This window comes from Scyliorhinus torazame, chromosome 2 (assembly GCF_047496885.1).
Source record: "Scyliorhinus torazame isolate Kashiwa2021f chromosome 2, sScyTor2.1, whole genome shotgun sequence".
NCBI classification, from domain to species: Eukaryota; Metazoa; Chordata; class Chondrichthyes; order Carcharhiniformes; family Scyliorhinidae; genus Scyliorhinus; species Scyliorhinus torazame.
This window is the reverse complement of record NC_092708.1, coordinates 195,482,219-195,770,576: the sequence shown is the minus strand read 5'-3', so window position 1 is coordinate 195,770,576 and position 288,358 is coordinate 195,482,219. Positions and strand designations below refer to the sequence as shown.

General features: G+C 49.2%; 2 protein-coding genes across 3 annotated transcripts; one reads left to right on the top strand and one right to left on the bottom strand.

Annotated features, from left to right (window-relative positions):
• Positions 1 to 131,665: 131,665 nt before the first annotated feature.
• On the bottom strand, positions 131,666 to 233,053 carry ube2g2 (ubiquitin-conjugating enzyme E2G 2 (UBC7 homolog, yeast)). 2 transcript variants are annotated; one of them, XM_072482081.1, is made up of 6 exons: positions 232,936 to 233,053; positions 178,822 to 178,857; positions 171,772 to 171,817; positions 144,658 to 144,776; positions 144,342 to 144,482; positions 131,666 to 138,314 (listed from the first exon to the last, which is right to left on the bottom strand). In XM_072482081.1, exons 1-6 carry the CDS (start codon positions 232,976 to 232,978, stop codon positions 138,202 to 138,204), a joined length of 498 nt encoding a protein of 165 aa, XP_072338182.1. In that variant the 5' UTR covers positions 232,979 to 233,053; the 3' UTR covers positions 131,666 to 138,201. The 2 variants fall into 2 exon arrangements, with proteins under 2 accessions (XP_072338182.1, XP_072338192.1); XM_072482091.1 differs by lacking the exons at positions 171,772 to 171,817; positions 178,822 to 178,857 and having other exon boundaries at positions 232,936 to 233,040.
• Positions 233,054 to 233,099: 46 nt separating this feature from the next.
• On the top strand, positions 233,100 to 271,756 carry pofut2 (protein O-fucosyltransferase 2). The gene is made up of 9 exons (XM_072482068.1): positions 233,100 to 233,265; positions 250,096 to 250,346; positions 253,904 to 254,048; positions 259,884 to 259,994; positions 264,468 to 264,534; positions 265,596 to 265,721; positions 266,553 to 266,733; positions 268,463 to 268,586; positions 270,091 to 271,756. Exons 1-9 carry the CDS (start codon positions 233,117 to 233,119, stop codon positions 270,242 to 270,244), a joined length of 1,308 nt encoding a protein of 435 aa, XP_072338169.1. The 5' UTR covers positions 233,100 to 233,116; the 3' UTR covers positions 270,245 to 271,756.
• Positions 271,757 to 288,358: the final 16,602 nt, after the last annotated feature.

Below are 288,358 nucleotides of genomic sequence, written 5' to 3'. Positions count from 1 at the left end.
AACTAGAAAGGAAGAAAATAATAAGATTAGAAGAGAACTGACAGGAATACACAACTCAGGGGGAAGGGGGTGGGGGGGGGAGGAAAAGAGGAGGCAACCGGAAGGAACAAAGGGAACAAGGGGGGGAAGGGGGAGACCGGAATGAAAGGGGGGGCACACCAAACGAACAGGGAGAATACCAAGGGGGGGTGGGCTGAGGGGGGAGAGGAGAACCCATCGAGACGGATGGAAATAAAATGTAAATAGGTACAAAGAATCTGGTGTACTATGCAATAACGTAAACAAAATGCAACTGTATATAAAATCGAAAATGCTAATAAATAAATAAATAAATAAATTGGGTCTTGTCTGGGCACTGTATCAAATGTCTGTTCACTTCGACAGGACCAGAAAACACTCCGGCGCCTGTTCGGGTGCACGGAGAGAGAATTCAGAATGTCCAATTCGCCTAACAAGCACGACTTTCAAGACTTGTGGGAGGAAACCGGAGCACCCGGAGGAAACCTGTGTCTGCGTGGGGAATTGGACATTCTGAATTCTTCCTCAGTGTACCTGAACAGACAATGAAGTGTGGTGACTAGGGGATTTTCACAGTAACTTCACTGCCATGTTAATGTAAGCCTACTTGTGACAATAATAAAGATTATTATTATCATTATTATTATTAGATTGCACCAGCAGTGGGGTTGGAAGATTCCAGTTGAGAATTTTATGTCTCCTCTTGTGGTCCCTTTAAGTTCCACCACACAGGCGCCCAGCCAACCTAGGGCCCCGCTATTTAAACTGAAGCAATGTGCAACCTGCATGGACTGCTCTCACATTTATAAGAAAATTGCACTGTGGGCCCTGTGGTCAGGGTGGGTGAGGTGGTGGTGGTGTGGTGGAGCACAATTGTAAGGATCCTACTGTTAATCACTGTCTGTCCCTTGTTTTTTTCTTTTTTCATTTCTGTTATTCTGCTATTTCAATTTTTGTACCTGGACAATTCATGGGAACTATGCCTTTCAGATGGACTTTACCTTTAATTTTTTTTAAAACTCCAGCAGGGTGTGTTGTTTGGTTTGACACCAACGATGATACACTTTGATGGGCTTGGCTGGCGGCCAATGAGCTGTTTAAATTACCGGGCTCGTAGTTGATAATCTATGCTGACTGGTGTTGGTCATTCTGGAATGTTCTGCCAAGGAAGGCTTCATCTGTTTTTTCCTTTCATTTTGAACTAAGCTGAAGGAGGCTCTTGTGAGTCTCTCTCTCCCTGAAAGGGTACAACCTCTCTCAGACTCCTGCTTGGAGATTCACCTCAGTAAAGTTGGAGGACATTCTAGTGAGTCTGGAAACCAAGTTAAGACTGAAACTCAAGCTGAGAACTGAGTTTGAGGGGAGACAAAGAAAATCGTAAGCAACTCCAGCCAAGCCACCAGCCAAAAGCAGGGTCAATTGTTTTAAAACCCTTTTAACCCTCTCATATGAGGAACTCTGTTCTGAACTCGGAAAGGCTGTTGGTCATTCTGGTGGTATTGGAAACAAATAAGAATTTTTAAATATATAAATTTAGTGAACCCAATTCTTTTTGTTCAATTGAGGGTCAATTTAGCGTGGCCAATCTACCTACCCTGCACATCTTTGGGTTTTGGAGGTAAGAACCACGCAGACACGGGGAGAATGTGCAAACTCCAAATGGACAGTGACCCGGGGCTGGGATCGAACACGGGTCCTTGGAGTCATGAGGTCACTGCATCACTGGGTCGCCCCTGGAAACAAATAAGAATTGCACAGGCCTGAGGCTATTCTTTTGAAGCGAAGGCCCAGGTTAAAAAGAGGGAATGTGACTCCCCAGAGTGAAACCTACAGCCTGAATGTTACTACCAGAATATCCTCATTAACAATCCAACTGCTGGTTTCAGTCACTCCGCGTCCTGGAAGAACAGTCTACTGCCGCAACAACTTCAATATCTGAAGCAAGGACACTCATCATCCATCTCATTTTAAAAAAAAGTAAAGAGTACCCAATTCATTTTTTTCCAATTCAGAGGCAATTTAGCTTGGCCAATCCACCTACCTGCTCATCTTTTGGGTTGTGGGAGTGAGATCCACGCAGACACGGAGAGAATTGTACCCGGGTCCTCGGTGCCCTGAGGCAGCAGTGCTAAACACTACGCCACCATGCCGCTCTTCCATCTCATATTTTAATTCCTATTATTTTTACCCCTTCCCCTCCCTCTGTGTGTGTCTTGTTTGTGATCGGGTAGAGGGTGGGACGGTATAAAGGGGGAGCAGTAGATTAGCTGGCCGTTATTCTATTATAAGTATTGCATGTCTTATCTCTATTTTTGTTATAAATAAACAGTTGTTGTGTTCACTTACAGATCTGGTGCCTGTAAGTCATTGGAGCAGTCAAGGGCCAAAGATCTCAGAATCTTTATCTGAATTATCAGTTAATTCACGTGTTGGGGCTCTGGGGTCTATGGGACTGGAATTGACCGTGCACTAGCCCAGGGTGTTGTAAGGCAAACACTAGAGCAGCTAAAGTACCTCCCTTCATGATCATTCATTCCTGCATTCATTTTTCAAACCAGAAATGAGCAGCGGGCAGCTGAAAATTCCTCCCTTCACCGAAAATCCTAGGTTTCCAATAACCCTGTAAGAGCTGCGAGCCATTGAAATGAACAAAATTCAGGAGATCGACAAGGTTCGTGATATTCCCCCATCTCAACAATCCACAAGATCTGAGACTTCATCACTAACTCAGCACTGCTCGTGAGGACCAATAACTTATTCATCCCCATCCTGACTTGGAAATATATCGCCCATTCCATCATTGTCGCTGGCCACAATCCTCCCAAACAGCACAGTGCGTGTACCTACACCACATGGACTGCAGCGGCTCAAGAAGTTGGCTCACCACCACCTTCTCAAGGGCAACTAGGGATAGGCAATAAATACTGGCCTGTACACATCCCGTAAGAATACGGGATGGCACACTATGAAAATGGGGTGGCATGGTGGCACAGTGGTTAGCACTGCTGCATCACATCGGCAGGGACCCAGGTTCAATTCTGGCCTCGGGTGACTGTATGGAGTTTGCACATTCTCCTTGTGTCTGCATGGATTTTCTTCGGGTGCTCCGGTTTCCTCCAACAATCCAAAGATATGCAGGTTTGCTGGAGTGGCCGAGCTAAATTGCCCCTTAGTGTTCAAAAGGTTAGTTGGGGATAGGGAGAGTGAGTGGGCCTAGGTAGACTGCTCTTTCGAAGGGTCGGTGCAGACTTAATGGGCCGAAAGGCCTGCTTCTACGCTGTAGGAATTCTATGGGATTCTATAAATAAAAACAAAATTCTGGGCAATATTTCACAGGCACAATAGACACTGGCACTGTCAAGTCCCCTCAGAATCGTATGCATTTCAATAAGATTGTGGTTACATTCCAACCACCAGCTTGTCATTTGATTAACTGGCTCTTTGACACATGAGGAAACCCAGCATCAGTTTCAAGGGTTTTCAACACCTATGGATAAAGCACCTGTTTACTGGACATGGAAGCAACAACCTCTCGATAAGACCCTGAGACCATTTATCAAGACCCACTTAATCAAGTCCCAACGCTATAGGCTGACTACTGCATTAAACACTGAACTTGGCTCCAAACTTTCTTTGCCTTTCATCAGCAATAGGGCCATTATCAGTTGAAAGAGTCACTTGCAGTTGGTGATTTCCATGCTTCAACCCTCTGAGGGAGTGCTGTACTGCTCGCACTGCAGATGAGATGTTACGTTGACATCCAGTCTTCCCTCTCAGGTGGATGTAAAAGACCCCTGGCACTATGTTGAAGAGGAGCAGGTGGGTTCTCCCCAATGTCCTGGCCAATATTCATCCCTCAATCAACACACTAAGAACCAGCACGGAGATCATCACAGAGCTGATGGGTCAAATGGATACAGCATTGGGCTCCAATGGCCTCCTTCCGAGCTGTGTCATCCTCTGATTGTCTCCGTGCTGACTGTGGAATCTTGCTGTGCACAAACAGGCTGGCACTCTCGCCACGTTACAATGGTGGCTTCACTTCAAAGAGTAGCCTGATTTGTCCGTAAGGTGCTTTGGGATGTCCTGAGGTCATGAAAAAGGGGCTTCCGGTCCACCGACCGATGGCGCAACCCCACCGTGGGTTTCCCGGCTGCGTGGGATGGATTCAATGGAAAATCCCATTGACAGCGGCTGGCCACCGAGAAACACACGGCAGGAAGGCCAGAGAATCTCGCCCTCTGTGTAAACGTGGCTTCACCCTTCATTCCATGGAAAGGAATGGAAAATACTATGGACAAAATCTGCAGTGCCTTTGTGGGTGGCTGGGGGTGGGGGTGGAGGAAGAATGTAAATTATACTGATGTAAAGAGCTCCATATCTGCAGGGGATATCAAGTACTAAGACTATTTATAACAGCAACTTTGAAATGCAGCCAAGAGAAATAGAGCAGAAATTAAACCCTGATAATGATCAAAATTAAAAAATAAAAACATAATGTTGTATTTTGACCTGAAGAAAATAGCATGAGCAACTGAACTTCACGGGGTGGGGGTGGGGGGGGGGGGGGTGCCAATATGGTGGCCATTAAAATATTTTGTGGTTGTTCAGGGCCTTTGATTTCGCCCTGGGCTGTGTATGCTACTTAGCTTTACATTTGAAGACAGACTTGTAAACCAACATGATGCTATTAGGAGCAGATTGGCCCCATTCTAAGCCATTAGCATGAATTTAGCTGTCACAAAGTTTGTAGCTAAATACTGTACGGAACCCATTTAGCCAAAAAAAAAAATAACCCCCATCTCCCCGCCCCAGGCGAGGAAGACCTATGAGAGGAGATTGAGACAAGCTGTTAAGGCCAACTGTAATTCAATCACTGGTACCGGTTGTTAAGAGCTCAGCTCATTAACTCCTTCCGTGCTGATTGTGTCCTTAGATTTTTGAAAAGACTGGTTTTTGGTCCTTACTCAGTGCGAGCAGCCAATGACGTGTTGTGTCAGAATGCCTGCGAGTTTACCATGTTCAGTGTCATTTTCTGTCCAAGCCCTATAATTTTGCTTTCAATGACCCGGAGCTTTGAAAATGGCACTTTGAGGGGATCTGACTGACATCAAACCACTTATCCCATTTAAACCCAGGAAAACATTCTGTAATAAGTGTCAACCCTGGTAATTTAGAGATGATGGCTCAACTCAAAACCTTGTTACATTTTCGACATGTTTTCTGGGGTAACGGTTTCTTTTTCTACACATTTTATAAATAAAAATTATCGATCGAGAGCAAAGTTTGATCACGAGAGGCTGTTAAAAATCTGAATGCATCTGTTCCTAAACACCATTCTAGCAAAGCATTACACAGGCAGTTGTTTGAAAAGAAAGAATAGACTTGCATTTCTATAGCGCCTTTCACAACCTTGAAAAATTCCAAACTGCTTTAAATTTAAAACTAAATTAAGTGTTTGCAAAGTGTAGCGACTTTTGTAAAGTAGAAAATGCAGCAACCAATTTGCACACGGGCCACTGGGAATAATTCCCCTGCTCTTCTTTGAGTAGTGCGATGGGAACTTTTACTAGACAGCTATCTAATTATGTCGTGTAATGTTTTTAAATCTTTGAAAAATATCACTATGCAATCAACCAATCAATCAGCAATTGACCAATAGGGTGGCGTGTCGAGGTTTTAAGATGGGATATAACAGACTAGTCAAACAGCAAAAAGATATATTTTTTAATACATTTAGCGTACCCAATTTTTGTTCCAATTAAGGGGCAATTTAACGTGGCCAATCCACCTACCCTGCACATCTTTGATTGTGGGGGTGAGACCCACACAGACACAGGGAGAATGTGTAAACTCCACACGGATAATGACCCAGGGCCGGGATCAAACCCGGGTCCACAGTGCCGTCAGGCAGCAGTGCGAACCACTGCGCCACCGTGCAGCCCTTCACCAACAAAAATATATAACGGTGACAAGTAGCGAGTACACATTCAGATCGGGCAGAATGGCTGGTATACCTAAACAGCTCTTTCATTCTTCTTCCGCTTCTCTTCTCGGTGCCCAAGTCTTCCGATTTCTCAACCCCCCCCCCCCCCCCCCCCAGTGTTTGACAGGGGTCATCCTTCTGTGCCCTTTTCCATCGCCGACTACATAGAGACCTCCCAAAGTTTCCCTTACGCTTTTTTAGGAGCAGACACCTGCTTGGAAAATTGGCAAATCACCAAATGTGATTTATTTAATTTCAAAATGCCCGATAAAACCTTGAGCTCTTTGTCTAAACCTTCCTCACCATCAATCCCATCTTCAATGCCATTCACCAGCCATTAGTTTCTTCAACCATCTTGTCTTTGTAATGTTCTTGTCAGATGGCCTGATTTATATTACAAGAACACTTGTAGCTAAAGTTAAAGGAGTGTTGATCCAACCCTTTGTGGATGCTATTACCAACTGCACTAGACCCAATTCTTCACCGGACTGACCACCTAATAATGAATCCAAGCCCTCGGAAACAATTCAGAATGGGACAGAATAAACTGTGTTCTTCACCACCACACTCAGGTCACAAGCACCATAATATTTAATGCTTGAACCATTATAATCTCTCGGAGATATTTTGCGATTTCTTCTAATCGGCTGAATTTTTAGATTTTTTACATCAGTCACGCTGACTAAATTGGTTTTAGCACTAGTTTCTAACTTCAATCAGACCACTGTACCGTTCACTTCAAGTGGTAGCAGCCATTTGTCCTCATCAACCACATTTATTTTAAATGGAGCATCAGTTTGCATTTTCTTAAGTGCTGGAGAATTGTTTGATGTCTCCAAGAAATGATTCTTCTCTGTTATTACTCCAACAAACAATGATGTTTTATCACTGGAGACTGTGTCTTCCACTGTGCTGACTGATCTGGGGTTGAGCTTCGAGTAATGATTCTGAGCAAAGTGATTTTTTTCCTTTGCATCTGGAACAAAACTTGCCAAACGCTGAACACTGCCTTAATTTGTGCATTTCACCACAATCATTTACACAGAAATACTTTGTCCTGATTTTTAACCTGTTTGTTGTTGTGCGAGGAATTGGAAGAACTTTCCCGCCTTTTTTTGGAAGTTTTTCGCCTTTTTGAAAAAAGGGCGGCAACCGGAGTGCTTTCCTCCAAGAAGACGCCGCCATTACTGAGAAACATTTTAGAATGCTGTGCTGCTAGCTTGTGAGCCTGACAAATCTTAACTGTTTGTTCCAAAGACAGCACCGATTCCCTCAACAACCATTGCCTCAGCTTATTTTCATTCACACCAAACGCAATTTGGTCCCGAATCATGGAAGATTCCACCGTAGAAAAATTACAGGTTTTAGCTTTTAACTTTAAATCAGTGATGAAATGATCTATGGACTTTTCTGTCTTCTGCAAACGTGATCTACACATACCGTGAATAACTTTCACTCTTTCTGAGGGTGCAATGTTCAGCAAATCTTCAAATTACTTAGTTAAATGTTTTACTATCATCATCGTTTGCAAATTTAAATGTATTAAACACAGCAATTGCTTCGGGCCCTGGCGTTGCTAGGAGCATTGCTACCTTACGCGAAAACAATAGGTGAATAACAATATGAACATGCACAAGCAACCTCTCTCCCAGCTCCTTCGTCACTCTGAGGTCACCTGACTAACATTCACTCATATGAGACTCCTAGTGGTCAGTCGGTGAATTGCAACACAACCATAATATCACTACAATCTTGGTCAGTCTTCCTTAGTGTGTCTTTTCCTTATATCTCAAGCTGTTCTTCCTGACCAGAAGCATTCTCCCATTAACATTCCCTTGCCAGCATTAAATTAACTCCCAATAGTCTCAATATTGGGATCTACTCCTTCCACTACCAGTTTTTTCTTTCTAAGGCTGGCCATAAGGCCTTTTAACAAACTGTTCATAATAGCCATTCAATTCAGCTGACTTTACTCTTTGGCTGTTGAACCACAGAAACCATGGAATCTCTACAGTGCAGGACGAGGCCATTCGGCCCATCCAGTCTGCACCAACCCTCTGAAAGTGTATTCTACCTAGGCTCGCTGCCCCACCCTATCCTTTTAACCTGCACATCTTTGGACTGTGGGAGGACACCGGAGCACCCGGAGGAAAATCACACAGACACCGGGAGAAAGAGCAAACTCCACACAGTCACCCAAGTTGGGAATTGAACCTGGGTCTCTGGTGCTGTGAGGCCGCAGTGCTAACCACTGTGCCACCATGCTGCCCTACAACACCATTGGTTGTTCACTAAATTAAGTTCTATTCTAATTCCACACACTAATGAATTCACATACTTTGACAAGCATCTTAACTAAGCTAAGCTAAGTGAAAAAACTTGCACAGCTTTGTACTATGATTGGTTTCTTGGACCCCTTTCCGGGCTAGCCAGGACTACAGTACTCATCTCACAGGCCATGTTTCTATTGTTATGGACCAGGGTGTAGAAAACTCCAAAGTACATCATGGAGTTCACCTGACCCACAACTGTTTATAGATTTTGGTTATGAGGAGCACAAGGGCCTGCCTTTCAGGTGTTATTCAACAGAGGCTTTAAGCGCTTTTAATCAAAAATGTTTATTCTACCAATTCAATGAACATTTCTATAAACACACATAACAAACATAAATAACCCACACAGCTAGAGTCCTCTATATATATAACCCTTAATAACTTTCCTTTTAACTGTTTCAATTTGATAACAACATCCAATAAAACCAGACCAACCATTTTACCAAAAGAGTAGGTTTGAATTCTTTCCAGAAAACAGTTATCACTTTTAAATTGTCAAGTGATCTGGACACCTTTTAATATGCAGAGAGAGACAAGATAAGCGTCTTTGTCTGAATCCAGCTTCCAAGTGTGTAAACTGAAAGTAAAACTCAGAGCCACAGCCAGCTCCCAGCTCAAAACGAAAGTAAAACCCAGTGCCACAGCCCAGCTCCACCCACACAGTGACATCACTGAAGCCATGTGATAATACAATTTCCAGTAATATACAACCTGTAATATTAACCCATTTCTTTACTGTATCAGGCTGATTTTATATATATTAAGCATGTAGCTAACTCCTAAAACTAGCTCAGTGGCAAATTCTGTCTGCACATGCTCCTGTGAAGTGCTTAGGGAGCCATTTACTAGGTTAAAGCTGTTGTTGTGAGTTCAAGTCACATTCCTGGACACGGACACATGATCTGTTAATGCCCCACTGACCTAAGTTCAGTGTGTGTTTCACTTTGGACAGGTTACTCTTTGGGTTGAGATGTTAACGTGAGGTCCCTTCTGGTACTTCAGGTAGTGGTAAAGATTACACTGTTCACAGCAGTGTTTGACATTGCTTCCTCCCCCCGCCTCTGTGTCTTGGCTGCCATTCCACCCCACATTCATCGAACCAAAGAAAAAATTATTTGGTCATCAATTCGGTGGGGTTGGACCTTCAGAGTCCCCCGCAGAGACAGGTTGGGTCGCAGAAGAACTGGCTAAATGACAGCGGAAGGCCGGCATCTTCCCACTATCCTGGCATGTTCATAGAACAGAGAACATACAGTGCAGAAGGAGGCCATTCGGCCCATCAAGTCTGCACCGATACACTTAAGCCCTCACTTCCACCCTATCCCCGTAACCCAAAACTCCTCCTAAATGTTTTGGTCACTAAGGGCAATTTATCATGGCCAATTCACCTAACCTGCACGTCTTTGGACTGTGGGAGGAAACCGGAGCATCCGGAGGAACTCCACGCAGACATGGGGAGAACGTGCAGACTCCGCACAGACAGTGACCCAACAGGGAATCGAACCTGGGACCCTGGTGCTGTGAAGCCACAGTGTGCCACCGTGCTGCCCTTAAGGAACTTAACAGTGCAATCGTCCATCAGCAATCTGAACTAAGTCTTCCTAATACTACAGCAGTGTGCACCATCTACAAGATGCACTGCACCAACTCACCAAGGCTCCTTAGGCAGCACCTGCCAAAGCCACAACCTCTACCATGTAAAAGAACAAGGCCAGCAGATACATGGGAACACCACCACATGGAGGTTCCCCTTCAAGCCACTCGCCATCCTGACTTGGAAATATATTGCCGTTCCTTCACTGTTATTGGGTCAAAGTCCTGGAACTCCATCTCTAACAGCACTGTGGGTGTACCTACACCTCAGTGACTGCGACAGTTCAAGAACGGGGCTCACCAACACCTTCTCAAGGGCATCTAGAGATGAGCAATAAATGCTGGTCTAGCCAGCAAAACCCACATCCCATAACTGTATTTTCGGAAGCTCTTACTGTTGGTGGTAGTGGTGCAGGGTGGTGGAGTTGGGGCAGATGGGGGTGGGCGGGTAAAAGATGGAACTTTCAGCTTACAACTTTAAAAGGGAACTGGAGTGGCTGAAGGAGGGGGATTTTGGAAGAGAATATTGAAGATAATGGAAAAGCCGAGCAACTGAATTTGACTGAAAGCTCTACGAGTGGGGCTGGTAAACCTAGCAATTTGGTCCGTGGAGGGAGGCCTACAGGAGCCTTGGCTGTGACAGGATAATTAGATACAAGCAAACACGAGCCCAATGCCATTACACCTTTAAAACGCCCATTAAACAAGTTACATTTATCATTATATGTTCTGTGGTAATATAATGCCTCTGGTTTGGATTGACTCAGAGCTCAAACATTCTTTGGAATCCTGCAGTCACTCTTCCTTCTGTGATTAAGAAGTAAACTTACTGGAAAGGCGCAATATATACAATAACAGCGGAAGGGAGACGGAGGTTCATGCTGCAGGTAAAGAAACCTTCCAGCTAGTCTACACCCAAAGCAGTAATCAGTTTCCTGCTTATATATGTTGACTGATCTGGAAAGTGTTAGTATTTTCTAATCTTATTTCAGACTTCCAGCATTAACGGTACTTTTTTTTCTTAACTGCTGGAGTTTTTGGTTCCAATCATCAATATATGAGATTTTTAAAAATGTTTTTATTAAGGCATTTATATATATATACATCAAACACAACCAAAACCAAAAAGATAACAAACAGGAAATCTCATAACAAATAAATAACCAACACCCCAGCGCCCCTCCCTCCCTGCCTTGCCCCTCACCCTCTCTGCCTTGCCCCTCACCCTCTCTGCCTTGCCCCTCACCCTCTCTGCCTCCTCTGTTTTTTAAACTCCAAAGTCCAAGGCGAACTTGCTTTTTTCCAGCTGAAGGAATTCCGCGAGGTCACACACCAACACCCCCGGTTTCAGCAGCTCCGAGTCCTTCCATTCCAACAGGATCCGTCTCCGGGTTACCAGAGAGGCAAAGGCCAAAATGTCCCTCACCCCCCGGGTCTCCAAAAATTGTCACTTTTGGACTCTGGACCACCTTCACCGTCAACACCTCAGTCACCCCGCCAAAATCCCTTCAGCTTCGAACAGGCCCAAAACATGTGGACATGGCTCGCGGCCCCCGCACCCCCCCCCCCCCCCCCCCCCCCGGCGCACCGTCCACACCTATCCTCCACCCCCTCAAAAAACCTTCTCATTCTGGCCACCGTCATATGCGCCCTGTAAACTACTTTCAATTGGATGAGGCTAAGCCTACCGCACAAAGAGGATGCATTCACTCTCCTCAGAGCCTCCTCCCATAACCCAGCCCAGCTCTTCCTCCCACTTCCGCTTAACTTCTCCTAATGGGGCACCCTCCCAGTCTATTAATTCTCTGTAAATCTCCGGCACCCTGCACTCACCAACCCCATGTTTTCATAGAATTTGCAGTGCAGAAGGAGGCCATTCGGCCCATCGAGTCTGCACCGGCTCTTGGAATGAGCACCCTACCCAAAGTCCACACCTCCACCCTATCCCCATAACCCCATAACCCAGTAACCCCACCCAACAATAAGGGCAATTTTGGACACTAAGCGCAATTTATCATGGCCAATCCACCTAACCTGTATATCTTTGGACTGTGGGAGGAAACCGGAGCACCCGGAGGAAACCCATGTACACACTGGGAGGACGTGCAGACTCCGCACAGACAGTGACCCAAGCCGGAATCGAACCTGGGACCCTGGAGCAGTGAAGCAATTGTGCTATCCACAATGCTATCATGTTGCCCTATCTTGTCCTGCAACCCCGGGGGAGGCAGGTCAGGAAAGGCCGGCATCTGCTTCCACACATAATTTCACACCTAAAAGTACCGGAACCCATTCACGCTGGGCAGCTCATATTCCTCGACCAATCCCTCCAAGCTCGGAAAGTTGTCCTCCACAAATAGGTCCCCAAACTGCTTAATCCCCACCCTCTACCACCCCCGGAGCCCCGCGTCCAGCCTCCCCGGAACAGCCCTGAGATTCCCACAGATCGGAGCCCAAACCGAGGCCTCAGGTACTGCTGCCCCCACACCCTCAGGGCCGCTACCGCTACCGGACATGTGGAGTACCTGGCCGGCAAGAACGGCAGAGGCACCGTGAACAGTGCTCCCATATGAGATATTTTTTTAAATTCCATTCTCCTTTAAATGTTTCTGGAATCTGTTTGGTTGCACAGATTTTTTTTAATGTATTTTATTCCAAAAATATTCAAAAGTACAAAGACATAAATCAAAAAACATTCTACACACCCCACAATTCACAGTTTGTGCAAGCTTTATCTGCTTTTCACCCCTCCCCCCCCAAGCTCCTCCCCCCACTCCGCGATGAACAATTCCTCAAACATGGTCATGAACAGACCCCACTGTATCTCAAAGCCTTCCACTGATCCCCTCAATTCGAACTTGATCTTTTCCAGCTGGAGGACGTCGTACAGGTCCCCCAGCCAGGACGGCAGCCTCCGTGGCGTTGTCGACCACCATTCCAGCAAAATCCTTCGCCAGGCAATAAGAGAGGCGAAGGCCACAACAGCGTCCCTCCTCCCCTCCATCAGCTCCGGCATTTCCAACATCACTATAGGGTTCGGCCTGGTCTCTACCCCCATAATATTTGCTAGCATCCCAAACACCTCCTCCCAGTATCTCTCCTACTTCTCACAGCCCCAGAACACATGTATATGGTTCGCTGGTTCTCCCCCATACTTCTTATACTCGTCCACCACCCCTGGAAGAACCCACTCATCCTCGCCCGAGTCTTGTGCACCCTGTGTACCACCTTAAACTGTATCAAACTCATCCTCACACACGAGGAGGTTGAATTCACCCTGCGCAGCTCCACACTCCCCAACCTATCACCCCCCCCCCCTACTCCTCCTCTCTTTTCTCCCTAATCCTCACCACCTGCGCCCACCCCCCACCCCTGCTCTCCCAGCCACCTGTATATATCCCCAATCCTGACCTCCCCTCCACATCTGGGAGCGGCAACCACTCCAACAGGGTATACTCAGGCAGCTTGGAAAACCCACCCCAATCCTTCCGCGCAAAGACCCTCCCTTGAATATACCTGAACTCGCTTCCCTTCGACAGCTACGCCTTCTCCCTCAGCTCTTCCAGACTTGCAAACCTCTCCTGCAGGTATGGATCCCTCGTTTGCACCAGCCTGGCTTAAACCCATGGTTCCCACACAGTGGTGTCAGCACCAACCTTCCCTCCGTCCTAAAGTGTCTCCTCAACTGATTCCACACGCTAATCATGGATCGTACCACCGGGCTCACTGTGTACCACCTTGGCGCAGCCAAGTGCCGCTGTCACCATGGCCCTCAACTGGATCCCATTCAGGACCCCTCTTCCATCGTAACCCATTCTAACCCCTCTCCTTCCCACCACTGCCTCACCTTCTCCACATTCGCCGCCCAATAATAGTGCAGTAGATTTGGTACAGCTAACCTCTCTTTCTGCCTCAGTAGCAGGGCCCTCGTCACCCTAGGTACCTTCCCCGCCCATATAAACTACATCCAGTTTCCGGAAAAAGGCCTTTGGAATGAAGATCGGGAGAGTCTGGAATACAAACAGGACCCTTGGCAGAATATTCATTTTTTTTACTACCTAGACGCTCCCCACCAATGTCAGATGTAATGTATCCCATCTCCTAAAGTCCCCGCTAACCCCCTCCACCAACGTTGTCAGGTTCCACTTATGCATCATCGGCCACTCCCCCGTCATCGAAACCCCCAGATACCTGAACCTGAACCCTGGCAACCCTAAATGGCAACACCCCCAGATTGGCTCCCTGACCCTCCGCATTCACCGGAAACACCTCACTCTTTCCAACATTCAGCTTATAGCCGGAGAAGGCCCCGAACCTCTCTAGTATGTCCATAATTCTCCCCAAGCTCTCTAATGGGTCTGACACAAACTGCAGCACGACACCCGGTGATCCCTACTCCCCCTCACAATCCCCTGCCACTCTACTGACCCCCTAAGGGCCATCGCCAAGGGCTCTATCACCAGCATGAAAAACAGCGGCGACAGCGGGCACCCCTGCCTCACACCCCTGTGCAACCCGAAGCTCCACGAACTCATCTCGTTTGTCCGTACACTCGCGACTGGGGCCACGTACAACAGACGCACCCATGCCACAAACTTCGGCCCAAACTCAAACCTTCCCAGAATCTCAAACAGGTACCGCCACTCCACCCGGTTGAATGGTCTTCTCCGCGTCCATAGAGACCACTACCTCCGGTAACCGTCCTCCAACAGTGTCATGATCACATTTAATAACCGCCTTATGTTAGTGGAAAGCTGCCAGCCCTTTACAAAACATGTTTGGTCCTCTGCGACCACCCCTAGAACACATTGTTCCATTATCCCCACCATTAACTTAGCCAACACTTTCACATCTGTGTTTAACAATGATATGGGCCTATATGATCCAGACTCCAACCGGTCCTTCCCCTTCTTCGGAATTGGCATGATCAATGTCTGGGTCAGTGTCTCCGGTAGCTCCCCCTTCTCCAGCACCTCGCTAAACATCCCCAGCAAATGTGATGCCAACTTAGCCACGGACTCCTTACACAACTCAGCCGGGTAGCCGTTCGGCCGCAGGGCCTTCCCCGATTTCAACCCTTTCTTGCTATCCATCACCTCTCTCAGCCCTAACGGCTCCTCCAGCCCCTGCTTCCTCTCCTCATCCAGCCGTGGGAATTCCAGCTCACCCAAAATCCCCCCATATCCCCTTCCTCACCACACGGCTCGGCCCTATATAACCTCTCGGATTACTCCCTGAACGGCTCGTTAATCTTCCCCGGCTCCGACACTACCTCCCCTTCCCATTCCGCACCCTCAGAGTTTCCCTAGATGAGGCCTGCCTCCGTAGCTGATGGGTTAGCATACGGATCGCCATCTCTCCATATTCATACTGCACCCACCTCGCTCTCCATAGCTGCCCCCCTGCATTCCCCGTCGGCAGCCTGTCAAACTGCCCCTGTAACCTCATTCTCACAATCAACCCCTCCTTGGTGGGGGCATTTGAATATTTACTGTCAACCTTGAATATCTCGTCCAACAACCGTCCATATTCTTCCCTCCTCCTCTTGTCTCTGTGCACCTTGAACGAGATAATCTCCTCATGAACCACCGCCTCAATGCCTCCCAAAATGTGGGTCTTCTAGGCCGATCTCTTTGGTTAACACAAACGCGAAGTTACTGGCCAAGATCTTGATGTCTAGAATTGAGGACTGTGTACCGGACGTAATTGCGGAGGACCAAACTGGGTTCGTAAAGGGCAGGCAACTGGTGGCCGATCTAAGAAGGCTGCTTTATGTGATTATGATGCCCCCGGAGAGCAGGGAGGCAGAGGTAGTGGTAGCAATGGATGCTGAAAAGGCTTTCAAGTGGGTTGAGTGGGACTATTTATGGGAGGTGCTGGGATGTTTTGGGTTTGGGGTGGGGTTCATTGACTGGGTTAGGCTGCTATATCAGGCCCCAGAGACTAGTGTGAGGACGAACAGGACGACATCTGACTACTTCAGACTGCACCGGGGGACTAGACAGGGATGCCCCCTCTCCCCACTGCTGTTTGCGCTGGCTATAGAGCCCCTGGCAATTGCTCTGAGAGCTTCAAGAGACTGGAAAGGGCTGGTCCGGGGGGGAGTGGAACATAAAGTCTCGTTATACGCGGATGACCAGCTGTTATACGTGGCAGACTCAATGGCGGAGATGGACGGAATCATGGAAACCCTGAGGGAATTTGGTTGGTTCTCAGGATATAAATTAAACATGGCAAAGAGCAAGGTGTGGGTAGTGCAGGCGAGCGGTCAGGAGAGTAGGCTGAGGTGGCTGCCGTTCAGGCTGGTAGGAGAAAGCTTCAGATATTTAGGGATACAAGTAGCATAAGCTAAACTTGTCACGGTTGGTGGAGCAAGTGAGGGACGAGTTCTGGAGATGGGATGCGCTCCCACTGTCATTGACGGGGAGAGTGCAGACGGTGAAGATGTCGATTCTCCGAGATTCTTGTTCATATTTCAGTGTCTCCCCATTTTCATTCCGCGGTCCTTCTTTAAGAGGCTAGATAAAATTATCCTGGAATTTGTTTGGGCGGGCAAGTCCCCACGGGTGAGGAAGGCAATGCTCGAGAGGAAACGAGGGGATGGGGGGCTGGCCTTGCAAACTTTAACAACTACTACTGGGCAGCTAACATAGCCATGGTAAGGAAATGGATGGTGGGTACAGGGTCTGTTTGGGAGCGGATGGAGGCTGCTTCGTGCAGGGCACCAGTTTGGCAGCCTTGGTTACGGCACCTCTGCCGATCCCGCCGGCACGATACTCCACCAGCCCTATAGTGGTGGCGGCTCTACGGATCTGTGGCCAATGGAGGAGGCATATAGGGGAAGTGAGAGCATCGGTTTGGTCCCTGTCATGATATTCAGGTAAACATCATGGTGCAAACATACATACATACTGATGGACAGATCAATAGACCAATCAATACACACACAACACCACAGCCAATCACAGGCAAGAGCATACACACTATAAAACGGGGAACATGACACTTCCCGCTCATTCCAGCAGTAGACAGCTCAGGGCACAGAGCTCACAGTAAGCCACTCAGACATCCACCATGTGCTGAGTGCCACTCCAAGATAGTGTTAGGGATAGGTCCACAGATTCAAGGGTAATGAATGAACCACAGTAACCAGTTTACCACTGTAAATATATGTTAGTAATAAAACTGAGTTGTACCATCCGCAACCGTGTTGGTTCGTCTGTGTAGCAGAGCACCCAACACATCATAGTACCAGGATTGGAACCCGGTAACTGTGAGACCTACCTACGAATCCTCAGGAATCTGCCATCCTGCGCCATGGACACCGTCAGCACGCCGCAGCCGATACAAATCGCTGGAAACCTCGGCGTCAATTGGGAGCTGTTCAAACAGCGCTTCCAGCTCTTCCTGGAAGCCAATGAAAGGGAGAGCGCTTCGGAAACCAGGAAAAATCGCCCTCCTCCTCTCCACGGCAGGGCAACACGCCATCCATGTCTACAACTCCCTGGTGTTCGCGGAAGGTGAGGACAAGGCCAAGTACAAGACGGTCCTTCTCAAACTCGACCAACACTTCAGCGTCGAGGTAAACGAGAGTTTCGAGAGGTATCTCTTCCAGCAGCGCCTGCAGGGTAAGGGTGAGCCCTTTCAATCTTTCCTCACACACCTCCGTATCCTCGTGCAGTCCTACGATTACGACACCGCCTCCGATTCAATGATTCGGGACCAGATTGTTTTTGGGGTCACCTCAGGCACCCTACGCCAGCAGCTCCTCAAAATTAAAGGCCTCACCCCAGCCTCCGCAATCGAAGCCTGTGTCCTTCATGAAAACGCGACCAGCCGCTACTCCCAATTTCAAGCAGCCGAATCGGCGCGGCAGGGGTCCTACGCGGCCGAACGGGTCCAGGCGATCGAGTTCCTCCCGGCCCGCGGCCCGGACGAGGGTGGCCATTTCGCGCGCTTTCCACGGCCTCCCGCGTTTGTGCGCGCCAAAAGAGACGTCGACGCAGAGGGACCTGATGCGCAGGCGCGCTCGACGCAAGACAAAACTGCGCAAGCGCGGTGGCGCAATGAACGCCATGACGCCACGACGTGCGGCAACTGCGGAGCCGCACATTTAAAGCGGCAATGTCCGGCAAAAAAACGACAATGCCTCCGCTGTGGCAAGATGGGCCACTACGCTGCCTGCTGTCGAGCAGCTCAACCTGCCAACGCTCCCCAATTCCGACAACCTCGCAGGGACGTGCAGACCATTCAGCCTCCTTACTACGAGTCGTGCCCAGACGATATCCAGACCAGTGACACAGACGACCGGGACGCCTTCCGTGTTGCGGTCATTGATAGGAACCGGACGTATCCAGGCAGGACACACCAGCCATTGCAAGTGAACAGTGTCAATCCGGGTGATGAATGATGTGCCACCATAACAGTCAACGGATCAACGACACTGGCGCCTCCGCCAACCTCATAGCATGGTCAGCCTTCTACGCCATGAAGGTCAGACCACCAATTCGGCCATCCCGTTGCAAGATGGCCGACAACAATGGAAACGTTATCCCGGCCATGGGATCCTGCCATCTCCAGGTGACACACAACACATACACTGCCACACTGTCCTTCGAAATAGTCGGATCATCAAAGGACTCCCTGCTGGGCGCACAGGCATGCAAGGTTCTCCACCTCGTGCAGCGGGTCCACACTCTGTCTCCAGAAGGCAAATCAGGCTTCCCGGATGCAGAATTTAGGGCACAGCTTCAATCGCTCCTCGCCCACAACCAGGAGGCATTCAAGGGCATGGGCACACTGCCCTATACCTTCAGAATACGACTCAAACCGGATGCCACCCCGGTCATTCATGCACCTCGCAGGGTCCCAGCGCCACTCAAAGACCGCCTCAAGCAGCTGCTGCAGGATCTCCAGGACCAAGGGGCGCTTTCCCGGGTCACGGAGCCCACGCCATGGGTCAGCTCCATGGTATGTGTTAAGAAGCCCTCTGGCGAACTCCGGATCTGCATTGATCCAAAAGACAAAGAACAACAAAGAACAAAGAAATGTACAGCACAGGAACAGGCCCTTCGGCCCTCCAAGCCCGTGCCGACCATACTGCCCGACTAAACTACAATCTTCTACACTTCCTGGGTCCGTATCCTTCTATTCCCATCCTATTCATATTCAGACCTCAAAAACAACATAATGAGGGAACACTACCCCACACCCAAACGGGAAGAGATCACGAGTGAAATGGCCCGGGCTAAAATCTTTACAAAGCTTGATGCCTCGAAGGGTTTTTGGCAGATCCAACTGGATCAGCCCAGCAGGAAGCTGTGCACCTTCAACACTCCTTTCGGCAGGTTATGCTATAACAGTATGCCGTTTGGCATCATCTCGGCATCTGAGGTCTTTCACAGAATCATGGAACAGATGCTGGAGGGCATCGAAGGGGTGCGCGTCTACGTCGACGACGTCATCATCTGGTCCACCACACCATAGGAGCACATCAATCGTCTGCAGCGCGTCTTTGCGCGGATACGGGAAAACGGCCTGCGCCTCAACCAAGCCAAGTGTTCTTTCGGCCAAACCGAGCTGAAGTTTCTGGGGGACCACATATCCCAGTCAGGGGTCCGTCCGGATGCAGACAAGGTGAGCGCCATTACAGCCATGCCGCAGCCGGCAGACAAGAAAGCAGTGCTACTCTTCCTAGGCATGGTCAACTTCCTGGGGAAGTTCATTCCCAACCTTGCCTCTCACAAGACGGCTCTGCGCCACCTCGTCAAAAAGTCCACGGAGTTCCAGTGGCAGCACGCACACCAGAAGGAATGGGAGGAGCTCAGAATTAAGCTCACCACAGCCCCGGTATTGGCGTTTTTCGACACATCTCGTGACACTAAAATTTCGACTGATGCCAGCCAGTCCGGCATTGGGGCGGTACTCCTACAGCGGAATGACACTGCGTCATGGGCCCCGGTCACCTATGCCTCGCGGGCCATGACCCCCACAGAACAGCGCTATGCGCAAATCGAAAAGGAGTGCCTGGGTTTGCTAACCAGAATAGACAAGTTCCATGACTACGTGTATGGTCTCCCCCGGTTTACCATTGAGACTGACCATCGCCCCCTGGTCAGCATCATAAATAAGGACCTGAACGAGATGACCCCTCGCCTCCAGCTCATCCTACTCAAACTCAGGAGGTACGACTTCCAACTGGTCTACACCCCGGGAAAGGACCTTATCATTGCGGATGCCCTATCGAGAGCAGTGAGCACGCCACCAGATTCGGAGGGGTTCGTCTGTCAGGTCGAAGCGCAGGTGGCCTTCACATCGGCAAATCTGCCAGCCGACGACTCCAGTCTGGCCCATATTCGCCGGGAGACTGCGGCCGACCCCCTTCTACAACGTGTGATGCGCCATATGACGGGAGGGTGGCTCAAAGGACAGTGGCCGCAGTTCTACAATGTCCAGGACGACTTGGCCGTCATTGATGGTGTCCTCCTAAAGCTGGACCGGATTGTGACTCCGCACAGCATGCACAAGCTGGTCCTCGACCAACTACACGAAGGCCACCTGGGGGTCGAGAAGTGCAGACGGAGGGCCCGAGAGGCGGTATACTGGCCGGGCATCAGTGATGACATTGCCAATATGGTGCTCAACTGCCCCACCTGCTAAAGGTTTCAGCCGGCGCAACCTCCTGAGACGCTTCAGCCCCATGAGCTGGTGACGTCCCCCTGGGCGAAGGTGGGTGTGGACCTTTTTCACGCGCTCGGCTGGGACTATGTAATCGTCATTGATTACTTTTCAAACTATCCAGAGGTCATACGCCTGCACGATTTGACATCAACCGCTGTCATAAGGGCCTGCAAAGACACCTTCGCTCGCCATGGCATTCCGATTACTGTCATGGCGGACAATGGGCCCTGTTTTGCCAGCCAGGAATGGTCATCCTTTGCTGCTTCGTATGGCTTCACACACGTGACATCCAGCCCTCTGCATCCCCAGTCCAATGGAAAGGCGGAGAAGGGCATTCACATCGTCAAGCGGCTCCTCTGCAAGGCTGCTGCTGCTGGATCGGATTTCTGCCTAGCCCTGCTAGCCTATCGCTCGGCCCCACTAGCCACTGGCCTCTCACCAGCCCAGCTGTTAATGGGTCATAAGAATATAAGAACATACATACTAGGAACAGGAGTAGGCCATCTGGCTCCTCGAGCCTGCTCCGCCATTCAATGAGATCATGGCTGATCTTTGTGGACTCAGCTCCACTCTCCGGCCCGTACACCATATCCCCGAATCCCTTTATTCTTTAGAAAGGTATCTATCTTTTTCTTAAAAACGTTTAATGAAGGAGCCTCAACTGCCTCACTGGGCAAGGGATTCCAGAGATTCACAACCCTTTGGGTGAAGAAGTTCCTCCTAAACTCGGTCCTAAATCTACTTCCCCTTATTTTGAGGCTACGCCCCCTAGTTCTGCTTTCCCCGACCAGTGGAAACAACCTGCCCGCATCTATCCTATCTATTCCCTTCATAATTTTATATGTTTCAATAAGATCCCCCCGCATCCTTCTAAACTCCAATGAGTACAGTCCCAGTCTACTCAACCTCTCGTCATAATCTAATCGCCTCAACTCTGGGATCAACCTAGTGAATCTCCTCTGCACTCCCTCCAGTGCCAATATGTCCTTTCTCAGGTAAGGAGACCAAAACTGAACACAATATTCCAGATGTGGCCTCACCAACACCTTATACAATTGCAGCATAACCTCCCTAGTCTTGAACTCCATCCCTCTAGCAATGAAAGACAAAACTCGATTAGCCTTCTTAATCACCTGTTGCACCTGCACACCAACTTTTTGCGACTCGTGCACCAGCACACCCAGGTCCCTCTGCACAGCAGCATGTTTTAACATCTTACAGTTTAAATAATAATCCATTCTGCTGTTATTCCTCCCAAAATGGATAGCCTCACACTTGGCAACATTGAATTCCATCTGCCAGACCCTAGCCCATTCACCTAACCTATCCAAATCCTTCTGCAGACTTCCGGTATCCTCTGCACTTTTTGCTTTACCACTCATCTTAGTGTCATCTGCAAACTTTGCCACATTGCACTTGGTCCCCAACTCCAAATCATCTATGTAAATTGTGAACAACTGCGGGCCCAACACTGATCCTTGAGGGGCCCCACTAGTTACAGGTTGCCAACCAGAGAAACACCCATTTATCCCCACTCTCTGCTTTCTGTTAGTTAACCAATCCTCTACCCATGCTACCACTTTACCCTCAATGCCATGCATCTTTAGTTTATGCAGCAACCTTTTGTGTGGCACCTTGTCAAAAGCTTTCTGGAAATCCAGATATACCACATCCATTTGCTCCCCGTTATCTACTGCACTGGTAACGTCCTCAAAAAATTCTATCAAATTAGTCAGACACAACCTACCCTTTATGAACCCATGCTGCGTCTGCCCAATGGGACAATTTCCCTCCAGGTGCCCCGCTATTTCCTCCTTAATGATACATTCCAGCATTTTCCCTACAACCGAAGTTAAGCTTACCGGCCTATAATTACCCGCTTTCTGCCGACCTCCTTTGTTAAACAGTCGTGTCACGTTTGCTACTTTCCAATCCTCTGGGACCACCCCAGAGTCTAGTGAATTTTGATAAATTATCACTAGTGCGTTTACAATTTCCCTAGCCATCTCTTTTAACACTCTAGGATGCATCCCATCAGGGCCAGGAGACTTGTCTACCTTTAGACCCATTAGCTTGCCCAATACTGCCTCCTTATTGATTACAATCATCTCAAGGTCCTCACCTATCATATCTTTATTTCCATCAGACACTGGCATGTTATTTGTGTCTTCCACTGTGAAGACTGACCCAAAAAACCTGTTCAGCTCCTCAGCCATTTCCCCGTCTCCTATTATTAAATCTCCCTTCTCACCTAATTTTTGCCACTTTGTATGTTTTTTCCTTCAATTTGATACTCTCCCTCACCTCCTTAGATATCCACGGGCGATTTTTCCCCTTTCTACCGTCTTTCTTTTTTAACGGTATGAACCTTTCCTGAACACTGTGAAAGATTGCTCGGAAGGTTCTCCACTGTTCCTCAACTGCTTCACCATGAAGTCTTTGCTCCCAGTCTACCTTAGCTAGTTCTTCTCTCATCCCATTGTAATCGCCTTTGTTTAAGCACAAAACACTAGTGTTTGATTTTACCTTGTCATCCTCCAACTACATTTTAAATTCCACCATATTGTGGTCGCTCCTTCCAAGAGGATCCCGAACTATGAGATCATTAATCAATCCTGCCTCATTACACAGGGCCAGATCTAGGACCGCTTGTTCCCTTGTAGGTTCCATTACATACTGTTCCAGGAAATTATCCCGGACACATTCTATAAACTCCTCCTCAAGGCTGCCTTTACCAACCTGGTTAAGCCAATCGACATGCAGGTTAAAGTCTCCCATGATAACCACTGTACCATTTCTACATGCATCCGTTATTTCTTTGCTTATTGCCTGCCCTACCATCCTGTTACTATTTGGTGGCCTATAGACTACTCCTATCAGTGACTTTTTCGCCTTTCTATTCCTGATTTCCACCCAATTTGATTCAACCTTGTCCTCCATAGCACCAATATCATCCCTTACTATTGCCCGGATGCCATCCTTAAACAACAAAGCTACACCACCGCCCTTACCATCCATTCTATCCTTTTGTATAGTCTGATACCCTTGGATATTTAACTCCCAGTCGTGACCATCTTTTAACCATGTTTCAGTAATGGCCACTAAATCATAGTCATTCACGATGATTTGCGCCATCAACTCATTCACCTTATTCCGTATACTACGAGCATTCAGGTAAAGTACACTTATGCTGTTTTTTATGTCTTTGTTATGAATCCTAACACCTTGATCAGTAACTTTTCGCAAATTATTTTTCCTCTTACCCTTTCTCCTAATTTTCCTTGTCTTTGAACCTAAATCTCTACATAATAACCTGTCACGTAACCTGCTGCCTTGCTCTCCATTAACCATTATACTGTCCATAGCTTTACCCTTCCCTTCCCCCCAACTTGCTAGTTTAAAGTCCTTGTGACCAACCTATTTATCCTATTCGCTAGAACACTGGTCCCAGAATGGTTCAGGTGAAGACCGTACCAACGGTACAGGTCCCTCCTGCCTCAGTACTGATGCCAATGCCCATGAAATGGAATCCCTCTTTCCCGCACCACTCCTTTAGCCACGTGTTAACGTCCCTAATTTTCTCAACACTATGCCAATTGGCACATGGCTCGGGTAGTAATCCAGAGATTATAACCCTGGAGGACCTGTTCTTTAATTTAGTCCCTAGTGTTTGATAATCCCCAAACAGGTCCTCTTTCCTAGTCTTACCTATGTTGTTAGTCCCAACGTGGACCACAACAACTGGATCCTCCCCCTCCCTCTCCAAAATCCTTTCAAGCCGATCAGAGATGCCCCTCACCCTGGCACCGGGCAGGCAACATACCATGCGGGACTCACGATCTGGCTTACAAAGGATGCCATCAATCCCCCTAATTATAGAATGCCCTACAACTACCACTTGTCTTTTTGCTCCCCCCTCTTGAATGGCTTCCTGTACCACGGTGCAGTGGTCAGTCAACGCATCCTCCCTACAGCCCTCTTCCTCATCCACACAGGGAGCAAGTACCTCATACATGTTGGACAAGGTCAAGGGCTGAGGCTCCTCAACTCCTAAACTCAGGATCCCCCTACCTGGCTCCCTTGCAGTCACACCACTCTGTCCCTGACCACTGCCCGAATTAACAGTACTTATTCTACCGGGTGTGACTGCCTCCTGAAACAAAGCGTCCAGGTAATTTTCCCCCTCCCTGATGTGCCACAGTGTGTGCAGCTCGGTCTCCAGCTCATCAATTCTGAGCTGAAGTTCCTCGAGCAGCCAACACTTGCTACAGATGTGGTCACTGACGGTCTCAATGGGATCCACCAGTTCCATCATCATACAGCAACAGCACATCACCTATCCAGCCATATTCAACTAGTTAATTAATTTAAATAATTTTTATTTTTAATTTTTTTTATAGAACCTCAAGGATAAACCCGAACACCACAAAAACACAGCCCTCTCTCGCCACTCACCCGAACTCAGTCGCTCACCTAAACTCAGATGCATTCTGTTCCAATCAGCACTCACCTAAACTCAGATGCACTCTGTTCCAATCAGCACTCACCTAAACTCAGATGCACTCTGCTCCAATCAGCACTCACCTAAACTCAGATGCACTCTGTTCCAATCAGCATTCACCTAAACTCAGATGCACTCTGTTCCAATCAGCACTCACCTAAACTCAGATGCACTCTGTTCCAATCAGCACTCACCTAAACTCAGATGCACTCTGTTCCAATCAGCACTCCGTGTCTAAAGGCAATCCTGCCACACCTTTTGTATCCTGCCTTATTTCCAATGAGCCAATAGGCCTGCTCCAGGAAGTGAAGTCTCTTTGAAATATGCACTCACCTCTCCCAGCAACCCTGCAGCCTGTGGCCTGCTCCAGGAACTGAAGTCTCTTTTAAATATGCACTCACCTCTCCCAGCAACTCTGCAACCTGTGGCCTGCTCCAGGAACTGAAGTCTCTTTTAAATATGCACTCACCTCTCACAGCAACCCTGCAGCCTGTGGCCTGCTCCAGGAACTGAAGTCTCTTTTAAATATGCACTCACCTCAGGACCACTGTGCCATCCATTCTGGTACCCACAACCAACCATGCTCCGGTACTGCACAGGATGCAACAGCAGCGCGTTCGCCAGAAGATGGCATATGACACACGGGCAACTGATCTTCCCGCCCTGGCGCCTGGAGACGACGTCCGCATCCACCTACCAGAAGGTGGCTGGGCAGCACCTGCCGAAGTTCTCCGACGCGTGGCTCCTCGCTCGTTCCTGGTTCGCATGCCTGATGGCTCCATTTGCAGGCGCAATCGCCGGGCTCTTCGCCTGCTTCCACTCTCGCTACGGGAACCTACACATGTACCACGCCTTCCTGTTGTTCCTGATGTCGACTTCATGGAGCTTCCTGCCACCATGCCTATTCCGTCGTCGCCCGTGGCCAGGCCCATTCCTCAGCCAGTGGATCCTGACCCACCCTTGAGGTGGTCAACCTGAATTCGTCGCCCACCTACTAGACTGGACTTATGAGCCTGTTTGAACGTTGAACTCACTGATGTATCATACCACTGTGTTAATATGTTTCTATTTTTCCTTGTCGTTACAGGAGTTCGTTTTGACGGTCAACATTTCCCCGTCTTTTGTTTATGGTACAACCTCGTTGCTATGTCGCACCTGACATCGCCCCTTGTATATAGTTTAGCCTCATGTACATGTTGTAGATATTGCACACACATTCAGCTGCACTCAGTACACATCTCTATTTATAACTACATAGGCACATGTTCTTGTAAAAAAAGGGAGGATGTCATGATATTCAGGTAAACATCATGGTGCAAAAACATACATACATACTGATGGACAGATCAACGGACCAATCATTACACACACAACACCACAGCCAATCACATGCAAGAGCATACACACTATAAAACGGGGAACACGACACTTCCCATTCATTCCAGCAGGAGACAGCTCAGGGCACAGAGCTCACAGCAAGCCACTCAGACATCCACCATGTGCTGAGTGCCACTCCAAGATAGTGTTAGGAATAGGTCCACAGATTCAAGGGTTATGATCGAACCTCAGTAACCAGTTTACCACTGTAAATATATGTTAGTAATAAAACTGAGTTGCACCTTCCGCAACCGTGTTGGTTCGTCTGTGTAGCAGACCACCCAACACATCAGTCCCCAATCTGCGGTATCCACCGATTTGCCCCAGGGAATATGGACGGTGGGTTCCAATTATGGCGGATGGCGGGGATTGCGAGGATGGGCGACCTGTTCCTGGAAGGGAGCTTCCCGAGCATGAGGGTGTTGGAGGAGAAGTTCGGGCTGGCGAGAGGGAATGATTTCAGGTACTTGCAGGTGCGGGATTTCATACGCAGATTGGTACCATCCTTCCCACGCCATCTACCAAGGGGGATCCAGGACAGGGTAGTTTCCAGAGGAGAGGTGGGAGAGGGGAGAGTCTCCGACATTTATAAAGAACTAATGGGAGCAGAGGAGGCACAGACTGAAGAACTGAAGCTTAAGTGGGAGGAGGAGCTCGGGGGGGGGAGATAGAGAACGGCATATGGGCAGACGCTTTGAGTAGAATAAACACGAACGCAACATGCGCCAGGCTCAGTATGATCCAGTTCAAGGTCGTACATCGGGTCCACATCACGGTGGCCTGGATGAGCAAATTCTTTGGGTAGGAGGACAAATGTGCTAGATGTGCCGGAGGACCAGCGAACCATGTACACGTGTTCTGGGCGTGTCCTAAACTAAGGGGGTACTGGCAGGGATTTGCGGACGTCATGTCCCGGGTATTGAAAACTAGGGTAGCAATGAGTCCTGAGGTGGCAATTATTGGGGTTTCGGAGGACCCGGGAGTCCAGGAGGAGAAAGTGGCCGATGTCTTGGCCTTTGCTACCCTGGTAGCCCTGCGACGAATACTGTTGGCGTGGAGGGACTCAAAGCCCTCGAGGTCTGAAGTATGGCTTTCGGACATGGCGAGCTTTCTCGGGCTGGAGAAAATTAAGTTCGCCTTGAGAGGATCGCTGTCAGGGTTCGCCCGGAGGTGGCAGCCATTCGTTGACTTCTTCGCGGAGAATTAATCGTCAGCGGGGGGGTGGGGTGCACTGTTAGGGTAGCGTAGAGTAGGGGGTTGCTTAGGCAGGTTCTTGCAAGAGGGGAGCCGATGCTTGCATTATGTCTTATTTGTTTTTTGTACACTACGGTATAATGTTGCTGTTTTATATGCCAAAAATACCTCAATAAATTGTTTATTAAAAAAATGTTTTTAAATCACCCCCCAGTGGGGTGGCATGTGGCGCAGTGGTTAGAACTGGGCCTGAGGACCCGGGTTCGAATCCCAGCCCTGGGTCATTATCCGTTTGGAGTTTACACATTCTCCCCATGTCTGCGTGGGCTTCACCCCCACAAACCAAATATGTGTAGGTTAGGTGGATTGGCCACACTAAAATTGCACCTTAATTGGAAAAAAAAAGGGTACTCTAAATTTGTTTTAAAAAAGTCACCCCCCATAATCAACTGATGCGTGTCCAGGTCCGGAATCACTCCCAACAACCCCTTCACAAACTCCACGTTGTCTTAATTCAGCACGTAAACGTTCACTAGCACCACTGGCGTCGCCTCCAACAGCCCGTTCACTAGCACATATCTCCCACCCGGGTCCCGCACATTCTTGGCCCCTACAAACCCTGTCCTTTTGCTCAGCAAGATGCCCCCCCCCCCCACCCTTTCAATCAAACCCCGAGTGAAATACCTGACCCACCATCCCTTTCTCAACCTAACCTGATCCTTCACCCGGAGGTGCACCTCCTGCAGAAAGACCATCCCCGCCTTCAAGCTCCTTTACTGCGCAAAGACCCAAGACCTCATCACCGGCCCGTTCAGCCCCTGTACGTTCCATGTTACGAACCTTACCAGAGGCTTGCGCCTCCATTCCCCTCTACCGTTTTTTAAACATGTGTTCATGGGATGTGGGTGTCACTGGCCGGGCCAGCGTTTATTGCCCATCCCGTGGGCATTTAAGAGTCAACCACATTAGTGTAGATCTGGAGTCACATGTAGACCAGACCAGGTAAGGACAGCAGATTTCCTTCCCCAAAGGACATTAGTGAACCAGATGGGTTTTTACAACAATCGGCAATGGTTTCATGGTCACGTTTAGACTTTTAATTCCAGATTGTTATTGAATTGAAATTTCACCATCTGCCATGGTGGAATTCAAACCCAGGTCCCCAGAGCATGACTCTGGGTTGCTGGATTACTAGTCCAGTGACAATACCACTCCATCATTGCCGTCATCTCCTTCCAATTCTACCTCCTTTGGGTTTGTCCTGAACTGGGCCCATCCACGATGGCCTCCTTCTCCACCCATGATCCCACTCATTCTCCAATGCTGACATGTATCATACCCCCCCCCCCCCCGACCCCTTCCCGCCCCCACTTGGCCAACACCTGCGGCCACCTCCCCCACTTCACTTCCGTTCACCAGCATTACTTGCCAGCATGGCAGCTTCTGCCCGAAGGCCCCTCCTACCTATCCCTCCACCCCTCCGCGTCCGTTCCCTCAATGGTCTGTGCAAACGGCTCCCCGTGGGCCCCCCTCCTACACACAAACACAGGCGGATCCAAAACCACAGGTCACCCCTCCAAAAAGAAAAACACTATTTTCAATAATCTTTCAGTCTGAGCATCTGTCATTTAGTAAATGCACGCATACGTATAATTTATTTGTAGGAACTGGGGAGAGTAGCAGGACAACCAGAGTCCAGGGGCGGGGCCGGGCTGGAGAATCGCCGCAACCGGCGCGAATCGTGCCACGCCGCCCTGACGCCGGGACATTGGCTCCAGCGCGGTCGATGGGGCCGCTCTATGGGGCCCCCTCGGCGATTCTCGGCCCGGTCCTGGGGGCGGCCTGTGGGGGTGCATGGGGGGTCCGATCCTGGAGGGGGGGCCTCCGTTGTGGCCTGGCCCGCGATCAGGGCCCACAGGTCAGCGGGCCAACCTCTCGGGCTGGGGCCTCCTTTCTTCCGCGCCGGCTCCTGTAGCCCTACGCCATGTTGCATCGGGGCCGGTGCGGAGAAGGGAGCCATTGGCATGCGCGCATTGGTGCCACTGCGTGGGCCGCTCCAGTGCCGTGCTGGCCCCCTGTAGGGGCCAGAATTGCTGATCCTGAGGCCATGTTGATGCCGTCGAGAAACGCGAGGCATTTACGACGGCGTCTACACTTAGCCTCAGGATCACAGAATCCCGCCCCAGATTTTGTTTGACAGAAAATCCATCGAAACTTTAATATTTTGAAATTCAGCCTCAAGAATAATGAGTCACAGATGAGGCCTACAAATGTGTACCAGTTCTGCAGGTGTCATTGGAAGTGCCAAGCTAGTGTTTATGCTCCACTCAAGTCTATTCCTATCCTTTTATTCGTATCTCCCTTATTTACTGATCCAGTTTTGCCTTAAATTAATCTATGCTGTTCTCCTCAACTGCTCCGTGTGGCAGCAAGTTCCACATTCTTACCACGCTTCAGGTATCTTCTCCTGAGATTCCTGTGGGTGATTATCTTATTATGGCCCTGAATTGGTCCAAATTATGAAATCACTAACATATCCTCTGCTGGTGGGACTCGTCCTTGATGAAGGCCATCAACTGTTCCATCTGGGGCTTTCCAAATTGCACTGACCCTTTTTTTTTTCATTTAGAGTACCCAATTCATTTTTCCCAATTAAGGGGCAATTTAGCGTGGCCAAGGCACATCTTTGGGTTGTGAGGGCGAAACCCACGCAGACACGGGGAGAATGTGCAAACTCCACACAGTGACTTCTCCTCCGAACATTCCTTTACACTTTTCCGTCAAAGTATCACCCAATTTCGGATTAAAACGAGCTCTTCTCTACCCCTTCAAGCAGGAGCTGCCGTGTGTGCGACCACTCAAACCAGAAGTCCATGTTAGGGGGTAATTCCATGATTTTGACTCAGCGACAGTGAAGGAACGGCGATATTGTTCCAAGCGCAGACGGTGTGCAGCTTGGGGGGGCTCAAATGTTACGACTAATAATGAGAATTAAGGGCGCAAAGAAAGTGAATAAACGCATATTTCAATGATTTTTCCCTGCGATTGCTCACAGTAACATCCAATCCGGGGCCTCCGAGCACTTCCTGAATCAGTCCAAGCTACACTCAAATGATAAAATCCTCTCACTGAAACTCTATCGAAGCCATCAAACTCTTGCACGTTGTCCCCTATCAACAAGCTCCTTTCAACTAAAGCCAACTTTTTATTGTCTCCATTCAACTGCACAGGTGGTGGCAGGGCTGCTCTGTAATCACAACATAGTTGGCCTGTTTTCATGGCTTTTCCTGACATCAAATGCAGCACACAGCAGAGGTCTACGTGGGAACTGTCACAGAGCAATACTCTGGCGAAGAAAGCTTGCTCGTTCAGATGACAAGTAACAAGAGGAAATGAAAACGCCAAGGTGTAACATTTGTTGAATGATTTTTGTGTCGCACCAGCTGGGTGAATCAAGTGGGACATGCAGCGGTCAGACTGTATCATTGATTGAGGAGCACTGGCTCTCAGCTCTCTGCGTGTTATCATCAATCCCCTGCCCTCGACAGAGACCCGCTGACAGTGCCGACATAGTCCCAGTACCCTGGAGTGATGTGACGCAGACCCTGGGAGGGTGGGAGATGGGGTCGGTGGGTGGGTAAGGTATCAATGAGGGACTAGACCACGTCCTAAGGGAAGCGGGTCTCCCTGGCTCTCCGGACCCTCGCCACTACCGCCTGTCCTGCAGCCTCCGGCAGGTCCATCAGTTCCTCCCTGGTCTCGTCCTCCAGCCATTGCTGGTCCGACACTGCCTCATCAGACCACCACAAAGCGGGTGACCCTCCAGCCGGGGTACTGCAGGGCACCACCGGAGTGGTCAAGGCATTGGAATCGCATCTTGAGGAGTCCGATGCACCGCATAATCACACCCGAGTGGCTGCATGGGCCTCGTTGTACCCGGTCACCGCTTCGGTCTCTGGCCTCTGTACTGGCGTCATTAGCCAGGTCCTCAGTGGGTACCCCTTATCCCCAAAGAACCAGCCGTCCATCCTGGGATGGTCCTGAAGAGCCCGGGGATGACCGACTGCCCCAGGATGTAGCTGTGGTGGACACTCCCTGGGAAGTGCACACACACGTGCATGATTTTCTCTGGTGGTCACACATGAGCTGTATGTTCAGGGACTGGAACCCCTTTCTGGTAACGTAGATGGCCCGGTGATGCATGCCATCTATTACCCCCTGGACCTCTGGCATCCTGGCGATCGCGGAGAAACTTGCTGCCCGGGCATGTTGCTGGGCTTGATCCATGTCAAAGTTGATATTGTTTTCTGCCTGGGCAAACAGGGTATCAGTGACGGGTCGGATGCATCCATGGGCTGTGGCCTGCAAGATACCACAAAGGGCCCGCTGGAAACCTGTAATGATCCTGAGGCGTAAAGATTCAGGGCTGCGGTGACCTTGACGGCAGCCAGGAGCAGGTGTCCTCATCCTCCATGTGGTGCCAAATCAGCGAAGACATGGCACAGGTGCTGTACCGTCTCCTCATTCTTCATCTGTTCAAACGACCAGCGATGCCTGTACACCCTGGGCTCTTGCGGCCTCCCCCTCTGGGTCCCCCTTGGTCATGGTGTAGTGCGGGATCCGGCACATGGGCCGCTGCCTTGAGCATCTGCTGCCGCTGCTGCCGTCTCCGGCATCTGGCCGCCCGGCCTAGCAGCAGCACCACGACGGCAAGTTCTGAGTCCAAAATCGCTTCCATAGCGGTCAATATCTGTAAAGCACTGGAAGACGGTGTTCGACTGACAAACAACGGTGACTCCAACCCCAGGACCCTCCATTCCCACATTGATACTCCCCTCCCCCCACCCACCCATACACTCCGGGGCCACAGCGGGCCCACCTCTCCAGACCCCAGACCCTGTATCCCGGACACCCGCTCATAACACGTCACCTGGACCGGCTGCTGATCCCCTCCCCGTGGCACTCATCCACCCTTTGGCCGTGTCCCATCCCCTGGGTGTTGGGACGTTGGCTGCTGCGTGTGTGGTGTCGCCTCCCGCAGTGTTCAGGCACAGCGTCCAGGCATCGCGGTGTGATTGGGATGCTAGGTAATGGCTCCCACATGTTACATGGTCCGCCCACCCAGGGGAATCCACTTGGGTTGTGTGAAATGCTCACTTAACCACGACTGCCAATTCCCTATTAGCAATAGCCTTCAGCCGCACGGCCAGTGTCCTTGGCAGTCGGTGGGGGTTATGGGTGGTCGGTGGGGCAGACGGGCAGGGACAAAGGTTGTCCCCGGAATGGATACACACGATCTAGGGATTAGCATAGCGGTGCTGTGCGTGGTTACCCCCCTGTTGTCCCTCCCAGCGCCTCCCCCCACCCTTGCATGGCATCCCACTCCTGCAGAGGGTCCCCCACCCTCAGCTGAGATTCTCCCCTCAAGCCAAAGGTCCCCCACCCCACCATAGAGCACTGGGGCAGCAAGCCCAGTGTCCCCAGCCTCGTTGCCTGGAAGCAGAGATGACTACTCACCTCCTCGGCTCCCCACAGATGCCCTTCCGCCAAGTTCACGTTTTTAAAAAGGAGGACTAATCGGCGCCAGCGTGAGTACTTGCTGGGGAGGCCGATGAATCATGATAGGTCATTGGAAGAGGGTTGGCTAAAGTGGTGATAATTGGTTTATTACCATGCTACAACGTGATCCCAATTTTGCCTCTGGAAGCAGGCCGTTCGGCGCCTAGCGCGGTTCTCACTTCCGGCTTCTTCCGCTATTCAATGGCCTTGTTTCGCTCAAGCGAGAGCGCAATGAGGCCGGAGAATCACGTCCTCTTTGTGTCACCCTCACCACTTGTCTTCCCACCTACTTTGATGTCGTCTGCAAACTTGGCAATACTGCATTCATTTCCTTCGTCCAAGTAATTTATATATATTGCAAGTAATTGTGGTCCCAGCACTGATCCCTGTGGCACTCGAGTAGTTACAGGTTGTCATTCGGAAAATGCCCTTCTTATCCCAACTCTCTGTCTTCTATTAGTTAGCGAATCCTCTATCCATGCTAATATACTGCCCCCAGAAATAAACCAAGTGAACCTTCTCTGAACTGCCTCCTTAAGTAAATCCCTCCTGAAGTATGGAGATCTAACTGCTTACAGTACTCTGGGTGCGGTCTCACCAACACAGTTATAATAAACTTACAGTAGTGATGTTGCATTAACGCTTCAATATCCCAAAGGCAATAAGCTAACAGGTACTGACATTCAGGAGAAACAGAATGAAAAAATCACTCTGTCAGTAACTATTATTTCACGTGTGAACTGCCAAAACCCTTGATTGCATTTCAAACACACACATACAGTCGTTATTATTTTTATAATGCCTTTCACAACTCCAGGAGATTCCAACATGCTGTATAGCCAATGCAGCCCTTTTGAAAAATGAGTCATACGGACTCAAAACGATGGACGGGATTTTCTGGGCCTTCCCTTTAGCGGGATCTTATGGTCCCGCTGGGTCGACAACCCCCCCACCCCCCACCCCCCCACCCCGCCTCCTCTAACCCCGATGAGCCATTCAACAGCACGGGAGCACAGTGGGTAGCACTGTTGCTTCACAGCTGCAGGGTTCCAGGCTTGGGTCACTGTCTGTGCGGAGTCTCCCTGTGTCTGGGTGGGTTTCCTCCGGGTACTCCGGTTTCCTCCCACAAGTCCCGGAAGACGTGCTGTTAGGCAAATTGGACATTCTGAATTCTCCCTCAGTGTACCTGAACAGGCGCCGGAGTGTGGCGACTAGGGGATTTTCACAGTAACTTCATTGTAGTGATAGTGCAAGCCTACTTGTGACACTAATAAAGATGATTAATATTATAAATTACTATTGACTTTGATGGGGCCGGACGATCCCGTCTGTTAACCCGGACGATCCCGGCTGTTAACTCTGTTTCTCTCTCCCCAGATGCTGCCAGCTCTGCTGGGTTTATCCAGCACTTTCTGTTTTTATTTTGGTTCTTCTGAAATACAGTAGTGCAGGAAACAGGGCAAGATGCCACAAATGACAACGGGATATCGACCAGAAAGACTGAGGGCTGGAACTCCAGGGACAACTCACCTGCTCTTCTTTGGAAATAATGCCGTAAGATCTTTCCCTCCATCTGCAAAGGCAGACAGGCTCTCTGTTTAACAGTCAATCTGTGAGATAGTACCTCTGGCAGTGCCCAAAGCCCTCTGACTCAAAGGGTGGGAGTGATGCCCACTAAGCACTGAACATAGACACTTAGGGACACCACTCAACCAGCAGTGAACTGAGTTCCCAGAAAATGCACACATATTCCAGTGGGAGGGGATATAGGCCTGGATACAGTAGGGCAAGGACATGGAGGGCTTATCGATTAATATCAGTATCTGACACAGAATTGAAAGGCCCCTTGCAATACGGTACATTAACATTAGGCCATGAACATGAAACCATTCCTGAACTGTACAGGATAGTTATCAATATGCACGGGATATCTCCTTGCCTCAATAACAGCTTCCTTGAATTACAAAGCCTTTAAAATCAGCAGAGAAGTTTGCACATTCTCCCCGTGTTTGCGTGGGTTTCGTCCCCACAACCCAAAGATGTGCAGGTTAGGTGGATTGGCCACGCTAAATTGCCCCTTAATTGGAAAAAATGAATTGGGTACTCTAAATTTATTAACAAAATCAGCACACTGCTGATTGGATCAATGACTTTAAAATTCAGCATTTGGAACACTACAGAACAAGGCCTATAGAACAAAGCCATTCTCACCGGTGCTTCATCGCATCTCTAAAGACACCAGATCACACGGACACAAGCGGGGTGAATGGTGCCCACCACCACAAGAATAGTGATCCTAGCCAGCGGAGTCCCTAGTCGAGGTCGGGTAACCACACTGTCTGACCACCCAGAAAAACCCTTCACTGATGGCCCCCACCAACAAAATCCACTCAATCTGAAATCACTATAAGTTGTGCCGCAAACCACAAAAAAAATTAATCCAAGCACTAGTTGTTATTTCTCGAGGGATTGAATCGGAAAGTAGTGAGGTTAGGCTAAAAGTATATTGAATCTTGGTTAGCGAGGTATGGGAGTGGTTGCCCCTCCCTCTTGCCAATCAATCGGTGGGCCGCCCCTGTGCTGTGCTCCGGGTGATAACATGGCGTCGAGCCTGTAAACGCCTCAACGTGTGTTCCCAATAAAGTTTACATTTGTATGCAACTAACTGGTTCCAGCCTCAAGTTATCACAATTAGGCCACACTTTCTGTGGCATTTCTGGTCACAGATTTATCAAAAAGATCCAGAGGTACTGGAGAGGGTGCAGAGAAGATTTACAAATGATGATAGCACAAATGATTCGGTGTACATATTAGTAAAATATTGACAGGCTGGATTTCACAAGGCTAAGGAGTAAACTGATCAAAGTCATTAAAATAATTTAATGCTTTGATACAGTGGATAGAGAGACTATCCACTGTCTCTCTGGGGTTCTCTTGCCATTCCCGTCGGCACAAACTTCCAGTCCCGCCGATGGCAATCAACGATCAACGGGAAATCCCACTGACAGGGGGCAGCACAGTAGCATTGTGGATAGCACAATTGCTTCACAGCTCCAGGGTCCCAGGTTCGATTCCGGCTTGGGTCACTGTCTGTGCGAAGTCTGCACATCCTCCCCGTGTGTGCGTGGGTTTCCTCCGGGTGCTCCGGTTTCTTCCCACAGTCCAAAGATGTGCAGGTTAGGTGGATTGGCCATGATAAATTGCCCTCAGTGTTCAAAATTGCCCTTGGTGTTGGGTGGGGTTACTGGGTTATGGGGATAGGGTGGAAGTGTGGGCTTGGGTAGGGTGCTCTATCCAAGAGCTGGTGTAGACTAGATGGGCCGAATGGCCTCCTTCTTCACTGTAAATTCTTTGATTCTATGATTCTAAGACAGCGGCAGGAACCAGAAGGCCCCATCACCAGCCAATGGCGGGCCGCCACAGCCATCGCAAAACACAGCACGGGGGTATGTGGAAAATCCCGCCCAGAGAGAATGTTACCCTTTATGGGGAAAGCAAAACTAGAGACCACCAATCTGAGATCGTCAACAAAAAATTCTACAAGGAATTCAGTAGAAACTTCTTTAGGCAAAGAATGGTGAGAATGTGGAAATGGCTACTACAGGGAGTGGTTGAAGTGAAAGGGAATCCACACTAGTGTATGAGGGAGAAGGGAATGTGATTACAAGGATAGATTGAGATGAAGAAAGATAGAAAGATGCTCGAGTGGAGCATCAACACTTGTATAGATGGTTGGGCCAAAAGGCCGGTTTCTGTTCTGTATATCCGCTGTAACCGTATGAAGCACCTCATTAATTAATTTAAATTAATTCTGATTTGGGATGTGGGCATAGCTGTTATTCCCCATCCCTAATTGCCTTTGAACTGAGGGGCTCACTCAGCCATTTCAGAGGGGCAGTTAAGAGCCAACCACTTTACTGTGGATCTGGAGTCACGTGCAGGTCAGACCAGGTAAGGATGACAGATTTCCTTCCCTCAAGGTTATTAGTGAACCAGATGGGTTTTTCAAAAATTGCCATTGGTTTTGTGGTCAACATTATAGAGACTAGTTTCATATTCCAGATTATATTAATTAAATTTAAAATTCTACCGTGTTGGGGTTTGAACCCAATGACCCCAGAGCATTAGTTCAGAATGGTGAAACAAAATATCCTTTTGGTTTGCAAAGAGAATTTGCCAAAGCAAAAAGCGGAATTTCAGAAAATGAAAGTAAATGAAAGATATGTGAACGTGAAAAAGGAACATCATCGCACACAAACAAGTTTACCAAGCAGCTTTGATGTCGACACAGCATTCCGGAGTGCTTTGCGTTATCAAGCCCAAGAAGGAAGCATTCGGAGTGGTGTCCGTGAACTTGGCCGTGTTGTTCAGTTTACTAAGGCTCGTGGGTTTTCCCTAAACTCTATCAATTCTTATGTCAACACGATCTGTTGGAATGTGCCAGCCGCTTGCCATCACTCTCCGTTTCCTGCAGTGTCACCTTGGTCAATACACCACCATGGCCAATGATTGATAAGATTATAAAGCTGATCCAGTTACACTCAGAGTGCCCTGTCAATGCTTTAAGAACTGCCAGGTGACAGCGATGGGGTTTTGATACCTCGGATGCAGTTCTAAGGCAAATGCAGGAATTTTCCAACCCTTCCGGCTGGCGGGATCTTTTAGCCCCACTGATGGTGAGCCCCCGTAGACATCAGTGGGACCAGACAATCCCGCCGATGGCCAGTGGCAAGGGGATGAGGGGCTGGAAAATTCCACCCCTCACCCCTGTGTCCTGATAGCAGCAACATTGAGAGAGCAGAATAACTGACCATAACGTTTCTACAACAGGACAATATACACAGGTTGGTCAGGTGGGCAGGACAGTGACAAAATAAATTTAACCCTGAAAAGGGTGAGGTGATGCATTTTGGGAGGATTAACAAGGAAAGGGAATACACAATGAACAGCAGGACTCCAGGAAGTACAGAGGACCAGAGGGACCTTGGGTTGCATGCCCATAAATCCCTGAAGGCAGCAGGACAGGTAGCTAAGGTGGTTAAGAAATCATTTATTAGTTGAGGCATAGAATGTAAGAGCAGGGGGGGTTTATGATGGAGCTGTATGACATGCTGGTTAGGCCACTGTTAGAGTACTGTGTGCAGTTCTGGTCGCCACAGGAAGGATGTGATTTCACTGGAAAGGCTGCAGAGGAGATTCACCAGTGTTGCCTGAGCGTTTCAGCTATGAGGGGATGCTGGTTAGGCTGTGGTTGTTTTCCATAGAGCAGAGAAGGCTGAGGTGATCAAGGTGTAAAATTATGAGGGACATAGATAGGGTAGATAGGAAGGAACCTTTCCCCTTAGAGGGGTCAATAACTAGGGGATATAAATTTAAGATAAGGGGCAGGAGAATTAGAGGGATTATAAGGAAAACTATTTTCACCCAGAGGGTGGTGGGAATCTGGAAGTCACTGCTTGAAAGGGTGGTCAAGATGGGAACCCTCAAAGTTTAAGCATTGAGTTGAGCACTTGAAATGCCATAGCATACAAGGCTATGGGAAATGGGACTAGAATAGACAAGTGCTTGGTGGCCAGCGCGGACACAATGGGTTGAAGGACCTCTTTATGTGCTGTAAAACTCTGTGACTCTAATGCTCTAAACATATCAAAACATCCTAAGGTGCTTCACGGGCGTAATCAGACAAGGTTTGATAGAGAGACAATGTAAGATATCAGGACAGGGTGACCAAAGCTTGGTCAAATGGGTAGGCTTAAGGGACATCTCAAAGGATGAGAGGAAGGCAGAGAGGTGGAGGGAGGGTAATGCAGATTTTAGGATTGGCAGCTGGAGGTACAGGGGATTGGAGGAGGTTACAGAGGATTGGAGGAGGTTACAGAGCTAGTGAGAGACAAGGCCTTCGGGAATATTGAACCACAAGGATGAGAATTCTGAATTTTGAGGCTTTGTTGGAATGGGAGCCAATGTAGGCCGGTGAACACAGAGGTGAAAGGTGAATGAGACTTGGAGCGAGACAGGGCGTGGGGAGCAGAGCTTTGGATGATCTGAAATCTGCGGAGGGGGAAGGCCAGGCAGCAGAGCCTCGGGATTGTCATGTCTGGAGGTGACAAGAGCATGAATGAGGGCTTCAACAGCAGATGAGTTGAGGTAAGGGGATAGACGGATAATATTAAAGGTGGAAGTAGGCAGTTTTGTCAAAATGTATTCCTTGATGCATTGTATATAAAATAGTTTAGAGCAGAATATTTATATGGGATTTCTGTAGAAGTAATTTAAAAGGCAGCGAGACATATATAAAGGTTTTTTTCTGTTTTCTTTATTCTTTGGATGTAGGTGTCACTGGCTAGGCCAGCATTTGTTGCCCATCCCTAATTCCCCTTGAGAAGATGGTGGTGAGCTGCCTTCTTGAACCGTTGTGTTCCATGCGGTGTAGATTTTGCCCTTGCGACAGTGAAGGAACGGCGATATATTTCCAAGTCGGGCTGGTGAGTGGCTTGGAGGGGAACTTCCAAGGTATGTGTTGCCCTTGTTCTTCTAAATGGTAGTGGTCATGGCTTTAGAAGATGGTGTCTGAGGAACCTTGGTGAGTTCCTGCAGTGCATCTTGTAGATGGTACACACGGCTGCTACTGTATGTCGGTGGTGCAGTGTATGTTTGTGGATGGGGTGTCAATCAGGCAGGCTGCTTTGTCCTGGATGGTGTTGAGCTTCTTGAGTGTTTTTGGAGCTGCATTCATCCAGGCAAGTGGAGAGTATTCTATTACACTCCTGACTTGTGCCTTGTCAGTGGTGAACAGGATTTTGGGGGTCAGGAAGTGAGTTACTCACCACAGGATTCCTCGTCTTTGACCTGCCCCGGTAGCCACAGTATTAACGTGGCTGCTCCAGTTCAGTTTCTCATCAATGGTAAACTCAGGATGTTGATGGTGGGGGATTCAGCAATGGTAATGCTATTGAATGTCAAGGGGTGAGAGTTTAATTCTCGTTTGTAGGAGATGGTCATTGCCTGGCATTTATGTGACTTGAATGTTACTTGATGCTTGTCAGCCCAAGCCTAGATATTGTACAGTGATGTCCTGGACCTGAGATGACTGATCTCCAACCACCACAACCATCTTTCTTTGTGCCAGGTATGAATCAAACTAGTGGAGAGTTTTCCCCCTGACTCCCATCGACTCCAGTTTAGCTAGGGTTCCTTGATGCCATACTAAGTCAAATGTTGCCTTGATGTGAAGGGCAGTCATTCTCATCTCACCTCTGGCATTCAGCACTTTTGTCCATGTTTGAACCAAGGCTGTAATGAGGTCAGAAGCTGAGTGACCCTGGCAGAACCCAAACTGAGCGTCTGTGAGCAGGTTATTGCTAAGCAATTGCTACTTGATAGCACTGTTGATGACTCCTTCCATCACTTTACTGCTGATCGAGGGTATGATCAAACCAATGCAGACCATTTGCAAAATAATTGGCCAGTGCTAGTTCCACAACAGTCTTAGCAACGCTAAATTGCCAGACATCAGACACAAAGAATGGATTCAGACATAGTTAAGGTCTGTCACAAACCAAAGTTCTCCATTTCCTAATTAATTATCTCCCAATGATTGTATCTGCCCAAAGATCAAACACTTGTCATTGTAAACTACTTGTATCTAAGCCCCCAGGCAACAGTGGAAGGGACTTACTTAGATGATAGACATTAGCGTCTCTGAATGAATATAAACCCCTCACCGGTGGCTGTAATTAATTTCAGTTCAATCACAATCAGTAGTTAATGAAAAAAAGGTTTGTAAGATTAATTTTCAAAGACATGTGGACCAAGATATGACTTGTGCTTTCTGTCATCCTCTCTGACAAGCCAATGTGAAAGAAAGAACATGCATGCATAGACATAAACATAGAACAGTGCAGCACAGAACCACGTAGCACCTTTCAAAATGTTGGAATATCCCAAAGCACATTACAGTTAATAAAGGTTTGTTTTGATGTTATAAAGTACTGTTATAGAGTAGGAAATGTGGCAGCTCATTTTCACACAGCAAGATAATTTCATAAAGAGCAACGTGATAATGATCCCATAACATGTTTTCACTGATGTTGGCTCAGGGGTTAATATCGGCCAGGACCCCCTTCACATGGTAGGATCTTTAACAGGCACCTGAGATCTCGATTGACTATTTCATCCGAAAGATGGCACATTCAACAGTGCAACACTCCCCCACTGGAGGGTGTCATGATATACATCAGCATATCATGGTGCAATCACACACACACTGACACACTGATGGACATGCAGTGGGGCCAACCAGCATACACAACATCACAGCCAATCACCAGTGAGAGCACACGCACTATAAAGACAGGGGACAGGAGAGTTCCCACTCAATCCAGCAGCAGCCAGCTCGGAGAACAGAGCTCACAGCCTGCCTCTCAGACATTCACCATGTGCTGAGTGCCTCACCTAGATAGTGATAGGACAGGGTTCACAGATAAGCTGGTAATGCACGTACCCAAGTTTACAATATGTTATTACAGTTGAGTTGCTAATAAAATAGAGTTACACCATCTCCAGCCGTGTTGACCTGTTTGTAGACCAGAACACCCAACACGACATGGTTCCAGGAGTGGAAGCATACTAGCCCCTGTGAGACCTACCTGCAACTTAACACCCAACACGACAGAGGGTCAGGCAGGATTTTCAGCTTAAGTCCCTGGAGTTAAACATCAACCCTGACCCCACTGATTCGGAGGCAAAAGTGTAGTGGTATTGTTGCTGGACTAGTGACTCAGGGGCACCGGGGTCCAATTCCCACCGTGGCAGATGCTGACATTTGAATTCAATAAAAATCTGGAATTAAAGTGTAATCATAAAATCCCTACAGTGCAGAAAGAGGCCATTCGACCCATCGAGTCTTCACCGGCCCTCTGAAAGAGCACCCTATCTAGGCCCACCACTTCCGCCCCCTCCCCATAACCCCTCCCAACCCACACATATTTTGGACACGAAGGGGCAATTTTACCATGGCCAATCCACCTAACCTGTATATCTTTGGACTGTGGGAGGAAACCATGGAAAGAGCACCCAACCTAAGCCCATGCCTCCACCCTATCCCTGTAATCCCACCTAACCTTTGTACACTAAGGGGCAATTTAGCATGGCCAATCCACCTAACCTGCACATCTTTGGACTGTGGGAGGAAACCGGAGCACCCGGGGAAACCCACGCAGACACGGGGAGAAAGTCTCCATACAGCCAGCCACCCAAGGCCAGCATTGAACCCGGCTCCCTGATGTGGTGATGCAGTAGTGCTAACCACTGTGCCACCGTGTCGATCACGACATGAATCCATTGTCAATTGTTGTAAAAAACCTATATGGTTCGATAATGTCCCTCGAGGGAAGGAAATCTGCCGCCCTTACCTGATCTGGTCTATATGTGACTCCAGACCCACAACAATGTGGTTGACTTTTAAATGCCCTCTGAAATGGCCGAGCAAACCATTCAGGGCAATTAGGGATGGGCAACAAATGCTGGCCCAGACAGCGATGCCCATATTCCATGAGCGAATTTAAAAAAAACGAAATCACAGCTAACACCTCAGAATGCCTTCTACATGAAAGGTGAGATCTAAATGCACATTCTAGCAATAGAAACCATCCTCACATATCAAATTATATTGATTGATCCACAACTCAGTGTCAGTCATGGTTCGGTAGAAGGTTGAGCCAAAACACCTCTCGGCTGCACTTCAGCACTGAGCGAGGCCTGCACTGTCAGAGGAGATGCTAAATCAAAGCCCTGTCTGCTCCCTTCGGTGCATGTCTAATATCCCTTGGCACTATTTTGAAGAGTAGCAGCAACGCGCTCCCGGCATCCTGCCCAATATTTATCCGTCAATCAGCATCAGTAAAACAGATTATCTGCTCATTGTCCAATTGTTGTTAGTGGGATCTTACTCTGCACATATTGGCTGTTGTGATTCTACATTATAACATTGACGACACTGCACATTGGCTGTGAATTCCTTTAGGGTGTCCTGAGGTCATGAAAGGCGCTTTTTACAATGCAAGTCTCTCTTTTCTTTCACTGCAGCTGTAAGGTCCGACTTAGGTCAATCGTTTAGATCGTTATTCTTTAGTTACCAATTGACAGCTCAATTACAAGCTTCCTTTTCTCGCTCCCATCAATTTTCTCCTCTTCTCTCCTGAAGGCAACGGTTTGTGCTGCAGTATTTTTTGCCCGACTGGTCAACCTTCAAAGTTGGGCCTTGGCAGTGAATGTTAGCCGGCTCATCTACTGTGGAGAGCTTCACAGGATTTTTAAGCAGCACTCACCAAATAACAATGAGAATCTGTGCCTTATTACAAACATATAAACAAGTAGCAGGAATATGCCATTCAGCCCCTCTAGTCTTTCTCACCATATAAACATGGCTGATCTGATAGCAACATCAAGTCGGTAGACTGCCTCTCCCTGATAACCTTTCACCGCCTTGCTTACCTAGAATCTATTTAGCTCTGCCTCAGAAATATTCTGATTCTAGGCCAGCACGGTGGCGCAGTGGTTAGCACTGCTGCCTCACGGCACCGAGGTCCCAGGTTCGATCCTGGCTCTGGGTCACTGTCCGTGTGGAGTTTCCACATTCTCCCCATGTCTGCGTGGGTTTCGCCCCCACAACCCAAAGATGTGTTGGTTAGGTGGATTGGCCACACTAAATTGCCCCTTAATTGGAAAAAATAATTGGGTACTCTAAATTTGTAGAAAAAAAAAGTTCTGATTCCGCTTCCACTGTCTTTTCAAGAAGAGAGTTCCAACGACATATGACCCTCTCAGAGAAAAAATATCCCCTCATCTCCATTGTAAATGGGCGACCCCTTATTTTGTAAATAAATTTAGAGTACCCAATTCATTTTCTCCAATTAAGGGGCAATTTAGCGTGTCCAATCCACCTACCCTGCACATCTTTGGGTTGTGGGGGTAAAACCCACGCAAACACGGGGAGGATGTGCAAACTCCACACGGACAGTGACCCAGGGCAGGGATCGAACCTGGGACCTCGGCGCTGTGAGGCAGCAGGGCTAACCCACTGGCCACCGTGCTGCCCGACCCCATAATTTTAAACAGTGACCCCTAGTCCCAGATTCTCCCACAAGAGGAAACATCCTCTCCACATCCACCCTTTCAAGAGCGGATCTCCTGTGTTTCAATCAACTTGCCTCTTATTTTCCTAAACTCCAGTGGATACAAGCCTAGCCAGCCCAACCTTTCATAACTTCATAAGTGAACTTCATCAGCTCAGGTGAATCCTGAGGAAGGAGCTGCGCTCCGAAAGCTAGTGCTTGAAACAAACCTGTTGGACTTTAACCTGGTGTTGTAAGACTTCTTATTTTGCTCTAAATGCCAACATTCCATTTGCTTTCCTTATTACCTGCTGCACCTGCTCGCTAGTTTTCTGCGACTCATGAGGACACCCTGATCCCTTTGCATCGGAGCACCCCAAAGTCTCTCCCCATTTAGATAATAAGTTGCCTTTCCATTTTTGCAACCAAAATGCATGACCTCACACTTATCCACGTTAAGCTCCATCTGCCACATTTTGGCGCACTCTCCTAACCTATCTATATCCATTTGTAAGGTTCTTTTTCCTCATTGCAACTTCCTGTCCCATTTATTTTTGTGTCATCTGCGAATTTGGCTATGGAACCTTCTATCCCTGCATCCAAGTCATTAATATAGATTGTAAATAGCTGGGGCCCAAGGGGCGAACCCTGTGGTACCCCACGAGTTACATCTTGCCATCCAGAAACAGACCCATTTAACCCGACTTGCTCTCTCTTGCCTGTCAGCCAGTCTTCCATCCAAGCTAATAAGTTACACCTAATCACATCCTCATAAGATAACCCATCCACTCCAGGTAATAGTTTGGTAAACCTTCTCTGAACTGCTTCCAACACAGTTGCATCCTTCTTCATCTACTTAGCCTGCAGACACTGAGGCTAATTGAGACCAATTACTTCAGCGCAGACCAGAGGTTAAACCGGGAGCTGTCCAGGTCTTAAAAGTACATTATCCACCACAACAACAGCAAGTGGCATTTATGTAATACCTTTAACAAACAAACATGAGGAGTAAAAAAGGGATCAATATTCTCCAAGCCAGGAAGAGCTTTACTTCAACATAGTGTCATGGGGCTTTTTGCGTCCATATCAGAGAGCAGGCGGAGCACCCATTTTGCTTCTCATTCAAAAGATGGCACCTCTTGCCCATTCTCCTTGTCTCTGCATGGGTCTCACCCCCACGACTCAAAAGATGTGCACGGTAGGTGAATTGGCCACGCTAAATTGTCCCTTAATTGGAAGAAAAAGGATTGGGTACTCTAAATTTATTTTAAAAAAGAATAAAAAGATGGCACCTCTGAAAATGCAGCACTCCCATGGTATTGCAATGGAAGTGTCAGCCCTGAAGAAGTGCTCAAGCCCCTAGAGTGGGACTTGGAACACATGTGGCCTGTTAATGTCAGACCATGCTCCTTCCGGGAGCAGAGAGGAGCGGACCCGCACAGGACAGTGCTGCAGGAGAGAGGATAAAGGCAGCGCCAGGCTCGAGGCCTTCACTTACCTTCCGGGAGCGGACCTGCACGGGACACTGCGCTGCGGGTAGGACAGCTGCTTGTCTGTTTGTTTATTTCAATACAAAGTCTTACAACACCAGGTTAAAGTCCAACAGGTTTGTTTCGATGTCACTAGCTTTTGGAGCGCTGCTCCTTCCTCAGGTGAATGAAGAGGTATGTTCCAGCAACATATATATAGACAGATTCAAAGATGCCAGACAATGCTTGGAATACGAGCATTAGCAGGTGATTAAATCTTTACAGATCCAGAGATGGGGTAACCCCAGGTTAAAGAGGTGTGAATTGTGTCAAGCCAGGACAGTTGGTAGGATTTCGCAGGCCAGATGGTGGGGGATGAATGTAATGCGACATGAATCCCAGGTCCCGGTTGAGGCCGCACTCATGTGTGCGGAACTTGGGTTTAGCACACTGGACTAAATCGCTGGCTTTTAAAGCAGACCAAGGCTATACGTTTCTGCTCAGCGATTCTGCGTTGTCGCGCGTCCTGAAGGCCACCTTGGAGAACGCTTACCCGGAGATCAGAGGCTGAATGCCCTTGACTGCTGAAGCGTTCCCCGACTTGAAGGGAACATTCCTGCCTGGTGAACATTCCTGCATGGTGTCCATGCAGACGCTGCGACAACAAATGAACGGACATCGCGCGACAATTACCAGGCAGGACTGTTCCCTTCCAGTCGGGGAACACTTCAGTAGTAAAGGGCATTCAGCCTCTGATCTCCAGGTAAGCGTTCTCCAAGGCGGCCTTCAGGACGCGCGACAACACAGAATCGCCGAGCAGAAACTTATAATGGAAAAATGAAAATCGCTTATTGTCACAAGTAGGCTTCAATGAAGTTTCTGTGAAAAGTCCCCAGTCGTCACATTCCAGCGCCTGTTCGGGGAGGCTGGTACGGGAATCGAACCGTGCTGCTGGCCTGCCTTGGTCTGCTTTAAAAGCCAGCGATTTAGTCCAGTGTGCTAAACCCAAGTTCCGCACACACGAGTGCAGCCTCAACCGGGACCTGGAATTCATGTCGCATTACATTCATCCCCCACCATCTGGCCTGCGAAATCCTGCCAACTGTCCTGGCTTGATACAATTCACACCTCTTTAACCTGGGGTTACCCCATCTCTGGATCTGCAAAGATTTAATCACCTGCTAATGCTCGCATTCCTAGCATTGTTTGGCATCGTTGAATCTGTCTATATATATGTTTCTGCAACATACCTCTTCATTCGCCTGAGGAAGGAGCAGCGCTCCGAAAGCTGGTGACATCGAAACAAACCTGTTGGACTTTAAGCTGGTGTTGTAAGACTTCGTACTGTGCTCACCCCAGTCCCAACGCCGGCATCTCCACATCATGGTTATTTCAAAATTGAAAAAAACCCGGTAAAGTGACATCACAGGAGACTGTGACCTGATTGGCTGAAAGGCAGACTGGGCTAAATTTGAATATTTGTGGAGTTACTAGTTTTAATTTGATTTGAATTACTATTTTTAAAAATTTGACTTAGATTACTATTTTTAAGTTGATTTGAATTACTATTTTTAAATTTTTTAATCTTCGCTTAAATAACTATTTTGGGTTGATTTAAATTACTATTTTTAAATTGATTTAAATAACTTATTAAATTTTAATTGAATAACTTTTTAAATTTCAATTAAATAACTATTGAATTTGTTGTCAGATCAAGCAAGATAAATACTCAGGGATAACGCTATTAAATAGTATATAGGAGATTGGATATAATCCGACACAAAACACATAGTACATAGGAGATTGGATATAATCTGACCAACAGACCACAATCAGTAAGAATGAACAACAACACTTCCTCCACAATAGTCCTCAATACCGGAGCCCCGAAAGGCTGTGTACTTAGCCCCCTACTCTACTCCCTGTACACACACGACTGCGTGGCAAAACTTGGTTCCAACTCCATCTACATGTTTGCTGACGATACGACCATAGTGGGCCGGATCTCGAATAACGACGAGTCCGAATACAGGCGGGAGATAGAGAACCTAGTGGAGTGGTGTAGCGACAACAATCTCTCCCTCAATGCCAGCAAAACTAAAGGGATGGCTGATCATTGACTTCAGAGGGCAAAGTACTGTACACACCCCTGTCAGCATCAACGGGGCCGAGGTGGAGATGGTTAGCAGTTTCAAATTCCTAGGGGTGCACAACTCCAAAAATCTGTCCTGGTCCACCCACGCCGACGCTACCACCAAGAAAGCACAACAGCGCCTATACGTCCTCAGGAAACTATCGAAATTCGGCAAGTCCACATTAACCCTTACCAACTTTTACAGATGCACCATAGAAAGCATCCTATCGGGCTTCATCACAGCCTGGTATGGCAACTGCTCGGCCCAGGACCGCAAGAAACTTCAGAGAGTCGTGAACACCGCCCAGTCCATCACACGAACCTGCCTCTCGTCCATTGACTCCATCTACATCTCCCGCTGCCTGGGGAAAGCGGGCAGCATAATCAAAGATCCCTCCCACCCAGCTTACTTACTCTTCCAACTTCTTCCATCGGGCAGGAGATACAGAAGTCTGAGAACACGCACGAACACTCAAAAACAGCTTCTTCCCCACAGTCACCAGACTCCTAAATGACCCTCTTATGCACTGACCTCATTAACACTACACCCTGTATGCTTCATCCGATGCCAGTGCTTATGTAGTTACATTGTATATGTTGTGTTGCCCTATTATGTATTTTCCTTTATTCCCTTTTCTTCCCATATACTTAATGACCTGTTGAGCTGCTCGCAGAACAATACTTTTCACTGTACCTCGGTACACGTGACAATAAACAAATCCAATCCAAAAACATCTTTCTAAAGTTTAATTTCAAAGGTTTAATTTAAAGGAATAATTCATGGCAGGACAGCTCCAAGGTGTGGTCTGCTCCTCTTGCTCCATGTGGCAGGCTGGGGACAGTTCCAGTCCCCAGGGTCAGCATGTGTGCAGGAAGTGTCTCCAGCTACAGCTCCTGGAAGCTCGAGTTTCAGAGCTGGAGTGGCGGCTGGAGACACTGTGGAGCATCCGCAAGTCGGAGAGCACCGTGGATAGCACGTATAGAGAGGTGATCACACTGCAGGCTCAGACTCCGCAGGCAGGAAGGGAATGGGTGACCACCAGACAGAGCAAGAGAGTGAGGCAGGTAGTGCAGGAGTCTCCTGTGGTCATTCCCCTGCAGAACAGATATACCGCTTTGGGTACTGTTGAGGGGAATGGCCTCTCAGGGGAAAACAGCAACAGCCAAACTTGTGGCACCACGGTTGCTTCTGCTGCAGAGGGGAGGGGTGATAAGTATGTCAGTGCAATAGTTATAGGGGATTCAATTGTAAGCGGAACACACAGGCGTTTCTGTGGCCGCAAACGAGACTCCAGGATGGTATGTTGCCTCCCTGGTGCTGGGGTGAAGGATGTCTCGGGGCGGGTACAGGACATTCTGGAGGGGGAGGGTGAACAGCCAGTGGTCGTGGTACACATCGGTACAAACGACGTAGGTAAAAAAAAGGGATGAGGTCCTAAAAGCAGAATACAGGGAGCTAGGAAGGAAGTTAAGAAATCGGACCTCGAAGATAGTGATCTCAAGATTACTACCGGTGCCACGTGTTAGTCAGAGTAGAAATGACAGGCTATATAGGATGAATACGTGGCTGAAGGGATGGTGTCAGGGGGAAGATTTCAGATTCCTGGGGCATTGGGACCGGTCCTGGGGGAGATGGGACCTGTACAAACTGGACGGAGTACACCTGGGCAGGACTGGAACTGATGTCTATTTGCTAGAGCGGTTGGGGAGTGTTTAAACTAATGTGGCAGGGGGATTGGAAATGATGCAGGAAGTCGGAACGTAGTAAAACAAGGGCAGAAACAAAATGCATTAAGGGGGACAGTGTAAGGCAGAGAAGCCATAGTCAAAAATCAAAAAGGGCGACAGTAGAAGGTACAGTGACTGAGGGGAGCTCAGTGAATAGGCCCAGTAATACTAAAAGGAATAAAACGGGAAGTAAAAACATAAATAGAAAGTGACGCGGCAGGTTGTTACATGAAGAGATGGGTTCAACGACAAGGAAAATTAGGAGAAAAGTTAAGAGGAAGAATAACTTAGGAGAGGTTATTGATCAAGGTGTTAAGATTCAAAACAGAGGTATAAAAACCAACATAAGTGTACTTTACCTGAATGCTCGTAGTATTCTGAATAAGGTAAATGAGTTGATGGCGCAAATCATCATGAATGACTATGATTTAGTGGCCATTACTGAAACATGGTTAAAGGATGGTTACGACTGGGAGTTGAATATCCAAGGGTATCAAACTATGCGGAAGGACAGAGTGGATGGTGAAGGAGGTGGTGTAGCTCTGTTCTTTAAGGATGACATCCGGGCAATAGTAAGGGATGACATCGGTACTATGGAGGATAAGGTTGAATCCATTTGAGTGGAAATCAGGAATAGTAAGGCGAAAAAGTCACTGTTAGGAGTAGTCTATAGGCCACCAAATAGTAACATTATGGTGGGGCAGGCAATAAACAAAGAAATAGCTGATGCATGTAGAAATGGTACAGCAGGATTCCCTCGGTGGAGGGGGAAGTGAAGGTAGTGGCAGCTATGGACGGGGAGAAGGCCTTTGATCGGGTGGAGTGGGAGTATCTTTGGGAAGTGTTGCGGAGGTTTGGGTTCGGGGAGGGGTTCATCAGTTGGGTCAGGCTGCTATATCAAGCCCCAGTGGCGAGTGTGGCTACGAACCGGCGGAGGTCGGAGTACTTTTGGCTGTACCGGGAGACGAGGCAGGGGTGCCCCTTATCCCCCTTGTTGTTTTCACTGGCAATTGAGCCGCTGGCCATGGCACTGAGGGAGTCCAGGAAATGGAGGGGATTGGTTCGGGGGGGAGAGGAACACTGGATGTCGTTGTATGCCGACGACCTGGTGTTGTATGTGGCGGATCCAGTGGAGAGGATGGCGGAGGTCATGTGGATCTTTAGGGAGTTTGGGGACTTTTCGGGGTATAAACTCAACGTAGCGAAGAGTGAGCTCTTTGTGGTGCATTCAGGGGACCAGGGAAGGGGGATAGACGGGCTACCGCTGAAGAGGGCGGAAAGGAGCTTTCGGTACCTCGGGATCCAAGTAACTAGGAGTTGGGGGGCCCTGCACAAGCTCAATTTGACACAGTTGGTGGAGCAGATGGAGGAGGATTTTAGAAGATGGGATATGCTGCCACTCTCACTAGCGGGTAGGGTGCAGTCGGTCAAAATGACGGTCCACCCAAGGTTTCTCTTTGTGTTCCAGTGCCTTCCCATTATGATTCCCAAGGCCTTTTTCAAACGGGTAAGCAGGAGCATCATGGGATTTGTGTGGGCGAATAAGACCCCTAGGGTGAAGAGAGTGTTTCTGGAGCGTAGCAGGGACAGGGGGGGGGCTGGCGCTGCCGAATTTGTGTGGCTATTATTGGGCTGCCAATGTGGCGATGATCCGTAAGTGGGTAATGGAGGGAGAGGGGGCGGCGTGGAAGATGCTAGAGATGGCGTCCTGTGTGGGCACGAGCCTGAGGGCGCTGGTGATGGCACCGCTGCCGCTCTCGCCGACAAGGTACACCACGAGTCCGGTGGTGGCGGCGACGCTGAAGATCTGGGGGCAGTGGAGGCGACACGGGGGCGAGGTGGGAGCCTCGGTTTGGTCCCCGATTCGGGAGAATCATCGGTTCGTCCAGGGAAGGATAGATGGGGGTTTCGGAGCTGGCATCGGGCAGGGAAGAATGAGGGACCTGTTCATCGATGGGACGTTTGCGAGCCTAAGGGCGCTGGAGGAGAAGTTTGGGCTACCCCTGGGAAACGCTTTCAGGTACATGCAAGTGAGGGCGTTTGTGAGGCGGCAGGTGAGGGAATTCCCGCTGCTTCCGGCACGTGGGATTCAGGACAGGGTGATTTTGGGTGTATGGATTGGAGACGGCAAGGTTTTGGCGATTTACCAGGAGCTGAAGGAAGAGGAGGAGGCCTCGGTGGAGGAGTTAAAGGGCAAGTGGGAGGAGGAGCTTGGGGAGGAGATAGATGAGGGTCTGTGGGCTGATGCCCTGAGTAGGGTTAATTCTTCCTCCTCTTGCGCCAGGCTCAGCCTAATACAGTTTAAAGTTACTCACCGAGCGCATATGACAGGGGCGAGGTTGAGTAGGTTCTTTGGGGTGGAGGACAGATATGGGAGGTGCTCGGGGAGCCCGGCAAACCACGTCCATATGTTCTGGGCGTGCCCGGCGCTGGATGGGTTTTGGACGGGTTTTGCGAGGACTATGTCCAAGGTGGTGAACGCCCGGGTCAAGCCGAGCTGGGGATTAGCATTATTTGGGGTACCGAACGAGCCGGGAGTGCAGGAGGCGAAAGAGGCCGGTATTCTGGCCTTTGGGTCCCTGGTAGCCCGGCGGAGGATTTTGTTACTGTGGAAAGATGCGAAGCCCCCTAGTGTGGAAACTTGGATCAATGACATGGCAGGGTTCATCAAGCTGGAGAGGATAAAGTTTGCCTTGCGAGGGTCTGTGCAAGGGTTCCTCAGGCATTGGAAACCGTTCCCAGACTATCTCACGGAGCGTTAGGAGGAGGTCAGCAGCAGCCCAAGGGCGGGGGGGGGGGACGGGGGGGTTTCTTTTGGGGTGGCATTTGGGTGAAGGTGGTGGGGTTTTCCCTATTGGTGTTGTAAAATGTTATATGGGGGGTTATTGTATATGGGGGAAATCCAATGTAAAATGTATGATTGTTGTGTTCTTGTTTCTTTCTTTTTGTTGGGGGCGGGGTTTTGTTGAAAATTTGTTGAAAAATTTGAATAAATATACTTTAAAAAAAAAAGAAATGGTACAGCAGTTATCATGGGGGATTTTAATCTACATGTCGATTGGTTAAACCAGGTCGGTCAAGGCTGCCTTGAGGAGGAGTTTATAGAATGTATCAGTGATAGTTTCCTAGAACAGTACGTAATGGAACATACGAGGGAACAAGCGGTCCTAGATCTGGTCCTGTGAAATGAGACAGGATTTATTAATGATCTCATAGTTAGGGATCCTCTCGGAAGGAGCGAACATAATATGGTGGAATTTAAAATACAGATGGAGGTGAGAAGGTAAAATCAAACACTAGTGTTTTGTGCTTAAACAAAGGAGATTACAATGGGATGAGAGAAGGTAGACTGGGAGCAAAGACTTTATGGTGAAACAGTTGAGGAACAGTGGAGAACCTTCCAAGTGATTTTTCACAGTGCTCAGCAAAGGTTTATACCAACAAAAAGGAAGGACGGTAGAAAGAGGGAAAATCGACCTTGGATATCTAAGGAAATGAGGGAGAGTATCAAATTGAAGGATAAACATACAAAGTGGCAAAAATTAGTGGGAGGCTAGAGGACTGGGAAATCTTTAGGGGGCAACAGGAAGCTACTAAAAAAGCTATAAAGAAGAGTAAGATAGATTATGAGAATAAATTTGCTCAGAATATAAAAACAGATAGTAAAAGTTTCTACAAATATATAAAACAAAAAAGAGTGGCTACGGCAAATATTGGTCCTTTAGAGGATAAGAAGGGAGATTTAATAATGGGAGACGAGGAAAGGGCTGAGGAACTGAACAGGTTTTTTGGGTCGGTCTTCACAGTGGAAGATACAAATAATATGCCACTGACTGATGGAAATTAGGCTATGACAGGTGAGGACCTTGAGATGATTGCTATCACTAGACTCTGGGGTGGTCCCGGCGGATTGGAAATTAGCAAACGTGACACCACTGTTTAATAAAGGAGGTAGGCAGAAAGCGGGTAATTATAGGCCAGTGAGCTTAACTTCGGTAGTAGGGAAGATGCTGGAATCTATCATCAAGGAAGAAATAGCGAGGCATCTGGATGAAAATTGTCCCATTGGACAGACGCAGCATGGGTTCATAAAGAGCAGGTCGTGCCTAACTAATTTAGTGGAATTTTTTGAGGACATTACCAGTGCAGTAGATAATGGGGAGCCAATGGATGTGGTATATCTGGATTTCCAGAAAGCTTTTGACAAGGTGCCACATGAAAAATTGGCGCATAAGATAAAGATGTATGGCATTAAGGGTAAAGTAGTAGCATGGATAGAGGATTGGTTAATTCATAGAAAACAAAGAGTGGAGAATAATGGATGTTTCTCTGGTTGGCAATCAGTAGCTAGTGGTGTCCCTCAGGGATCAGTGTTGGGCCCACAATTGTTCACAATTTACATAGATGATTTGGAGTTGGGGACCAAGTGCAATGTGTCCAAGTTTGCAGACGACACTAAGATGAGTGGTAAAGCAAAAAGTGCAGAGGATACCGGAAGTCTGCAGAGGGATTTGATAGGTTAAGTGAATGGGCTAGGGTCTGGCAGATGGAATACAATGTTGACAAATGTGAGGTTATCCATTTTGGTAGGAATAATAGCAAAAGGGATTATTATTTAAATGATAAAATATTAAAACATGCCGCTGTGCAGAGAGACCTGGATGTGCTAGTGTATGAGTCACAAAAAGTTGGTTTGCAGGTGCAACAGGTGATTAAGAAGGCAAATGGAGTTTTGTCCTTCATTGTTAGAGGGATGGAGTTTAAGACTAGGGAGGTTATGCTGCAATTGTATGAGGTGTTAGTGAGGCCAAACCTGGAGTATTGTGTTCAGTTTTGGTCTCCTTACCTGAGAAAGGACATACTGGTGCTGGAGGGTGTGCAGAGGAGATTCACCAGGTTAATCCCAGAGCTGAAGGGGTTGGATTACGTAAGGAGAGGTTGAGTAGACAGGGACTGTACTCATTGGAATTTAGAAGGATGCGGGGGGTTCTTATAGAAACATATAAAATTATGAAGGGAATAGATAGGATAGATGCGGGCAGGTTGTTTCCACTGGCGGGTGAAAGAAGAACTAGGGGGCACAGCCGTAAAATAAGGGGAAGTAGATTTAGGACTGAGCTGAGGAGGAACTTCTTCACCCAATGGGTCAGAATCTATGGAATTCCTTGCCCAGTGAAGCAGTAGAGGCTCCTTCATTAAATGTTTTTAAGATAAAGATAGATAGTTTTTTGAAGAATAAAGGGATTAAGGGTTATGGTGTTCGGGCTGGAAAGTGGAGCTGAGCCCAAAAGAGATCAGCCATGATCTCATTGAATGGTGGAGCAGGCTCGAGGGGCCAGATGGCCTACTACTGCTCCTAGTTCTTATGTTCTTATGCTGTTACTGGCGGAGAATATTAAACCCCTGTCAGTTGGGTGGGAAATATTAAATTCCTATCAGGCTCTGCAGTCTGTCAGGTAAAGTCAAATCGTGAGAGGTTGACTTGCAGTGTATCTAATCTGACGGACTGTCCATATCCTCTACCCAGACAGCAAATAACAAATTCCTGTCAGTCAAGCAATTTCCTCAGCTCCGTGGGAATCTGATACCCCCGGTCGTCTAGTCTAGCACACCGGTGCAGTCTCCTAAAAAAGGATCAGGTTCGTCTTTGGACTTCATAACCATCCAAACAGAAAAATAATCTTGCAGTCCTCAAAGCCATGCCACCAACATGCATACCCGCTCTTAACTATGCAGAGCATGGAGTTTGCACATGCTCCATGTGTCTGCGTGAGTCTCACCCCCACAACCCAAAGATGTGCAAGGTTGGAGGATTGGCCACGCTAAATTGTCCCTTAATTAGAGAAAATAATTGAAACATTTTTTTAAACTATGCCAAGCCATAGGCTAGAATACAAAAGAGGAGTCGAACTCTTTATCAGTGCATTGTGCCAATTGTTGTGTAATTGAGGACATAAACAAGGCAACCACCGAAGCCTCAGACAGTTATTTAATTACATGTTGAGGCTGGGAGATGAGCGCAATGTAGATCCTCCCGGAATGTAATTACAACACTGGGGTAATTAAAAATTTTTTTTTAGAGTACTCAATTCTCTTTTTTCCAATTAAGGGGCAATTTAGCGTGGCCATTCCACCTAACCTGCACATCTTTGGGTTGTGGGGGTGAAAACCACGCAAACACAGGGAGAATATGCAAACTCCACACGGACAGTGACCCAGGGTCGGGTTGAACCGGGGTCCTTGGCACCGTGAGGCAGCAGTGCTAACCACTGCACTACCATGCCACCCAACACTGTGTTAAATGACTGTATCTGCACAACATCGATGTAACAATGTTATGTTAGAAAGTCATACACAAAAAGCTTCCATGGAATAATTAGAAACTCATAAGCTAACATTTATTTCAAAGTAATGTTGTGACTTTCCCAGCGAGGTTTCCTCAACGCTGCTCTCAACAGTTTGCTGCCCACTAATATTGGCTTACATAAATACATAGAACACACAGTGCAGAAGGAAGCCATTCGGCCCATGGAGTGCACCAATCCACTTAAGCCCTCACTTCCACCCTATCCCTATAACCCAATAACCCCTCCTAACCTTTTTAGACACTAAGGGCAATTTAGCATGGCCAGTCAGCCTAACCTGCACATGTTTGGACTGTGGGAGGGAACCGGAGTACCCGGAGGAAACCCACGCACACACGGGGAGAACATGCGGACTCTGCACAGAACCTGAGACCCTGGCGCTGTGAAGCCACTGTGCTAGCCACGTGTGCTAACATGCTGCCCACGTGGGGCATGTGGGGACAGTGATGACCATGTGGGGCATTTGCGCAATTTCATATGTCTGCTGTAGCGCAGACCTCACGCCTCTGAGTCAGAGACTTGAGCACATAATCTCGGTTGATACGCCCAGTGCTGTATAGAGGGTGTGCACACAGTCAGAGGTGCCCACTTTTGCTTGAGTCGATAAACTAAGAAACCATCTGCCCCCCTCACCCAAACCCTCCCCTCTCAGGTGGAGGTGAAAACCTCCATGCTGCTATTTTGAAGACGATCGGGATATTTTCCCGATTGTTCTGGTTAATATTTACCTCTCAAACAACATCATTAAAGACAGTTTATCTGATTATTAAAACTTTATTGTTGCTGGGATCTTACTGTGTGCACAATTCCTGCTGTGATTCCTGTCGTGTTAGGTGCTCTGCTACACAGACGAACCAACACGGTTGCGGAAGGTAAAACTCAGTTTTATTACTAATAATATTAACATTTGTAAACTGGTTACTATGGTTCGTTCATTACTCTCTAACCTGTGGACCCAGCCCTAACACTATCTTGGAGTGGCACTCAGCACATGGTGAATGTCTGAGTGGCTTGCTGTGAGCTCTGGGCCCTGAGCTGTCTCCTGCTGGAATGAATCGGAAGTGTCGTGTTCCCCGTTTTATAATGCGTGTGCCCTTGCTTGTGATTGGCTGTGATGTTGCGTGTGTATTGATTGGTCCGTTGATCTGTCCATCAGTGTCTATGTGTGTTTACACCATGATGTTTATCTGAATATCATGACATCCCCCCTTTTTTACAAGAATATGTGCCTATGTGGTAATAAATATAGATGTGTACTGAGTGCAGCTGAATGTGTGTGTGTGCAATATCTACAACATGCACATGAGGATAAACTATATACATAGGAAGGTGTCAGGTGCAACATAGAAACGAGGTTGTACCATCAACAAAACAAGTGTAAACATCAAGCATCAAAAACGAACTCTTGTAACAACTAAAGAGAAACTTATTAACATAGAGGCATAAAACTTTTAGTGTGTCCAATGTTCAAACAGGCTCATAAGTCCAGCCTTGTAGGTGGGCGACAAATTCGGGATGACCGCCTCAAGGGTGGGTCAGGAACCACCGGCTGAGGAATGGGCCTGGCCACAGGCAGCAGAGGAATGGGCATGGTGGCAGGAAACTCCACAAATTCGACATCAGGAACAACAGGAGGGCGTGGCACCGGCGTATGATCACGTAGCGAGCGCGGAAGCAGGCGAAGAGTCCGGCGATTGCGCTGGCGAATGGAGACATCAGGCATGCGAACCAGGAACGAGCGGGGAGCCACGCGTCGGAGAAGTTCGGCAGTTGCCGACCAGCCACCCTCTGGTAGGTGGATGCGGACGTCGTCTCCAGGCGCCAAGGCAGGAAGATCAGTTGCCCGAGTGTCATGTGCCACCTTCTGCTGAGCACGCTGCTGTCGCATCCTTTGCTGTACTGGAGCATAGTCGGGTTAGGAACAAGAATGGATGGCACAGTGGTCCTGAGGGCGCGACCCATCAACAGCTGGGCTGCTGAGAGGCCAGTGGCTAGTGGGGCCGAGCGATAGGCCAACAGGGCTAAACAGAAATCCAATCCGGCATCAGCAGCCTTGCAGAGGAGCCGCTTGACGATATGAACGCCCTTTTCCACCTTGCCATTTGACTGGGGATGCAGAGGGCTGGACGTCACGTGTGTGAAGCCATATGAAGCAGCAAACGAAGACCATTCTTGGCTTGCAAAACAGGGCCCATTGTCCGACATGACAGTAATCGGAATCCCATGTCGAGCGAAGGTGTCTTTGCAGGCCCTTATGACAGCGGACAATGTTAAATCGTGCAGGCGTATGACCTCTGGATAATTCGAAAAGTAATTTATGATGATTACGTAGTCCCTGCCAAGCGCATGAAAGAGGTCCACACCCACCTTCGCCCAGGGGGACGTCACCAACTCATGGGGCAGAAGCGTCTCGGGGGGTTGCGCCGGCTGAAACCTTTGGCAGGTGGGGCAGTTGAGCACCACGCTGGCAATGTCATCGCTGATGCGCGGCCAGTATACAGCTTCTCGGGCCCTCCGTCTGCACTTCTCAACCCCGAGGTGGCCTTCGTGCAGTTGGTCGAGGACCAGCTTGTGCATGCTGTGTGGAATCACAATCCGGTCCAGCTTTAGGAGGACACCGTCAATGATGGCCAAGTCATCCCGGACATTGTAGAATTGTGGGCACTGTCCTTTGAGCCACCCTCCCGTCATGTGGCGCATCACACGTTATAGAAGGGGGTCAGCCGCAGTCTCCCGGCGAATACGGGCCAGACTTGAATCGTCAGCTGGCAGGTGGCCGATGTGAAGGCCACATGTGCTTCGACTTGGCAGCCGAACCCCTCCGAATCGGGCGGTGTGCTTACTGCTCTGAATAGGGCATCCGCAATGATGAGGTCCTTACCCGGGGTGTAGACCAGTTGGAAGTCGTACCTCCGGAGTTTGAGTAGGATGCGCTGGAGGCGAGGGGTCATCTCGTTCAGGTCTTTATGTATGATGCTGACCAGGGGACGATGGTCGGTTTCCACGGTAAACTGGGGGAGACCATACACGTAATCGTGGAACTTATCTATTCCGGTCAACAAACCCAGGCACTCCTTTTCGATCTGCGCATAGCGCTGTTCTGTGGGGGTCATGGCCCGCGTGGCATAGGCGACCAGGGCCCATGATGCAGTGTCATCCCGTTGCAGGAGTACCGCCCCAATGCCGGACTGGCTGGCATTAGTCGAGATCTTCGTATCCCGAGAGGTGTCGAAGAACGCCAATACCGGGGCTGTGGTGAGCTTAATTTTTTGCTCCTCCGATTCCTTCTGGTGTGCGGGCAGCCACTGGAACTCCGTGGACTTCTTTACTAGGTGGTGAAGAGCCGTTGTGTGGGAGGCAAGGTTGGGAATGAACTTCCCCAGGAAGTTGACCATCCCAAGAAAGCGTAGCACTGCTTTCTTGTCTGCCGGCTGCGGCATGGCTGTAATGGCGCTCACTTTGTCTGCATCCGGACGGACCCCTGACTGGGATATGGGGTCCCCCAGAAACTTTAGCTCAGTTTGGCCAAAGGAGCACTTTGCTCGGTTGAGGCGCAGGCCGTGTTCTCGTATACGCGCGAAGACACGCTGGAGGCGACTGATGTGCTCCTGTGGTGTTGTGGACCAGATGATGACGTTGTCAACGTAGACGCGCACCCCTTCGATGCCCTCCATCATCTGTTCCATGATCCTGTGAAAGACCTCGGATGCCGAGATGATGCCAAACGGCATTCTGTTATAGCAGAACCTGCCGAAAGGAGTGTTGAAGGTGCACAGCTTCCTGCTGGACTGGTCCAGTTGGATCTGCCAAAAACCCTTCGAGGCATCCAGTTTTGTAAAGATTTTAGCCCGGGCCATTTCGCTCGTGATCTCCTCCCGTTTGGGTATGGGGTAGTGTTCCCTCATGATGTTGTTGTTCAGGTCTTTTGGGTCGATGCAGATCCGGAGTTCGCCAGAAGGCTTTTTAACGCACACCATGGAGCTGACCCATGGCGTGGGCTCCGTGACCCGGGAAAGCACTCCTTGGTCCTGGAGATCCTGCAGCTGCTGCTTGAGGTGGTCTTTGAGTGGTGCTGGGACTCTACGAGGTGCATGAATGACCGGGGTGGCATCCGGTTTGAGCCGTATTCTGTAGGTATAGGGCAGTGTGCCCATGCCTTTGAATGCCTCCTGGTTGTGGGCGGGGAGCGAGTGGAGCTGTGCCCTAAATTCAGCATCCGGGAAGTCTGACGTGCCTTCTGGAGACAGAGCGTGTACCCGCTGAATGAGGTGGAGAACCTCACGCCTGTGCGCCTAGCAGGGAGTCCTTTGATGAACCAACAATCTCAAAGGACAGTGTGGCCTTATACGCATTGTGCGTCACCTGGAGCTGGCAGGATCCCATGGCCGGGATAACGTCGACCATCTTACAACGGGATGGCCAAATTGGTGGTCTGACCTTCAAGGCGTAGAAGGCTGACCATGCTATCAGGTTGGCGGAGGCACCAGTGTCCAGACGGAATGTGATTGGTGATCGGTTGACCATTAGGGTGGCCCACCATTCATCACCCGGATTGACACTGACACTGGTGGGTCCTGCTTGGAGACATCCGGTTCCTGTCGATGACTGCAACGCGGAAGGCTTCCCGGTCGTCTGTATCGCCGGTCTGTATATCGTCCGGGTATGATTCGGAGTATGGAGGCTGAATGGTCCGCACGTCCCTGCGAGGCTGTCGGAATTGGGGAGCGTTGGCAGGTTGAGCTGCTCGGCAGCAGGCAACGTAGTGGCCCATCTTGCCACAGCGGAGGCATTGTCTGTTCTTTGCTGGACATTGCAGCTTTAAATGTGCGGATCCACAACATTCCCCCGTCATGGCGTTCATTGCGCCATCGCGCATGCGCAGTTTGGTCCTGCGTAGAGCGCGCCTGCGCGTCACGTCCCTCTGCATCGACGTCTTTTCTGGCACGTACAAGCGCGAGAGGCCACGCAACGCTCGCGAAATGGCCGCCCCCATCTGGGCCGCGTGCAGGGATGAACTCGATGGATTGGACCCGCTCAGCCTCGTAGGACCCCTGCCCTGCCGATTCGGCCGCTTGGAATTGGGAGTAGCGGCTGGTCGCGTTTTCATGGAGGACGCAGGCTTCGATGGTGGTGGTTAGGGTAAGATTTTTTATCTTGAGGAGCTGCTGGCGTAGGGCGCCCGAGGTGACCCCAAAAACTATCTGGTCGGACTTCCGGGTGCGGCTATGCAGAGCTAGGCCACATGTTCGGTAGCTCCCGCTTGGAACGGACTTTTGGGCTCTTTACAGGGCCCCCACGGCATTTGTTCAACATTTCCCAGTGTGGGAAGAAGACCGCAACATTCCCCTGACAGTGTCCCCCAGGAATGGTGTGTCTCTTGGTTACCAGACCCGGCAGAAACAGTAAAAGATTTGGCTGTAACTGCAGGATAAACAAAGCCTCTTCCAGCATGCAGGCGGGGGAAGGGCAAACTTAAAGGCTGCAAGCTGACTTGAGGGCCTTTATTAAAGGTGAATTCTAGCAGCAGAGAGAACAACTGTGAAAAGATCTACCAAGACCATTGAAGAAGCGGGGACGAGGCTTCCGGTGGCGGCCATGGAGGAGTAGGTCGCGCATTCGGCAGCTCCCGTCTGGAACGGACTCTCAGACCTTTTTCAGGAGTTTACACAGACTTTTTGGGGCAGATTGGTGAAGCGAACACTGCCAAAAGGATTCCCTCTCGAGACTTCCGGTTGCGGCTATGCGGAGCTAAGTCGCACATTCGGCGGCTCCCACAAAAACTGACTTTTGGGCTCTTTTCAGAGCCCCCAAGGGCACTTTTTTGACGTTTCCCGGTGTGGGAAGGAGTTAATAATAGCTCCCCGTCAGTACATGACTTTAACTAGGAGCGGGGCGACAGAAAAGGTGGTGGTGGACCTGAAGAAGGGAGGTAAGAAGGACAAAATGGCGGCGGGCAGAGACCAGGCAGCGTGGAGGCAGTGGGCGGAGGAGCCGGGTACAATCGAGCGAAGGCTGTGCTGCACAGGAATGGGGTGAAGTTTGGCATGTTGCAGCCGGCGCGACTGTGGGTTACCTACAAGGACCGGCACCATTTGAGTCTCCGGAGGAGGCGTGGGCCTTTGTTCAGGCCGAGAAACTGGACACAGACTGAGGGTCGGGATGGGCGATTGGGGACTGCGGTGGATATGTTATGCCTATTTTTGGTTTGGGGGGGGGAGTCGAGCTGCTGCTGCTAAGGTCAAGGAGGAGCTGGAGCGAGTGGGGGGGGGGGGGGGGGGGGGGTCGAGACTGGGGTATGCCGCTGTGGGGAACGGGCCGGGCGTGGGGTGCGGGCGCATGGCTGACCGAGGAGGGGTCATGGCTAGTCAGCGGGGGAGGAGGCGGGTAGCCCCCTGATCCGGCTGATAACCTCGAATGTAAGGGGACTGAATGGGCCGGTTAAGCGAGCCCGCATGTTCGCGCACCTGAAGAGGCTCAAGGCGGATGTGGTTATGCTCCAGGAGACGCACCTGAAGGTGGCAGACCAGGTAAGACTGAGGAAAGGGGTGGGTAGGTCAGGTGTTTCACTTGGGGCTAGATGCCAAAAATCGAGGGGTGGCGATCTTGGTGGGAAAGAAGGTGTCATTCGAGGCGTTGAGCATTGTGGCAGATAATGGCGGTAGGTACATAATGGTAAGTGGTAAGTTGCAGGGAGAGAGGGTGGTACTGGTCAATGTGTATGCCCCGGACTGGGACGATGCGGGTTATATGCGGCGTATGTTGGGTCGGATCCCAGACTTGGAAGTGGGGGCCTGATAATGGGGGGAGACTTTAACACGGTGTTGGATCCTGCACTGGATCGCTCCAGGTCTAGGACGGGTAGGAAGCCGGCGGCGGTTAGAGTGTTGAGGGGATTTATGGACCAAATGGGAGGGGTGGACCCTTGGAGATTTGCAAGGCCGGGGGCTAGGGAATTTTCATTCTTCTCACATGTCCATAAGGCTTATTCTCGAATCGACTTTTTCATTTTGAGTCGGGCGCTGATAGCGAGAGGAGAGGATACCGAGTATTCGGCAATAGCCATTTTGGACCACGCCCCACATTGGGTGGACTTGGAGATGGAGAGGAGAGGGACCAGCGCCCACTGTGGCGCTTGGAGGTGGGGCTATTGGCGGACGAGGAGGTGAGCGAGCGGGTCCGAGGAAGTATAGAGAGGTACTTGAAGACCAACGACAATGGGGAGGTCCGAGTGGGGATGGTATGGGAGGCACTGAAGGCGGTGGTGAAGGGAGAGCTGATCACCATTAGGGCCCACAAGGAGCAGAGGGAGCGGGGGGAGAGGGAGAGGCTGGTGGGGGAGATGGTGAGGGTAGACAGGAGGGATGCGGAAGAGCCTGAGGAAGGATTGTTGAGGAAGAGGCGCAGCCTCCAGGCCGAATTCGACCTGGTGACCACCAGGAAGGCGGAAGTGCAATGGAGGAAGGCCCAGGGGGCAGTCTACGAGTATGGGGAAAAGGCAAGCCGGATGCTGGCGCATCAGCTTCGGAAGCGGGATGCAGCTAGGGAGATTGGGGGAGTTAAGGACAGGGGAGGGAGCGTGGTGCGGAGTGAGGCTGGCATCAATGGGGTCTTCAGGGATTTCACGAGGAATTGTACCGATCCGAGCTCCCACGGGAGGAGGGAGGGATGGGCCGTTTCCTGGACCAATTGAGGTTTCCAAAGGTGGAAGAGGGACTGGTGGCGGGACTGGGGGCCCCAATTGGGCTGGAGGAGCTGATCAAAGGGATAGGAAGCATGCAGGCGGGGAAGGCACCGGGGCCGGACGGTTTCCCGGTCGAGTTCTATAAAAAATATATGGACCTGTTGGGCCCGCTGTTAGTTAGGACCTTCAATGAGGCAAGGGAGGGGGGGCTTTACCCCCGACGATGTCCCAGGCACTGATCTCCTTGATCCTGAAGCGGGACAAGGATCCCCTGCAATGTGGGTCTTACAGACCGATTTCCTTGCTAAATGTAGATGCCAAGGTGCTGGTGAAGGTCTCAGCCACGAGGATTGAGGATTATGTGCCGCAGATCATCCATGAAGTCCAGAAGGGGTTTGTGAAGGGGAGACAGTTGAACGCGAATGTGCGGAGGCTTTTGAACGTTATCATGGTGCCGGCGAGGAAGGGGGAAGCGGAGATAGTGGTGGCGATGGACGCTGAGAAAGCCTTCGATAGAGTAGAGTGGGGGTACCTGTGGGAGGTGCTGAAGAGGTTTGGGTTTGGGGAGGGGTTTGTCAGGTGGGTTAGGCTGTTGTATGAGGTCCCGACGGCAAGTGTGGCCACAAATAGGAGGAGGTCCGAGTACTTTCGGTTGTACCTAGGGACGAGACAGGGGTGTCCCCTGTCCCCCCTGCTCTTCGCACTGGCGATTGAACTCCTGGCTATGGCACTGAGAGTCGAGGAACTGGAGGGGGTTGGTGCGGGGTGGGGAGGAGCATAGGGTGTCGCTTAATGCGGACGACCTGCTGCTGTATGTGGCGGACCCGGTGGGAGGAATGCCAGAGGTAATGAGGATCCTTAGGGAATTCGGGGACTTTTCGGGGTACAAGCTCAATATGGGGAAGAGCGAGCTGTTCATAGTTCAGCTAGGGGACAAGGAGAGGGGGATTGGCGAGCTCCCACTAAAAAGGGCGGAGATGAGCTTCAGATATTGGGGGTCCAGGTGGCCAGGAGCTGGGGGGCCCTGCATAGGCTTAACTTTACAAGGCTGGTGGAGCAAACGGAGGAGGAGTTCACGAGGTGAGACGCGTTGCCGCTGTCCTTGGCGGGTAGGGGGCAGTCAATCAAAATGACGGTGCTCCCAATGTTTTTGTTCCTGTTCCAGTGCCTCCCCGTGTTTATCCTGAAGGCTTTTTTCAGGCGGGTTAACAGGAGTATAATGGGGTTTGTGTGGGCGCGAGGGACTCCGAGGGTGAGAAGGGTGTTCCTGGAGCGGAGTAGAGATGGGGGGGGCTGGCGCTGCCCAACCTCTGTGGGTACTACTGGGCCGCCAATGCGACGATGGTGCGCAAATGGGTGATGGAGGGGGAGGGGGCCGCATGGAAGAGGCTGGAGACGGCGTCCTGTGTGGGTACGAGTCTGGGGGCCCTGGCAACGGCGCCGCTGCCGCTCTCTCCAAGGAGGTATACCACGAGCCCGGTGGTGGTGGCGGCCCTCAAAATATGGGGGCAGTGGAGGTGGCATAGGGGGGAAGTTGGGGCCTCGGCGTGGACCCCATTACGGGGGAACCACCGGTTCGCCCCAGGAAGAACAGGTGGAGGGTTTTCGGGGTGGCACAGGGCAGGGATACGAAAGTTGGGGGACCTGTTTGTGGACGGGAAGTTCGCGAGCTTGGGTGAGCTGGAGGAGGAGTATGGGCTCCCCTGGGGAACACCTTCAGGTACTTACAGGTAAGGACGTTTGCCAGACGGCAGGTGGTGGAATTCCCGCGGCTACTGCCACACACAGTATAGGACAGGGTGCTCTCGGGGGGTGGGTGGGACTGGGGAAGATCTCGGAAACTTACCAGGTGATGCAGGAGGAGGAGGAGGCCTCGGTGGTGGAGTTGAAAGGTAAGTGGGAGGAGGAGTTGGGAGAGGAGATCGAAGAGGGGACGTGGGCAGATGCCCTAGGGAGGGTGAATTCTTCCTCTTCGTGCGCGAGGCTCAGCCTCATACAGTTTAAGCTGCTGCACAGGGCACACATGACCGGGACATAGATGAGCCGGTTCTTTGGGGGTGAGGACAGGTGTGTTAGGTGCTCAGGGAGCCCAGCAAATCACACCCATATGTTCTGGGCGTGCCCAGCGCTGGAGGAATTTTGGAAGGGCGTAGCGAGGATGGTAGGATCCAGGGTCAGACCGGGCTGGGGGCTCACAATATTTGGGGCGGCAGAGGAGCCGGGAGTGCAGGAGGCGAAAGAGGCCGAAATTCTGGCCTTTGCGTCCATGGTAGCCCGGCGAAGGATTCTCCTTCAGTGGAAAGATGCGAGGCCCCCAAGCGTGGAATCCTGGATCAGCGATATGGCAGGGTTCATTAAATTGGAGAGGGTGAAATTCGCCTTGAGAGGGTCGGTACAAGGGTTCTTTAGGCGGTGGCAACCGTTCTTAGACTTTCTGGCAGAACGATAGACATTGGTCAATGGCAGCAGCAGCTTGGGGGGGGGGGGTGGTACTTTATTTTTGTTTATGATATTTACACTGGAGGGTCTGAGGAGGTGTATACACCTGTTGTGTTAAGTCGGGGTGTTAATGTTAATTTATTATTTATGTACGGGGGGGGAGGGGTTTGGGGGGTTGCTTTTTTAGATTGTGTTTTGTACTTTCCCCTGTTGGGTTCTTTTTTCTTTCTCATTATGTTATTGATATTTTATGAAAACCTTTAATAAAAAATTTTTTTTTTTAAACCTATCTGGTCCCGAATCATGGAATTGGAGGTGGCCTCGTAACCGCAGGACTGCGCGAGGATATGGAGGTGTGTAAGGAAAGGTTGAAAAGGCTCATCCTTACCCTGCAGGTGCTGCTGGAAGAGGTACCTCTCGAAACTCTCATTTACCTAGACGCTGAAGTGTTGCTCGAGTTTGAGAAGGACCGTCTTGTACTTTGCCTTGTCCTCACCTTCCGTGAACACCAGGGAGTTGTAGATGTGAATGGCGTGTTGCCCTGCCGTGGAGAGGAGGAGGGCGATTTTCCTGGTGTCCGAAGCATTCTCCCTTTCTGTGGCTTCTAGGAAGGACTGGAAGCGCTGTTTGAACAACTTCCAGTTAACGCTGAGGTTTCCAGCGATTTGGAGCGGCTGCGGCGGGCTGATGGTGTCCATGGCGCAGGATGGCGGATTCCTGAGGATGCGTAAGTAGGTCTCACAGGTACTGGGTTCCAATCCTGGTACTATGTTGTGTTGGGTGCTCTGCTACACAGACAAACCAACACGGTTGCGGAAGGTACAACTCAGTTTTATTACTAACAATATTAACATTTGTAAACTGGTTACTGTGGTTCGTTCATTACCCTCTAACCTGTGGACCCAGCCCTAACACTATCTTGGAGAGGCACTCAGCACATGGTGAATGTCTGAGTGGCTTGCTGTGAGCTCTGTGCCCTGAGCTGTCTCCTGCTGGAATGAATCGGAAGTGTCGTGTTCCCCGTTTTAAAGTGCGTGTGCTCTTGCTTGTGATTGGCTGTGATGTTGCGTGTGTGTTGATTGGTCCGTTGATCTGTCCATCAGTCTGCATGTGTGTTTGCACCATGATGTTTATCTGAATATCATGACAATTCCTACATGACAACATGGTTGCACTTCAGAAGTACAGTGAAGTGTGTTGGGACATCCTCAGATTGTGAATGGTGAAACTCTTTCTTCCTCAGGATCCCATCCCGACCTGGAAATCACTATAACGAAACATATACTGACGGTTGATCCAGATGTTTTCTCCACAGCCCTTTTGTTTTGTATATTGGCAAATATTGGGCTGGATTCTCCAGACCCCTAGCTGCATGTTTTCTCAGCGGCGTGCCATTCTCTGGCAGTGGGATTCTCTCTTCCTGCCGCTTATCAATGGGATTTCCCATTGAAGCCACCGCACACTGCCAGGAAACCCGCGGAAAATCGGAACAGGAAATCCCAAAGGCGAAAAGGCCATTTGGGGTCTTCCATTGGATTCTCCACTCCTGCCGCTATTCCCGCTGCTGAAAATGGGGGTGGGAAATCCTACCCCCATGCCTCTACTTATGAAGCTGACAACCTTGAATGCTTTCTATTAGAAAGCCTTCACAGCCTCTTTCAAAGATTTATCTATGTAAAACACTGGGGCGGGGTTCTCCGTCCCAGTGCACCTGCTTTCTGGTGTGGTGCGCCCCCGTCGGCAAAGCAGAGGATCCTGTCAACAGAGAAGCCAGCCCTCGATCTCTCTGCTGCTCCGCCATCTTTAAAATTTTAGTTATGTTGGCTGGACAAAGCAACGTACTTGACTGCACGTTAAACATTCACTCCCTGCAATGCTTGTGCATTGTGTCAACAGCATGCACTATTTTCAAACTGCACCATAGCAAATTGCCACGGTTCTTTTTCCGGAAACTGTCCCAAAATCCTGACCTCTACGCAGCATGGTAGCACAGTGGTTAGCACTATTGCTTCACAGCACAAGGGTCCCAGGTTTGATTCCTGCTTGGGCCACTGTCTGTGCGGAGTCTGCACATTCTCCCCGTGTCTGCGTCGCTTTCCTCCGGATGCTCTGGTTTCCTCCCACAAGTCCCAAAAGGCTTGTTAGGTGAATTGGACATTGTGAATTTTCCCTCTGTGTACCCGAACAGGCGACGGAATGTGGCGACTAGGGGATTTTCACAGTAACTTCATTGCAGTGTTAAAGTAAGCCTACTTGTGACAATAATAAAGGTTATTACTTAAACAAACAAGAGCAGCGGGTGCATGGTAACAGCACCACTTGGAAGTGGCCTCCAAGTCCCACACCATCCTGACTTAGAAATATATCACCCATTCCTACATCGTCACGGGGTTAAAGTCCTTGAACTCCTGAACTAATAACATGGTGAGTGCACCTACACTCCCATGTAGGGGCTGAAGAGGGCAATTTACCATCACTTTCTCAAGGGTGATATGTGCAGCCCTTGCCAGGAATGTTACATACCCCAATGATAAAAGCATAACACAGAAGTTGCAACCTATTTATTATTTTCCATTACAATGAGGGTCTTGTGAAGTTAAGGACAAGGAAAACAGGCTTGTTACTGAGACTATTCACCTGTTCATTTGCTGTATAATATATCTTTTTGGCAGATTAAAATATCTATTGAATGAATTCTCAGGAGACTTATGAGCAGTAAAACAGCAATTAGCAGTCTCCTGTGCCAAGAAGCAATCAGCACATTGATGTAGCACACACTGGATACCCAAAGCACGTTAAATAAAATAGTTTATCTCCACTCATCAGGTTTAATCTACAACATAAATATTGCTGTTCAAAGTAAAACGTTTTAAACCATTTATTTAAAAAATATTGCATGTGTATTCAAACATTATTTAAGATGTTAATAAACTTGGGTGATACTATTTATCCATTGTCAGTGCTTTCCAGATAGAAGATTAACCAGTGCCCATTAATTCAAAGTAATAACCAGGACATGTGCACTGGGGTGAAATATTTTAATAGCCAGGTCACTTATATACAGCTTTCTGCCTGTTTGAGATCACGAGGCATACTTATAATCAGCCAGTTTATGTCAACTTGGTCTGTGTTACCACAATGCCTCCCCATGTGACTAGGCCGACACTTGCAGTACAGTACTGAGGGATGTTATATTACATTGTGTAATATCTTATTACTCATTTGCTTCTTTCCAAGATGGTCCTATATTCGATGTTCATTAACACTCAAAGTCTTCAAATAAAGCAAATGCTGTTTATTGAGTAATCATAACAATTTAACTATGAGTTTGTTCACTCTTCAACAACTAAACTATAGATTAAATTAACAAGACTAAATAGATATTAACTATGATTAACAACACCTGCACACTAAGCTATCTCTCTCACCTCTGGTCACTAGTCACTCCAAATACGAAGAGACGGGAACTCTCCTTGAGTTTATCTTTTGTACCCATCTCTAGTGCTGCCATCTGAAAATGAAAATTGCTTATTGTCACAAGTGGGCTTCAAATGAAGTTACTGTGAAAAGACCCCAGTCGCCACATTCCGGCACCTGTTCGGGGAGGCTGTTACAGGAATTGAACCGTGCTGCTGGCCTGCCTTGGTCTGCTTTCAAAGCCAGCGATTTAGCCCTGTGCTAAACAGCCCCTGGCTAGTGGTTATCTAGCTGTTACCTCTGAATATTAACCATTTACATACATACAGATATGCACATCACTACAAGGGAGTAATAATAATAATAATAATAATCTTTATTGTCACAAGTAGGCTTACATTAACACTGCAATGAAGTTACTGTGAAAAGCCCCTAGTCGCCACACTCCGGCGCCTGTTCGGGTACACAGAGGGAGAATTCAGACTGCGGGATTCTCCAATCCCGCGGCCAAGTTCTGACGCTGGCGTCAATAGCGGTGCAAGCCAGTCCGGCGTCAATGGGCCTCCGGGCCCAGGTATTCACCCCTTCCTAGGGGGCTAGTACGGCACCGGAGTGGTGTCCGCTGCTCCGGCTCTCGAAAGCCAGCTCACCGTGTCCGGCGCGGGTCCGCGCATGTGCGCCATGGCCGTCGCGAGTCTGCACATGCACGTGGGTTCCCGTCTCCACGCCGGCCCCCGGGCAATATGGCGGAGCCCTACAGGGGCCCGGCGTGGAGGAACATAGGCCCCCCCCCACGGAATTAGCCTGCCCGCCGATCGGTAGGCCCCGGTCGCGGGTCAGGCCACCGTGGAGGCCCTCCCTGGAGTAGGATCCCCTGCTCCCCCATCATGACGCCCTCCGCAGCCAGAACTCCGAGGTCCCACCGGGTAGGACCATATGTAACCCACGCTGGTGGGGCTTGGCTGAACTCGGCATGTACTCGGCCCGTCGAGGCGCGGAGAATCGCTGGGAGGAACTGCTTTCAACGGCCCCCGACTGGCGCGGCGGCGACCCTGCCAACACCAGAGAAACGGCGCTGGAGAATCGGCGGCCCAGCGTCGGAGCAGAGTAGCACGATTCTCGCGCCGCCCCGGCGATTCTCTGACCCGCCATGGGATTGGAGAATACAAATTACCTAACAGCACGTCTGTCGGGACGTGTGGGAGAAAACCGGGGCACCCGGAGGAAACCCGGGTAGACACGGGGAGAACATGTAGACTCCTCACAGGCAAGCTGGGAATCAAACCTGGGACCCTGGCGCTGTGAAGCAACCGTGCTAACCACTGTGCTACCATGCCGTCCGAAGGCGCTGTCTCTCAGAAGAGATCCATAGAATCCCATCAGTGAAGGAGGCTATTCAGCCCATCAAGTCTGCACTGACCCTACGAAAGAGCACCCCCACCTAGACCCACTCCCCTGCCCTATCCCCGTAACCCCATCAAACCTGCAAATCTTTGGACATTAAGGGGCAATTTAGCATGGCCAATCCACCTAACCTGCACATCTTTGGACTGTGGGAGGAAACCAGAGCACCGGAGGAAACCCATGCAGACACGGAGAGAATGGGCAAACTCCAGTCACCCAAGGCCGGAATTGAACCCAGGTCTCTGGCGCTGTGAGACAGCAGTGCTGGAACCGCTGTGTCACTGTGCCAACATGTTAAACTGAGGCCCCATCTGCCCTCACATGGCAATATTTTGAAGAAGAAAACAAATGCTCTGGCCAATATGTATCCCTTCACCAAAACCACAAAAAACAAGTGATCTGGTTATTACCCTGTATCACCTGGCCACTTGGATATTGCTCGGTGCAAATTAGCTGCAGTGAAAACGTGTATTATTTCACTTTGTTGGCAGCAAAGTGCTTTGAGACATCCTGAGGTTGTGTAAGATGCTTTTCAAATGCAAGTCTTTCTCTGCTGTTTTTGATTTGCCATATTGCAATTTTGTGGAGAATTCACTTTTTTTGTTAACATTTAGCTCGCCAGTGCTTGAAGTTTCCATCATTTGATAATAAGAATGTGCAGTACGATTAAATAAATCTTTCATTGAAATGGTTCTGCTCGGTCTGCACTACCCAGCAGCACCGAGCCGGGATTCCCTTGTTCCCAGTCACATTATGTTACAAACTGAAGAACATCTTCTCAGGACCCAGCTATCAGTACCCATTACAGTCAGGATTAACCGCATACCTGAGCATCCAGGTGGAGAGATGATTTTCTTCAATTTGACATCAAAGGTGCCAAGGGCAGTCAGCATGAGAATGGAATCTTAATGCCCCAATGTTGGTTTTCTGTCACCAAGCCCCAATAGAATGTTCAGTAAATTTAAGATAAATGAGGTTAAGCTGCCTCCACATTGCAGAAGTTTGAAAGCAGTGCTTACTAATTAACATTAAATACAATTACATTCCACCACAGAATGTTCCACCACTGAGCCTGGATCCTGATCCCTCCCTCACAACTCACTCTGTGACCCCCCATCACTCCCTACTCTGTGAGTTCCCCCTCACTCCCCATTCTGGGACCCCCTCACTCCCCACTCTGTGACCCCCCCTCACTCCCCATTCTGGGACCCCCCTCACTCCCCACTCTGTGACCCCCCTCACTCCCCACTCTGTGACCCCCCTCACTCCCCACTCTGTGAACCCCCCTCACTCCCCACTCTGTGACCCCCCCTCACTCCCCACTCTGTGAGTTCCCCCTCACTCCCCATTCTGGGACCCCCTCACTCCCCACTCTGTGACCCCCCCCCCCCACTCCCCATTCTGGGACCCCCCTCACTCCCCACTCTGTGAACCCCCTCACTCCCCATTCTGGGACCCCCCCTCACTCCCCACTCTGTGACCCCCCCTCACTCCCCACTCTGTGAGTTCCCCCTCACTCCCCACTCTGTGACCCCTCACTCCCCACTCTGTGACCCCCTCACTCCCTACTCCATGAGTCCCCCCTCATTCCCAACTCTGTGACCCCCCTCACTCCCCACTCTGTGACCCCCCTCACTCCCCACTCTGTGACCCCCTCCACTCCCCACTCTGTGACCCCCTCACTCCCCACTCTGTGAACACCCTCACTCCCCACTCTGTGACCCCCCTCACTCCCCACTCTGTGACCCCCCTCACTCCCCACTCTGTGACCCCCCTCACTCCCCACTCTGTGACCCCCCTCACACCCACTCTGTGAACCCCCCTCACTCCCCACTCTGAGTCCCCCCTCATTCCACACTCTGTGAGTCCCTCCTCACTCCCCAGTCTGTGTCCCCCTCACTCCCCACTCTGTGACCCCACCTCACTCCCTACTCTGTGACTCCCCTCACTCCCCATTCTGTGAGTCCTCCCTCATTCCCCACTCAGTGACCCCTCTGACTCCCCACTCTGTGAGACCCCCTCACTCCCCACTCTGTGAGACCCCCTCACTCCCCACTCTGTGAGTCCCCCCTCACTCCCCAGTCTGTGAGGCTCCCCTCGCTCCCCACTCTGTGACCCCCCCACACTCCCCACTCTGTGAGACCCCCTCACTCCCCACTCTGTGACCCCCCTCACTCCCCACTCAATGAAACCCCCAAAGCTTGGACACCACACTTTTGGTAAGCCTTCGCGAGGGTGCAGAGAAGATTCACGAGGATAGCTCCAAGGGGGTGAGAGATCCCATGTCACCTGGATGGCTCCGAGGAGCTGGAGTTGTTTTCCTTAGAAAAGTGATGGGAGGGCAGCACGGTGGCACAGTGGCTATCACTGCTGCCTCACAGCGCCGAGGTCCCAGATTTGATTCCGGCTCTGGGCCACTGTCCGTGTGGAGTTTATATATTGTCCCCGTGTTTGCGTGGGTTTCGCCCCCACAACCCAAAGATGTGCAGGGTCGGTGGATTGGCCACGCTAAATTGCCCCTTAATTGGAAAAAATGAATTGGGTATTCTAAATTTTTTTTTAAAAGAAAAGAGATGATTGACAGGAGATTTAGTACATTTCAAAACCATTTTTTTTTTAAATTTAGAGTACCTAATTCATTTCTTTTTCCAATTAAGGGGCAATTTAGCGTGGCCAATCCACCTACCCGGCACATCTTTGGGTTGTGGGGGTGAGACCCACACAGACATGGGGAAAATGTGCAAACTTCACACGGACAGCGGAACGGTTCAAAACCATGACATTGGATAGGAACAAACTGTTCCTATTGGTGGAAGTGTTGAGCACCAGAGGGCACCGACTTAAGGTGAATGACAGCAGAAGCAAACAGCAAAAATGGGGATGAACTTTTTTACGCAGCCAGTGGTTCGACTCTGGAATTCACCGCCCGAGAGGATGGTGGAGGCAGATTCAGTCACGGCTTTCCAGAGTGAATTGAATAAATATCTGAAGAGAAAGATTTTTCAGGGCTACAAGGTGAAGGCAGAGGGAGTGGGAGATGTTGAGTTGCTCTTGCCGAGAGCCGGCACAGACACAATGGGCTGAATGTCCTCCTTCTGGTAGTATACCATACAATGGCCTGGGTTTTCCAACACCCCCATGGCAGGCTTTCCGTTGGCGGAGGCAGCTTGTCATTGGCCGCTGGGGGATCTTCCGGTCCTGCTGATGTCAATGGCCATTTGTGTTTCTCGCCGGCCATGCCACTGGGGAACCTCCACAGGGGGGCGCCATCTTTGGTGAGCCCGGAAAATACTGCCGCCGGTCAATGGCAAGCCGCCTCCGCCGTTAGAAATTCCACGCAAGGGGACTGGAAAATCCCATCTTATGGTTCTATAATCAGACTCCCAAAGTTGAATCCAGTCTCTAGTTTTGATTCTCTCCAGCAAATAAGACCGTTCTCTTTTTGGTTTTGATCTGCTCCGGAAAGATTGACATTTATTTCGCTCCTTTCATTTCCTCAGAATGTCACAAAGCTGTTGCACCTCATTGAGACACCTTTTCGAAGTGTAGCCACTGGTGTAGCAAAAGAAGCGCAGCAGCCAATTTGCACAAAGCAAGATCCTACAAATGGTGCTAAAGTTACAGTAATGGCACCTTCCCAGGGCTGATCATTTCCTGGCAGAGCTTCGAGTGAGGGAGAGCCCTTGATGAAGACAAGCGGATGTTTACACAGTGACTGCCTGCAGAGTAATTAGCACTGTTAGCACTATACTGTTTGTTACCCCCAGGCTTAAAAAGACCTTCCAGCTCCCAGCTGATGGATGTACATTTGGTCTCAACTTTAAAAGACAAGTAGGTTTATACTCAACTGGGTTTCGTCAGATAGCCAGTGACTATCATCTGTTAATTGGTTAGTTAATTGAAGCCAGACCAATCCTAGAATGCAGTAGGGGGAGGTTTGACCCCTTCCGTTTTAGGAGTTACCTCCCATACAATAAAACAAAAAAAGGTGTTAGTATGTTATACAGCAGCAATAACAACTAGCAGCTTTAATGTAGAAAAATCTCCCCAGGCACTTTCCAAAGGTGCAGTCAGACACAAATGGACAGAGGTGGTGATATTAGGAGGCTCCTGTTGGTAAAGAATCGAGAGACTATTCCAGCATAACTGACTATGCTACGCTGAATCATAAAGTGGGTCAACTCAGTGAGGGCCTGAAGCAACCATTCTCTGGAGATTGTCATGAGATCAGTACTCGGGCCCCAGCTGTTCTTAATATTTCTCAATGATTTGGTTGTGGGGACCAAATGTAAAATTTCCAAGTTTGCAGATGACACAAAGCCTGGTGGGAATATGTGTTGTGAGGAAGATGTGAAGTAGCTTCAAGAGGATTTGGACAGACTTACTGAGTGGGCAAAACTTGGCCGATGGAATATAATGTGGAAACATGTGAGGTTGCCCACTTTGGTAGGAGGAACAGCTGTGCGGGATATTTCCTGAACGGTAAAAGATTAACAATTGTAGATGTGCAAAAGGACCTGGGTGCTCTCGTCAATAAGTCACTGAAGGCTAACATGCAAGTGCAGCAAGCTATTAAGAAGGAATGTTAGCTGGGCAGCACAGTGGCGCAGTGGTTAGCACTGCTGCCTCACGGTGCTGAGGACCTGGGTTCGATCCCGGCCCCAGGTCACTATCCGTGTGGAGTTTGCACATTTTCCCCGTGTCTGCGTGGGTCTCACCCCCACAACCGAAAAAAAAAGATGTGCAGGTGCCGGGTAGGAGGATTGGCCACGCTAAAAGAAAAGAAAATGAATGTTTACTGCAAGAGGATTTGAGTACAGGAGTAGTGAGGTGTTGCTTCAATTGTATAGAAGCTTGCTTAGATCACACCTGGCTTCACCTGTGTGCAGTTTTGGTCCCTTTACCTCAGAAAGGATGATATTGCCATAGAAGGAATGCAATGAATATTCATCAGACTTGTTCCGGGGATGGCAGGATTCTCCTATGAAGAGAGATTGGAGAAACTGGGCCTGTATTCTCTAGCGTTTCAAAAAATGGGAAGTAATCTAATTGAAATGTACAAAATATTTAAAAGGGGTGGACAGGGTAGATGCAGGTAAGGTGTTCCCTGGTTGGGGAATCTAGAACCAGGAGACACAGGTGGCATGGTATCACAGTGGTTAGCACTGTGGCTTCACAGCGCCAGGGTCCCAGGTTCGATTCCCGACTTGGGTCACTGTCTGTGCGGACTCTGCACATTCTCTCCATGTCTGCGTGGGTTTCCTCCGGGTGCTCCGGTTTTCTCCGACAAGTCCCGAAAGCCGTGCTTGTTAGGCAATTTGAACATTCTGAATTCTCCCTCTGTGTACCCGAACAGGCGCCAGAATGTGGCGACTAGGGTCTTTTCACAGTAACTTCATTGCAGTGTTAATGTAAGTCTACTTGTGACAATAATTTTTTTTCAACTTTTAAAAAACTAAATTTAGAGTACCCAATTCATTTTTTCCAATTACGGGGCAATTTAGCGTGGCCAGTCCACCTAACCTGCACATATTTGGGTTGTGGGGGTGAAACCCACGCAAACACGGGGAGAATGTGCAAACTCCACACGGACAGTGACCCAGAGCCGGGATTGAACCTGGGACCTCGGCGCCATGAGGCTGCAGGGCGAACCCACTGCGCCACCGTGCTGCCCTACTTGTGACAATAATAAAGGTTATAGATAAATAGATTATTATTATTATAGAATAAGGGAGAAGCCACTTAGGACAGAGATGAAGAGAAATATCTTTACAGCGGGTTGTGAATCCTTGGAATTCTTTGCCCCAGCAGGCCGTGGAAGATCAGTCATTGTTTAAAGTAGAGATTAACAGATTTCTAAATGCCCATGACATAAGGGGGAGGCAGTGGTGCAGCAGCACTTTCACTGGAATAGCAATCCAGATACCCGGGTAATGGCCTGGGGATCTGGGTTTGAATCCCACTATGGCAGATGATGAAATCTGGAATTAAGAGGCTAATGTTGACCTTGAAACCGTTGATTTTCGTAAAAACCCATCTGGTTCACTAATATCCTTTAGGGAAGGAAAGTAGCCACCCTTACTTGTCCTGGCCTACATTGACTTCAGATCAATGTGGTTGACTCTTAACTTCCTCTGAATTGGTCTAGCAAGCCACTCAGTTCAAGGACAATCAGGGGTAGGCAGTAAGTGCAGGCCCAGCCAGTCACACCCACATCCCCCGAAAAACAAACAATGGGGAAAAGGCAGTGAATGCACCCAGAGTACTTTCTGCCAACCTCATAATGTCTTCCAGTTGTTCTTCAACATGGAGGAGCACATTAGATGGGGGTGGGGGAGCAGTACATGGTCATCAGCAGGAGGCTTCCATGCCCATGTTTGCCCTGGTGCCATGAAACTTCATGGGGTCTGGATTCAATGTTGAGGACTCCCTGGGCGACTCCATCATGATTGTATGCCACTGTGCCCCCAACTTTGCTGGTTCTGTCCTGCCCGTGAAACAAGACTTGCCCAGGAACGCCGGCGGGACCCTCGTTAAACGGGCGGTACTTTGGCCCATCGCTACCCGGAGAATTCGGGCAGCCCCGGGGCCCATTGAGTCGCGCCCATTCTCCGAGGCGGGCGGCGCGATTCACGCCGGGGCGATTTTTGGGGGGCCGGGGAATTCGGAGGACGGCAGGGGCGAGATTCACGCGACCCCCAGCGATTCTTCGGCCCGGTGGGGGGTCGGAGAATCCCGCCCCATATCTCTTTGGGATTTTCACCACATAATGATACTTTGAGTCACAGCCAAAGCAACGATTAACAGTTCCTTCAGCATTACTGGTATTCCTTTGCTTTTATTGCTCTTCTGACTCTGTCTTCTGGTGTAATAGCCGGATCTGCTGAAGGTGCTTTCATCCTCATTCTGCTGGTTTTCAATCCTTCCTCTATATTTACACCTAAGTCCAGTGTCGGAAACATTTTGAGATGTGGCCTCCACTTTGGCCTCCGGGCGAGTCAGCTCCAGCTCAGCCGGTAGCACTCCTGTCTCTGAATTACAAAGCTCTGGATTTGAGCCCACTCCAGGAGCTGAGTGAAAAGATCTAGGCTGACAATCCAGTGTGGTACTGACAGAGTGCTGCGTTGTCAGCAGTATCGGCCTTTGGATGTGATGTTAACCTGGGACCTATCTGCCTTCTTAGGAAGATGTAAAAGGTCCCATGGTTCTGGTACCAAGAATAAAGCAGTTACCCTGGTACCCTGGTTAATATTTACCAGTGTACAAACCAATTCTCCATTCAGAGGGGACCTGGATTAAAATTAACCGAGAGTCTGAAATAGAAATACTGCTCTTCAAAATGTCTGGATACTTTAAAAATATAATAGAATCTAACGTTCAAATAGCTCAAACAACGACGGTAAAATTTGAACCGTTTGCATCTGCTCAAAGATTTGCTTACAGGGTTAATAAGAATGACTGTTTCTGTTTGTGTTTTGTTTTTAATTGGAGAGGGTGGGGTTTGTCAGACTTAACGGGACCTGGTATTTTGGTATTTCAGAACAAATTTGGATGGTCATCAAAATAAATTGACGTTCCTTGTTTCTAATTAGTATTTACAAAGATAAACATTTTGAAATTTAAAAAAAGGGGGATGGCACAGTGGTTAGCACTGCTGCCTCACGGCACCAAGGGTCGGGTTCGATCCCAGCTCCGGGTCACTGTTCGTGTGCAGTTTGCACACTCTTCCTGTGTCTGCGTGGGCCTCATCCTACAACTAAAAAGATGTGCTGGATAGGTAAGGGGGCTAAATTGCCCTCTTAATTGGAGCTTTCCTGTCACAACGCCAATGGAATCAATCGAAAGGGGAAGGTCAGGGCTCACTGACGTTTACAAATCCTTCTTTGTCAGACGCTCGCCTAAGTGGGAAATTAAGTGGGTATGCCAATTAGGAGGCAGTGACACTGTGATATTTCCACTGAACGATTAATCCAGAGACCCAGAACAATGCTCTGGGAACCTGGGTTTGAAGTCCGCCACATCAGATGGTGAAATTTGAATTCAATAATTAAAAGTCGAATGATGACCACAAAACCATTGTCATAAAACCCACCTGGTTCACTAATGTCCTTTAGGGAGGAAATTCTGTGGTTAGCACTGCTGCCTCACAGCACCGAGGATCCAGGTTAAATCCCAGCCCCGGAGTTTGCACATTCTCCCCGTGTCTGCGTGGGTTTCGCCCCCACAACCTCAAAATGATGTAAAGGTTTGGTGGATTAGCCACGTTAAATTGCCCCTTAATTGGAAAAAAATAATTGGGTACTCTAAATTTATTTTTTAAAAAGGGAAGAAAATCTGCTCTCCTTACCTGGCTTGGCCTACGTGTGATTCCAGACCCACAGCAATGTAATTGACTCTGAAATGGCCCAGCAAGCCACTCAGTTCAAAGGCAATTTGGGATGGGCAATAAATGCTGGCCCAGTCAGCGACGCCATGAACGAATAAAATAAATAGATAAATAAAAACAAGCTGCAATCCTGCCAACAAAAGATGGCCATGCAAAATGGTTGCTGATACCAGTCTGCGCATGAGCACATGTGCAACAAACCAATTTTTTGCAGAAGACAATTTAAAAAAATGTTTTAAGCCTTTTTTAAAACATTGGTAAAAGAACACACTCAAGGTCCGATTATCATGGCACACGGACGATAGTGTAGATCGAAAAATTCAGTATGAAGGTCAGAATGCGCAGTTTTTTTCTCCATTAAAACCATCTCCAATCTGTGTTAAATCAGGCAAGACAAAGTCTTGCTGTTTTGTTGCAATCTGGTAATTCACGGTAGCACAGTGATTAGCATTGTTGCCTCACCGCTCCAGGGTCCCGGGTTCAATTTCCGCTTGGGTCACTGTCTGTGCGGAGTCTGCACGTTCTCCCCGTGTCTGCGTGGGTTTCCTACGGGTGCTCCGGTTTCCTCCCACAAGTCCCAAAAGACGTGCTTGTTAGGTGAATTGGACATTCTGAATTCTCCCTCTGTACCCGAACAGGCGCCGGAGTGTGGCAACTCGGGGATTTTCACCGTAACTTCAAAGATTATTATTATGCAGATTTTCACAGAGAAATTCCTATGACACACTATAAGATCAGATCAAGAATGCGATTTTCCAACCCCATTGCGCCCGGCACCGATCCCGCTGCGTTGGGTAAATAGCGAGAGGCCAAAAACGGGATTCGTGCTGGGCGCCAAACAGTTTGCAATTCACCCGGCTCGCTCCCAATGGTGAGTTCCAGATCGCGCTAAGAAAGGCGCGAAGCTGATTAAGCTCAACTTGAATTAATTTCAATATCATGAAGTCGAAAGCAGCGGCCTCATGGAATAACCCGACTCCCCAGCGAGAAGTCACGTGGGTGTCGTTTAGTAAAACGGGGACCTGGTGCTATGGCTACCGAGAGGAAGAAAGGAGGTGAGTAGCCCTCTCCATTTATTGGCAGACAGCTCGAAGGCACCGGAGCTGCTGCCCCAGTGCTGAAGTATGGCAGGGGTGGGGGCGCGGTTTGTGTATGTGAGGCCTTCAAGCCGTCTTTAAATATTGTGGAGACCCATAACTATGGCGAACACAGTTGCAGCCGGTCTGTCCTGTCTGTCCCAACAAACTCTCCCATGAAGCAGCTTCTCTCATTAATGTCGATTTCATCCCCTCTGACTGTGACCAATCTCTAGGTTCACAGGCTATCTCAAGAGGGATTGGCCTTGTTGTTGTGATAACACTTCAAATGCATCCTGAAAGAACAGGTGGCCGATCTAGAGGATGATTATTGGACTGGATGTCCTGCAACCTCTGTTGCCTGAACAGTGTGCCTGAACTCCAGGTGCATCAGCACCATAGAGGCAGCTGCCAACAATTAAACACTAAAGAGCAGGGGTTCACCACTGAGGACCCTCTCGCAGCCAAAGGGTAACTATCTGGATGAATGGAGGACAGCTGGGCAGAACCTCCTTATGTTGCTGGTAGAGGTATAAGGTCCAGGGGCTCCCGATCTAGTTGGGAGTGAGTGTGCAGAGCGAAAGTTGCCAGCACAACAGGCTCGCTGGCACTCTGAGAGAAGGCGGTCAGTCATGGTAAGGGTTGGGAGGGCTTGAAGGATTTCAGGGTCCCAGGATGGAAGACCTAACTGATTGTCGGTCTCACACCTTCTCCGAATCCTTCCAGCAACAGAAATGAATATTGGCATTGATCTCGCAGAGGTTGCCCCTGTTCTGCTTGTGGCAGCTGAAGTGGGCAGGCGCAAAAGACGGCAGCATTGCCAAAACAGGCGAGAGGGCGGCATGGTAGCACAGTGGTTAGCACTGTTGCTTCACAGCTCCAGGCACCCGGGTTCGATTCCTGGCTTGGGTCACTGTCTATGCGGAGTCTGCACGTTCTCCCTGTGCCTGCGTGGGTTTCCTCTGGGTGCTCCGGTTTCCTCCCACAAGTCCCGAAAGACGTGCGTGTTAGGTAAATTGGACATTCTGAATTTTCCCTCCATGTACCCAAACAGGTGCCGGAGTGTGGTAACTAGGGGGTATTCACAGTAACTTCATTGCAGTGATAATGTAAGCCTACTTGTGACAGTAATCTTTTTATTTTTATTTTAGAGTACCCAATTCTTTTTTTTTCCAATTAACGGGCAATTTAGCTTGGCCAATCCACCTACTCTGCATATCTTTGGGTTGTGGGGGTGTGGTGGTATGTATTAGGGGTAATACGGTACACCATGAATGCCGAGGGGCTATTGGAGGACAGATGCTGGGTCCCGATTGGATCTGCCGCCTACTGGGCTCCACCCAGATAGGCGGGGTATAAGAACCCGGTTTACTCCCCGCAGCTGCATTCTGTGACTGAGCTGCTGGGGAACAAGTCTGCTCAATAAAGCCTCAATTGAAGTTCTCTATGTCTCACCTCGTGTGTGATCGATGGTGCTACAATTTGTTGAGCAGACTTAAAAAGGAATATGGAGCTCTGGATCGCCCCGGAGTGCCTGCGAATCGGCCCCCAAGCAGCTAAAGCAACATCGGCGTTTAAACACTGGCTGGCATGCTTTGAGGGGTACCTCCGAATGGCCCCCGGCAGACCAACGGAAGACCAGAAGATGCAGGTCCTGCATTCCAGAGTGAGTCCCGAAATCTACGCTCTCATCGAGGACGCGGAAGAATTCCCAGCGGCGATCAACTTGCTGAAACAGACCTAGATTAGGCCCGTCAACCAGGTCTACGCACGCTACCAGCTCGGGACGAGACGACAAATCCCCGGGGAATGACTGGACGAATTCTTCAATGCGCTGACGATCCTGGGAAGAAACTGCGACTGCCCAGCGGTAACGGCGAATGAACATACGGACCTCCTGATCAGAGACGCTTACGTAGCAGGTTAGGCATCGTCGCAAATTCGCCAGAGACTTTTAGAGAAAGACTCTCTCGGACTCACAGAGGCACGGGCACTTGCAGCCTCCCTCGACGTGGCCTCCTAAAACGCCCGCGCCTATGCCCCCGACCGCACTACAGCCCCTTGGGCTCCGTGGACCCCTGCCGCGACCGACCCCCCCGGCACCCCCCACCCCTCCGCAAGCGTGCGCGGCCAGAATCCCAGACCACCCGGGGGGGGCCCTGCTGCTACTTCTGCGAGCAGCCGAAACACCCCCACCAGCGCTGCCCGGCTCGCTCGGCCACCTGTAAAAGCTGCGGTAAAAAGGGGCACTACGCAGCGGTATGCCAGTCCCGTGGGGTCGCCGCTATCTCCGGGGAACAAACGGGACCACGGGCTCAACCCCCCCAGCGACCCACGGGCGGCCAACGGGCGCCGCCATTTTGGACCCCGGACACCACGAGGGGGGGACGGGCGCCGCCATCTTCCTACCCACGGGCCGCGTGCGATCCATGGGAGCGGCCATTTTGTCCACCCCCGGCCACGTGCGACCCATGGGTGCGGCAATTTTGTCCACCCCCGGCAGCGTGCGATCCATGGACGCCGCCATCTTGGCTGACAGGCAAGGACCCCAGCGTGGACAGCTCCACACTGCCTGAAGACAACGATCTGATGCACCAACCACGTTTGGCATCGGTGACCCTCGACCAGTCACGGCCCCTGACGCTCCAGACGACAACGACAAAGGTGCTGGTGAACGGGCACGAGACGCCGTGTTTGATCGACTCGGGGAGCACGGAGAGTTTTATTCATCCGGACACGGTAATACGCTGTTCCCTTGTAATTCAGCCAAGCACCCAAAAAATTTTCCTGGCGGGGGGGTCCCACTCCGTTGCAATCAAAGGGTTCTGCATCGCAAACCTAACGGTGCAGGGGAGAGAGTTCAAAAATTACCCCCATCTCTGCGCTCCCACTCTCCTGGGGTTGGACTTCCAATGCAACCTCCAGAGCTTAACATTTAAATTTGGCGGCCCTGTACCCCCACTGACTATCTGCGGCCTCGCGACACTCAAGGTCGAACCGCCCTCCTTGTTTGAGAACCTCACCCCGGATTGCAAACCCGTTGCCACTAGGAGCAGACGGTACAGCATCTAGGACCGGACGTTTATCAGGTCCGAAGTCTAGCGGCTGCTAAAGGAAGGCATAATCCAGGCCAGCAATAGTCCCTGGAGAGCTCAGGTGGTAGTAGTGAAGACAGGGGAGAAGTAGAGGATGGTCGTAGACTACAGTCAGACCATCAACCGGTACACGCAGCTAGATGCGTACCCTCTTCCCCGTATATCCGACATGGTCAATTGGATTGCACAGTACAAGGTCTTCTCCACCGTGGACCTTAAGTCCGCCTACCACCAGCTCCCCATTCGCCCCGGTGACCGCAAGTACACTGCCTTCGAAGCAGACAGGCGGCTATACCACTTCTTAAGGGTTCCATTCGGCGTCACGAACGGAGTCTCGGTCTTCCAACGGGAGATGGACCGAATGGTTGACCAGCACGGTTTATAGGCCACGTTCCCGTACCTCGAGAACGTCACCATCTGCGGCCATGACCAGCAGGACCACGATGCCAACCTCCGCAAATTCCTCCAGACCGCTAACGCCCTCAACATCACCTACAACGAGGAAAAATGTGTGTTTAGCACCAACCGTCTAGCCATCTTGGGCTACGTAGTGCGTAATGGAGTGATAGGCCCCGACCCTGAACGCATGCACCCCCTCATGGAGTTCCCTCTCCCCCACTGTGCCAACGCCCTGAAACGCTGCCTGGGCTTCTTTTCTCATTAAGCCCAGTGGGTCCCTCAGTACGCAGACAAGGCCCGCCCACTAATCCAGTCCACTACTTTTCCCCTGTCGACAGAGGCCCGCCAGGCCTTCAGCCGCATCAAAGCAGATATCGCAAAGGCCACGATGCGCACCATCGACGAGTCCCTCCCCTTCCAAGTCGAGAGCGACGCATCCGATGTAGCTCTGGCGGCCACTCTCAACCAAGCGGGCAGACCCGTGGCCTTTTTCTCCCGGACCCTCCACGCTTCAGAAATCCGCCACTCCTCAGTAGAAAAGGAGGCCCAAGCCATAGTGGAAGCTGTGCGACATTGGAGGCATTACCTGGCCGGCAGGAGATTCACTCTCCTCACTGACCAACGGTCGGTTGCCTTCATGTTCGATAGTGCACAGCGGGGCAAGATAAAGAACGACAATGATCCTGCGGTGGAGGATCGGATTCTCCACCTACAACTGTGAGATCTTGTACCGTCCCGGAAAGCTGAACGAGCCGTCCATGCCCTATCTCGCGGCACATGTGCCAACGTACAAGTGGACCGCCTCCAAGCCCTCCACGAGGACCTCTGCCACAGGGGTCATTCGCTTCTACCACTTTATAAAGGCCCGCAACCTCCCGTACTCCGTCAAGGAGGTCCGAACAGTCACCAGGAACTGCCAAATCTGCGCAGAATGCAAACCGCATTTTTTCAGGCCAGATAGAGCGCACCTGATAAAGGCTTCCCGTCCCTTTGAACGCCTCAGTCTGGATTTCAAAGGCCCCCTCCCCTCCACCGATCGCAACACGTACTTTCTTAACGTCGTTGACGAATACTCCCGTTTCCCCTTCACCATCCCCTGCCCCGACATGACCGCGGCCACGGTCATTAAAGCCCTCTGTACCATCTCTACCCTGTTCGGTTTCCCCGCCTACATCCATAGCGATAGGGGGTCCTTCTTCATGAGCGACGAGCTGCGTCAATTCCTGCTCAGCAAGGGCATAGCCTCGAGCAGGACGACCAGCTACAACCCCCGGTGGAACGGGCAGGTAGAGAGGGAGAACGGAACGGTCTGGAAGACCGTCCTACTGGCCCTACGGTCTAGGAGTCTCCCAACTTCCCGCTGGCAGGAAGTCCTCCCGGATGCCCTTCATTCTATCCGGTCCCTGCTGTGCACCGCCACGAACCAAACGCCTCACGAGCGCCTCCTTGTCTTCCCTAGGAAGTCCGCTTCTGGAACGTCACTTCTGACCTGGCTGGCAAACCTTTAAACAGAAGCACATCAGGGTATACATTCACTACTGAGAATATTTATAATTCTGAATTCACCAAATGATCCAGGGATAGTCTTTCATGGCAGAGAGCTCAACAGTACAGCTGCTTTGTCTGACTTAAGCTGCAACACACTGAAAAACGAAACCAAAAAGACACAGACACACTCAAGCTTTTCTCAAAGTGAAACTAAAAAGCAGAACCAGAGCTCAGCTCCACCCACACTCTGACATCACTGCAATAACATGAGCAGCCAAACACTTCTTAAAGCGACATTCTCATGACAGTGGCACCACGTGTGCAGGGGGCCACTGCACACCTTGAAGTCCCTGCTGCCCAGCAGGCTGACGAGGGGGGCTGAAGGTGAGACCAACGATGTGCCAGGATGTACAGGAGTTATTGAAACATAGAGAAAATAGGAGCAGGAGGAGGCCATTCGGCCCTTCAAGCCCGCTTCGCCATTCATTATTACCATGGCTGATCATCCAACTCAATAGCTTAATCCCGCTTTCCCCCATATCCTTTGATCCCCTTCGCCCTAAGTGCTAATTCTAACTGCTTCTTGAAACAATGTTTTGGACTCAACTACTTCCTGTGGTAACGAATTCCACAGACTCACTACTTTCTGGGTGAAGAAATTTCTCCTCTTCTCTGTCCTAAATGGTCTGCCCGTATCCTGAGACAGTGACCCGTGGTTCTGGACAAACCCACCATCGGGAACATCCTTCCTGCATCTACCCTGTCTGTAGCCATCTGGGATGGCCACTTACAAAGGAAACATGGATACTCGCAAAGACTCAAGGGAAATATGGCCAATACAGGATTCAGGCAAACCCTGAGCCTAAATGTATGTTTGCTGACAGAGAACCTGACAGTAACGAATCCAAGCCGATTTGTATTCTAATAGCCCATTTCCCCAGGACAAAGGACTGGTACTCAGGCATCAGATATAATTCCAGACACATTGGCGCCACTCCCTTCACGCAGGAAGCCCAAACAGCCAAGGTCAATGACCGCTCAGGACACGCCCAGCCATCAAGGCACCCGCCCCTTTATTGGCTCAAATCGAAGGCAGTAATCGAAGCCTGCCGAATTATTGGGTCCAAAGCTAAAGACCGCCCAAAAGAGCATGAAACCCCAAAGGATAAAGAGAGACACTGCCATGTGTGAGATCTCTTTTGGCCCTGGCACACCGGCACTCTTCGGCCCGGCCTATACCTGAAGCCAACTGCAGCACCACGACCAGAGCAAGTTCAAGATTAACGATCGCTACCAGACGGATGAGCCCAGCAGAACCGAAGTTACTTCTCCAGACCCAGCCACACAAGATCCGAGCAAAGGCCTTGTTCCTCTGCCAAAGCCGGGTGCCTGAAGTTAAGTACAGGTTGTTGCAGTGTTAGGTGTAATTTAACTTGTAGTGTTTTTATGTTGCATGTGTGAGTTAATCTTATGTGTAAATAAACCATTATTGAACTTGAACTAACTGACTGGTTGTTGGGTCTTTGATCAATATCAGGTCGAACCTTGTGGTGGTATCATTTGATACCTGCCGACTCTGAAAAGCAATATCATCTTTGAAAACAGACCAAGGCAGGCCAGCAGCACGGTTCGATTCCCGTAACAGCCTCCCCGAACAGGCGCCGGAATGTGGCGACTCGGGGCTTTTCACAGTAACTTCATTTGAAGCCTACTTGTGACAATAAGCGATTTTCATTTCATTTTCATTTCAATTGGCAACATTCTTGGTGACGCTGGTGGGATAGTATCCCACTCAGCATTAAAAAGGGCAACATTATTGGCGCCTCCAGTGCAAAAAGGGCAACATGTCCAGTCCTGTTACAATTTTATAGGTTTTTATGAGATCCCCCCTTATTCTTCTGAACTCCAGCGAATACAATCCTAACTGATTCAATCTCTCCTCATACATCAGTCCTCCCATCCCAGGAATCAGTCGGGTAACCTTCGCTGCACTCCCTCTACAGCTAGAACATCCTTTGTCAGATAAGGAGATCAAAACTGCACACAATAGTCCAGGTGTGGCCTCACCAAGACCCTGTATAATTGCAGCAAGACATCCCTGCTCCTGTACTCGAATCTTCTCGCAATGAAGGCCAGCATACTATTTGCCTTCTTTACCGCCTGCTGCACCTGCATGCTTACCTTCAGTGACTGGTGTACGAGGACACCCAGATCTCATTGCACATGCCCTCTCCTAATTTATGGCCATTCAGATAATAGTTTTCCTTCTTGTTTTTGCTACCAAAGTGGATAACCTCACATTTACAATAGCATTGTGGATAGCACAATTGCTTCACAGCTCCAGGGTCCCAGGTTTGATTCCCGGCTTGGGTCACTGTCTATGCGGAGTCTGCACATTCTCCCCGTGTGTGCGTGGGTTTCCTCCGGGTGCTCCGGTTTCCTCCCACAGTCCAAAGATGTGCGGGTTAGGTGGATTGGCAATGCTAAATTGCCCATAGTGTCCAAAATTGCCCTTAGTGTTGGGTGGGGTTACTGGGTTATGGGGATAGGGTGAAGGTGTGGACCTTGGGTAGGGTGCTCTTTCCAAGAGCCGGTGCAGACTCGATGGGCCAAATGGCCTCCTTCTGCACTGTAAATTCTATGATCTTTGATCTATGATCTTTACTGCTTCTGCCTATTCATTTGCCCACTCACTCAACTTGTCCAAATCGCACTGAAGGATCTCTGCATCCTCCTCACAGCTCATCCTCCCACCCAACTTGCTGTCATCTGCAAATTTGGAGATATGACATTTTGTTCCCTCCTTAAAATCATTAATATATATTGGGAATAGCTGGGGTCCTAGTACCGATCCTGGTGGTACCCCACTAGTCACTGCCTGCCAATTTGTAAAAGACCCTACTCTTTGTTTCCTGTCTGCCAACCAGTTTTCTATCCATCTCAGTACACTATCCCTAATCCGCTTTAATTTTACATTTATGCGGACTTGGTCAAAAGCCTTCTGAAAGTCCAAATACATTACATCCACTGGCTCCCCTTCATCAGTTCTACTAGTTACATCCTCGAAGAATTACAGTAGATTAGTCAAGCATGTTTTCCCCTTCATAAATCCATGCTGACTCTGTCCGGTCCAGCACTCTTTTCTAAGTGCTCTGCTATAAAATCTTTAATAATGGATTCTATCGCTTCTCGGCCTTTTGGCTACGCTGAGTTTGGGATCAGGTGTAATGCCTGGATCTGGTATGTCTCTCTCGTGAGGACCATGAATTGGATTCAATTTCAATTTGAATTGGTTTTGGAGCAGGCACGGAGCTGGATTCGGGGTTTTCCCCTGTCCACACTCGAGCTCTGGCTTTGCAACTCTGATAAAATAATTTTTAAAAAATAATGGATTCTAGAATTTTCCCCACTACTGACGCCAGGCTTACTGGTCTATAATGCCCTGCTTTCTCTCGGCCTCCTTTTTAAATATTGGAGTTAATTAGACACCATCCAATCTGCAGGAACTGTTCCGCAGTCTATAGAATCCTGGAAGGTGACCACCAATGTGCCCACTATTTCTAGAGCCACCTCCTTCAGTACCCTGGGATGTAGGTTATCAGGCCCTGGGGATTTATCAGCCTTCAATCCCATCAGTTTCCCCAACACCATTTCTCCACTGATATTGATCACCTTCAGTTCCTCATTCTCGCTAAACCCTGCATTCCCCAACATTCCTGGTATCTTCTTTGTGAAGCCAGTGGTCATTCAATGACCTAACAGGCAGCATATGCTGCAGAAGACTGCGTCTCAACAGGGAGATAGTGCGGCAACTGTGCCACATCCTCGTGGACATAGCACCTTATGGAGGAGGAGGACAACAGCTCTTGGTGGCCATGAAGGTCACTGCAGCCCTTCATTTCTAAGCCACCAGGTCATTCCAGGGCTCGGGCAGGGACCAGTGTGCATGTCACAATCTTCAGCCCACAGGTGTATCTGGGAGGTGACAGATGCTCTGTATGCCCAGGCATCTGACTACATCACCTTCAACCTGGACCAGGCCCACCAAGATGCCCAGTCTGCAGGAATCACCACCATCGCTAGGGTGCCCCAGGTCCGAGGCCATTAATATTATGCATGTAGCCTGCGAACACTGGGGCATCAGGGAGTGCCGAATATTTTTTATTTATTATTACTTTATCAGAGTTGCAAAGCCGGAGCTCAGAGTGTGGACAGGGTTAAACCCCTAATCCAGCTCCTTGCCTGCTCCAAAAACCAATTCACATTGAATCCAATTCATGGTCCCCATAAGAGAGACGTACCAGATCCAGGCATTACACCTGACCTCACGCTCATCTTAACCAAAAGGCTGAGAAGCAATAGGGAGTGCCTAATATTAACATGAAGGGGTTCCACTCTATGAATGTTCAGATCCTGTGTGACCACAGCCTCAGGATCATGCCCGCTACCATGGTAGCTTGTATGACATCAACATCCTGGGCATTCAGTGATCCCCGGTAACTTCGAGGACCACCCCAAGGTGATGGGTTTGCTTTTGGGGGACAAGGGATACACACTGAAGTCATGGCTGATGACGTCAGTACAGAGACCTGAGATTGAGGAGTAGTCCCATTATAATGAGGCCCACGCTGCTACCCGTGCTGTCATTGAGCAGTGCGTCAGGCTTCTCAAAATGTGGTCCCGCTGCCGGGACCCCCTCTGGTGGGGCTCTATCGTTCATCCCGGGAGGGTCTCCCACCTTATCGCGGTCTGCTGTGCCCTCCTCAACCTGGCACAGCAGCGGGGTGACATGCTGGAGGAGGAGGAACATGCAACCTCATCTGAGGAGGACAAGGAGGTGCTGGACGACGAGCCCAAGGAGGAGCTGGAGGAGAGAGGACAGACGGCGGCAAGGGTCCAACATGCCAGGAGGAGCTGGGAGGTCTGGCCACCCCCTCCATCACCGTCAGCTCTACCCTGCCCCCCCCCCCCCCCATCACACCGCCCCCTCCTTGACCACCTTGTTCCTCCCTCCAAGGGTTTATGCAACATCACTCCAGGGTGATGGGCCTGTGTATGCACTGTCAGCGAGTCCCTATACAAGGCAGGAGAGTGATGATCACTCGCTGTGAGGAAAACTCTGGTGCTCCTCAGGATCTGCTAAAGTCTGACTCCTGTCTTTCTGCTGTCAGCTCTCACACCCATCATCATGACGGATACTGCATCAGGAGCTTTTGATCAGATGGGGGGCAAAACAGGGGGTGGGGCTGTGGCTCGGCCCTCTGTGAAGATTACAATGACAGAGACTTTACATGTTTCAGGTGTGAAATGTTTTACTGGTGAACATTTTAATGTGACAGATTTCCACTCACCCTAGCTACAGATAGTGACTTCACCAGTGCCCACTCAGTCTTCCTCACTCTTCTTGGTCTTCCATGGTCTAATGCTACATCGAGGTGTGACTCCAGGATGCGCATTGTGGTAGTCACCACTGTTGTATTGTATATACCGCATACGAGGGTATTACGGTAAGGCCCCTGTACTACAGGTACGGGGGTAGATCCTTGCCTGCTGGCTCCGCCCAATAGGCGGAGTATAAATGTGTGTGCTCTCCGAGCTGCAGCCATTTCGGCAGCAGCTGTAGGAGGCCACACATCTCTGCGTAATAAAGCCTCGATTACTCTCTACTCTCGTCTCGTTGTAATCGATAATGCATCAATTTATTATGCAGAGATTTTACAACGATGGATCTACGCATCAAGCCGGATCGCCTGCAGCCGCATCCTCAAGCAGACAATGCCACGTCGACCTTCGCACATTGGCTAGCTTGCTTTGAAGCATACATCGGATCTGCGACAGACCCAATCCCAGAAGCACAGAAGCTCCAGTTCCTTTACACGCGGCTGAGCTCCGATGTCTTTCCCTTCATCCGGGAAGAACCGACTTACGCAGAGGCCACGGCGCTACTGAAGGAGAACTACACTCAGCAGACCAACAAGATCTACGCCAGGCACCTCCTGTCCACGCGGCATCAACTCCCCGGTGAGTCTGTGGAAGATTTCTGGCGTGCCCTGCTCGCCCTGGTGAGAGACTGTGATTGCCAGGCCGTTTCGGTCACTGAACATTCTAACCTGCTAATGAGAGACGCGTTCATTACAGGCATAGGGTCGGCCTACATCCGCCAGCGCCTCTTAGAAGGGGCTACCTTCGACGTCGCAGCGACCAAGAAACTAGCGCTCTCACTCACAGTCGCCTCACGCAATGTACAGGCTTATGCCCCCGACCGCACGGCCCACCCCTCCTGGGCATCGTGGACCCCGCCAGCGAACACCCCATCGTGGACCCCATCAGCGACCTCCCCCAGCCAACCCCAGGCCTGCGCCGCGCGGCAGCCAACCAACCCCGGGGGACCCAAGTGCTACTTCTGCGGACAGACAAAACACCCCCGGCAGCGCTGCCCGGCGCAGAGCGCGCTCTGCAAGGCTTGTGGGAAGAAAGGACATTTCGCTGCTGTGTGCCAGGCCCGCTCGATCGCCGCTATTGTCCCTGCACCCCCCATGTGCGACCCGTGGGCGCCGCCATCTTCCTCGCCTCAGACCACGTGCGGCCCATGGGTGCCGCCATCTTGCTCGCCTCACAACACGTGCAGCCGAACAGCCGCGTCTCGCCTCCATCACGGTCAACCAGTCCCGACCGCACAACCCTGCGACTGCGTCGACGACAGTGAAGGTCGACGGGCACAAGATATCCTGCCTTCTGGACTCCGGGAGCACTGAGAGCTTCATCCACCCCAATACGCTAAGGCGCTGCTCCCTCACGGTACACCCCATTAGCCAGAAAATCTCCCTGGCCCCCAGATTCCACTCCGTGGCGATCCGGGGGTACTGCACCGCCGCCCTCACCATCCAGGGTGTAGAGTTCAGCGGCTTCCGGCTCTACGTCCTCACCGACCTCTGCGCAGCCTTGCTACTCGGCCTCGACTTCCAGTGCAACCTCCAGAGTCTAACCCGGAAATTTGGTGGGCCCCTACCACCCCTTACTGTATGCGGCCTCACGACCCTTAAGGTCGACCCACCTTCTCTGTTTGCAAACCTCACCTCGGATTTCAAACCCATCGCCACCAGGAGCAGACGGTACAGCGCCCAGGACAGGACCTTCATCAGGTCTGAGGTCCAGCGGCTGCTATGGGAAGGTATTATCGAGGCCAGCAACAGCCCCTGGAGAGCCCAAGTAATAGTGGTGAAAACTGGGGAGAAAAACAGGATGGTCGTTGACTACAGTCAGACCATCAATCGGTACACGCAGCTCGACGCGTACCCCCTCCCACTCATATCTGATATGGTCAATCAGATTGCACAGTAGCGGGTCTTCTCGACAGTGGACCTGAAACCTGCCTACCACCAGCTCCCCATTCGCAAGGCGAACCGCCCGTACACCGCGTTTGAAGCGGACGGCCGCCTTTACCACTTCCTCAGGGTTCCCTTTGGCGTCACTAACGGGGTCTCGGTCTTCCAACGGGAGATGGACCGAATGGTTGACCGGTACGGACTGCGGGCCACTTTCCCGTACCTGGATAATGTCATCATTTGCGGCCAAGACCAGCAGGACCACGACGATAACCTTTCCAAATTCCTCCACACCGCTAAACTCCTCAACCTAACCTACAACAAGGAGAAGTGCGTGTTCAGCACGAACCGATTAGCCATCCTCGGCTATGTGGTCCAGAATGGAGTGCTAGGGCCCGACCCTGATCGCATGCGCCCCCTCATGGATCTCCCCCTTCCTCACTGCCCCAAGGCCCTCAAACGATGCATGGGGTTCTTTTCGTACTACGCCCAGTGGGTCTCTAACTATGCGGACAAGGCCCGCCCACTCATCCACTCCACCGTTTTCCCACTGGCAGCTGAGACTCACCAGGCCTTCAACTGTATCAAGACCAACATTGCCAAGGCCGCGATGCACGCAGTCGACGAGACGCTCCCCTTCCAAGTCGAGAGCGATGCATCAGATGTCGCTCGCGCCGCCACCCTCAACCAGGCAAGCAGGCCCGTGGCATTCTTTTCCCCCATCCTCCATGCCTCCGAAATTCAGCACTCCTCCGTCGAAAAGGAGGCCCAAGCTATCATTGAAGCTGTGCGGCATTGGAGGCATTACAGGCCGGCAGGAGATTCACTCTGATCAACGGTCGGTTATCTTCATGTTCAACAACACACAGCGGGGTAAGATAAAAAATGATAAGATCTTGAGGTGGAGGATCGAGCTCTCCACCTACAATTACGAGATTTTGTATTGCCTCAGTAAACTCAACGAGCCCCCCGATGCCCTGTCCCGAGGTACTTGTGCCAGCGCACAAGTGGACCGACTCTGGATCCTGCACGACGATCTCTGTCACCCAGGTGTCACCCGCTTTTATCACTTCATAAAGGCCCGCAATCTGCCCTACTCCATCGAGGAAGTCAGGGCTGTCACCAGAGACTGCCAGGTCTGCGCGGAGTGTAAACCGCACTTTTACCGGCCAGAGCGAACACACCTGGTGAAGGCCTTGCGCCCCTTTGAACGCCTCAGCGTGGACTTCAAAGGGGCCCTCCCCTCCACAGACCTAAACACGTACTTTCTTAATGTGGTTGATGGATATTCCAGATTCCCCTTCGCCGTCCCATGCCCCGACATGACATTTGCCACCATCATCAAAGCCCTCAACACCATCTTCGCTCTGTTCGGTTTCCCCGTTTACGTCCACAGTGACAGGGGATCCTCATTGCTGCCAGTACCTGCTCAACAGGGGCATTGCCTCGAGCAGGACGACCAGCTACAACCCCAGGGGAAACGGGCAGATGGAGCGGGTGAATGGGACGTTCTGGAGGGCCGTGCAGCTGGCCTTACGGTCCAGAATTCTCCGGGCCTCCCGCTGGCAGGAGGTCCTCCCCGACACCCTTCACTCCATTCGGTCGCTCCTTTGCACTGCGACCAACGAAACTCCCCATGAACGTCTCTTCGCCTTCCCTAGGAAGTCCACCTCCGGGGTTTCGCTCCCAATGTGGTTGGTAGCTCGAGGACCCGTTCTCCTCTGCAAGCACGTGTGGCTCCACAAGGCGGACCCGTTGGTTGAGAGGGTACAGCTACTTCACGTGAACCCGCAGTGCGCCTACGTAGCATACCCCGACGGCCACCAAGACACAGTCTCCCTCAGGGACTTGGCACCAGCTGCCCCCCCCCCCCCCCCCCCGGCGCCACCCTCCCTCCCCCCAGCGCACCCCCCACCACAGCCCCCGCTCCAGGATGATCCGTCCTCCCCTTGGTCCCACCCGGGGATGAAGATGAGGTTGACATGCTCCCGGAGTCACCAACGACCGAACCGACACCAAAATCGCCACCAGAACTGCGGCGCTCTCAACGACAGATCAAGGCGCCCGATCGTCTGAATTTGTTAACTTTTCCTTAAAATGTTAAACACCTGAATGTAAATAGTTTTCCACCACCCCCGCTGGACTCTTTTTTAACAGGGGGTGAATGTGGTAGCCACCACTGTTGTATTGTATATACCGCATATGAGGGGTATTATGGTAAGGCCTCTGTACTACAGGTACGGGGGTAGATCCCTGCCTGCTGGCTCCGCCCTGTAGGCGGAGTATAAATGTGTGTGCTCTCCGAGCTGCAGCCATTTCGGCAGCAGCTGCGGGAGGCTACACATCTCTGCGTAATAAAGACTCGATTACACTTTACTCTCGTCTCGTCGTAATTGATAGTGCATCACACATCAGAGGTGGAGGCAGCCTGCTGCTTTCCGCGCCTTGTGGCCTTTAATGCCCTTGGCAGTCGTCCTCTGGAGGGCCCCGGCCAACTTTCCAGTGTCACAGGTGTCACCAGTTCAGTGGGTTCAGTGAAGAAGAAGAATTGTCTGGGGCAACAACAACGCACTTGAGACAGATCATCTGGACGAATCCTCACTTTCCTGGCGCAGGCCACACTCACTGTCGGTCACTGCTCTCTCCCGGGCAACCCCATGATCTCTAGCGCCCTTTCCTCATAGGAGGTGAAGACTCGCCCCATCCCCCTTTACTTCTTATTATGGGCTATCTTCTCCTGCAGGGACAAAAAGAGGATATTGTAAGCTACACACTGGATGGGTCAGGGGGGTCTATAGCAGGTGGCATGTGTGGGCATCACGCCTAGACATGAAGGGGTTGTGATGGTGGGCGCCAGGGCGTTCTGAAGAATAATCTTGGAGGGCAGCTGTTGGGAGGGGGCGAGGTGTCAACCAGTGGATTGGTGGGGGGTTCGGGAATTGAAGGATGGCAGGTGGGACTGATGCCAGGAGGACAGAGGTGGTAACTTACCCTTGCAGCTCGCAGGAGCCCATTCATCTTCTTCCAACATTAGACGGCGGTCCTCCTGCCTGCACTCACTGCAGCTGCCACTTCCTCCCAGGCAGCATTGCTAACCCTACTGCTGGTTCTCCGACCCTCTTGGGGGAACACAGGGTGCCCCGCCTCTCACCCACAGCGCCGAGAAGCCTGGTCAAGTCGACATCTCAAAGGGAGGAGCTGGTGCCCGCGCAGTCATCCTCATGCAGCTCCCCCTTGTGAGCAGCGAGCAGCTGAGGCACGAGTCAGGCGAATCAGACGGTGAGCACTCCGGCATGGCGGGTTTCACATGGGGGCTCGTTTTTTGGAATGAGTGCAGGTGAATACAGATCCCGATCATGCCATTACAGCCGGTGCAAAACACCCTGTCAAACTCGCCCAAAAGGACCATTTCTTGAGTGAATTGTGCTCTCAGAATTATTTTCTCCCCCCATCAAGATGTTGCCACTCAATTATCTCCTCTTTTTTTCCTCCTCTTTCGAAGACACAACATAATATTCTTTTTTAAACAGTGACAGTTGGTTTCAATTCATATTGGGACTGCTGCAAGTTTGAATTATGCATTTTTTAAACAAAGTATCCAATTATTTTGTTCCAATTAAGGGACAATTTAATGTGGCCAATCCACCTACCCTGCACATCTATAGCAGGTGGCATGTGTGGGCATCACGCCTAGACATGAAGGGGTTGTGATGGTGGGCGCCAGGGCGTTCTGAGGAATAATCTTGGAGGGCAGCTGTTGGGAGGGGGCGAGGTGTCAACCAGTGGATTGGTGGGGGGTTGGGGAATTGAAGGATGGCAGGCGGGACTGATGCCAGGAGGACAGAGGTGGTAACTTACCCTTGCAGCTCGCAGGAAACCATTCATCTTCTTCCAACATCAGACGGTGGTCCTCCTGCCTGCACTCACTGCAGCTGCCACTTCCTCCCAGGCAGCATTGCTAACCCTTGGGTTGTGGGGGTGAGACCTACGCAGACACGGGAGAATGTGCAAACTCCACACGGACAGTGACCCGGGGCTGAGATCAAACATGGGCCTCGGCGCCATGAGGTAGCAGTGCTAACCACTGCGCCACCGTGCCGCCCCTGAATTATGCTTTAAAAGAAAATGAGAAACTAAATGGAGAGGAAATGTAAAAGTAAAGTCACCATAGTCCCAGATGACAATAGGTTGCTTTCCCCTTTGAGAAGGGGAGCTGGTTGGTGGTGTTTTAACATGAGGATCACCTCAGGCAAGTGGCAAGGTTGAGAAGGTGGGGCCTTCATCAATAACCTCAGCTGGTACAAGAATATGAACCTGTGCTGTTGGCCTCGCTTTACATCACAAACCAACTGTCCAGCTAACTGAGCTAAACAGGCTGATAAGTATCACAGTGAAGTTGGGAGAATGAATAGAGTTCTGTGTCACTCGCAATGGCATCACGTCAGTACAAATGCACAGGCATTGCGTTGGCATCACACAGCCAGACCAATATTGTGGCAAACTGAACACTGGCGGTCAGGTGACGATCACAACCTCTGCGCCCAGAAAATGGGGCAGGTGAATTGCTAGCCCAGATAGACGATCACAGAATGGAAACTTTCCCAGAGCGAGTCCTTCCAGGTCTAACTGACTGACTGTGACAATAATGTGGGGGTGACCAGTTAACTGTTACCCCATGCAGGGCAGATTGTTTCTGAAGCGAACATTGATGAGGAAGAAAGAGTTAAAATGCAACTGAGCGGCTTGTCAAATGGAGAAATCACTTACAGCTGTTGTTACGATATCATTTAAATCTTTTAATCCATTATCAAAAGCAATGAATACCTATCATTATTTGTAAATTAATGCAAGAATCTTCAACTTAGTTAAGTGTAATTGCAAAATTATTTCAGAGGTAACTTTTTATGTCAAGTAAAATATTTCCACACAAGCCTGAAGCGGCCCTGAAATCTAGTTTCTGTAATAAGCTAAATTACAGGGTGAGTTTGTGACTGGGGTTTTATTTCTTAAAGAATGTAATTTACACTGGTTACACAGTCATTACATTGATTATTCTAATCAACGCCAGCTATGGTTCATTTGTAACACTGTTGTCTCTAATTCAGAGGGTTGTGGGTTCAAGACCCACTTGCAACATAAGTTAGGATGGCAATCCAGTGCAGTACTGAGGGAGTGCTGCTTTGTCAGGGGTATCATCCTTTGGACAGGACATCAAACCAATGTTTGGATATAAACCTTCCCACGGTAGTATTCAGGTGAGTGCAAGGATGTTGGCCCTAATGCCTCGGTCAATATTTATCCTCGATCAACATCAGTGTCACAGATTGTCTGGCCACCATCACATTGCTGTTTGTGGGGGAGCTAGTTGTGCGCAGAATTGACTCCTGCATTTCCTACATTACAACAGTGCCACGCTTCCAATATACTTCCTTGGTAGTGAGGTACATTGAGACATTATGAATGGTGCTTTAGAGAAGAAAGATCTTTCTTCATTTGAACTTCAGACCAATATTTCTCCATCAATAACAGACCCACAGGATAGGTGCATGTGCCTAATTCAAATTCTTATTCAGCACCAGATATCTTATAATGAGGTACATGAACAGCATATCTAAAAGGGCACTAGCTCACCTAAAGGCTTACCAGGATTAGCTGTCAAAACCATCCCCTCTCCAGCTGTGTCTCGTCTGCATCACATTCCCTGGACTCAGCAGTAAGTTTACTGTCTACACTGAACCACAGGGCTCATTTAAAGCCCATTATAATTCTAATCAGATCATTAGTTTGACCTGTAAGCATCAATTTGATAAAGGCACAAATCAAGCATTTAACAACAGTAGGGTATGCTGCATTCAGCATTCAGAATGGGGGTGGGGGGGAGGAGGTTGGAGTTTGCACATTCTCCCTGCGCCTGCGTGGGTTTCATCCCCACGACCCAAAAGATCTGCATGGTAGGTGGATTGGCCAGGCTAAATTGCCCCTGAATTGGAAAAAGCTCATTGGGTACTCTAAAGAAAAAAAAATTAAGTGAGAGATATTTTTTTTAAAAGTCGGGTTCAATTTTGTACCACTCACGTGGAACCTCACGGGAAAAGATGAACCACACAGCAATACAGCTGAAGCGCCTCCGTAAAACATGGTTTTCAAATGAAACAGGAACCTGGGGCGAGATTCTCCGACCCCCCACCGGGTTGGAGCATGGCCGTTGGCCGTCGTGAATTCCGCCCCCACCGCCCTCCGAATTCTCCGAAGGGAGAAAAGTCGGCGGGGCGTCAATGGCGCCGCACACCCCGGAGAATGGCACGGGTGGGCGCAAGGCAATGGATTTTGGGGCTGCCGATATTCTCCCGTCCGGATGGGCCGAAGTCCCGCAGACGTGACCACGGGTCACGTCGGCGTAAATCAAACCACCTTTCAATCGGCGTCAACCAGTGCTCAAGGTTGCCGGGGAGGGGGATGGGGGGACGGGGTCCGTGCCGGGGAGGGGGGCGTGGTCCGTGCCAGGGAGGGGGACGGGGTCCGTGCCGGGGAGGGGGATGGGGGGACGTGGTCCGTGCCGGGGAGGGGGATGGGGGGACGGGGGTCCGTGCCTGGGAGGGGGATGGGGGGACGGGGTCCGTGCCGGGGAGGGGGACGGGGGGGGGTCCGTGCTGGGGAGGGGGATGGGGGGACGGGGTCCGTGCCGGGGAGGGGGATGGGGGGACAGTGTCCATGCCGGGGAGGGGCATGGGTGGACGGTGTCCGTGCCGGGGAGGGGGATGGGGGGACGGGGTCCGTGTCGGGGAGGGGGGACGGGGTCCGAGCCGGGGAGGGGGAACGGGGTCCGTGCCGGGGAGGGGGATGGGGGGACGGGGTCCGTGCCGGGGAGGGGGATGGGGGGACGGGGTCCGTGCCGGGGAGCGGGACGTGGTCCGTGCCAGGGAGGGGGACGGGGTCCGTGCCGGGGAGGGGGATGGGGGGACGTGGTCCGTGCCGGGGAGGGGGATGGGGGAACGGGGGTCCGTGCCGGGGAGGGGGATGGGTGGATGGGGTCCGTGCCGGGGAGGGGGATGGGGGGACGGGGTTCCGTGCCGGGGAGAGGGATGGGGGGACGGGGTACGTGTCGGGGAGCGGTACGGGGGGGGGGGGGGGGGGTATCTGTGCCGGGGAGGGGGATGGGGGGATGGGGTCCGTGCCGGGGAGGGGGACGGGGTCCATGCCGGGGAAGTGGTTGGGGGGACGGGGTCCGTGCCGGGGAGGGGGATGGGGGGGACGGGGGTCCGTGCTGGGGAGGGGGATGGGGGGACGGGGTCTGTGCCGGGGAGCGGTACGGGGTGGGGGGGGTTGTCTGTGCCGGGGAGGGGGATGGGGGGACGGGGTCCGTGCCAGGGAGGGGGTTGGGGGGACGGGGGTCCGTGCCGGGGAGAGTGATGGGGGGACGGGGTCCGTGCCGGGGAGCGGTACGGGGGGGGTGTCTGTGCCGGGGAGGGGGATGGGGGGACAGGGTCCGCGCTGGGGAGGGGGACAGGGTCCATGCCGGGGAAGGGGATGGGGGACGGGGTCCGTGCCGGGGTGGGGGATGGGGGGACAGGGTCCGTGCCGGGGAGGGGGATGGGGGGACGGGGTTCCGTGCCGGGGAGGGGGATGGGGGGACGGGGTCCGTGCCGGGGAGGGGGATGGGAGGACGGGGGTCCGTACCGGGGAGGGGGATGGGGGGACGGGGTCCGTGCCGGGGAGGGGGATTGGGGGACGGGGGTCTGTGCCGGGGAGGGGGATGGGGGGACGGGGTCCGTGCCGGGGACGGGGATGGGGGGACGGGGGTCCGTGCTGGGAAGGTGGATGGGGGGACGGGGTCCGTGCCGGGGAGCGGTACGGGGGGGGGGGGGGGTCTGTGCCGGGGAGGGGGATGGGGGGATGGGGTCCGTGCCGGGGAGGGGGATGGGGGGACGGGGTCCGTGCCGGGGAGGGGGGCGGGGGGGGGTGTCCGTGCTGGGGAGGGGGACGGGTGGGTGTCCGTGCCGGGGAGGGGGTTGGGGGGACGGGGTCCGTGCCGGGGAGGGGGACGTGGTCCGTGCCAGGGAGGGGGACGGGGTCCGTGCCGGGGAGGGGGATGGGGGGACGTGGTCCGTGCCGGGGAGGGGGATGGGGGAACGGGGGTCCGTGCCGGGGAGGGGGATGGGTGGATGGGGTCCGTGCCGGGGAGGGGGATGGGGGGTCGGGGTTCCGTGCCGGGGAGAGGGATGGGGGGACGGGGTACGTGTCGGGGAGCGGTACGGGGGTGGGTGGGTATCTGTGCCGGGGAGGGGGATGGGGGGATGGGGTCCGTGCCGGGGAGGGGGACGGGGTCCATGCCGGGGAAGGGGTTGGGGGGACGGGGTCCGTGCCGGGGAGGGGGATGGGGGGGACGGGGGTCCGTGCTGGGGAGGGGGATGGGGGGACGGGGTCTGTGCCGGGGAGCGGTACGGGGGGGGGGGTTGTCTGTGCCGGGGAGGGGGATGGGGGGACGGGGTCCGTGCCAGGGAGGGGGTTGGGGGGACGGGGGTCCGTGCCGGGGAGAGTGATGGTGGGACGGGGTCCGTGCCGGGGAGCGGTACGGGGGGGGTGTCTGTGCCGGGGAGGGGGATGGGGGGACGGGGTCCGCGCTGGGGAGGGGGACAGGGTCCATGCCGGGGAAGGGGATGGGGGACGGGGTCCGTGCCGGGGAGGGGGATGGGGGGACGGGGTCCGTGCCGGGGAGGGGGATGGGGGGACGGGGGTCCGTGCCGGGGAGGGGGATGGGGGGGACGGGGTCCGTGCCGGGGAGGGGGATGGGGGGACGGGGGTCCGTACCGGGGAGGGGGTTGGGGGGACGGGGTCCGTGCCGGGGAGGGGGATTGGGGGACGGGGGTCTGTGCCGGGGAGGGGGATGGGGGGACGGGGTCCGTGCCGGGGACGGGGATGGGGGGACGGGGGTCCGTGCTGGGAAGGTGGATGGGGGGACGGGGTCCGTGCCGGGGAGCGGTACGGGGGGGGGGGGGGGGGGGGGTGTCTGTGCCGGGGAGGGGGATGGGGGGACGGGGTCCGTGCCGGGGAGGGGGATGGGGGGACGGGGTCCGTGCCGGGGAGGGGGGCAGGGGGGGGGGGTGTCCGTGCTGGGGAGGGGGACGGGTGGGTGTCCGTGCCGGGGAGGGGGATGGGGAGACGGGGTCCATGCCGGGGAGGGGGAGGGGGGGACAGGGTCCGTGCTGGGGAGGGGGACGGGGGGGACGGGTGTCCGTGCCGGGGAGGGGGATGGGGGGATGGGGTCTGTGCCGGGGAGGGGGACGGGGGACGGGGGTGTCCGTGCCGGGGAGGGGGATGAGGGGACGGGGTCCGTGCCGGTGGAGGGGGATGGCGGGACGGGGTCCGTGCCAGGGAGGGACGTGGGGGGGAGGGGGGGGGGGGGGCAAGTGAGTTGGTCCACCTGGCCAGTTGCCAGCCTCCAACAGTCGGACCCATGCGGTCCATGCCACCTGGCTGGGGGGAGGAGGGGGTATGGGCAATGATGACATGTCGTCGTTTCCCCTCGCCCCCCTCCCAAGCCGTCATGTTTTCCGATCAGCCAGCGATGTTGGCCGCCGTGGCGGCAGCCGCTAATGTCCATGTTGCCCTGGATGAGGAGGAGGAGGAGGAGCGTGCCAGAGAGGCGGCGCAGGCTGCCGCAGAGAGGCAGGCGGCAGCCGACCAGGCTGGAGGGACACCTGACCGACAGGGGGAGGAGGGGGAGGAGGACGTCGCGGCCCCACGGCAACGGAGGCAACCGAGGACGCCCCGTGTGTACCGGCCCCGGCTGTCATACCAGGACCTCACGGACCGGAAATGCAGGAGGAGACTGCGGATGAGCCGGGAAACTGTGGCACACATCTGCCACCTGCTGGCACACCTGTCACCGCGTGGCACTGGCGGGGGACACCCTCTCCCCGTGTCCGTCAAGGTTACGGTGGCCCTGAACTTTTATGCAACGGGGTCATTCCAGGCACCGAGTGGGGACCTGTCCGGCATATCGCAGGCATCGGTGCACCGGTGGATCCGGGCAGTGACAGACGCCCTATATGCCATGGCGCACCGCTACATCTGCTTCCCTGTGGACCGGGCCAGCCAAGATGCCCGGGCCGTGGGCTTCTCTGCCGTGGCCGGGTTCCCCATGGTCCAGGGCGCGATTGATGGGATGCACGTCGCCGTGCGGCCACCTGCAGATAACAGGGCCATGTTCACCAATAGGAACGGGACCTATTCGATGAACGTACAGGTGGTCTGCGACCACCGCATGATGATCCTGCACGTCTGCGCCCGTTACCCGGGCAGTGTACACGACTCATACGTGTTGTCGCGGTCATCCATCACCGGCATGTGCGAGGGACGCCATCCCCGGCTGAGGGGCTGGTTGCTGGGCGACAGGGGCTACCCATTGTGATTGTGGCTGATGACGCCTATACGGAGGCCACGCAATGAGGCGGAGAACCGCTACAATGATGCCCATGTAGCGACAAGGGGAGTGATAGAGAAGAGCTTTGGCGTGCTGAAGATGCGTTTCAGGTGCCTGGACCTCTCTGGGGGCGCCCTCCAGTATCGGTCAGATAGGGTCGGCCGCATCATTGTGGTGTGCTGCGTCCTGCACAATATAGCCCAGCAGAGGGGCGATGTGCCGCAGGCAGAGGAGGGCGGAGTGGAGGAGCAGCAGGAAGAGGCGCAGTCCTCCCCAGATGAGGGGGATGGGGGCAATGGTCAGGGCAGACGGGCTAGACACGGGCGGGTGGCTGTCCACTGTTATCGGCTGGCCCAACGGGCACGGGACAGACTGATAGCTGCCCGCTTCACTGACTAGATGGGCGTGGGAATCGGGTAGTATGGCCACAGACCGCACACCATGGCAACAGCCGACCACCCACACCCCCACCCATCCACCCACCCAGCACCCTCCCCCCCCCTCCCCAACCCCACCCACCCCACCCGCATGCACACCACCCCCCCATTGCCGATCCACCTGCGGCACAACGGCCAGGCTCACACAGTTGCCGGTGGACGCGTGTCTATTGCAGGCCATGGAGGATGATGACAACCCGCTCTGCGATGAGCTCCTGGCTCCACATCGTTGGACTATGTCTGACCCATGGCCACAGTACCACCATCCACCCGGACCATCCCTACATGCGGCTGTGACACTGCAGCGCACGGTCCCGTCCTCTGCCCGGGGGGATGTTGATGGCGGCCCAGGGGGAAGGGGGCAGACTCACCTGGGGCTGAGGTAAGACCACCCCTCACACACACACTTGCGCTCAACGTACATGACACCCCCGCACGCTTTGGACAGAGCACAAAGGCAGCTTCTGTAGGTGTAACATTGACTTGAATAACCAAAGGAGTTCATGCACGTGCCCTAGCCCCTAAAACTCATCTGTGCCCTGCACCCGTGCCAACTTACTCAGTATTTAATTGTTTGGCCTTACGGACCCTATGACTACGTCTACGTGGTTCCCCAGACGGTACAGCAGAACTGGAGGTGGACTCCTGTGATTCCTGCCCTCTGACACGGGATCCCTTTGGCGGCCGTTTCCTGGGGCGTCCTGGCCTAGATGGGCCAGGCTGCGGCCCGGGCGACTGGGATGGCGAGCTGCCAGCCTGTCCTGCCCGTTTCCCACCCGATGCACCTGGGACGGAAGGGGGGGAGTCCAAGGTGTCGCGGTGTTCCGGGACCTCCCCTACAGGGGGACCCGGGACGGACCACAGCACCTCCTCCTCCCTCGGGGTGCCCGATGGCCCCCAGGCCTCTACATGGGTGGAGGATGCGAACGGACTGGCCATCCGACGCCCCCCCAACATCTGGCGCTGCCAGTCCTGGAGGCCCGTGCTGGTATCGACAAGGATCTGCAGGTTTGCAGCCATGGAGCTCAGGGAGTTGGCCATCCCTGTCTGTGTCTGGGCGACGCCGGCTAGCACATGGGCAATGGCGCCGATGCCCTCAGCGATGGCCTGCTGAGACTGGGCCATGGCCTGCTGAGACTGGGCCATGGCCTGCTGGGACTGGGCCATGGCCTGCTGAGACTGGGCCATGGCCTGTGTAGCGCACAATGACTTACGAGAGACGAATAGAGATGAAGTCGATGAGGCTTTATTAAGCGTGACTTGTTCCCCACAGTTCAGCAACAGACTGGAGCTGCGGGGAGAACTCCTGGTTCTTATACTCCGCCTTCAGGGCGGAGCTAGAGATCAACAGCCAACCAGAACCCGGGATCTGTCAGCCAATGGCATCACGGCTTCACAGTCCCACATGACCCCTAATGCATACTACCACATTCACCCCTTGTTAAAAATGAACCCGGCGGGGTGGTGCTTCGCATGGTGGTAGGGGTTTACAAGGCTGCTCCCGGGAAGGGGGCGGTCGCGGGGTGCGCCGGTGGCAGGGAGGGGGTGATCGGTGTCGGGGGGGTGTGCGTGTTGCCGGCGGGCACCAGGTCTCGCAGGGAGACCGCGTCCTGTCGGCCGTCGGGGTACGCCGTACGTACTGCGGGTTCGCATGGAGGAGGTGAACCCTCTCGACCAACGGGTCCGACTTGTGCGCCCGCACATGTTTCCGGAGCAAGATGGGTCCTGGGGCCGCCAGCCAGGTCCGCAGCGACGTTCCGGAGGAGGACTTCCTGGGGAAGACAAGGAGGCACTCATGGGGCGTTTGATTAGTGGTGGTACACAGCAGCGACCGGATGGAGTGGAGAGCGTCCGGGAGGACCTCCTGCCACCGTGAAACTGGGAGATCCCTGGACCGTAGGGCCAGTAGGACGGTCTTCCAGACCGTGCCGTTCTCCCTCTCTACTTGCCCGTTCCCCCCGGGGGTTGTAGCTGGTCATCCTGCTTGAGGCTATACCCTTGCTGAGCAGGAACTGGCACAGCTCGTCACTCATGAAGAAGGACCCCCTGTCGCTATGGATATATGCGGGGCAACCGAACAGTGTGAATATGGTGCTAAGGGCTTTAATAACTGTGGCCGCTGTCATGTCGGGGCAGGGGATGGCGAAAGGGAAACGAGAGTACTCGTCCACCACGTTCAGGAAGTGTGTGTTGCGGTCGGTGGAGGGGAGGGGCCCTTTGAAATCCAGACTGAGGCGTTCAAAGGGACGGGAAGCCTTGATCAGGTGCGCTCTATCTGGCCTAAAAAAGTGCGGTTTGCACTCTGCGCAGATGTGGCAGTTCCTGGTGACTGTACGGACCTCCTCCATGGAGTAGGGGAGGTTGCGGGACTTTATAAAATGGTAGAACCGAGTGACCCCCGGGTGGCAGAGGTCCTCGTGGAGGGTTTGGAGACGGTCTATTTGTGCGTTGGCACATGTGCCGCGGGATAGGGCATCGGACGGCTCGTTCAGCTTTCCGGGACGGTACAAGATCTCGTAGTTGAAGGTGGAGAGCTCGATCCTCCACCTTAAGATCTTGTCATTTTTAATTTTGCCCCGCTGTACATTATCGAACATGAAAGCTACCGACCGTTGGTCAGTGAGGAGAGTGAATCTCCTGCCGGCCAGGTAATGCCTCCAATGTCGCACAGCTTCCACTATGGCTTGGGCTTCCTTTTCCACTGAGGAGTGGCGGATTTCTGAGGCGTGGAGGGTTCGGGAGAAAAAGGCCACGGGTCTGCCCGCTTGGTTAAGGGTGGCCGCCAGAGCTACGTCGGAGGCGTCGCTCTCGACTTGGAAGGGGAGGGACTCGTCGATGGCGCGCATCGTGGCCTTTGCGATATCCGCTTTGATGCGGCTGAAGGCCTGGCGAGCCTCTGTCGACAGGGGGAAGGTAGTGGTCTGTATTAGGGGGCGGGCCTTGTCTGCGTACTGGGGGACCCACTGGGCGTAATATGAAAAGAACCCCAGGCAGCATTTCAGGGCTTTGGAGCAGTGGGGGAGGGGAAATTCCATGAGGGGGCGCATGCGTTCGGGGTCGGGGCCTATTATCCATTGCGCTCTACATATCCCAAGATGGCTAGCCGGTTTGTGCTAAACACGCACTTGTCCTCATTGTATGTGAGGTTCAAAGCTTTAGCGGTCTGGAGGAATTTTCGGAGGTTGGCATCGTGGTCCTGCTGATCGTGGCCGCAGATGGTTACGTTGTCGAGATATGGGAACGTGGCCTGCAACCCGTGTTGATCAACCATTCGGTCCATCTCCCGTTGGGACCCTTAGGAAGTGGTATAGTCGCCCGTCTGCCTCGAAGGCTGTGTACTTGCAGTCACTTGGGCGGATGGGGAGCTGGTGGTAGGCGGACTTGAGGTCCACGGTGGAGAAGACCTTATATTGGGCAATCCGATTGACCATGTCGGATATGCGGGGGAGAGGGTACACATCTAGCTGTGATGGTCTGGCTATAGTCTATGACCATCTTTGCTTCTCCCCTGTCTTTACTACTACCACCTGTGCTCTCCAGGGACTATTGCTGGCCTGGATTATGCCTTCCTTCAGCAACCGCTGGACTTCGGACCGAATAAATGTCCGGTCCTGGGCGCTGTACCGTCTGCTCCAAGTGGCGACGGGTTTGCAATCCGGGGGTGAGGTTTGCAAACAAGGATGGGGGTTCAACTTTGAGGGTTGTGAGGCCGCAGATAGTGAGTGGGGGTATTGGGCCGCCGAATTGAAATGTTAGGCTCTGCAGGTTGCACTGGAAGTCTAATCCCAGTAATGTGGGCGCGCAGAGTTGGGGAAGGACGTAGAGCCTGTAGTTTTTAAACCTCCTCCCTTGCACCGTTAGGGTCACTATGCAGAACCCTTTGATCTGTAAGGAGTGGGATCCTGCAGTTAGGGAAATCTTTTGCATACTTGGGCGGATGGTCAAGAAACAGCGTCTTACCGTGTCGGGGTGGATGAAACATTCGGTGCTCCCGGAGTCGATCAGGCATGGTGTCTCGTGTCCGTTGATCAGCACCATTGTTGTCGTCGTCTGGAGCGTCCGGGGCCGTGCTTGGTCCAGCGTCACCGAGGCCAGATGTGGTCGCAGTGTCTCAGCATCTTCTTTGAACCCCGAGGAGCCGTCGATGCTGGGGTCCTTTGTTGTCGTCCAAGATGGCGGCGGGAGTGGACAAAATGGCCGCCCCCATGCATCGCACATGGCTGGGGGGTCCCAAGATGGCGGCGGGGGTGGACAAAATGGCCGCCCCCATGCATCGCACATGGCTGGGTGGTCCCAAGATGGCGGCGCCCATCCTCCCCTCGTGGTGGCCGGGACCCAAAATGGCGGCGCCTGCGGGTCGCACATGGGGCGCTGGGAGGGTTGGGGAGCGTTTGGGATGCGCTGGACTCTTTCTTCTCCGGGGACAGCGGCGACCCCCCGGACTGGCACACAGCCGCGAAATGGCCCTTTTTGCCGCAGCTCTTGCAAATCGCTGCGTGGGCCGGGCAGCGCTGCCGGGGGTGTTTCGCCTGCCCGCAGGAATAGCAGCAGGCCCCCCCGGGATGACCTGGCGTCTGAACCGCACAAGCCTGTGAGGGGGGGGGTTTGTCGCGACGAGGGTCCACGGAGCCCAAGGGGCTGCCGCGCGGTCGGGACCGTCCGCGCGGGCGTTTTGCGCGGCCACATCTAGGGAAGCTGCAAGGGCCCGTGCCTCTGAGAGTCCTAGCGACTCTTTTTCTAACAGTCTTTGGCGGATTTGGGGAGAGTTCATACCTGCCACAAACGCATCGCGAATTAACATGTCCGTGTGTTCAGCCGTGTTTACCGGCGGGCAGCTGCAGGCCTGTCCCAAAATTAGCAGCGCGGCGTAGAATTCGTCTAGCGATTCGCCGGGACTTTGCCGTCTCGTTGCGAGTTTGTAGCGTGCGTAGACCTGGTTCACTGGGCGAACGTAGACGCTCTTTAGTGCTGCGAACGCCGTCTGGAAATCCTCTGCGTCTTCTATGAGAGGGTAAATTTCCGGGCTTACCCTCGAATGCAGGACCTGCAGTTTCTGGTCTTCTGTGATCCGGCCGGGGGCCGTTCGGAGGTAGCCTTCGAAACAAGCTTGCCAGTGTTTAAAAACTGCTGCTGAGTTCGCTGCGTGGGGGCTGATCCGCAGGCATTCCGGGGCGATCCTGAGCTCCATAGTCCTTTAAGCACGCTTAATAAATTGTAGCGCACAATGACTTACGAGAGACGAATAGAGATGAAGTCGATGAGGCTTTATTAAGCGTGACTTGTTCCCCGCAGTTCAGCAACAGACTGGAGCTGCGGGGAGAACTCCTGGTTCTTATACTCCGCCTTCAGGGCGGAGCTAGAGATCAACAGCCAACCAGGACCCGGGATCTGTCAGCCAATGACATCACGGCTTCACAGTCCCACATGACCCCTAATGCATACTACCACAGCCTGCAGAGACTGTGCCACGGAGTTGAGCCCCTCTGCCATCTGCCGCTGGCGCTGGCGTAGTGGTGTCCTGGGTAGTGGTGTCCTGGGTAGTGGTGTCCTGGGTAGTGGTTTCGTGGCTCGGCTGTGACGGGGGCCTGTGGCTGCCCCTCTCGTCGCTGGGTGGCACACGCCTGCGTCGTCGTACCCGCACGAGACGGGGCGTCGTCTCCCTGTTGTTCCAGGTCTCTCCATCTCCAGTGGTCTCCGAGGGGCATCCTGCGGGCGTTGCATGCCAGAGGGTCCGGGTCTCTCCGTCTCCCGTGGTCTCCGAGGGGCATCCTGCGGGCGTTGCATGCCAGAGGGTCCGGGTCCCTCCCCTTCTCCCGTGGTCTCCGAGGGGCACCATGCGGGCGGTCTGCATCTGCGGGGATGGGTGCCTCGACGTTTGCTCCTGCGATACACAATGAAGCATGCATGGTTAGACATCAGGCAGTGATCAGGTGATATGGGGGAGGGGGATATGGGGGAGGGGGGATATGGGGACGGGCTGTCGGTGGCTCACTTGCTGGTGGGCCCCCAACCTCTGCATCAGCAACCACCCGGTCCTCAGGTCCGCCAGCCAGTTCCAGGGCCCTTCCCTCATATTCGGTCAGTGGCCTCTCATCAGCGGGGCCTCCTCCAGTCCTCACATGCTCCCTGGTGTTGTGTGCGCGTTTCTCCTGTGGGGGGGGGGTGGTGACAGGGGTAAAAAGCAACAGTGTTAGGCAGGTATATGAATGCACGCCATCGGTTGCGCGTGTATTGCAGAGGTTAAGGTTAGGGCTGGATTCACTTGGGGAAATGGGGGAGGGGGATATGGGGGAGGGGGATATGGGGGATATGGGGGAGGGGGGATATGGGAGGGGGATATGGGGGATGGGGGATATGGGGGGATATGGGGGAGGGGGATATGGGGGATATGGGGGAGGGGGGATATGGGGGATATGGGGAGGGGGGGATATGGGGGATATGGGGGAGGGGGGATATGGGGGATATGGGGAGGGGGACATGGGGAGGGGGGATATGGGGAGGGGGATATGGGGGATATGGGGGGAGGGGGATATGGGGGAGGGGGGATATGGGGGAGGGGGATATGGGGGATATGGGGGATATGGGGGAGGGGGGATATGGGGGGAGGGAGGATATGGATATCGGGCAGGGGGGGGGAGGCTCACCCTGGCTGCTCTGACGAGGTTGTTCACCTTCTGGTGGCACTGGGTGCCTGTCCGTGGTGTCAGGGCCACAGCACTGATGGCCTCTGCTACCTCCCTCCACAGACGCCGGATGTGGTGTGGGGCAACTCTGCGCCGTGTCCGGGATACAGGGCCTCCCTCCTCTGCTCCACTGCGTCCAGGAGCGCCTCAATGTCGCGGGACTGGAACCTCGGGGCTGAGCGGCGGGCGGCCATCCGGTCGGGTGTTCTGGTCGGGTGGGGGGAGCAGCGCGTCCTTATGAGCCGACGCGCCGTGCGGCGTGTATGACACCGCATGGCACAAACCACGTGAGCCAGCGCGGATAGCGTCACGTCGCTGCTAGCCCATTCCGGGCCGGAGACGTAGCGACGTTTGGGGCGGCGTGATGCAGGTGGGATTTGCGCCGTTTTTGGCGCCGGTTGGCGGACATCGCGCCGATAATGGAGAATTTCGCCCATGGTTTCAATTAGTTGCATTTGCGGAGAGGCAATAAACAAGATTTGGACAAAATCTGGACAAAATTCAATATGTTACATTGCAACATCAGCTACAGCATTGCAATAGGGCGGCACAGTTGCACAGCAGGTAGCACTGTTGCTTCACAGCTCCAAGGTCCCAGGTTCGATCCCGGCTTGGGTCACTGTCTGTGCGGAGTCTGCACGTTCTCCCTGTGTCTGCGTGGGTTTCCTCCGGGTGCTCCGATTTCCTCCCACAAGTCCCGAAAGACGTGCTGTTAGGTAATTTGGACATTCTGAATTCTCCCTCCTGAACCTGAACAGGTGCCGGAATGTGGCGACTAGGGGCTTTTCACAGTAACTTCATTGCAGTGTTAATGTCAGCCTACTTGTGATAATAAAGGTTATTAGTATTAGCACCAACCACACCATTCCAACACCGACCATAGCACTGCAACACCAGATGTACCGAGCGGCCGCTCCGACACGACAGAGTCCCGCTGGCACTGTTCACCCCTGGTCGCTGCCGGCGGGAACTCTGCGGGAACGCTCGGGGGGCGGCCTGTGGGGGGGGGGGGTCTCCCTTCACAGGGGGGGGCTTCGAAGGGGTCTGGCCCGCGATCGGGCCCACCGATCGGCGGGCCGGCTTCTCTGTCGGCGGGCCTCCTTTCCTCCGCCGGCAATATTATAGCCCTGCGCCATTGTTGTGCGGGGCGGCCTGGGGGAGGACGGCCACTGCGCATGTGCTAGTTAGAGCCTGCCCAACTAGCGCATGCGCGGGACCCAAGGCGCCGCGTCTTTTACGCGGCACAGAGTCTCCGACTCCGCGCCGAGGCCCCGCCCCTGCAAATCGCGCCACGCCCCTGCCAGCCCCACGGAGGCCCCGGAATAGGGGTCTGGGAACGGGTTGCCGACGCCGGAGTAAAACACTCCGGTTTTTACTCTGGCGTCGGCACTTAAACTCCCGTTGGGAGAATCCCGCCCCCTATGTTTGCTTGGGTCTCATCCCACAACCCCAAAAAATGTGCAGGGTAGGTGGGTTGGTCACACTAACTTGTCCCTTAATTGGGAAAAAAGAATTGGGTACTCGAATAAATTCAAAACTTTTTTTTTTAAAAGGAATAAAGTTACAGGGATTAAACCACTTCTAACTCCTGACCACTCCCGAATCCCAATGGACTCTCCAACTAACCACCCTTGCCCCTCAGCCACCCCTCGACCACCCTCCCAACCTAAACTCCCTGATTATGCTCCCATCCTGACCACCCTCCTGATCCACCCTGGCTAATCCACGCAATTCCCACGACTACCCTCACAAACCCTCCGCCAGCCCGTCCCCCCCCCCCCCCCCCCCGATTAACCCCTTTCCACCCACCCAACCTCTGAACTCCCCGAACCCTCAACAGTCCTCCCGACCACCGGATCCCACCACACTCCCTCACACCAACCCCAACCCCCCCCCACCCAATATCCTCTGACCATCTGCCCGCCCCCCGCCCCCCCCCCCCCCCATCCACCGGAGCCCCCCAACCCCCGACTCCCCTGACCAACCAACCAAATCCTCTGAACCCTGCCTGACAGCCCTGACCCCCCCCCCCCCCCCCCCCCCCCTCACCCACTTACCTAACAGACTTAGCCCCCCCCCCCACCCCCCGCTTCTGAAAGTGTATGGAGCCTTTAAACATAGCTGCTTTATGGCAGCTGGTGCTGTAAAAATGGGGTGTGGCTGTACTTCCCCTGATGATGCTGCCCTGCTTAAGAGGGCCTGGAGCTGCCGCACTGCATGTTTCTCACTAGGCCTCAGTCGGAAAATCGGGTGAGAAATGTACAGCTCCCAACCAGCAGAAGTAAAAATAAGCGAGCAGCAATCTGACAGTGGGAAGCTGGGGTCTCATAGATTTACAGCTCAGAAAGAGGCCATTCAGCCTGTTGTTCTCTACCTATATTTCAGCTATACGTAAGCTTCTTTCTAGTCTATTCCTTCTCATCCTATCATCAAATCCCTCGACTTCTTTCTCTCTCGTGCATTTATTCCCCTCCTCCTGTACTTGTTTGTACCCATGCTATTCACGTCAACCATTCCATATGCTCACAAGTTCCACATTCTCACCACACTCTATGCTAATTTCTCCTGAATTCTCTATTGGATTTATTATGTGGCTATCTTATGTTTGAGGAGTCCTCCTGGCACTGAGGGTATGTCGCTGCCTCTGAGTCTGGGTTCAAATCCCACCTCAGAATCTGACCACCAAGGAAGGCGCATCAGGTTGCGTGTCAACCTGGGAAAACCTCTAAGCACACACCAATGGCAGCTGGTAAGGGTGGGAGAGAATCCTGCTCAACCATGTGATGGAACAAAAGTTAGAACCTCAACCATCACTGCCCATAGCTCCGGGCTACAACATGCATGCAAAAGTGTGTGTTGCCACAGCAACCTGGACTCCGAGTGAACTATAACCCACCATCTTTTATAGTTTTAATAATAATATAATAATAATCACTCATTGTCACAAGTAGACTTCAATGAAGTTACTGTGAAAAGCCCCTAGTCCGCCACATTCCGGCAACCTGTTCGGGGAGGCTGGTACGGGAATTGAACCCGCGCTGCTGGTCTTGTTCTGCATTGCAAGCCAACTGTTTAGCCCACTGTGCTAAACCAGCCCCTTTGGCCTCCTGTATAAGTGTGAACAATCTGACCTATGTTTATCCTATCCAACCTCGATATAATAATTTTAATGACCTCTAATGACCACTTAAAGCGCATCATCTCAAAGATTGTTTCGTTGATAAACATAGTGCAGGTTTCGACCAAGGCTTGCACAGAACGCCAAGATTGAAAAAAAGTTTGGCTTTTTATCCGCTTATCTTGCAGAGAAATGGTTTACCCGGTGTTTTCTCTTAAATTCAGGGATTGGGCCTTTTACATAGTGCCCCGGCCTTTTCTCATTGCTTTTACTTCTCAGGACTTGGCTCCCCCATTTCGCAGCTTTTCGGGTTTAAATCCAAGAGGCCAGGCAATGCGCTTCGAACACCAATCTTCTGCTTTTGTAGGATTTCTTACAAGAAACAACTCGGGCTTTAGAGTCAATTTCCTGTTGGAATGTGATCTAGCCCGGCCAGATCAACATCCTCTATTCAGCTACACTAAACCAGCATGACTATTTACTCCTTCATGCAATTGAGCTTCATTCCCTTCATCACAAGCACTTACATATGATCAAAACAAAAGGCCCTGTTGAAGTAGATGAAGGGGTAATAAGGAGTACCTGTTTCTCAGGTGCAGCCCTTGGGTGGTGGGTGGTCATTAAGGACCATAGATGGCGCAGTGGTTAGCACTGAAGGGGCTGGTTTAGCACACTGGGCTAAATCACTGGCTTTTAAAGCAGACGAAGCAGGCCAGCAGCACGTTCAATTCCCCGTACCAGCCTCCCCGAACAGGCGCCGGAATGTGGCGACTAGGGGCTTTTCACAGTAACTTCATTGAAGTCTACTTGTGACAATAAGCAATTTTCATTTTCATTTCATTTCACTGCTGCCTCACGGCATCAAGGGCCCGGGTTCGATCCCAGCCCCGGGTTCGATCCCAGCCCTGGGTCACTGTCCATGTGGAGTTTGCACATTACCCCCGTGTCTGCATGGGTCTCAACTCTCACAACCCAAAGATGTCCAAGTTAGGTGGATTGACCACGTTAAATTGCCTCTTAATTGGCAGGACAGCGGATAGATTGCTCTTTTAGAGAACCCGCACAGACATGACAGGCTTAATGGCCTCCTTTTGTGCTGTAATAACTCTGTGCGGTGTCCACTGTTCCTTTTTAGTGCATGATTGCTGGCATGTGGTTGGTTTTCCAGGGTCCTCCTGTTGATACCTTGACCATCTCCCATTTCATCAGCCTCCATAACTGAACGGAAGTCTCCAGATTTTCTTTGCCTCTCCAAGCAGATTACATGGCTGGAGAGTAGCGGGTGGGCGGGTGGGCAGTGGGGTGGGCAGCAGTGGTGTTGAACGTCAGTAATGATGCTCCAGCCAACATAATTGCGGGACGACTCAGTGGTTATTTTCATATTTCGCACCATCTTTCCTCCTGAACGTTTTTGTCTTGGAAGTCATACCTGCCGGAATTAATTTTCCTTGGCAGACTTAATGACACGAGAATCCGAAACAATGTAAATCACATTTGGTCTTTTGGCTTTTTCCGGCCCAATTTAAAAAAAAACCCAGAATGGCTTGTCGGAAAGCACACCAAGATCTGGATCATGGCAACTATGAAGCATGAAATTTTAGTTGTTTTTTTTTAAGAAGGTTTTTTTTTTGTTAACGGGCTGTCTGACACTCACAGAAATTCAGGATGTCCTATGGCTCAGTAAGTCGCGTCTCTGCTTCTAAGTCAGAAGCTTTGGGTTCAAGATCCACTCCAGGACTTTCTGGCCATAGAAAGTGCACTCATAGAATCATCGATTCATAGAATCCTTACAGTGTAGAAGGAGGCCATTCAGCCCATCGGGTCTGCACTGACTCTCTGAAAGAGCACCCTACACTGACCCACTCCCCCATCCTATCCCTGCAATCCCACCCAGGGGCAATTTATCATGGCCAATCTACCTAACCTGCACATCTTTGGACTGTGGGAGGAAACCGGAGCACCCGGAAGAAACCCATGCAGACACTGGGAGAACGTGCAGACTCCACACAGACAGTCACCCGAGGTCGGAGTCGAACCCGGGTCCCTGGCGTGTGAGGCGGCAGTGCTTTAAAAAATAAATTTAGAGTACCCAATTATTTTGTTTTCCAATTAAGGCACAATTCAGTGTGGCCAATCCACCGAGCCTGCACACCTTTGGGTTGTGGGGGTGAAACCCACGCAGACACGGGGAGAATGTGCAAACTCCACACGGACAGTAACCCGGGGCCGGGATCGAACTTGGGACCTCGGTGCCATGAGGTAGCAGGGCTAACCCACTGCGCCACCGTGCACATTGTTTGACATGGTGCCATTCAACGGTTTGAGAATCAGCTTATTAATCGTCTGAAACCATTTGCTAAAGGGAAAAGTGTAACGAAACGAGTCAGTGATTCAAAACGCTTCGAAAAACTGTTGAGAAATCTATACTTACAAAATCTGCATTTGCTGAAACCAGGATTTACTCTCTCTCCTCACAACATTTTCCAAAATCCAGAAAGGGTGGAAAGGGAAAAAAGGACTTCAACTCACATGGCATCTTTCACAACCTCGGGATGTCCCAAAGCACTTAACAACCACTTTTGAAGTGTAACCTTAAAAATGACAAGAACAGGACAGGTCCAGCAGCAAGGAAGGCCCAGGCTGGGATGTGCTGAGTTTCACCGGCTAAATACACACAGTTTGTTGATGTAGAGCAATGCAGTGGACTGAGCACTGAGTTACAGGGTTAGGTACAGCCAACCACAACTTTCATTCATGTAGCAATTATTATAGTTAAAATATCCCAAGGTTTTTCACAGGAGGACAATCAGACAACTGTTTGACAACAATCCACTTGAAGACTGTCGTGTTGGGTGTTCTGCTACACAGACAAACCAACACGGTTGCAGATGGTACAACTCTGTTTTATTACTATTAATAACAACATCTGTAAACTTGTTATTGTGGTTCGTCATTACCCTTTAACCTGTGGACCCAGCCCTAACACTATCTTGGAGAGGCACTCAGCACATGGTGAATGTCTGAGTGGCTTGCTGTGAGCTCTGTGCCCTGAGCTGTCTCCTGCTGGAATGAGCGGGAACTGTGGTGTTCCCCGTTTTTATGGTGCGCGTGCCCTTGCTTGTGATTGGCTGTGATGTTGCGTGTGTGTTGATTGGTCCGTTGATCTGTCCATCAGTGTGTATGTGTGTTTGCACCATGATGTTTATCTGAATATCATGACAAAGAGATATTGGTTTCCTTGGTTTGTCCCAATGCAAACACATGCACCCCCCCCCCCCCACCCCCCACCCCCACCACCACCACAGGACCATCTGTCACTTGTTCTTCACTGTTACTTTTATTGAGCAATGACCTTTGTTCTTATTAACACATTCCGCTGAGTTACCTTTATGTCACTACTAACACTTCTTTAATCCCTAATGCCACCATTAATACTCCCTTTGTTTTATGCCCATCACATTTTTGTCAATCTCTCCTTAGCACCGACCTACCCCTGACCTTCTATTCTGCCCCATCTCCTCTCCAACTGTATGATTCATTACATTTCTACCCCTCTTCAGCTCTGAAGAGGCGACGGACTCGAAACATCAAGTCTGTTTCTCTCTCCACAGATACTGTCCGACCTGCTGAGATTTTCCAGCATTTTCTGTTTTTATTTCGGATTTCCAGTATCCACAATATTTCATTTTTGTTATGAAGAAATATCGGGACAGGTAATCAAAAGTTGGGGACTAATTTTGAGGAGCATCTTAAAGGAGGATGGAGACACAGAAGGAAGGGAGTGAAGTCTGGAGCTTAGGGCATAAGCAGTAGAATGCACAGCCACCAATAGTGAAGCAAAGTAAATCGGGGGGCCGGGGGGGGGGGCGGGGCGGGTGCCAGAGGTTTTGAACCGGAAAAATCCCATCCTTCTGTGAGAACTTGACTCCTCCAGATTTCTCTGCTGTCCAGTCATCACCTGGAGTGTTGCACACCTGTCTGGATCAGGTATCAGATTGCCAAGCCACCTGCAGGCATTGATTTGGTTCCAAATTTTCACCATCTTGGAGCTACATGACCCCAAAGAGATTCCAAACCCCCTCTCTCCCCAAAGGCAATCGCTCCCCTATTCCGCCCTGGGCCATTTGAAGCGAGATATTCAGTCTAACACACCTACTATTAATGCCCATAGTGTGTGACACAGAGTTAATGAAAACAGGTCAATCAACATAACTGAATAATATTAACAATGAAAGAAACTAATAAAGGCAAACGTTCTCCAATTTGACCTGTTGATTTGTCAAACGGTGCTGCTAAAAGGCATTATCTTCACTGTGACTGGCCGGCGGGCTGTGAAGTATAATTTTCATCTTTCCTCTTTGAACTTTTGATCTATCCATCTTGTTAAAGCTCAGCTAGTTTCCACTTCCAGCACTTCAATTTCCTGCTCTTCAACGCCGTCTGTCATGTCCCCGGGCTGGGGAGGGGTGCGGCCAGAGAAAGCTGTGCAGGTGAAGTGATCAGACATTAACCCTTGCCTCTCATGACCATACATTTTGTGAATTGAGTGTCAAGTCACCCGGCTTCCGATCTCACTCCATGGCCTGGATTTTTAAGATGGCGAGGCCACGGCCCCACGCATCTGACAAGTCGGCAGGGGAAGGGAGGCCCAGAGGTCACCAGGCCCAAATGGGAGGGTGCCCCCAGTCAGAAGGGGGCTTTGGATGGTGACGCCCCTCCCCACCCTGCTGAAAACTAACTTCCTTTATTTTCAGGTTTCCCTTTGGGCTTCGTGGGAAATTATGCTTAAGTGGCCATTAGGGTCCTCAATTGGAGCAAGGGTGGACTTCCCCTCTGGAGCCTTGCCTGCCCCCCCATGTGAAAATTGCTGCAAGTTTTCACTCCCCCCCCCCCCCCCCCCCCCCACCTAAAACTTGCCTGGTTGGGGTGTACCATAAAACTCTGGCTCATATTAATTAGGAGAGGACTGTTAGGGAGCACAGCACATCATAGTGTACAGGGCAGATCTTTAGTTTTAAGTACGTAGATCTAAGGGCCTTCCTATGTGCTGAGCAGGAAGTTATGAATACACAACGAGGAGATTGTGTATTCAGTGGGTACAGATTATGAGAACATGGCTCCTATATGTAACTTAACATGCACACGGGCATGACAAATGTTTATTTTACAAACTGTAACTATTGCGGATATCATTTCCATAATCGTAGATTATAATAATCAAAGACTCATTTGGATTTGGGTTTATTGTCACGTGTAATGAGGTACTGTGAAAAGTATTGTTCTGCGTACAGTCCAGATGGATTGTTCCATACATGAAAAACATAGGACATACGATAAATACACAATGTAATTACATAAACAAAGACATTGGATGAAGCATACGGAGTGTAGTCCTACTCAGTGGAGAAGATGTGTGTCATAATATACATCAGTACATTATGGTGCAATCACATACACACACTGATGGACATGCAGTAGGACCAACCAGCATACATAACACCGCAGCCAATCACCAGTGAGAGTACAAGCACTATAAAGACAGGGGACAGGAGAGTTCCTGCTCATTCTAGCAACAGCCAGCTCAGAGCACAGAGCTCACAGCCTGCATCACTGACATTCACCATGTGCTGAGTGCCTCACCATAGCTAGTGATCGGAAAGGGTCCACAGTTAAGCTGGTATTGCTATACCCATGTTTACAGTATGTTAGCATAGTTGAACAGTGAATAAAATAGCGTTACACCACTTCCAGCATTGTTGGCTTGTTTGTGAACCAGAACACCCAACACGACAATCTGTGGAGAGATCAGTTCAGTTCGTAAGAGGGTCATTCAGGAGCCTGGTAACAGCAGGAAGAAGTTGATTTTCAATCTATTAGCGCATGTCTCAGACTTTTGTATTTCCTGCCCGATGGAAGAGATTGGAAGAGAGAATAACCCGGGTAAGAGGGGACTTTGGACTTTCCCAAGGCAGCGGGAGGTGTAGACAGAGTCAATGGATGGGAGGTGGGTCCGTATGATGGACTGGGCTGTGTTCACGACTCTCCGTAGTTTCTTACGGTCTTGGGCCGAGCAGTTGCCATACCAGGCTGTGATGCAGCCTGATAGGATGCTTTCTATGGTGCACCTGCAAAAATTGGTAAAAATCAATGTGGACATGTCGAATTTCCTTAGTTTCCTGAGAAAGTATAAGCGTGTTGCGCTTTCTTGGACGTAGAGTCAACGTGGGTGGACCAGGGCAGATTGTGGGTGATGTGCACACCTAGGAATTTGAAGCTGTCAACCATCTCTACCTTGGCCCCGTCGATGCAGACAGGGGTTTGTACGACTCTTCCTGAAGTCAATGACCAGCTCCTTAGTTTTGCTGACATTGAGGGAGTGATTGTTGTCGTTACACTGCTCCACTAGGTTCTCTATCTCCCTCCTGTACTTTGACTCATCGCTGTTCGAGATCCGACCTATTACGGTCGTGTCATCAGCATACTTGTAGATGGAGATGGAGCCAAATTATAAGTATAGTAGGGGCTAAATATGCAGCCTTGCGGGGCCCTGATATTGAGGACTATCATGGAGGCGGTGTTGTTATTTATCCTTTCTGATTGTTGTCTATGGGTCAGGAACACGAGGATCCAGTTGCAGAGGGAGGAGCCAGGTCCTAGGTTCTGGAGTTTTGATATGAGCTTGGCTGGGATTACGGTGTTGAAGATGGAGCTGTAGTCAATGAATAGAAGTCTAACGTTGGAGTCCTTGTTGTCGAGATGCTCCAGGGATGAGTATAGGGCCAGGGAGATAATGTCTGCTGAGGACCTTTTGAATTGCTGTGGATCAAGGCATTCTGCTATTGATGATGCTGCTTCCAGCACCCTTTCAGGCAGCACATTCTAGATTATAACTCGTCGCATAAACAATTTTCTCCTCGTGCTTGACTTTTTGCTAATTATTTCAAACCCGTATCCCCTGATTGCTAACCCTCCTACTGATCTGTTCTGTTGTTGCTATCCATGATGTGTACTCTGCTTGGACACCGTGAAGCAGTCTTGCTGCACTTCCAAAAATGTTTTTATTGACATTATTGAACTATATACTTATTTACAGTAGTGGGTACAGGTACAGAGGACCCCGTCCCAGGTCCTTACCTGTTGTATCTATCTCGAGATGGACCTTAGCTCTAGGTCATGTGCCTTCTCACATTGCTTTGTGGGTGGTACTGTACTCAGTCCTATGTTAACCCTTTAGGCACCAATTTCTTCCACTCTGTCTACCACTGGAAACAGTATTCTTTGTTGTGTTCTATCACAACCCCTAATAATTTTGAATATCCGTGGTTAGTACTGTGCCTCACAGTGTCAGGGACCCGGGTTTGATTCCAACCTTGGGCGGCTGTCTGTGGTTTGCGTGGTTTCCTCCAGATGCTCCGGTTTCCTCCCACAGTTCAAAGATGTGCAGGTTATGTGAATTGGCCATGCTAAATTGGCCCTTCGTGTCCAAAAGATTAGGTGGGCTACTGGGTGGGGCATGGGCCTAGGTAGGGTGCTCCTCCAGAGGGGCGGTGCAGACTCAATGGCCTGATGGCCCCCTTCTGCACAATAGTGATTCGATGATAAATCTCCCCTCTACCTTCTCCACTCTAAGGTGAGCAACTCCAGCTTCACCAGTCTCTCTTCATAACTCACAGCCTTTATCCCTGTTAACGTTTCTGCTAATTCTCATCCTAAAGATGTTTGCATTATTCCCTCGACCATTTAGGAAGTGAAGGCCATCTGCAAGATGTATGGCAGTAACTCACCACACTCCTTTGACAACACCTTTCAAACCCAGAACCTCTAACACCAAGAAGAAAAAGGGTCGTTCCTTCACAGTCACAGGGTCAAAAACCTGGAACTTCCACCCTAACAGCACTATGGGTGTACCTATGCCACATGGACTGTAGCAGTTCAAGGCAGCAGCTCACCACCACCTTCTCAAGGGCAATTAGGGTGGGAAATAAACATTGGTCTAGCCAACAATGGCCACATGCCATGAACAAACGAAACAGTAGGTATTGCTGAAAATAAGAGACATGGTATCGAAGTTTTCATATGGCACTTATCAGGACAGCTGACAAGAATTTTCCAACATAACAAGGGAGCAACAACTTATACTGTATGAGAGAGTGCTGACTGGTTGGCATGTGGATTCTGACTGGTGGAGGCATTGCCGTGTGGAATGAACCAGGGATTGACTGTTCCCTAAACTTTGGGTTAATTGAAAAAGACACAAAGTGAACAGAAACACAAGGGGGGGGCGATTCTCCAATATGGAGCCCAAGTGTTCGCACCATCATGAACGCCGTCGCATTTCACGACGGTGCGAACCAGGCCCTGGTACGACCGATTCTGGCCCCCATAGGCCAGCACGGCGCTGCAGCCTCCTTTTGCGGCACCAAATGGGCGCCGCGCCAACCCGCGCATGCACGGGGGACCTCTTTAGCGCGCCGGCCCCGACTCAAGATGGCGTCAGTGTTCAGGGGCTGGCGCGCCAGAAAATAGGCCCGGGGGAAGGGAAAGACGCCGGCCCGCCGATCGGTAGTCCCCGATCGCGGATCAGACCCCATCAGAGGCCCCCCCCCCCCCCACAGGCCGCCCCCCCCCGACCATTCGCGCAGAGTTCCCGCCGGCAGCGACCATATCGTATCAGTGCGGCCGCTTGGCCCATCCGGGCTGGAGAATCGGCCGCCCTGCCGATTCCAGCGACCCGCGGCGCACCAAATCCGCCGGCGTAAATGGCGCTGATTCTCCGCACCTCGGAGAATCGCGCGCCGGCGTCGTGCGCGGTTGCGCCGATTCTCCGGCCCGGCGCGGGGCTCGGAGAATTACCCCCAAGATGTTTGTGCTGTTAAAGCTGGATTTCAAGTTGACCCCTAGAAACTAATTGCAACAGACTGTGCCACCCAATCATTTCAAACTGGGCAGAACTCAAATATAAGACTGTAACCTCAGTGCTTCACAGTGTTGCATCGGGGGGCACCCCAAAGATACACTGGGGAATTTCCCTTGGGGCTTCACAGGTAAGGGTATGAATGATAATTGCCCAGAAGTGCTAATTTCCCTGCGCTGGAACCATCTGAAAATGTGACTTAAATTGCTAACTTGGATGGTTCCGCCAGGGTTACACCAAAGGTTATTCTGAAATCGTTAGATGAATTAAAACCTCTTCTAACTTCTGAGTAACTATTGCAAACACCCAGAATGATCCCCCCACAGGACTCCCTCCTCAACCCCCGACTAGTCACAGACGGTTTTGCCCGCCACTCAGGCCTCCCATGGGCCCACATCCCCCACCTCAACCCAACCTGCTCCAACCTGCAGACGCCCAACCCTGCAATCTTTGGGCTCCCATTCCCAGTCCTCCCGGCCACCCAAATCCCATCCATTTACCGTGACCACTTCTCCCTGGTCTGTCAATTGTACTGAACTCTTTAAGCTTACAGCAGCTCATGGAGTAAAAAAGGGGCCTCCTTGAATCCGCCAGAGCTGGACTGCGCTGGGGCGTGCGAGGAGTCTCTCAATGTAGGCCCCAAGCAGCTCCGCTGATGGAAGGTTTCAGCGCAGTTTTCGAGAATAATAAATTCTTCTAGTTCCTGCGTGCCATCTCTTTCCGATGCTAGTTGGACATTATGCCCCATGAAGACTTACTATGAGGTCACATAAGCCAAGTCCTCCATGAAATGAAAGTTTTCACCAAAATTATTCTGCAGATTTGGGCAAATCAGAATTTATGAAAGATAAAGACGTGCGTTTATATAGCACCATGTAAGATAACCAGATGTCTCAAGGTGGTTTGCAAGTCAATGGAGTACTTTTGAAACATATTCATCTTTGTAATGCAAAATACAACAGCCAATTTCATGTACATCAAATTCCCATAAATAACGATGTCGCAATGACCAGATTGGTTGCTTAAGGAATATAGACCACAATGCCAGGGATAACGCTCCTGCTCGTCTTAAACATAGTGCCATGGGATCTTTTCCATCCACCGGAGCAGGACTCAGTTTGATGGCTTATCTGAATGATGCGCTACGTGTCAGTGCAGCATGCCCTCGGTACCGCGTTGGAGTATCAGCCTCGACTCTGTCGCTCAAATCCTAGAGTGGAATCTGAACAGGCACATTGTGACTTGGTCGAAGGTGCAACCAACTATGCCACAGTTGACATATAGGAACAAAGAAAGCATAAGAAGGAAAAATTGGAGTGAAACATCTATTTTGTTGGTTCCATGAGAGCTGCACCAAATGCTAAATGACCATCAAATCTTTGAAGTCATGTGCTTTGTAAGTGCCGGGATTAAAAAGCTCAAGATCTTCACATTGTTAAGGTGTGATTTTAGCACAAAGCAGTTTTTCCTTTCTCCTGTGATTTACATGTGGTTTTCTGCTTTAGATGAAAGCGCCCCTGCCTAAGTACCATCATGGGCTTAAACGCTATTGTTGTGGCTTGTGTAAAACACCATTAAAAATATGAATCCTTCTGCTCCACACAGAGATCCACGCTCTCCCATGGAGCTGGGCGGAGAGGGAGTCAGATGGAACACTTAGTAATGTACCTCTGCTTTTAATCTGAACTGATCTTAACTCATGATACTGTGCTGAACGCAGATATATTGCAGGTGCAGGTATCAATTGTCAAGGCAGTGAAGTGTCGGATTTCCTTCACTTCAGTGTAAGGAACATCAAACTATTTGATATTGCAAGAAGAAACAGATGAGGCACGCAACCCAAAAGAATCAAATCTTATTATGTCTTTAAACTACATCAAGGAGTGGGAAGAGGTATTAGCACATTTGGAGCATCAGGGTTCTTTAAATTGCATGGGCACGGGATGGGAGGAGAAAGGTTTCAATAATTTCCTTATAATGCTGTAAGCATTCGAGCCCCTATGTTTTGTGTTTTAGTGTACATCTGTGTTCAAACAGCCATCAAAGATAAGAGTGTGTTTCAGCTGCCTATAATACCCTGTCCAAAATCTGACAGAGAAGATTCAAATATCGTATTGCTGCATTTCTAATACCACTTTGGCACGAGAATCTTTAGCAGCAAATGTTAAGGTGTTCTCACTTTTGAATGTTAGGCAGGGACTAAATCGATGCCTTGGCTGTATGGCCAAACATCTCAATGTAGAATTGAATAGAATTAGGTGGCCGTTGGGCCCATCGTGTCTGTGCTAGCTATCCTAAGGGACAATTCATGTACTGCCACTGCCAGCCGTCACCCCATATTCCTCTTTCAGATATTTTGAAAATCCAAAAGGTGTAGGGAAATGTACAGCACAAAAGGAGGCCACTGTGCTCAACGTGTCCGCACTGGCGGAAGGGCGAGTCATTCAGCCTCATCGCCTTTTCCAGCAGTTGCTCCATGCACTTGAAGTCCCGTAACCTCCAGGTATATAACCAGACATCTTTTTTTATATAAATGTTTTTTATTGGTTTTTGAATGAAGTATATTTACCGTTATGTACACAAAATCGAATACACATATAACTAGAAGAGAAGGGAACAGGCACAAAAAACAAGACAAACAACAACAAAAATAACTGGTCGGGTATTATGTGCTGCCTCAACAGCAGCTCTGTACAATTGGCAGTATTGCTTTTAGCACATAAGTAGGCATCTGTTTGTGGGGGGGGGGGGGGGGGGGGAGACTGGGGGGGTACATATACATTTGGGCACTGGGGAAACAAATACAGAACAATTACAGAGGGTAATACGCGAATGGGTCTGGTGTTGGTGTTGTCGCTTGCTTCTCCGGATGGTTTTTGCTGCCGTTGTCGTCTCGCAATCACCTCCGCTTCAGCCGTTCGTCCCGTCTTTCACCCGGATTTTCCTTGTTCTCTGCTCCTGTAGAAGTCAAGTTTGTTATTGTTTCCTGTGCCCTCCTTCCGGCTGCCATTCCCTTGCCTCCCCCCCCACCTCACTGGTTCCCCCCTATTGTTCACTGTCTCCACCCTCTTCCACACCCTACCCCCCACCCTCCCCTTCTCCTGTGGTTCGCCTTTCTTTTCTCTTAGGTTTAGCTGCTATCCCCCCCACCCCCCCGGCCCCGGTCTATCCCTCCCTCCCCCGCCTCGGCTACTTTCCGCTGATTCTTGGCTACCTGGCTATTCTTCTGCTTGTTCGTTGGCCACAAACCGGTCCCGGAACAATTGGGTGAATGGCTCCCACATTCTGTGGAAGCCGTCGTCTGACCCTTGGATGGCGAATTTGATTTTCTCCATTTGGAGGGATTCTGAGAGGTCGGACAGCTTTGGGAGGTGGACATTGCCTCAAAGAAGGCTGTCCAGAACCCGACAAGTCTGGGGCAGGCCCAGAACATGTGGGTGTTGCTCGTTGGGCCTCCCTGGCACTGGTCACATTTGTCCTCCCCCTCCGGGAAAAACCTGCTCATTCGGGTTCTTGTCAGGTGTACTCTGTGCACCACTTTCAGCTACATGAGGCTGAGTAGAGGTGAAGTTTGCCCTGTTCAGTGCTTCCCTTCAGAGTCCCCACCCTATTCCCATCCCGAGTTCTTCCTCCCATGCTTCATCCAGTAGGGAGCATGCCATTTCTAATAGTCGTCCGTACAGGCCCCCTGCAGTTCCCGCCTCCCAGGTTACCTGCTTCCAGTAGTTCCTCCAGCACTGTGTGTCCCGGGGTCCGCGGGTATGCTGTCATCTCCTTGCTGAGGAAGTTATTAACCTGTAGAAATCGGAGTTCGTTCCTGGTACATAACTGCAGTCTCTCTGTCAGTTCCTCAAGGCCACTAGCCTGGGTCTTTGTAAAAGCCCCTAACAGTCAGTGTCCTCCTGTCCTGTCTCCACCTCTTCAAGGTGGCGTCTAGCATGGCTGGCGCAAACTTGTGGTTGCCTCAGATGGAGGCCATGGTGAACATTTCAGTCAAGCCGAAGTGCTGCCTCATTTGGTTCCAGGTTGGGATCGTAGCTACCATCACTGGGCTTACTAGTGTTTTGCTGACGGGGATGGGAGCACTGTCATAGTGAGGGACTGGAGGGTCCTCACCCATTCCATGTCTGGTTTCTTCACCCACCCCCTCACTCTTTCCACGGTGGCTGCCCAGTGGTAGTACTGTAGGTTTGGGAGGGCAGCCCCCCCATGTTTCTTCTTCTCTGTAGGACTTTTTGGGGGATTCTTGGGTTCTTCTCCCCCCCCTCCCCACCCCTACACACACAAGCACCATAATCATTTTGTCGACCTCATTGAAGGCTTTGGTGATGTAGATCGGTATGTATCTGAACAGGAAGAGGAACGTGGTCAGCACATTCATCTTGATCATCTGTACCCTCCCCGCTAAGGAGAGAGACCTTGTGTCCCATCTCTACAGGTCCTTTTTTACTTCCTCCGCCAGACTGGTCAGGTTCCACTTGTGGATCCGTGCCCAGTCGTGGGCTACCTGGATCTCCAAGTAGCAGAACTTGTTTTGGGCCGGTTTAAATGGCAGTCACCCCAGTTCTGCCCCTCCCCCTCTCGGGTTCACAGGAAAGACTTCATCTTGCCACCTGCAATCAAAGGATGTCCAAATTCACTTTACAGCACTAAAAAGTTTAAGAAACTCAGCTGCCAATTTTCACACAGCAAGCTCCCACAAACAAGAATGAAATAATGACCAGATAATGATTAGTGATGTTGGTTGAAGGAGAAAAATTGTCTGGAGAGTTCCCCTGTTCTTCTTTGAATTAATGTAATGGATCTTTATTCCACCAGAGTGGGTAGGCAGGACCCTTAATTTAATGTCTCATCCAAAACACCACATATTCAACTGTGCAGCACTCTCTCAGAACTGCAAAGGGAATATCTGCCTGGATTATGTGCTCAGGTTGCTGGAGTGGGACATGAACTCACATCGTTCTGACTCAGAAGCAACAGTATTACCAACAGCTGACCGCTCCCACAAAATCATTTTTTAAGTGATTGTAAGAGTAGCAACACTAAATAATGAGCTCCTGCTATTCCTGTTGATTGGTGCTTTCATTATATACATTATCTTTATAAAAATGGCCAGAGTTATAAACCAGCATCTGTTACCCCCTATAAGTGGAGCACAGAATTCTCTGTGCTTGTTTTGGGTAACCAAATAAACTAAACCAACAAATTGAGGAATAAATTAAGACAGCCTCTTAAAGGGTTACTGCATCAAAGTAAGCGGAATTCCAAACGAAACTTAAAAAAATCATCAAAATAAAATATTGAAGAAATGCTCCAAATATCTGGCCTGCATAGTTGGGGAGGCAGCAGGTTTTGCCCATTGGGCATGGAAGGACACTGTGTGCTCCCTCTCCATGGACTGTTCTCTGTAACATGCAAGTCTAGTAGCATTCGCCAAAAAAAAAATAAGAATAAATTGTGAATTGGTTTTGAGCCAGGCGAGGTTGACCATTTCACAAGTACATTTTCAGTATAGTGGCTCCAGGGAACAGTGTGAGGTGGAGTGACAGTGCTGTAATCTATTGCAAATTGCGTCAACTGTTAACTGCCATTGCTCTTTCCGATCCGAAAATGCAAATGCAGTTATGTATTGTACAGTAAATTGTGCAACATTCTAAGACACAACAGAAAATGAAAATATTAACACAAATCCCACTGAAATAGGTTTAACTTAAAACAGCTGAATTCCTAAATCACTCAAGTCTTCTTGGAATGACATTAAACTGTATCCGAACCCCTCGCCTTCAGCAAGATAACACAGTTGCAGTGTTCAGACTCTCAGACCCTTTGAAGTATTATCCTTCTTTCCAGTCATAGCTGTACTAATCTGCCGTTAATTTAGACTCAGGGCAGCACAGTGGTTAGCACTGCTGCTTCAAGGACCTGGGTTCGATCCCGATCACAGTCCATGTGGAGTTTGCACATTCTCCTTGTGTTTGCGTGAGTCTCACCCCCACAACCCAAAAGGTGTGCAGGGTAGGTGGATTGGCCACGCTAAAATTGCCCCTTAATTGGAAAAAAAATTGGATATTCTAAATTTTTTTTTAAAATTAGACCCAAAAATGCTAGAATGAAGATTCACACTAAATTGTCATAACTGCACTGCAAAAACAGAAGGAAGGCTGTTAGCCAATGAATGGTTAATACTAGAACAATTTAATTCAATCGTGACTCATCATGCCGTGTGATTTTTTTTTCATTTTGGAGAACTTTGTAGCAAGTGATACCTATCAGCTGCACTGAAAAATGTCACTGGCTAGATGCCTCAGTTAAGATCATAGAATTTAGTGCAGGCCATTCAGCCCATCGAGTCTGCACAGGCCCTTGGAAAGAGCACCCTACCTAAGCCCATACCTCCACCCTATCCCCGTAACCCTACCTAACCTTTTTGGACACGAAGGGCAATTTGGCATGGTCAATCCACCTAACATGCACATCTTTGGACTGTGGGAGGAAACCGGAGCACCCGGAGGAAGCCCAAGCAGACACGGGGAGAACGTGCAGACTCCGCACAGACAGTGACCCAAGCCGGAATCGAACCTGGGACCCTGGAGCTGTGAAGCAACATGTGCTACCATGCCCCCCAATTGGCAAACATAGTTGTCTATATGTCAAACTGGGAGCGACTGTCTAAGAATTTGCTTTTATACAGCATTTTTCACAACCTCCGGTCACAAAACACTTTACAGCCAATGATGATCAGTCACTCTTGTATTCTACATTTAAAAGAACGGCAATAAAGAGCACTGTGGAAACATGTTTTTTATCTTGCATTGATTTTCAAATTAATGCTGTTTGGGGTATTTGCCTCTTCAATGCACATGTTTTCAAGTTGCAGTGTCTCATGGTTGAAGGTTCAGTAGATCAGGTTTCTTTTTAAATAAATTTAGAGTACCCAATTAATTTTTTCCAATTAAGGGCCAATTTAGCATGGCCAATCCACCTACCCTGCATATCTTAGGGTCGTGGGGGCGAAATCCACGCAAACACGGGGAGAATGTGCAAACTCCACACGGACAATGACCCAGAGCCGGGATCAAATCTGGGATTTCGGTGCCGTGAGGCAGCAGTGCTAACCACTGCACCACCGTGCTGTCCTGATCAGTAGATTTCTGTAACAAACTGGGATGTTATGGCTGCGGCTTATACTAACAAGTTCCTTTTTACCGAGCAGTCAGTCTTTCAGAAGATAGGACCAGAGGGCTTCAATAGTTGCAAATAGAGAAGTTTGAAAACCAATGTCCCATCAGTGAGATGATATGCGATTGGTTCACTTTCTTTATGCAATTTGCAGCTTGACTTGGAATGATTATAGCATTTGCAAATTTTAAACACAAATTAAAAGTTAGGAAATTCTCCCATTTATGAAGAGCTCATTTAAAAGGAAGAAATTGATGGGGCGGCACGGTAGCACAGTAGTTAGCACTGTTGCTTCACAGTGCGAGGGTCCCAGATCGGATTAAGGCTTGGGTCACTGTCTGTGCAGTCTGCACGTTCTCCCAGTGTCTGCATGGGTTTCCTCCAGGTCCTCCGGTTTCTTCCCAAAAGTCACGCTGTTAGGTAGTTTGGACATTCTGAATTCTACCTCAGTGTACCTGAACAGGTGCCAGAGTGTGGCGACTAAGGGATTTTCACAGTAACTTCATTGCGGTGTTAATGTAAGCGTACTTGTGACCATAATAAAGATTATTGTTGTATTTAGGTTGAAGTAGAAGTTATACAGCTAGTCTAAGCCCATTCACTTGCTCATATCCCAATTAACATTGCTCTTTACCACGTAAATATATCAGTGTTTCAAAGTTCTGATTGTCCCTCCTTCAATAATGGTTTGCATCAGACAAATCCACATTTTAACCACTCTAAAGTCCTCTTTAATATATTCTGTAAATTTCTTAAATTTGTGTCTACGCTATACAGTCTCACCAATAGTACATGAATCACAAAAAAAGGCAAGTGAAACATTGTTTATCGCAAGGGGAACGGAATATAAAAATAGGAAAGTTTTGCTACAGGTGTACAGGATTTTAGTACCATGTACAGCTTTGATCTCCCTAGGTTCATTCGACTGATTCCTGGGACGAAGAGGTTATCTTACGAGGAAAGATTCGGCTGATATCCATTTGGAACATAGAAGAATGAGGGGTGATCATATTGAAACATACAAGATTGGGGATGCTTCCAGGACTAGCAGACTAAAAATAAGGAGATGTCCACTTCAGTGATGAGGAGAATTTTTCTCTCTCAAAGGTTGTTAGTCTGTGGAATTCTCTTCCCCAGAAAGCAGTGGGTCATTGAATGTATTCAAGGCTAAGTTAGATGACTTCCTTACCCATCAGAAATCCAAGTGCTGGGGGGAATGGACAGGAGAATGTAGTTGAGGCCACAATCTGATCAGCCACAATCTTATCAAATGGCAGGGCAGGCCCGAAGAACCGAATGGCCTATTCGCACTCCTAATTTGTATGTTCTTAGGTGTATGCTATGATGCACAAAACTGCACTCAATGTTCCAACTGTCGCCTTTGTTCTTGTACAAGCTTAGCTTTATCTCACGTGTAGTCTTCACACTAATGGAACCTTATCTATGACTGATGTTAACTGAACTTGAAGTTAAATGGAAGGCTCAGCTACAAAGGAGGCCGAATGTTTGGCGTTGCTCCTTCAAAAAGCTTGTCACAAGGCTGGTGCAAGCAGTGGCAATCAAGTTTCAAAAGGAAATTGGATGGACAAGAGGGAAATAAATTTGCAGGTCTGCGGTGATGAGGCAATGGGACTGACTGAACTGCTCTACAGTGAGCTGACATTGACTTGATCAGCTTAACAATTCCATGATTTTATAACTAATGAGTAATCAGCAAAAAAAAGGGTCTAGGGAAGCCAAGAAAATGCTCACCTTTTGAGGAATCTTGAAAGCTTTGAGCAATTAATGATTACTTCCCTGTAGTTGTCAAAATGACACCTAGACAGTCACAAATGTGGAGGTCCTCCCATGTAGAAAATCAACTCAGGGTATATCTGATGCCTTGAAAAGTTTCATCTGGATGTACACCAGAGAGGTGAAACTTCAGTAGTTAGCAGCCTTTTCAGTAATGAGAATCAGGGCAAATCCAAGCTGGCACACGTCACTGGGGGAAAAAAAGAGATGCTTTCCCAAACCAGCAAGTGGAGACTCCTGAAAGTAGCCTTCAGTTCGTACGGTCCTGCACAAACAAGCAATTACTAACCCCCAAGGCACATGATGATGCTCAAAGCTGAGAAAATAAATAGATGCACAAAAACTCATCAAGCCACTTTCTGCATGAAACACCTAGAAATTTATTTTATTTATATATAGTATACATTTTTACACAGAAGAAAAATAAACCTTTTTCTGCTTTGAAACCAGCCAAGAAGTTGATATGAGGTGAAGGCATCTCCCAAGCTGTAGTCTTTAAATGGAATAAGCAGACTATGGTTCCATCTGAACCACCTATTTGTGAACGTTGATCTGTCCATCTCTCGTCCTTTAAGACTCTCCTTAAACTTCACCTTGGAATAAATTTTGGGTCACTCTCCTAATAGCTCCTTCTTTGGCTTGGTCCTCATTTCTTTTCCTTCTGCTTTCTTCTACGTTACAATTGGTGCATAAACGCAAGATGCTGTTGCTGAATAACAGCACAGGGATTACAACATTCCACGCTTGATATATTCTGCATAGACATTAAGCAGCCCCATGACAGGAAAGACTTAAGACAGAGGTAGCACAGAGCACTCTAAACGTACACGAGTGCCTGCAAAAAACTAACACACCTGGTGATTCCTATACTCTTCTGTAAATAACCATACATCTAATAAAATGCTTCTCACCTGTACAGTGATGGATGACACTGCCTCACCACCACCTCTCCCCAAAACCATCCCAATTTCCTTTGGATCCCAGGGACTGTGTTTTTTGATAATTTCCCTTCCACTAATGTTTCCACATAGCTTTAGAGAAAACAGAGAATTCACCAATAGTGCAAAATTCACCTGAAATTTGTTCAGTTCCAGTCTCGAATCAAACTAAGCAAAAACTATATGTGCACAATGTTTGAAATTCGCCAGTTATGACAGAAATCAAGATGGTTTCATCGTGCCAAGGTTTGAACTGAATGGCAGCAGAAATACAGCCAGGGAGATGCCTCTTTAAATACAACACTTCCCAGCTGAACTTGCTACTAGACACACCACCATTAGACAGATCAACATCAGATGCTGGGGACTGGTCAGAATATGGAAGGAACTTGTGACCACAATGCAGTGACTGAGGTCAAAAAAGGAAATCCAATTCAGAGGAAGTGAGATAAATATACCTGGGAGAAAGGAAACATAGCAGGATATGTTAATAGTGTGGGATAGGTATGGGGAGAGAAGGTCGTGTGCAGCATTAACATCTTCACAGACTGATTGGACCAAATGGCCTGCTTGCATGCTGTGAATTCTATTTAATAATCTAAAATGTAATTTCTCCATTGTAACAATGCAGATTCAATTTAACTATCTTTAGTGGTAAATATTTACAACTGAAATTCTATGAGTTCATTTGACAGGCGATTGTCTACATGATCATTATAGAGTGACTAAAATTTGCCATAAGAAGCTTCAACAGTAAATTTCACAAGGAAGTGATGTGAATGGGGGGGGGGGGGGGGACTCCATTAAAATAGCATGACTATACCAGTGAACGTGAATTTTATTACAAGATCCTGCCAGTGGCTCATGAACTGTGCAATTAAAAATTAATTACAATATCTTGCAATAAATTCACGTGCACTGGTAATAGCAACATATAAATTTTTAACAGGAATCACAGACTTCATTCACAACACTGCCTTACAGTCTTCACCATGGATTCTGTTATGAACTCAAAGGCTGATGAGTCTATGGGGGGGGGGGGTCAACTGAAAGATTAAAAATTGAGATTGGTAGACTTTTGATAGCAGTATTAAGGGTATGGAATTCAAGGTGGGTAGATGAAGTCCAAGATAGAGATCAGCCATTCAATGGTAGGTTAGGTTCTTGGCCAACTCCTGTTCCTCTGAATTGCTGGGGACACCTAACCACTGGCTCCAATCATTGGAGCTTTGATTATTGATAACTGGGCTAACATACACTGATCCCCTTACATTAGTCATCAAGCATGGAGTCAGGATTAGCAGAGATGTTGGAATCCTGAAACTACCCGTCCAATTTACATTAAAGATTTATTATTATTCCATTCTCGGCATCAGAAGTAATGCACCAATATCGTATTCTATTTTTTGCGCTGTATATCCCTTGCGTTTGTGAAGCGAGATTGTCAACTTACTAATAAAAACATGTGCAATTATGTGATGTGGACTACAGAACGGATTGAAAAGGGCCCACACCATTGCCTGTTGGGCCGGTGCAAAGACAGATAGCACAAGCATGCCTCTTTACTCCCACTGTTCAGCCTCAATTTGATACTGGGTCCCAGAATACATTTTGCCTAGGTCTACCAAGTTTGTAGTTTGCTCAGCCTCAGAAATACATCACTGCAGTAGAATCAATCACAGCACTATGGAAATGAAAACATATTCTCAAACTTCTGACACATGGGAAATTTTGTTACACTTTTAAACAGTAATATTGCCCCATCTATCCATGCCTACCGAAAAGCTTTATTGTAGTTTAACTACAGACTCAAGTGGCCTTCCTACGTACTCCAATAGCCTGCTGCTACTGGTGTGGTGTCTACAAGTGGCAGCATTGCTCCTCATTCAAGCAGCTCTCATTGCTGGCATTGTTTTTTAAAATAAATTTGAAATATCCAATTATTTTGTCCCCCAATTAAGGGGCAATTTAGCATGGCCAATTCACCTACCCTGCACATCTTTTGGGTTGTGGGGGTGAGACCCATGCAGACATGGGGAGAATGTGCAAACTCTACATGGACAGTGATCTGGGGCCGGGATTGAACCTGGGACCTCAGTGCTGTGAGGCAGCAGTGCTAATCACTGTGACATTGTTGATGCAAAACTGTTGATGCAAAGCTGTAAGAAGCAATGTCAGTCAAACTCCTTCAGGTACTTGGATTCTTGCACTGAAAACTGTGATGCTACACTCCCCAAAGAACTCACCTCCTAGCATATTCATTACTATTCAACCAATCTACTGAACAAACCCATGTCTCCTAAAGAGTCTTAGATTCTGAGGGCTTTCGCAAGCAAATGTTTAAATTGACTGTGTCATCAGGAAAATAAAGATTGTTGCTGTGATATTTTGCACCAAGGGCAGGGATGAAGTAACAGAATAGATCAATTTGAAGTACCAATCATTAGTAATATGCTCCATGGGTAAGTCACAATCGAGCTGCACAGCACAACGTGCCTTAAGCCCAACTCTAGAAGGGCATGTCTTACAGCAACAATGTTGACATTTTTCAAGTGTCAAAGTCTCTAATGTGGACCTCAGTACAAGGAAGAGCTGATGCAAGTACCACAACCACATTTCAAGGAAAGCTAGTTAAGTACAAGAAGGAGAAAAGAAGATAAGGATCGGCTAACAGGGTCAGATCAAGTAAGGTGGGGGAGGCTTGTGTGGAGCATAACCACTGGCACAGACTGAAAGGCATGTTTCTGAATCAGATTAGGGACAGGAGGGTTGGCCCATTTCTATAGGCTACCAGTACCTCATATCAGCGATTCTCAAACTGGGGTCTCTCTACAGACACTTTGCTAGAGGGCGAGTGAAATGATGTGAACATGATGGCAAGGGATTGGCAAGCACGGTTGATCATTATTTTAATTCCATAGGCTGGTCCGAGTAACGCAGATGAGAGATCACACTCCGGAAAGTTACACATCAGGTCCAGGGATCAGTGAGGCGCACAGAAGTGAACGCCCAGCAGATACAGGGACCTTGGCAGCTCTGCAAATGATTATGGAACTAGAGTAGAGGGGCCTCAGACTGACTGGGAATCCAGTCAAAGGAGACAGGAGACCCCAGAGACACTTGAAAATGGATTTGCAGCAGTGCAGCCGAGGCAAGTTAGAGAGGAACCACCCGCCACCTGAGCTTCTTCCAGAGGCCTAGAATGATCAAGGGCGGCACAGTGGTTAGCACTGCTGCCTAGGGCGTTGAAGATCCGGGTTCGATCCCAGCCCCGGGTCACCGGCTCCATGGAGTTTGCAATTCTCCCCGTGTCTGCGTGGGTTTCACCCCACAACCCAAAGATTGGATTGGATTTGTTTATTGTCACGTGTACCGTGGTACAGTGAAAAGTATTTTTCTGCGAGCAGCTCAACAGATCATTAAATACATGGGGAGAAAAGGGAATAAAAGAAAATACATATTAGGGAAAAGATTAGAACGAGCATAAGTTAAGTAAAAAGTGGATCTGTTGGGGAGAGCTCGCTGAGAGTCGCCTCGCTCTGGCGCCACCTTGGTTTGATGTGCAGGTTAGATGGATTGGCCTTGCTAAATTGCCCCTTAATTGGAAAAAAATAAAATAATTGGGTACTCTAAATTTATTTTTTAAAAATAGAATGCTAATCAAAGCAGAGTTTTGATCGCCGGGTACTGCAGCTGGGCCTGTGACTGGACCCCGACTAAAGCTGCAGTCCCAGCTACTGGCAGTGTCCTGATAGTGGAAATGGTGCCCACCAGCGAAAATCCAGTGTGGGGAGGGCTGTAAACAGCAAAAGGGGAGAGGAATAACCCAAAACACTCAGCAATTGTGTAGTGTATGGGAGGGCGGTGAAGCACTACACCTGAATCAGTGACATTGTTCCCAATAGAAGTTACCGAGCCGAATCTCATCCCAGGGAGATGTTGCACAGTAAAGTATTCAACAGGTATGTTGCTTTACCTTTCAACTGTAGCACTGATAAAAGCTTTCACATCATCCATTGCATTAGTCCTTGATAAATTCCATTGCACCCCTTTAACAGGGCACTGATGAACTTTATATTAAGAATTTTTGCATCATAACTTAAACAGGAGGTCTGTGGCTACTAATCCATTTGCAGTGGGGTTGTTCAAACAAAAAAGGTTTGAGAACAACTGGCTTGAATAATCCATGGCTAGTGTTACCAAAGTCTAGAACATTGCTTCCCAGGCTTTTGCCCAATGTGCCCCCATTTCAAGGCTTGAAAATTGGTATTCATTGTTAAGTGGGAAATGTGAGTGCTGGGACGGGGAGGATAAGTGTTAAAGCTTCAAGGATTTTTAAAAATCCACCTTTTCAATGGCTACTTTAGAAAAGGAATCAAGTCTTAAAAGGTCGATTAGTTAGGCCACATCAACAGTTGGAAAACATTGTGAGGATTTAAAGGGGCCTAGCAGCTGCTGACAGTCAGCTGGAGCTCCACGGTAGCCATTGCTGCCTCAGAACTACCATCAGAGTCTCGTCCTGCAACCCACAGTTTGGGAAGCCCTGGGTGTGGATGCTGTCCTGCCACACTGACGTCCCCTCATGCATGGCACCATGGCAGTATGTTTATAGATGCTATTCTCTTATGTTTCCTGGTACCTCAAAAGCTCCCATGTTACTGGTGAAGTACTCACCCTGTTTTTCCACTAACATAGGCTGCTTCTTACTTGAACTGTAAAATTACCATGGCATGCATCCACATGATGGACAGAAGGAACTTGAAAGAATCATCAGCAAGCATATGGAGTGGCTAGCAGTTGCAGCCTGCGGAAAGGAAAGTCATGCTACAAACAAGATGTAAAGCAACAGATGTTATGCTGCATTGTGGGCTTGGAGTGATGGTAAGACAATCTGTCCAGTGAGTGAGGCTTCAGATTACAACCAGTGTTATTCAAGTCCATAAAATAAAACCACTTCAATATCAACCACAAGTCAGGCAGTTATACTGCTCACTTATTGAAGGGAGGATGTGGAGAAAGAGAGAGCGATAAATGTCAAACGGACCTGACACGAGCGCTGAGAATACTAGATTTTGGCCCCTTAAATATTGATTTTCTTTGCTCAAGCTGTTTTGAGTTCTCCATGGTTTGGTGTGGGGGGGTGGATTTTCACAAGATACTTGCTTCTTCATGTTGCTTTTTATTTTTTAACCTCCAAAAGCTTCTTGCACATAATTCACTCTGTTAAAAGGACTGTCTATCCTAGAAAACATCAACGTTCTGCAACAAGAACAAATGTAAATGCTGGATAGAGATAGCAGGGTGCCCTGATCACCTAGTAAATGATGTCCCCTATGCTGCAACCATCAAATCATGCCTCCCTCATCTCTACACAGTACTGTGTGTCTTTAATGAGCAAGGAAAAGTTGTTGAAAGCACCCTGCTCCATTGCATATTGCAAAGGCAAGCCCAGACAAGAAAAACAAAAAACTTCCCATTCATGTCTACATCTCTGACTGTCTGCATTCAACAAAGATGAATCAAATTCTTGGACATGGAATACCTCCATCACTTTCCCCAGTATTAAGATGCGAGGGCTTTGGAAACTGCACAGGTCAGCCCAGTAGAAATACCACACCTAGTTCCAGTAACAGCAATACTTAAGAAAAAGAAAACTCACTAAGAAACATTTGGAGAGTCTTGTTGACTAGTTTTTTTATCCCTTCAGCTATTTAATCCAAGCAAGTTCAACCTCTATTTGCGCCTGAAATGGAAAATGATAACAGCCATGAAAGCCACACTATGCTCCGGTTAAGTTTTACCAGGAGGCCGAAAGGTGGGCTGTCCTAATACCAGCCGGGAAAATGGGACAATCCTAACTTTATCCTTGGGTACGAAAAGCAGGAGACAAACTGCAAAGTGCAAAGCACCATTAAACACAGCAAGTGATCCTGTACAATTGTACAGCTCTCTGATCACAGCCCAAGGGATTTCCGCACGGTTTGTTGGGCAATTTTGTAGAACTGTCCTCGATCATCGCGCCACATCTTTGAGGCGTCCACATTGGCCCCGCTTTCATCATTAGGCTCTGTGGGGGAAACAAATGTGAGAAAGCAACACAGAGTAAATACAATTTCAGCAATTAAAAATCTGGAACGGTGGTTTTACTCAAAAAAGAATAGGGTACAAATACAAGGAAGTCTCTCTAAAGCTTCATGAGTTTGGACTCAGTTGGAGTATTGCGTCCAATTCGGGCTACCGTGATTTAGGAAGGATGGCAATGCCTTGGAGAGAGTGCAGGGGAGATTTATCAGAGCGAATCATAGATGAGGAACATCAGTCATGTGGAGTGATTGGATACTGGAGTTGTCCTCTTTAGAGCAAAGCAGAAGTTTAGGGGAGGGGGGGGGGGGGGGGGGGGGGGTTTAACATTCAAATCACTAAAGTGTTTGAATAGAGCAGATGGGCATAGTCTGTTTCTGCTGATGGAAAGGTGGGTAACTAGATGATTCAGATTTAAAGTGATTGTCATTAGAACCAAAGAGGAGTGGAGAGGACTTTTAAAAATAAAACACAAGGGGCAAAATTCTCCCCCAACGGCGTGATGCCCGCCGACTGGCGCCATAAACGGCGCCAATCAGACGGGCATCGCGCCGGGCCAAAGGTGCGGAATGCTCCGCATCTTTGGGGGCCGAGCCGGAGGGATTTCCGCCCCGCCAGCTGGCGGAAATGGCGTTTGTTGCCCCGCCAGCTGGCGCGGAAATGCGGCGCATGTGCGGGAGCGTCAGCGGCCGCTGACAGTTTCGCGGCGCATGCGCGGGAGTGTCAGCTGAAAGTTTCCCGCGCATGCGCAGTGGGGATAGTCACTTCCGCCTCCGCCATGGTGGAGGCCGTGGTGGCGGCGGAAGGGAAAGAGTGCCCCCACGGCACAGGCCCGCCCGCGGATCGGTGGGCCCCGATCGCGGGCCAGGCCACCGTGGGGGCACCCCCCGGGGTCAGATCGCCCCGTGCCCCCCCAGGACCCCGGAGCCCGCCCACGCCGCCTGGTCCCGCCGGTAAATACCAGGTTTAATTTACGCCGGCGGGACAGGCAATTTCTGGGTGGGACTTCGGCCCATCCGGGCCGGAGAATTGAGCGGGGGGTCCCGCCAACCGGCGCGGCCCGATTCCCGCCCCCGCCCAATCTCCGGTACCAGAGACTTCGGCGGGGGCGGGATTCACGGCGGCCAACGGCCATTCTCCGACACGGCGGGGGGTCGGAGAATGACGCCCAAGAGATCTGAAAGTGGAAGCAGCAAATTTAGTAGTAACATTCAAGAGGGAATTGGAAGATTTTGCAGGGCCATGGGGGGAGAGAGCAGGGATGGGGTACTAACTGGATAGCGCTTTAAAAGGAGCCAGCACATGTGCAATGGGCTGAATGCCCTCGCTCTGTGCTGCCATGTTCTATGCATCCAGAGAGGCCACTGCTAAATGATACATGAAGTCCAGATTTGGGGACAATGTTTTCCTAAATAATTTTAAAAATAAATTTAGGGTACCCAATTCATTTTTTCCAATAAAGGGGCAATTTAGCGTAGCCAATCCTACCCTGCACATCTTTGGATTGTGTGGGAGGGGACCCACGCAAACACAGGGAGAATGTGCAAACTCCTCACGGACAGTGACCCAGAACCGGGATCGAATCTGGGACCTCGGCGCGTGAGTGGGCAGTGCTATCCACTGCGCCACTGTGCTGCCCTAGTTTTCCTAAATTCTGACAGGGGTATGCAAAAGGGCTGTCAAAGCTGTTGCAGATGTTGGTACAGCCAAGAGACCAAAGATCTACATTCCTGCTCCATGCAAATGCTTCCCTTTAATTGATAGGATATTGTTATATACCTTATGAATTAGATGTTCAAAACACTGGAGCAGGCAGAGTATGATTGTGTAACTCTTGCACTACGGATGAACAATAGTGCTGAACACACTGATGACTTCAGATTAGAAACATTTGGGAAGAGCTTAAAGTCGGAATGCAAAAATGAAACTCAATAACGCTAAGGAGAAAGTTAATGCCACAGACCTACGTGCATAGAAACATAGAAAATAGGAGCAAGAGGAAGCCATTCGGCCCTTCAAGCCCACTCCGCCATTCATTATCATGGCTGATCATTCAACTCAATAGCCTAATCCCGCTTTCCCCCATATCCTTTGATCCCCTTCACCCCAAGTGCAATATCTAACTGCTTCTTGAAAACAAGTTTTGGACTCAACTATTGGTAACAAATTCCACAGGCTCACCAGTCTGGGTGAAGAAATTTCTCCGCATCGCTGTCCTAAATGGTCTACCCATATCCTCAGACTGTGATCCCTGGTTCTGGACACACCCACCGTTGGGAGCATCCTTCCTGCATCGACCCTGTCCAGTCCTATTAAAATGTTATACGTTTCGATGAGTTTCCCCTCATTCTTCCGAACTCAAGCGAATACAATCCTAACTGATTCAATCTCTTCCCATACGTCAGTCCTGCCATTCCAGGAATAGTCTGGTAAATCTTCGCTGCACTCTCTCTAGAGCAAGAACATCCTTCCTACAAAATGCATGCATATTGTGCATGTTTCAAGGTGATAAATGCAAGTTCATAATCCAAGGTTTTCAATCACCTCTTGAATCCTCCTTCAGCTAGGGGTGGTACAGTGGTTCGCACTGCTGCCTCACATCGCCAGGGACCCGGGTTTGATTCTGACCTCGGGTAACTGTCTGTGTGGAGTTTACACGTTCTCCATATGTCTGCATGGGTTTCCTCTGGGTGCTCCGGTTTCCCCCAGTCCAAAAACGTGCAGTCAGGTGAATTGACAGTGCTAAATTGCCCAACAGTTAGGTGGGATTACAGGCATTGGATGGAGAATTGGGCCACAGTTTGCTGCTCCATCTGTGGAGGGACAAGTGCAGACTTGATGGGCTGAATGACCTCCTTCAGCACTGTAGGGATTCTATGATTTCTGTCATTCTTCTTTCTCGCTCTATACTTTTCCATCCTCATTTACTTTATTCTCCCCATCGCCATTAATTTTGCACATTTGGCACTAGTGTGCTTGAATTTCTCTCCCTGTAGCCAGCTCCCATGCCCACAGTTTTATTTTCCACCAGGTCCTATTTTTCTCTTTATTTTGAACCAGTGATCTGCCTTAGTTTTCTCCTTCCCCACCTCTATTTTCTCCTCACCTTTCTTCTCATTTGACAACTTTTCCTTAGCGCCTCGCTGAATCCGCAATATGTCAGCAAGCTATGGGCATGACCCAAGATGTTCAGCAACAACATTCAATACTTTCTGTATTAATTCTGGAGCCAACCTCTTGCTTCCTGCCTGTATTAACCTAATTTTCTCTGTTTTTTTGTCCCATTTTTATCTTGTAACAGCAGGCCTGTGGGCACTAGGTGGCAGCGTGATCCAGGTCCACCTGTCATTTACCTTTTCAACCAATCCTTAGCTGTTTTGGGACCTTTGCATCAGTTTGTTTGTTTTTATTTTTATTTTAGTCTTCAGTTTTGAAATAAAGTATTTAAAAACCTGCTTCCCCATTCCTCCAGCCACCAGCTCATACCGGGCTCTGCTTCCCTTCCCAATGCCTAACCCTGCACTAATATCGCCTCCAAGTGTCGAGTTAGTTTATTACCTTCACGGGTTTCCCTGAGGCACGCGACCGTCCCTGACCAAGTCTCAGGTGATTGCACTTTTCAGATGTTTCTGAATACCTTTTGAGGTGCACACAAGCCCTGACAACACCTTAAATAGTCATTCTTCTCACCAATGATACACCATGGCTGCATTGTGTACAATTTACAGGATGTACTTCAGTAACTCTCCCAAGGCTACTTTAACAGTACCTCCCAAACCCACAACCTCTACCACCTAGAAGGACAAGGGCAGTAGACACATGTGTAAGCCATCACCAGCAGGATGTCTACAAAGTTACACATCACCCCAAGATGGACATATATCAGCTAAAGGAATAGAGCAGTGTTCTTCAAAGTCAGGGGCGCGACCTGCGGGTGGGTCGCGGAGCAGTTGTCCGCGGCGCTCCAGATCGCGTAAATCCCCACGCAGCAGCCGGCTTTTCATAATGCCGGCTGCAAGCGGCCGCGAACATGTTAAAAAATAAATTTGGCCGCATTGCGCATGCGCGCCGGTAATTGGGCACGCATGCGCAGTGCGGCCGCTATTTTTTAAAACGGTTGCAGTTTTTGTTTTACAAGTTCTGTAGTGGTTTTTATTCATTTATTCAATTCATTTAATTTTTATTTTTTTCATTTATTTTATTGATTTTTTTTTTTTACAAGTTAAAATTTTTAAAATTTATTTTATTCATTTTATTTCCCAGGTTCGTGGGGGTTTTATTCTTTTTTTTTTCATTTATTTTACTCATTTATTTTTAACATGTTATGGGGGGGTTTTATTTGATAAAATATTACAGGAAAAATATTCAGAACTTTGGACAGATGGGGACTCCATACTTTCCGACACCAGAAGGCTTCACCATCATCCAATAGGTTCCATTGGAGGAGTGTGTACGAGGGCCAAAGGAAGCCGAAACCATTTCCTCCATTTTTGTCAGCAGCAAACAAGGTAAGAGAAAATGTTGGGTCGCGCAGATCGGCCTGCGTGGGTCGCGAAGGTTGGCCGATTGGGAAAAATGGATCCCCGGAAAAAAAGTTTGAAGAACACTGGAATAGAGTATAAAAGTAGGGAAGTGTTGCTGCAACTGTACAAGGCATTGGGGATACCGCACCTCAAGTATTTTGGCCCCCTTATTTGAGGAGGGATTGGTTTCCTCGTGTGTGTGTGTGTGTGTGTGTGTGGAGCAATCTAGAACGAGTGGTCGCTGTTTTAGGATAAGGGGTAGCAGATTTAAAACAGAAATGAGGAGAAATTACTTCTCTCAAAGAATCGTGAATCTGTGGAATTCACTACCCCAGAGTGCTGAGACATTGAGTAAATTTGAGGAGATAAGACAGATTTTGAATTAGTAATGTGTTGAAGGGTTTTGGAGAATGGGTAGGAAAGTGGAGTTGAGGCTGAGATGAGATCAGCCATGATCATATTGAATGGCGAAGCAGGCTCGAGGGGCTGAATTGTCTACTTTTGCTCCTAGTTCTTATGATCCTTCACTGTTGCTAGGTAAAACTCCTGGAACTCCCTCCCTAACAGCAGTAGTTGTACCTACACGACATGGACTGCAAGAAAGTTCACCACACATTATCAAGGACAATTAGAGACAGACAATAAACACTTTTCTTATGATGCTTGCATCCCGAGAATGAATTGAAAAAAGGCCAAAACGAGCCTCATGGAGTGCACTTTGTTCTCAATTCAATTTATTGAAAGTAATAATTTTTTTTAAAATTAGAGTATCCAATTGTTTTTTCCAATTAAGGGGCAATTTATCATGGCAAATCCACCTAACCTGCCCATCTTTGGGTTGTGGGGTAAAGCCCACTGAGACAGAGGGAGAATGTGCAAACTCCACACAGACAGTGACCCAGGGCCGGGATTGAACCCGGGTCCTCCGTGTCGTAGGCAGCAGTGATAACCACTGTGCCACCTGAAAGTAATAAAAATTTATATAGACATAGCAAGTTGTTTTAAGTGCAGCCACTGTTGTTACTTAGGTAAATGCTGGTTTCTACATTGGAATAGCCTACAAGTAGCAAATGAATGAATGATTTAGATAATGTGTTTTTAGGGAGAAACTGTTTTCACTGGCAGAAGGGTTGGTAACTGGAGGTTAAGACAATTGGCAAAAAACATAAAAGATGAACAGAATTTGTAGAACCATAGAATCCCTACAGTGCAGGAGGAGGCCATTCAGCCCATTGAGTCTGCATCGACCTTCCCCAGTTCCATGCCCCCACCCCATCCCCGTAACCTCACCTAACCTTTTGAACAAAAGGGCAATTTTAGCAAGGCTAATCCATCTAACATGCACATCTTTGGACTATGGCAGGAAACCGACGTTGAAACACAAGGCAAATAGATCCAATGCTGAACTCAGATTACAAACCCAGGTCTCCATTATAAACACCACCCCTCCTCCAATCCTGGTGAGTAGCAGAATTCACTCTGAACATTACCTGCCAGCATGCTCACGACAGACAGGAGAATCTTCTCGACGCTCTGAACAGGACTCCAACGTTCCGCACTGCTCTCGTAACCCATGGGGTCATCGCCTGGCGCGTGCAGGATTGAGATGCATACCCTTCCATCTGGGTAAACTGCAGCAATAAATCTAGATGTCAAGCAGGGCAGGCAGGGTGTGTGGACATACTGTAGACATGAACATTTGCAAAGCATCCCACAGGACTTACAAGGGACACAAACAAGGGACAGCCAACTAAAGACTTGCTGCTATTGAGCTGGAGGCACCAGGATTGCAAAACAATCGCTTACCATTTGGGTGAAACATCTCTCCTGTGAACCGCATTTTTGGTGGACTCAGTGGATAATCATGTGGGAAACTCAGGATAGCTGGAAACACTCCGCCTTCAAAACAGGTGTCTTCAGGACCCCTAGGCAACAGGACAGGGAGTCAGATTTGTGGCTCATTGATTAAACACAGTGATCACAACCAGCACCCCTCCTGCTCCCACCCACCATTAAATCTGCTGGAACCTCAGTTCCAACTGCTAAATTTTTAATAGGGCAAAACCATCTTTAGTCGTTCTCAATTCGTTCAAAGACAAAAATCAGAAAGCAAGAACGGGGCGCTCAGTCCATTGAGTGCCTTCCAACTCTGCCACACTGTCACTCCTGTGTGAAGGGCCCACGCTCCTGCTCCTACCCCATTGGTAATGCCAACCAAGTAGTGCCAAGATCTCGGTCACCTTCAACCCAACCTCCAGTCTGATTCTTAATTCAGTTCCCATTTTAAGTTGTGAAGTGACACGAGGTTGGCTACCTTGCCCTTGTCTGCCCTCAAGTGCATCATTTTGTACTGGGAGTATTTTGGAGTGTTAGATCCCAGTCAACGACACGTGAGCTGGGAAGCAGTGGACTTAGATAATTTAAAGATACAAACACACCACAGGTTCTTCATCAACAGGACTAACTTCAACTTTCAGTCATGGTATAAGTTTATTCAGCCATTCAAAATGGCAATGGAAAAACCACACCTGCAGTTATGCCCTGAAAAAGAATTAATTTCATAGACATAAAATCTTAAGAAACACAGAGGAATTGTAGGAACATGCAGTCAAAGCCAACAAACTAAAAAGCTGCTCATAGGGCAGCACGGTGGTACAGTGGTTAGTACTGCTGCCTCACAGCACTGAGGTCCCAGGTTCGATCCCGGCTCTGGGTCACTGTCCGTGTGGAGTTTGCACATTCTCCCCGTGTTTGATTGGGTTTCGCCCCCACAACCCAAAGATGTGCAGGGTAGGTGGATTGGCCACGCTAAATTGCCCCTTAATTGGAAAAAATGAATTGGGTACTTGAAATTTTTTTTTTTTTTTTTTTTATAAAAGAGCCGGTCATTGACTTCAGAAAGCAAAGTACTATACACACCCCGTTTTGCATCAACAGGGCCGAGGTGGAGATGGTTGACAGCTTCAAATTCCTAGGTGTGCACATCACCAACAATCTGTCCTGGTCCACCCTTGTCGACGCTACGACCAAGAAAGCACAACAGCGCCTATACTTCCTCAGGAAACTAAGGAAATTCGGCATGTCCACATTGACTCTTACCAACTTTTAGATGCACCATAGAAAGCATCCTATCGGGCTGCATCACAGCCTGGTGTGGCAACTGCTCGGCCCAAGACTGCAAGAAGCTTCTGAGAGTCGTGAACACAGCCCAGTCCATCAGACGAACCCGCCTCCCATCCATTGAATCTGTCTACACTTCCCGCTGCCTGGGGAAAGCGGGCAGCATAATCAAAGACCCCTCCCACCCGGCTTACTCACTCTTCCAACTTCTTCCATCAAGCAGGAGATACAAAAGTCTGAGAACACACACGAACTGATTGAAACACAGCTTCTTCCCGCTGTTACCAGACTCCTAAACGACTCTTATGGACTGATCTGATTAATACTACACTCCTGTGTGCTTCACCTGATGCCGGTGTCTATGTATTTACATTGTGTACCTTGTGCTGGCTTATTACGTATTTTCTTTTCATGTACAGATGATCAGTTGAGCTGTATGCAGAAAAATACTTTTCACTGTACCTCGGTACACGTGACAATAAACAAATCCATATCCAACAACCAGTTGCATTTAGCACTTTTAATGTAGCAAAACATCCCAAGGCCAAACAGGTTTCTGTGATTCTTCCTGTCTCCAAAAGAGACATCCCACACTGTGACCATTCTTCTTGAGTGAGCTAAAGGGAGAGTCGCCAGGCTGTTCCATTGGGGGAATGTTACAGGATAGTTGTCCTGTCCAAATCCAACACACCTTTCTCAGTATGGAGTCACCGAATAGACTTCTGGAATAGGCATTACTATCTTCACAGCAGCTGTGATCGCATAATCCCAGGCTCAGGGATAGCACTCAAGGTGGCACTGTAATGTTGGTACTACAGTGAAAATCTGAGGAGTGCTTAGAGTTTCAGACTTTCGGATGAGGCTGTGAACAGAGATCTTGCCTGCCTTTTGAGATGGATCTTAAAGGCACCAGTGTTGTGGCCTCAGCTTTTTACAATCTATATTAATGACTTAAATTAAGGGACCGAGTGTAATGCATCTATTATTGCTAATGATACAAAGCTAGGTGGGGCAGTAGTCTGTGAGGACACAAAGAGGCTGTTAAGTGATATAGACAGGTTAATGGGCAAATAATGTAGTAGATGAAGTGTAATGTGGGGAATTTAAAAGTATTTTAATTTTAAATGGTGATAAACCTTTAAATGTTGGTGTTAATTGGGATTTGGGTGTCACTTGTACACGAAACACAGGAAGTTAACATGCAAGTACAGAAAAAATAGGACGGTCTTTGTGGCCTTTACTTAAGGGAGTTGGAGTACAAGAGTAAGGATGTCTTGCTGCAATTCAACACTCATTTGGTGAGATCCATATATGGAGTTTTGGTCTCCATGTCCAGGGAAGGATATACTTATCCATGGATCAACAAGGTTCAGCAGACCGATTTCCTGAGTTCAAAAGTTTGCCCTATGAGGAGAGATTGAGCAGAATGTGTCTACACTCTGAAATTTAGAGGCATAAGAAGTAACCTCATTGAAACATATGAAATTCTCAAGAGGATAAATGCTGAGAGGCTATTTCCTCTGACTGTAGAGTCCAGAACTAAGGTACAAATTCTCAGGATAAGGGGTCAGCCTTTCAGCAGCGATGAAGAGACATCTCTGTACTCGGGGCCCTGTGAATCTTTGGAATTCTATACCCCAGAGGTTTGCTATTTATTTTATTAAAAACTGTGCAACCATTCAAAGAGCATTATGAGAGTCCTCTTGGTTTCCTGGAAACATTTATTACTCAACCAATGATATTACAAACAGGTTATCTGTTTATTTATTTCCACGGTGTTTATGGAACCTTCCAGGATAAAAATTGGCTAACGGGATTGGCTAAAAGGGGGAAATAAAGTATTGCATTTGTATAGAAACTTTTTTTAAAAAACAGCCAGTTAAATACTTTTGAAATGCAGTCACCTGTCGGAAACACGGCAGCCCACTTTCATACTGCAAGCTCCCATTGACAGCAACGTGGTAATGGCCAGATTGTCTGCTTTTATAATAATAATCATCTTTATTGTCACAAGTAGGCTTCCATTAATACTGCAATGAAGTTACTGTGAAAAGCCCCTAGTTGCCACATTCCGGCACCTGTTCGGGTACACTGAGGGAGAATTCAGAATATCCAAATTACCAAATAGCACATCTTTCTGGAATTGTGGGAGGAAACCGGAGCACCCGGAGGAACCCCACGCTGACACAGAGAGAACGTGCAGACTCCACACAGACAGTGACTCAAGCCGGGAATCGAAACTGGGACCCTGACGCTGTGAAGCAACAGTGCTAACCACTGTGCTACCTACCGCTGGAGAGATTTTTGATGGACAGTAAACCACCGAGCTCTTCTTCGAAAGAGTGCATGGGTCTTTTACACCCACCTGAGTGACCACTTCCAACATTGCCCTCCCAAGTCCCTGGAGTGGTGCCTCTGAGATGACAATGCTACCAACTGAGCCATGGCAGACACAATATAACAATTACAAGAGTGCATTGGCTATGAAGCACTTCGGAGGACATTGTGAGGTATTGAAATCCAGGCTTTATTTTCTTTCTTTCAGTACGAACCAGGATTCCAAGCCAAGAATGTTGATTGATCATTTTTGTGTGTGAAGTCTGGGAGATTTAGGGTTTTAAACTGGCACGCGCCCATGCTCAGGTCACTGCCAGTGATAGTGATCCCCAGTTCTCCAGGACAGGTGCAGTGCTTTAAGCATCCACAGAATTGTTTTCAAACAGAACAAAGCCATTGACCCATCTTGTCTGCACCACTCTCCGAATGAGCAATTTGCCGAGTGTCATTCCCCCGTCTTATCCCGCCAACCCGCACATTCTGTCTTTTCAGATAACAATCCAATTTTCTCTTGAATGTCTCGATTGACCCTGCCTCCATCACACCATCAGACAATGTATTCCAGAGTTTAACTACTCATTTACATGTGACAGTTTCCCCTCAGGTCTTCACTGCTTCTTTTGCCAGCAATGCCCACTTCCCGGAAATGAATTTTTTAAAAAGGTCACCTTAAATCTATGCCCTCTCATTATCAATCCTTCCACCAATGGGAACAGATTTTCCCCATTTACTCCGAGGCTGTTACATATGGTCTGAAGAGAGCATGCAGTCTCCCGAACATGCCACAGAGGGTCAGAGGAGCCCCTGAGCACCCAAAGCTTGCCACACAAAAACAGGAGAAGGTCTGCCACACAGGAACAGGAGCATTAATAAGTGCCTCAGTGAAATTGGCTTCTCAATGACGGTCGGGAAAATTGTTCTTTTAGTCATAAAAAAGCAAACATTCACCAGGAGCTACGTGAAGTTTTCCAAATGCACCACAGCTTGCACACACTGCTGTGAAGTAATTTTGGTAACCCCTTCCAAAATGCATCCACGCAAACTCTCCATTCCTCTTGGAATAGGCCAGTCAGTTCCATGAGCCTGTTCCACTGCTCAATTAGATCATGGCTTATCTGTACCGTAACTCTGCTCCTTGATCCTATCACCTTCAATAACTTTATCCAACAAAACGCAATATTGGAATTTTGAATTGACTTCCAGCCTCGGCACTCTTTTTGGTGGTGGTTTGGGGGGTGTCCACATTACCACTATTTTGTGTGTGAAGAAGTGCTTCCTGACATTAGCCCTGGCTAAATGGGCTACTTAGCTCCAATTGTAATGTTGTGCTCCCTTGCTCTGTTCTACTCCCTATCATGTCCCCATCTCTCTGTCCACCGTAGAAAATCCATTAATCATTTTAAACACCTCAGTTAGATTACCACTTCTATACATTGATCTGTGAGATCTGCCCTCAATTTATCCCTTTGACATTCCTGTACTATTCCAGTGAATCTGTGCTGCAACCGCCTACCTGGTCTATACATCCTTCCTGGGATAAGTTGTCCCAAACTGGACACAGGTCTCCAACCCCACTGCAGGGGACCCTCCCCGCCTCTCACACACACAAAAATTTACTTCAAACATCTCGAGTTACTACCATTGCGGAATAAAGTTTCCATTAAAAGACAGCTTTGGCTTTGAGAAGCCTGGCCAGAGCCTTTGAACCCCCTTCCTGCTTAGGAGCCCAAACTCATTCCCTCATTAACTGCATTTCTGTTCCACCCAGTCACTTCAGAAAGGGCTTCATTCTCCTGCCTCTCCAGCTTACAGGCATCAGAGAAAGAGCTTCAAAAGCTCTAATTTCAAGGCTTTTTAGTTAAAAGCATCTCTCTGATTCTCAAATAATTGTTTTTGATGATTATTTTTCATGTGATACAAGTCAACGAATACAATCTTTTTTAGAACAAAGGTGCCCATTACACATTCACAACTAGTGGTTATGAACAGACCACTGAAGGTGTGCCACATATTTGAGGTTCCAATGACAGTGCTGTTGACAACAACTCTGGTGCTTTTCAGAATTGTCACCTGAACTAGAAAGTGTGCAAAACAAGGACAAGAAAACAGCTTCAGGCCTATTTACCACCCAAATATGGTACAACTGCATGCACATAACTCCATAAAAATGAAAAAACATTGGGATTCATTTCTATGGAGATAAAATGAATACATGACAATGTTATGCTCAACTTATATAGAACCTTGATTAGAGCACACTTGGGAGCTGCGACCATATTTTTAAAATGCAGGCGCAATGCGCATGCATGCCCGATCATCGGTGCGCATGCGCACCGTGCCCGCATTTTTAAAATATGATTGCGGCCGTCATTTTAAAGGCCGCTCGCAGCCGGCATTGTTAAAAGCCGGCTGCTGCAGCTGTTGCGTGCGAATTTGCGCAATCAGGAGCGCCGCGACGGACGGCTCCACGACCCTCCCGAAACCTGCCCGCGCCCCACCCGGGGGTCGTGACCTCAACTTTGAAAACGCCTGGGTTAGATGAAGAATAACGACAGGAGTCTTGCATGGAGCATGAACACTGGCGTGGACCAGTTGGGCTAAATGGCTTGGTTATGTGCTGCTGTATTAATCAATGTAAGAAATCTTCTAATAGAAGCTAAATAGCAGCAGAACATTTATAAAATCAGCTGGTTCGTCCTCAGCTGGTTTAGCTGGGCTGGTTTAGCACAGTGGGCTAAACAGCTGGTTTGTAATGCAGAACCAGGCCAGCAGCGTGGGTTCAATTCCCGTACCGGACTTCCCAAACAGGCGCTGGAATGTGGCGACTAGGGGCTTTTCACAGTAACTTCATTGAAGCCTACTTATGACAATAAGCGATTATTATTATTTATTTAGCTGGAGCATTGCGCCCATTTCTGGGCATCACAATTTAGGAAGCATTTCAAAGACTTGGAGAGGAGGCAGAGGGGATTTACCTGAACATCTCACAACCTATCCTATGATGCTTGCCCAGCGCCAACTTCCTTGCTAAACATGGGCCAGGTCTTAACTGCCAAAAACAAATGGTTTTGGGTCGTGTCTGAGGTCACAAAGCAAAATGAATCTGGAACAAATGCACCAAAAACTTGCCCAATTCTAGTTTTAACAAGAGGTGACAGGACAAAAGGTGGAGCGATCAACTTGTTCACAGATGAAATTTGGTCATTTAGATCATATACCTACAGTTCAGAAGGAGGCCATTTGTCCCATCGAGCCTGCACGACCCTCTGAAAGCGCACCTTACCTCAGACGACTCTCCCGCCCTATCCACATAAGCCTGCCTAACCATTGGACACGGAGGGGCAATTTAGCTTGGTAAATCCATCTAACCTGCACATCTTTGGACTGTGGGAGGAAACTGGAGGCATCTAGAGACACAGGGAGAATTTGCAAACTCCAGTCAGTCACCCGAGGTCAGAATCGAACCCAGGTCCCTGGCGCTGTGAGGCAGCAGTGTTAACCACTGTGTCACCATGAAGCATTGACGTTACATACCTTAATTTCAACAATTCTTTTATTTTTAACCACAGGTAGTCGAGTTTCCTATGCCTCAGGAAACTGGACAGCTTAAAGATGAGGGATGGAATTGAGGAAGTTAAGTGTCTTTACAGCACTACTTGTGGGCCCGGAGCAGGTGCACTTCCATCAGATGCTTAAAGCCACACGTAAAACCCCAGCCTCTGTGAATTGTCTGCGCACAGACCAAAGGTGCTCAGCAAAGTCTGCCCAGTCTGCATTTGGTCTCTCCCAAAACACTCATTCCAGATTAAACAGCGTTTCACTTGCATCTCTTCCAATTTGGTCTATTGCATTTGCTCCTCCCAATGTGGTCTCCTCTATACCAGAGAGACCAAGCGCAGACTGGATGATCGCTTTGCTGAGCACCTTCGGTCTGTGCGCACTCAGGACCCTGACCTTCCTGTTGCTTGCCATTTCAACACAAGATCCTGCTCCCATGCCCACATGTCTGTTCTTGGCCAGCTGCAATGTTCTAGTGCAGCTCAACGCAAACTGGAGGAGCAACATCTCATCTTCTGGTTAGGCACGGTACAGCCTTCCAGTCTCAACATCAAATTCAACAACTTCAGATGATTAGCTCTACCCCACCTCGACCCATTTCTTTTCATCCCATTTCATTTTAACTGTCTTTTACCATTTCTTTCTTTCTTGTCTTTCTTAATATATATTTAAACTCCCCTCGCCCCCATCTTATCCACCTTTCCTTATCCTTTCTCCCCTTTGCTTCCCCTTCCCCTCCCCCCATATCTACATCTGTCACAGTTTACCCTCTGGTGTTAGTTTCTTTGCAGTTTGGCCTTTCACACCTTTTGTCCTCTCTGGGGGCTGCCATTTGTACTCTTTCCCCGTGGTTTCTGTGGCCATTAGCACCCCGTTTCCCTGGGTTTCTGTGGCTATGACTCATCTTTCATTCTCACTCCACAGTATAAATATTTCCCACTTTCTCGGTCTGTTAGCTTTAACAAAGAGTCATCGGACTCAAAACGTTCGCTCTTTTCTCTCCCTACAGATGCTGCCAGACCTGCTGAGATTTTCCAGGATTTTCTCTTTCATTTCAGATTCCACCATCCGCTGTAATTTGCTTTTATGCAAATACTGAAGTGTCAGTGTTGGAGGGATGGGTGGAGACACTGGCTTTGCACCGCACTCACTTGTCCTGAAGGCATTGACTTAATGTCAAAATCGCTTGATGCCAAATGCTTCTCCATTTAGGTCTGACCATGGTTATTTTTATCCAATGGATTGGGGATCCATCTCGGAGGTTGGCTTTCACATTATCTTTATATCTAAATTCGGGGTATCCTGTGGTGTGGGTTCTCATGCACAGAGTACTGTATGCAGAAACCCTCCATGCAAACCAGGTGACCAATCCAGCCAAATTTTTAAAAATAAATTTAGAATACCCAATTACTTTTTTTCCAATTAAGGGGCAATTTAGCGTGGCTAATCCACCTAACCCGCACATCTTTGGGTTGTGAATGAAATGAAATGAAAATCGCTTGTCACAAGTAGGCTTCAAATGAAGTTACTGTGAAAAGCCCCTAGTCGCCACATTCCAGCGCCTGTTCGGGAAGGCTAGTACGGGAATTGAACCCGCGCTGCTGGCCTTGTTCTGCTTTACAAGCCAGCGGTTTAGCCCACTGTGCAAAACCAGTCCTCCAGCCCTAAACCAGGTTTGTGGGGGTGAAACCCACGTAGACATGGGGAGAATGAAATGAAATGAAATGAAAATCGCTTATTGTCACAAGTAGGCTTCAATGAAGTTACTGTGAAAAGCCCCTAGTCGCCACATTCCGGCGCCTGTTCGGGGAGGCTGTTACGGGAATTGAACCGTGCTGCTGGCCTGCCTTGGTCTGCTTTCAAAGCCAGCAATTTAGCTCTGTGCTAAATGTGCAAACTCCACACGGACAGTGACCCAGGGTCAGGATTCGAACCCAGGTCCTCAGCGCTGCAGTCCCAGTGCTAACCAATGAGCCACATTCCACCCCTAACCCAGCCAAGTTGAGCTTTGCTGAGCATACTCTCGATGCCAGATATGCAGCACTTTGCAAGAACCTCGGTGTTGGGGAGTTTGTATTTCCATTGATGTTGCAAATAGATCTCAGATGGAATGCTTCTCGTCACCTTATGTGAAACCTGTAGGTTGCCCAAGTCTCGCACCCATAAAGAGGTAATGGAAGAACCTGGTAGGTTTTGACCTTTGCTCAGAGACAAACTCCATGCTCTTGCCCAATTCTGAGTGAGCCTGCCAAAAGCTGAGCTTACTCCCCCAGACTCTGGTTGATTTTGGCATCCAGCATTGCGTTACTGGAGAGGATACATCTATGATAGCAAAATATCCGTATGAACAGAAGATGTGTAGTTAGGGGGATTTTGGGGCCCTGGAGTACATGGCCAGGAGTGTGTCGATACAAGATCTCTTGTCTTCTTCAGACTTATCAAGTCAAAATACTCTGACACTAGGGCAAAGTGATTAACCAGCAGCTGAATATCCTTCAGTACATGCCGAGAGAGCAGTCGTCTCTTTCCCTTTTGAGGTTAATATATCATTTGCCTTCCCACGATTCATGCACAAGTACATCCAGATCCCGATGAATACCAACTTTTCTCACCTTTCATCGTTTAAATATTATCCTGTTGTTCTATTTTTCCTACCAAAGTGGATTTCTTGCACATCATATTGCATCTTCCACATTCTTTTCATATATCAAAGCTCCAAAACCTAGGACTTGGCTCCCCACTCTGCAACTGGATCCTCGATTTTCTGACCAACAGACCACAATCAGTAAGAATGAATAACAACACCTCCTCCACAATAGTCCTCAATACCGGGGCCCCGCAAGGCTGCGTACTTAGCCCCCTACTCTACTCCCTGTACACACACGACTGCGTGGCAAAACTTGGTTCCAACTCCATCTACAAGTTTGCTGACGATACGACAATAGTGGGCCGGATCTCGAATAACGATGAGTCCGAATACAGGAGGGAGATCGAGAACCTAGTGGAGTGGTGTAGCGACAACAATCTCTCCCTCAATGCCAGCAAAACTAAAGAGCTGGTAATTGACTTCAGGAAGCAAAGTACTGTACACACCCCTGTCAGCATCAACGGGGCCGAGGTGGAGATGGTTAGCAGTTTCAAATTCCTAGGGGTGCACATCTCCAAATATCTGTCCTGGTCCACCCACGTCGACGCTACCACCAAGAAAGCACAACAGCGCCTATACTTCCTCAGGAAACTAAGGAAATTCGGCATGTCCACATTGACTCTTACCAACTTTTACAGATGCACCATAGAAAGCATCCTATCGGGCTGCATCACAGCCTGGTATGGCAACTGCTCGGCCCAGGACCGCAAGAAACTTCAGAGAGTCGTGAACACCGCCCAGTCCATCACACGAACCTGCCTCCCAGCCATTGACTTCATCTACACCTCCCGCTGCCTGGGGAAAGCGGGCAGTATAATCAAAGATCCCTCCCACCCGGCTTACTCACTCTTCCAACTTCTTCCATCGGGCAGGAGATACAGAAGTCTGAGAACACGCACGAACAGACTCAAAAACAGCTTCTTCCCCACTGTCACCAGACTCCTAAATGACCCTCTTATGGACTGACCTCATTAACACGACACCCTGTGCTTATGTAGTTACATTGGATATGTTGTGTTGCCCTATTATGTATTTTCTTTTATTCCCTTTTCTTCCTATGATTTTAGTGATCTGTTGAGCTGCTCGCAGAAAAATACTTTTCACTGTACCTCAGTACACGTGACAATAAACAAATCCAATCCAATCCAATCCAATCACTTAGACCAGCTGTGGATATCGAGAGTTAAAGATGGCACTAGGTTAGTGGAGGAAGTTCATAATGTTGCTTAAAGCAAGTACCAAATCGACTTCCGGTTGCGGCTATGCGGAGCTAAGTCGCACATTCGGCGGCTCCCGCAAAAACGGACGTTTGGACTCTTTTCAGGGCCCCCAAGGGCACTTTTCCGGCGTTTCCCGTCAGTATATGGCTTTAACTAGGAGCGGGGCGACAAAAAAGGTGGTGGTAGACCAGAAGAAGTGAGGGAAGAAGGACAAAATGGCAGCGGGCGGAGACCAGGCAGCGTGGAGGCAGTGAGCGGAGGAGCAACAGGAGGGTATCCAGCGCTGCCTCAGAGAGTTTAAAACGGACCTGCTAGAGCCGATGAAGGCTTCTATTGATAAGCTGCTGGAGACACAGATGGCCCAGGAGGTGGCGTTCCGAGAGGCTCGACAAAAGATCTCTGACAATGAGGACGAGATCTTAGGCCTGGCGGTAAAGGTGGAGGCGCATGAGGCGCTCCACAAGAAATGGCAGGAGCGGTTCGAGGAGATGGAGAATCGGTCGAGGCGGAAGAATCTGCGGATTCTGGGCCTCCCGGGGGGGCTGGAGGGGCCGGACGTGGGGGCCTATGTGGTCACCATGTTGAACTCGCTGATGGGAGCGGGGTCCTTCCAGGGGCCCCTGGAACTGGAAGGGGCCCATAGTGTTGGCGAGGAGGCCCAAGGCTAATGAGCCTCCGCGGGCGGTGCTGGTGCGGTTCCATCGGTTCGTCGATCGGGAGTGTGCGCTCAGGTGGGCCAAGAAGGAGAGGAGCAGCAGGTGGGAGAACGCGGAGGTTCGGATATACCAGGACTGGAGTGCGGAGGTGGCGAAGAGGAGGGCTGGGTACAATCGAGCGAAGGCGGTGCTGCACAGGAAGGCGGTGAAGTTTGGCATGTTGCAGCCGGCGCGACTGTGGGTTACCTACAAGGACCGGCACCATTATTTTGAGTCTCCGGAGGAGGCATGGGCCTTTGTTCAGGCCGAGAAGCTGGACTCAGACTGAGGGTCGGGATGGGCGACTGGGGACTGCGGTGGATATGATATGCCTATTTTTGGTTTGGGGGGGGGGGGGGGGGGGCCTTTGCATTGTTTTGGGTTTCCTTTTCTCTTTCGGGTTGGGGAGGGTGGATGGGGCGGGTTGGGTACTGTTTTGGTTGGTGGCGGGGCCTGGTAGGTGGAGAGCGCAGGCTTTTTTGCCACGGCGAAGACCGGGGGGGGGGGGGGAGCGAGGATTTTTCCCGCGCTTAGAACGGAGGGGTGAGGTGGAGAGCCTGTGGATGGGGAGCGGGAGAGGAGGGTGTGCCACACAATGCGAGGAGTCGAAGGGGAGGCAGGAGTGGCCGGGGTCAGCAGACTTGCGGAAGTGCAATGGGGGGAGTAAACCAGCTAGAATGGGTCCTAGCCCGGGGGGGGGGGGGGGAATCGAGTTGCTGCTGCTAAGGTCAAGGAGGAGCTGGAGCAAATGGGGGGGTTCGAGACGGCGGGGTGCTGCTGTGGGGAACGGGCCGGGTGTGGGATGCGGGCGCGTGGCTGGCCGAGGAGGGGTTATGGTTAGTCGGCGGGGGGGGGGGGGGCGGGTAGCCCCCTGATCCGGCTGATAACCTCGAATGTAAGGGGACTGAATGGGCCAGTTAAGCGGGCCCGCGTGTTCGCGCACCTGAAGGGGCTCAAGGCGGATGTGGTTATGCTCCAGGAGACACACCTGAAGGTGGCAGACCAGGTAAGACTGAGGAAAGGGTGGGTAGGTCAGGTGTTTCATTCGGGGCTAGTTGCCAAAAATCGAGGGGTGGCGATCTTGGTGGGAAAGAAGGTGTCATTCGAGGCGTTGAGCATTGTGGCAGATAATGGCGGTAGGTACATAATGGTAAATGGTAAGCTGCAGGGAGAGCGGGTGGTACTGGTCAATGTGTATGCTCCGAACTGGTTTTACGATACGGGTTTTATGCAGCATATGTTGGGTCGGATCCCAGACCTGGAAGTGGAGGGCCTGATAATGGGGGGAGACTTTAACACGGTGTTGGATCCTGCACTGGATCGCTCCAGGTCTAGGACGGTTAGGAAGCCAGCGGCGGCGAGAGTGTTGAGATGATTTATGGACCAAATGGGAGGGGTGGACCCTTGGAGATTTGCAAGGCCGGTGGCTAGGGAATTTTCATTCTTCTCACATGTCCATAAGGCTTATTCTCGAATCGACTTTTTCATTTTGAGTAGGGCGCCGATAGCGAGAGTAGAGGATACCGAGTATTCGGCAATAGCCATTTCGGACCACACCCCGCATTGGGTGGACTTGGAGATGGGGGAGGAGAGGGACCAGCGCCCGCTGTGGCGCTTGGAGGTGGGGCTGTTGGCGGACGAGGAGGTCAGTGAGCGGGTCCGAGGAAGGATAGAGAGGTACTTGGAGACCAACGACAACGGGGAGGTCCGAGTGGGGATGGTATGGGAGGCACTGAAGGCGGTGGTGAGGGGAGAACTGATCTCCATTAGGGCCCACAAGGAGCGGAGGGAGCGTGGAGAGAGGGAGAAGCCGGTGGGGGAGATGGTGAGGGTAGACAGGAGGTATGCGGAAGAGCCTGAGGAAGGATTGTTGAGGAAGAGGCGCAGCTTCCAGGCCGAATCCGACCTGGTGACCACCAGGAAAGCGGAGGTGCAGTGGAGGAAGGCCCAGGGGGCGGTCTACGAGTATGGGGAAGAGGCAAGCCGGATGCTGGCGCATCAGCTTCGGAAGCGGGACGCAGCTAGGGAGATCGGGGGAGTTAAGGACAGGGGAGGGAGCATGGTGCAGAGTGGGCCTGGCATCAATGGGGTTTTCAGGGATTTCTACGAGGAATTGTACTGATCCGAGCCCCCACGGGAGGAGGGAGGGATGGGCCGTTTCCTGGACCAATTGAGGTTTCCAAAGGTGGAAGAGGGACTGGTGGCGGGACTGGGGGCCCCGATTGGGCTGGAGGAGCTGATCAAAGGGATAGGGAGCATGCAGGCGGGGAAGGCACCGGGGCCGGACGGTTTCCCGGTCGAGTTCTATAAAAAATATATGGACCTGTTGGGCCCACTGTTAGTTAGGACCTTTAATGAGGCAAGGGAAGGGGGGGCTTTGTCCCACCCCCCCCCCCCCCGACGATGTCCCGGGCGCTGATCTCCTTGTCCTGAAGCGGGACAAGGATCCCCTGCAATGTGGGTCTTGCAGACCGATTTCCTTGCTAAATGTAGATGCCAAGGTGCTGCCGAAGGTCTTAGCCACGAAGATTGAGGATTGTGTGCCGCAGATCATCCATGAAGACCAGACGGGGTTTGTGAAGGGGAGACAGTTGAACGTGAATGTGCGGAGGCTTTTGAACGTTATCAAGATGCCGGCGAGGGAGGGGGAAGCGGAGATAGTGGTGGCGATGGACGCTGAGAAAGCCTTCGATAGGGTAGAGTGGGGGTACCTATGGGAGGTGCTGAAGAGGTTCGGGTTTGGGGAGAGGTTTGTCAGGTGGGTTAGGCTGTGGTATGAGGTCCCGATGGCGAGTGTGGCCACAAATAGGAGGAGGTCAGAGTATGTTCGGTTGCACCGAGGGACAAGACAGGGATGTCCCCTGTCCCCCCCCTGCTTTTCGCACTGGTGATTGAACCCCTGGCTATGACACTGAAAGAGTCGAGGAACTGGAGGGAGTTGGTGCGGGGTGGGGAGGAGCATAGGGTGTCGCTTTATGCGGACGACCTGTTGCTGTGTGTGGCGGACCCGGTGGGAGGAATGCCAGAGGTAATGAGGATCCTTAGGGAATTCGGGGACTTTTCGGGGTACAAGCTCAATATGGGGAAGAGCGAGCTGTTCGTAGTTCATCCAGGGGACCAGGAGATGGGGATTGGCGAGCTCCCACTAAAAAGGGCGGAGAGGAGCTTCAGAAATTTGGGGGTCCAGGTGGCCAGGAGCTGGGAGGGCCTGCATAGGCTTAACTTTACAAGGCTGGTGGAGCAAATGGAGGAGGAGTTCACGAAGTGGGACGTGTTGCCGCTGTCCTTGGCAGGTAGGGTGTAGTCAATCAAAATGACGGTTCTCCCAAGGTTTTTGTTCCTGTTCCAGTGCCTCCCCGTGTTTATCCCGAAGGCTTTTTTCAGGCGGGTTAACAGGAGTATAATGGGGTTTGTGTGGGCGCGAGGGACTCCGAGGGTGAGAAGGGTGTTCCTGGAGCGGAGTAGAGATGGGGGGGGGGCTGGCGCTGCCCAACCTCTGTGGGTACTACTGGGCCGCCAATGCGACAATGGTGCGCACGTGGGTGATGGAGGGAGAGGGGGCTGCATGGAAGAGGCTGGAGACGGCGTCCTGTGTGGGTACGAGTCTGGGGGCGCTGGCAATGGCGCCGCTGCCGCTCCCTCCAAGGAGGTATACCACGAGCCCGGTTGTGGTGGCGGCATTCAAAATTTGGGGGCAGTGGAGGCGGCATAGAGGGGAAGTTGGGGCCTCGTCGTGGACCCCATTACGCGGGAACCACCCGTTCACCCCAGGAAGAACAGGTGGAGGGTTTTCAGGGTGGCACAGGGCAGGGATCCGAAAGTTGGGGGACCTGTTTGTGGACGGGAAGTTCGCGAGCTTGGGTGAGCTGGAGAAGTACGGGCTCCCCCCGGGGAACACCTTCAGGTACTTACAGGTAAGGGCGTTTGCCAGACGGCAGGTGGTGGAATTCCCGCGGCTACTGCCACACACAGTATAGGACAGGGTGCTCTCGGGGGGGTGGGTGGGAGTGGGGAAGGTCTCGGAAACTTACCAGGTGATGCAGGAGGAGGAGGAGGCCTCGGTGGTGGAGTTGAAAGGTAAGTGGGAGGAGGAGTTGGGAGGGGAGATCGAAGAGGGGACGTGGCAGATGCCCTCGGGAGGATGAATTCTTCCTCTTCGTGCGCGAGGCTCAGCCTCATACAGTTTCAGGTGCTGCACAGAGCACACATGACCGGGACAAGGATGAGCCGGTTCTTTGGGGGTGAGGACAGGTGTGTTAGGTGCTCAGGGAGCCCAGCAAATCACACCCATATGTTCTGGGCATGCCCAGCGCTGGAGGAATTTTGGAAGGGCGTAGCGAGGACGGTGTCGAGGGTGGTAGGATCCAGGGTCAGACCGGGCTGGGGGCTCGCAATATTTGGGGTGGCAGAGGAGCCGGGAGTGCAGGAGGCGAAAGAGGCCGGAATTCTGGCCTTTGCGTCCATGGTAGCCCGGCGAAGGATTCTCCTTTAGTGGAAAGATGCGAGGCCCCCAAGCATGGAATCCTGGATCAGCAATATGGCAGGGTTCATTAAATTGGAGAGGGTGAAATTCGCCTTGAGAGGGTCAATACAAGGGTTCTTTAGGCGGTGGCAACCATTCTTAGACTTTCTGACAGAACGATAGACATTGGTCAATGGCAGCAGCAGCTCGGGAAGGGGCTGGGGGGTTACTTTATGTTTGTTTATGTTATTTACACTGGAGGGTCTGAGGGGGTGTATACACCTGTTGTGTTAAGTCGGGGTGTTAATGCTAATTTATTATTTATGTACGGGGGGGGGGGGGGGAGGGGTTTGGGGGGTTGCTTTTTTAGATTGTGTTTTGTACTTAACCCTGTTGGGTTCTTTTTTCTTTCTCATTTTGTTATTGATATTCTATGAAAACCTTTAATAAAAGTTATTTTTTTAAAAAGCAAGTAGCAAACCTGAGGAGTGGGAGGATAAGCAAGTCATTGGGATGGCAACCAAGACCACTTTAAAATCAGCACCTGGGCCCTTCCCAGAGATTGGCCCAGTTGAACCTTAGTATTAACTAAACTCATGGAATGAGGAAACAGCCCTTGACAAGGCTGTAGAAGGGATAATTACCCTTTCAAATCCACCTTAACCCTATTATTTTATGTTTATATGTACACAGTTGGGAAATATAATCTCAAGCATGCCAAATACATGGGAAATTCCACAAGTTTAATTCACCCTGGGGCGGCATGTGGCGCAGTGGTTAGCACTGGAACTGTGGCGCTGAGGACCCGGGTTCGAATCCCGGCCCTGGGTCACTGTCCATGTGGAGTTTGCACATTCTCCCCGTGTCTGCGTGGGTTTCACCCCCGCAACCCAAAGATGTGCAGGGTAGGTGGATTGGCCACGCTAAATTGCCCCTTAATCGGAAAAAAAATTAAATAAATAATTGGGTACTCTTAAAAAAAAAAAAAATTTTTAAAGGTTTAATTCACCCTGTGTGCACTTCTTTGGCTTAACGTTAGCAAATATTTCCCTCCCTTTCCACGAGAAAGGGATGAGATTTGAAAATTATTTTAAATGCAGATGAAATACAGCAAGCAGACATACTGTAAATCAGCCATGAAGAATGGCCAACAATGGGGTTGACTTAGGAAGTCTGGAGGTGTGCAATAACAAAAATCAGGATTCCTGGTTTAGTCAGATCCTGTTAATATAAAACTACTCATCCCAATTGTCGGTCCACCCACTTGCAATAAAACTACCAGGCTGGTCTGATGGGCGACATGTTAATCAGCTCCATTTCATGACAAAAAGCCAACGAGCTGAAACATTAACTCTTGTTTTTCTTTTCACAGATGCTGCTGAACATTCCCAGCTTTTTCTGTCTTTATTCCACCTCCAGGACTGGAAATTTGGCTTTGGGTCACGTACACGGCTAATTTTTAGTTCATCGTCCATAACCTTTTTCATTTTTTTAAACGCGTCTTTGTCTTATTTCTTGATTGCACTTTCCATCTAAATGTAACATAATTTCCGTGGTTACAAAATTTGTACACCTATGAGACCGTTTCATTTTTCACTGTTATCTTATGATTTTCATTTTGAACACAGAGACATTTTCTGATAGCATATAAACCATAAAGATAGTGGCCAGAATTGTCTGGTCATTCACACCAGCGGGATTCTCTGGTCTCGCCGGCAGTGCACCCCAGTAGCATGGGGTGGCTTCAATGGGAACCCCCATTGACAGCAGCAGAAGCAGAGAATCCCACTGCCAGCAAACGGCGAGGAACATGCGGCTGGGAGGCTGGAGAATCCCGCCCAGCATTTCTCATTCCTCCATCTTTTACAAAACCTGACAGACAGCTGATATTTCAGGCTTTATATTGCTCATGGCCCTATTCATCGGTACCAAAAGGATCTTCGTAATGCAACTCATCAGGAGTTCACATTCAGGTGCTCTTGACTTTTAAAAAAATAATAATTTAGAGTACCCAATTCATTTTTCCAATTAAGGGGCAATTTAGTGTGGCCAATCCACCTACCCTGCACATCTTTGGGTTGTGGGGTGAAACCCACGCAGACATGGGGAGAACGTGCATACTCCACACGGACAGTAACCCAGAGCCAGGATTGAACCTGGAACCTCGGCGCCGTGAGGCTGCAGTGCTAACCCCTGTGCCACCGTGCTACCCTTGCTCTTGACTTTTTAGGGAATGCAATATTGGTTTACTCAAGTTTTCTGAGATTTCTCCAATGTCATAAACATCTGTTATCTTTTGGAGAAGCTAAACTGAGGTCCTGTCTATCCTATAAGGTGCCTATTAAAACATCCCATGGTATTTTTCTGGAGAGCTAGCGAGGTTTTACTTAGTGCACTGCCCAATATTTTTATTTTTGTTAAAAAAAGATTATCAGAGGTCATTATCACATTGCAGTTTTTGGAGCCTTGCCTTGTGCTAATTGTCTGAGTATTTCTTACATTACAGAGTAATTACAAAGTACTTCATTGGCTGTAAAGCACTTTGGGATGTGCTCATATAAAGGATGGTCTTTCATTCTTTTTCTGTGACTCAAGTCCTGCCCTGACTAATGAAAATTCTCTTAAGGATCCCCTCCGAAATGAACTTGGGCAACTTCAATCTACTTGCTACAGGGAGTGATTTCACAGTAGTCAGAACTCTCCAAGCTCACCCTTGTTAAGTGTCCTCGTGAACTTCCCACATGTTGCTCTGCTACACAATTTCAAAATCCTAACTACAATGTTCAAAATTGTAATTCAAAATTACATGGGGTTTTGATGGAACAGATGTGGAGGAACAGATTCCATTGGCAGCAGCGTCAGAACGAGAAGAGACATATAGGGTAATAGCAAAAGAACCAGTCGACAGATGGTTTTGTTTTTACAGTTATGATGATCTATAATGTACTACTTGCAGAGATGATGGAAGCAGAGTCCATAGTAAGTTTCAAAAGGGAACGGGATATAAAGCAAAATTTGAAGGTCTATGGGGAAAGAGCAAGGGGGAGGGCTTCATTGCATAGCTCCTTTGAAGAGATTACACTGGCATGAAAGGCCAAATGGCCTCCTTTATACTCCTATACTCCTTTACGACAACTTAACATTTTTACAACAGACCCACTTAGTCATTATCTCTAGACGCACACACATAATATATATATATATATATATATATATATATATTATATATATATATACACACACACACATATACACACACACAACTTAATAAGTATGACTATCTAAATTTTGGAAGGGATCACTGGATGCCTCCTAGCAATGTCAGAAAATGACATACGAACAGGCATAAATCCAAGTTATGAAGGCATAGTACTGGAACAATACCTGCCAACTCACCAGCCCCTGCACGCTCCCATATGCTTAACTCCATTATTCGACATTCAGAAGTCCCCACCCAAATAAAGGCTCAAATCCAAGGATAATTCTCTTCAATTACTCAGCAGCTGAAGCTCAAAGCTGCTAAATGCAGTCCTACTTATTGCCAAATTGTACTCTAAAACCACACTACATTTCAAAATCTAGTCGCCTTCTCATCAGAACTGCCTCGTGTCTTTTAATGTCAAAGCCACTTCACTGATTAAGAAATAGGTTTCATTATAGCGTGTGGTAGATTATCTGGCCAGCTCAGCCAATTTTTGCATCACACTGTATGGACTTGTTTGTTGAAACTGCTACATTGAGTTTACACGCTGTAGGTTTGTTTCAGATTTTAAAAACACAAACAGTACACAAAGATTTCTTCCTGTAACTTTTCTGCTGCATTATATAAATTTAGCTCAGCGTGTCTGCAAGTAATATCAATGCCCATCTAAAATCCATTTTAGTCTTTCAGCCATTGAATCACAAACTCACAGCACAGAAGGGTCAATCACGCTTAGTCCCACGCATCTGCATTTTGTCCACTGCTCTGTATGTCCCTCACCTTGCATAAATCTATGTACAAGTTTCTTAGGCAGAGGATTCAACAGCCAGCAGAGAAGTATCAAACGGAAGGTGACTTGAGATGGATAGGCAAAGTGTGAAATGACAATACAAGGCAGGAACCCAATATCACACAGAATAGCTAAAAGCTCACAGACTCAAAACGATAAATATATTTTTCTCCTCACAAATGCTGCCTGAACCATTTAGTATCTCGGTTATATCTCTGAGTTTGCCGCAGAGAAAAGGTATGGAGGGGCCCACACTCTGGATTCTTACAAACATGATACGAGGTTTATTAGGAGTTGTCATACAATCTAGATGGAGAACTGAAGCCCGTGCAAACACTCTGTTGAGTTCGCTGCAGATCACGTGATGCTTCACCAACATGCATGTATTCCATGATACACAACGCCCCTCCCCCTTTACTTCTTTAGTATGACGACAACGTAATATTTTAACAACAGACCCACTTATGCATCATCTCTAGACACATTATATATACACACACACACAACTTAATAAGACAGTCTCTCAAGTGAATGTCAATTCCTTTTTGGATGGGCCCGACATTCTGGAACTTGGCTACTCGAGACCTTGAGGTATCCTCTGTTCCTTCAGTGGATGGAACTTCCTGGGAAGTTACTCCAGTGTCCATCTCTATAGGTATTGGAAAGTACTTGAAAACAGGATCTGAACAGTGTTTGGGCTCTGTGAGAAGTATCATTATTTAGATTTTCCAAGGGAGTATTTCTTGAGAAGTTTCAGTGATTCCACTTTGTAAAGCTAGAGGTTGGTCAGTATAACATCGCCAACTCTCTGGTCTGTATGGTGTATGATATTGAATCTGTTTTTGCTAGGATCACAGCAGGTACCCAATCCTCATTGGTAGTGTAGCTCCTTGTTAGCACTCACTCTCCTTGAGTACGTGCCTTTTAGTGTTTTACTCCCTCCTAGTAATCTGTTATAGGATCGCAACCCGCCTCGTCTTAGAATCAAGCCCCGAATGAAAGACCTGACTGACCTTGCCCTTCCTTAACCTAACCTGGTCAGCCACTTTCAGGTGCGTCTCCTGCAGCAAGACTATGTCCGCCTTCAGAACCCGCAGATACGCAAACACACGCGCCTTCTTCACTGGCCTGTTTAACCCTCTAACATTCCAGGTGATCAGCTTGGTTGGGGGACACTTCCCCCCTCCCCCCCCCCTTTGCTGATCAGCCATCCCCTTTCCTTGGCCAGCCCCCCAACCATGTGTCGCGTTTCATCTGACCCGCCTCCACCCATCACCTCCACACTGTTGCCATGCCTAGTTTCCATCCCCATCAGCAGAACGACCCCCCCCCCCCACTCGCAACACCATCCTATCACCTAACCCGAGTATCATGTGATAGTAACAATCAAACTGTATTCTCAGTTTCTTCCTGAACAGCAGCATTGCTGGTGAACTCTGTGCCATTGCGATTGTGGTGTTCTGATAAGACTAAGAATTTGTTTACTCTTCTTGCCAATGTACCTTGGTCCTTCGATGTCCATGATGGAATGTTTCAGTGACTGTACAAATCATTCTGCCAATCCATTTGTTGCAGGATGGTACGCAGCTAACTTTATGTGCTGTATACCGCTCCCTCTTCAATAGTCCTCAAGCTCTTTAGAAATAAACGGCATACCATTGTCACTTACAACTTGCTCCGGTTTACCAAATCTTGCAAATATTTCATCCAACTTCTCAATAGTTTGTTCTGCTGTCGTAGATTTCATAATTAATACGTCTGGCCATTTAGAGTGTGCATGCACAATCACTAGGAGCATGGGATTCCCCCACTGTACCAGAGTGTATTTTCGGCCATTCCCATGGATGGAATGGTTGCAGTGATAGAATATTTCTTAGCTGTGCACAGGACTGACATTGCCCCACTTTCTCTTCAATTTGAGCATCTAATCCTGGCTACCGAAAATAAATCTATGCCGGTTCCTTCATCCTCACCACATCAGGATGTCCCTCAAGCAGCTGATTAAGGGCTTTATTACATACATAGAAAATAGGAGGAGGCCATTCGGCCCTTTTGAGCCTGCTCCACCATTCATTATGATCATGGTTGATCATCAAGTTCAATACCCTGATCCTGCCTTCCTCCCAGATCCCTTGATCCTCAAGAGCTGTAGATAGCTAGGTTATGCAAACACAGAGGAATAATCACTCAGATTCTGCGTAATAAAACTCCATTCTGGACTGTCAACTTAAGTCTTTGTGTGATGCTGGATTTGGGGTCTGGATATTTACGGTGAACGTCTGACATTGTTCCTTTTTGGACCATGTCCATAACCTTTCCCCATCACTGGATCAGTTCTTGTGTATATCTGAACTTGCGTTGAAGTCACAGGTACATTATCCAAGAGTGAGAAATACAGGATGCTGACAAAATAGTCTTCAGATTCTTCATTGACCTGTAACAGCAATCTTGACAAAGGATCTGCATTTGCAAGTTGCTCTAATTTACGACATGGAATATCGTATGTGTGTGCCAATAATATCAAAGACCATTTCTGTAACCTACTAGCTGCTAAAGCAATACCGTTATATGACAATCGTCAAGGGCCAATGATCCATCAAAAGAGTAAAATGAAGTCCATAAAGGTAGTGGTGAAACCTTCTTACCCCAAAAATTATGCTCAAAGTCTCATTTTCCAGTTGAGCATGAAGCAAATGCTATTGATTATTCCTCTCCTGAAAGCAGTGTGTATGAGACAATGGCACCAGCCTCATAGGGTAATGCATCGCAAGCACTTTGTAACTTCAGTGAGCCGATAGCTCGGACTTCTTTAAGGCATTTTTTACCTCGTTGCATGCACTTTCACATTTTTCAGCCAGTGCCATGGCTGCTTGGCACATAACAAAGTGTGCAATGGCTTCAATTGTGTTACTAAATTCAGAACAAATTTACCATAATTGATCAATCCTAAAAACAATCTTAAGTTGTATTACATTTTGAGCAAATGGTGCTTCCAAGATTGTTGACATCTTCTTTGGCTCCTTGTGTAAGCCAGCTTTATCGATAATGTGATCTAGATAATTTGTGGATGTCTTGAAAAAGCCACATATTTCTTTTTTAACTCACATTATGGGCTTGGGTCTCCCAGGCCATCAGAGGCCCCTGGTGGTTAGGGCAGGGTGGCTCTCTGGCCCACGGGCACCTTGGCACTGTCAAGGTGCAACGCCAGCAGGAGCACTCCCAAGGTACCACGGTGAGGGTCAGGGCCTACGGGGCCATGAGGTTGGCGCGGGGGGGGGGGAGGGGGGGGGGGGGGTTAGTTGCACGGCAGTTAAGTAGGGGCCACGGTGGATGGGGCGGAAAGAGTCCTAGATGGGAGGGGCCTGTAAGGGAGTGTGGAGGGCCTAAAGAGGGGTGCCCTCACGGACCCCATGGCGGGTGTCCTTATTTGGGGGGGGTTGGTGTGGGTTAATGCCATGTGTGTGTGGGGTGACACTTCGTGTGGGTGGGAGGTGTGTGGGGGATCCTCAAGCGCACTTTAGAGATCAGGGCACCCTTTCAAAATGGTGGCCCAATCTCGGTGGAACCACTTTGGCCAGTGAGTTCCACTGCCCAGTGATGAAAATAATTCTAAGTGTGGGCTAAACCGGTGAGAAACTCCTCAGGGCCCCAAAAAGTGACTAAGTATGGTTAATAGTGGCGGGGAACTGAAACTCCCAGTAAAACCTGACGCAAGTGGCACTTAGAAACTTTTTCGTAAGATCGAGTCCTATGATTTTGTAGGCATTTCAGAGTAGCTTCCAAGTTCTTCAAGTGTTCCTGGTCACTTGAACCGGTGATGAGAATGTCATCTAAATAACATTGCACCTCATTTAGCCCACTCAGATTTAATTCATGGATGCAAATCTAATCAAATCAAATCAAATCTGAAAAGAGCAGGCACAGATGTTATTTCAAAAGAAGTATTTTGTAACGAAACAGACTGTTGCGCGTCGCGATACTAAGTAGCGGCTTTGATTTTGCAGCCACATTAATTTGTAAATACGCCCGTGATCGATCAATGTTACTGAATCTCTGCCCTCCAGAAAGTCAAGCAAACAAGTCTTCAATCAGCGGCAGTTGATCGTGATCTGCGGACAATACTGGGTTAATAGTTGTCTTAAAATCGCCACAATCTCTAGTAGCAACTGGTTCAATGACTCCGTTGGACTAGTCTTTCTAGTTCTTCTTCGACAGTTGGCCTGACGGCACATGGTAAGGTTCTAGCTTTGAGACATTTTGGTGTCCCGTTTGGCTTGATCTTAAGTTGAATGTCAACTCCTGTCATTGAGCCCAATGAATCTTCAAACACCTTTGTATACTTCTCTTTGAATCCACTAACTGATTAACTGCTCCTTAGTTGAGTTTGATTTTTCCCAACCATGCTCCACCAAATAAAGCAGGAGAGCTTTCACAGACAATGTGAAGAGGGAGCTTCACTGTTTGTCCATTTATTTCTACTTTTATCATAATGTATCTTTTTGATGGTACGACCTCTTCTGTGTATGTCCTTAGGATAATATTTGACGGTTTTAAAGTCAGATGCTTCAACTCCTGGTTATAATTTCTCAGCCATCAATAATACAGCTATAGCCGTATTCACTTCCATTTTGACTTGGTGACCATCAAGTTGAGGGAATGCCCATAAACGTTGCTGGTCACCCTGCACCAACAAGACACCTAGCTTCAGCACCTGAAGTTGTTCAGGTACAATGTCTCCTGAGTGGTCTTAATTTTGTCTACTAGCTTAGACATGTCTAGTCTGCTTAGTTGGGTTTCTTTTCTTGCACATCCTTGGTGTTGATGATGTTTGCCAAGCCCAGCATGCTTTGGCAAAATGGCCCTTCTTGTCACAGTTCTTGCACTTATTTTCGCTACTCCAGTATTCCCCTGCTAAATGTTCATCTATGTACATCAGTGACATGGTTGTACCCTTGCAGCCTTGTTTCTGTCTCCATTGCACTTTGTGAATCTTCGCTCCAGCCCCCATCTGTGAAGCTTCTTTTGTTGCGAGCTCCATTGACTTGACAACTTCCACAACAGCTTAGAAAGTTAAATTGCTTAAAGTAAGCAGCTTCCTCCGAATAGCTTCACTGCAGAGTCCACATCCCAGCCGATCACAAAGTGTTATCCAGTATTGCAGCCAAGCTCACTAACCTTCTTAAAGTCACTATGCATGGTAACATGCTTTCACCTTCTTCCTGACCATAGCGATAGAACAGAAACCTTTCTGCAATTAACCACGGTCTAGGTGGGAAATGCCCTTCTAAAATAGTCATTCGTTCGCTGTAGGTATTTTCTCCAGATTTTGCTGGAAGTACTAAGTTTTGTAGCAGCAGAGACGTTTTACACCCTACGGAACTGGGAAATGTTGAAACCTTTAGATCCTCCAGTGTTTGATTGCTATGAGATAAATGAGTTCTCAATGAGTTCCAAGTCTCACAATCTTCATCCAAGGCTCCGTTTTTCACACCATTCTGGATACCAGTTCCTCGAGTACAGACTTCAACCAACGTCCTCCCTTCCGATTCTTTTGGATGTTAGGAAAGGTGATCCCCTTATCCACAAAGCAACTCAGAAATTTTCGCCAGCAGGGGTGTATTCACTGACACAGAACAATTTCCAGCACTGTTTTTTATTACACAGATATTTCTCTGCTCATCAACTTTCAATAATTTTTATTCATCTGGTGCCTTTAACCTCAAAGCCCCCTAGAATTGTTCACAAAAGCATCCAAGGAAGGGGGGGGGGGGAGAGAATTACACAACTTAGGACCTAAGCAGCTGAAGGGGCGGCCATCGATGGTGGAGCGATTACATTCAGGGACTTCCAGGAGACCAGTATTTGAGCACTGCAGAGATCAGTTGTGTGGCTGAAGGAGATTACAGATATAGGAAGGAGAGAGGATTTGAAAACAAGGATGTGAATTTTAAAATCAAGATGTTGCTTAACTGGGATGCAACATCGGTCAACAAGTGCAGGGTGGTGGGTGAGCAGAAGTTAGTGCAAGTAAAGACATGGGCAGCAGAGTTTTGGATGACCTGAAGTTTATGGAGGGTGGAAAGCAGGAGGCTGGCCAGGAGTGCAATGGAGTAGTCAAGTCCAGAGCTAACAAAAGCATGGATGAGGGCGTTAGCAGCAAATTAGTTGAGACAGAGTCAGGTAGTGTTACAACATCAAGCAGCCTTGAAACAAAACTTGCTTTTCTGAAAGAGACCCAATGGAAAGATTCCTACTTTGAATTAAGGATTTTTAAATCACCCTTTAAACACCAGAGACAGGAATTCTGTATTCAAATGGGCTAAACCATAACAAGTGTTTTTCCCAGTTTTGTGTGAGCTGAAATCAGGAAGGTGTTCATTCCAGATTTGTGCTTAATCATGCCTCATACATGCACTACATTTGAAATTGGTTTATTATGGTTTGTGTTACTATCACCTAGTAGACCATTCTGTTACACAGAATAGAAATAACACGTCAATTTGTTTACCAGGTGCGTGTGTTCATGAGCACTACAAAGCGACAAATTGTTCTGTAGGGTACTAATTTTATGCGGTTGCAAATACGACAGGATTGCAACATTCCCTAAATTACGCTAATTTTCCTCTCTGAACAGACACAACCCAACATCAAGTTTTGCTCCTCCATTGACAGATGCCCAACAAGGATGGTTTGATATGCGTGGCTGTGGTTGCTAGTCCCAGTCCCAGCAGATTACAAAGGGAATCATTCAAGATCTTTATGGTTCACTAGCTTGTTGCCCTGACACTAATAAGCACCAATAACAATATATTGAACAAACAAGTTACATTAAACAAAGGATGGTTATACAGGGATGGGGCTGATAAATATTATAACCTTTCCGTCTTACATGATTAAAGCCTCCCATTCGAAGAAGTTCTCCTCATTGATAGGACCTGTGAATAGCAGAAAACAGAATCACTTGGACACAAACCTAAAATCGGCTGGAAGACCATCACTGTCCAGCTGCAATGGTGGATAAATTAATTTGGAACCTCATTTTGAAACAAGTTATTCTCCTGTATAGTGATGGGAAGGCATGCTGTTATACAAGGGGATTTGCCATTAAAGAGACAACGCACCAACAGAGCCACTGACAAGGCTTTTAGTATCTGGCATTTCTAATAACGTTTAATTTAAATTGATTTAACCTATTATTTTGCAAAAACAAGTGAACCTGATTATCTACCTTTGTTTTTTTTCCTTAAATTTAGCGTACCCAATTATTTTTTTTTTTCCAATTCAGGGGCAACTTAGTGTGGCCAATCCACCTGACCTGCACATCTTTGGGTTGTGGGGGTGAAACCCACGCAGACATGGGGAGAATGTGCAAACTCTACACAGACAGTGACCCAGGGCCAGGATTCGAACCCGGGTCCTCAGCGCCGCAATCCCAGTGCTAACCACTGCGCTACATGCTGCCCCTGATTAATCTATCTTTGTTAAAAATCTTCTCATTAATTTTTTTTCCAGTTACACACTCCTTTGCGAATCCCTTTGAAGATTAATGGTGATCTAATTGAGGTGCTCAAGATGAATAAAAGATTTGAGAGTGAGAGAAGCTATGTCCTCGGAGAGTTATAATAATAATCTTCATTGTCACAAGTAGGCTTACTTTAACACTGCAATGAAGTTACAGTGAAAATCCCCTAGTCACAACATTCCGGCGCCTGTTCGGATATACAGAGGGAGAATTCAGAATGCCCAAATTACCTAACAGCACGTCTTTCGGGATTGGGGGAGGAAACCAGAGCACCCAGAGGAAATCCACGCAGACACAGGGAGAATGTGCAGACTCCGCACAGACAGTGACCCAAGCCAGGAATCGAACCTGGAACCCTGCCGCTGTGAAACAACAGTGCTAACACAATGATTGTAGCACAATTGAGGTTTCAGTCGGGGAACATTTTGGGGGTAGTGTCCACAATTCCTTAAGTTTTAGGATACCTTTGGACAGGGATGAGGGTAACCATCGCATTAAGGTGCTAAACTGGGGAAAGGCAAATATACGATAACATTAGACAGCAATTGAAGAATTTGGATTGGGTGCGGCTGTTGGATAATAAATCAACATCGGACATGTGGGAGTCTTTCAAGCGACAGTTGATTAGGATTCAGGAAAGTCAAGTCCCTGAGAGAATGAAGGATAAGTATGGGAAGTTTATGGAGCCATGGATAACGAGGGATATTGTGAACCTCGTCAAAAAGAAAAAGGAGACTTGTGTATGGTCTAGAAGAGTGGGCACAGTCAAAACCCTTGAGGTGTATAACAAAATTAGGACGGTACTGGAGCGGGAAATTAGGAGGGGTCATGAAAAGTCCTCGGCAAGTAGGATTAAAGTGAATCCAAAAGCTTTTTATTCATATGTAAAAAGCAGGAGGATTGCCAGGAAGTGGGGGGGAGATCTATGTATTGAGCCAGAGGAAATGGGCGAAGTACTAAATGAATACTTTGCATCAGTGTTCACTAAAGAAAGGGACTTTGTGGAAGATGATTCTTGGGTCGAGTGTGTGGACAGTTTGGATCATGTTAACATCGAAAAGGAGGAGGTATTGGGTCTTTTAAAAAATAAATTTAGAGCACCCAATTCATTTTTTCCAATTAAGGGGCAATTTAGCGTGTTCAATCCACCTACCTTGCACATCTTTGGGTTGTGGGGGCGAAACCCACGCAAACACGGAGAGAACGTGCAAACTCCACACGGACAGTGACCCAGAGCCGGGATCGAACCTGGGACCTCGGCGCCGTGAGACTGCAGTGCTACCACTGCGCCACCGTGCTGCCCCGGTATTGGGTCTTTTAAAGGATATTAAGGTAGATAAGTCTCCTGAGCCAGATGGGTTTTACCCCAGAATATTGAGGGAAGCAAGGGAGGAAATTGCTGGGGCATTGATTGACATCTTTGTGTCCTCATTGGCTACAGGTGAGATCCCAGAAGACTGGAGAATAGCTAATGTGGTACCGCTGTTTAAGAAAGGTAGCAGGGATAATCCTGGAAACTATAGGCCGGTGAGCCTCATGTCGGTAGTAGGTAAATTATTGGAGAGATTTCTCTGGGACAGGATTGATACCCATTTGGAAACAAATGGACTCCTAAGCGATAGACAGCATAGTTTTGTAAAGGGGGGGTCATGTCTCACTAACTTGATCGGGTTTATTGAGGAGGTGACAAAGATAATTGATGAGGGGAGGGCGGTGGATGTTGTTTACATGGACTTCAGTAAAGCCTTTGACAAGGTGCCTCATGGCAGACTGGTACAAAAGGTGAAGTCACATGGGATCAGAGGTGAGATGGTAAGATGGATACAGAACTGGCTCGGTCACAGAAGGCAAAGGGTAGCAGTAGAAGGTTTTTCTGAATGGAAGGTTGTGACTAGAGGTGTTCCACAGGGATCGGTGCTTGGGCCTCTGTTGTTTGCGGTGTACATAAACGATTTGAAGGAAAATGTAGCTGGTCTGATTAGTAGGTTCGCGATGACACCAAGGTTGTTGGAGTGGCAGATAGTGTTGAGGACTGTCAGAAGTTACAGCAGGACATAGATAGGCTGGAGACTTGGGTAGAAAAATGGCAAATGGAGTTTAATCTGGACAACATGGCGCTGCAGCCGATCCCGGTGCCTCTATCTGCGTTTCTCGGTCTCCTGCTGGGGCTGCCCGGCCGGGCTCAAATGCCCAGGGACGGGGGGAGCTTTCAGCCCCGGACAGATCGGCGGCAACAACGTCTCGGCAGCTCAACACCCGAGGTAACGGTAATAATACCGCACGTAGGGGCAATCATAACGGAGAGGAGGGACAATAATACTCCACGGGGTCAGTACTAATGGAGGGAACGGACAACAATATTCCACAGAGACAGAAGGAATGAAGGGAAGGGCCAATAAACTCCACGGAGACAGTAATAATGGAGAAAAGAGATAACACTCTACGACACGGTACGAATAGAGGCAAGGGATAGTAATACTGCATGGGGCCACATTCATGGAAGGGACAATAAAGCTCCATGGAGACAGTAATAATGGAGGGAAGAGAATAATATTCCACGGAGGCCAAAATGATGGAGAAAAGAGACAATACTATACGGACACTGTGAACGGAGGCAATGGACAGTGAGTGGTTAGGGTGTGGAATGGACTGCCTGCTGTGATAGTGGAGTCGGACATTTTAGGAACTTTCAAGCGGTTATTGGATAGGCACATGGAGCACACCAGAATGACAGGGAGTGGGATAGCTTGATCTTGGTTTTGGACAATGCTCGGCACAACATCGAGGGCCGAAGGGCCTGTTCTGTGCTGTACTGTTCTATGTCTAAATGTGAGGTATTGCATTTTGGTAGGTCTAACATAGAGGGGAAATATACCGTAAATGGTAAAACTCTTCGGAATATAAAAAGTCAGAGAGACCTGGGCATGCAGATCCACAGATCTTGAAGGTGGCAACACATGTGGACAAGGTAGTCTGGAAAGCATACGGAATGCTTGCCTTTATTAGACGGGGCATTGAGTATAAAAACTGGTAAGTCATGCTACAGTTGTATAGAACCTCGGTACGGCCACACTTGGAATATTGTGCATAATTCTGGTCACCACACTACCAGAAGGATGTGGAGGCTTTGGAGAGGGTGCAGAGGAGGTTTACCAGGATGTTGCCTGGTCTGGAGGGTATTAGCTATGTGGAGAGGCTGAACAGACTCGGACTGTTTTCATTAGAAAGACGGAGGTTGAGGGGTGACCTGATAGATGTCTACACGATTATGAGGGGGATGGATAGAATGGATGGGCAGTCACTCTTTCCCAGGGTGGAGAGGTCAGCCACCAGGGGGCATAGGTTTAAGGTCTGTGGGGCAAAGTTTAGAGATGTGCGAGGCAGGTTTTTTCACGCAGAGGGTGGTGAGCGCCTGGAACACATTGCCAGGGGAGGTTGTGGAAGCAGATACATTAGTATCAAAAGGCACCTTGACAAACACATGGATAGGATGGATACAGATGGATACGGCACTAGGAAGTGCTGAGGGTTTTGGCAAGGGTTGGTATCATGACCGGTACAGGGTTGGAGGGCCGAAGGGCCTGTTCCTTAGCTGTATTGTTCTTTGATCAGGTAGAGGTAGAAAACCTTAAAATTAGAGGGATAATGTTAGGAAACACTTCCTCACACGAAGACTAGTGGAAATCAGGAACCCCCCCCCTCCCCCTCCCAAAAAGGCTGTTGAGGTTGAGGGTCAACTGAAAAATTCTAAACAGAGATAGCATGACTTCAGTATAGTAGGGTAGTAAAGGTCACAGAACCAAGGCAGGTAAATGGAGATAAAATACAGGTCAGCCATGATCTGTCATGGGCGACACTGCGGCAGTGATCAGCACTCTGCTTCCTCACAGCAACAGGGACCCAGGTTCAATTCCGACCTTGGGTGAATATGTGTGGAGTCTGCATCTTTCTCCGTGTCTGCGTGGGTTTCTTCCGAGTGCTCCAGATTCCTCCCACAGTCTAAAGATGTGCAGGTTAGGTGGATTGGCCATGATTAATTTGTGGGATTTTGTGGCTAGGATTTTGTGGAGTGGACCTAGGTACAGGGCTCTTTTGGAGGGTCAGTGCAGACTCAATGGGTCGAATGGCCTCCTTTAGAACTGTAGGGATTCTATGGATAACTGAAGAATTGTCCTATCATAAAGGAGGACACAGAAATTTATAATGAAAATATGAATCGAACATGTGCCTGTGACACTCTGATCCAATTATCCTCAGCCTTTTAACCACTTCAGCAGAAGACGACACTAGTCTTGGACTCCTTGCCAGGACATATAACAAAGCTGCATCAGGTTGCAGGTGGCGATTAGCAGCAGGTAAATAGTCATTTGTTTGGGATTATCCAAGTAGATTGAGCCTCTCTCTCTATCTCTCAGAGACAACTTGTCTGCAGTGAAGGAAAAGTGGCCTGATACATCATGACAAATTCTGCACACTAACTGTTGGACCTCCCGTAACCTAAAAGAACAGCATAATACTTACAGCACCGAAACAGACTATTCCGTCCAACTGGTCAATACCAATGTTTTGCTCCACACATATCTTTGCCCAACCCTCTTCATCTCACCCCATCAATATATGCTTCTATTCCTACTACCTCCTGTATATCCAGCTTTCCCTTAAATGGATCTATGCTTTCTATTTACCTCGACAAAGCACTTCCCATTCTAACTACCCTCTGGGTAAACAAGTTTCTCCAGAATTCCACATTGGATTTATTAGTGACCATCTTTTATTCCACGTCCCTACTCTTGGATTATTCTACAGGTGGAAACACATTGGGCACAATTCTCCGGAAAAATTTCTAAGTTCAATTTTTAATTTTTAATAATCTTAAATTGTCACAAGTAGGCTTACATTAACACTGCAATGAAGTTACTGTGAAAAGCCCCTAGTCGCCACATTTCGGGTACAGAGGGAGAATTCAGAATGTCCAATTCACCTAATAGCACATCGTTCGGGACTGTGGGAGGAAACCAAAGCACTCAGAGGAAACCCATGCAGATACAGGGAGAATGTCTGTGACCCAAGCCAGGAATCGAACCTGGGACCCTGGCGCTGTGAAGCCATAGTGTTAACCACTATGCTACAGTGCTGTCCATTTGTGATGGTCTTTTCAGGAAGCAGAGTCATGCGGGTTCCCCATTGCTATTCAATGACACTTAGTCATTTTTTGGGGCCTTGAGGAGTTTCTCACCGGTTTAGCCCACACTTAGAATTTTTTTTTAAGCACTGGGGAACTCAACTCCGAGATCGGGCCGCAATTTTGAAAGGATGCCCCGATCTCTAAGTGAGCTTGTGGGTCCCCCAAGCCCCCTTACAGCACCTCCTCCCTTCCAGGACCCCAACCCGTCAACCCCCTCAACACCCGGAGACACCCTATTTACCTGCCCTGCATGCCCTGCCCTTCAAACCCACACTCCACCCATTTCATGGGCATGGCACCCCTCGCACCCTGACCCTTAGCAGTGCTCCTGCTGACTTGGCAGTGCCACCCAGGCACCTTGGCAGTGTCAGGATGGCAGTGCCAAGGTGCCCACGATCCAGGGGAAGGATCAGGGGGCCACCCTGACCACCCAGTAGTCTCTGATAGTCTGGGGAGATTCTCCATGTGCCATTCTGCCTGGTCCACGTTTGTATGAACGAGTGAACAGCGCCCGGCTGCAGCGTCCCTGGGGAGGCCAGAGAATCGACGCAGGCCGGTTGATCCCGGGCAGGTCGGTCGAAAGTAGGTTTACGACCTACTTCCGCAAGTGCGGTTTAGCCCCGCCCTTTTGGGCAGAGTTCTGTCTCCAACCTCTCGTGGGACTTGGTGAATACCGCAAGGCGCAGAGGCTGTCGGGAAGTCCACTGGACGCCTCTCCCGGGATTCTTGCTTGAGCACAACGTGGCAAGAGAATCGCGCCCATTTCTCTACATCGACCCTATCAAACTCCTTAATCATTTTTAAGACTTTTATCAGGTCGCCCTTCAGCAACCTTCTCTTTTCTAGAGAAGAGAGATCCAATAGATTTTCAGTGGTTTGCCAAAGGTCTATAAATCCTGGCAAATATCAAGTTAGAAGGGCAAGGTTTTCCAAGTAAAAACATACCCAAAGACACAAGAAATGAATTTCAGTTTGCGAATTGTGAATTTATACAAGTTTCCATTTTATAACAAAAGACAATGCCTCCCTCATTTGAATAGTGACTTTATGGTGTTATTTCATTGTGAATCTTTAGAAGCATCTGGTTCAGTACAAAAAGCAGAGAGTGTCATACATGCTCAAAGATATGCCCGGTATACATATTTCCTGATAAGTCCCTAAAATGCAATTAACTGTCTGCAGACATATGGAGGGCAGAGGTATTGGAAATTAAACAATGAGGCATTGCTTACCTGCAACAATTCCTTCTGGTGGATTTAGTGTCAATTCTGCAAATGGACAAACAAAGGTGGATTTACACAGAGAATCTCCGAACCCCCTACTCCGGAACATTCAAACAATATTATGATTCTTGTTTTAAACACAAAACTTGGGAGTAAAAGGAGCAAATGGATGCATTGTTTAAAATACATGGCAAGCAGCATGTTCCCATGATATGGTATAGTCAGCTGCATGTTTCTAATACATTACCTGCTCTCTGCAACACCAGCCACACAATTACGCAAGATTATGATTATGTTTTATTAACCATTGCAATTGTTATCCAGTTTCTGAGGTTCGATAAAATTGGGGAAAAAGGATGGATTCCACTGATGCCTCCATTAAGTTAGGAAAAGAGTCCTGCATTTGTGCAGCATCGCATCACATCAAATCCTTTACGGACACACAAATTATTCTTGAATGGCATAATTCAGTCTCCACCCTCTGTCAACAACCCCCAATTCACAGAAGCAGGAGCTGTTTATTAATGGTGTTGGCTGAAGGAGGAATGTGTGCCTGACATTGGAGAAACTCCTTGCTATATTATAATAGTGCCTACACGTCAAAAGTATTTGATTGGTTGTAACGCACTTCGAGATGCCCTGAAGTGGTGGAAGGCACTATATAAGCACACGCTCTTTCTTTCTATTTTAAATCATGTCTTTAGCATCCATCCAATCTAAGGGAAGAGACAAATAGAATTTCATCTTCATGTCACTTAGGAAAAATGGCACCATCTGTGGTAATGTGCTGCAGATTTAGCCTAGTTTATCTACTTGGGTGGGGGGTGGGGGGGGGGGGGGGGGGGGGGGAAGAGAGAGAGAGAGAGAGAGAGAGAGAGAGAAAGAGGGGGAGAGAGAGAGAGAGAGAGAGAGAGAGAGAGAGAGAGAGAGAGAGAGAGAGAGAGAGGACACTCCAGTCTTTTCTGGCGTAAGGTACATGGTGGGCAGGTTGGGCAAGGATTGAAATGCGAGAACAGCTGCACACTTTTTATTTAAAAAACATATATATATATATCAATGGTGAGTAAGTGGATGGGAGAGGAGGAAGGAGCGGCGTGGAAGAGATCAGAGAGGGCGTCCTGTAGGGGGACCAGCCTGCAGGCTATGGTGACAGCCCCATTGCCGTTCTCACCAAGGAACTATACCACGAGTCCGGTGGTGGTAGCTACACTGAAGATTTGGGGACAGTGGAGACGACATAGGGGAAAGACCGGAGCACTGGGGGGGTCCCCGATAAGAAACAACCATAGGTTTGCCCCGGGGGGAATGGATGGGGGATATGGAATGTGGCAAAGAGCAGGTATAACGCAATTGAAAGATCTATTTGTGGATGGGAAGTTTGCGAGTCTGGGAGCGCTGACCGAGAAATATGGGTTGCCCCAAGGGAATGCATTCAGGTACATGCAATTGAGGGCTTTTGCGAGGCAGCAGGTGAGGGAATTCCCGCAGCTCCCGACACAAGAGGTGCAGGACAGAGTCATCTCAAAGAAATGGGTGGGGGACGGTAAGGTGTCGGATATATATAGGGAAATGAGAGACGAAGGGGAGACTATGATGGACGAACTAAAAGGGAAATGGGAAGAAGAGCTAGGGGAGGAGATTGAGGAGGGGATGTGGGCAGATGCCCTAAACAGGGTAAACTCGTCGTCCTCGTGCGCCAGGCTAAGCCTGATTCAGTTTAAGGTATTACACAGGGCACATATGACTGGAACACGGCTCAGTAAATTTTTTGGGGTGGAGGATAGGTGTGCGAGGTGCTCGAGAAGCCCAGCGAATCATACCCATATGTTTTGGTCATGCCCGGCACTACAGGGGTTTTGGATGGGGGTGACAAAGGTGCTTTCGAAAGTAGTAGGAGTCCGGGTCGAACCAAGCTGGGGGTTGGCTATATTTGGGGTTGCACAAGAGCCGGGAGTGCAGGAGGCGAAAGAGGCCGATGTTTTGGCCTTTGCGTCCCTAGTAGCCCGGCGCAGAATATTGCTAATGTGGAAAGAAGCCAAGCCCCCGGGGGTGGAGACCTGGATAAATGATATGGCGGGGTTCATAAAGTTAGAGCGGATTAAGTTCGTCCTAAGGGGGTCGGCTCAAGGGTTTACTAGGCGGTGGCAACCGTTCGTCGAATATCTTGCGGAAAGATAGATAGGGGAGAACAAAGAAGGCAGCAGCAGCAGCCCAGGACTTGGGGGGTGGGGGGGTGGGGGGGGGGGGTGTGTGGCCTGAGACAAGGCAGTTGCCAATTAGGGCTAGTTTTTATTTTTTGTTATTTAATATTTATTTATTTGTTGTTGTTTTCTTTTGTTCTTGTTTAAATAAAAAAGGTCATTATTATCTGTATTGTTATAATGTTGTGTAAAGGATGCACAATGTACTGTGTTGGTTGACCAAAAATTTTCAATAAAATATTATTTAAAAAAAAAAACATATATATATTTATTCAAATTTTCAACAACCCCCCCCCCCCCCCCCCCAACAAGAACAAAAACACAACTATCAGAAATTATACATTGGATTTCCTCCATAGACAATAACCCCCTATAACATTTAAAAACACAAATAGGGAAAAACCCCTCACCTTCACCCAAACGCCACCCCAAAAGAACCCCCCCTCTCTCCCCTCCCCCCCGCCCTTGGGCTGCTGTTGACCTCCTCCTAACGCTCCGCGAGATAGTCTAGGAATGGTTGCCACCGCCTGAGGAACCCTTGCACAGACCCTTGCAAGGCAAACATTATCCTCTCCAGCTTGATGAACCCTGCCATGTCATTGATCCAAGCTTCCACACGAGAGGGCTTCGCATCTTTCCATAGTAGCAAAATCCTCCGCCGGGCTACCAGGGTCGCAAAGGCCAGAATACCGGCCTCTAACGCCTCCTGCACTCGTCCGATACCCCACATAATGCTAATCCCCAGGTCGGCTTGACCCGGGCATTCACCACCTTGGACATAGTCCTCACAAAACCCCTCCAAAACGCATCCAGCGCCGGGCACGACCAGAACATATGGACGTGGTTTGCCGGGCTCCCCGAGCACCTCCCATATCTGTCCTCCACCCCAAAGAACCTACTCAACCTCGCCCCTGTCATGTGCACTCTGTGAGTAACTTTAAACTGGATTAGGCTGAGCCTGACGCAAGAGGAGGAAGAGTTAACCCTACTCAGGGCATCAGCCCATAGACTCTCATCCATCTCCTCCCCAAGCATCTCCTCCCACTTGCCCTTTAACTCCTTCACCGAGGCCTCCTCCTCTTCCTCTTCCTGCAGCTCCTGGTAAACCGCCGAAACCTTGCCTTCTCCAACCCATACAACCAAAATCACCCTGTCCTGAGTCCCACGTGCCGGAAGCAGCGGGAATTCCCTCATCTGCCGCCTCACAAACGCCCTCACTTGCATGTACCTGAATGCGTTTCCCGGGGGTAGCCCAAACTTCTCCTCCAGCGCCCCTAGGCTCGCAAACGTCCCATTGATGAACAGGTCCCCCATTCTTCTAATCCTTGCCCGTTGCCAGCTCCGAAATCCCCCATCCATCCTTCCCGGGATGAACCGATGGTTCTCCCGAATCGGGGACCAAACTGAGGCTCCCACCTTGCCCCCGTGTCGCCTCCACTGCCCCCAGATCTTCAGCATCGCCGCCACCACCGGACTCATGGTATAGCTTGTCGGCGAGAGCGACAGCGGTGCCGTCACCACCGCACTCAGGCTCGTGCCCACACAGGACGCCATCTCTAGCCTCTTCCACGCCTCCCCCTCTCCCTCCATCACTCACTTACGGATCATCACCACATTGGCAGCCCAATAATAGCCAAACAAATTTGGCAGCGCCAGCCCCCCCCACTGTCCCTGCTACGCTCCAGAAACACTCTCTTCACCCTTGGGGTCTTATTCGCCCACACAAATCCCATGATGCTCCTGCTTACCCGTTGGAAAAAGGCCTTGGGGATCAGAATGGGAAGGCACTGGAACACAAAGAGAAACCTCGGGAGGACCGTCATTTTGACCGACTGCACCCTACCCGCTAGTGAATGGCAGCATACCCCATCTTTTAAAATCCTCCTCCATCTGCTCCACCAACCACGTCAAATTGAGCTTGTTCAGGGCCCCCCAGCTCCTAGTTACTTGGATCCCTAGGTACCGAAAGCTCCTTTACGCCCTCTTCAGCGGTAGCTCGTCTATCCCCCTTCCCTGGTCCCTTGAATGCACCACAAAGAGCTCACTCTTCCCTACGTTGACTTTATACCCCGAAAAGTCCCCAAACTCCCCAAGGATCCGCATGACCTCCGCAATCCCCTCCACTGGATCCGCAACAAAACAACAACAGGTCATCGGCATACAACGACACCCGGTGTTCCTCTCCCCCCCGGATCAATCCCCTCCATTTCCTGGACTCCCTCAGTGCCATGGCCAGCGGCTCAATTGTCAGCGCAAACAACAAGGGGGATAAGGGGCACCCCTGCCTCGTCCCCCGGTACAGCCGAAAGTACTCCTACCTCCGCCGGTTCGTAGCCACACTCGCCACCGGGGCTCTATATAGCAGCCTGACCCAACTGATGAACCCCTCCCCGAACCCAAACCTCCGCAATACTTCCCAAAGATACTCCCACTCCACCTGATCAAAGGCCTTCTCCGCGTCCATAGCCGCCACAACCTCCGCTTCCCCCTCCACCGAGGACATCATAATCACATTGAGGAGCCTCCGCACATTTGTATTTAGCTGTCTACCCTTCACAAATCCCATCTGGTCCTCATGAATCACCCCCGGGACACAGTCCTCGATTCTCGTAGCCAGCACCTTCGCCGGCAACTTAGCGTCAATATTGAGGAGCGAGATCGGTCTGTATGACCAACATTGCAATGGATCCTTGTCCCGCTTCAAGATCAAAAAAAATCAGCATCCTGGACATTGTCAGGGGCAAGGTCTCCCCTCCCTCGCCTTATTAAAACTCCTCACTAGCAACAGGCCCAGCAGGTCCACATATTTCCTGTAAAATTCAACCGGGAACCCATCCGGCCCTGGGGCCTTCCCCGCCTGCATGCTCCCCAATCCTTTAACCAACTCCTCCAGCCCAATCGGCGTCCCCAAATCAGCCACCTCCGCCTCCTCCACCCTCGGGAACCTCAGCTGATCCAGGAATCGTCGCATCCCCTCCCCCCCCCGCTGGGGGCTCAGACCTGTACAGATCCCCACAGAAGTCCCTAAATACCTTGTTTATTCTCACCGCACTCCGCACCGTATTCCCCCCTCTATCCTTGACTTCACCAATCACCCTCGCTGCCTCCCTCTTACGAAGCTGATGCGCCAGCATCCGACTCGCCTTCTCCCCATACTCATACGCCGCCCCCTGCGCTTTCCTCCACTGTGCCTCTGCTTTCCCAGTGGTCAACAGGTCGAATTCCATCTGGAGGTTCCATTGCTCCCCAAGTAGCCCCTCCTCGGGGGCCTCTGCATACCTCCTGTCCACCCTTAAAATCTCCCCCACCAACCTCTCCCTCCCCTCTCTCTTCTCCCTGTGGGCCCGAATGGAGATTAGCTCTCCCCTGACCACCACCTTCAACGCCTCCCAGACTACCCCCACCTGCACCTCCCCGTTGTCGTTGGCCTCCAAGTATCTTTCAATACACCTCCGCACCCGCCCGCACACCCCCTCATCCGCCAACAGTCTCACATCGAGGCGCCACAGCGGACGCTGGTCCCTCTCCTCCCCCAACTCCAGCTCCACCCAATGCGGGGCGTGGTCCGAGATGGCTATGGCCGAATATTCCGTTCCCATCACTTTCGGGATTAGCGCCCTACTCAAAATGAAAAAGTCTATCCGGGAGTAGGCTCTATGGACGTGGGAAAAGGAAAATTCCCTGGCCAGCGGCCTGGCAAACCTCCATGGATCCACTCCCCCCATCTGGTCCATAAACCCCCTGAGCACCATGGCCGCAGCCGGCCTCTTACCCGTCCTGGACCTAGAACGGTCTAGTGCTGGGTCCAGCACTGTGTTGAAGTAGCCCCCCCCCCCCCCATTATCAAGCTTCCTACCTCCAGATCCGGAATCCGACCCAGCATGCGTTTCATAAATCCAGCATCATCCCAATTCGGGGCATATACGTTCACCAGTACCACCCACACCCCCTGCAACCTACCACTCATCATCACATATCGACCTCCATTATCCACTACAATATTCAGTGCCTCAAACGACACCCACTTCCCCACCAGTGCTGCAACCCCTCTGTTCTTCGCATCCAGCCCTGAAAGAAAGACCCTGCCCTACCCATTTCTAGGCCAGCCACATGCCCGCGCCTCCCGCGCCCTCCAGTCCCCCAGGCGGCGGACTCCTGCCCCGACTACCTCTCCTACTTCCAGCTCCCCTTTGGCCAATGCAGCAGCAACCCAGTTCCCCCCCGCTAGATCCTCATCTAGCCATTTTGCTACCCCTATGACACTCCCGTAAGTCAGCTGACTCCTGCTGACCCCGGCCTCTCCCGCCATTCCATCGACCCCCCAGTGAGAGAATCCCCCCACCCCTTGGCAGTCAGTGTGCGCTCCTCTCGAGCACCGCCCTTCCACACCCCCCCGGCCCCACCCACATCCTTCCCTAACGCAGGAAAAAGCCCGCGCTTTCCTGAGCTGGCCCCGCCCCCTCTGGCGCAGCTCCTTTTTGCGGCCTTACCCCAACTCCCCATCCCTGGGCCTCCACCCCCCCCCCCTCTTCCTCCGCGGGGCCCTGCCCCTCCAACACCGACGCCCACACTCTCCCACAGCCCCCACATCAAATCCATTCACCCAACCCCACCCAGCACCAAAACAAAAAGAACATTCCCCAAACGCAGTAAACACAGTAAACAACCCCCCACGACAAACCCTCAGTTTGAGTCCAACTTTTCAGTCTGGATAAAGTTCCATGCCTCATCAGGCGTTTCAAAATAGTGGTGCCGATCTTGGAACGTGACCCACAATCGCGCTGGCTGCAGCATCCCGAACTTCACCCCCTTCCGATGGATCACCGCCTTAGCCCGGTTAAAACCAGCCCTCTTCTTAGCCACCTCCGTACTCCAGTCCTGGTCAATTCGGACCTTCGTGTTCTCCCACCTGCTGCTCCGCTCTTTTTTGGCCCATCTCAGGACACACTCTGTCCATAAAGAGGTGGAACCTCACCACTACAGCCCTTGGCGGCTCGTTGACTTTGGGTCTCCTTGCCAGGACCCGATGAGCCCATCCAGCTCCAGGGGCCTCGGGAAAGCTCCCGCGCCCATCAGCGAATTGAGCATCATGCTCATTTATGCCCCGGCATCAGGCCCGTCCACTCCTTCAGGGAGACCCAGAATCCGAAGATTCTTCCTCCTCGACCTTCACCGCCAGGCCCAAGATCCCGTTCTCGTTCTCCGAGGCTTTTTGCCGCACATCCCGGATTGCCGCCCCTTAGGCCTTCTGGGTCTCCACAAGCTTCTCAATCGCCGCCTTCATTGGCGCCAGCATTTCTGTCCTCAGCTCCTCAAAGCAGCATTTAAGTAACTCCTGCTGCTCCTGCGACCACTGCGCGCCCACGCTACTTGGTCTCCACCCGCCGCCATCTTGCTTTTCCTCCCTTGCACTTTCCGCTGCACTAGGATCACTTTTTTAACTGCTCCACTCCTGGTCCAATCCATATAATGTCGGTGGGACCTTGCTGTCACCTTCCCACACTGGAAGTCGTCGAACAATTGCTGTTGGGGCCCCTCTGAAGAGCCCAAAAGTCCGTTCCCGGCGGGAGCTGCCGAACGTGCGACCTACCTAGGCATAGCCGCAACCGGAAGTCAGCTGCACACTTTTTAAATGAAAGAGTGGAACTCAGAATGACAATCTGAGGCTGGAGGGGAGATGTTCCAATGGGACAGGAAGCTTACTCCTGTATCTGGCCCATGATACCTGATCAGACATAAAGTAATAGATCAAAATAAGTGATGCACTCCTAAATACATTTTGACTTTGATAGACACAGACGTTTACCCTCCTGCCCAAAAAAGTAGCTTCCTTTTTTGTTTTTAAACAATATGCTGTTTATAGGAAATGGGATTAAATAAACTGTTTTAAGTAGATACGAGTCCTTTAGGGGTGGAAATTAGGTGATCTGAAAACGGCAGGTGAGGTAAATTATTTCTTCACATCTATCTTCAAAAAGACTGTGGTCATTCTCCAGACTCATTAAAATTGCCTCAGGAACCTACAGTTTACGTGGAGGTCAGTAAAGCATGTGTAGAAGAAAATTCAAGGTATAAAAATGTCTGTGCAGCACCCAGACACGCTAGAACACTTAAGGAAATGGATGATGCCAGGATCAGCAGCCCGATAAATTCCTTCACAATTGAAGCAGTAACTGAGCATCGAAGGAAGCATAATATTCAGGTCCATGAGGCATGAATGAATCACAAGGCAATGAGAAATGTACGCAAAAGCGTCTCAGATGGCAAGATTGTTCATCCAGAGCGCATGTCAATTGCATATTAATCGTGTGCAGCTGGTGGGCATCAACTGGGGCTCCATTACACAGAGACAGGTTAAAACGTATGGTGGTTGGGTTAGATGCATGTTTGTAATGTGTAACTTTATAAATAAATATAGAAGTGTGGAAAGATTGGCTTCAGTTCTATTCTTTCTGGCTTTCTGAGCTACAACAGAAAGGTACTAACTACATAAGTAGACAAAGGCTATGTCAGATGACATTCATTAGGATTCATCAGAAGGTATTTGACAAAGTTCAGTCCACAGGATTTTAATGATCATGCAATTACTGGCACAATAGCCAGCTGCTTGAAACCATCTTTGCAAGAGAAAGCAGGAGGGGAAGATTGGAAAAAGGTTCAACCTAGGGAGCTGCAAGGTCCTGCTGGGTGTCTGTCATGGGTCTCGACAATTCAGAAGATGAGTGCTCAGCTGGGGTTCGCTGGTACCACTCTCACTTCTGAGTCGGAAGTCTGTGGGTTCAAGTCTACCTTCAAGACTTAGCACAATATCAAGGCGTACCAAACACCCAAAGTGCCAGATTTCAGATCAGATGCCGCAATCGAAGCTCCGGCTGCCTTCTTAGTTGGGTGTAATAGCTCCCGAGGCACTATTTTCACAAAAATCAGAGGAATGGGAAATATTTATCCTCAACTAGCATCACCAAACCAGGTTATCTGGCCATTTCACTTTTCTGTTGGAGCTTGCCATGTGTAAATTGGTTGCCAGATTTCCTAGATTGCAACAGTGACTGTATTTCACTGGCTGTAAAAGATATCTTGAGGCCGTGAATATTCATAAAAGAAATGAAAAAGGGCAAGAGAATAACTGATAATTTACTGTAACTAGTCAAATAAAACTACTAACATCTTAGATTATTTCAATCCTGTAAATAACATTGAAAAAAATGCAGCATAAATCACAATCTAGTAGTGTTTGTCCAGAGGTTGAGAAGGCTCATATGATATCTAACAAGCTCAGTACAAGTTTCTTGTTGACACCCTGGACAATGCTATAATATCACATAATGCGCATATACTGTCACATTTTGGTTTTTCAAGGGCACATTACCTTCCAAACTGAATTGTTGTAATGACAGCTCAAAGAGGACACAAGGCTGAGGCACAGAGAGATGAGACACCTCTGGAACGGAGCGTGTTTGCATTAGAGATTAAGAGAGACATGGGACAGTGTTGACTTTTTAGACTTCCACCAGATGGACCGTCAATACACGGTCAATCAAACATCAGAATTGCTCGCTAGCAGGAATAAGCTACAAATGGAGTTTGGGTTTCTATCCACGGACAGGGCGGTACACTTGCTGCGACGTTCACGGGCACTCTCTATGAACACGGGGAAAAGGCTAGTCGCCTGCTGGCACTTCAGCTGAGACGGCAGGTGGCCTCGGTAAATTGCTCAAGTCAGGGATGGGGGTGGTAGACTGGTCTCCACCCCAACCAAGGATAATAGGGCATTCAAAGCATTCTATATCAACCTGTACGAGGGGCAGCACGGTAGCATAGTTTAGCACTATGGCTTCACAGCGCCAGGGTCTCAGGTTCAATTCCCTGCTGGGCCACTGTGCGGAGTCTGCACGTTCTCCCCGTGTCTGCGTGGGTTTCCTCCGGGTGCTCCGGTTTCCTCCCACAGTCCAAAGATGTGCAGGTTAGATGGACTGGCCTTGCTAAATTGCCCTTCATGTCCAAAAAGGTTAGGAGGCGTTATTGGGTTAGGGGGAATAGGGTGGAAGTGAGTGAGGGCTTAAGTGGGTTGGTGAAAGATCTGGCCAAGGAGTTGGAATAATAATAATAATTGCTTATTGTCACAAGTAGGCTCCAATGACGTTACTGTGAAAAGCCTCTAGTCGCCAATTCCGGTGCCTGTACGGGGAGGCCGGTACAGGAACTGAACCCGCACTTGCTGGCATTGTTCTGCATTACAAGCCAGCTATTTAGCCCACTGTGCTAAACCAGCCCCGAAGGGACCTGTGGCGCAGCAGCTAGTGGAAAGATGACGAAGAGGTAAGGGTCAGTGCAAGTTGGAAAGCACCTGATGGAATAGCTGATGGCCTTCATCAAGGAAGAATTCCACCAGCGCAGAGGGAGGAGATGCAGGAGGATCAATCGAAGGCCATCGAAGGGGCTGTGGCACTCCTGAAGGGCTCACTGGAGAGGGTAGTAGAATGTCTGGAGGTTCAGATGTCGTAGATCCGAGAGATCAAGAGAGTGATGGCACTAGGGGTGGACGTGGGGCTCTTAGGAGACCTTTGCAAGACGCTGAGGCCAGTTTATGGAAAAGATGGGTATGGTGGACCCGTGGCGCTTCAACAACCCAAGGGGAATATTCCTTTTTCTCACAGATTTATAGGGTGTATTCAATAATCAACTTTTTTGTGGTGAGCCGGAAGGTTCATTTCGGACATTGCGCCCCATTTGCTGGAGATTTGACTTAGATCGGGACAGAAGCAGAGGCCGGGGTGGAGGCTCAATTCGGGGTTGTTAGCAGATAGCGGTGGTCCGGGGGGAGATTATCTCTTTCAAGGCACATGTGGATACGGAAAGGAGGGAGGAATGTGAATGGCTAATGAACAAGATAGTTGAGGTAGATAGGAAGTACTCGAGGGCGCCCACTACGGAGGGATTGGAGAGAAGGAAAAAATTGCTGGGGCAATTCGATAGGTTGACGGCGGGGAGGGCGGTAGAAGAGCTGCGTAGGGCAAGGAGGGGAGGTGCAGTATGAATACGGGGAGAATGCGAGTCGAATATTAGTATATCAGCTACGAAGGCAGGCCGTGTCCAGGGAAATATTGAAGATATGGATTGAGGCACGGGATGCGGTGTCGGAGCCGGGGGAAGATAAACGATGCGTTTAGGGATTATTATAAGGAGCTGTACAGTGCGGATCCGGGAGGTGAAGAGGGGGCCATGGGGCAGTTTTCAGACAGTTGGAGAAAGAGAGGCAGGTGCTAGAGGAGCCCTTGGGGCTGAGGGAGGTTTTGGACAGTATAAGGGGAATGAAGTCGGGGAAGGTCCCGGGCCCGATGGTTACCCGGCGGAATTCTATAAGGAGTTTGCGATGGGCCTAGCACCACATCTCTTGGGGGCGTTTAATGAGGCGCTGGAGAAGGGGGAGCTGCCGGAGACGATGATGCAGGCAACAATCACATTAATACCAAAGAAGGGGAAAGATCCGTTGGAATGTGAGTCATATAGGCCCATATCGCTGTTAAATACAGATGTGAAAGTGCTGGCGAAGTTGGTGGTGGGAAGGATGGAAGGATGTGCCCAGGGGCTGTTGCGGAGGACCAGACAGGTTTCATAAAGGGCAGGCACCTTTCTAGTAACATGAGAAGGCTGTTAAATGTGATCATGACTCCGATGAGAGCTCAATTACCGGAGGTAGTGGTGTCCATGGACGCGGAGAAGGCATTTGACCGGTGGAGAGGCGGTACCTGTTTGAGGTCTTGGGAAGATTTGGGTTTGGCCGAAGTTTGTGGCGTGAGTGTGCCTGTTATAGACATATCATAGAATTTACAGTGCAGACGGAGGCCATTCGGCGCCCATCGAGTCTGCACCTGCTCTTGGAAAGAGCACCCTACCCAAGGTCAACACCTCCACCCTATCCCATAACCCAGTAACCCCACCGAACACGAAGGGCAATTTATCATGGCCAATCCACCTAACCTGCACATCTTTGGACTGTGGGAGGAAACCGGAGCACCCGGAGGAAACACACGCAGACACGGGGAGAACGTGCAGACTCCGCACAGACAGTGACCCAAGCCGGAATCGAACCTGGGACCCTGGAGCTGTGAAGCAATTGCGCTATCCACAATGCTACCGTGCTGCCCACCATATATGTGGCACCAACGACATGGGCTCACAAAAGGAGGAGCGAAGTGGAGAGAAGTGAGGCTGGTTAAGGTGAGGGATCTGTACCTGGGAGTGCCGTATCCCTCTATACTCATGCTATCCATATATTTGCTGAGATGCCTTTTGAACGCTGTTAATGGATCAGCTTCCACAAGCCCCCGCGGCAATGTGTTCCAGGCACTCACCACCCTGTGTAAAATACCTGCCTCTCACATCTCCTCTAAACTTTACCCCACGGACCTTAAACCTATGCCTCCTGGCGACTGACCCCTCTACCCTGGGAAAGAATGCCTGCCCATCCACTCTATCCATGCCCCTCATAATTTTGTGGCTCTCTATCAGGTCGCCCATCAACCTCCGTCATTCTAATGAAAACATTCAGAGTCTATTCAGCCTCTCCACATAGCTAACACCCTCCAGACCAGGCAACATCCTGGTAAACCTCCTCTGCTCCCTCTCCAAAGCCTCCACATCTTTCTGGTAGTGTGGCAATCAGAATTGTGCGCAATATTCCAAGTGCGGCCTTACCAACGTTCTGTACAACTGTAGCAGGACTTGCCAGTTTTTATACTTGATGCCCTGTTCAATGAAGCAAGCATTCCGTACAGTTTCTTGACTACCTTGTCCACTTGTGTTGCCACTTTCAAAGATCTGTGGACCTGCACGTCCAGATCTCTCTGACTTTCGATATTCCTCAGAGTTTTGCCATTTACGGTATATTTCCCTTACCTACCAACACGCATTACCTCACATTTGTCTAGATTAAACTCCATTTGCCATTTCTCTGCCCAAGTCTCCAACCTATCTATATCCTACTGCATCCTCGGACAATCTTCAACACTACCCACTCCACGCCATCCGCAAACTTAATCAGACCAGCTACATTTTCCTCCAAATCGTTTGCATGTACTACAAACAACAGAGGCCCCAGCACAGATCCCTGTGGAACACCACTAGTCACAGCCTTCCATTCAGAAAAACACCCTGCTACTGCTACCCTTTGCCTTCTGCGACTAAGCTAGTTCTGTATCCATCTTACCACCTCACCTCTGATCCCATGTGACTTCACCTTTTGTGCCAGCCTGTCATGAGGCACCTTGTCAAAGGCTTTACTGAAGTCCATGTAAACAACATCTACCGCCCTCCACTCATCAATCATCTTTGTCACCTCCTCAAAAAACTTGATCAATCCCTTCACAAACCATGCGGTCTATCGCGAATGTGTCCATTTGTTCCCAAATGGATATAAATCCAGTCCCTGAGAATTCTCTCCAATAATTTACCGACTACCGACGTGAGGCTCACTGGCCTACAGTTTCCTGGAGGCCTGCTATCTTTCTTAAACAGCGGTACCACATTAGCTATTCTCCAGGCCTCTGGGATCACACCTGTAGCCAATGAGGATATAAAGATGTCAGTCAGGGCCTCAGCAATTTCCTCCTTAGCGTCCCTCAATATTTTGGAGTAAATCCCATCTGGCCCAGGAGACTTATCTACCTTAATGTCTTTTAAAACACCCAATACCGCTTTATTTTTGATATCAACATGATTCAGACTGTCCACACAACCTACCCAAGAATCTTCCACAAAGTCCTTTTCTTTGGTGAACACTGATGCAAAGTACTCATTTAGTACCTTGCCCATTTCCTCTGGCTCAACACAAAGATTGCCCACACTGTTCTTAAGTGTTCCAATCCATTCCCTGGCCACCCTTTTGCTTTTTACATATGAATAAAAAGCTTTGGGATTCACCTTAATTCTACTTGCCAAGGACGTTTCATGACCCCTCCTAATTTCCCCCTTCAGTACTTTCCTACTTTCTTTATACTCAAGGGTTTTGACTGTCCCCACCCTTCTATTTTTAAAAATATATATATTTATTAAAGTTTTTTAACACAATTTTTCTCCCTTACAAACAATAACCCCCCCCCCCCCGCCCGCCCCACCCACCTCGTAACAAATAAAAAAAACTAGAAATCGCGCAGAGCAAGATATATACATGGCAAAATGATATATTTACACAGCTTTGTACACTGGCCCTCACCCGTACGTGCCAGTTTCCCCAACTCTTCATGTTATCTCTTGCTCATCCACCCCCCCCCCCCCCACCCCCCCAAGGTTGCTGCTGCTGCTGACCGACCTTCCTCTAACGCTTCACGAGATAGTCTAGGAACGGTTGCCACCGCCTGTAGAACCCCTGCGCAGACCCTCTCAAGGCGAACTTAATCCTCTCCAACTTTATGAACCCAGCCATATCATTTATCCAGGCCTCCAGGCTGGGGGGCTTCACCTCCTTACACATTAGCAAGATCCTTCGCTGGGCTACTAGGGACGCAAAGGCCAGAATGCCGGCCTCTTTCGCCTCCTGCACTCCCGGTTCGTCCACTACTCCAAATATTGCTAGCCCCCAGCTTGGCTTGACCCGGACTTTCACCACCTGAGATATTGCTCCCGCCACTCCTCTCCAGAACCCCTCCAGTGCCGGGCATGACCAAAACATATGGACACGGTTCGCCGGGCTCCCCGAGCACCTTCCACATCTGTCCTCGACCCCAAAGAACCTACTCAACCTCGCCCCCGTCAAGTGCGCTCTGTGGACCACCTTAAATTGTATCAGGCGAGGAGGAGGAATTAACCCTACCTAGGGCATCAGCCCACAGACCTTCCTCGATCTCCTCCCCCAGCTCCTCCTCCCATTTACCCTTCAACTCTTCTACCAGCGCTTCCCCCTCTTCTTTCAACTCCTGGTGTATTTCCGACACCTTGCCCTCCCCGACCCATACACCCGAGATCACCCTATCTTGAACTTCTTGTGCCGGGAGCAACGGGAATTCCCTCACCTGTCACCTCACAAAAGCCCTCACCTGCATATATCTAAAGGCATTTCCCGGGGGTAACTCAAACTTCTCCTCCAGTGCCCCTAGGCTCGCAAACGTCCCGTCGATGAACAGGTCCCCCATTCTTCCAATCCCCACCTGATGCCAGCTCTGGAACCCCCGTCCATCTTCCCCAGGACAAACCGGTGGTTACCCCTGATCGGGGACCACACCGATGCTCCCATTGCACCCCGGTGCCATCTCCACTGGCCCCAGATCCTTAGCGTTGCCACCACCAGCAAGCTCGTGGTATACTTTGTCGGCGAGAGCGGCAGCGGTGCCGTCACCAACGCCCCCAGGCTCGTTCCTTTACAGGACGCCATCTCCATCCTCTTCCATGCCGCCCCCTCTCCCTCCATAACCCACTTGCGGATCATCGCCACATTTGCTGCCCAGTAGTAGCTCCCCAGGTTTGGCAGCGCCAACCCTCCTCGGTCCCTACTGCGTTCCAGGAACCCTCTCCTTACTCTCGGGGTCTTATTCGCCCACACAAACCCCATAATACTCCTGCCTACTCTCTTAAAAAAGGCCTTAGTGATCACGATGGGAAGGCACTGAAACACAAACAGAAACCTCGGAAGGACCACCATTTTGACCGACTGCACTCTACCCGCCAGCGAGAGCGGTAACATGTCCCATCTTTTGAAATCCTCCTCCATTTGCTCCACCAACCTCGTCAGATTCAGTTTATGTAGGGTCCCCCAACTCCTGGCTATCTGGATCCCCACATACAGAAAGCTCCCCTCCGCCCTCCTCAGCGGTAGGTCCCCTATCCCTCTTTCTTGGTCCCCCGCCTGTAATACAAAGAGCTCACTCTTCCCTACATTGAGCTTATAGCCCGAAAACTTCCCAAACTCCCTTAGAGTCTGCATGACCTCCACCATCCCCTCCATTGGATCCGCCACGTACAGCAACAGGTCATCCGCATATAGCGACACCCGATGCTCTTCTCCCCCTCGGACCACCCCCCTCCATTTATTAGACTCCCTCAATGACATGGCCAATGGTTCGATCGCCAATGAGAACAGGGGGGCAGGGGGCACCCCTGCTTCGTCCCTCGGTACAGTCGAAAGTACTCCGACCTCCGCCGGTTCGTCACTACACTCGCCATCGGGGCTCTGTAAAGGAGCTTAACCCAATTGATAAACCCTACCCCGAACCCAAACCTACGCAGCACCTCCCAGAGGTACTCCCACTCTACTCGGTCAAAGGCCTTCTCCGCGTCCATAGCTGCCACTATCTCCGCCCCTCCCTCCACCGATGGCATCATTATCACGTTTAAGAGCCGCCACACATTGGTGTTTCGTTGCCTGCCCTTTACAAATCCCGTCTGGTCCTCGTGTATTACCCCCGGGACACAGTCCTCGATACTCGTGGCCAGCACTTTTGCATCCACATTGAGGAGCGAGATCGGCCTGTACGATCCACATTGCAGTGGGTCCTTGTCCCGCTTTAGGATCAAAGAAATTGTCGCTTCCGACATTGCCGGGGGCAGGGTCCCCTTCTCTCTTGCCTCATTAAAGGTCCTCACCAGTAGCGGGGCCAACAGGTCTGCGTACTTCCTGTAGAACTCCACCGGGAATCCGTCCGGTCCCGGGGCCTTCCCCGCCTGCATGCTCCCCAAACCCTTGCTCAGCTCCTCCAACCCAATTGGTGCCCCCAAACCAGCCACCTCTTGCTCCTCCACCCTCGGGAATCTCAGCTGATCTAGGAATCGTCTCATCCCCTCTTCCCCCGCTGGGGGCTGGGATCTGTACAGCTCTTCATAAAAGCCCTTGAATACCTCGTTTATCTTCGTCGCACTCCGAACCGTGGCTCCCCTTCCATTTTTGACTCCCCCTATTTCCCTCGCTGCCATCCTCTTACGGAGCTGGTGTGCCAGCATCCGACTAGCCTTTTCCCCATACTCGTAGCTCGCCCTCTGCGCTTTCCTCCACTGTGCCTCCGCCTTCCCGGTGGTCAACAGGTCAAACTCCGTCTGGAGCCGTCGTCTTTCCCCAAGTAATCTTTCCTCCGGGGCCTCTGCGTATCTCCTGTCCACTCTCAAAATCTCCCCCACTAACCTCTCCCTTTCCATACCCTCTGTCTTCTCCCTATGAGCCCTAATGGAAATTAGCTCTCCCCTGATCACCGCCTTCAACGCCTCCCATACCACCCCCACCCGCACCTCCCCGTTGTCATTGGCCTCCAAGTACCTTTCGATACACCCCCTCACCTTCCCACACACTACCTCGTCCGCCAGCAGTCCCACATCTGCAAGGGCCAACACTATTACTTGCCGCCACAACGGGCGTTGGTCCCTCTCCTCTCCCAGCTCCAGTTCCACCCAGTGCGGGGCATGGTCCGAAATGGCTATAGCCGAATACTCCGTCCCCTCCACCCTCGGGATGAGCGCCCGACCCAGAACGAAGAAATCTATCCGGGAGTAGGCTTTGTGTACATGGGAGAAGAAAGAAAATTCCCTGGCCTGCGGCCTTGCAAACCGCCATGGGGCCACTCCCCCCATCTGATCCATAAACCCCCTAAGTACCTTGGCCGCCGCCGGCCTCTTTCCAGTCCTTAATGTGGAGCGGTCCAGTGCTGGATCCAACACTGTATTGAAGTCCCCTCCCATTATCAGGCCTCCTATCTCCAGGTCCGGAATGCGCCCCAACATGCGCTTCATGAATCCTGCATCATCCCAGTTCAGGGCGCATACGTTTACCAACACCACCCACGTCCCTTGCAGCCTACCGCTCACCATTACATATCACCCTCCATTGTCCGCTACAATAGTCTTGGCCTCAAATGACACCCGCTTTTCCACCAATATTGCCACCCCTCTATTCTTCGCGTCCAGTCCAGAGTGGAATACCTGTACTACCCATCCCTTTCTTAGCCTGACCTGGTCCGCCACCTTCAGGTGTGTCTCTTGGAGCATGGCCACGTCCGCCTTCAGTCCCTTTAAGTGCGCGAACACTCGAGCCCTCTTCACCGGCTCATTCAGGCCCCTCACATTCCACGTTATCAGCTGGATTGGAGGGGCGCTCTCCTACCACCCCCCCCCCCCCCCCCCCCCCCCAACGCCCCGCCGACTAGCCATTTCCTTTTCTGGGCCAGTCCCGTGTCCACGCCTCCCTTACCCTCCAGTCCCCCAGAGGGGGGACCCCCGTCCCGACCACCTCTTCTGTGTCCCATTCCCTTTCGGCCAGTGCAGCAGCAACCCTTTTTTCCCCCCCTCTCCTCCCCCCCACTAAACCCGTCTAGCTTTTTTGCTCCCCCATGTCACTCCCGTAAGTCAGCTGACGCCTGCTGACCCCGGCTTCCCCCGCCGTCCCATTGACCTCCCCGCGTGGGAGTCTCCCAATCCATATGCATTCCTTTGTTCCCCTTCCCGCCTTTCCAAAGCCCGCTCTGCCCCCTCTGACGCAGCTCCTGTCGCGGCCTTGTCTCTCTCCCCCAGCCCATGTAACATTTCCTGCGCATGATTGACCCCCTATATACAACAACCATCACACATCAAACCCCAAAACATCCCCCCCACCCTCACAAACCCTCAGATAGAGTCCAACTTTTCGGCTTGTACAAAGGTCCACGCCTCTTCAGGCGTTTCGAAGTAATAGTGTTGGCCCTTGTATGTGACCCACAGTCGCGCTGGCTGCAGCATTCCGAATTTCACTTATTTCCGGTACAACGCCGCTTTGGCCCGGTTGAAACCCGCTCTCCGCTTTGCAACCTCAGTGCTCCAGCCCGGGTATATTCGGATCTCTGCATTGTCCCACTTACTGCTCCGCTCCTTCTTGGCCCATCTCAGGACCCACTCTCTGTCCGTGAACCGGTGGAACCTCACCACCATCGCCCTTGGCGGCTCATTTGTCTGGGGCTTCTTCGCCAGCACCCAATGTGCCCCGTCCAACTCCAGCGGCCTCGAAGGGGCCTTCGTGCCCATCATCGCCTCGAGCATCGTGCTCGCGTATGCCCCAGCATCAGCCCCCTGCACTCCCTCAGGGAGACCCAGGATTCGCAGATTCTTTCTCCTCGACCGGTTCTCCAGGTCTTCGAGTCTTCCCCCCCCACCTCTTGTGTAGCGCCTCGTTCTGCTCCACTCTCACCGCCAGGCCCACGAGCTCGTCCTCGTTCTGACTGACTCTTTTCTGTACCTCCTGGATCTTAGCTTCGTGGGCCTTCTGGGTGATCCCGAGTCCTTCAATTGCCGAAAGCATAGGCGCCAACATCTCCTTGCGCATCTCCTCGCGCTGCTCCTCGAAGCAGCGCTTGATGAACTCCTGCAGCTCCCCTTTGTCCCTGGCTGCCGCCATTTTGTTTTCTTCCCCTCGCTTCTCCCGTTGCTCCAGTGCTGCTCCTTTGGCCATTACACTTCTGGTCCGTTTCATAGAAGTTGGAGGTTGACCTCTCTCTTCCCTCCCCCACGGGCTGCGTCAAATTTTTTTTAAAAAAGTTCCGTTGGGGCTCCTCTAACGAGCCCGAAAGTCCGTGGTAGCGGGAGCTGCCGAATCGTGCGGCTTAGCTCCGCATAGCCGCAACCGGAAATCGAGAGGGAATCCTTTTGGAAGTGTTCGCTTCACCAGTCTGCCCCAAAAAGTCTATGGAAACTCCTGAAAAAGGTCTGGGAGTCCGTTCCAGACGGGAGCTGCCGAATGCGCGACCTACTCCTCCATGGCCGCCACCGGAAGCCTCGTCCCTGCTTCTTCAATGGCCTTGGTAGATCTTTTCACAGTTGTTCCCTCTGCTGCTAGAATTCACCTTTGATAGAGTCAAATCAGATTGCAGCTTTAAGCTTGCCCTTCCCCGCCTGCATGCTGGAAGAGGTTTTGTTTATCCTGTTGCAGCCAAATCTTTTACTGTTTCTGCCGGGTCTGGTAGCCAAAAGACATAACATTCCTGGGGGACGCTGTCAGGGGAATGCTGCAGTCTTCTGCCCACACCGGGAAATGTCAAACAATTGCCGTGGGGGCCCTGTAAAAGAGCCCAAAAGTCCGTTCCAAGCGGGAGCTACCGAATATGCGACCTAGCTCTGCATAGTCGCACCTGGAAGTCGTCCCCACCCTTCTAGACCGTACAAAAACCTCCTTTTCTTTTTTGACGAGGTTCACAATATTCCTCGTTATCCAAGGTTCCCTAAACTTCCCATACTTATCCTTCGTTTTTTCAGGAACGTGACTTTCCTGAATCCTAATCACCCTTCTAGACCATACACAAGTCTCCTTTTTCTTTTTAATGAGGTTCACAATATCCTCCGTTATCCATGGCTCCATAAACTTCCCATACTTATCCTTATTCTCTCAGGGACTTGACTTTCCTGAATCCTAATCGACTGTCGCTTGAAAGACTCCCACATGTCCGATGTTGATTTACCCTCCAACAGCTGCCCCGATCCACATTTTTCAATTCCAATCTAATATTATCGTAATTTGCCTTTCCCCAGTTTAGCACCTTAACGCGAGGGTCACCCTCATCCCTATCCAGAAATACCCTAAAACGTACGGAATTGTGGTCACTACTGCCAAAACGTTCCCCTACTGAAACCTCAACCGCCTGTCCATGCTCATTCCCCAATACCCGGTCCAGTACTGCCCCTTCCCTAGTTGGATTATCTATATATTGCATCAAGAAGCCTTCCTGGATACACCTTTTAAACTCTGCCTCATCCAGCCTCTAGCACTAAATGAGTCCCATTTAGGGGAAGTTTAAATCCCCTACCACAACAACCCTGCTACATTTGCACGCATGCAAAATCTCTCTATCTGCTCTGAATGTCAATGCTGAATGTTTTGCACTCAAGAGCTATTTGAATAAAAAGACAGGCATTTATATATCACCTCTCATAATCTCAGAACATCCTAAAGGGCGGGATTCTCTGATCCTGAGGCTAGGTGTTGACACCGTCGGAAAAGCCGTCGCGTTTCTTGACGGCGCCAACACAGCCTCAGGATCAGCAATTCTGGCCCCTGCAGGGGGCCAGCAATGCACTGGAGCGACCCTCGCCGCACCAGTTGCTGATCTTGGCATCAACTGGGCGCCGCGGGGTCCACGCATGCGCAGTGGCACCGGCGGCAACGCGTGCATGCACAGTGGCACCGGCGGCAACGCACGCATGCGCAGTGGCTCCCTTCTCCGCGTCAGCCCCAACGCAACATGGCGTAGGGTTAAAGGGGCCGGCGCGGAAGAAAGGAGGCCCCTAGCCCAAGAGGCCGGCCCGCCAATCGATGGGCTCCGATCGCGGGCCAGGCCACAACGGAGACCTCCCCCTCGGGGTCGATCCCCCCTCCCCCCCACAGGCCGCCCCCGGACCCTTCAACGCGGTGGTCCCGCCGGCTGAGAGCAGATTAGACCGGCGCCGGCGGCCGTAACAAAAAACTGGAGTCCCGCCAGCGCCGGTCTAATCTGCTCTCAGCCGGCGGGACTCCAGTTTTTTGTTACGGCCGCTCGGCCCATCCCAGGCTGAGAATCACGTAGAACGGACCCCGACCGGCGCCGCGCCAACGGCACTGGCGGAGAATCGCGTCCTGGCGCGATTCGCGCTGGTCGCGACGATTCTCCGGCCCGGCCCGAGAGAATCCCGCCCATAATACCTACTGAAACTCAACAGTCTTTCCATTGGAAGGGGTGGGATCCTGTTGCTGAGCTGCCCACCAAGCCACAGTTAACAAGTTCAAGGAAGACCATAATATCGTGATTGGAAGCTGCAATGTGGGGGAGGGAGAGGGGGAATGTAACTTGCACACAAATTACTTGAAGATCATCTCCTGGTTGTCCAGACTACCAACTCTGGCCGAACACACATCTACCTGGCACATTTGAATACTGACACTGTTACTTAGTACGCCATGGGAAGAGATAGAGGGAGGAAGTGAACTTTACACTGTGCTGTTACATACTGGTTGGGGGAAGAGATCTGTACTGTGGCCCAAACATTTACTGGGATAGGCAATGTGTTTACTAATGGACACTGCTGTTAGCACTTAAACAGCCAGGAATCTGTGGCAAGAAAGAGATGCACATCAATTTAAGCTGCATAACTCTCAGCTCTTCATGAAAATAGCCGTACATCCTCCACCCTACTGAGAGTTCAAAGAAATGATTGGTGTATTAATTACCAATTAAATTCACCATTGAAAACGAGGGCTGGCATTTAATGAGGCAATGACTGTTTCATGACATGATTTATGCGCTTACAATGCCACTCAACTTCCTCAGATCGAACTGAACCTGTAGTCTTATTCCTACAAGCAGCTAAAAAAGCAGTCACATTACTATCAGCTCATACTTCCAGCAAGTTACAGTACAAAGAACGTTCCAGCTGAAGTGCAAGGAAGAAACAGTTAGTATGCTCCAAGATGCCTTTTCTGGTCCATTATGCGATCATTACTCTAATGGGGAAATTGGAGGAGAATAGAGCGTAAATGACATTCCTGTTAATGGGAATGATTTGTGCAATGTTCATGCGAAAAATAGATGACGAAACTTTCATTACATATTCTTTTTTTTTAAATTAATTTTTATTAAAGGTTTTCATAAAATATCAATAACAAAATGAGAAAGAAAAAAGAACCCAACAGGGTTAAGTACAAAATACAATCTAATAAAAGCAACCCCCAAACCTCTCCCCCCTGTACATAAATAATAAATTAACATTAACACCCCGACTTAACACAACAGTTGTATACACCCCCTCAAACCCTCCAGTGTAAATATCATAAACAAAAATAAAGTAAACCCCCCCCCGAGCTGCTGCTGCCATTGACCAATGTCTATCGTTCTGCCAGAAAGTCCAAGAACGGTTGCCACCGCCTAAAGAACCCTTGTACCGACCCTCTCAAGGCGGGGACATAGCTTTAAATTGAGGGGAGGTAGATGTAGGACAGATGTCAGAGGTAGGTTCTTTAATCAGAGAGTAGTAAGGGTGTGGAATGCCCTGCCTGCAACAGTAGTGGACTCGCCAACATTAAGGGCATTTAAATGGTCATTGGATAAACAATTGGATGATAAAGGAATAGTGTAGAGGGGCTTTCGAGTGGTTTCACAGGTCGGCGCAACATTGAGGGCCGAAGGGCCTGTACTGCGCTGTAATGTTCTACGTTCTATGTTCTAAGGTGAATTTCACCCTCTCCAATTTAATGAACCCCGCCATATCGCTGATCCAGAATTCCACGCTTGGGAGCCTCGCATCTTTCCACTGAAGGAGAATCCTTCGCCGGGCTACCAGGGACGCAAAGGCCAGAATTCCGGCCTCTTTCAGCTCCTGCACTCCCGGCTCCTCTGCCACCCCAAATATTGCGAGCCCCCAGCCCGGTTTGACCCTGGATCCTACCACCCTCGACACCGTCCTCACTACGCCCTTCCAAAATTCCTCCAGCGCTGGGCATGCCCAGAATATATGGGTGTGATTTGCTGGGCTCCCTGAGCACCTAACACACCTGTCCTCACCCCCAAAGAACCGGCTCATCCTTGTCCCGGTCATGTGTGCTCTGTGCAGCACCTGAAACTGTATGAGGCTGAGCTACGCGCACGAAGAGGAAGAATTCACCCTGCATCACCTGGTAAGTTTCCGAGCTCTTCCCCACTCCCCCCACCCCCCGAGAGCACCCTGTCCTGTACTGTGTGTGGCAGTAGCCGCGGGAATTCCACCACCTGCCGTCTGGCAAACGCCCTTACCTGTAAGTACCTGAAGGTGTTCCCCGGGGGAGCCCGTACTTCTCCTCCAGCTCACCCAAGCTCGCGAACTTCCCGACCACAAACAGGTCCCCCAACTTTTGTATCCGTGCCCTGTGCCACCCCGAAAACCCTCCACCTGTTCTTCCTGGGGCGAACCGGTGGTTCCCCCGTAATGGGGTCCACACCGAGGCCCCAACATCCCCCCTATGCCGCCTCCACTGCCCCCAAATTTGAGGGCTGCCACCACCACCGGGCTAGTGGTATACCTCTTTGGAGGGAGCGGCAGGACGCCGTCTCAAGCAGCCCCCTCCCCCTCCATCACCCACTTGCGCACCATCGTCGCATTGGCGGCCCAGTAGTACCCACAGAGGTTGGGCAGCGCCAGCCCCCCCCCTCCCCCATATCTCTACTCCGCTCCAGGAACACCCTTCTCACCCTCGGAGTCCCTCGCGCCCACACAAACCCCATTATACTCCTGTTAACCCTCCTGAAAAAAGCCTTCGGGATACACATGGGGAGGCACTGGAACAGGAACAAAAACCTTGGGAGCCATTACATATTCTTTAACACACACCGTAAAGGAGTAGACAGTCACAGCGTGCCAGAATCATTTGTAAGAATTGTCGGGACAACTCGTTGGGTTTTGCGTGACTCACTCACCCTCCAGTTCCAAGTTATAATAATAGCTTCCCTCAAACAGTTGGATTAACAATAAAGCATATTATTGAACCACTCAACCCATTAAAGGTGACACACAGCAGCCCTTTCAATCAACAGCATTGAGTTATTCAATCTAATAACAAGATCAAAGAAGCCAATACAAATATGTAAACAGCTCCTGGCCTGCGGAGAAGTGGCTGTTCCAAAACTTCACTTGGAGCAGTTAAGTTCTCCAAACAGCTGTCACAATAAAAATTCAAATAAGGCAGAGGCCCAATTTGCAGAGTTGAATAAAATTCTACCAGGATTTTTATTTTTTTTTAAATGGAGGTAGTAAGAAGCAAACATGACGAGTAAGGGTTAAGTCAATCATCGCCTCTGGCTGACCGCGGGTAATCACACAAGACACACACAAAAAGACACACACACACACACAAAAAGACGCACACACACACACACACAAAAAGACGCACACACACACACAAAAGACGCACACACACACACAAAAAGACGCACACACACACACAAAAAGACGCACACACACACACAAAAAGACGCACACACACACACAAAAAGACGCACACACCCACACAAAAAGACACACACACACACACACAAAAAGACACACACACACAAAAAGACACACACACACACAAAAAAAGACACAAAAAGGCACACACACACAAAAAGACACACACACAAAAAGACACACACACAAAAAGACACACACACAAAAAGACACACACACAAAAAGACACACACACAAAAAGACACACACACAAAAAGACACACACACAAAAAGACACACACACAAAAAGACACACACACAAAAAGACACACACACAAAAAGACACACACACAAAAAGACACACACACAAAAAGACACACACACAAAAAGACACACACAAAAAGACACACACAAAAAGACACACACAAAAAGACACACACAAAAAGACACACACAAAAAGACACACACACACAAAAAGACACACACACACAAAAAGACACACACACACAAAAAGACACACACACACAAAAAGACACACACACACAAAAAGACACACACACACAAAAAGACACACACACACAAAAAGACACACACACACAAAAAGACACACACACACAAAAAGACAGACACACACACACAAAAAGACAGACACACACACACAAAAAGACAGACACACACACACAAAAAGACAGACACACACACACAAAAAGACAGACACACACACACAAAAAGACAGACACACACACACAAAAAGACAGACACACACACACAAAAAGACGCACACACACACAAAAAGACGCACACACACAAAAAGACGCACACACACACAAAAAGACGCACACACACACAAAAAGACGCACACACACACAAAAAGACGCACACACACACAAAAAGACGCACACACACAAAAAGACACACACACAAAAAGACACACACACAAAAAGACACACACACAAAAAGACACACACACACACACACAAAAAGACACACACACACACACACAAAAAGACACACACACACACACACAAAAAGACACACACACACACAAAAAGACACACACACAAAAAGACACACACACAAAAAGACACACACACACAAAAAGACACACACACAAAAAGACACACACACACACACACACAAAAAGACACACACACAAAAAGACACACACACAAAAAGACACACACACACACACAAAAAGACACACACACACAAAAAGACACACACACACACAAAAAGACACACACACACACAAAAAGACACACACACACACACAAAAAGACACACACACACAAAAACACACACACACACACACAAAAAGACACACACACACACACAAAAAGACACACACACACAAAAAGACAGACACGCACAAAAAGACAGACACACACAAAAAGACAGACACACAACAACACACACACAAAGACACACACACACAAAGACACACACACACAAAGACACACACACACAAAGACACACACACACAAAGACACACAAATACACGCAAACACAAAAAGACACGCACACACAAAAAGACACACACAAACAAAAAGACACACACACACAAAAAGACACACACACACAAAAAGACACACACACACAAAAAGACACACACAAAAAGACACACACACACAAAAAGACACACACACACACAAAAAGACACACACACACACAAAAAGACACACCAACACAAAAAGACACACACACACACACACACACACACACAAAAAGACACACACACACACAAAAAGACACACACACACAAAAAGACACACACACACACACAAAGACACACACACACACAAAGACACACACATACACGCAAACACAAAAAGACACGCAAACACAAAAAGACACGCACACACAAAAAGACACACACACACAAAAAGACACACACACACAAAAAGACACACACACACAAAAAGACACACACACACAAAAAGACACACACACACAAAAAGACACACACACACAAAAAGACACACACACACAAAAAGACACACACACACACAAAAAGACACACACACACACACACGCAAACACAAAAAGACACGCAAACACAAAAAGACACACACAAAAAGACATACAATCACAAAAAGAATCAGACAGGCGCAGCCCACACACGCATGCCCGTATAACACACATGCACACCCGTGTGACACATGCCCGCATGCCTGACACACATGCCAGCACGACACACACACGCCAGCACGACACACACGCAAGAGACACACACACACAATCGTCGTGAAACGCACACACTCCCACCCACGCGACACACACACTCCCACCCACGTGACACACACACACTCCCACCCACGTGACACACACACGCTCCCACCCAAGTGACACACACACGCTCCCACCCAAGTGACACACACTCCCACCCACGTGACACACACGCTCCCACCCACGTGACACACACGCTCCCACCCACGTGACACACACACACACTCCCACCCACGTGACACACACAGTCCCACCCACACGACACACACGCACCCCCACCCACGCGACACACGCACCCCCACCCACGCACCCCCACCCACGCACCCCCACCCACGCGACACACACGCACCCCCACCCACGCGACACACACGCACAACCACCCACGCGACACACACGCACTCCCACCCACGTGACACACACACTCCCACTCACGCATAGGCGATGCTCGCAATCATGCCCACACCTGCACGTGCCGCATGTGTGCACTTGCATTTCTTGTGTGTGAAATTACTTACAACCAGCCAGAAATGATGATTAATTAACCCTTACTCCTCTGGCTGACCGCCAGATTTGTGTGAGTAATCTGTTTTTTTACCGTACATGTCAGTTTCCGGATCATTTATGTGCTTTCTTGCTCCCATGCCCCCCACAGGAACCCCCCCCCCTCTCTGGGTTGCTGTTGCTGCTGTCCGACCTTCATCTAACGCTCCGCGAGATGATCTAGGAACGGTTGCCACCGCCTGTAGAACCCCTGCGCAGACCCTCTCATGGCAAACTTATCCTTTCCAACTTGATAAACCCTGCCATATCATTTATCCAGGCCTCCAGGCTGGGGGCTTCGCCTCCTTCCACATTAGCAAGATCCTTCGCCGGGCTACTAGGGAGGCAAAGGCCGGAATACCGGACTCTTTCGCCTCCTGCACTCCCGGCTCGTCCACTACTCCAAATATTGCAAGCCCCCAGCTTGGCTTGACCCGGACTTTCACCACCATAGATATTGTTCCCCGCCACTCCCCTTCAGAACCCCTCCAGTGCCGGGCATGACCAAAACATATGGACATGGTTCGCCGGACTTTCTGAGCACCTCCCACATCTGTCCTCCACCCCAAAGAACCTACTCAGCCTTGCCCCCGTCATATGTGCTCTATGAACCACCTTAAATTGTATCAGGCTGAGCCTGGCACACGAGGAAGAGGAATTAACCCTACTTAGGGCATCAGCCCATAGCCCCTCCTCAATCTCCTCCCCCAACTCCTCCTCCCATTTACCCTTCAGCTCCTCTACCAAAGCCTCCCCCTCTTCTTTCATCTCCTGGTATATCGCCGACACCTTGCCCTCCCCGACCCATATGCCCGAGATCACCCTATCTTGAATCCCCTGTGCCGGGAGTAGCGGAAATTCCCTCACCTGCCGCCTCACAAACGCCCTCACTTGCATGTACCTGAAAGCGTTTCCCGGGGGTAGCCCAAACCTCTCCTCCAGCGCCCCTAAGCTCGCAAACGTCCCGTCAATGAACAGGTCCCCCATTCTTCTAATCCCTACCCGATGCCAGCTCTGAAATCCCCCATCCATCCTTCCTGGGACAAACCGATGGTTGTCTCTGATCGGGGACCACACCGAGGCTCCCGTCGCACCCCTGTGCCATCTCCACTGCCCCCAGATCATTAGCGTTGCCACCACCACCGGGCTCGTGGTATACCTTGTGGGCGAGAGTGGCAGCGGTGCCGTCACCAGCGCCCCCAGGCTCGTTCCTTTGCAGGACGCCATCTCCAACCTCTTCCACGCCACCCCCTCTCCCTCCATCACCCACTTACGGATCATTGCCACGTTGGCTGCCCAATAATAACCACCCAGATTCGGCAACCCTAGAATCCCCCCTGCTAGATCCACATCTAGCACTTTTGCTCCCCCCATATTACTTCCGTGAGTCAGCTGACCTCTGCTGACCCCGGCTTCCCCCGCCTTCCCGTTGATCTCCCCCGTGTGGGAGTCTCTCCTCCTCCTTACCTTCCTCCACCCCCCCCCCTTTTGCCGCGGGAAAAAAGCCCACGCTTTCCTGAACCAGCCCCACCCCCTGTGGCGCAGCTCCTGTTGCGGCCATCATCCCAGTTCCCTCATCCCCGAGTCTCACCTCCCTCCAGGACAGACGCCCACATTCCCCATCATCATTTTGTCTAGACAGGAAAAAAGGACATTTTAAGGAATTTTAACCCGAACTCTACCCACATCCCCATCCATCATCCCACCCACAAAATATTCTTTACCCATATTTACAACCCCAAATACAACCACATCCCCTCAGTTTGAGTCCAGTTTTTCCGTCTGTATAAAGGTCCAAGCCTCTTCTGGCGTTTGAAAATAATGGTGTCTGTCCTGATAAGTGACCCACATTCACACAGGCTGCAGCATTCCGAACCTGACTCTTTTTCTATGCAGCACCGCCTTGGCCCGGTTGAAGCCAGCTCTCCTCTTTGCCACCTCCACGCTCCAATCCTGGTATAATCGGATCACTGCATTCTCCCATCTGCTGCACCTTCTTGGCCCATCTCAGCACACTTTCTTTATCCACGAAGCGATGGAACCTTGCCACTATCGCCCTTGGCGGCTCATCTGCCTTGGGTCTCCTCGCCAGGACCCGGTGAGCCCCTTCCAGCTCCAGGGGGGTCGGAGAGGCCTCCGCACCCATCAGCGACTGGAGCATCGTACTCACATACGCCCCAGCATCAGCTCCCTCCACTCATTCGGGAAGACCCAGATTCCGGAGGTTCTTCCTCCTCGACCTGTTCTCCAGGACCTCAATTCTCTCGGCTCACCTCCTGTGCACCGCCTCGTGCGCCTCCAATTTTACCGCCAGGCCCTGGATATCGTCCTCGTTGGTGTTCACCTTATCGTTCACCTCATGAAGCTCCACCGCCTGGGTCGTCTGGGTCTCCTTCAGCCCCTCGATCGGCAACAGCATCAACGCCAGCACCTCCTTTTTCAGCACCTCCACGCATCTCATGAAGAACTCCTGCTGGTCTGGCCCCCACACTGCTTGCTCTCTGCCCTCCGCCATCTTGCCCTCTTCTCCCAGTTTTGTTCTCTGCTCCATGGCCTCTTTCCTCGTTGCTCCACCGATGCTCCCTGCCAAATATTGTGTGTGTGGGGGGGGGGGGGGGGGGGGGGGGGGGGGGGACCTCACTGCTCCTTCCCACACGGGATCAGTCAAAAAAAAGCTCCGTTGGGGCTCCTCTTGTGAGCCCGAAAGTCCGTTTTTGCGGGAGCTGCCAAAACGCGCGGCTTAGCTCCGCATCACCGCAACCGGAAGTCTGTGTGAGTAATCTCACACACAAGCCACACATACGCATACAAAAAAAAAAGCATGCAAAAAAGTCACGCTCTCAAAAAGACCTGCATGCCAGGTTTCTTGCAGTGTAAGATTGCCAACATGCTGGGAAAATTATCCCAAAGGTCTTACAATCTTCCTTCGTTTGTGCATTCCCTGCACAAACCCCTCATTGTGTTTCTCCCCCAGTGGCCTAACTTAGCACCCAGTACAGCACGATCCTGAGAAAGACAGAAGGCAGGCATCAAGTTTTAACAATCGGAGCCCATCTGGATCTCAGGGGCTTCAAAACACCAGTCAGTTACCACAGTCCACAGGAAACTTTATCCACGTGTTCAGTACTATAACTGAGCAAGAAGCGTGGGAGCTGAAATTAAACTCTAATCCCAAACTGTGAAACCACATGTTAAATGTTGACTAAGTATAGGCAGATCAGATGATCTGCTACTGTAGGAGAAAATAAATAGCCTAATCTAGTGCCAGTTTACTTGGGGACATCTGCCATGACAGTGCCCCCGCCACAAAGCAATTGGTGAAATAATGAGATATTGAACTGAATTCTCAAGTATGGCATTCAGAATATTTCTACAATGGTTTGGATCTAATCTTTCTTTATAAAATTACAGTGTTGTAAATCACTTGAACTGTGACAAGCTTTTGTACAAAAGGCTACTGTACTCTCAAAAGAAAACACAGCACCAAAAGAGAGAATCAGTCCTTTACTTCAAAGCCTAAGGGTGAAACATTAGTTGCTTACTCCAGATTACTAATTAAACATTACATAGACTGATGACTAAAATAACACTTGCCTTTTAATTACGCAAACCATATATTCCAAATACCACTTGCATATAATGTCAACAACCAGGTTTTACTTACTTACCTTGATGCAGAGTCCTTGGAGAGAGACACTTTTTTTTTTAGGTCCAAGCTGAAAACTCTGCTCAGCTGAGAGCCCTGGAAGCAACTCCCTTTTCCAGACAGACCTGGCCCCTCCCATTAGCTACACCAGCTGCACTCAAAAGCACACAACGTTCTTTTGTCTCTTGTTACAAGATGTGGCTTGATTTATTTAGCCCAGCTCAAATTGTTACCACATTACATTAGCTTTCTATCTGCAAACAGGTAACATGGTGTTAAATATCTATTAACAAAACACTTCCCCTGCATAAATCACTGATTATCTCACTTTTAATCACATCTCTAGCAGATATACTGTCTGTATGCATTCTAACCTCGGTTTTAATAATACTACTGCAAAAATACAAACAATAAAGTTTGACAATTTCTTATATTTATTACACTTGTCTGCCATCGCAGCTAGACACAGAAGACCCATGGTGCTATTTCAAAGAGGAGCAGGTAAATTCTCCCTGGTGTCCTGGTCAATGTATATCCCTCAATCAATCTGATTATCATATTGTTTGTGGGAGCTTGCTGTACACAAATTGTCTGCCCCTTATGACCACACTTCAACAGTACTCCACTGGCTGTAAAGTGTTTTGAAATGTTGTGCAAGTTGCTGAATAAATGCAATTTTTTCCAATTTTCGTAGAAAGAATTCCCAATAAATGAAGTTATGGGGAGTATGAACAGTTTCCATATTCCATGTGATGAAGGAGACAGGCTGTTTCTTGTCAGTATGTTTTCTATGTAAAGCTATTTCTGTTTTTAGTTCATATGTCCAACATGGGCTATTTAAAATCTAAAAACAGTGTGTTAAAACCAAGATTCCTCAGTTCATTCATATTGTAGCAACCGGTCTCTAAATTTCCTCCATGTAGATGTATTAAAGTATTTTCTCAAAGACTATCAATGGAATTAAGCGGGGTGTCATGTGAGAGTACCTTTAAGAAATGGGTGTTTAAGAAATGTACCTTTAAGAAATGGGTGTTTATCAGTGATGTCAGGGTGTGGGTGGAGCTGGGCTGTCTGTCAGCTTTTTACTTTCGTTTTAGGCTGTTTGCTGCAGGGTGTGTTTTAGTTTCATTTTCACTGTTGGAGCTGAAGCCAGACAGAGCAGGTGTACTGTTGATCTTTCGGCCATAAAAGACTATCTCTTGATCATTTGGTGAATTCAGAATTATAAATGTTCTCAGTCGTGAATGTAAACCTAATGTGCTTCTGTTAAACGGTGTTTCTTTTGTCTTCTGGGTGGTTGTTTGGGAAGTTATTAAGGATTACTTAGGGTTGTATTCTTTGGGGGTTGTATTTGAATTCATGGTTGCTAAGATGTTCACTGTATGTTTTAAAAAGGTTAACTTGAGTTCATAGAATAAACATTGTTTTGCTTTAAAAAAATACTTTTCCATTTCTGCTGTACCACACCTGTAGAGTGGGCCGTGTGCTCCCCATACCACAATCTATTAAAAGTTGTGGGTCAGGTGGACTCCATGCTACACTTTGGGGTTCTCGAAACCCTGGCCCGCAACAGGGGCTTGTAGAAGTCTAGCAATTATACAGTACTACACATGGAATCAGGATACTCACTGATATCTACAGTAAAAATGAGGAACTTTTATTTATTCATGTAGTACTGTGTCCCACTTCAGGACAATTGTAAAGCATTTTGCGATTATTGGAAGTGTAGGTCATTCTTATTATGCAAGCTAAATGCCAGTGTATTTGTGCTCGCTGCGTTAAGTTAATCATGTTGTTGCAAGTTGTGACAAGAATGTTTGCCAGGACTCCAGGAAGCTTCCTACTTCTCAGCAGTGCTGCAAAACCTTTTACATCTAAACAAGTGAATGGGGTCTCACTTTAACATCAAATTTGATGGATGGCACCTCTAACAATACAGCAGCCCTTGGCTAGTGCACGTAAGTGTCAGCTTAGATTTTGTGCTCAAATCTCTGGAGTGGGGATTAAACTCTTGACTCAAGAGGTAGGGGTTCTTATCATCAGAGCCAAGCTGACAATTGGCTTTACTCGCTACATCAAGTGTCAGATTGCTACCATAGCCTCAAGTTTTCATTTAAAATAGTATGACACTCAGGATGCGGCTTGGCAGGGGTCATGTATTTCAGAAGATTCTGGAAGATATCTGAAGTGCAAGTGTGAACTAGGATATATTTGAGGCATTGATGTGGATTGCTGCAACAATTGAACAGCCCCAGTATGAATTAATTTTGCAATAGTGTGTGATCAAGAAAACAGATGCTGTATTTGCCAAATCTGTTACTTGCCAATTTGGTACCTTGGCAAACCAACGGGTGGAGACACAATCAATTGTTATGATGCCCCACAGTGCCAAACATCCAACTATATTCAACGCACAAGCTCACAAATAAAGATCAGCAATTTGTAACGGCACGATGGCACCTTGTGGAGCCAAATAAAGGAAGGATTTGGTTTACTTCGTGTAAAATAAAATAGGGTAGGCCATGCATTTTCAATTAATTCTATATATAGGGGCATTCCTTTAATCCGCACCTAATTAAAAATATTTTGTTCTCGCCATCTTAAAGGATGTACTTCACAATCTTAGAAAAAAGGTATGCAACAAATAAAAGATAGCAGTAATAACTGCAAATATCTCACCCCACCCTTCTTTCTCTTCCCATCTCCCCACAAACGTATAAAATTCTAAGAGGACTAGACAGAGTAGATGCAGGAAGGATGTTCCCGACGGTGCGGGTGACCAGAACCAGGGGTCATATGCAGAGAATACGGGGTAAACCATTTAGGACAGCGATGAAGAGAAACTTCTTCACCCAGAGTGGTCGGCCTGTAAATTCGCTACCACAGAAAACAGCTGAGGCCAAAACACAAACGAAATTTGGGGCGGAGAATCCATTTTCACACCGAATTTTGGGCCCGGCGCCAGTCTGGCGATTCTCCGAGACCCTAGAATCGGCATGTTCGAGCAGTATTCTGCGAGGCTGGGGGGCCATTGCCAGAGGCCTGCCCAGCGATCCTCCACTCCCAACCGGCTGAGTTCCCGTCGGCGCAGTTCTAACCATCTATTGCCGTTCGGGAACCTCACGTGGCGGCTACGGACTCAGTCTGCGGCCACCCCGGTGGGGGGCGGGGGGGGGGGGGATCAGGCACCGGGGGGGGGCCTTATGGACGGTTGGGGACAGATCAGGCCGGTTGAATCTTCGGGCGCGCATCCAATCGGGGGGCCTATATTCTTCAGCTGCCTCTGCAGTCCAGGTCCGCCATGGCGCTTGGCCTGGCCGCTGCCGTGCGCATGCGCGGACTCGAAACCGGAAGTGCGGGGACCCGTATCCGCAGCTAAAGCTGCGTGAATCACTCTGGGTCCCTGCTAGCCCCCTGAAGGTGAGTGAAGTAGCTGATCTTTTTTGTCGGAAACTCGGGAGTGAAACACCAGCGTTTTTACACTTGCATGGAGACATAGTTCCATTTTGGGAGAATCCAGCCCACTGTTTTCAAGAAGCAATTAGAAAAAGCACTTGGGGCGAAAGGGATCTACAGTATTGGTGGTGGGGGGTGCAGGATCAGGCTATTGAGTTGGATGATCAGTCATGATCATAATGAATGGCGGAGCAGGCTCGAAGGCCAAATGGCCTGCTCCTGCTTTCTATGTTTCTATTCTTGTTAAAGCAGTAAATTGGCCAGACTTGAAATAGGCTCGTCAGTGCTGAAGTCAACAGCCAGTGGGAGGGACAGAGAGAAGCATCCTGACTTTGTTGATAAAATGGAAATTTTGAGCCCTTGTATGGCTGACTCACTAATCGGTCTCTAGCACAAACGCCTCCAGTGTTGCCTGTTCCGAGCAGTCAACAATTAAATAAACCTATAGTTCAGATACAAATCCCAATTGCAGTCGGACGGTCATGTCTCAGTCTACAAATGCCCACAAGAGGGTGGTTATACTGCATCTGCAATAGTCAGTGGGAAAAATAAATCACATCAACCTTCTATTCAGTTCAAGTCTGGAACAAACAGAGCAAAGAATTACACGTGGGGGGAAATAAATGCTGAAAAAGCATTGGGAGAGGTAAAGAGTAACATGATCAAAATATCAGGTTTCCAACACATTATGAAGTGAGAAATGGATTAGAAGGTTGTATGGAGGGATTTGCCGAGGGCAAAGGTGAAACAGCTGAAAGTCTGGCATTGACGATACAGCAATATTTCCAGCCTCAAGCATCAAAGAGAACAGGGGCAGGGGACACATGGTAACAGCGCCTTCTGCAAGTTCCTCTCCAAAACCACACCATCCTGACTTGGAAGTGCATCACTGCCCCCTCACTGTTTCGGAGTCAAAGTCCTGGAACTCCCTCCCTAACAGCACTGTGGGTGTACCTACACCACAAGTACTGCAACAGTTCAAGGCGGTAGCTCACCACCTCCTTCTCAAGAGTAATTAGGGATGGACTATGAATACTAGCACCGTCAATGATGCTCACATCACATGAATGAGGAAAAAGTAGGAGGTATATTCCAGCACACTTTAAACGGTGGAGGATCTCAAATAGTTAAAAGGGCTTTGAAGGAAACACACACTGGAACTAACTTTCAATCTAACAACTCTCATTATATATCCGGTTAAAAACCATGTCACAAAATTTCTACAACTACATTTTCTCTAACAGGCACAGAACGAAAGAGGCTAGTGCCCCCATGGTTAAACGGCCTGATGGGCTCACATGAAAACTGGCCACCTGGACAAAGGGTTGGGAGTAGAGGTTTTCTGCATTTGTGAAAGTGCCCCACAACACAAGAAAGAGATGGAGGGGGATAGAACGCTATTTTACACACTCAGTCCTGGGAGCTCACTCTAATCTCTACTGGACAATCAGGCAGCATTACAGACACTGCTGCCATAAAATCTATTGTGATGCAGTGCACAACTGGAGGGAGTATCGGAGGAGGTTAGACGTGTAAATATTCGTACAATACATCTCCCTCAGCAAAACGGCAATAATGGGTGCCAAGGTGGTTAGCTCTGCTGCCCCACGGCGCTGAGGACCCAGATTCGATCTAGCCCTGGGTCACTGTCCGTGGGGAGTTTTCACATTCTCCTCGTCTCTGTGTGGGTCTCACCCCCACAACCCAAAGATGTGCAGGGAAGGTGGATTGGCTACGCTAAATTGCCCCTTAATTGGAAAAAATAATTGGGTACTCTAAAAACATTTTTTTTTTTTTTAAGTAAAACTGCAATTAACTAGCTGCTAGAATTAAAGTTGATACCCAGCAGCTGCAGAGCTGGTTTGAGAAACCACGAGATTATACAAGGCACAGCACCATCCTCCGGTGACAAAAAGGAACTGCTACAAGAATTACATCCAATAGGATTTCCTGTCTCACTTTTCACACAAACTGACCCACAATCCATTCAAAGTGATTCCTTGAATAGGGCCAAGCGTAAAGAAATGTGTGCCAGCCATGGATTCCACTCCAGGACTTGAGCTCAATCAAGCGTAGCAACTGAGGAAGTGCTACCCTGTCAGGGATGCCACTGAACCGAGGCCCTGTCTGCGCTCGCAAGGTAGACGCAAAGGATCCCTGACGCTATTCTGAAGAAGAGCAGAGGAGTTCTCCCCAGTGCCCTGACTAATATTTATCATTCAATCAACATCAACTAAACAGATGATCAGGTCATCATAACTGTGGTGTTCTGAGAGGTTGCTGTAAACAAATTGGCTAGCACCTTTTTCCTACATCAGAAGTGCCTGCATTTCAAAAGTATTTTATTGCTTTAAGACTGTATGGGACTCACGGTCTTCATGAACAGTAAGTACATGTACGTTATTTTGTAAGTTCAACCACTCCAGCATAAACTGTCAGTTTGAAATGCAGTAGGCTAGGTGCACAAGTGCTAGCATGCATTTCCAAGCCTCCGGTTACATCGGAACAGAAGGAGCTCATTCGCCCTTCAAGCTGGTTCCAAAATTCAACAGGATCATGGCTGATATGCAATCTGACTCCTGGTATCTGCAGGAGCCCCATAACCCTAACAAATATAACAAAACTCCAGCAGCTTCAGGCTGAAAATAAACAATTGATCTAAAATCAATTACCACTTGCAGAACAGAAATCCAAACTTCCATTACCCCTTTTGTGTACAGAAGCATTTCCCAACCTCACTCCAGAAAGGCCTGCTCTAATTTTTATATTACACCACCCCTGGTCCTACACTCACCAACTAGCAGAAATAGCTTACCCATCTACCCTTTCGGCTCCCCTTTAATAGTTTTAAAACTTTGATCAAATTTCCCTTCTGCCTTCTAAATTCCAGGGAATTAACCTTAATTTACAAAGGCGCGATTCTCCCAAAAACTTTCGAAGTTCATTTGTGGCAGTTTCCCAGGGAGTTTCCCAGCAGCTCTGCTGGCGAGTTCCCCACAGCTATTCAATGCCATTTTAGTCACTTTTTTGGGCCCTGGGAGTTTCTCACCGGCTTAGCCCACACTTAGAATTATTTTTAACACTGGGGAGCTGAACTCTGAGATTGGGCCGCCATTTTGAAAGGGTGCCCCGATCTCCAAGTGAGCTTGTGGGTCCCCATACATGGGCAATGTCATGCCCCACATCCCCCAAGTGAGAACACCCCGCTATGGGGTCCCGGAGGGTCCCACTTTAGCGCCCCCCCTCCCCCCCAGGTTTGTTCCCTTGGCCGCAGAAAAATATTTTCACTGTACTTTGATACATGTGACTGACAATAAATATCAATCAATCAATCATTGAGTGATTGCACTCGCTTGAGTGCAACGCGGCTGGAGAATCACACCCATAATCTCTCCTCGAAAATTAACCCTGGGAATTGGGCTACCATCCTATTAAATCGACACTGCACTCACTCCAAGACAAATATATCCTTCCTCAGACAGGCGCCTAGAACTGAACACAGTACTCCCGGTGCAGTCTAACTAAGCCGCTTTTGTTTACAACACAGAACAATCTCAAATTAAAAGGAGAAACTTTGAGAGGAGTGACATACTCCAAGAATTCTACAAAGTGAAATCATATTTATACACTCAACATTTTGTTCATAAGACACGATTAATCTGACAGTGACCAGATGCTTATTTATTCTTTCAGGGGATGTGGATGTCACTGGCAAGGCCAGCATTTGTTGCCCATTCCTAATTGCCCCTGAAGTGTGTGGCTTGCTAGGTCACTTCCGAAGTCAGTTAAGAGTCAACCACATTGCTGTGGATCTGGAGTCACATGCAGGCCAGACCAATAAGGATGGCAGATTTCCACCCCGAAAGGGCATTGTTGTTGTTTTTTTTTGTTTTTTTTATACAATCGATGATAGTTTCATTGTCACTATTGCTGAGACTAGATTTCATTTCCAGATTTTATGAATTGAATTTTAAATTCCACCAGCTGCTGTGGTGGAATTTGAACCCGTGTCGCCAGAGCATTGGGCCTCTGGATTTATAATCCAGTGACATTACCTTCACCATCTCCTCACACTATTACAACTGGCCTTATGCAGAAAGATGTGGAAATGAGTTCCCAACATATAAAACACAACTGCCGGCAATTCAACCAAGTACCTCTGATGATACAAGAAGCTCAAACAAAGAACAAGTGACTTGGGAGCACCATCCTTACTGTGAGGATGAATAAGGTGCATCAATCATGAGGGTCTTCCTGCAAGAATTAATTATGATGGCGGAGGGTGGGGATTGTTTTTTAGTGACGTTGGTTCAGAGCAGTTATTAGAACAAACCCCCCTGCTCTTCTTCAAAATGCTCAAGTCTTGTCAGCAAAGTTAAAGATCATGGAATAATTTGGCCAGTAGAGGATTGACTGAGTGACAGGAAACAAGAGAATAGTGGTGAACAATTGCCTTGTGGACTGCAGGAAGGTATACAGTGGGGTTCGTACAAGGACCATTTATTTTCTAGACTTGGGGTGTGCAGAGCATAATTTCAACATTTACAGATGACACAAAATCTGGGAAGGATAGTGAACTGTGATGAGGGTGATGACAGATTTCAAGAGGGCTTAGGTTGATTGAATGAGCAGACAAGTGGGTGACAAAACTAAAAAAGAGTGGTGTGAAGTGATATAGAATGGTAGAAAGAATGAGGAGAGGCAAATTAAAATAAAGGACACAACACAAAGTGGGTGCAGGAGCAGAGAAACTGGGAGTACCTGTGCGCAAATGGTTGAACGTGACAGGTTAGGTTGAAAAGGCTGTTAAAAAGGTATGGAGGGGGACCGGCTGCATAAACTGAATCTGGCCCGGCTAGTGGACCAAATGAAGGACTATTTCCAGAGATGGGACGCCCTCCCGTTGTCGCTGGCCAGGAGGGTACAAACGGTGAAAATGACGATCCTCCCGTCAAATATTTGTACAAATACAAATATTTGTATTTCAATGTCTCCCCATTTTTATTCCGCGGTCCTTTTTTAAGCGGGTCTACAGGATTATCACGGGCTTCGACTGGGCGGGCAAGACCCCGCGGGTAAGGAAGGTAATGCTCGAGCGGAGCCGGGGAGAGAGCGGGCTGGCCCTGACAAATTTTTGCAATTATTACTGGGTGGCTAACATAGCCATGATCAGGAAGTGGGTGGTGGGGGAGGAGTCGGCATGGGTGAATATGGAGGCGGCTTCCTGTAAGGGCACCAGTCTGGGGGCGTTGGCAACTGCGCCTCTGCCGCTCCCGCCGACGCGGTATTCCACCAGTCCCGTGGTGGTGGCGGCCCTGAGAGTTTAAAAGAGTGCAAAAACCCCCAAGCATAAGAAGAGAGTCCACCATGTGTTCGGTCTCTCTTGGACCTGGCGCTCCGGCAACGTTTACTTCCAAGTGCAGCACCACCAGAAGCAAGTTCAAGTTCAACGCCCGCTTCCAGGCGGATGAGCCCAGCTGAGCAGCAGTTACTTTAACAAACCCCGATAGATCCAGAATTGAACAACGGCTACTGTTCCTCTGACCTAAGCCGGGTGCCTGAAGTTAAGTACAGGTTGTCATAGTCGATAGGTGTAGTTTAACTAGTAGTGTTTATGTTGCATGATTAATGGTGTGTGTAAATAAAGTACCCTTGACCTTGAACTAACTAACTGGTGTTTGGCTCTTTGATCGATAGCCGGTTGAACCTTGTGGTGGTATCAATTGATACCTGGCGACTCTGAGCAATAGAATATTGATATCCAAAGGAAGGAGGGCAACCTCACTGACTGCCATATTTACAGTAGGTAAAAAAAGGCAACAGTTATTGGCGACATCTGACGGGATTCGACCCAGAAGTGACCGTGTCACTCCGAGAGAACCCACAAAAGCGTTTGAATTAGAAATCCAAATTGGCAAAGTAAAAGAAACCACATGCGACACCAGTATCGATCAAACCTCCAAAATTCGGAAGTGTGTACTAACAAAGGGATATAAGGTAACCTCGATAGATTTTGTTGCGTGAAACTTTCGGGAGTTGCGTAAACCGGGACATAGCTTGAGCCGTACCCGTGTTTGCACCACCACTTTATTCCCCTTGTTCCAAATTCCCGGTAGACAGAAAGATTTGTAGGGATGGCAATGAAGGCAATGGAACGCCTTATGCATTCACAAGAGCCCGAGGTCGCAGCGACCAACAGAGCAGAACAGTGTCCCATATGGGAAGAAGAGATTAGGAAATACCTAAAGGGGAAAGGATGGTCGGAATTTTGCGCGAATGAGGAAACAGGTCCTGGCAGCATAGGACAGACTTGGTGGGACAGCCTGACCGAGATCCACAAAAAGAATTTGAGTTCATAAGCCGATGGCAATCGTGTCCTGCTTGGCACAATTGCGAGGCAAAGAGGTCGTGAGGACGCTCCGTAGACAGCTTGAGGAGAAGGAAAGAAGTAGAGAGGGAAACATTAGCGAATGTGAGAGATTAAACGAGCAACTCCGGGAGCAGCTAGCGGCGAAGGACAACGAGATGGATGATGTCAAGAGGGCACACCAATCTTGTCTCGCCCACCTCAGCAGCTTTCAGATTCAATACGATAAGGCCTACCAGGACACGCAACGTGCAGTACTGGTAAGAGAGGAAACAGAGAAACTGGTAGAACAGCTGAGGAAACAATGTGAGGATTTGAAGGCAGCCCTCCGAGCACTCCACAGTTCCAGCACCGAACAGAGGCAGAGTTCCATGGATCATGCCAAGTGCAGGCAGCAAATTGCAAGATTGCAATCACTGCTATCCGTTCAGAACGGGTTCAGAGATACCTTTGGCCCAGTTAGATCAGGAAGACGGCCCCGATTGGCCCAACGGTACGTGAACGGGACAGAAAGCCAGAATAGAGCCCCCCAGGCCCCGAAAAGAAAAGCACCCGCACCACCGACTGCACAGGCAGCACCCAACCCAATGAACCCCATCACTACACAGCGCACAACCCGATTTTAAATACACCACCCCATTAACCATCACCCAGTTAAGAGATGCCCGCGATAAAATTGAGAATTTCCACCCCACATCAGACCCACACCACTCGAACTAGTTAAGCAACAAACCCTCATGCACGGTTTGGACGAGCAGGAAGAGCTCATAGTGATGTGCCTTGACCCGTCAGTTAGTTCAGCCCTTCCCGACCCACAAAATGTAGGAGGAGGTAGCCTCCAAGGCATGAAAACAGCCATTTTAGACACCATTGGCTACAATAGAGGAGATCCGGTAGAAGGACTCAACCGGTGCAGACAGAAAAAGGGAGAGCATCCAACAGCATTTGCTGGACACCTCTGGATCCACTTTACCGCTGTATTCGGTGAGTTAGCCCGCGCCCGTTTATCAGCAGACGATACGGCCAAATGGACCCGTACTCTAGTATCCCATGCCACAGAGGCAGGACAAAAGGCATGTGCCAATTACGATCCCTCAGACCCGGCACACAATGAAGTGTGGGTACTGAAGCAATTATCGAGAGCTTGGGAACAGTCCCTACAGAGAAATACAGAGCAGGAAAGAATAGACGCCACAATGAATCCAGTAAGGACACACCAAGACCCCGCATGGATAAACAAAGGCAGAAGTAACGCACAGCACCCTAAAGCGCAGGAATGTTATAATTGCGGACACGAGGGACATTATGCACGAGAACGCAATGCCCCCCCCCCCGAAACAGCAATGGAATCAGCACACAAATGCCCCCCCTAGAAACAATGCCAGACCCTTAGCGCTCGAGCAGATAATTTGGCCATGAACGGCACCGACTGACGGTGTTCAGGCTCCCCAACTTGGGTCTGCCCTTTGGGATAAGTCCGGAAAACCGGTAGTTGCAGGCACAGTCCGGGAACACCCAGTAGAGTTCCTTTAGGGCACAGGAGGGTCTCGAACCACGTTAAACTCCTCCGCGATGTACCAGCGAGATGCATGGCCCACTACAGACACCATTACCCTTAGTAGCTTTACAGGTCACCTCCAGCAGGGACACATCACAGCCCCTGTGGATGTACAGATCGGTAACATTAAAATGAAACACTCGGTCGTTTTGGTAGATTTACCCCAGGCAGCAGAACACATCTTGGGAATAGATTTTATGAGTGCACACAATCTTTTGTTCGACCCTGTAAATAAATGTGTGGAAAATGACTAGAGCAGCACAAGCCCCTGACACGCTCACAGTAGTAGACTACGCACACAGAATTAGCTCCGTGGGAGAGTACTGGTTTGATCCACAAACCATTACCACAGACAAAACGGTTAGAGAAGTCATGAAAAGACAAAGTATCGTTTGCCCAGCACAAGCACGACTGCGACAAAATCCCAGGAATGGTTAACATTACAGGTCCCGATCCTAAGCCCCAGAAACAATATGGCTTTCCCCAGCAAGCCGAGGGAGAGATAGCCATAGTAATCCAGAGTTTATTGAACCAAGGAGTGATTCGCCCCGTAGCAACGAACAATGCCCCGATTTGGCCCGCAAGGAAACCAGATGGTTCATGGCGACTGACCATCGATTATAGGGAATTAAACAAAGTGACTCCGTTAGCAGCCCCCACCGTTGCCACGAGTCCCGAGACCATGTTAAAACAGGGACTCCAGTCAAACTTTTTCACGGTATTGGATATTAGCAATGGCTTTTGGTCCATACCACTGGACAAAGCGCGCCAGTACAAATTCGCGTTCACTTTCCAGAGACAGCAGTACATGTGGACGTGCCTTCTACAAGGCTTCCACAACTCCCCCTCCATTTTTAACAGACAATTAGTGAACGGCTTATCAAAATTTTCCCGCCCTGAATGCCTTGTTCAGTATGTGGACGACTTGCTCCTACAGACTGACACCAAGGAAGAGCACATTTCACTTCTTTCGGAACTCAAGGACACGACATTACCGTAAAACGGACAAAAACGCACACGTTTCTGGACGACAATTTACACTATGCAGGAACCCCACGAGTGCGAGATCATAGCACCCAAGCACAGCACAGGCCCCTTTGTTCCCAAGTCAGTACCGAAAAAGACAGGCATCCGACCACCGACGACCCAGCCCACAGACAAAGCTTTGAACATTTATGTAGATGGCTCCTCCACAGTTCTTGATGGAAAAAGAATCACAGGATGTGGAATTTATGTAGAGGACGCACAGAGACGCGCTTTAGAAGAGATCACATTAAAGTTGCCTGGACATTTAGGTTCGCAGGCAGCCGAGTTAGCAGCCATCGCTTACATTGTCCAGCACCGAGATTTGTTCCCGATCTCAGCAGACATATATTCAGACAGTTTGTACTTCTGACAGAATTCCTACCCGTGTGAATCCAGAGGATTGATATCCACCGACGGAAAACCCCTACCCTCAGCGCCATTACTCAAACACATCGTCCAGACAGCGAAAGGTAGAAACTACGGAATAATTAAAGTTAGAAGTCACCATCGTTCCTCCCCACTCGGTAACATGAAAGCAGACGCCCTAGCAAAAGAAGGCTCACGACATGGCCACTTTTGCCAACCACCAATAGGTGCTCCAGTACACACGGTTCAGGTCTCACAGACCAACATTCAAGACTTAGCCCAAGCACAGAAAGAAGACGAGACACTGGAAATTTTCAAAGGAAACTTCCCAGCTCACGACGAAAAGTTTAAAAATTCTTTAACGATCCATGAGGGAATCGTTTTAAAAGATAGTATTTATGTAGTCCCCACCCAAGACAGGAACCAGATCATTTGCAAATTCCATGATGGACATGGACACCAAGGGATAGAATCCACCCTTGTCCATCTCAGACCTCTCTGCTGGTGGCCTGATTTAAAAACCGGCGTACCTCATTACATTGAGAATTGCTTAATTTGCACACAAAACAACCTGGACAGATATGCGAAGAAAGCCCAGCTAAGACACACCCGCCCTGTTAATGGCCCATGGACAAACTTGTAGTTAGACTGTATTAGTCCCCTTCCGCCCTGCAGAAATGGATACAAATATGTGTTGTTTGTCATCGACACATTCACGAAATGGGTAGTAGCTTTCCCTTCACGAACGAATCCAAAGCCACGGCAAAAATTCTAACTGAGCAAATTTCCACCAGATGTGGACTCCCCCGTAGTATTGAGTCGGACCAAGGTTCACACTTCACAGGCAGGGTCATGAAAAATGTCATGACGATTTTTGGCATAAAACAGAAGTTTCACATTGCCTATCACCCGCAGTCCAGCGGCATTGTGGAACGCATGAATCGGACACTAAAGGCCACGCTTAGGAAAATGGTACAGCAGCAGAATATGACATGGGACACAGTGCTCCCATTTGCACTGAGGTTTATTACAAACACGGTGTTGAGTTCGACAGGTTACACCCCCCATACCCTCATGGCCGGACGGCCCATGAAGGGTACCGAGTATTTATTTGGACTTGATTTGGCCAGCCCCACAGTCACCGCCCTGACCCACGAGAAAGCGGTCCAAAACATGTTGGGGAATATTAAAGCAGCACAGCTCGCTGCAGCTGTTCGACTAGGCACTAAACGAAAGCAGAGTAAGGCCTGCTTTGATAAGACAGTACACCCGACAGAGTACACAGTCAGACAGAAAGTCATGATCTCCCTCTACAACCCCAGCTCTTTCCTCTCCCCTAAATTTGCAGGACCCTATTCAATCTCTGACAAAGTAAGCCCCTCAGTTTATAAAATCATATATCCTAATGGAAAGCCAGGATGGTTCCATGTAAACCAGCTTCAAGGTTTATGGAATGCAGTGCAGCCACTCGCATCACCTCTCATTGGCAATGGCAGCCAACGGAGACCCACCCACTGACAACCCAATCCCGTTCTTCCCCAACAGCGACACCACGTCCACAGACACAACCTTGACCCCGCCCCCAGAGTCAAATTTCACCCTAACGCTTGATTCGGCTGGTAGCAACAGCGATAGCACAACTGACGTCCTTGATAGACCCGAACAATGGAAACACAGACCAGGCCCCAGTCACTACGGCCCCAGTGACACCGACCACGATATGTTCAGCCCCTTAGAGACAATTTATTTGCCATTACCGGAACCTGACCCACCACCCGACGATAGCGACACCCCCTTGCCCCTACTGCCCTACAAAATTTGAAACATTGGCACCGCGACAATTCCTGTCGTCTGTCACGGAATGACGAGATGGACCCCACATCGGCACACGCCGCATTGGCACTCAAACTCGAGGCACGAGTTTGGCACCCGGGAGATGGTGATGATTCCAACTCTGACTCCCGCCATGCTAACCCCGTTGAGATCCTTTTTGGAATGGAACCTCGAGATGTCCAGATGATGAAAGGAACCGATTGAGATTTACGGTATCCTATTCCCTGATGGAACCTGCCCGCTTTCTTCTTTAGTTTGGAAGGTCACTCAGGCAGTGGAGTAACGGCACTTATCCCCGCCCTGCCTGAGGACCCCTCTGCATTTGGTCAGCCAAGCTCGGGTAGTGAAGCAACGGCACAGGTCACAGCCCTACCCGGGATTCCACCCATTCTTCCACCCCATTCGGAGAATTATTTTCGAAATTCTTTTGCTGTTCTTTTTACAACTGTGGTTTAAAGAATGCACTTTTGCCACAACTTTTGCCCCCTTTCCGGCGACCCCTCGGTTGCACACACCCCACCTGCTATTTACATGTTCAAATCACTTGGTTGAAACGAGTTTGCAGAGGACGGAGAAATTGTCCGCCCACTCAGCCCATCAAACACAGGCTGTGAGAGTGCTTACACTGTGACAGAATTTTTTTTGGGATGTCTTGTCTCCCAAATGGTTGTTTAAAAAAAAAATGAGAGTCACATATGGTGGCGATTCTAAATGGGAAATTGACGATAAGGAGAAACAGACAGACAAACGAGATATTAAGCAACAAGATAATAACAGATATTATGCTTGTACCCCCAGGAAGATACGAAGATACCTGAAGACAGAGAAAAGTACGGACATGCTGAAGATGAACCTGATGATCTGCATCATGATCGTCGTTGGATCAATACAGTTGCGCGCGTTACCCACCCCCACACCACACAGGCCCTAAACATTACTACCCAACACAACATCCCTAGCCCGGACACTACACCACACATAGACACAGCCACTGATACCCCCACATGGTGTGAGAATATCATAAAATGGAACTCCCTGTCATACACAGTAGAAGCCCTACTGGTGATAGCTATACTGTGCAGTGTCATCCCGACAATCAGACTTCGGAAATGGAGAAGGAGAGCCCCCCGCCCTCCAGAATACACACTCAGAGCCCCTTTCCTCGGACTCCAGCAAACCCCACACTCTTTCTGAACCTTTTCCTCCCGAATAAATTCCGCGGTTGTTGTTTTAATAAAGTTACTTTCTTTGTACATAGGCATTAGTGATAAGTAGGAATGTGATGCTGCTATTGGTTATTTTGTATTGTAAGATAAGTTCTTTGGTTATTAGATAGCAGCATGAGTGTAGTCTAGTTAGAGGCAGTTAGAGGTTCCCTTTTTTTTGTGTACTGAGACTGGAATGTATGTTTGAATGTTAAATGCACACTTAGAATTTTTAGAATATGTGTTGTATTAGGGAAACTTAGGTAAATGTTTTGACCCTTAGGACAGAGTAGGGTAGAACCTGTCCTTGATTGAGGGTACCCAGCATGTCAGAGAACAGGAGAAGATCCAGTAGTGTGATCCTTCACGCTTTGCGTTGAGGATCAAGAGAACGGTGTGTAGCCATCTGGGATGGCCACTTACAACCAGGAACAGAGAAGGTCGCAAAGCATAGCGGGAAAAATGGACAATGCAAGATTCTGGCAGGCTCAGAGCCTGGAAATGTATATTTGAGAGTGAAGAATCCAGACGGTATCGAAACCCCAACCGATTAGCATTTGATGGACCAATTAGCATTTGATGGCCCATCTCCACCAGACAAAGGACTGATACTTGAGCGACCAGTAGTCCCAGATATTTCGGTGCCACTCCCTGTGCTAGGGAAGCATAAACAACAGGGTCAATGACCGCTTGTGACACGCCCAGCCATCAAGGTCCCCGCCCATTTATTGGTTCGATTCGAACATAGTGATCAGGGATCACCCAATTAGTGGGATCCAAACTGAAGGTCCGCCCAAAAGAGCGCGAAAACCCCAAGCATAAGAAGAGAGTCCACCATGTGTTCTGTCTCTCTTGGACCTGGCCCTCTGGCAACATCTACTTCCAAGTGCAGCACCACCAGAAGCAAGTTCAAGTACAACGCCCGCTACCAGACGGATGAGCCTAGCTGAGCAGCAGTTACTTCTACAGACCCGATAGATCCAGAATTGAACATCGGCCACTGTTCCTCTGACCTAAGCCGGGTGCCTGAAGTTAAGTACAGGTTGTCACAGTCGATAGGTGTAGTTTAACTAGTAGTGTTTATGTTGCATGATTAATGGTGTGTGTAAATAAAGTACCCTTGACCTTGAACTAACTAACTGGTGTTTGCCTCTTTGATCGATAGCCGGTTGAACCTTGTGGTGGTATCATTTGATACCTGGCGACTCTGAGCAATAGAATATTGATATCCAAAGGAAGGAGGGCAACCTCACTGACTGCCATATTTACAGTAGGTAAAAAAAGGCAACAGATATTGAACCTTCCCGCTCCTCCCGCTGAGGGGGATTCAGGACAGGGTAATTTCCAGAGGGTGGGTAGGGGAGGTGAGCGTCTCGGACATATATAAGGAGCTTATGGGGTCAGAGGAGATGCAGATTGAGGAGCTGAAGCGTAAGTGGGAGGAGGAGCTGGGAGGTGAGATAGAGGATGGTTTATGGGCAGACACGTTGAGTAGAGTCAACACGTCTGCAACATGTGCCAGGCTCAGCCTGATACATTTTAAGGTTGTGCACCGGGTGCACTGGGCTCACATGACAGTGGCCCGGATGAGCAGATTCTTTGGGGTGGAGGACAGGTGCACAAAATGCGCGGGAGGACCAGCGCACCATGTCCACATGTTTTGGACATGTCCAAAGCTTCGGGGATTTTGGCAGGGGTTTGCAGACGTCATGTCCAAGGTTTTAAAAATAAGGGTGGCGCTGGGTCCAGAGGTGGCGATTTTCGGGGTGTCAGAAGATCCGGGTATCTAGGAGGAGAAAGAGGCAGATGTTCTGGCCTTTGCCTCCATGGTAGCCCGTAGACGGATACTATTGGCATGGAGGGACCCAAAGCCCCCGAAGTCGGAGACCTGGCTATCGGACATGGCTAGCTTTCTCTGTATGGAGAAAATTAAGTTAGCCTTGAGAGGTTCACTGTTAGGGTTCACCCCGAGTTGGCAACCGTTCGTCAGCAGACTGGGGAGGCGGTGGGGGGGGGGGGGGGTAGTTTAGGTTAGAGTAGGGGTTCAATAAGGGTGGGACCTGTATGAAAGATAAACTGTTTTTGCACGATGTTTATGGTTTCTATGTATCTTGTCTATTTTGTTGTTGTTTCTATACCAAAAATACCTCAATAAAATGGTTATTTTAAAAAAGGCATGGAGGGTTCTGGGTAGGGTACACAAGGGAGGAACCTTTATAAAACACTGGTTTGGCCTCAAGTGCAGTATTCTGGGCTTAACACTTTACGAGGATGTGGATTCATTACATAGGGTTCAGAAAAGAATCACTAGCAGAGTTGCAGGGATGAATGACCAACTTTTACACCATAGAAAGCATCCTGTCTGGCTGCATCACAGCCTGGTATGGCAACTGCTCGGCCTAGGACCGCAAGAAACTTCAGAGAGTCGTGAACACTGCCCAGTCCATCACACAAACCTGCCTCCCATCCACTGACTCCATCTACACCTCCCGCTGCCTGGGGAAAGCGGGCTGCATAATCAAAGACCCCTCCCACCCTGCTTACTCACTCTTCCAACTTCTTCCATCGGGCAGGAGATACAGAAGTCTGAGAACACGCACGAACACTCAAAAACAGCTTCTTCCCCGCTGATACCAGACTCCTAAATGACCCTCTTATGGACTGACCTCATTAACACTACACCCTGGATGCTTCATCTGATGCCGGTGCTTATGTAGTTACATTGTATACCTTGTGTTGCCCTATTATGTATTTTCTTTTATTCCCTTTTCTTCCCATGTACTTAATGATCTGTTGAGCTGCTCGCAGAAAAATACTTTTCACTGTACCTCAGCACACGTGACAATAAACAAATCCAATCCAATCCAATCACATGGGTAAATTGAAAAAGCTGAGGTTGATCTCTTTAGAGGAGAGAAGACAGAGATTTGATAGAGGTTTTTGAAATTATAAGGGGTCTGAACAGATTAGATAGAAAGTGCTCCCAATTACACAAGGGTAGAGGAACAAAGGACCCTGATTTCAGGTGGATGGCAGGAGAACCAGAGGCAACGTGGCAAAAATCTCTTTACGCAGCAGGCAGTTTGGATCTGGAATGCACTGGCTGAGTGTGATGGAGGCAGGTTCAAAATAATTTTTTTAGTAATATTGGTTGACAAATAATGATTTACCAGGACACTGGGGAGAACTTACCTGTTCTCTGAAATAGTGCCATGGGATATTTTACGTTTTCAAATGCATTCAAGGGCGCCTGGGGAGAAACATTTGCTCGGCTACAGGGAAAGGCTGGAGAATTGAACTAGCTGGTCTGCTTTTAGAGAGAGTCAGCAATGACATGATGGGCCGAATGGCCTTCCTCTATGCTGTAAGCATTCAATGGTTTCTTCTTTCAATATCAGTATGATGCAAACCCTATGTTTTCCACGTCACCTCCTCCCACCCAGCAGCTGCCATTAACACCCGATTTCAAACTCGCTGAACACTGTTGGTGTCTCTCATGTAAGCTGCATCGCAGTAGGTAGCACTCCTGCCTCTGGTCAGAAGATGGTGTATTCAAGTCCAACTCCTGAGAATTGAGACATAATCTAGGGTGACACTCTGGTGCGCTGCTAACGAAGTGCTGCAGTGTCAGAGATGCTATCTTTCAGATAACACATGAAACAGAGGCCCAGCTTGCCCCCTCCACCCCTCCCTCAGATATCATGGCACCATTTCAAAGAGCAGATGAGGTTCTGGCCAATAAGCATTTGTCGACCTACATTCTTAAACAAAAACGTCCATCTGATTGTGAAAACAAATTCAATCCTTTGACTCTACTCATTTTCTCCAAATAGAATGTGTTGTTTTGGAAACCCATATCGCTCTGAGCTACATGGGACAGTTTTATTTGTGCCCGTTCCCCATCTTCTTCTGGTGGTTGTATTGCTGTCATTTCCTGCTCTTTCCCTGAACTAGAAAATTTCAACCTTACTTCTAATTTTCACCCTTTCCTCATCTTCACATGGCCCATTTCCAACTCTTCCCTTCCTAGACTTTTCTATTTTCATTTCCGGGGATAGGTTACTGACTATATCCACTATCAGCTCACTGACTCTCGCAGGTACTCTGACTGCACTTCCCACCCCACTTCCCATCAGGGCTCTATTCCTAACTCCTTCTCAGCCACATCCATTCCGACTATGCCATCATCCATATCAGTGCTCCTGATAGGTGTACCTTTTGCTTCAGCTGAGGATTTCTCTCCATTGTGATCAGCAGGACCCTCAACCAAATCTGTCTCCTTTCCCACATATCTATTCTCACTCCTTCTACTCCCTTCCAGAACCATGGTAAAGTTCCCCATCCACCCCATTAGCCTCCATATTCAATGGATCATTTCCCCCCATTTCTCCCACCTCCAATGCAATGCCACCAAACACATGCCTAATAAATTTGATTGAATTTTTTGAGCACATGACTAAGTGCGTAGATGAGGGGTACTGCAGTTGATGCAGTTTATATGGATTTCAGCGAAGTATTTGACAAGGTCCCACATGGGAGACTTATAAAGAAGGTAAATGCACATGGATACAGGGAAACTTGATAAGGTGGATTCAAAGCTGGCTGAATTGTAGGAATCAAGAGGGTGATGATAGATGACTGCTTTCGTGACTGGAAGCCAGCGTCCAGTGGCGTACAACAGGAATCTGTGCTGGGACTCCTATTATTCGTCTCTTATATAAATGACTTAGATGACTATGTGGGGGATAGGATCAGTAAGTTTGCAGATGACACAAAGATAGGCTGGGTGGTTAACAGTGAGGCTGAGAGCCTTGGGTTACAGGAAGATATAGACGGGATGGGCAAAAGGGCAGAAAAGTGTCAGATGTAATTTAATCCTGAAAATGGTGAGGTGTTACACTTTGGAAGGAGCAATTTGGCAAGGAAATATTCAATGAATGGCACCACACTGGGAAATCCTGAGGAACAAAGAGACCTTGGCGTGCCTGTAAACAAATCTCGGAAGGCAGGAGGACAGGTTAATAGGGTAATAAAAACCATTCCCTCACCGTCACTGGTTCAAAATCCTTGAACGTCCTCCCTAACAGCATGGTGGGTGTACCACACCACATAAGAGTGCAGGGGTTCAAGAATGCAGCTCACCACCACATTCTCAAGGGAAATTAGGGATAGGTAATAAATGCTGACCGAGTCAGTTAGACCCACACTCCATGAACATTTTTTTTTTAATTCTAAAGGGCTTGATCCCTCTGTTATTCAATCAGGCAAACACAGGAGATGCAACACCTGCCTTTTTTCCAATCTTCCTGCACCCCAAACCCAGTGATCTACTTGTAACTCTTTCAATTCAGAATGCTGTATTTGCAGGTCACGATACAATCTCCTGTATACAGTGTGAGGGTGCTTGCTTTGCTGAACACCTCCATGCAGTCCACAAGAATGACTCCGAGCTTCCAATCACCTGGATTTTCTAAATCCCCACCCCACTCTGATCTTTCTGCCCTCAACCTCATACATTCTGCCAATGAAGCTTAATACAAGCTCAAGACACAGCACCTCATCATTCAAACAGGCACTTTACAATCAGAGTATAAATCACAATTTCACATCATAAGCACTGCTACACTGTTTTCTGCAGCTGGTGGTAATGATTCTGCTATTCCCATTTACACCTCCTCTAGTTACGTCTTTTGTTTAGATATTTGTCTTCTTAACATCTCCATTTGCCTTGCACCATCATTCCCTGTCATGTAGTCACAGAATAATCACACAGTAAATCAGGTAGTATATGTAGTCGGAGAAGAAAGTTAACATTCCGGGCTGATGCTCTATTAACAGACCAACCATTGGAAACATTAACTCCACTTCCCTCTCCATGGATGTTGCCTGAACTATTGAGTACTTCCAACATTGTCCTGTTTTTATTTCAGATTCTCAGCATTCACAGTATTTCCCCTTTGTAAAACATCGTCAAATTGCTGTCCACATTGCTATGTGGCAAGTGTCTGCCATTTTCTATGTTACGAGTGACTATATTCCGAGTAAGATGCTTTGGGACACCCGGAGGGCTTCCAAGGTGCTATTTAAAACGCAAGTCCTTCTTGTAGAAGCTTGGTACGTGCTTTGCATACAGAAGTTACATTTTATGACAACATGCAAAGCAGCCCAGATCACTCTAATTTGGGGGTTGTGGTCATGGCTGGTAGATTATCAAGTCTGCAGCTGCACAGCACATTCGCTGACATAAATTAGCATTTAGCAATAGTACGTGCCATCCTTGGGTCAATAGTGGCACCCCTACCTCTGAGTGTCTCACACCAAATGTACTATTTTGGGATCAAACCAATTAAAGTGAGGCACAAATAGAGCAGCCCAATAAAGGTATATTGGAACAAAACAAAGGGCAAAGTAAAATATTTAAATCTAAAGATGATTAAAGGGGTTGATAAACAGCCCAGACCCTTCAGTTGGACACAGAAGGCTCCAAAGGTGCCAGCAGATATTGCGTGTTCCAGATTAACAACCCACTGAAGGGCTAATTAAAAGCAGGAATCGGAGGATTGTCACCACAATCCCATCTCCCGGTTAGGTGGATGGACAAGAATTCCCGGCCCCGAATTCCTGCTGTTCCTCCTGTTGCTCCAGAGACGTGGCTGCGACTCCCCGCTCTGCCTGATGAACCGCACTCTTCGGGCGGGACCACACACCCTAATATCCTGCAGGCCGAGCCGCTGCTGAGGCCTCTATCTATCTCTCTCTCCCAGGGAGCCTCACTAAAACCGCGGGCCTTCTTGTGCGTGCGCCCCATCCACCACCCTCTTTCCACTTACGCTTGTATTCGGCCATTAGCCGCTTCAGCGCCGTTCCTGCCATCGCCGCGACCGTTAGCGATGCCGCGGGTGGAGAGGGACCGATTACACCGACACACTACAACCACTTCCGGTGTGGGGCGGAAAGAGGGAGGGGAGAGGGGACGTTTTTAGCGACGTACCCAGCCCTGTCCCGGCCAACATGGCGCTGCAGCCGCTCCAGGTGCTACGATCTGCGTTCCTCTGTCTCCTGCTGGGGCCGCCCGGCCGGGCCCAAATGCCCGGGGACGGGGGAGCTTTCAGCCCCGGACAGATCGGCGGCAACGACTTCTCGGCGGCCCAACACCGCAGGTAACGGTAATAATACCGCACATAGGGGCAATCATAACGGAGAGGAGGGACAATAATACTCCACGGGGTCAGTACTAATGGAGGGAACGGACAACAATATTCCACAGAGACAGAACGAATGGAGGGAAGGGCCAATAAACTCCACGGAGACAGTAATAATGGAGAAAAGAGATAACACTCTACGAACACAGTACGAATAGAGGCAAGGGACAGTAATACTGCATGGGGCCACATTTGGAGGGAAGAGAATAATATTCCACGGAGGCCAAAATGATGGAGAAAAGAGACAATACTATACAGACACTGTGAACGGAGGCAATGGACAGTGAGTGGTTAGGGTGTGGAATGGACTGCCTGCTGTGATAGTGGAGTCGGACACTTTAGGAACTTTCAAGCGGTTATTGGATAGGCACATGGAGCACACCAGAATGACAGGGAGTGGGGTAGCTTGATCTTGGTTTCGGTCAATGCTCAGCACAACATCGAGGGCCGAAGGGCCTGTTCTGTGCTGTACTGTTCTATGTCGATGTCTCATACTCCATGGGGTTAGTATTAATGGAGGGATGGGACAGTAATCTTCCTCAGGGCCAGTAATGATGGAGAGAAGAGTAAATGTTATTCCACCCTGGCGGTAATAATGGAGACAAGGCAATAATACTCCATGGGGACAGTACTAATGGAGAGAAAAGACAATACTCCATAAGAAAGTACTAATGGAGGGAAGAGATAGTAATACTCCACAGAGACAGGACTAATGGAGGGAACAGACAATGAAACTCCACGGAAGCAGTAATAATGGAAAAAAGAGACAATAATACTCCACGGACACAGTGCGAATGGAGGGAAGGGGCAGTAAAAGTCCATGAGGACAGTAGTAGTGGAGAGAATAGACAATAATACTCCATGGTGTCAGTAATAATGGAGGGAAGAGACAATAATATTCTGTGGAGACAGTAGAGTTGCCATAGTCCCAAATGACGATGGGCAGCTTTCCCCTTTGAGGGGGAGAGCTGACTGGTGAAGATTTAGCCCGAGGATCACCACACCTCCGGCGAGGGGCAAGGTTGAAAAGGTGAACCTTGGACTTCCGGGTGCGGCGATGACCAGCTGAGTCGCACGTTTCGGCAGCTCCCGGTGAAACGGACTTTTGGGCTCTTGATAGGAGCCCCAACGGCAATTTTGACGGCTAAAAACACTGTGCGGTAAACCAGAAGGGAATCCCCCCTGGATACGGATGAAAAAAGGAGGAGAAAGTGGCCGGATTGCAGTGGATCCTTTAGAACAGCGGCAAGGAAGGCAAGCAAAAACCAAGATGACGTCGGAAGGTGGCAGTTTAACATGGGGCCCGGAACAACAAGAGTTCCCTGAACAACAAGAGTTCTTGAAATGCTGTGTGGAAGAGCTCAAAAAGGAAATGAAGAAAGAGCTGTTGGCCCCGATACTGCAGGCGATCGAAGGGCTAAAGGAGGAACAAAAGACCCAGGAGCGGGAGCTTCGGGTCGTGAAGGCAAAGGCAGCCGAGAATGAGGACGACATACAGGGCCTGGTGGTGAAGACGGAGATGCATGAGGCACATCAGAAACGATGTGTGGAAAGGTTGGAGGCACTGGAGAATAACGCAAGGAGGAACAACCTGAGGATTCTTGGACTTCCTGAAGGTGTGGAGGGAGCGGACGTCGGGGCATATGTGAGCACGCTGCTGCACTCGTTAATGGGAGCGGAGGCCCCGGCGGGTCCGTTGGAGGTGGAGGGAGCATACCGAGTGATGGCGCGAGGGCCGAGAGCAGGAGAAATTCCCAGAGCCATAGTGGTGAGATTCCTCCGTTTTAAGGATAGAGAAATGGTCCTTAGATGGGCGAAGAAAACTCGGAGCAGTAAATGGGAGAACGCGGTGATCCGCGTTTATCAAGACTGGAGTGCGGCGGTGGCGAGAAGGAGGGCGAGCTTTAATCGGGCCAAGGCGGTGCTTCATAAAAAGAAGATAAAATTTGGAATGCTGCAACCGGCAAGACTGTGGGTCACATATCGAGGGAGGCACCACTACTTTGAGACAGCGGATGAAGCGTGGACTTTTATTGTGGAAGAAAAACTGGAATGAGCGGGTTATTAAAAAGAACGTTTGAACAAAGTGGTGGGGCGAATGTGGGGGGCAAAGAGGAGTTTTATGTACTAATCCTGCGATGTGGTAACTTTTCTCTCTTCCACAGGTGGTGATGGGGGGAGGAGGGGGGGTGGAGGAGATGGGGCGTTGGCCATTGGGGGCGGGGCCAAGGGAGAAGCGCGGGCTTGGTTCCTGCGCTATGATAATCATGGGAATAGAGAAGCAGGAAGGAGGGGGCGTCGCACGGTGCGAGCCGAGGTCACGGGGGGAAGCCGAGGTCGGCCAGAGTTTGCTGACTTCTGGGAGCAACATGGGGGGAGTAATTACGCTAGCGGGGGATCTAGCGGGGGGGTGGGAGGAGGGAATTACTGGGTTGCTGCTGCTGGGGAGAGGGGGGAGCTGGTATGGGAGGGGATGGGCGGGGGGGCACCGCCTGGGGGAGATACAGCTGCGTGGGAACCGGGTGAGGAGCTGGAAAAAGGTGATGGCTAATCGACAAGGGGGGGGGGGGGGGGGGGGGTAGGAAGCCCCCCAACCCGGCTGATCACGTGGAACGTGAGAGGGCTGAACGGGCCGATAAAGAGGGCACGGGTACTCGCACACCTTAAGAAACTTAAGGCAGATGTGGTTATGTTACAGGAAACGCACCTGAAACTGATAGACCAGGTTAGGCTACGCAAAGGATGGGTGGGGCAGGTGTTCCATTCGGGGCTAGATGCGAAAAACAGGGGGGTGGCTATATTAGTGGGGAAGCGGGTAATGTTCGAGGCAAAGACTATAATGGCGGATAGCGGGGGCAGATACGTGATGGTGAGTGGCAAACTACAGGGGGAGACGGTGGTTTTGGTAAACGTATATGCCCCGAACTGGGATGATGCCAATTTTATGAGGCGCATGCTAGGACACATTCCGGACCTAGAGATGGGAAAGCTGATAATGGGGGGAGATTTTAATACGGTGTTGGGACCAGGGCTGGATAGGTCGAAGTCCAGGACTGGAAGGAGGCCGGCAGCAGCCAAGGTACCTAAAGATTTTATGGAGCAGATGGGAGGTGTAGACCCGTGGAGATTTAGCAGACCTAGGAGTAAGAAGTTCTCGTTTTTCTCCTATGTCCATAAAGTCTACTCGCGAATAGACTTTTTTGTGCTGGGAAGGGCGTTGATCCCGAAGGTGAGGGGAACGGAGTATACGGCTATAGCCATTTCGGATCACGCTCCACACTGGGTAGACTTGGAGATAGGGGAGGAAACAGGAGGGCGCCCACCCTGGAGAATGGACATGGGACTAATGGCAGATGAGGGGGTGTGTCTAAGGGTGAGGGGGTGCATTGAAAAGTACTTGGAACTCAATGATAATGGGGAGGTCCAGGTGGGAGTGGTCTGGGAGGCGTTGAAGGCGGTGGTTAGAGGGGAGCTGATATCAATAAGGGCACATAAAGGGAAGCAGGAGAGTAAGGAACGGGAGCGGTTGCTGCAAGAACTTTTGAGGGTGGACAGACAATATGCGGAAGCACCGGAGGAGGGACTGTACAGGGAAAGGCAAAGGATACACGAATATGGGGAGAAGGCGAGCAGGTTGCTGGCACACCAATTGAGGAAAAGGGGAGCAGCGAGGGAAATAGGGGGAGTGAGGGATGAGGAAGGAGAGATGGAGTGGGGAGCGGAGAGAGTGAATGGAGTGTTCAAGACATTTTATAAAAAATTATATGAAGCTCAACCCCCGGATGGGAGGGAGAGAATGATGGGCTTCTTGGATCGGCTGGAATTTCCCAAGGTGGAAGAGCAGGAAAGGGTGGGACTGGGAGCACAGATCGAGGTAGAAGAAGTGGTGAAAGGAATTAGGAGCATGCAGGCGGGAAAGGCCCCGGAACCGGATGGATTCCCAGTCGAATTCTATAGAAAATATGTGGACTTGCTCGCCCCGGTATTGACGAGGACCTTTAATGAGGCAAAGGAAAGGGGACAACTGCCCCCGACTATGTCTGAAGCAACGATATCGCTTCTCTTAAAGAAGGAAAAGGACCCACTACAATGCGGGTCCTATAGACCTATTTCCCTCCTAAATGTAGATGCCAAGATCCTGGCCAAGGTAATGGCAATGAGAATAGAGGAATGTGTCCCGGGGGTGGTCCACGAGGACCAAACTGGGTTTGTGAAGGGGAGACAGCTGAACACGAATATACGGAGGCTGTTAGGGGTAATGATGATGGCCCCACCAGAGGGGGAAACGGAGATAGTAGTGGCGATGGATGCCGAGAAAGCATTTGATAGAGTGGAGTGGGATTATTTGTGGGAGGTGTTGAGGAGATTTGGTTTTGGAGAGGGGTATGTTAGATGGGTGCAGCTGTTGTATAGGGCCCCGATGGCGAGCGTGGTCACGAATGGACGGGGATCTGCATATTTTCGGCTCCATAGAGGGACAAGGCAGGGATGCCCTCTGTCCCCATTATTGTTTGCACTGGCGATTGAGCCCCTGGCGATAGCGTTGAGGGGTTCCAAGAAGTGGAGGGGAGTACTTAGAGGAGGAGAAGAACACCGGGTATCTTTGTATGCGGACGATTTGCTACTATACGTGGCAGACCCGGCGGAGGGGATGCCAGAAATAATGCGGATACTTGGGGAGTTTAGGGATTTTTCAGGGTATAAATTGAACATGGGGAAAAGTGAGTTGTTTGTAGTGCATCCAGGGGAGCAGAGTAGAGAAATAGAGGCCCTACCGTTGAGGAAGGTAACAGGGGACTTTCGTTACCTGGGGATCCAAATAGCCAAGAATTAGGGCACATTGCATAGGTTAAATTTAACGCGGTTGGTGGAACAAATGGAGGAGGATATTAAGAGATGGGATATGGTATCCCTGTCACTGGCAGGGAGGGTGCAGGCGGTTAAGATGGTGCTCCGCCCGAGATTCCTCTTTGTGTTTCAGTGCCTCCCGGTGGTGATCACGAAGGCTTTTTTTAAAAGGATTGAAAAGAGCATCATGGGTTTTGTGTGGGCCGGGAAGACCCCGAGAGTGAGGAAGGGATTCTTACAGCGTAGCAGGGATAGGGGGGGCTGGCACTACTGAGCCTAAGTGAGTATTATTGGGCCGCTAATATTTCAATGGTGAGTAAGTGGATGGGAGAGGAGGAGGGAGCGGCGTGGAAGAGATTAGAGAGGGCGTCCTGTAGGGGGACTAGCCTACAGGCTATGGTGACAGCCCCATTGTCGTTCTCACCGAGGAACTGCACCACAAGCCCGGTGGTCGTGGCTACACTGAAGATTTGGGGACAGTGGAGATGGCATAGGGGAAAGACTGGAGCCTTGGGGGGGGTCCCCGATAAGAAACAACCATAGGTTTGCCCCGGGGGGAATGGATGGGGGATATGGAATGTGGCAAAGAGCAGGAATAACGCAACTGAAAGATCTGTTTGTGGATGGGAAGTTCGCGAGTCTGGGAGCGCTGACCGAGAAATATGGGTTGCCCCAAGGGAATGCATTCAGGTATATGCAACTGAGGGCTTTTGCGAGGCAACAGGTGAGGGAATTCCCGCAGCTCCCGACACAAGAGGTGCAGGACAGAGTGATCTCAAAGACATGGGTGGGGGATGGTAAGGTTTCAGATATATATAGGGAAATGAGGGACGAAGGGGAGACTATGGTAGATGAACTAAAAGGGAAATGGGAAGAAGAGCTGGGGGAGGAGATCGAGGAGGGGCTGTGGGCAGATGCCCTAAGCAGGGTAAACTCGTCGTCCTCGTGTGCCAGGCTAAGCCTGATTCAGTTTAAGGTATTACACAGGGCGCATATGACTGGAGCACGGCTCAGTAAATTTTTTGGGGTGGAGGATAGGTGTGCGAGGTGCTCGAGAAGCCCAGCGAATCATACCCATATGTTTTGGTCATGCCCGGCACTACAGGGGTTTTGGATGGGGGTGACAAAGGTGCTTTCAAAAGTAGTGGGGGTCCGGGTCGAACCAAGCTGGGGGTTGGCTATATTTGGGGTTGCACAAGAGCCGGGAGTGCAGGAGGCGAGAGAGGCCGATGTTTTGGCCTTTGCGTCCCTAGTAGCCCGGTGCAGGATATTGTTAATGTGGAAAGAAGCCAAGCCCCCGGGGGTGGAGACCTGGATAAATGACATGGCAGGGTTTATAAAGCTAGAGCGGATTAAGTTCGTTCTAAGGGGGTCGGCTCAAGGGTTCACCAGGCGGTGGCAACCGTTCGTCGAATACCTCGCAGAAAGATAGATGGAATGGAAAAAAGAAGGCAGCAGCAGCAGCCCAGGATCGGGGGGGGGGGGGGGGGGGAGGAGGAACCAGAAGGACTCTCAGGGTTGTTAATATATACTGTATAATATGTATAGGTCGTTGCGACAGATAATTATATATTGGACTGTTAAATTATATTTTTGGAGAGTGTTACTTGTGATAAGGCAGTTGCCAATTAGGGTTAGTTTTCATTTTTGTTATTTATTATTTATTCATTTTTTGTTTATAAAATAGGTCATTGTTATTTGTGTTGTTATAATATTGTGTAAAGGATGCACAATGTACTGTGTTGGTTGACCAAAAATTTTCAATAAAATATTTATTTATTAAAAAAAAAGAAAAGGTGAACCTTTGGGAGGCACGGTGGTTAGCACTGATGCCTCACGGCGCTGAGGACCCGGGTTCGATCCCGGCCCCAGCCACTGTCCGTATGGATTTTTCACTTTCTTCCCGTGTGTGCGTGGGTCTCAACCCCACATCCCAAAAAGATGTGCAGGATAGGTAAATTGGCCACGCTAAATTGCCCTTAATCGGATACTCTAAAATTTTTTTTTTTAAAAGAAGACAACGTGGACCTTCAGTATGGGCATTGAAGCCGCTTTGCTGGCCTTGTTCTGCATTGCGAACCAGCTCATGGAGGGAAGAGATCATAATCTTCCATGAGGCCAGTAATGATCGAGAGAAGGGACACAGTGAAAGAGCGAAAGTAGAGCGACAGAGACACAGGGTGAAAGATCGAGAGGAGAGCAGTGGAGACACGGTGAAAGCACAAGGAGAGTGGCGGCGACACAGGATGATATGGGCCGGGGTTTAGAAAACTTCAAAGTATATCATGGAGTTCACCAGAAAGCAGTTATCACTTTTAAGTTATCTCGTAATCTGGAGACAGTTTTTAAAATGCAGAGAGAGAGACAAGACTTCTCTGTCTGAATCCAGCTTCCAAATGTGAAAACGAAAGCAGAAAAACTCAGAGCCACACAACAGCTCAAAAACGAAAGTAAAATCAGAGCCACAGCCCAGCTCCACCCACAAAATGACCACTGAAGCCATTTGATAAGACAAAACATTTCTTAAAAGGACACTCCCATGACAATGAAAGATGCAACGAGAGTGGCAAAGACACAGGATAAAAGAGCGCGAGGAGCGGGGCGGAGAAACAAGGTAAATCTCCAAGGAATGGACTCGGAGGACAGAGCATTGGAGCGATACTTCAGAAGAGCAGCACAGTGTACCCTCACTGAATCCAGAGGCAGAGCTCCTGAGATGACATCAGGATTCGGAGACCATAAGTCCTAGGAGCGGAAGTAAGACCATTCGGCCCATCGAGTCGACTCCACCATTCAATCATGGCTGATTTCAACTCCATTTACCCGCTCTCTCTCCATAGCCCTTAATTCCTCGAGAAATCAAGAATTTATCAACTTCTGTCTTAAAGACACTCAACGTCCCGGCTTCCATCGCCCTCTGTGGCAATGAATTCCACAGACCCACCACTCTGGCTGAAGAAATTTCTCCTCATCTCTGTTCTAAAGTGACTCCCTTTTATTCTAAGGCTGTGCCCCCGGGTCCTAGTCTCCCCTGCTAATGGAAACAACTTCCCTACGTCCACCCTATCTAAGCCATTCATTATCTTGTAAGTTTCTATTAGATCTCCCCTCAACCTCCTAAACTCCAATGAATATAATCCCAGGATCCTCAGACGTTCATCGTATGTTAGGCCTACCATTCCTGGGATCATCCGTGTGAATCTCCGCTGGACCCGCTCCAGTGCCAGTATGTCCTTCCTGAGGTGTGGGGCCCAAAATTGCTCACAGTATTCTAAATGGGGTCTAACTAATGCTTTATAAAGCTTCAGAAGTACATCCCTGCTTTTATATTCCAAGCCTCTTGAGATGAATGACAACATTGCATTTGATTTCTTAATTAAGGACTCAACCTGCAAGTTTACCTTTCGAGAATCCTGGACTAGGACTCCCAAGTCCCTTTGCACTTCAGCATTATGAATTTTGTCACCATTTAGAAAATAGTCCATGCCTCTATTCATTTTTCCAAAGTGCAAGACCTCGCACTTGCCCACGTTGAATTTCATCAGCCATTTCTTGGACCACTCTCCTAAACTGTCTAAATCTTTCTGAAACCTCCCCACCTCCTCCATACTAACTGCCCTTCCACCTATCTTTGTATCATCGGCAAACTTAGCCAGAATGCCCCCGGTCCCGTCATCTAGATCGTTAATATATAAAGAGAACAGCTGTGGCCCCAACACTGAACCCTGCGGGACGCCACTCGTCACCGGTTGCCATTCCGAAAAAGAACCTTTTATCCCAACTCTCTGCCTGACAACCAATCGTCAATCCATGTTCGTACCTTGCCTCGAATACCATGGGCCCTTATTTTACTTAGCAGTCTCCCGTGAGGCACCTTATCAAAGGTATTTTGGAAGTCAAGATAGATAACATCCATTGGCTCTCCTTGGTCTAACCTATTTGTTATCTCTTCAAAGAACTCTAACAGGTTTGTCAGGCACGACCTCCCCTTACTAAATCCATGCTGACTTGTCCTAATCTGACCCTGCACTTCCAAGAATTTAGAAATCTCATCATAGAACATAGAACGATACAGCGCAGCCCGGTCGCTGTGGATGTAGGCAGGGAATCTGAACAGTGTGAAGATGCTGTGCAGTGCCTTTATCACAGTGGCCAAGGTCATGTCGGGGCAGGGGACAGCGAAGGGGAAGCGGGAGAACTCGTCGATGACGATGAGAAAGTATATATTACGGTTGGTGGAGGGGAGGGGCCCTTTGAAATCGATACTTAGGCGTTCAAAGGGCCGGGAGGCCTTTACCAGGCGGGCCTTGTCTGGCCGGTAGAAGTGCGGTTTGCACTCCGCGCAGACTTGGCAGTCCCTGGTCATGGCCTTGACCTCCTCGGTGGAGAAGGGCAGATTGTGGACCTTAATGAAGTGGGTAAGCCGGGTGACAGAGGTCATTGTGGATAGCCCGAAGTTGGTCATCTTGCGCGCTGGCGCATGTGCCGCGGGACAGGGCATCTGGCGTTCATTGAGCATCCCAGGACGATTGAGGGCATTTAAAAGTTTATTGGATAAGCATATGGATGATAATGGCATAGTGTAGGTTAGATGGCTTTTGTTTTTTGACTTCCCATGTCATCCTTAACAATGGATTCTAGAATCTTGCCAACAACCGAGGTTAGGCTAATTGGCCTATAATTTTCCATCTTTTTCCTTGTTCCCTTCTTGAACAGGGGGGTTACAAGAGCGATTTTCCAATCCTCTGGGACTTTCCCTGACTCAAGTGACTTTTGAAAGATCATAACTAACGCCTCCACTATTTCTTCAGCTATCTCCTTTAGAACTCTAGGATGTAGCCCATCTGGGCCTGGAGATTTATCAATTTTTAGACCTCTTAGTTTCTCTAGCACGTTCTCCTTTGTGAAGGCTACCATATTCAACTCTGCCCCCTGACTCTCCTGAATTGTTGGGATATTACTCATGTCTTCTACTGTGAAGACTGACGCAAAGTACTTATTTAGTTCCTCAGCTATTTCCTTGTCTCCCATCACTAGATTACCAGCGTCATTTTGGAGCGGCCCAATGTCAACTTTTGCCTCCCGTTTGTTTTTAATGTATTTAAAGAAACTTTTACTATCATTCCTAATGTTACTGGCTAGCCTACCTTCATATTTGATCCTCTCTTTCCTTATTTCTCTCTTTGTTATCCTCTGTTTGTTTTTGTAGCCTTCCCAATCTTCTGACTTCCCACTACTCTTTGCCACATTATAGGCTTTCTCTTTTGCTTTGATGCATTCCCTAACTTCCTTTGTCAGCCATGGCTGCCTAATCCCCCCCTCTGATAACCTTTCTTTTCTTTGGGATGAACCTCTGTACTGTGTCCTCAATTACTCCCAGAAACTCCTGCCATTGCTGTTCTACTGTCTTTCCCACTAGGCTCTGCTCCCAGTCGATCTTTGTCAGTTCCTCCCTCATGCCCCTGTAGTTACCTTTATTTAACTGTAACACCTTTACATCTGATTCTACCTTTCTTTCAAATTGGAGATTGAATTCTACCATATTATGATCACTGCCTCCTAAGTGTTCCCTTACTTTAAGATCTTTAATCAAGTCTGGCTCATTACATAACACTAAGTCCAGAATGGCCTGTTCCCTTGTGGGCTCCATCACAAGCTGTTCCAAAAAGCCCTCCTGTAAACATTCAATGAATTCCCTTTCCTTGGGTCCACTGGCAGCATTATTTACTCAGTCCACCTGCATATTGAAGTCCCCCATGATCACTGTGACCTTGCCTTTCTGACAAGGCAACCCCGCCCCCTCTGCCCACCTCTCTGTCTTTTCGATAGGTTGTGAATCCCTGGATGTTTAAATGCCAGTCCTGAACCCCCTGCAACCACATCTCTGTGATGCCTACCACATCATACCTGCCAGTCACAACAATCTGGGCCACAAGCTCATCTACCTTGTTCCGTACACTGCGCGCATTTAAATATAGCACCTTTAATTCTCTATTGACCGTCCCTTTTTGTTTTCTTAGTGTGGTGGACCTTGGTTTACTGAGCCTTTCCATACACTGTCATATTTTGTGGGATTGGGACTATCGTAACCTCTCCTGAGTTTTGTCTTTTCGTGCTTTTTTGTATTCCTAAGCAGCTACGCTTCCCACTGATTACTTCACCTCTTGGTTCCCTGACTTTCCATCCCCCCCCCCCAATCTCTAGTTTAAAGTCCTATTGACCACCCTATTTACTCTTTTCGCTAGAACACTGGTCCCAGCTCGGTTCAGGTGGAGACCATCCCAACGGTATAGGTCCCCCCTGTCCCAAAACTGATGCCAGTGTCCCATGAAAAGGAACCCCTCTTTCCCACACCTCTCTTTCAGCCACGTGTTAACTTCCCTTATTCTTGCCTCCCTCTGCCAATTTGCACGTGGCTCAGGCAGTAATCCGGAGATTATGACCCTTGAGGACCTGTTTTTTAATTTGAATCCTAGCTCTTTATAATCTCTAAACAGGTCCTCTTTTCTAGACTTGCCTATGTTGTTGGTACCGACATGGACCACAACAACTGGATCCTCCCCCTCCCTCTCCAGTATCCTTTCAAGCCGATCAGAGATGTCCCGCACCCTAGCACCGGGCAGGCAACATACCATGCGGGACTCTTTATCCTGCTCACAAAGGATACTGTCTATCCCCCTGATAATAGAATCCCCTACAACTACAACTTGCCTATTTACTCCCTCCCCTTGAATGGCCTGCTGAACCATGGTGCCTTGGTCAGCTGACTCATCCTTCCTGCAGCCCTGTTCGCCATCCACACAGGGAGCAAGTGCCTCATACCTGTTGGACAGGGTCAAGGGCTGAGGCTCCTGAGTTCCTGACTGCTGGTTCCCTTTACCTGCCTGACTTGCAGTCGCACCCTGCTGTCCCTGGCCACTGGCAGGATTTAAACTACTTACTCTGACAGGTGTGACTGCCTAAGAGTGTGCCTAGGAGAGTGACGCAGGAAGTGAAAGCAGCTGATTGGTCTGGGGATGGGAGCAGCCGCTGGGTGAGAGGAGCAAGCAGGGGCGAGTCTGCAAGGCATGAGGGGGAGTGAAAATTAAATGACGTCTCTCTTTAAACGTGACATCACTGTCAGGCAGATGATCGGAGGATGATAAGTGTGTGTTAGTCCCTGTACTCCGGCAAAGCCTGGTCACCAGTCGTCTCTGATTTCCCTGCAACTGGGCCAAGACCTCGCTCCGCTGGGACCTTGTGGTGGTTGATGTGCAACGACCTCCCCATGTTAAAAGAATCCGCATATAGGCCTCTTTCACCCCAACTCTTCCCCACCCAGCCTAATGAATTTCGGGACCTGGAACTTCAAGATCCTCATAGACAATCCCAATAGAAACATATCTGAAAGTTGCACACCATCATAGACCAGAACTCCGACACCACAGCATTGACATCGCTGCCATGAGGGAGACACGACTGGCTTGGGAAGGCCAGCTTAAAGAACAAGATGCCCGATTTATGTTCTTTTGGAAAGGCAAACCAGAAGAAGATTGTCGGCTTCACCGTAAAAAATGAGTTGGTCGGAGCCCCCAGCGAGGTGTGTGAACGACTCATGACCCTATGCTCATCCTGATCCAGAAACAACACATCACCACTGTCAGTGCCTGCAGCCCAACCCTAGATGCAATGGATGAGACAAAAGAGTCATTTTACTCTAGCCTTGTCCAATCAGTGTCCCGCATCCCAAAGGGAGACAAGCTAATTATCTTCAGCAACTTCAGCTAGAGTCGGAAAGGATGCAAATCTTTGGAAAGGTGTATTAGGCATGGAAGGAGTGGGAAAAACAAACACCAATGGAGTCCTCCCCCTGACCATATGATTAGAACATGACCTCGTTATCACAAACACCCTATTCCGCCAGACGGACAAGCAGTAGACTTCATTGCAACACCCCCGCTCAATCACTGGCACTTAATAGACTATATCATGGTCCGGGCAAGGGACCACAAATACATCCGCACCACCCACACAGGAACCGACCCGACAATTGCTGGACTGACCAGTGACTAATCTGCTCTACCATCTCCATAACCCTGGCCCCAAACTGACACAGGCAGAAGATTCAATATCACTGGACTCAAAAGATCCTGAGAAGAAAAAGCTACTCAGCCGGCGTCTCACAGCTAATCTGGCAACAACCAACACGCCACAGCATCTGGTCCACCTTCAAGCCACCACAGTCAGCACCTGCGAGGAGACGCTCGAGCTCTTTACCAGGAAACACCAAGACTGGTTCAACAAGGATGACCAGGAGTTCCAGGATCGCCTTGACCTCCAGCGTAAGGCGTTCCTGAACTGGCAGCTCCACCAAAACTTGGGTGAGACGAAACAAGCCGACAGGCAACTGAAGACAGAGGTACAACGAAGAACCCGCAACCTAAAGAACAGATGGTGGGTGGAAAGAGCGCAGGAGACTCTGCAACTTGCCAACAACCACGACGCATGAGGCTGCTTCATGATCAAAACCATCTCCGATCCAAGTACACTGGGGTCCACCCCACTGAGCCAAAAATGGAGAGGCACTCATCAAAGACAGAGAGGCAGTCAATGCCCACTGGAGAGAGCACTTTGAGGACCTCCTCAACCAAGACCCAAGCGTCCTTGACACCGTCCCGCCAACACGCTACCCGTAACATCTCAGCACAGCCCCAGTTCGCCATGAGGTCAAAAAGGCCATTCGACGGCTGAAGAACAACAAGGCCTCTGGTGCAGATGGAATCCTCACAGATGTACAGAAATGCAGCCGAGATGCACTCTTGACCAGAATCCACAACCTCCTCATCGTGTCTAGTAGGAAGAGAACATGCCGGATGATTTCCGAGATGCCTTAACTGTGACCATCTTCAAGAAAGGAGGCAGGTCCGACTGCACAAAGTACAGAGGGATTTCCCAATTCTCCGCCATGAGAAAGGTCATCGTGAGAATACTCCTCAACTGCCTCCTCCCAGTGGCTGAACAGCTCCTCCCTGAGTCTCAATATGGCTTAAGCACACAACAAATCTAGGAAAAGTACAGGGAGCAGCACCAACACTTCTCCATCTTCCTTACAGCAACACTCCACCACATCACCCTGAAGCTCCTCGCCGGAGTGGAGCTAACCTACTGGACAAGCAGGAAACAACCTCCGACGCCTCCAGGCCAGAACCAAGGCCATCCAACCTCTGTGATCGAGCTGCAGTACACAGATGGTGCCTGTGTGTGCGCACATTCAGAGGCTGAGCAACAAACCATCGGTCGACACATTCACGAGATTTATGAGAGAATGGGCCTCGGACTGAACATCCTGAAAACAAAGGTTCTCCCCCAGCCCGCTCCTGCCACCCAACCATCAATATCCACAGTGAGCCCTTGGGTGTTGTGGATGATTCACCTTACCCCAGGAGCATCCTCTCGGTGCGAACAGATATTGAGCAACAAAATCCAACATTGGATTGGATTGGATTTGTTTATTGTCATGTGTACCGAGGTACAGCGAAAAGTATTTTTCTGCGAGCAGCTCAACAGATCATTAAGTACATGAGAAGAAAAGGGATTAAAAGAAAATGCATAATAGGGCAACACAAGGTATACAATGTAACTACATAAGCACCGGCATCGGGTGAAGCATACAGGGTGTACTGTTAATGAGGTCAGTCCATAAGGTCATTTAGGAGTCTGGTAACAGCGGGGAAGAAGCTGTTTTTGAGTCTGTTCGTGCGTGTTCTCAAACTTCTGTATATCCTGCCTGATGGAAGAAGTCTCGACATCAACTCCAATGCTCCAGTGCAGTCTTCGACGCCTGAGGAACAGAGTATTCGTAGACTGAGACTTCAAACCCAGCACCAAGCTCATGGTCTACAGCGAAGCCATGGTCCCGTCCACTTGTATGCAACAGAAACGTGAACAATATACAGCAGACACCTCGTATCCTTGGAGCGATATCAGAAATGCCGCCTCCGCAAAATCCTGCAAATCCACTGGCAGGATAGACATACCAACGTGAGCGTCCTCTCCCAGGCCAATACCCAGTATCGAGGCACTGGTCTCGTGACCACCTGTGATGGGTGGGCCATATTGCCTGCATGCCCGACACAAGACACCCAAAACAAGTGCCCTACTCTGAGCTCTGCAATGGCAAGCGATCACTAGGAGGGCAGAGGAAACGCGACAAGGACACTCTGAAAGCCTCCCTAAATAAGTGCAACATCCCCATTGTAATGTGGGAATCGCTTGCCTCAGAATGCACAAGCTGAAGAAAACGCATCTGCCATGGCGCCAATTACCCCGAGCATGCAGAGGTCAAGCGTAAACAGTGGAAGGGTGGCGCAGAATCCAGAGCGTTCCAGCCACCCATCTCATCAAGCACCACCTGCCAAACCTGTGTAGCAGAGTCTGTGGATAGAGGATCAGACTATTAAGCCACTGCAGAACCCACCTCCCCGAGTGGAAGCAAGTGATCTGAGGGACTGCCCAAGAGAGAATAATAGAAAGAAGAGATAATATTCCAATGGAGCTATAACAGTTATGGGGAAGAGACAATAATACTCCATGGAGGCAGTAATACAGTAGAGAAAAGGTAATAATACACCACAGGGACAGTACTAATGGAGAGAAGCAGTAATAATCAAAAGAAAAACAGCTGGAAAATCTCAGCAGGTCGGGCAGCATCTGTAAGGAGAGCAAAGAGCTAACGTTTCGAGTCCAGATGACCCTTTGTCAAAGCTTTGACAACGGGTCATCTGGACTCGCAGCGTTAGCTCTTTTCTCTCCTTACAGATGCTGCCAGACCTGCTAAGATTTTCCAGCATTTTCTCTTTTGGTTTCAGATTCCAGCATCCGCAGTAATTCGCTTTTATTTATTGAAGCAGTAATAATACTCCATGGTAACAGTACTAATGGTGGGAAGAGACAGTAATACTCCATGGAGATAGCACTAATTGAGGGAAAGGACAATAATACTCCACCTGGATAGTCCTAATGGATGAAAGAGACGTTAATACCCCATGGCAACAGTCCTAATGGAAGGAAGGGACAATAATACTCTACAGGGCAATACGACTGAAGGGAAGAGGCAATAATACTCCACAGGGACAGGACTAATGGAGGGAAGCGACATTAATACTCTAGAAGGACAGTACGAATATAGGGAGGAGATAATACTTCACGGGAACAGTACTAACAGAGGGAAGAAACAATAATATTCCACAGAGACAGTCCAAATGGAGGGAAGCGACAATAATACTCTATGGGGACAGTGCTAATGGAGGAAAGAGACAATAATACCCCAGGACATCAATACTAATGGAAAGAAGGGGCAATAATACTCTTGGAGGGACAGTACAAATATAGGGAGGAGACAATAAAAGTTCACGGGGACAGTACTAACAGAGGAAGAGACAATAATATTCCACACAGACAGTCCAAATGGAGGGAGGGGACAATAATACTCCATGGGGCAGTACTAATGCAGGGAAGAGACAATAATACTCCACCGGGGCAGAACAAATGGAGGGAAGGGACAGTAATACTCCACGGCGACAGTTTGAATGGCGGGAAGTGACAGTATTATTCCATAGGGACTGTACTAATGGAGAGAAGAAACAATAATACTCCATGGGGACAGTATTAATAGAGGGAAGAGACAATAATACTCCATGGGGACAGTACCATTGGAGTGAATGGACAATAATACTCCATGGGGACAGTAATAATGGATGGAAGGGACAATTATATTTCACGGGAGAGTAATGATTGCAGGAAGATGCACTAAGAGCAGATGGGTTGGTAATAAGATGGCGAGGAGCCCCAAATAATAGAAGTGGTGTACCTCTACTCAATGGTAATGGAAAAATACAACCAATATTAGGGATGCACTGCAGATGATGATGATGATCATGGAAATCTTCTCTGTTGGTTTAGATATTTATTATATGATGTGAATCCACCTGAGGGATTTAATCTTCGGCGAGATGTCTATCTCCGTATGGCATCCTTGGCGCAGGCACTAATGAAAAGTGAAGACTGGGTGCTGGTCCTGCCTCCTTGGGGGCATCTCTACCACTGGCAGAGCAAAGGTCTTGAACAAGTTCGCATTCCCTGGTCTGCATTTTTTGACATGCCAAGCCTAAACAAGAACATCCCCGTCATTGAATATGAGCAGTTCATTGCAGGTACCTTGAATCTCGGGCAGTTCTGATTGCTTGTTAAGTATGGGACAAAAGATGGAACAGGGTGCATGATGTCACTTTATCGAGAACTTCCAAATTAATTTAGGGCTATTTCATTTTTATTCAGTTCATAATTCTGTTCCTTACATGGTTTGGTCACTATTCAAAGTATTTTTTTCTTTCCATGGGCTCATGTTGAGATTTTCTCAGGTTACCATTTGCTTTTTGGGGCTCCTTTCTCATTTTAACTTCATTAGGTGATGCAGATACAAACCTTCTGTATTTGTGTAAAAATATTTTTCCAGGATTTTGTTGGATAGATAATGTAGTACATATACCAAAGTCGATATACATATTATAAAATCTTTCTAACTTGGAATCTGATGAAACCCTCATCGTGCCTTCATTACCTCTAAGCTCGACTATTCCAACAAACCCCTGGCTGGTCCCCCATATGGGAGTGATAATGCCTGCACTTGTAATCCAGAGGCCCAGGCTAATATTCTGGGGAACCCGGCTCAAATCTCACCATGGCAGCTGGGGGGAAATTAATTTCAGTTCTGGAATTAAAAGCTAATCTCAGTAAGCGGTTGTCATTTAACACATCGGGATCACCCATGTCATTTTGGGAAGGAAATGAACATCTTTAACCGGTCTGACCTACATGCGACTCCCGACCCACATTTGGGATTGATGCTTAGCCGTCCTCTGAAAAGCCACTGAGTTCAATAGGGATTAGCATCAAATGCTGACCCAGCCAGTCGAACCCACATCCTGTGAAAGAATAAAGGGGAAAAACATTCTACCTTTCTTAATTTTTAGGTCATCCTGCATATTAACAGCATTTCCCTAGCACATCTCTCTCTCTCTCTTCCTCCCCCCCATGCTCCCTGAGCTATGGTGGCTCCCAATGAGTCTTGATTTTAAAATTCTCATCCATGTTTTAGATCTCTCCATGGCCCCACCACTCTAATTGTTTTTGCATCCTTTCATTTCACTATTTGATACAATGCAAGCGAATGGAAAGGAAATAGGTGGAATGTGTTTCTTCCCTCCTCCATGAGGTGTATAATTTTTGCAGTACAGAGATGTTGAAAGGAGGCTAGAAAGAAGTCCACAGCCACATGGGTGCTGTCGGACCAAAATAGATCAAATGTTGCTTCTTTCTAATGGAGGAGATTGTGCGCCAGGGATACTTAATCTGTCAGGAGCACAAAAGTAAATATTTAGTTAAAATTCGCCCTTGGCACCCTCTTGTGCTACTTCTCCTGCTTCAAAGTGCCATGAACAAACACTGTATGTTTCCTTTTGCAACATGCACAAACCTAATGTATCTCCCAAAGTGCGCAATTGATCACAGGAAAGTGCTATTTATTGCACATTTAATTGTAATCCTTTCCTCTCAAAGTGGATTGACCTTTATTTAAAATTTAGAGTACCCAGTTATTTTTTTCCCAATTAAGGGGCAATTTAGTGTGACCAATCCACCTAACCTGCACATCTTTGGGTTGTGGGGGTGAAACCCACACAGACACGGGGAGAATGTGCAAACTCCACACAGACAGTGGCCCGGGACCTGCATGGAACCTGGGTCCTCAGCGCCGCAGGCAGCAATGCTAACCACTGCACCAATGTGCCGCCCCAAAGTGGATTGACACCTTCAAACTAAACGAAGAAGCCTGCACCGTTCTCCTGTCCGGGTCGCCAAAACTCAAGTGAGAAGACTATGAAGATCACTGACAGATCAGTATTGTGATCTGGCAGTAATTATAACTCCAAATCTATGCTGATATGTCAAAATCAATCCGGAAGATCATAATTCCGAAGAAGAGTGGTATTGTACTCAAAACATTGATACTAGTTTCTCGCTCCACAGATGCTGCCAAACCTGCTGAGATTTTCTACCATTTTCTGTTTCTATTTCAGATCTCCAGCATCCAAGTGTTTTGCTATTACTTTAGAGCAGATCACAGTCAATTTCTCTGTCACAAAATGGCATTGGAAAAAATAAATTTTTGGTTGCCACTCACAGTACCTTAAAGACAGGCGCCCCATTTGTAAGGAATGTAGAACACATACAGAGAAAACCACCAATTTACATGAAATAAGCAACTATTTCAGTAGATCATGTAAATTGTATTTTTCTGTCACTGAATTACTGAATGTTCACCAATTTTCTGTCATCTTAATAAAATATAGAAAAGAGAAAATCGTACATTTCATCCTTTAAAACAAGAAGCCATAAAGCTTGTGTTGCCTCCATATACTATGGGCATTCCTGGCTCACTCAACCTTCTGCCTGGAATATGCATTTATAAAACCTAATCCTCTTTTTAAACATCAGAACATTCTTTCACTGCTTTACAAAACAGACAGAATACTATCTGGATTACACATTTCTTCCTGATGCTAGAATGCTGGCTGCTGATACATTGACTGAGCTCAACGGGCTACCATTACCAGTGAGTGCTGTGGAGCAAGGCTCTGTTCTCCCACAATCACCCCTCTTCCAATCACAGATTTTGGCTCTGGAGGTGCGCAGGATTGGGGGAGACAGAATCTGTAATTGGGGGTGCAGTCCCTCACAGGGTCTAGCTCTCCCACATACATGGCCAACCTTTCCCTCATCTGTTGCCCCTGGGTCTGATTTTTCAGGGCTTTTTGCCGGCTTTCAAGAGCGGGTTCGCTCAACGCCTCATGTCTAGCACTGGTCTAGCAACCAGAGATTGAGATTTTAAATGCTACGATGGCAAATTATAAAATGGAATTCAACAAATTGGGCAAACTGCGGGGAAAAAAGCTGAAGATTTTCATTAAGTAATCAGCTGGTTCATTCATGTCCTTCAAGAAATGGAACCTCCCTTCCCATGTCTGTTCTGGCCTAGATTCCAATCTCTCACTGTGTGATTTGATGCCCTCTGATATTGCTCAGCTCGCAAGAAGGAACACTTTGTGCAAACCACAGCGCTTATATCAGTACAACCTTGCCAGGAAACAAATTTATAGAATCGTACAACACAGAAGAAAGCCAATCAGCCCCATCATACCTGTACCGTCCCTTTGAAAGAGCTACCCAGTTAGTCCCACTCACTTGCTCTTTCCCTATCGATATGAAAATGTAGTCCTGTCTGTATATAATAACAATCTTTATTGTCACAAGTAGGCTTACATTAACACTGCAATGAAGTTAGCGTGAAAAGCCTCTAGTCACCACATTCCGGCAACTGTTTGGGTACACGGAGGGAGACAATACCCTATCTTGTGTGTATTAATATTATATATATATGTACACCTGCCCTTTTGCAAGCTCCCATTTTAGTTGCTTCATTTGTCCCTTCAGACACTCCAAAGTATAAAAACTAGCAGCCTTGTGTCTTACACACCTCCTTCCCTATTGCCCTGAAATGTTTTCCTTTTCACGCACTGATCCACTTATCTTTTGAAAGTTACAATTGAACCTGCTTCCGCTGCCCTTTCAGGCTGTGAATTTCTGCTTCAATGCTGCCTTGCAGGGTTCTGATCTGCTCCCTTTACAATCTCTCCCTCTCTTGCTCACTCAGAGTCTGGTGGTCCCTTCATACAGCAAATCTATGTTCTCCAAGGATATTCAGAAGGCTGGACAGAGGGCCACTGGGAAGAAAAGGTGGATGAGCGGCTCTGCATTGAGGATCTCGCCTACAGGAATGACAAACAGGGATTCTATAGGTATTTGGAAAACTTGTTTATGTTTCAAATTGAAACCACATTATCATCTTCATTCTTTATTTCTCTTTTTGATATCAGCTAAGGCAGGGGTGTGATGGTATATTGCAGCCCAGGAGTCTTGGCAGTTTATTGTGGCAGGGCTTATTGAACCAGAGCATTCAGGCCCTTCATGCCTGTGCCAACTCTATGAGAGAAATAAATCCTTCTCCATTGCATTTCCCCATGACCCTGCAATTTTCTTCTAAGTATTTACTCAATCCCTTTGAAGCACACTGAAAAGCAAGCATTGAAATGATAAAAGGAAACAACGCAGTTTGTGTCCATTCAGCTACTCCTTTGGAGGAGCAGTGCATTACAATGGCTCAAACCTCTCTTATTTATTTTATAAAGTGCTTTATTCTGAATATTCCCAAATATTCCTCTCTACCATTCTGGTAGCTGGACAACTGGGAATGACTTTCATTTCAACTCTCCACCCCCTTGTTGTCATGTTAACCTCAACTGATAATCAAAGCATCTTATTAGGTCTGAGACCTGCTGTGCGTTTCCATCATTTTCTGTTTTTATGTCTGATATCCAGCATCTGCAGTATTTTGACTTTCAAAATTTAACAGAGATTGATTGCAAGTCTTCATAGGTGATGAACACAATTACTGAACTAATTGTAAGCAAGGGATTAAGTTAATTAGTGCTGACTGTCCCACTGTTAGAGGACGGTCTCTTCTACGTAATTTACTTCTCAAATAAATAAGATTCTTTATTGAATATCAGATGTCACAGATTGAAGCACATGTACGATAAAGGTCCAGAAACATACATCTAAAAGATAATCATGACTACCAGACCGAAGGTTGTTGGTTGTAGATCTAACCATGTTAAAATTCTGATTGCTTATCTTTCGGTAAATTTTATTTCTTTTTTAAAATAAATTTAGAATACCCGATTATTTTTTCCAATTAAGGGGCAATTTAGCGTGGACAATCCACCTACCCTGCACATCTTTGGGTTGTGGAGGTGAAACCCACACAGACACGGGGAAAATGTGCAAACATGTGCAGACAGGGACCCAGGGCCGGGATTTGAACACGGGTCCTCAGCGCCGTAGGCAGCAATGCTAATCACTGTGCCACTGTGCTTGCCCCCTTTCGGCAAATTTTTATGCATTGCTCTTGCATCCTTTGCCTGACTTTTTTTTTAAATTTTTATTCAACTGTATACATACCAAAAACGATAACAGATAGTAACACATTCCCCCTGCCCCCCTCCCACCAGCTGACAGTGACCAGTTCTTTATAGTACAAAATAAACGGCTGCCATCTTTGGTAGAACCCTTCAATTGTACCCCTCAAGGGCAGCACGGTGGCGCCGAGGTCCCAGGTTCGATCCCGGCTCTGGGTCACTGTCCGTGTGGAGTTTGCACATTCTCCCCGTGTTTGCGTGGGTTTCGCCCCCACAACCCAAAGATGTGCAGGCTAGGTGGATTGGCCATGCTAAATTGCCCCTTAATTGGAAAAAATTAATTGGGTACTCTAAATTTTTTTAAATAATTGTGCCCCTCATGGTGTACTTAACTTTCTTGAGATGCAAAAATTCCATAAGATCTCCCAGCCATACTGAAGCGATGGGCGGCAAAGCTGACCTCCAACCCATCGGCACCCGCCTTCGAGCAATCAGTGGACAGCACGGTAGCACAGTGGTTAGCACAGTTGCTTCACAGCTCCAGGGTCCCAGGCTCGATTCCCGGCTTGGGGTCACTGACTGTGCGGAGTCTGCACATTCTCCCCATGTCTGCGTGAGCTTCCTCCCGGTTTCCTTCCACAGTCCAAAGATGTGCGGGTTAGGTGGATTGGCTGTGCTAAATTGCCCTTAATGTCCAAAAAGGTTGGGTGGGGTTAAGGGGGTAGGGTGTGGGCTTGGGTAGAGTGCTCTTTCCAAGGGCCGGTGCAGACTAGATGAGCCAAATGGCCTCCTTCTGCACTGTAAATTCTATGAAGGTAAAAAAATCTGCCCCCGACCCAGTCTGCAGCTCCGGCAGGTCCCATACCCTGAATATGCCCTGAGGGGACAAGGCTTCAGTTCAATTTGTAGGATCACCGACATGGTACTAAAGGAGACCCAGAACCCTACGAACTTAGGACACGACCAGAACATGTGTACATGGTTAGCTGGGCCCCTCCAGCAATGCTTACATCATCCTCCACCCCCGCAAATAGCCTGCTCATCCTGAATTTGGTAAAATGGGCCCTGTGCCCTACCGACAACTGCATCAGCCCTAACCTCGTACATGTTGACGTTGCGTTCACCCTACGCAGAATCTCACACCTAACCCCCTCCAAGGATACTGCCTCCTCCGTTGTAAGCCTCCCATAATCCCGTAAATCCCACAAGGTACTCCCCTCCTCCGTCCCTGCCAGTGACAAAACCCTCTCCAACATAAGGAAAGGAGCACCATCACGAACGTCGGAAAGATCTTCTTTGTAAAGTCACGCACCTGGGAAAAATCTAAATATATCTGCCACGAAAGTCCAAATTTCTCCGCCAACTCTTCAAAGCTCGCAAAGCGGCCCTCCAAAAACAAGTTGCTCATAGCCATCCCCTTCTCCTCCCATGACCTAAACTGACATCTAACCTGGCCAGCTCGAACATGTGGTTCTCACAAACCAGCACCAACTTCGATACCACCCCCAATTTGAAGTGCTGTCGAAATCGGCTCCATATCTTCAGCATGGAGGCCACTACTGGATTCCTTGAGTACTCCCCGGGCGAGAAAGGTAGAGAAGCCATTACCAACTACCTTAGCCTCGACCCGCTACACGAGCCCGACTCCATCCGCACTCATAAAACCTCTGGATCTCCACGTCAACCCAGCACCTTCTCAGCATTCGCCACCCAATAATAATATATCCGAGCCCCCCAACTGCCAATCCCTCTGAAGCATCATCTTCCTAATACTTTTCCCACCCAAATGAACATCAAAATCAATCTCTCCACTCCCCCAAAAAAGGATTTTGGCAAACACTGAAATAAAAACAGAAAACACGGCAGGACATTCATTTTCACCAACTGAATACTGCCACCAATGACAGGGAGGCTATCCCACCTCTGTGAGTCGTTCACCAGGTTCGTGAAATTCTATTTCTGAAGCCGAGCCCCTTTGCCTGGCTGTCAACAGAATTCTGTATTGGACAATTATATAATAGTTAAAATGCACTACCATGGTGGTTAGCACAATTGCTTCACAGCTCCAGGGTCCCAGGTTCGATTCCGGCTTGGGTCACTGTCTGTGCGGATCTTCACGTTCTCCTCGTGTGTGCGTGGGTTTCCTCCGGGTGCTCTGGTTTCCTCCCACAGTCCAAAGATGTGCAGGTTAGGTGGATTGGCTATGATAAATTGCCCTTAGTGTCCAAAATTGCCCTTAGTGTTGGGTGGGGTTACTGGGTTATGGGGATAGGGTGGAGGTGTGGGCTTGGGTCGAGTGCTCTTTCCAAGGGCCGGTGCAGACTCGCTGGGCCAAATTGCCTCCTTTGCACTGTAATGTCTATGATTCTATGATATATGGAAAATGTAATTGAATCATTCTCAATCAATAACATTCATTTTGCCCTAGGCCTTTATAACTCCTCTGTTTTTAATCATATCGATGGTCTTGTATTTATGACTCCTATTCCACCACTGGCAGGGATCCACGGACGTTATGTCACTGACAGGGTTTCGCGAACGTAAAGTCAGAAGTCTTGGAAGGGAGGTAACTCCGAGTCCAGAACTGGCAATATTTGGGGTATCGGAAGATCTGGGGGCCAAGGCGGGGAGGGAGGCCGATGTCCTGGCCTTCTCCTCCCTGGTGGCCAGGAGATGGATTTTGCTGGGATGGAGGGACTCTGAGCCCCCGAAGTCAAGTGTGTGGGTCAGCGATATGGCAGGGTTTCTCAGTCTGGAAAAAAATCAAGTTCGCCTTGAGAGGATCAACTCAGGGGCTCGCCCGGAGATGGCAACCGTTCATCGATTTCTTCAAGGAAAATTGAACGTCAGCGGTAAGGGGGAGGAGGGGAAAAGGGGTGGGGGGGGGGGGGGGGGAGGAAAACAGGAGGCATGGCAATGTTAGATAAGGTCAGGGAACTTGGTACACTGGTAATTAAGGAATAGGGCGGGGGTTTTAGCCGACGTTGTTTTCTGTTTTTTGTTCTTTTAGGTGTTTTGCGTGTGTTGGCCCGCGGGGTTGTTTAAAAAATGTTGATGTGTTAAACTGTGAAAATTACAAATGCTTCAATAAAATATTTTCTTTAAAAAATGATTTCTATTCCACCAAGTGAAACCTTTAATTATAAGTCTGTCTTTGATTTGGTCTCCATTCGTATCAGTTTTCCTTTGTGGAGTCTTTTCATGTGTGTATGATTACAGTTCCGTGAGATATATGAATCAGTCTGCACTTGCCTTTTCTTTGAATTAAGTTGTCTTAAGTGACTAAGCCTACTGTTGCTTTAAGATCAACCATGGATCAATAGCACAGTGATATTTTAAATTGGTTTAACCTTCTCTGCCTAACAGACCAAAGGTTGATATCATTACAATATCAATAGCAGTGTAACATCAGTCTTCAGGACAGTCTGATTATCCCTTGCCTTACACTGGCTATAATTCATGGCTATCTCAGCTCGGCCTTGTCTCGTGGTGCAAGTTTAGATACCGTTTCTGGGAAAGCAGCCTGGGTGCCTTTTAATCCCACTGTGAGGAAGAGCTTTACTCAATTGTTAACGATGCTCTTCTTGATATCCTTTCATTGCAGTTTGAGCAGAGTGTGAATATAACCCTTAACCTGGCCATGGGTTGTTAGTAGATTTCTTGCCTTCAGAGGCTGTGAAATCCATGCACAAAATCCGGCATCGAAAGTTAATGTATAAATGTTCCATCATGGTCACTAGTCCAAATGAAGTGAGACGACAGAGAACCTACAAATGCCTTTTGAAAGGAGCTGAGAATTTAAGTACAGATTTGTAACCCGGGGAAATCTGCTGCATTCGTTCATTCGTCTGCTGATAGACTCAAAATACTGTTATTTTGCAAACTGTCAGAAATGCACATCTTGCATTATGATGGCTGAGTTTGTCAATGGCTGAAACCTATAGTGTATCCCGGACCGGCTCCCATCCAGATTGTTCCATGCATAAAATCACTTTTCAGTTCATAGGGAGTGTGTGTCCCAAATTGCTTCACAGCCATCGATGTATTTTTAAAATGATAATGGAGGAATTGTGACAGCTGATTTGCACGCAGCAATGTCCCACAAGCAGCAGCGAGATAACAATCGCACAATCTGCTTTTGGCTAGACGATGGACGGATTGTATCACAGGACAAACTTTTTTCTGTGCATGCCCAGATATCAGAGATACCATGAATCATTAAATCAAGCTCCTGTCTGCCCGAGGGTAGATAGAAATTATCTCATGACCCTATTTTTGATGAAGAGCGGGGGAATTCTGTCTCGTGCCCTGGCCAGTATTTATCCCTCAAACAAGATCACTAAAGCGGGTTTATTTGGTCAGTATCACATTGCTGTTTGTGGGATATTGCTGTGCGGTAAATGGATACTGTGGTTCCTGCATAATGTCAGTGACTGTACTTCAAAAGTACCTTGTTGGCTGTGAAGTGTTTTAGAATGTCATGAAAGGTGCTTTTGAAACGTAAGCCTTTCTTTCTTGGGTATATAATGCACAGCCTGTTACTTCAAAGTAACCGTTGCTGTCAAAAAAGACAAGGTAGCTGTGAAAGTAGAGGAGTTTGCAATGTTAAATTGTGCCACTTACTTCAATTTGCATTTGTCTTTTTTTTTGTGACAGGGGTTGGTTTTGGGGCTATGAGGAGACGAGAGGCCTCAGTGTTGCCTGCGTATCTGTGCAGGGCTCAGCTTCCATCATGGTGTCTCTTCTTCTGAAAAACACCACAGCACAGTGAGTGAGTGACCAGAACTGAGGGACTGTGAAATATATTTATGTCTGCATTTCTTTGGCGATCTGTCAATGAAAGAAAAACCCTCAATCCTTATTTCATACCACTAGCTTTCGGAGAATCGCTCCTTCACCTGATGAAGGACCGATGCTCCGAAAGCTAGCGATTCCAAATAAACCTGTTGGACTTTAACCTGGTGTTGTAGGACTTCTTACTGTGCCCATCCCAGTCCAGCGCTGGCATCGTCACATTATTTTATACCAGTACAAGAGAACTCCTCCAGGTCCTTGCCTGCTTTCAATATTAGGGAGATATTTGCCTCCTGAAGCATTGGTGGTAACAGACCTGCTTTGAAAGAATGACAGTACATACCAACCAATGGCTCTATTAACAGGTAGTTAAATTCCCTATAAAACACACACCCAAAACTATCTGGCCCAGGGGCTTTACCCGACTGAAGTTCCTTCATGGCCACCTCGCTTCTAGAAATAGGAGCATTAAGGGCCAGACGTTGATCCTCCAAAGTCACAGGGAACTCGAGGGAATAAAAGAAGCACTCCATACTTGACAAAACAAAGATGTCCAAAGATATGCAAGTTAGATGGATTGGCCATGCTTCATTTCCCCTTAGTGTCCAACGGTTAGGTGAGGTTATGGGGTTACAGGGATAGGGCGGGGGAGTGGACCTCGGTTAGGGTGCTCTTTCGGGGGTGTTGGTGCAGAGTCGATTGGACGAATGGCCTCCTGCACTATAGGGATTCTGTGGGATACTATGAACTCTGGAAAATGTCAGTGTTCATCTGACCAGATTGAAGGGACACCTGAGTGTTAGTTAAGTGCCAAGGAATGTGGTTCTTCAGCAACTGTCAGATATCTTCTGGTAAAACTTGTGCCACTTCTTACAACTTTCTATGTGAGGATCTGGTAAAGAAAGACAAAATATTTGCATTTCTGTGGAGCCTTTCACAACCTCGGAATGTCCCAAAGTGCTTTGCAGCCAATGAAGTACGTTGAAGTCTATCCACTGCTGTAATGTAGGAAACATAATCTTTATTAGTGTCACAAGTAGGCTTGCATTAACAGTGCAATGAAGTTACTGTGAAAATCCCCCAGTCTGTTCAGGTACGCTGAAGGAGAATTCAGAATGTCCAATTCACCCAACATGAGAGCTCATGTGAACATGGCAAGATCCTACAAGCAACAGTGAGATAATGGGAATTGATATGGGTGGTAAGTTGACCGGGGCACTTGTTGATGAAGACAAAAGGAGGAATTCAAAGCCAGATAAAGGAATTTGGTTCAAGAGGGTAGGGCAGCCTCTGTGTACCAATACACCATCATAGTAATATCTGGTGACAATAGCTTTAAAAAGTAAGCTGAGAAAACTCTTGGCAGAGGAATCATATTTAAAAACATAAGAAATATGATCTGGGGTAAACCATTCAGCCTCCCGAGCCTGCTCAGCTATTCAACAAGAGCATGGCTGATCTGAATGTGGCCTTAACTATTTAATCTCCCACAGTCTGTCCCCCCCATAACCTTTGACTCCCTAATAGATCAAATATTTGTCTCACTCAGCCTTGAGTGTATTCAATGCTAAATATATTCCACTGCTCAGTGGGGGAGATAACTCCATAGACTAACAACCCTCTGAGAGAGGAATTCCTCTTCACCTCTGTCTTCAATGGGATTCCCCTTGTTTTGTACCTGTGCCCCTAATTCTAGATTCCCCCACGAGAGGGAAACATCCTCTCAGCATCTACTCTGTCAAGATCCCTCAGAATCTTAGATGCTTTAATAAGATCACCTCTCATTCTTACAAACTCCAATGAGTATTGTCCTAACCTGCTCAAACTTTTATCGTAAGACAGATCCGTTCATCCCAGGAATCAGCTGGGACTGTCATAATATCCCTGCAGTTCACAACCAGCTCACTCACCATCACAACTCCATCAGGATGTTGAAGTGTGGATGAATGAAGAGGGACCATATTCTGTCTTAATCTGGGGGTATTTTCTGGCAATTGAACCAGGTTTGTGAAGGTTGGGAATTTTCTTTTAAGAATCGGAGGATCTTGTGAGGCCCTTTATCCAACCCCCAAATGACATCCTTTTATCAACAGCAAGAACAGTGGCATTAATCTGTTTCTGTGCTGTTGATTCTGTGTAACTCAATGTGACTGACCATAATGTGCTATTCCTCTTCATCCTTCTTAAAATGTCTGTAACCTTCGACACGGTTGAACACACCATCTTCATCCAACACCTCGAAAAGAGGATGCTGGAAATCTGAAATCAAAACACACAATTCTGGGGACAAAGTTCAGCGGGTCAGGAGCTGGTTTAATTTATCTACTGATCACCACAAGAAATTCTCCTTGCATTGGCTTCCCTTCCCACTCACGCACCATTCCCTTTAGAGTGTTCCAAGGATTTATCCTTGGCTCCATATTTCTTATCTATATGCTGTCTCCCAGCAACATCACCCAAAAGCACAATGGATGGGATTTTCCGGTTCTTTTTATAAATAATTTCTATTGTCACAAGTAGGCTTACATTAACACTGCAATGAAGTTACTGTGAAAAGCCCCTAGTCGCTACACTCCGGCGCCTGTTCGGGTACACCGAGGGATAATTCAGAATGTTCAAATTACCTAACGTTTTTCAGGACTGTGAGCGGAAACCGGAGCACCCGGAGGAAACCCACGCAGACACGGAGATCAAGCTGGGTCTCGCCGGCAGGATCTACCGGTCCTGCCAGAGGTTACCCCACCGTGGCGGGTTCCTCAGGCAGTGGGATGGACAAGCCATGCAAAAATGCCGTAGACATCAGCAGGACCAGGAGATCCCATCATTGTCCAATGGCAAGTGCCTCCACTGACAGAGAACATGCCATGGTGGCGGGGGGGGGGGCTCCTGCTCAATGATGGTTCTGCATGTATGCTGACCATATCCACCTCTGATTTGTGGCAGTGCCTGTAGTGGATGAGCAGAAGTCTCCACCATGTAAAACCAGAACTGATTGGTTCTGTGTTTTCACAACCGTTGCAGATTTAAACACAGGATTCTTCAGCAAGTTAGATGTTTATGATAATTCCTTCCCTAAAGTATTTCTAGCAGTTTGCAGGGCATGGTGCACCATCAACAATCTCCAAGCCTAGCCAACAGTTACCACCTCTCAATTCTGACTGTGTCCATTTGACTGCCTTCATCTCCTTTGACCTCAAGTGGAGTTCCAACATCCCGTCCATTGCCAGATCTTTTCTCTAAATTCATTCTTAGGATGTGGGCATCACTGGCTGGGCCAGCATTTGTTGCCTATCCAGAATAAAGAGCAACCACATTGCTGTTGGTCTAGAGTCACATGTAGGCCAGACCAGGTAAGGATGGCAGATTTCCTTCCCTCAAGGACATTAGTGAACCAGATGGGTTTTTATAACAATCCAGTTGTTTCATGGCCATTATTAATGAGGCTAGCAATTTATTTTAGATTTATTAGAAACATAGAATTCCTACACTGCACCAACCCTCCGAAAGAATACCCCAGCTAGGCCCGTTCCCCCATCCTACCCCAGTAACCCCATCTAACCTTTGGACACTCGGGCAATTTAGCATGGCCAATCCACCTAACCTGTACATCTTTGGACTTTGAATTAGTTGCAATCTTTCAATTAGTTGAACTTAAACTGCTCCCCAGTTGCTGTTGTGTGATTAGAGCTAGTGTCTGGAGCATTACTCCAGTAACATTACCATCATGTTGTCGTCCCCAATAATATATTCCCCACCAGGGCATCTAATTTCCTCTTTTTGTTGCAGCACTCAATAGCACTAAACAGCCTTTAAAGCATTCCCTCCGCCAGACCTGAGTACTTCTCCATTTTCTGGGCTTCAGATAGGAAAAGATTCGTCATGGGGGACAATCCTCTAGCTTTTAGCCTCAGACCTCCATCTGTTTCGATTTTTTATTTTTCTCCCAATTTATTTGTGATAATGCTGTTATCGTTCTTCTGAATTCCGTGGTTCTTTCGAATATACAGTTTCGCAGTTCCTTCTCCACTGTATTAAAATTAGAATGCCCCATGCAATCTCTCACTGTAACTCGATCTTTCTCTGGCCCTCAACCGTGGAACCCTCAATATTTTCTTCTTCAAACCTCAGTTTCAAGGCCACCTACTTATCCTTTCCTGATCTAACTTGCTGTGTGAAAATTGGCTATCACAATTACTACATCAGCGTTGACTACGTTTCAAAGGTGTTACATTGGCTCTGAAAGACATTGGGATGTCCTGAGGTTGTGAAAGGCGCTACATAAATTAAACTTCACTCTTTAGGTTCTTTAAATGCTTTGTTGGATTTGGCCTGAGGTCCCGGCAATGGGTGTAGGGTGAACTGCAAATCCAAAATTGGTCATCAAAACGTTTTATTACATGTTTCATGTTATAAGGCTTCCTGAGCAGGTATTTGATTATGTTCCAGGTCTGTAATGTTAGACAGAGCAGAAAACCTCCTTCATGACCATTATGCAGGCAAAGGTTACTGGGATGTGAGTATTGTATTGCTGTAAATGCAATTTTGGGATTTAAGCACTACAACCAAAAAAAGGAAGACTTTTTTTACAATCATAGAGTTAAAAACCTTCCTACTCACCTACCTTCTGTCTCATCTATCACTTGACACTCGTTAAATCACACAGAAACGGTATTATCCAAACATACAATTGCTATGACAATTTCCTCCAGCCCTCCGATCTCTGCATATCTCCAATTCTGGCCTCTTGAGCATCCCCAATTTCCTTTCCTTCACTATTGGTGGTCATGCCTTCAGTCAACAGGACCTAAGCTCTGGTTTTCCTCTCCTTTAACCCTTCTTCATCTTTGAGATGCTCTTTAAAACCTACCTCCACCTTTCTTAATATCTTGTTACATATCTGAATGTTACATTTTGTTTGAAGCGTCTCGAGATGTTTTACAATGCCCCAGGGTGCTATGTAAATGCAAGTTGTTGCTGCTGTTTCTACATGGATTCCGCAATCCTAAGGCAACACTGTGGCGCAGTGGTTAGCACTTCTGTCTCAAGGCGCCGAGGTCCCAGGTTCAATCCTGGCTCTGGGTCACTCATTCTCCCCGTGTTTGTGTGGGTTTTTCCCCCACAACCCAAAGATGTGCAGGGTAGGTGGATTGGCCACGCTAAATTGCCCCTTGGAAAAAATGAATCTAAACTTATTTTTTTTTAAATGCATTCCTCAATCCTGTGATCCGCGATTCAGCTTCCCGCTGGCCATTGGGACAGTTTCAAATTACACCTCAGATCTCCATGTGATTTTGTGGGGTTATTTTCTTTGCGCTCATGAATCCAGCAGCGACAGCAGTTTGACGTGTTTCATCTTTTAAGGTTGTAATAAATACATCTGTCATCTGGTTTGGCTGAACATTCAATTATGTCAGAGTACTGTGTGTGGGATCTTGTTGTGTATGCGATAGATGCCGAGTTTCCTACAGTACAACAGTAACCACACTTCCAAAATACTTCACTGCCTGATTTGGGACATCCTGAGATTGTGAAAGGTGCCGAACAAATGCAGGTTCTCTTTCCTGTTTCTCACAGGCTCGGAGAAGCATGGTATTCGCCAGACATCTCCGTATAGCCGGGGACGAATTCAGGGCAACACACCTCAATTCTACAGATGAACTAGACAAGACTCTTTACAATGAGGATTGGACAAGGATGAAGGTGAGATGTGACCCAACTGCAGGTAAACGCTGCAATGAACAATCTGCCTCACTTGAGTTAAGGTTATATTAGGAAGGTACAAAAACATATGACTGGATTCACAATGGAGTTGAACTATATCCTTTCACATTTGGGATCAATGTGACGAACGTCTTCACATTTCCATATTCCAAGATGAGATTGGTTTCCTGGTCAATATTTATCCTTCAAACACCTAAAAACAGAATATTCAGTCACCTAACCTGTTTGTGGGGGCATGCTGTGCATTGGTAGCCAAGTTTCCAACCATTCTTAAAAAGTACTTCATTGGCTGGAATGTGTTGTGGGACATCATGGAAGGCAGGGTATTAAACACAAGTCCTATTCATAGCAGTGCGGTTCTGAGATCTTTTTTTAAAAAAAATTGATAGAAGGGGCAGCAGGGTGGCACGGAGCTTAAGCACTGCTGCCTTACAGCGCCAGGAACCCAGGTTTGATTCCGACCTTGGGTGACTGTCTGTGTGGAGTTTGCATGTTCTCCCCGTGTCTGATTGGGTTTCCTCCGGGTGCTCCGGTTTCCTCCCACAGTCCAAAGATGTTCAGGTTAGGTGGATTTGACATGCTAAATCGCCCCTTGTGTTCAAAGATGTGCAGGTTAGGTGCAGTTATGGAGATAGGGCAGGGGAGTGGACCTTCGTAGGGTGCTCTTTTGGAGGGCCAGTGCAGACTCGATGGGCCAAATGGCCTCCTGCACTGCAGAGATTCTTAAGCTCTAATTCTAAGTTCGTGTGAGTGCTGGAACATGGAGTGCCATGTCTAACTTTAAACTTCTGGAATCTCTTTTTGTTGCAGGTGAAGTTGGGCACTGCCCGGGGGGGGCCATACCTGGGCGTGCACCTGAGGAGAAAAGACTTCATCTGGGGCCACAGGAAGGATGTTCCCAGCATTAAGGGAACAGCCAAGAAGATTCACAGCCTCATGAAAGAGCTGAAATTAGACGAAGTGTTTGTGGCTACAGACGCTGACGAGAATGGTAATAATCCTGGTGTGGTTCAGTTGCATTCCTTGATTAACGAGCTGCATAGGCTTCCAGCATCTGCAGTATTTTGTTTTTATTATCCTTGCACTCACTTTGTGTGTGCTTCTCATTTTTCTTTGGAATTCACCCAGCCCATTAGTCCACACACAGCGATGGGGGAGAGACTTAATCCTTCCAATTTGTCAATCTCAGTCCCCTGGGACGGTGTTTTTCTTTGGAACAGGAGGAGGCCGTTCGGCCCTTCAAACCTGTTCTGCCTTCAGCTAGAGTAAGGTTAATCTGTATCTTTACTCCATTTACCCACCTTGGTTCCATACCCCTTTCTACACTTGCCCAACAAAAATCTATCGATCTGAGTTTTGAAAATTTTAAACTGGCCTTGCCTCGTGCTCCCTGACATCACCCCGGAACAGCCTTGTTCTACTTTTAAACCTATCTTTGCTCCCTAGTCTGCTCCGATCAGAGAAAATAGTTTATCGCTACATAGTCTTTTCTTTTATTTAATAAACATTTTATTGAGGTATTTTTTGATATTATAACAACACAATAAACAATGTACATGAAACTATAAACATAGTGCAAAAGCCGTCTCCCTCCCTTACAGGTCCCACCTTTATTAACCCCCTACTCTAAGCTAAACTAGCTACATATTCTTTTAATTATCTTAAAACTCCTCAATTGGATCACCCCACAATCTTCTATTTATACCAGTTATGGGCAACCTAAGCTAACGAGTTCTTCATCTCAGTGGGCCACAAGATTGAAATGAGTTATAGAAAATGCTGAATCATTTATATAATAGAACCGCCATCAACTTCAAAGCATGGCTCTCACAATCAGTGTTGTGAGCAATCAGCACACACCTCACTTCACTTGCCCTTACTTTACTTGCGGATCACTTCAATCGTACTGGTAGGAAAAAAACTGCAGACGGAAATAGCATAATGTGGCAGCCCTGCGTATGGGCAACGGTCAACAAAATGTCTTGTGGGCCGCGCTCGGAACCCAGGTGGGTCGCATGGGGCACCCAGGCCTCAGGTTGCCCATCAATGAAGGGGATGCAAGCCTAGTCTATGCCTTATAATTTATACCATTTTTTAAAAAAAACTTTTATCATTGGGTGAATCTGTGCTGCACCAGTTCCAAGGCCAATAGGGTGAGGTGCCCAAAACTTAACACAGAACTTCAGATGGGATTTGACTAGAGCTTTATATAACTGTCAGGGAAACAGTCCGCCATTTTGTCTTCCAGCCCCTCGGAATAAGGGCGAACATCCCATTACCCTTTTAAATCCTTTTTTGCGCACTGCTAGCTTTGTGGTTTTTGTACCCAGAGCCCTAAATCGCCTTCATTTAAAAGAGAAAAACAGCTGGTTGATGTTTTACATCTCTTGCTGACCTTTCCAGAGCAGCAGCAGTGAAGGTTAAAATGAAGAACTGATGGTATTGTTCAAAGGAAGTGTATGTTATTTCTGTGCCTGATCAGGGTTTGCTGGTATCGAGGCTAAACTCCCATTTACAACCCCTGGAAGCTTTCTTTTGAAATAAGCTCAAAATACATATTTAATTGGGAGTGCAGAATAAGTTTGTAACTTGCAACGTCTTTGGAAGAATGAAGACGGTGCAAAATGTAACAAAGTGAATAACAGGTAATGGTGTGCCTTCTGTTTCTCCCGTTCCACTAGAATTGGCTAAAACTCCATTTAACTCCTTTATCCTTTTAGAGCTGGTGGAGCTGCAAAGCCTTCTCCCAAAGATGCTTCGATTTGAACCGACCCAGGAGGAGCTACAACTATACAGAGATGGGGGCATTGCAATTATTGACCAGTGGATCTGTGCTCATGCCAGGTAGAGGAAAGAGGTTGAGGCACTTGCTTTCGAACTGGAAGCTGCTAATTCAGCACAAGTCCGGCAGGGCTCTGACTATCTCAGCATCACACCAGCCGTCAGGGAAGCTCTGAGGACTAATTTACATCCTCTGGATGTCCCAAAACACTTGGCAGCTAATGAAATGCTTGGGAAGTTCAGTTGCAGATGTAATGCCAGAAAAATGCAGCAGCAGTTTGTGCAGAGTGAGCTCCTACAAACAGCATTGGGATAAATGACCAAATAATCTGGGTGAAGGATAAATATTGGCTTGGACTGCCCTGTTTTGTTTTTAAACAAGATATTTCCCTTTGAACCAAGAGGGGAACAGGGCCTTGATTTAACATCTCAACTGAAAGACATCGCCTCTGACAGTTCTGCACTCCCTCAGTGCTGCACTGGGGCGGTCAGCCTGGAGCTTTGTGTTTAAGTCTCTGGGTGGAACTTAAAGCCACAATTCCCTGACTCAGAGAAGAGTGTTTGATACCCATTAAACCACAGCAAACTTTTTCTGCACGTTTTTCACCGGTTTCTGCAGTAGATTTACTAGGATCCTGAATAAACTGCATTTAATCTTAAATATTTTAGTTTAATGCTCCCAATATAATTACACATGAGAATGGCACATCTTCATCCCTCCCATTAATTGGGGAGGAAGCATTCCTATATGCATGTCCTTATTTCAGGGAAATCCTAATCATGGGGTGAATGAGGGAAACTACCAGCCCATTCGGCACTGCACAATGGTAGCTTCAATTAGAGAGGGTCTTTGGAGTGTAGGTGGGGAAATAGGGAATGATCCCAAAATACTGCTGTATGGTGACCTGATGCAGAGGAGTCAACAAAACCAACAACAATATCCCAGGTGCTGCTCAACCTGTGGCATCTGCCGACATGCCCATCAGAATCAGGTCCTGGGGACCGAGATCGCAGTCCGAGTGCTTCATGTATTTTCGGCCTCAGAGGAGACAACAAAAAGAAATGTGCTGAGAAGGAGGGGTTGTGTGTAAATGTATGACAGGACAGTGAGTAAAAGAAAGTTACTCCAGATATAATTCATTAGAAAGTACTTGTTATAGAATATTACAGGCACTATTGTGTCTGCTGGCTCTTTGACCAAGCTATCCAATTTGTCCCATAATCTTGCTGGGTATTTTTCTCTTCCAAATAGTAGCCAAGTTTCTTTTTGAAAGTTATGGGAGAATCTGTTCTCATTGCCCTTTCAGTCAGTTAATTTCACAGTGTAACAACTCGCTGTGTAAGCAGATTCCTCCTTGCCTGCTGACTGAACTGTGGTCAAGCTGCGAAGACCCTCGCAGGACACACTGCTCGGAGTTGCCGGTCAGTGCTGCGTGTGTCTGACGGGGATACGCGGCTTCTCTCCTGACAGGGGATCAGGTACCAGGTTCAACTCTCAACTAGTTTAAATCTGTGGGCTCTGGTTCACTAACTACACTACCGCATAATTAAACTTCTCTCCTTGAAGGTACTTCATCGGGACGTCAGTGTCGACATTCTCATTCCGTATCCACGAGGAGCGGGAGATTCTCGGCTTCGAACCCAAAACCACTTACAACAGGTTCTGTGGTGATGAAGAGAAGGAATGTGAGCAGCCTACACACTGGAAGATCGTGTACTGAATGGGATGGGAGCACGCAGTGTCACAGCAACGTGCCCGCAGTAAAGTGATTGGAACTACCGTACACAACTTTGGATGGGCATCACTCTTTACAGGAGGCCTGAACTACAATTCAATCACACTTGTCTAGAAGTATATTTTCCCAAGCTCCTATTTGGCCATTGTCATGTGGTTCCCTGTTGCCGAGAAAGCATGTGTCCCAAAGGCAAACGTTCCCAGAAGGGGCTTATGTTAGATAAGGACTATGAGATTGTCTTCCTTCATCGGTTCCTACCAGGACAGTGGGTGGACAAACAGTAGGTTATTTCTCAAAGTAGTATGACATTTCCCATCCCAGCGTTCAAGGTGGGTGTAGCAAAATTCATCAGAACTTGTCCCATTAAAGGGGTAAGACAAGGAGCTAGAGGAAATTCAACATGAGTGTAAGAAGCAGCTGAATATCTCCTGTCTTGGCCTCCTTCTGTAAGACTGCTCCTGGGAATGATGACACAAGCAGCAGAACATTTACTGCCAGGCTTGCATGCCCTGCTGCCAGTTTCATAACCGAGTCCTGATAGGGATTGTTAAGTTAAAAGTCTTCAGTGCCGGTAAGTTACAACCCTGTAAGTTTTGAAGATGCAAAGGAGATGTTTTACAAATATCAGCCATCCTACACAGTCTTAGCACCAGAGACACCTCCCACTGAATGTAGTTGCTGATTTAATTTAGTTGACAGTGCCTACAGTGACCAAAGAAACTGACCCCCAAGTGCCCACTCTGGGTTCACCAGAGCCTGCCAATCATTTTGTGTCTAATAAAGGAATGAGCTTGAGGTTTGGTTACTATCTCCAATCCTGATGGTTGTCATTCGTTGAGTTTTAAACACCAGTGCCCAAGCATTAGATTACATTCTCTTGGGCCCACGTCCATTAAAGTTTTCATTGTACAATTTTGCAGTGTTTGTGATTGTCAGGCATTCGAGTTGAGAACTATTCTCCAACAAATCATCTCCAGCACATTGCAAAACGGATTCAATCCTGTTTGTCCCGTTCCCCTTTAACCCAAGTATGACCTACAAGCACCATGTTTGAGACAATAATCTGAATTAAGAGAGTGAAGACTGACCGGTCCAGGAGTCTCATTTCCACAGCCTTGATTACAGAGGGAAGGTGACCTTGGTACGGTTGCACCAAATTTAGACAAACACCTGTCCACTTTGGCACTAACCCCCCCCAGAAAGCAGTGTTAACTCTGAGCTGTGAAATTTACTTAACAGGATCCGCCTGGCCTGTAAAAATGGGCAAATATTTTATACTTTCATTGTATAAATCATGGGATATTATATGCCATTTTATATCATAGAATCTAATGTTTACAGTTGGAGTTGAATTTTGGGTGGTTTGTACTCATTGTAGGAGGCAGCCTTTAGCTGTTGCCACACACCATTGAGTTGATTGTGGCTGTATTTAATAGAAAACATTGTATAGGCAGCTGTGTAATTTGTTCAGAAAAATAAAAGTACGATTGAAATGCAGCCCCTGGAATATCTCGACAATCTGGTTCGTCTTTGAATACCAAGGTTTGCTTGTAAAAAGACGGCTGTAGGACTCCAGAGCATTTCAAATACTTTGGACGCAATTCTGCCATCCGGGACTGAACTGTGACGGGAGTGTTTCCTGCTGCGGAGGCTGACGGGAAGCCACACCATTTCTTCTGTCCCCGGCGTAATTAATGGTGCGCCTGGGGGTTTAATCTTTTATTATTGTCACAAGTAGGCTTACATTAACACTGAAATGAAGTTACTGTGAAAATTCCCTATCGCCACACTCCAGCGCCTGTTCGGGTACACAGGGAGAATTCAGAATGTCCAAATTACCTAACAGCATGTCTTTCGGGACTTATGGGAGGAAACTGGAGCACCCGGAGGAAACCCACGCAGACACGGGAAGAACTTGCAGACTCCGCACAGTGGCCCAAGCCGTGAATCGCACCTGAGACCCTGGAGCTGTGAAGCAACAGTGCTAACCACTGTGCTACCGTGCCACCATATTCCGTGGCAGAGCGGGCTTGATGAAGCATATCGGTGCCACGTTTAAAAGACGCCCAATATCACTGACCCACCATTGAATAAAGAAGATGGCTATCCTGGAATACTTGAGGCTGGAAGATGACCTCAATGACAGTGAAGCTGGAAGATCCAACTGAAAGATGCTTCCCCGCCAACTGCTGTGAAGTTACAGGGTCGCTGGCGGCATCCATCCTGAACTCAGAGGCAGCGCCACGCATTCTCCAGTTAAGTCCTGATTTCTGCACGCTATGTTGTTCCATACGTATCCCGGTCGGGCCTTCATCTGCATCCCATTAACGGGATGTAAATTGGTTTCAGGCTGCCTCCAGCGAGTTTCCCGATCCGCCATGGAGGGAACCAGTGGAAGATCCCCCTGAAATTTCATGCCAGCTTAAACCAATTTTTGGGCCTTATGCTAAATCTTCCCCCGCCCCCTTCCCTGCCATTGATTCCCACCAAGGGTGGCATGGCTGGATTCTATCCTGTGTTTCATCCAATTTTAATATATTTTGCCATAGATGAGGCTGTTTGCCTTTTCGCCTATTCTCTTCTCAGCTTTAACATCTCCACATTGAGACTTAATGGGCCAACCCCTCCAAGGAGTGGCAATCACCTTCGGATTGCCACTCCACTCCTATTTATTTACTGGAGCTCCACTTTTCTCACCCAGTATTCCACGCTGCGACTCCTCAGAAATGTACTCTATTCCAGTATGTTTAAATGTCCCTAAGCCACTTTGAGATGCTACAGAGAGAATTTTTTTCCCCCATAAATTTAGAGTATTAAATTCATTTTTTCCAATTAAGGTGCAATTTAGCGTGGCCAATCCACCTACCCTGCACTTCGTTGGGTCGTGGGGGCGAAACCCACGCATACACGGGGAGAATGTGCAAACTACACGGACAGTGACCCAGAGTCGGGATTGAGCCTGGGACTTCGGCGCCATGAGGCCCCAGTGCTAACCACTGCACCACCAGGCTGCCCTTCTATAGAGAGAATTTAAGTGTTAAAGGGTAAGCGGATCGGGGGTAGGGTGGGTCAGGGGACGGGGAGATAGTTGGCAGTCAGAGAGGGTCAGTAGTATAAGATCGGGACCAGTTTAGCTCATTTGGCTGGTCAGCTAGTTTATGATGCAGAGCAAGGCCAACAGTGCAGGTTCAATTCCTGTTCCGGCTGAGGTTATTCATTAAGGCCACGCCTTCTCAACCTTGCCCTTCGTATGAAGTGTGGTGATCGTCATGTTAAATCACCACCAGACAGCTCTCCCCCTCAAAGGGAAAAGTAGCCTATGGTCATCTGGGACTATGGTGACTACTTACTTTACTAGTATAAAGTTAGAACTGGTTGTAATTCTAACTTTTCCTGGGTGACTCCTGGTAAGTGAGTCGAAACCATCCAATGTCTCCGACTTTTGGAGTGTTCAAGATGCAGGATAATTTCCCATTGGAACACCTCTTGTGTTTTGATTCTTGCTCAGTTGTCATTTCAGGTCCCATTTGCATTATTTTGACACTTGTGAGATTCATAGACATTTACAGCACAGAGGGAGGCCATTCGGCCCATCATGTCCACACTGGCCAACAAAAACCTGACTACATTAATCCCATTTTTCAGCGCTTGGCCCATAGCCCTGGAGGTTATGGCAGTGCAAATTAATATCTAAATACTCTTTAAACGCTGCAAGAGTTTCTGACTCAACCACCCTTTCAGGCAGTGAGTTCCAGGCTCCCATCATCCTTTGGGTGAAATCTTTTTTTCCTCTCTTAGCCTTCGATCTGTTACCTTAAATCTATGCCCTTTGTTATTGACCCCTCTACTAATGGAAAAGGTGGCTTTCTTTCCACCCTATGCCCCTTATAATCATATACACCTCTATCAGATCCCCTCTCAACCTTTGCTGCTCCAAGGAAAACCGTTCCAATCTTTCCTCACAGCTCAGAGCCTCCAACCCATGCTGCATCCTGGTAAATCTCCATACCTCAAATCTCCAGTGCAGTCACATCCTTCCTATAATGTGACCAGAAGCTCACCAGCAGTGGTCACATCGAGAACTGTAGCTCAGGAACTAATTCCAGTCCAGATTTGAGTAAGTCCAAAAGCACACAGGCTCTCTATGTTGTGACATGAATGGCCAGAGCAACATTGCTATTCTGACCCTTAATACAATTGACGATGTCAGGGTGCCACCCTGCCCAGATGCCAACAACCCGGAGGTCTCCGACCACTTGGGGGACCACCAAAGCGGGGACCAGTGCTAAATGGTGGCCGGCTGGGGCCTCCCAGACGAAGCTGGTAGATCCCGGGAGCCGGTTCAATCTGGCGTCAGCAGAATTAAATGAGCTTTTAAACTCACTTGACTCTGCAATTCTGGGTCCTGCCCATTGTAGGTGGGATCCTGATTGCGCCATCTCACGAGATCGTGTTAGATCAATGGGATTGAAGGTGGATAAATCCCCAGGGCCTAAGATACATTGGTGGTCATCTTCCGGGATTCTATAGACTCTGGAACTGTCCTGCAGATTGGAGGGCAGCTCACGTCACTGCAATATTCAAAAAGGGAGGTAGAGAGAAAGCAGGGAAATATAGACCAGTAAGCATAACATCGGTAGTGGGGAAAATGCTTGAATCCATTATCAAGGACTTTATAGCGGAACATTCAGAAAGCAGTGGCAGGATCCGTCAGTCAGCATGAATTTATGAAGGGGAAATCATGCTTGACAAATCTGTTGGAATTCCTTGAGGATGTAACCAGTACAGTTGACAAGGGGGAGATAGTCGATGTGGTATATTTGGAGCGGGATTCTCCACAGTCCCGGCGCGGGGCGGGTGGAGAATCGATCTTTACAAGGAAATTGTAGCCAGCGCCGCTCCCGCGATTCTCCGGTCCCTGGAGAATCACTCGCGCGGATTACACAACGTGGCTGAGGGACCATTTACAGATTCTGTCAGCGATTCTCCGAGCAAAACTGGCCGAGTTCCCGACGGCGTGGTTCTAACCACGTATTGGCCGTCGGGGACCTCCGGTGGCAGCTGCGGACTCAGCCCGCGGCCCCCCTGGTGGGGGGCAGGGGGATCGAGCACCGGGGGGAGCCTCATGGGCAGCGATCGGGCGGCTCGGATCCGTGGGCGCATGCCATCTCGGAGTGGCCTACATTCTTGATGTCGGTCCGAGTCCGCCATCGCGCATGCGCGGACTCCCGACTGGAAGTGCGGGGACCTGTATCCACAACCAGAGCTGAGGGAAGCACTCCGCGGCCCTGCCAGCCCCCTGCAGGTAAGAGAATTGCTCTTGACGTTTTTAAGGAAAGTCGAGTGAAATGCCAGCGTTTTTACGCTGGCGTGGGGAAAGCGTTTGACAAAGTCCCGCATAAGAGATTATTGAGCAAAATTAAAGAGCGTGGGATTGGGGAAAATGTATTGCGGTGGATAGAAAACTGATTGGCAGAGAGGAAACAAAGAGTAGGGATTAATGGGTCCTTCTCAACTTGGCAGGCAGTAACTAGTGAGGTACCACAGGAATCAGTGCTGGGACCCCAGCTATTCACAATATATATTAATGATTTGGATGAGGGAACAATGTGTAACATCTCAGATGATACCAAGTTGGGTGGGAGGGTGCACTGTGACGAGGTGCAGGGATCCTACAGCATGATCTGGACAGGTTGGGCGAGTGGGCAAATCAATGGCAGATGCAGTATAATTTGGATAAGTGTGAGGTTAACCACTTTGAAATCAAAAACAGGAAGGCAGACTGCTACCTGAATGGTTGTAAATTGGGAGAGTGGAGTGTGCAGCGGGACCTGGGAGTCCTTGTGCACCAGTCGCTGAAGGTACGCATGCAGGTGCAGCAGGCGGTAAAGAAGGCTGTTGGTATGTTGGCCTTCGTAGTGAGAGGTTTCGAGTATAGAAGCAGGGATGTGTTGCTGCAATTATACAGGGCCTTGGTGAGGCCACACCTGGAGTATTGTGTGCAGTTTTGGTCTCCTTCTCTGAGGAAGGATGTTCTTGCTCTCAAGGGAGTGCAGCGAAGGTTTACCAGACTGATTACAGGGATGGTGGGACTCAACCTAGATTGACTAGGTTGGGATTGTTCTCGCTCGAGTTCAGAAGAATGAGGGGGGATCTCATAGAGACATAAAATTCTAACGGGACTAGACAGGGTAGATGCAGGGAAGATTTTACCAATGATGGGTGTGTCCAGAACCAGGGGTCTCAGTCTGAGGATTCAGGGTAAACCATTTCGGACAGATATAAGGAGACATTTCTTCACCGAAAGAGTGGTGAGCCTGTGGAATTCATTACCACAGGAAGTAGTTGATGCTAAAACTTTGAATATATCCAAGAGGCGGCTGGATATAGCACTTGGGGAGAATGGGATCAAAGGCTATGGGGAGAAAGCAGGATTAGGCTATTGAGTTGGATGATCAGCCACGATCGTGATGAATGGCGGAGCAAGCGCGAAGGGCCAAAAGGCCTCCTTCTGCTCCTATCTTCTATGTATCTATGTATGTATCTCGTGAGGCATAACGCTCACCGGGAATGCCGTAGAGGTGTCTCCTGGGATATACCAGCCGTGTCCTGTCCCGGGAGGCGGCCATTAAATCACGCCCTGACTGGAGTTCCATTTTAAGACCAGTATTCCTATTTCCCAGTTTTTACTGGTGTTCCATTTTAAGATATACAAGGCCATTTAGGACGAGAATTATTATTCCTCTTTTGAGTTTTCAGATATATATCCAATTCTTTTTGGGAAGTTACGATTGAATCCACTTCCTTTCAGCCAGTGCTTTCATTGCATTAAAATAAATCTCTTAAATCTCCCCTCTGGTTCTTTCAGCTGTAATTTTAAATCTGTGTCCATTGGTTACTTATCCTTCTGCCAAAGGAAATGGTTTCTATTTATTTACTCTATCATTGGGGCGGCACGGTGGCACAGTGGTTAGCACTGCTGCCTCACAGCACCAGGGACCCGGGTTCAATTCCAGCCTAATTCCACATAACCCCACCTAACATGCACATCTTTGGACAATGAGGAGCAATTTATCATGGCCAGTCCACCTAACCTCAATTCCAGCCTCGGCTGACTGTCTGTGTGGAGCTTGCACTTTCTCCCCGTGTCTGCGTGGGTTTCCTCCGGGTGCTCCGGTTTCCTCCCACAGTAAAAGATGTGCAGGTTAGGTGGATTGGCCATGCCAAATTGCCCCTTAGTATCAAAAAAGATTAGGTTGGGCTACGAGGATAGTGTGGAAATGTGGGATTATTAGGGTACTCTTTCGAAGGGCTGATGCAGACTCCTGCACTGTAAATTCTATGATTCTATGACTATTCATAATGTGCCTTGTATGTTAATTTTTCTAAAATAAAAAGCCAGAAGAACTGGTAACACTGAACGGCACAGTGGTCGACTGCTGCGACACCGACCTTGGGTGACTGTGGAGTTTGCACGTTCTCCCCATGTCTGCATGGATTTCCTCCCACAATCCTAGGATTGTGCAGGTTAGGTGGACTGGCCATGATAAATTGCTCCTCATTGTCCAAAGATGTGCACGTTCGGTGGGGTTACGCGGATAGGGTGGGGGAGTGGGCCTCGGTAGCGTGCTCTTTCAAAGGGTTGGTGCAGACTCGATGGGCTAAATGGCCTCCTTCTGCACTGTCGGAATTATATGGTTCAAAGATCATAATTCATTCCATTCACTTTGCACTCAACCCAGTTATATTGGGAAGTGAAAAAGCTAGTGGAATTTTAAATCAACCCATCAGGAAACCTCAGTCCAACTAATCAACCTCAAGTTCTGAATTCTCCAAATATGATACCTATCCACTCCTAGAATAGTCAATTACAAGTGTACAGGGTGTCCTACAGTACTAGGTCGAGCTTTTGTCTTTCTGTTTAAGACGGGGTAGATTGGAATGGAGGAGGTTCTGAGAAGGTTCACCGGGCTGATTCCTGGAATGACACAAGGTTAAGCAGGTTATTCGGGATTGACACTCAGGAGGTTAACAAGCTGCAGCTGCATACATACACTTCACTCCCCACACACACCATCGCAGCCAACAAGCTAGCAGCAAGACGCGCGACACCACGGTTTACAGACGCCGAGCTCAAGACCCTCCTGGACGTGGTGGAGGAGAAGCAGGACACCTAGTACTCGGGATGGGAAGAGGCTGCCAGTCACCGCCGTTCACCGTGCCTGGGCGCAGGTGACAGAGGCGGTCAGAACCACCAGCAACACTGTCCGGACCGGCCTGCTGTGCAGTACAAAACTGCACAACTTCCTCAGGGCAGCCAGGGTGAGTAGGCAGCACTGTGCCCCTGGCACCAACCCCCATCCCACACACCCATTTCTCCCCCCCCCCCCCCCCCCCCCTCCCATCCAGGAGAGCCATCAAACCCCCATCCTGCACCACATGCTGGTACCCATACCTGCTGCCATGGCCTGGTGCACCGGCCACTGAGGCCACCAGCTACCGAACACCTGGGCTGCATGCGTCTAACACTGTTGTTGTCTGTCGCACATTTCCCCCCCCACCCCCCCCCCCACACGCACACACACACCTAGGAGAAGGCCACCCATAACCACCGGGAGTGGGAAAAAACTGGAGGGGGACCGCCGGACCTGCGTGGCTGAGCAAAGGGCCCCGGACATGGTCGGTTGGCCTGAAGAAAAGGAAGTCGCCAGGGTGGAGGTTGGCTGCAGGCAAGGAAGTGAGACCCCGCTTAGTAGCGGTTCTCTGTGACACGCCTGTCACCCTCCCATACCATCCTCACCCCCACACCACCCTTACCCCCACTCCTCACCCTCCCACCACCATCACCCCCACCCTCACCCCACACTAATAAAAGCAAATTACTGCAGATGCTGGAATCTGAAACGAAAGAGAAAGTGCTGGAAAATCTCAGCAAGTCTGGCAGCATCTGTGGGGAGAGAAAAGAGCTAACGTTTCGAGTCCGATGACTCTTTGTCACCCCACACTACCCTCACACCCACTGGGCTACATGGTGGCCCCGGCTGGCACTGTGGATCCTGCCCCCACATGTCACCCCTTCCCACCCCCGCACCCCTGGCTCCATTGGTGCCTGGCACCTGTGGGGGCCTCTGGCCCTGGCACCCGTCCCTGCTGCCAGGGGTACCGCCAGCGGTATGCTCTGCAGCCCCTGCCAGGCGCCGTCGTAGGGGCTACTGTGGGTGTTGACCTTGGGTAGGCTGCCTGATGCACCACCAGTGAGTGGCAGCCGGGTGGTGGTATGACAGAGGGTGGTGGGTGGGGGCACCCATACGGCTTGTGTCGCTCTGCAGAACCAAGGTGGGCAGTCAGTGGGGTACGTAGCAAGATGGCTGCCTTGCAGGCCGTGTCAATGGCGGTCCATGCCTGAGCACGGCCCCAGTCCCCTGGGTGGTTGCCTCAGCCACACGGCCCATTCCCCTGTTATCCCCTCGGCCCTGGCAAGGCCCCCACCCCAGGCAGCCCAGCCTGGCAGCCCACGATGCACCTCTGTGTGCTACCTTCCCTCCCTCATCAGCCAAGACGCCGATTTCACGTATTTAAAAGCATAAGTGAACCTCGCCGTAGGGAATTCAACCCATTGGAAGCAGAGAATCATGGAGGTCCCGGAGAATACCGGGTCAGCCCCGCTAATGATATACAAATGGTGTATGCATTGACTCCGCTGTCGAGGCAGCAGAGAATTGCGATTTGGCGTCAAATCGTCACCCGCCACGATTTTGGCGTCTGAACCGATTTTGGCGCGGCCAATGGAGAATCCCGCCCAGATTCTGAGGGGACTTGGGTGGGTAGATTCTGAGAGGATGTTCCCCCACCCCCTGGAGATATCCAGAACTAGGGGCCACAGTTTCAAAACAAGGCGGGCTAGATTCTCCGATCATGCCAAAATCGAGGGCGGCGCCGCTTCCGCAATGCTCCGATCACGCCATATCCACAGCCTCTGTACGTCGGCTGAGGCCCGCCCCGCAATGCTCCTTCCCCGACCAGCCGAGCTCCCGATGACGTGGGTTTCCCATGGTCTCCCCCGTCGGGAACTCAACGTGACGGCTGCAGACCCAGTCCAGCGCCGCCACAGTCGGGGGAGGGACGATCCGCGAGCAGGGCTGGACATATTCGGGGCTGGGGGCACTGTGGTGGGGCGGTCCGGAGCGCGCAAGCCAGCCAAAGGGGGGGACTATTGCGGCAGGCCAGGTCCGCGAGCGGCAACCGCCATGAAGCACGGAACAGCCACTATAGGCCGCCACCGTGCGCAGCCACGGCACGGCAATTCTCCAGGCCGTATCGGTAGCTAGAGCCGTGTGCTCTGTGCTGCCTCCCTGCCAACCCCCAGAAAAATGGGGAATCGGTGGCTGTTTTGCGCCAGTTTTCCCCATCATAGAACATAGAACATACAGTACAGAAGGAGGCCATTCGACCCATCGAGTCTGCACCAACACACTTAAGCCCTCACTTCCACCCTATCCCCGTAATCCAATAACCCCTCCTAACCTTTTTGGACACTAAGGGCAATTTAGCATGGCCAATCCACCTAACCTGCACGTCTCTGGACAGTGGGAGGAAACCGGAGCACCCGGAGGAAACTCACACAGACACGGGGAGAACGTGCAGACTCGGCACAGACAGTGACCCAGCGGGGAATTGAACCTGGGTCCCTGGCGCTGTGAAGCCACAGTGCTTGCCACTTGTGCTCACACCAGCGTGGGGACATAGTCTCCTAATCGGAGAATCCAGCCCGTCGTCTCCCATTTAGGATGGAAATGAGGGATGGAATCTCCGGTCTGTCAGCCGCATTTTCCTGCGCAGTGCGCCCTCGCCGGCAGCAGGATTCTCCGTCCCCGCAGCGAGCCAACGAGGTTTCCCATTGTGGCCGCGCACAGGCTGTCGGGAAATCGCGGGTGTGGATGCACTGCTGGCGGATCAGAGGATCCCGCCAATGGAGTATTCCGCTGGAGGAATTTCTTTTCTCAGAGGGTTATCAATCTTTGGGAATTCTCTTCCACAGAGAGCAGTGGAGGCTGAGTCATTGAATGTATTTGAAGCTTATTTCAACAGATTTTTGATTGGCACGGGAGTCCAGGGTTATGGGTACAGACAGTTTGGAGCACAGTCAGACCTGGCGTGATCTTATCGAATGGTGGAGCAGGTTCGAGGGCCTCTTGTTCTTTCTTTGTTCCCTATGTATAAAACTTCTCATTCAGTCCAGGTTTTCCACATATCAGTAAACCTGATAAAAATTTGAGGTTATCTTAACTGAAAAGGGAATATTTGCAGGGCTAGGAGCTGCATTATGAGGAAAAGGCAAGCCAAAAGGAGAATTGCTCCTTTAGAGGTCCAGCACAGATGTGATGGGCCGAATGGGCGTCTGTGCTACAACTATTCTATGAGGCAAGGCTGGAAAGCTTTTTGCCGTTCTCTCTAGAACAGAGAAGGCTGGGAGAAACGACCTAATCAAGGTGTTTAAAGTTATGAATGGATTTGATATCAGGCAGAGACCTTCTTGGGGAAGACTCCAAAACAAGTGTCATAAATACGATGAGATCCAATAGGGAATCAGAAAGGTTTTTTACACTGAAAGTGGTGAGAATATGGAACTTGCCAGCAGAATAAATGAACAGCACCGATGCATTTAAGGGGAAACTGGATAAAGCGCGAGAAAGGATTAGAGAACATGGTGGTGGCCATGGCGTGAGTTGTCGCACATAGGGCAGCTCTGGCTCAAAGGCGTTGGTTTGAGCTCTTTTGACCTGAAACTGGGGTAATTTCGACAGGAAAGTGTAGCTGAAGGTGTGGAGGAGATGTTCCCCCATGAATGGCATGTCTGTTGGTCACCAGACCGGCAGAAAAAAGTTAAAGACCTGGCCAAGGAACAGGAGGAGACCTGTGACGCAGTAGCAATTGTGAAGATGGCGGAGGGGGAAGGGTTGTCGCATCTGGAAAACTCCAGATGGAGCAGTTAATGGTGTTTATTAGAGAAGAGTTTTGACAACGGTGAAAGAAGATGCATGAGGATCGGTCGAAAGCCATCAAGGGAGCTGCCTGAAGACACGGGGATCGCAGATCCGGGAGATGGGGAGGGTGATGTCCGACCACAGCGATCAGGTGGTGGCATTGGAGGTGGAGGTGGGGTTCCAGGAGGATCTTTGCAAATCATTAAGGGCGAAGGCAGAGGAGCAGGAGAACAGGTCCAAGAGGCAGAACCTACATCTCGTTAGCCTGCAGGAGGGTGTGGAAGGTACAAGTGCCTCAAGATGTGTTTTGAGAATGCTGGCAGGACTGGTGGTGGAGGGGATGCTGGACAAGGTCCCGGAGGTGGATAGGGCGCAGAGGTCCCTAAGGCAGATGTTGAGAGCAGGGGAGCCGCCACGGGCACTGATTGTGAGGCTCCATACGTTTGTGGAGAAGGAAAAGATCCTGCAGTGGGCCAGAGAGAAGCGGAACTGCGAATGGGAGGGGAACAGGGTCCAAATTTATCAGAACATTGGAGTGGAGCTGGCGAAAAGGCGCGCCGGGTTCAGCAAGGCCAAAGGAGTGCCATTCCGAAGGAAGATCTGGTTTGGGGTACTGTACCTGGCGAAACTGTGGGTGACTTTTGAAGGCCGGGAGTACTATTTTGAAACCCCAAAGGAGGCCAATGACTTCATCAGAGACCATAAATTGTGGGAGAACTGAATGTTGATGGGAGACAGAGGAGCTGGAGCAACAGAGATCGGAAGATTAATCTTTATTATTGTCATAAGTAGGCTTACATTAACACTGCAATGAAGTTACTGTGAAAAGCCCCGAGTCACCACACTCCGGCACTTGTTCGGGTACATGGAGGGAGAATTCAGAATGTCCAAATTACCTAACAGCACAACTTTCGGGACTTGTGGGAGGAAACCGGAGCACCCGGAGAAAACCACGCAGACACAGGGAGAATGTGACGACAGCGAAACACCATTCTGGTGGTTTGGTGGGAATGGCGAGGTGATCACAAGGGATGCCCAGTCTGCACAGGACATCGAGAAGTGTGAAAGCTCTGAGCTGGTGTCTGCAGAGACTGAAAGTGAGATTGCAGTAGCAGACACTTCGGATGAAAATGACTCAGCTGCGAACAAACTAATAACGGAATATATGATACCCATTCTGGAGAAACTTGCTCCAGAGGCATACGATGAATCATCTCAGGCCTACAAAATGGTTCCAGTCATGGATTCCCCAAGATTCAAGGCCACTCCACCGAAAGATGTGTTAGAGGAGCAGATGACAACACGAGGCGTCTCAGCAGATGACCCACATGCAACTGCTCCGTTGGCGAAGGCCAGCGGCAAGATGGGTGTTACCAACGCCAAGCGGGAAAAGAGGAGCAGTCACAAAATTGCTTTCCCGGAAAAGAAGAGGAAGAGAAGGAGAGTAGGGGATACCGTGAGTCCCACCGATGATACTAAACAAGGATACGTCGGCAATGTGCCAGAAAGCCAGAAAGTGCAGGACGATACAGCAAAAAGCATTGCATTACAAAACAAAAGAAACCAGTGACACAGGCGTGGTCGGCAAGGATACCGGTCTTCAGAACGCATCGTATCAAAATGCCGAGACAAAAAAGACAGAAACCAGTCTTCCAGAAGCAAAAGGTACTAAGAACCCAGAAGATCAACAGGTGATCCTGTTAGCAATGAGCTGTGCACCAGGGGCACTTTCATCAGGCATATCATGTTAATTGAAGCATAGTTGAAGCTGTGTATATATATATATATACATATGACATATCTAAAGGATAGCACAAATCATGTTTTTTGTATAAATGTAAATATCGCCACAGGAAGGGGGATGTGGTGATATGCCTGTGAATAGTTTTCTACATAGTTAGTAATGTGACCTCCAACCAGCTGGTGGCATCAGACATCGGTCACATAACATGAGTGACTCGCCAGTTGGAAGTAAGGCGTACAACAGGACAGTAACACAGAGTAGCTCCAGGAGAGTTCACTGAACTCACATAGTAACTTTGTATGGTATTCTCCGTGTACCCTAACAGGCAAAGTGGCGACTAGGGTCTTTTCACAGTAACTTAATTGCAGTGTTAACGTAAGCCTACTTGTGACAATAAAGATTATTGTGATAGACTATATTCTGTTTGTTATTTTTCTACGTGTTCAACAATAAATCATCATTCTAGTTAAGCAACTAGATGTTCTGTGGGCATCATTGCAACAGCAAGATCACAGAACACAACACGCTTCATGTTCTCCATTGCTCTCAGAAACTATGATGGTCGGTTTGATGCAACATCTATCCTTGTTGTAGCTCTGGCTGCTGTCTATTATAAAATTACAGAATGGTTACAGCACAGAAGGAGGCCATTTGGCCTGTCAAGTCTGTGCTGGTTGGTCCTCTGCAAGAGCAATCCAACTGGTACCAATCTCACAACATTTTCCGCAGCCCTGTAATTATTTTTTCCTTCAAATATTTGCCACATAATTCTCTTTTAAGAGCCACCATTGATTCCGTCTCCACCAAACTCTCAAGCGGTGCATTCCAGATAGCAAACACTCACTGCGTAATGAAGTTTGTTTTACATCACCTCTTATTCTTTTGTCGATTGGCGTCCTCTGTTTTGTTGGCCCTTCCGAAACAGGAACATTTTCTCTCGGTTCCATCTAGAACTCTCATGATTTTGACCAAATTCCCTCTCAGCCGTCAGTGATCTAAGGTGAACATTCTCAACTTCTCCAACCTATCCATTCTCATCAATCGTTTCTGCACCTTCTTCTAACACGGGCGTGAAGAAAAACCCTTCCTAATGATAATGCGATAATTATACACAGACACATTATGCACGTGTTAGAGAAAGAGAATTTCACACAGTCCCATAGTGGTTTAACCTTTCGATTTTCTGAAGTCGATGCATTTTATTCACGGGAAAGCCAAGTGGCCAGGTATTGGTAACTGCTGCTTGTCTGATGGGCACTAGATGGCAGTGTGTCGCTAGAAATGCACATTCACCACTCGAGATCGCTGTGAGGGGTCGGTGAGTGAATTGGTAGATTTTACCAGAATGCCACCACTCGAAATGTGTCTGCCACATTCTTAGAACAAATCTGGCTACATAAATGCGAGTGAGTTTACAGTGTGGTAGATGATGCGGGTGGAATATTGTAAAAATGGTGATTTATTTAAATGCTAACCATTCACTTTAGCAGCGTGCATGACAACATGTCACTAATATTTCTTGTTACAGTGTTAGAAAACCTGATACATTACCCTGCCCTTATTATCTTCTGTCATTTCTAGGGAGGAAACTCATTTTAAACCTCTTTACACCAATTCCTAAAATGTGCTCAGGTGCCCCTCAAGTAGTTATGTTCGAACTCCGAGAGGCGGTGTTACATTTAGTTGTGAGGAATGAATTAGATCAGAGTTGTGGGTGAGCCGAGTCATCAGAATATCATACGGTTTAAGGTGCTAATAGAAAGCAAAAAAGTTTGTAGACAAAGACAACGGGCTGGTCCATGAAGCTCGGCATGGAGATGGAGGGCAGGAACCAGTCTGCCCTGACAGAGTGGTGAACAGCACATCAGGAGCAGCGCAGCACCATGGTAGAGAGGTGTTGCACTCACTTCGAAGTCTCTTCCCAGCTGAGGGTCATCTTGTGCATGCCACTCTTTAGCAATCGGTTTTGACGCCAACATGATTTCGTGCTCCCTCTCCACCCTGTGCCCTGGCGTGGCTGGGGGGACCTGTTGGAATTCTTGACTCTTGAGAAGGTTAAGTTTGAACTGCGGGGAAGGATGGAGGAGTTCGCCAATTCATGGGCGTTATTCATTCTGCACTTTCAAGAACTGGATAACATTGAACATTAGTTGGGGCGGGTGGGTGGGAGGGTTGGGGAGAGGTTGTGCTTGTTAATGGTGACTAGGGTGATCCCTGATTCCTTTTTGTCATTTGTTTATGTGAACATGCGGGCTAATGTTTGGGGTTTGGTGGGAGGATGGGATCGTTGTTATTGATATGGGGCTTGACATATTTGTTACTGATTATTGTTTATTGTTGGTGGGTGTAAATTTGGGAGAAAATGTTAAAAAGGAGGAGAATAAAAAATATTTTTTTTAGAAACATGATTTCCTGCTGGCGTGAGGCAAGATTAGGATGTCTGACCGGACACCAGCGGGCAGCTGTTTTAATGAGCATTCATGAGATGCAAATGGAGTTCACGCCATCAGCCAGTGGGGTGACCGATCCAGCATTAGCCCGCCATTGAGGGAATCACAACGTAATTTTATGTCGGCAGATTTCCGACCTTTTGGCTCCCGCCAGATTCTCCGCTCCCGACTATCTGCCACCAAACCCACTGAGGGTGGGATGGGAGAATCCCGCGCCTCACATTGGAAGAGGGCAGATTTTAGAAAGATAAGGAGTAAAGTGGAAAGGCTGACTAGCCAATAAGATCTGCAATAAGAATCTTCTTGAGAAAAGCGGGTTGCAGAATAAATATAAGGGACCACTTTAAGTTTTGGTTATGTCATGGATAAATAGAATCACAGAATTATTGCGGTGCACAAAGAGGCTATTTGGCCCATCATGTCTGCACCAGCTCTCAAATGAGCAATTCACCTCAAGCCATGTTTGGGTTTTCTCGTATCTTGTTAATAAATGCTTTAATTTAATATTTAAAATCTCCAAAAGAGTTACTGGAATTTGTGGCTCCTGACTTCAGCGCATGTATCTCCTCGTGGTAAAGTAGAAAAAAAGAGAGTTATGATAGCTTGTCAACTTTCCCTTTGTGATTTGGTTTGCACGGCACTCACCACCTACCAGATTGCCCGCATCTATCCGACCCAGACTCTTCATGATTCTGAAAATCAAATATCCTCTCGGCCTTCTTCTCTCCAAGGAAAAGAGTCCCAACCTCTCCAATCTATCTTCATAACTGAAATTTCTCATCCATTCTGGATTTATTCTTATAAATCTTTTCTGCACTTTGCCTTCATAGCCTTCTTAAAGTGTGACTCCCAGGACTAGCACAAAAATCGAACTGAGACTGAACTAGTGTCTTTTTTTTTAAATTTAGAGTATCCAATTATTTTTTTTTCCAACTAAGGGGCAATTTACCGTGGGCAATCCACCTACCCTACACATCTTTTTGGGTTGTGGGGGTGAGACCCATGCAGACACGGGGAGAATGTGCATACTCCACATGGACAGTGACCCGGGGCCGGGATTGAACCCGGGTCCTCGGCGTCATGATGAACTCGTGTCTTATACAAGTTCAACATAACCTCCTTGCTCTTGTACTCTATACTCCTATTAATAAGGTTTGGGATTCTGTATGCTTTATTAACTGCCCTCTCAACCTGTCCTGCCACCTTCAACGATCTATGCACATATACACCTGGGTCCCTCTACTCCTGCACAACCTTTAGGGTTGTACCCCTTATTTTGTATTGTCTCTCGATATAGAGAAAATATATCACTTCACGCTTCTCCACATTGAACTTCATCTGCCACCCATCTGCCCAATCCACCAGCTTGTCTATGTCCTCCTCGCAGTTTACAAGATTAAAAACAAACTAAGATTGAAAAAGACGGCGTTCCCGGGGGTGATTCATGAGGACCAGACGGGATTTGTGAAGGGTAGGCAGCTAAATACTAATGTGCAGAGGCTCCTCAATGTGATTATGATGCACTCAGTGCAGGGGGAAGCGGAGGTAGTGGCAGTTATGGACACGGAGAAGGCCTTTGATCGGGTGGAGTGGGAGTATTTTTGGGAAGTGTTGCGGAGGTTTGGGTTCGGGGAGGGGTTCATCAGTTGGGTCAGGATGCTATATAGAGCCCCTGTGGCGAGTGTGGCTACGAACCGGCAGAGGTCGGAGTACTTTCGGCTGTACCGGGGGACGAGACAGGGGTGCCCCTTATCCCCCTTGTTGTTTGCACTGGCAATTGAGCCGCTGGCCATGGCACTGAGGGAGTCCAGGAAATGGAGGGGATTGGTTCGGGGGGAGAGGAACACTGGATGTCGTTGTATGCCGATGACCTGTTGTTGTATGTTGCGGATCCAGTGGAGGGGATGGCGGAGGTCATGTG

Excerpts from the sequence above, each read along its gene's own strand:
- pofut2 (XM_072482068.1), top strand. The coding sequence starts at position 233,117 with ATGGCGCTGCAGCCGCTCCAGGTGCTACGATCTGCGTTCCTCTGTCTC. Across the intron at positions 250,347-253,903 it reads ATATGAGCAGTTCATTGCAG|AGTCTGGTGGTCCCTTCATA; the intron begins GTACCTTGAATC and ends TTGCTCACTCAG. Across the intron at positions 268,587-270,090 it reads TGGATCTGTGCTCATGCCAG|GTACTTCATCGGGACGTCAG; the intron begins GTAGAGGAAAGA and ends CTCTCCTTGAAG.
- ube2g2 (XM_072482081.1), bottom strand. The coding sequence starts at position 232,978 with ATGGCAGGAACGGCGCTGAAGCGGCTAATGGCCGAATACAAGC. Across the intron at positions 171,818-178,821 it reads ACCAGAAGGAATTGTTGCAG|GTCCTATCAATGAGGAGAAC; the intron begins GTAAGCAATGCC and ends TGCTATTCACAG. Across the intron at positions 138,315-144,341 it reads TGTCGTGAGCATGCTGGCAG|AGCCTAATGATGAAAGCGGG; the intron begins GTAATGTTCAGA and ends TTTCCCCCACAG.